Raw genomic sequence first — 254,764 nt, forward strand, 5'->3', positions numbered from 1 at the left:
CTGCCTTTTGCACACCCCCTACTGGGGATGTGCCTGCAACCAAGGTACATGCCCTTGACCGGAATCGAACCCGGGACCCTTCAGTCCGCAGGCCGACGCTTTATCCACTGAGTCAAACCGGTTTTGGCTTGTTTTCTATTTTCATAAAAAGATTCAGCAAAGGCAGGTTTAATCAGAGAGGTGAAGTGATTTGCTCAAGCTCATCCAGATAGTTAATCCAGAGAAGTGGGGCACAGGCCTAGGTCTGCTGTTTCCACAGTTTCCAGTATAATTATATCACTGCAGCTGTTAGTGGGTAATTTACAAGTTAGAGGTTGATATGTCCTAACTATAGAAAAGGCATTGTTTTGGCAGAAGCATATTGTGTATTATCTGTGTAGTAATAAATTACTTTAATGTTAAATAAATGAAAAATAATACTGTTGGCTAATTATAAAGTACCATTTTAATGGAAACACAAAAATTGTTATATAAAAACTGATATTAGAGGTACAATATCTTCAGACTCAAATGGCTTCTCAAACCTTTTTAAGGGAAACATTTCATTAACTCAATAGTCTATTTGAGTAACCTTCAAGTATTTTCTGACAAATAACCTGTTTTTTATTATATAATTTCATTTTAGAGCTACAAGAAAGAATGTGACCTATAAAATAAAGTTTATAATGACTTCATAAAAAGAGATATCAGTAGTCGGGAATTTGTAGAGCAAAAGATTTAGAGACTAGATAACTTCCATTTGGTGATGTCATGTTGTTTTTTCACAAACTTTTTTTTTTTTAAGATTAGCACAAAATATTAAAATCCTAGTATTTAGACATTCACTGTATGAATTAAGAACAACATAAAATATATCAAACATCCTGTGAGCTTGAAAAACAAGAAAACCCAACCCTTCTGATCACCACATTGTGAAATCAGGACAATAAAAATTATTAAAAAAAATTTTTTGTAAATTATGTTGAAATTTAAATCTGTGTTGAGGTAAAAATATTGTTTTAATTCAAAGATAAAAGATCAGATAACAAAATGATCACATCATTAACTGTTCTCTTGGGTCCATTACTTGAGTGTGAAAGGCTAATGACATTGTTTTTTATTTTTGCACACACCTACATTCATTTACTTATGTCACACAGTTCATTTTGAGAGGTACCATTCCCACATTGGTAGGTTTTCTTTATTATACATGAAATTTAAAAATGCGTTTATTGGGATGAAAATGGAGAAAAGACATTGAAATCTTTTTCAACAAATATACACACAGATTTAATGCAAATGAATTTCTGATATGACAAAACTAAGGAGTTATTTGATATTTATTTTAAAATTAGTATTTTATTTTGTGCTGCATTTGCCTCAGTAAAGTTATACATAACAATCCTTTGAACTATCAAAAATCACACTGTAGTTTTCATTTGTATATTCAACAAATATTTGAGTGCCTCCTGTTTAAGGCACTGTGACTTAAACCTATTATCAAACTCTAACTTTCTTGAGATACAAGAAACAATAACAGAAGAATAATGCTTATAGCACTTTTTTTTTTGGTGATAATAGCAGGTACTCAATAAATATTTGTTGAATGAAATCAGAAATAAGGAAAATTTACATATTGAGTTTTATAATACAAACAGTTTAGGGCTGCTAACTATAAAGAAACAATTTTATTCTCTAAATTTTCCTCAGGGAGGGAAATGATATTCCATTCACTCAATTCAAAAATTTAGAACAAGGAGCATTAAGTGTTCTTAATAAATATAAAATATACTTACATTCTCCTATGTTATAGTCAGTAAAAGGAGGGATCTCATAAAGTAGAAAGAAAATGTGGAACATTGAAAAAAGGTCAAGAGAAATTAAGAGATAGAGGGATCATGGAAAGAGAAGGTGATAAAGTCATGTGTGCAAAGACATGGAGTGATACAACAAAAGGATGAGAGAGATCCACAGTAATACCAAAACTATAGAAAGAACAAATCATTAAATTTTTGGTCAAGAAATGTTATTGACTCACCCCAGGTGGCTCCTAGACTTGTAGGAGAGTTGGGATTATAGAACAACACACTATTGCAATTCAAATGTAATACAAAATCCACTGTAAACCTTAGGGGGAAGCAAATAATTGCCTGGAAGATGCAGGGAAGACATAGAAATGATGTTTGGCTGAGTGTTAAAGGTTGAGATATATATAGGACTGGTATCCGAGGGTGAAAACGTGGGTAGAAAATTGATTTACATGACTGGAACATAAGATGAATATATAACAGTGTTGGACAAAGAGAAGCAAGTTATAAGAATCGATGCTTTAACACCATTTTAGACTCCTACTACTATGTGCTGCCATTAATAAGAAAAGTATACCAAAGAAAATATAATCTCTGAGAAAGGAGTCCAGTTAAAGGTGTTTTTGAAAAGCTTACTTGGAGATTCTAAAGTGCTGCTATCCTTGAGAATCACTATAATAAGTGACTGGAAGTCAGTGAATATTTTCAGTGAGGAATTAGCATAATGAGATCCTTTTAAGGAAGATAACTCTGGCCTGGATAGTGCAGAGAGAATGAGTGTGTGGGTGTTTAAATACTTTGAAGAACTGAATACCAGTAGAGTCTATTATAATACACATGCATTCACAGAAAAGACATGGCATAGACATACTAAGGAAGAGACCATTGTTATACTAGTGTTGAGACTATTTGGAATACTTAGGTTAAACTGTTTATCAATGTTATAACCAAGAGTTATCTGATTTGCATATTACCTGTTTTATTTGCCAGATCCATCTAGTGAACTCCAGGCAAAGGCCCTGGTTGGAGCTTGTTTTAACACCCACTTCAAATGCCTTCTGAGAATCCGCTATTTACAGATACTTACAGCTAACTTTCTTTTGTAACCTAAAGAAATTATTAGTAAAAGATACCAATTATGCCGATTTTTAAATTAGATGAAACCGCTTTAACTTGTTTTGGAGGTCACACTAGCATTCATGAATATTATTCTATGCTTGTGTCCCTTGTTAAACTGTAAGTATTTATCAGTTGAATGGAATGAATAATTGAAAACTCATTAAGAAATCAAACTTCAGTGCTTTCTATATTCTTTTAGAAGTTATTTTTATTTTTCTCATTAACAACTATTAATTTGCATAAGGAGGCATTTTTATTTGTCAGGTAATGTCTAACTTTAAAGACATTTCAAAAAAAAAGAATTGGGTGTACTAATTTCTCTGGGTTGTTAAAAATTATATATGTAGCATATACATGATCTATAATAGGCAAATATATATACCTTTGGTATAAATTACTTTATCTAGAAAACAATGATTGATTTCAATTGAACTTTACCAGTGCTATGAATGAACTTAGTATTAGTTCTTTATATATATATATCCTTTGAAAAAAAATAGATCTTCAGTGACTCATCTCAGGAAAGAACTCATCTAAAAGAATATTTTTCATTCATGTGACAATAAAAATTGTGTTTTCTAGTTATTATAATTGGCTGCATTACTTTAAGACAGTATCTAGTATTCCCTGAAGTATCTCTCTTAGAATTAGATCAAAGGCACTCAAAAAGTTTCAACATGTGGTTAGTCTATTATGCTTCACTGAGTAGAGTAAGAAAATAATACTTCTCTCTTTTTATCCCTTCCCTACCTCCTTTCTTCTCTCCCTCCCTCCCTCCCTCCCTCTCTCCCTCCATTTTTGGCTTCTTGGATTAGAGAAGATGTTAATAAGAATCTCTAATCAAAAGGAACATTTTGCAATAAAGATATTATTTCACCAGAGTTAAAGGTGAGGAAACTGAGAACCAGTAAAGTGACTTTCCACATGCTCTCAAGTAAAAAGTGGAATTAGGCCATCAACTCTTCTGACTTCCCATTTCAATTCATAATATCTTACTAGAGGACAATTCCCAAAAGTTAGTAAAAAAAAAAAAAAAAAAAACCAAAAAACTATAAACCCCACAATACTATTGTCATAATACTATGGCTCTACTTAATAACTTCTTTAGAGATTTATGTCCCCAGACTGGGAAATAGTCTTATATATGAGCTACTTTTCCTAGTTTTAGGAACATCAATCTATTTCAAAAATTTAAACTCCTTTTCTCTATGTATTTTCTGCATTTAAAAACTCTTGAAAATCTGTTAAAGGTTATAAATTTCCTTCTAACAAAAATGTATATACACTCATGTAGACAAAATTTTGCATACCATTTGAAATGTCCATTTAAAAAAAATAATAAAGGAGACAAAAGGATCTGCCTAGAAGGAACATATATAATAGCTTTCTTAGTATTACATGTAAGATTTTTTTCTCTCTAAAGCAGATATGGAATAATATGGATAAGATGATGTTTACCTAACCATAAATTTTAGTACTTTTTCATTCTTGTAAACTCTTAAAGAAAATATGTGTACACAAAACACTTAAAATTCTAATTATACCATATAAATGAAAAAAGTTAAAATCTCACAATTTTCTCTGGAATTTATACAGTATGACATGAATGTAAGGCTTTGAGAAGAACATTGTAAGAACTTGAGACCTCATAATCCTGATCCAAACAAAAACAGATATACCACAACACTTAATTTTTAAAAGTGAAAATTAAATTCACTTTTTATGAAAGAGAAGATGTTTCACCATCCCTGCCAAGATTTTGGGTAATTGTGCAGCAATAACTTCAGACATCATTTCTGGAAATTCAACACTCAGTGCCCGGGACTGGATAAATGTATTCAAGCAGTACAGATGAAGTTGTTTAACAAGCTGTTGGTTTAACAAATGGGAAAAAAAATATGTAAGAAAAATAATAAGTTCATATACTATTCAAGCATGGCAATTTATTTTTCTAATAATATAAATACTCGCCACAATGTTTTCTTCTTACCAAAATGAAAATAACTAGCTCCACTCTTTAGAATATATAAAAGGTCACACACTGTGTAATGTGATAATAGTAAAATAAGATTAAAAAAAAATAAGCAGTGGAGGGGGAGATGTGCCCTGTCCTGGAGCAGATAGAAAGAGCAACTTAAATCGACCACAAGACCTCAAATAGCCAGAGAAATCCTGAGAAAGAACAAAGCAGGAGACTTACACTTCCTGATTTCAAGCTATACAACAAAGTTGTAGTGATAAAAACAGACAAACCAATGGGACAAAATCAAGAGCCCAGAAATAAACCAGAGTATGTATAATCAACTAAATTTTAAAAAAATCCTCACTTGAGGATAGGTTTATTTATTTTAGAGAAAATGGAAGAGAGGAAGGGAGGATGGGAGAGAGGGAGAAACATTGATGTGAGAGAGAAACATTGATAGGTTGCTTCTCATATATGCCTTGACCAGGTATGGAACCCACAGCCTAGATATATGTGCCCTGACTGGGGACTGAATTTACCACCTTTTTTTTTTTTGTATGTACAATGCTACAATCTACTGAGCCACCTGGCTGGGGCTCAACTAACATTTGACAAGAGGGCCAAGAATACTTAATGAAGTTTGACTCATCTTAAACCACTCATTGAAATTAATTAAAGATTTAAATGTAGGACTACCCAACTGGCATAGCTCAGTGGTTGAGCATTGACTTATGAACCAGGAGGTAATGGTTTGATTCCCCGTCAGGCACATGACTGGGTTTGGGTCTCAATTCCCAGGAGGGGGAATGCAGGAGGCAGCTGATCAATAATTCTCTCTCATCATTGATGCTTTTCTCTTTCTCCCTCTCCCTTCTTCTCTAAAAACAATAAAAATATATTTAAAAAATAAATAAATGTAGGACCTGAAAACATTAAATTCCTAGTAGAAAATAGAAAAAAAAAAAAAAAAAAAAAAAAAAAAAAGCTCCTTGACATGAGTCTTGGTAATGATTCTTTGGAAATCACACCTAAAACACAAGCAACAACAGCAACAAAAAGGGGGACTACATCAGACTAAAAAGTTTCTGCACATCAAAAGAAACTATCAATGAAGTGAAAACACAACCAAAGGTATGGGAAAAAATATTTGCCAATCATATAACTGGTAAGAGATTATTATCTGAAATATATAAAGAACTCCTATAACTCAGTAGCAAAAAAAAACCCACCAAAACAAAACAAAACACACACCCAAAACAAAAAACAAACACACAAGAAAAACCCAACCCAATTAAAAAATGATGAAATTAAAAAATGGTAAAATTAGAAAATGGTGACATTAAAAATGGTGAAGTTAAAAAAATGGTGAAAACCTGAATAGAATGGCCAACAGGTACATGAAAAGATATCATAGGGAAATGCAAATGAGAACCACAATGAGATATCACCTTATGCCTGTTAGAAGGGCCCTGAGTGAAAAGACAAGAGATAACAAGTGCTGGCCTGGAGGCAGAGAAGAAAGAAACTCCTTGCACACTGTTGGTGGAATTGTAAATTGGTACAGCCTCAATGGAAAGCAGTGTGGAGGTTCCTCAAAAAATCTGAAGTAGAACTACCATGTGATCCAGATATATTCACTTCTGGGAATATATCCAAAGGAAACAAAAACTCTAAAAAAGATATCTGCATCCCCATATTCATAGCAGCATTATTCCCAACACACAGACGTGGAAATAAACTACGTGTTCATCAATGAATTAATCGATAAAGAAGATGGCATGTGTATATAAAATATATTCACAATGAAATATTATTCAGCTATAAAAAGAATTAAGAAACCTACCATTTGCAATAATGTGGATGGACTATAAAGGCACAATGCAAAGTGAAATAAGTCAAACAAAGGCTGTATGGTCTCACTAGCATATGTGGAATCTAATAATAATAATAAAAAGAACCTACCAAACTCATTAAAAAAAAGATCAGATTTCTGGTAACCAGAGTGGGAAAATGATGGCTAGAAGAGGAGCAAGGTGGTAAAAAGGTACAAACTTTCAGTTACAGGATAAATACTAGTGATGTTATATACAACATGACGACTATAGTTAGCAGTGTTGTATGATATACAGAAAAAGTTAAGATAGTAAGTAGAAACTAAGAGTTCTCATTGCAAGGAGAAATGCTTTTTTTTTTCTTTTATTATATATACAAATGCAAGAATTCATCCACCAGGCCTCTAGCATTCAGAGATCATAATAATCTGGCCACTCAGTGTGTGTATGTGTGTGTGTGTGTGTGTGTGTGTGTGTGTGTGTGTGTGTGTGTGTACTAGAGGTCCTGTGCATGAATTCGTGCATGGGTGGGATCCATCCAACCAGCCTGGCCAGGGGGAGGGGACTTGGGTGGTTGGCCAGCCGGCCTGCTGGTCAAACTCTTGGTCAAGGGGACAATTTGAATATTAGCCTTTTATTATATAGGATATACACTGAATGGCCAGATTATTATGTGTTCAGAGATTATAATAATCTAGCTACTCAGTGTATATGATATATTACATATCATCATCAGATACTATATAGTGCATATATTTGGTAGGTGTTAACTAATCCTATAAATCCAATGTGGTAATCATTTCACAATATAAGTAAATCAAACCTAGATGCTGTATACCTTAAACTTATATAGTGATGTATATTAATTATTTATCAGTAAGACAGTAAAAAGCAAAACAAAAACAAAACAAAAAGCAAAATATATAAACAACAAAAAATAGCAACAACAAAACCCAGCAGTTTCCTGAAGTTCTTCTTCCCATTCATATTCCAGCTCTCTAGATGTAATCACTTTCAACATTTTTATTCTATGTTTTCAAAATTTACCTCTGTATTTCTAATACATTTTGTTTTCCAAATCTGATTGAGTTTCTACTATGAAAAAAGAATCTTGAAGGGTAGAGGAATATTTTTTTACTCCTCAATTGTTATTAACTTATCTTTTCTTTCTTTCTTTCTTTTTTAATATATTTTATTGATTTTCCACAGAGAGGAAGGAAGAGGGATAGAGAGCTAGAAACGTCAATGAGAGAGAAACATCAACCAGCTGCCTCCTGCACACCCCATGCCAGGGATGTGCCAATGTACATGCCCTTGACCGAAATCGAACCTGGGACTTTTCAGTCCACAGACCGACGCTCTATCCACTGAGCCAAACTGGTTTTGGCTGTTATGAACTTCTAATTCCACCAAAAATGCTATGATAGTGCTTATTTTCCACATCCATACTTTTGTTTTTCACATAAATTTTGTCCAACCGAAGACAAAAATATTTTAGAACATATTCAGGAAAATCTATCACAATGCCTATCACTATTAGATTACCCTCAACTTACAGAAATAATACTAAGAGGATATTTAGGTGATCTATATAAAAAATGAACAAAGAAAAATATAAATTCTAAGCAGTACTATGCAAACACTGTTTTAAAATAAAAGTACAACTATAAATTTAAAGAAACAATCTGAAGTAAAACTTAGCTTTAATATTTAAAAAGTTATAGAAATTCAGAAAATATTCATTGATATTCTAGAGAATGAGATACTTACATCATGCAAGTTATCAAGAAACTTTGTAAGATGGTAGAAACGTTGTGAACTAGAGACAACTCCTTTTTGCCTCAAACCAATTGCCTTGATGAGCTCTCTAATGTAGCTTGCTCTCATTTCTTCAAACTGGTTTTGACTTCTTAGGCCTTCCAGAGGAACTGTAGAAAGGCAATTACAAGTATCAATTATGTTTAAGACGATGACAAAAGTGGTTTATGAAACAAATTTTGGGATTGTGTGATGATTTTTTTGATGTATAACTCTATATACAACATATTAAATAAGAAATAGTGTTACCAATACTTTTAGGACATATAAACAACCAGTTCTTGGAAGAATATAAGAACAAATAGGTAAAAACACACACACACACACATTTCAGCTTACCTATTTTAGAGCTGCATCAATTGTATTTAAATTAGAATTTGCTTAAAAGAGCACCTGACAGAATTCTATTTTTTTCTGAAATACTTGGTTTGATTACGTTTACAACAGCATGTAGTCTTTTTCTTTCTTTCCTTTTAACAAATACTTGGACTTCTCTGTGAAGTCTTGTGTTCTTTGGATGAAGAAGGAGTGCTGTAATAAATCTAACAGAAGAACCTTACAGTGTGATCTGATCATAAATTCCTAACTGGGCAGGTCAGAGTGAGTGGTCACGTCCAAGTCAAGGACTTCCTTGTTGAATGGTTGTTAAGCCAGGCCTGTCCATTGTTCATGGGCAACAACCTTAGCACACCTTGAAATGCCAGAATTAATCCTCTTTTTCAGACACTTGGAAGGTGTAACCACCCTCAAGACAGCACATAATCATAACTGTCCTGTGATCCAATCGCTGCCTTGCTTTCTCCCACCGTCATGCAATCTTCCTTACATTTCCTCCTTAACTCAAAAGAAACTGCAAACTGTCATTCTCGGGAGCATTGAAGATTTGCTTCCCGGCAATTGTCATTAGTTTGGCTCAAATAAACTCTTGTACAGCTTTCTGTAGATTTGGATGTTTCTTATGTCAGTATCATATAAGTCTCAAGTATTTCTCATTAAGATTATTCCTGGATAGTTTATCTTTTTTGTTGCCATTTTAACATTGCCTCAATAAAGTTTCTAACTCTTTTCCTGGTAATATGGGAGAAAACCATTGCTATTTGAATATTTCCCTCATATCCTGCCACTTGATTATATTGTTTTTATATTTTTAACGTATATTTTAATTCTAATTTTGGGGTTTGATTACCTTTTGTTTCCTTGGTATACAACAATGCTATATTCAAATAATGCCTTCATTTTCCTCTTTCCAGTACAATCATGTACCACATAATGAGGTTTCTGTCAACAACGGAGGGCATATACTATGGTAGACCCATCTATACTAATAAAAGGGTAATATACTAATTAGATCGAGAGACCTTCCGGATATCTTTCTGGGCAAAGTCATGGTGGTGGGGCTGAGGGAGAGGAGGTTAGGGGAGAGCAGGCCAGTGAGGGAGGGGTTGGGGAAGTTGGGGGCGAACAGGCCAGCAGGCACAGTGGTTAGGGGCAATCCGACTAGCAGGCAGACATCCCCTTAGGAGTCCCAGATTGGAGAGGGTGCAGGCCGGGCTGAGGGACACTGCGCCCCATGCACGAATTTCTTGCACTGGGCCACTAGTAAGATTATAATAGAGCTGAGAAATTCCTATCACCTAGTGATGTTGTAATGCAATGCATTATACAAATACTTACCATTGTGCTATAATTACCTATAGTATTTAGGACAGTAACATGCTATATAGGTTTGTAGCCCAGGAGATATAGGGGAAGAATCTGTCACCCCAAATATGTCTATTTGGTATAAGAATTATTTTAGGCTGGTTAATTTTAAGAAACAGTAGACATAGGAGAAACTCTGAAAACCCAGTAGAAGTTACTCTTTGTAAAAGGTATTTACATTTCTAAGGGACAGGACAGTCTCCAAAGGGTGTCTTCTGCTCTGTATCAGGAAGAGCGGGGTGACATTATCTTTAGAAACTCTTATCAATGCAGAAGACAGTGACTTAAACCTTCCTAACAACCTTTCCCTTGTTGACTATACTTTTCCTGTTAACCTCCAATAACTACATCCCTTCCACCACAAGCTTCTTTTGTCTGCAGCTGAAGATGGAATTTAAGGTGTGACTTCAGCTATTTTGGCAAATTAAGTTTTCCTAGGTCTCTTTCATATATTCAGGAGGATACACGTTATTACACTTCTGTTTTTCTCTTGTCATTTATCATAGGGATGTCTCAGCCAAGAACCAAGCTGAGTAGAGAGGAAATTATTTTTACTCCCCTACAGTAGGTTAGATCTCATATAGCCTAGGTGTGCAGTTTGGGGAAGTGCACTCTGTTTTCCCATACATGATGAAATCACCCAATGTCCTTATCAGTAGTGCATGACTGTAGTTGTAGCTCTTATTTTTGCTTCATGATTCAGTGCATTGTTCAGAACTTCCAGAATAGTAAATATAACAGTGATGACAAATGCTCCTATTTGTTGCTGATTTTAATGGAAATGGCTCTTATTATATGTTAGCTAGTAATTTAGATGTGTACCTCTGAAATCTTTAATTCATATATCTAGAGTCTAGGCACAACTTCCTATTCTTATGGCTAAATCTCTTAATTCCATTGTCAATTTACCTACAAATTTTTTTCTTAAATTTCTAGGTGCTGTTGCCACTTGTCTGAGATGCCCTGGCTGATTTCTTCTTTTGTATTTTACTGTTTTCTCTTGCTAGATCTCCAGCAATGTGGGTGTCAGGTCTCCTTCTTGATTCTGATTTCCCAGAAATTTTAGTATTTCGCCCTACTTTTAAGACATTTTTCAACTTTGTCTTCCAATGCCTATACTGACTTTTAAATTCTTCATATACACATAAATAATTTTAGTTTTCAACGGCTCTTTCCTTTTCGTGTTATTCTTTTTTCATAGTATCCAGTTCTTAATTTCATGGGTACAATATGTTCTTATCTTTCTAAGGAGGGCTTAACTTCTATTTTTCTGAAGTTTTTCTCCATGGTTTCTGTTTCCTTCAAGTTCTTTTTTTTCCTGTTTTTTTCTTTGTCTTTGATGTCAAAAGTATCCCTCATTGTTTATTTATATTCAAGAGTAAAAAACTAAAAAGCTGATTGATAATTATATTTGAATGGGTAGTGCTCACTGACTGTGAACTTCATTGCAGTGATATCTGACTGAGGTATTTCAAAGAGAAATCTCTGCTATTATTTAGTTCTTTTTCTTTCTGGCTAAACAATTTCTGCAGAGAAGAAATTTTCATTCTCCATCTCTGGAGATGGATATAAATTTGGAAGGCAAGGTTCTGGGAGACAGGTAGGAGAAGTATGCTGTCTCAATATTTGGCATATAATCATAATCTGTTTCCAACATGAAAACTCTCAAGATCAACAGTACCTGTGGTTTACCAATACAGTTTTTGGTGTTTTTTTTTTTTTTTTTTTTTTTTTTTTTTTTTTTTTTTTTTTTTTTTTTTGTTCTATCCTCTTCAGGGAATAATTTACAATCTATGTTTGAGTTGGTAAGAAACACAATTGGCAGAACTCTGTTTTTAACTCTACCTTCACTCTCCTTTCAAAAATTCATAAATGCCACCAACTGAAGGCGCTTCTTGAATTTTCTTACTTCTGGCTTAGGTATGCTAAATTGGTTGTGCTTGCTAACTTAATAATTTTATTACTATTGATTCGTTTCTCATTCTCTTTTCATTTTTATTTTTAAAGATTCCATTGCCAATATTTTCGTGTAGTTTTAAAGGAACTGATGGAAAAATGTATGTGTTCAACCTGCCATATTTTCTTGAAGATCTGTATTTTAGTCTATAATGGAAAATGGGAGGCTTAAATTCTTATGCATCCCAATTATCAAGCTTTCCTTTTGCCAACTTACTTATTGCATTTTTTAAAATGTTTTTAAAAACTGATTTTTAGAAAGAAAGGAAGGCAAAGAGAGAGAGAGAGAAACAGCGATTGGCTGCCTGTTGCACATGCACACACTCTGCCTAAGGATAGAGCTGGAAATCCAAGCATGTGCCCTGACCAGGAATTGAACAAACAACCTTTCAGTGCAATGCCCAGCCAACTGAGTGGATCACTGCATTTATTTTTAAAAAGATATTCCTTATTTAAGATTTCAAATTAATTTGGGAGATAATATAAGACCATCTATGGCAGAAATGATTCATTCTGTCAAGAAGGGTAGAAGTTAACTGCTGTAATATTAAATTTATGCCATTTGACTTTCTTGGCCAGTCTCTTATCAATGATTTTAGTCCACTTTATGCACTTTATCAAATTAGCCTTGAAAATCTTTGCTCCAATGGGTTTTTAAGGGGGGAAAATAAGGCTATAAATCCTTAGATCCTGAATTAAATAAGTAAATCCAAAGTCCCTGTCTTTGCAATGATTTCATGAAGAAAAGTTCCTTTTTAAGGATTTAGCTTTTCTGCTTTTACATATATATATATATATATATATATATATATATATATATATATATTATTGATTTTTCACAGAGAGGAAGAGAGAGATAGATAGCTAGAAATATCAATGAGAGAGAATTATCGACCAGTTGCCTCCTGCACACCCCCCACCAGTGATGTGCCCGCAACCAAGGTACTTGCCCTTGATTGGAATCAAACCTGGGACCTTTCAGTTTACAGACCGACGCTCTATCCACTGAGCCAAACCGGTTTCAGCTCTGTTTTTACTCTTGATAGGTAACTCCTGTTTGAGATTAGTGCACAAGAAAGAAGTTCCTGCAAAGATACTGTTGAGAAGACCTTTAGATCATCTTCTAACTAAGACCTTAGCTTCCTGTTGTTCTCTTTCAGATTGCTATGAATGAAGGATCAACTTAGACATTCAAGTTGAGCTTACCTGTGCACAGAAAGAGCACAGGCAAGGGTAAAAGGTAAAAGCAGATTTAAAGTTTTTCCCACCCAAACCCTTAAGGATCCACTGAGACAGAAGTACATTGTTCTTGTGTATACACACACACACACACACACACACACACACACACACACACACACAAATAATTAAATAAAGTTCCCTTACTTTCTGGTGACCAAAGCTGTGCTTCCTAATATACCATTTTCTTCTTCTTCCAAGTACATAGCTCAGGTGCATTTCCCAGGCCCTCTCGCAGTTACGTGGGCCATGGGAAGTGGGTAGAAATGACATGTGGTACTTTCAGGTTTCCTCTCCAAACCTTTTCTTTCTCAGAGTTCACTTTCTAGTCAGACCTGATGGCATACTCCATGCTGCTACGAAAGGGGGGAATCCTGTAGGAAAGGAGCCTTGGTTTTCTTGCTAACCTCCTGGACTATGGTTGTGTATGATACACTGCTATTGTATTATGCTACTGTTCTTTGTAGTTATTTATTACAACAGCTTGTCCTATTATAGAGAATAATTCCAAACAAAATTGTGTAGTTTATATAGTAAATCCTTTGTGGGGTAGGGTAGAGAGAAGCATAGTTTGTTTCTATGTGATATTAATTAGTTTATAATAGCCTAAATGTGTGAACATTAAAAAAATCATTTACTGTTTTATAAAAAAAATGGAATTGGTTGTATTGATAGGTTATTTTAGTATTATGTGTTAAGTAAAACCTAAGAAAAAGGATGAAACTTTATCAATGTCTGTGACAGCAGAGTGGGTTTTTCTCTTTTGCAGTTACAATAGAAGATTCATACCTCCCGTGTAAGCATATGATCATACAGTTGTTTGAAACTCTCATAATGAATAAAAAAGTAAGTATTTTATATTATGTTACTTATACTCACTTGTATTAAGAAGTAGCAATACTTTCATACAGAGGAACTCTTCTTGGCTAATTTGAAGCTTCACAAACTCCTGTGGAATCTGCCACATGGTAAGGCATAATGAATAGAATGATAATTCCTTCATCCGCTGTCTTCCATCATACATAACACCCAGAAGAAAAAGCAACAGGGAAAAAAATTCATACAGGTATATTAGCCAGTTTATGTAATTTATTACAGAATATGAGTAATTACCTTATTTATTATTAAAATAATAATATTTTTACAGAATATGAGTAATTACCTTATTTATTATTAAAATAATTTTTCATAAAGAAACTCAATACTATTTGGAATTTTAAACATAAAAATTTTTTCACAATGCTGAATTTTTGAGGTTAAGAAATTTTAAAGTTAGAAAATCATAGTAAATACACATTGAACAAGGTTAATATTTCTTCATCACAGTTTAGAAACCTAAACCTAGAAGTTGTAGGAGTTGAAAATGTGGAACTAAAGAATGCTTAGGAAATAATTTATTTACTTATGGATTCTTTCTGTGAAAAAACAAAACAAAACAAACACAAACAAACATGAATTTTTGTGTGCAATCCAATAGGAGAAAGGATTTATGTCACAGAAAGTATAGAACAGTTTAGTGTGTGCAGTTCAGAGTATTCTGTATGCACTAGTTACACGGTGAGCTATTCTAGGGGAAATGTATGATGATACAGAAAAAAGAACATTAGGGAGAATTAAATAATTGACAAAGACAAATACAAATTCTGAAGGTTGAGGACATTTTTAAAAACTATTTTCTCAACCATGTACTGCTTTGTAATATTCACATTAGTTGCATGGTGCTAACAAGGATAGTGAGAACTAGATTTTGACTCAGAAGAGTGAAGATTAATTGAGACTGACACTCAGATCCTTAGGTATGTTAATGCAATTCTTCTGAGCCTCAGTTTTCTGAGCTGTAAAATAATGGATATCAATTCCTTATCAATTTCAAAGGATAATAGAATATAAAATGGATTACAATATACATAAGTTATCTATAAACTGTCAAGATTTATATAAGTTAATGTTATATAGTTCTGAGTCAACATTAAACATTAAAATAGTGAAATTATTTTCATGAAAAGATTCTTATTTAAAGGTTATATGTAGAATATTAATTACAGAAATTTAAATATAATCAAGCAATTTAGAATATTTATCTTTCAATTAAAACAAAACCTTCAGTGTTATTTTTCCTCTAATGAGAGATGTTTTTACCTTTTGAAGGTAAATCAATACTTTCAAGCAAATTATTTATAATATACTTCATTATCTTCATTAGCATCAAAGCAATTTTAATTTGATAAACATTTAATTTTGTCTTTAAGTATATTTCTTAATGCATTCTTGAAGTTTACAAAAATTGCACTTCAAACAACTGCTATACATTGAAACAAAAGAAAAACTTTCCAAATATCAAATTAACTGATAAAATGATATAATTATATTAATATTTTCAAGCTAAAACTGATATGCAATAATATCAATCAATATGAGGTAATTCTGAGAGATCTTTCAAGAAACTCTTAGCACACTAAATGTATGATTATCTATTGAAATGTAATTTTCAAGATTATCCTACATACATACTTATGTTAATAAGAACTACAAAAAAGTTACTACTTACTCATTTATTATTAGATCAGGTGCAAAATACAACATCTTTCCACTGACATGTTTGTAGGATCTCCAACCTAGTGCAAACACCATTAAGCTCATCCAAGAATACTGGATGAGAGTTATCTGGTCATCAATATGTAAGTTTCTAAAACCTACAAAACAAATTAAAGAACAAAATGATCACAAAATCACTTGTGCTAAAAATGTTAAAATATATAGAAATTTTAAAATAAATGTGAGTAGAATAATAAAATATTTTCAATTTTAATACGTTGTACATTAAAAATCAGCAATTTTGGAAAGCATTAAAAATAGTCACTGTGACTTAGAATTCTGGGAATTAGCTAATTGAATCAATTGTCCACCACTCACTCATTTAAAACTCATTTATTGAGAACTATTTATGTATTGGTCATTAAAATGCTGAGGTTACATGGGTGGGTAATACAAAATCCTTGCCCTTAAAGGAATCTCATAAGTCAACAGGAGAAACAAGCTCATAGTACAATGATAGAAAAGATTAAGAGAGTATACCAGGCAACTGGAAGATCAGGAAAAATGCACTATAAGAAAAAGAGATGATTTCCAGGCAGAATATAATCAGTTTGTTGAGGAGCTCAATTCGTTAAGACATAACCATAAACTGGTAGGAGTAGAGAGGACAGAGTGCATCAAAGAAATATTTAAAAAGTAAAATCAAAGAAATTTTGCAAATGATTATATGTAGGTAAGAGGAGAAAGTTGCAAATAGATTTTCCATTATTTTACATGAATAATAGATGATGGTAACAACATTAATATGATAAAATAAAGAAGGAGAAATAGGCTAGAGGATAAATAGTAAGTTTGGATATATTTGAGGGAACTCTGGAACATTCAGATAGTAGTTGGACATGTAAATTAGAATAATGGAGAAATATTGAGCTAGAAATATAAATTTAGTAATTATTTGTAAATCTAGTAATAATTTGGAGAGTCTTCCTTTTGTTTTAATGTATAGCAGTTGTTTGAATTGCAATTCTTTTAAACTTTAAGAATGCATTGTAATGCAGCTAAAACAATGAGAGTGGAGGAAATATTTTATTATAAGTACTGAGAAAAATTACTGTCTTAGGACATCAATCACTTTCCACCGAGCTATTTAATAACATCATATATTCCCCTGTGAATCCATTAAGTACACCCACAAGTGACCAATTTAAAAAACAAAACCAGCCCTAACCAGTTTGGCTCAGTGGATAGAGCATTGGCCTGTGGACTCAAGGGTCCCAGGTTCGATTCTGGTCAGGGGCATGTACCTTAGTTGCAGGCACATTCCTAGCAGGGAGTGTGCAGGAGGCAGCTGATCCATGTTTCTCTCTCATCGATGTTTCTAACTCTCTATCCTTCTCCCTTCCTCTCTGTAAAAAATCAAACTAAAACAAAAAACCAATACAAGCTTAATTTCTTAAATTTCAAGGGCCAAAGACATTTCCTGATTCTGTTAATCATCTCAAGGTCAGTGGCAGAAAAGGTTATCGTCTCTCCATATATTTCACATAGTCCCATCTTCATGTGAATGGTAGAAATGTATACATTTCATATATATGTTACATATCAACTAATATGTATTTGTCAAGTATATGTGTCCAGAATATATTTCACTTGTTATTAGAGACATATAAGATTATTATTTCACATATACGAAAAATGGCAGACTCATAGTAAATTAGGTTCAATTAATCAGATGTACTAAAGATTAGCATTTATCACTATCTTCCCTAATATATTTTTACTACCTGTACCTTTCTTAATCAATATTATAACTTTTTATAGAAACTATTATACAAAATTAAATATTTGACACACTATGCTTTATATTGTTTATCCTAGGGCTTATGTTAGTTTATGAGCAGTTTTTAAAATGTGATAAAATTACGTAAATTATTTCATTTGTTCTTTAAAAAAACAGATTTGATTTATACTTCCATATTTGTATTTATTTTATCCTTTTTTTTACAATCTGTTTTGCATCCTGGGATTATTAAGGACTAGAAATTATGAAACACATAATATAAAAGACAAGTCTTGCTAAAATAACAACTTACGAAATTACCAGTATTTATAGCAGAAAGTATATTCTTTCCATTTAACAAAATGAAATCCAACTCGGAAAATAGCTTTACTTATTCAATCTTTTAGGGAGCTTATCTGTGATAAATGTACAAGGTTAAATTGACTTGAACATGCCTGGTTCAGAAGTGCAATTTTTCTCCAATTAACTGTAATATTCATTATTTCATACTGAAACAAAGAAGGAACACCGAGATCAAATTCCCATTGATGATAATGATCAGGTGAACTTAGTACATTTTAGATGCTGGTCAAAATGGAAACCTTCACAGAGAGAGTGATGGATGGCCCCTAATTGTGTTTAACAAGTTAAGAAAAATACCCTCTCTTTTTAAGTGACTTGACCTGATAATTTTGACAAAAGCCCTGTTACAAACTGTGCAATCCTTACTGCTTAAAAAATTAAAAAAGAGTACAGTGAAGACAAGGCTTGTATGACTGTCTAGGTTCTCCTATCTTTGAGAGTTCTCATAAAATATATAAGTTTTTTATTTATGTTTCAATGAAACTGCCATGCATTGAAACATTAAATCTACAACAAAGGCAGAGCATTAAATACCTCAGCAGCTTCTGACACAAAGTATGAACTTTGAGGAGTACAACAAAACTTTAGCACAATAAGTACAATCACTAATATATATTTGATGATTTATTAAGATAAGAATAAAGACTTGATGTTTAGTGGTCTAAGGCAGCATAGTTTTTTTCATAACAAAGCCATCATTTAAATTTCTATATTTACCTATTTTGGATGAAGCATTATACTTGAAACTAGGCATAAAGATCGGAAAGATGCTGTCTCTGTCTTTAATACTGGGGAGACAGACAGAAAAGAGGGACATAATTATAACTCAGAGTAACAGTGGTGTGAATGACAAAGGCAAGGGTGAAGCGGGAGAGCAAGGGGCCTTTGATTGAGTCTGGGAAGGCCTAGGGAAATACTAGGGGAAACAACAGGTGACTAGAATCCTGAAGGCAAATGAGGGACCAGCCAGTGGAAGATGTAGAAGAGAAGGGCCTCCAGGTAGGGAGAACAATGTGGACAAAGAAAGCAGGAAATTGAGCAAAGAGCATTGTGGGAACTGAATGTTAGGAGTTAGAAGAGGAAGAGTGGGAGATAACATTGCAAATTCAGAAGCCAGATCACAGAAGGCCTTGGATGACAAGGCAAATAATTTTGGACTTTGTTCTGAAAAGGAAAGGGAATAACATAACTTATTGTAATTGTCTTAGAAAGATGATTTTGAAGGCAGAAGAGAGGGTTGTTTGGAGACAGTGTGAAACTGTCATCATAAGCTGTGTAGGGGGAAGGGAGGATACAGCAGAAACCTAGGAAAAAATTATGAGCACCTCCACTGCTAAGTCAGGGCAGTAGCGGTGGAGCTTGTATAATGAATCATATATTTAATAAGTAGAGATAACAGGACCTGATAACTCATTGGACAGGAGGTGATGAAGAAAAGTGAGCAGAGGACTATACCCAAGAGTCCATCCCAGATGTTATTCCAAGGTATAGAAAATAGTTTGGGTTTTATGGAATAGGTTTATGCTCTCTTGGAAATTCATCCAGGTGGGAATGTGTAACAAGCAGTTGATATGCATGGTCCAATAAGTTCAGCAGAGGGTCTGGGTTGATACTATGTATTTAGGAGTCATCAGAATATCATGGCTGCTGAGGACAGGCTATGAATGAGTTCATTCAGACAGTAGAGAGTGAGAAACTAATGCCATATGCATGGCATGAGCGGAAGAACAAATCTACAAAGGAAACAGAAAATACGTACATTGAGAGAAGCTTATCTACCTGGGAGGGAAGCAGTGAGTGAGAAGGGAAGAGTTTAAGCAAGAAATGGTTTTGTGAGTGGCCCCAGAGGCATGTGAAACATTGTAATGACTGATGGTATTTATTTGATTTGGTAAATAATTTCAGTGGAATAAGATGTTAGAAAAACCATTTTTGAAAGTATTATTAAAGCCTAACTTTACTCCTAAAAGGTTAATCTCATTTCTTTCCCATCACTTTTTTGGGGAAGTAATTTGATTTATTTATAAAGAAAAAAAATCTTTTTTTTTTTTTTTACATAAGCAGCAGCTGTCACTGACTCAAAAGCTATTTTGGCATGCTTCAAAGGCAGAAAGTGATTCAGAGTTCTGCTACTGATGACTGCAAGAAGTCTGGCTGAGACCAAGAAGTATTTATTTAAAAATGCAATGTTTAAAAATGACAAATAATTGACCTAAGTAGATTGTTGTTTTTTCCCCCACCAAATAAAAAGAAGAATCAAGACAATATTTTCCCAAAACCTCTCTGTCACATCACCTTTGCTATAATAGATTGATATAGTGAGGGTAGGGAACTTTTTCTGCCAAGGGCCATTAACATCATTCATGGGCGATATAAAATTATCAACTTAAAAATTAGCCTGCTATGTTTGGTCAAACCTTTAATTAACTCACCCCTAATGCCTTGGCAGGGCCAGACCAAATGATTTGGGGGGCCTTATATGGCCCTTAGGCCAATGTTCCTCACCCTTGATATACAGGAGAAGAATATTGAAAGGTGAAACTGATTTGGGAATGAGGACTTATTAATTTAACTAATGGGTCGGTGCACAAAATTCTTGCACGAGGGTGTGTGTGTGTGTGGGGGGGGGGTGTCTCTCAGCCTGGCCTGCACCCTCTCTCAATTCGGGACCTCTCGGGGGATGTCCGACTTCTAGTTTAGGCCCAATCTCAGAGGCCTAAACTGGCAGTTGGACATTCCTTTCCCAATCCAAGACCTCTGGCTCCTAACCGATTGCCTGCCTGCCTGCCTGCCTGATTTACCCCTAACCCCTCTGCCTGTCTGCCTGATGCCACTAACTCACATGTGTCAAACACAAGGCCCGCGGGCCAAATCCGTCCCGCCAGGCCTTGCAATGTGGCCCGCACCGCGCTGTCATCACTGCACTCCACTGCGTTTCCATCACAATGACAGTTTATGACTGTTCAGTAAACCATTCGGCCCGCGATTTAGGCTGGATTTTAGATTTTGGCCCCTTCTCTGATTGAGTTTGACACCTCTACTAACTGCTCACCTGCCTGCCTGATTGCCTCAGCCACTTTGCCTGCCTGCCTGATCACCCCTAACTGCCTCTGCCTAGGTCCCCACCGCTGTGGCTTCATCCGAAATGATGTCTGGAAATTGGTTTGGCTGTCTGTTCTAATAGCATATTATGCTTTTATTATTATAAATTTCCAAAGCCTACCCTGACTTGTCAGACTCTACTTGATCAGCCCATAACTTATGGCTCTTAATTTTTTTTTTTTTTGCTACTCTCTCCAATATAAATTTATTTTCAGTGGTGTTTTTAATACTTGAGTGATGAAACCCCTCAGAGGCCAATACCTAATGGGGCAGTATTTGACAAGCCATTTGCATAAATATATTTTCTCAATCAGCAGCTATTAAAAATTTATAATATATTTGCCGAAACAGGTTTGGCTCAACGGATAGAGCGTCAGCTTGGGGACTGAAAGGTCCCGGGTTCGATTCCGGTCAAGGGCATATACCTTGGTTACAGGCATATCCCCAGAGGGGGGTGTGCAGGAGGCAGGTGATCGATGACTCTCTCTCATCGATATTTCTAACTCTCTATCTCTCTCCCTTCCTCTCTGTAAAAAATCAATAAAATATATTTTTTAAAAATTTGTAATATATTTTATGCTAGTAATGAATCCTCATACTTGAAAAAAATTGGGAACCATTCTTATGCTGGTCTAATTTATTATTCTCGTTATATCATCAGTCACACTATTCTTTTTATCTGGAATGTTTTCTTATCATGAGTTATCAAAGTCTCAGTTCTAATTGAAGGTGCAATTAACTGGCACCATGTCTCAAGCCTTCTCTTGTCCCTGAAAGCCAAAAATTTTCTTCTGTTCCATTTTCTTTATGTCTGTATCTATGTCACTTTCATTATAGTTGTTTTGGTGTCTTATCTATCCCACTGGATTAAAAGTTCCTAAACAGAAAGAATATGTCTTGTTCATTTTTTAAATTTTGCAAATATTGTGTTGCTTCACTCATTGAAGTTACAGCAAAAAGTCTACATAAAATCATTCACATGTAGATGCAATGTATCCTCACAGGTCATTTGTAAATGTGCTGTCATGAGGGGAAAGCATCTTTCAAGCATCCATTAAATAATGACAAAAAAAGAATTCTGAGATGGGCTACAGTAAATTACAGTGGACCAGAAAGTGAGAGAAAGAAGCAAGAATAATAAACTAATTAGTAGCTGTAGGCCAACTAACATACTACTCATATTCCTGAATATAGGTTGGTGCTTTGAATCAACTTCCAGGTGGCTTTTTAAAAAGAAGTGGCCAGACATTACCTCATCCAGCTTATGCAATGAACTTTCAGGACTGTTGCAACAGCCAATCAAAAGTACAATAGTAAATATCCCTCCTTTACGGACACCTATCCTAGAACTGCCCCTGCTTCAAGTTTTCCCACCCTCCCCCTTATCTGTTTTCAGTGTAAATTCTTCCAAAAACAACTTACACCTTTCTTGCTGAAAACGTAATGTATAAGAGCCATCAATTCTTCTCCATCAGCCCTACTACTTGTGGTTTAGACTTCATGCCCAAGGGCCAGCTGACTCTGGCTAAATAAGCCCCTTTTTTCAGGAATACTTTCAGCTGTGAACAGTTGTTGTTCTTTTGTTTGTTTTGTTTTGTTTTTTTGTTTAATAATAGAAAAAATATATCTCTTAAATAGTATGAAAGAGATGTTAGATAAACTGTAATTATTTTAACAGGCCCGAGAAAATAGAAGAGCTAGACAATAAAACAAAAAAACAAAACCCACAAAAAACAAATGAGTAAGTCTTGACCTGGCGACAAGAATCCTCCCATGCACCTCAGATATGTGCCTTGAGGCCCTCAGGCATGCTGTCACCTTAGTCATGATTATCATTCTAAATCTGATCTTAATCTGACTTCCCAAATACATTTTCTTATTGTGAAAGAATGACCTGAATATGCAATGTGTTTTCCTGGCAGTGTTTTTTTATGTGTGTACTTCAAATAAGTAAACTGGCATTCTCGTGTACTAGGAAACTTCATTTAACATGTGAATGAATAGAGATTCAGAGAAGAAAAAAGAAAAAGGGCAGAGTAGCTAATACTGTTAAGTGCCCAGTCAGTCATCAGTGACTGACACTATACTTTCTGTCCGGAAGACAGAACAGGCTGGGCACTTAATGTGTTAAACTCCGAACTCACCACTTCTCCCAATCATATCAAAGCTACAGCTAAATTATAGAATAACTATCACTAAGAACCTCCCAAAGATTAACTTAACAGAATTCCTATAAGTAAGGATATAAAGAAGAAGAGCCATATCAAGATGGACAGAAGGGGCAGAGACGTGGTCCAGACAGATCCCACACCCATGGTGTGACAATGAATAAATGGGAGGGATATCTTGACTATGTAGGTCCACCTAAGGAGCAAGGAGTCCAAGCCCCATTCTGAGTTTTTCTATGTCAAGAAGAGGAGTTCCATAATATCTGGCTTTGAAAGCCATCAGGGATTATACTCCAGAGAGACAAAAGGCTGCAGTAGATTGAGATGCTGCTATTAAAGGGCTCACACACTTAGTTACTTTCTCCAAGTTCTAGGGCAGGGGCACCAGTTCAAGAAAAAATTAAATAGGCTAACTTTAAGGTGAGGGGCTGGAGGGGCAGAATCAGGAGAACTCTCAGGAGATGGAAGAACTGGCAGGCACCATTGTTCTCTTACTGAACTCTCTTCTCACTGCCAGGCCCTGTGAAGGCCCACACCAAATTTGTTCCTGTCCATTAACATAACACCACTTGCCCAACCCACACCATTGGCCCAGGTCTGGTGTCTCCCTGAGACACTGACGTACTCCACCTATTTGCCCACTCAAAGCCTCTTTTAGTGGCTCCAGACTCTCCACATGGGTGGTGCCTAGACTAGGCTCTTGCTGCAGACACTCGCAAAGGTCTACAAACCCCACACAGTGTCAGCCAGCCTCAGAAAGCACATCAGATGCTCCCAAAGGCTCACAAACCTCCTAGATGCAGTGGCTGACCTCAACTTGCATTCAAGTTACCAACAAGTATCCCTAAGCCTGGCACAAGCAGCAGCCAGGCTCAGCTCACAACATAGTTTCTCTTCAGCCACTCCAAGCCTAACACAAGCAGTGACCAACTGTAGATCATGTTCTAGCTCCTACCAAACAGCCCCAAACTCAGGAAAAGCAGCAGCTGACCTTAGCCCCCACAAGAGCCCAGTAAGAGACTCCAGGCCCTACATAATCAGCAACTGGCTTCAGATTGCAACAGCGCCCCACCCAAGCAGCTCCACAACTGAAACAGCATGGATGGCACTAGAGCCCTGCTAACGTGACTCCCACTCCCTGGAGTCGGCCTCCACACAATAGCTTATCCAATGTAGTCATTGCTAGTCCTCACAGACAGTTGGCCTGAGAATCAACTCCATCCACAGATGTGCCAGCAGCATTGGAGCCCAACTGTAACAGGAGAGCACACACAACCCAGGAAACACACCTTGGGCATCTGGCTCAGGTGACCAGGGGCATTGTACTACTACTGGGACCGAGAGGACACCTTCTATGTTAGACGATTCTTTCAAGCCTGGGAGATGTAGTGCACTTACTACATAGAAATAACTACATGGAACAAGCCAAAACGAGGAGACAAACATGTCCTAAATGAAAGAATAGGTCAAAACTCCAAAAAAAAAAAAAAAAAAATGGAGATGAGCAATATAATAGGTAAAGAATTCAAAAGATTGGTAATAAAGATGTTCAAAGTATTCAAGAAAAGAGATGAACTCAACAAAGAGACAAATAATAGAAAAAATAACTAATCGGAAATGAAAACACACACACACACACACACACACACACACAAACTAAATTTAAAGATACAGTAGAGGGGATCAAAAGCATATTAGATGAAGTGGAAGATCAAATCAGCAATCTAGAAGAAAAGGTAGGGTACCCACCCAACTAAAAATAGTAAAAAAAAAAAAAAAAAAAAAAAAAAAAGAAGAAGAAGAAGAAGAAGAAGAAGAAGAAGGAGAAGAAGAAGAAGAAGAAGAAGAAGAATATTAAAGGAACCTCTAAGAAGAAGAAGAAGAAGAAGAAGAAGAAGAAGAATATTAAAGGAACCTCTAAGGATATTAAAGGATATAAAGTTACCAACACTCACACCATAGAGGTCCCAGAAGGAGAAGAGAAGAAAGGTATTGAACTTATTTGAAGCAACAGAAAGTATTCCCCAACCTGGTGAAGGAAATAGACATACAAATCCAGGAAGTTCAGAGTCTCAAACAATATGAACCAAAGAGGCCCATACCAATACATATTATAACTAAAATGAGGTGTTAAAAACAAAGAAAGAACTGTAAAAGTAACAAGAGAAAAGCAGCTAGTTACATACATGAGAGCTCCCATAAGACTATTGGCAGCTGATTTTCAACAGAAACTTTGAAGTCCAGAGGAGATTGTCATAATATGTCCAAATTCATGAGTGAGAAAAAGCTATTACCAAAAATACTCTATGCATCAATGTTATCATTTAGACTTTAAGGAGAGGTAGTTTCCCAGACACGCAAAAAGATAAAGGAGTACATCACAAGGAAATCAGCATTACAAGAAATGTTAAAGGGACTTCAAATATAAAATAAAAGGTCAAAACTAAAAATTAAAAATAAAAAACAAAAAACAGGAAAACAAAAATCTCACTGAAAAATGCAAACAGTGATAGTAGCGGATCAACCAATTATAAAGGTAATGTGAAGCTTAAAAGATAAAAAAAATAAAATCATGTATGAATACAATAATAAATGAAGGGATACACACATATAAGAGGTAAAAAAAAATGATGACAAATACATACTTGTGGGAGTGAGTAAAATATGTAGGGAGTTTAGAATGCATTAGAACCTAAGCAGTCATGAACTTAAAATATACTGCTATAAACATAACCATCTGATAACCACATATATCAACCATAAACCAAAAAAAAACACTCAAAAAACATTATAATGGATGTACAAAAAATAAAGAGAAAGAAATACAAGCATGAACTACAGAAACTTATCATCAAAATACAAGAGAGCATAAGAATAGAACCAAGAAGAACCACAATAAAAAAATTAAAAAAAAAACCAACCAGAACACTATTAATAAAATGGCAATAACTACATACCTGTCTTATTATTAACTAACTAGAGGCCCAATTAAAATTTGCGCAAGGGACTTGGCCCTCACAGCCTCAGCTTCATCCAGAAGGATGTCTGGTCTAATTAGCATATTATGTTTTTATTATTATATCAATAGATAATTATTTTAAATCTAAATAGATTAAATGACATAGGGTGGCTTATTATATGAAAAAACAGCACCTCATATGCTGCCTATAAGAGACTCACTTCAGATAAAAAAATTCTCATGTAAGTAAAAACTAAACAAAACCTGGGTTAGCAATACTTAGACAAAATAGATTTTAAAACAAAGTCCGTAATAAGAGACAAAAAAAAGGGGGCATTACAAAATGATAAAAAGATCAACCCAACAAATAATATAATTCTTGTAAACATCTATGTACTCAACATAGGACCACCTAAATACATAAAGTAAATATTAACAGACATAAAGAAAGAGATCAACATTAATACAATAGTAGAGTTCTCTAACACTTCATTTATATGCAAATTAACCATCACTCCAACACAGAAGATGGTTGCCCCATGTCAAAGATGGCCACCCCCATTTGGACACAGGATGGATGCCACAGGAGGACAGATGGGGGGAGGGACAGGCCTGCAAGAAAAAACAATTGGGGGAACCAGGCCTGCAGGGGAGGACAGTTGGAGGAGACCCAGGCCTGCAGGGGAGGGCAGCTGGGGGTGACTGGGCCAACAGGGGAAGGCAGTTGTGGGCAACAAGGCTGGCAGGGAAGGGTAGTTAGGGGCAATCAGGCTGGCAGGTGAGCAGTTAGGCATAAATCAGGCTAGTAGGGGAGTGGTTAGGGTGTGATCAGGCTGGCAGGTAGAAGCAGTTAGGGGCAATCAGGAAGGCAGGCAAGGGAGCAGTTAGGGGTGATCAGGCAGGGAGGCAAGCAGTTAGGGGCAATCAGGAAGGCAGACAAGTAGTTAGGAGTGATCAATCAGGCAAGCAGGCAGGTGAACAATTAGAAGCCAGCTGTCCTAGATTGCAAGAGGGTGCAGGCCTGGCTGAGGGACCCCTCCCCCCTCCACACACACACACACACACACACACACACACACACACACACACACAATGCATGAATTTCATGCACCAGGCTTCTAGTACTTTGATAATCTTAATGCTTTCCTTATTGTGCAGTTAATGAAAAACAGTACATGTAATAGTGGGTGATGCCATCCTTCCTACCTACTTTCATATTTTGCAGCATTAAAAATATTGCCACCAAATTCAATGTAAAAATTTCCCTCACTCTTATTGAGGGTGTGCAGAGATTAACAATCTTGGGCAGATAATAGGGTTTCAACTTTAAAAATTCAGCTTATATCCAAGGTGAATAAAATTATCTTTTAAATTATAGCTGGTTACTTTCTTACCTTGCAGATAGCAGAATCTTTTTAAACAATAAAGAACTTACAAAATACAAACAAAAAAATATGAGCTATATTAACAAAAATAAAATCGCATTTTCTAAATAACAAAAAAACTGGTAAAAGTTAAACTTGCATTTAAACACTCATTTTTAAACAGAAAAAGTTAATGCTATTATAATATTTTTATTTACTAAAGGTCTATCAAATTTGGTAACTATTTTACTGTCAGTTTTAAACATTTAGAACATTTCTAATAAAAAAAAATTGCATGTCCAAGGCCTTTCAGCAATATTGAAGCTAATAAAAACCCAGGCATTTTGATTTTTCTGTAAAAATTACTTTATCTCGATTAGAAGTGGATTTTATTAAGTTTTCTCAACATATATATTCAACAACCAGAAATCTGTTTTTCTCTATGTTTCATGAAACCTTGAATTTTCAATAACAATTCATCTATTGCATTTCAACCTTTTCAGGTAGACCAATGACAGAGAATATATTAAGGCAGATTGGGGAGAAAATATATTTTTAAAAGGTTATTGAATTTAGTTGGAGACTAAAATAACATAATATGTTTAATTCTTAATCAGGTATTAGAAAAATAAATTAGTCTAAAGGAGTAGAAGGATATTATTGGTGTAAAGGGAATGTAATTGAAAAAGAGTTTTATTTCTAAGTACAGTATTAACACCTCCACAAAGCAATTGCTACCCACATATTCTCTTGGCTCTGCAGTCTAAGATTTAGCCAAGGGAGCACTGTGTCCTTGTAATTCTTTCAACCTCTCAGCTCCTGTAAAGTGGTGCTATGGGAGCAAAAATAGCTTACATAACTGAAATCCTTTCGTGATGACATGATTTAAATTCAGATCGTCACCTCCTTGGTTTGGTATAAATCAGAAAAAATAGTGACTGGAGATTCATGTCTCTGTGAAAATTATTTATTTATTGTATGTTTAGAAGTTTTGTTTCTCAGTTGCCTATAGATACCCTGCTGTACTCTGAATACTATTTTTGATGTGTTATATAATAGACTCTTCTAGTTCTATTTTCAACCAACTGAGCTTGATCAAAACAGGGTTGAGAATGAACTAGACATAGTAATAAAAGAAGATGGTCAATGTGTCTTTCTTTGAACTACTATCATGTCTATGTTGAACATAAATGTATGCTGCTTTTTAACTGCTTGATATATGTAATTCTTGACTTATAAATAAGAATCAGAGTGTAAGCTACATATCTTGTTTCTCCAATGGCACACAGTAAGGTCCTATAATCTAGGATCCTAACTACAATACTTGGAGCTGCTGAAACACATACTATAAGTTGCTTTTTACATTCTAGGTAATTTACTGCACAGACTTTTATTTAACAATTGACTAGTATAACACACATAGCAACATTTGTGTTACTTTCTACTATTTGCAAATGATTTTTACCTGGCAGTGCTTTAGACCACTTGACCACTGAAAGAAGCTGTCTCTCGCCTAGTTGGTTAAGACTCGTCAGCAAAGCACTGGAGGTATCAGGTTTGGAGCTGTCATGTCCTGCATAGACCATGTCTGGTTCAATGTTCAGTAGCACGTTGATCAGCGAGGGGACCAACTGTAAGTCTTGACTTGGCGAAAAACTGATCCTCTGGCTTAGGGTTTGGCTTTCATTTGGAATGGCCACTGTCTGTGGGAGCGCGACCGCATCTAGTGCCCTCATCACTCTGACTTTATTGAACTTTTTAAACTTTCGACCTACAGAGGAGGGAAAAAAAAGTTAATGTAAATAACATGTCAATTGTATCTTCCAGCAGAGTATTATTTTTCTTAAGTCTTAGAATCGTAACATTATAGGTTTTAGCACCACTCTAACAAAATAAAATGGAATAATCCACCAACAGTCCTTGAGGGCTTTCTCACTTCCTTTGCCAACACCTCGGCAATAAATCAAAAAACAGGTATTAGCAAAATTAAAAATGAAACTGCCATGTTCCCTGCAGTTCCACTTCTGGATATATTTATTGGGGAAAATCCAATACACTAATTTGCAAAGATGCATGTGTCCATATGTTCAATGCAGCATTATTTACAACTAGAGGCCCAGTGCATAAGTTTCATATACAGGGGTGTGTGTGAGTATGTGTGTGTGTGTGGTGTGGTGTCCCTCAGCCCAGCCTGCACCCTCTCCAATCTGGGATCCTCAAGTCATGTCCGACTGCCCGTTTAGGCCTGATCCGGTGGGATCGAGCCTAAACGGGCAGTCAATCATCCCTGTCACAATCCAGGACTGCTGGCCTCCAACTGCTCGCCTGCCTGCCAAATATATTTTTAGAAAGATAAAAGCAAAAATCAGATGAATACAAGTTGGAGGAAGAATGCTTATAGGAAATGGACTTAAGCAATCCTTTTCACTGTGTTTCAAAGATAAAGTGGCATCTAAGTTTCGAGAAAGCAAAGAGAAACACAAAGTCAAATGAAAGTTGAAATAAATTTTAAAATGTAAGAAAAAATGAGAAATGGTAGAGAAAAAAATAAATAGAGCCATTATAGGTTAAAAAACCTTATTTGAAGAGGAAAAAAAGATAACTACAAGTGTAAAAAAAATGAACCAGTTATGTGAAGTTCATATTGACAACAAAAAACAAAAAACCACCCAAGGGAGTATAAAAGAATTAAAATGAAAATGAGTAGAGAAAAGAAGGCAGGTATGGAAGACAGAGAGGTTATTACTGGGGGTGAAAATGGGAAGAAAACATGAAATAAAAAAATCTTTGATGGTAATATTAAGGATTACTCTGGTTCAAGAAAAGTTAGTAGATTAATATACAGCTAAATCTTGAGGAAGTTACTTAATTTTGAGGATTAAGAAACACATATTGAGGCAGAAAAAGCATGTCATAAACAAAGAAAAAAACAAAATCTCAGTTTCTCTCCAGTTAGGTTATATGCCTAAAGACAATGCTGCTGCATATGGATTTGTGGGACAGGGGCTCATGCCACACATTTTCCACATTTTAACAGAGTTCTAATGAATATTTGGGAGACCAAGAGACAGTATACACAGTAAAAATCTTACTCTCTTCACCTTTTCCTCCTCCTCACTTTTCCTACCTCCCATCCTAAGCAACACATATTCTCCTTTTTGCCTTTGGTAGATCAAATTAACAACTTCAGCATGTTCTTGGGGTCATAGCTTCTATCCCAAACAGTTTACCAAAGCACTTCTAGAAATAAAAACAAGTAAGACATTTCCCTCTAAGAGAAACAAAACATCAATTGAGTCATAGTTTCAATTATTTGGAAAATTTTCTACTATGTGAAAATACACACATTTTCTTTCATATTATGTTCCCATGCGAAACATTGTTTGAAAATATAAATATATACAATAACAATATTCAACAACTAAATATATACAATAACAATGTTCAACAATATTCAGTTAGTTGATTTAATTTAACATATAAAATGGTTATTTAAATTAATTGCAATTCTAAAATATATGCATTTACTTTGCATTGGTTCCTACAAATAATGAAAAAAATTTAGAAGATACAAGAATATGTTGTGCATTAAAGTTAAACCTTTATTTTTCCAATGATACTGTTTGCATAAATGATAGCAAGACATAAAAAATATTTTAAGTCACCACTTACTAAACTATAGGACCGCACTGTGCTATATACTTTAGATGTATTATTCCTTTTATCCTTATACTAGTAATAGCTTTCATTATATTGTCTTAATAGAAAATAAAGTAGAGATGTATAAAGGTTAAGATGTGTGTGTGAAGTCCTATGGCTATTAGTGGGAAAATTGAAATCAAATCCCCTTTGTTCTGACTTTGTACCCTTATTACTTGTTTTACAATGCTATACCATCTCCTACAGAGGTGTTTTAATCTTTTTCTAATGTATTTATAAGATTCAATTTAAAAACAAAAACAAAAACACATGTTTTTATTGATTTTAAACAGAGAGGGAGGGAGAGGGAGAGAAACATAATTGTGAGAAAGAACCATTGATCCATTGCTTCCCATATGTACCCCAAACAGAGATTGAACCTGCAACCTGGACTTGTGCTTTGGGAATTAAACCAAGGACCCTTCAGTTCCCTGGACAACAACCAACTGAACTGCACTGGCCAGGGCAACATTTAAATTTTTAAGGTGGAGTTAATGTATTTGATTAAAATTGACAATTTTTTTTATAAACTTCTATTGGCAATGTACAAGATTAGGTAATTTATAAATTTCCTCCTCCAGAACCCCTAAAAATTATGGGTAAAGCATAAGCAGCATCCTTTTAAATACATATCTAAGCTCCTCAAAAGGTCATCAAAATATGCAGGAATCCAAAATGAAGAACAATTCTAACCCCTGACAAAGGGACATGAGTAGGTATCAAGTCTGTTTTATCCTTGGATCAATATGGAAAAAAGTCTTCTCTGATTATTTTTAATTATAGGCCTCCATCACCCATATTGGTATAGTTTGAAATTATTCTACCAGCAAGGTATGGGAAACCTAGACTTAAAGTAAATATGAGAAATGGTCCTTCACTGATGAAATCCCTAAGGTGTCTGGAAAAATAAAATAAAAATTATCTTTGGAGAAACTCCCTCAATTAGTCAGGTTTCAAAAAATTAAACTTTGCCAAACATGAGTTTATAATCCAATATTATAAAGGACGCAATGAGTGAGAAGTAGCAGAAACAATAAACTGTGTGCTGGATTTGATTCATATTGACTTGTAAAAAGTTATTAAGTATTCAGAATTATATATATACACTTTTTTTATTAAGAAAATTTTATTGAATTTTTTTTTTTTTTTTTTTTTTGAGAGGAAGGGAGAGAGATAGAGAGCTAGAAATGTCGATGAGAGAGAAACATCGACCAGCTGCCTCTTGCACACCCCCTATCGGGGATGTGCCCGCAACCAACGTATATGCCCTTGACCGGAATCGAACCTGGGACCTTTCAGTCCACAGACTTATTAAGAAAATTTTAAAACCAGTTGTTACAATCTATTGGTAGCCTGAAATTTATATAAGGGAATATTTATACCACAATCATTGGGAAACCCTATAAACAATGCCCTTTTTAAAAATTTTATTCTATACCTACCACAACACCACAATGGTACACCTAGATCCTCAATTATGGGACTTTGGAATTACTGAATACAAATATTTATAATAAGTATGTTTATAATCATTAATGATGTATGATAAAGAATTAAAAACAAGAAAGGGAATGGCTAGTAAAAAGAAATAAACAAATTTATAAAAGAACCAAGTAGGATGTCTTTTAAAAATACCATCACTAGCCAAAACCGGTTTGGCTCAGTGGATAGATCATCGGCCTGAGGACTGAATGGTCCCAGGTTTGATTCCGGTCAAGGGCATGTACATTGGCACATCCCTGGTGGGGGCTGTGCAGGAGGCAGCTGGTCGATGTTTCTATCATCATCGATGTTTCTGGCTCTCTATCCTTCTCCCTTCCTCTATGTAAAATAATCAATAAAATATTTATTTTAAAAAAAATAGCATCACTAGGGTAAACTGGAAGAAAGAACTGACAAAATTATACTGGATACAGCACAGACAGATAATATGAGTAATATTAAATAGGACAAAGAGTTATGGAAGATAAATGGGCTAACCTAATACTCTCATTAGTCTTCTGGAGGTAGAAAGAGGCAATGAGAGGGAAACAATATTTGAAGACTACCAGGATGGTTTTAATCCTCCTGGTATCTATGAAAAATATAATCTCAGATTCAGGAATCATGATTTCCAAGTAGAAATAAAACTAAATGTATAATCAGTTACATTTAGTAAAATTGGAGAACTAAGTCTAAAAACATTTTATACAAATATAAAATGTTTTATATTTGTATAAAATATAAATTAAAAATTTGTATAAAATATAAATTAAATTAAAAAAACCAAACCAGCTGTTAGAACTACAGGAGAGTTCTATTCTAAAACAAAACAAAACAAAATAAAACAAAACAAAACAAAACAAAAAAAAACCAAAAAAAGAAAAAGAATATAGGCCAGAAGATAGATATGGAGAAAAAAAAGTCTATCTGAAAATTTATGCTCAACAAAATCATGATTGAAAAATTAGGTTGAAATAAAGGTATTTTCAGTGGGAAAAAAGTGAGTTTATCATTAAAAAAATATCCATAAGGGAACTTATAAAACAATTTATTTTTTAAAAAAGGAAATGAAATAAAGGGTTGAGATGAAAAAAATTGAGCAAACAAATAGGTAAACATGTAGATGAAGCTATTAGACAGAATAAAAGAATAATGATTACTAATTCTGGATCGTGTTCTGAAATGTTTGCCATGGTCTTTCTGCTGTTTATTTTTACTTCTGGAAAAATGTGTTTATGTTGGATGACATAAGGTGTTCATGTGACCTGTTGTGCAGAAGCAAAGAGACAATATTATGTTAGATATTAAAATGTAAGTTTTATGGCAGCCAGAAGGCTTTCTGGGAATCAGATGAGGAAACAGCGGGCAGAGATCAGCAGGTAATTAAGGAATGGGGCAAATCTTTTGACATGAGGGTCATAATAAGAATCACTGCAGTTCGGGAAGATAATTACAGGCAATTATCCCAACATTAGCTGTCAGAAACTGTGTCCAGTTACTGTTTTACTTTGATTTAGCAAAAGGAAGATGTTGCTGGGGTCAGTCCATTTGGAACCTTGCTCTGACAGACCCAGAGCAGTAGCTTTAAGCAACAACGAATGACTATTCTAAAGATTATCCCTATTCCAGTTGTGTGGGATGGCAGTTAGGGTGGACAATCAGACAGTGACCAGAAGACAATATTTGTCTGGCTGGAGGCTTCAATGCAGTGAACTGAGGTGGGGGGAGGGGGTGGAGAGTGTGAGGAGTACTGTCTCTGAGGGTGGGGGTGCTGATTCAAAGGAGGGATTGGGTAGAAAAGGAGATGCTCATGAGAGGAGGACTGTGAGAAGTGTAAAGAGGTAGGTGGCAGGCAACACTCACAGCAATTCCCACATTAAAGAGAGAGCAGATAGTTTCTGTTTTTATAATAATTAAAGGCAGAGGCTAAGCTTGTACTCCCCCAAAAAGTACTGTTGAGTGTCCCAAATTCAAGTTTTTGAATCCTTCAGAAAAGAAATTGAAGCTTTATTCGCTTCAAATAAAAGAGAAAGAAATACATAAAACTTTACTATATAACCATACTCTGCAGTCCAAAAAGTTATTCTCTTTGCTAAGAGCATTGGGGCTGAATCTAGATGTAGGAGGAGGAAGGAGGGAAACTGGATTTCTAACATAACCTTTTACAATTGGAGGATAACGCTCTCTATCAAAATAAAATAAACAACCCTATAAAAATAGTCTCTGGCTTTAAAAAAAAATGTCAGCAAACATAACTATGCACTTAATCATTCCTTTATATAGAAAGCTACTTAATTTTGAAAGAGCTAGCTACCTTTATAATAGTTAGGCATTTCTACTACAAATGCAAAACATAGAGCTGCATTCATTAAACAAAATGTGAGTCATTACACAAAAAAATGTTTTTAAAGGAAAGAAGTTAGAAGCGAGGTATCTAAACTAGAAGATATATTGTCATCTTTCAGGGTGTAACTGTCTTTCCTGCTCAAGTATTATACAGCCATAAAGAAAATGCAAAAGTTCACTGTGACCTGGTGAAGGTAAGGGAAGTGATTCATTAAAAACAAGAATCATATGCAACTAAGAGACCAAACAACTCAAACATAATTCTTATAATAAGAACTTAGCTGTTAAAGTCCATGAAGAGCAAACTGCAAAATCTACTTTATGACAAAACAAAAACAAAAAAAAACAATGATATTTTGACCTCTGATATTCTACCATAGTTTTTTTATTATTAAATCTTTAAAATGATTTTTAGTGTTTTCCCTTCTTTCATCTTTTGCTATTCAAATGATTTCTATATCTGAAATGAGAAATCTCAAAAAGGAGTGATAAACAGGAAGGGAGGAGAAGGGAGGGATGGGGGGAGGGAATAGGATGTGGGCTCCATTTTCAGTAGTAAGCAATTATTATTTCAGAGAAACTCTTCTAATTATGGGAGAGCCCAACCATGAGAAACCCTGATGATCATTTCCAGAAAGGCTTTCATTCTCAGTAGACCACAAATATACCCCCACACACCCCACTCCAAAAATTTAGTACAGGACAAGCAACCAGAATCTAATCCTATGAACGGACTACCTTCTTCCTGGTTTACAAGAACGGGGTCCCCCAGACCAGTCTTTTGCCACTGACTCTCCCAGGCAGAACAATAGCAGGACCATGGCATAGCAGAGTGTTTTGATCAGCTTCTTTGTAATAAACCTCTGTGAACATCTACTTATGAAATAAATGCACCATATTTATATTTCTCAGTGTATGATGCTGACCACAAGATGACACTAGAATTGAATCCATTTCTTTTTTATATAAGCCTGAAATAGAGTAAGGGCTTTTATTATTATTTTTTTATCCCAGAACTATCCCTCAAAAGATATTACATTATATACTAGTCCTTATGAGCTATCTATATTTTGAATGCCCTAAATTATTTTCAATGACAATGTGTTGTTTGGAGAAGACAAGTTAACCTGAAATAAGTTCAATCAGTGGTAGTTTGTCAAGTTTGTACAGATTGTCTGATGTGGGGGGAAAAAGAGGCAAAGAAATTTGTTATACATCCAATCCTAGGTAAGAACTTGTGTTTTTATGTGTTAGATGCTATTGTGAATAATCCTTTTAAGCATTACTTTATTTTTTTTTCTTTATTGATTAAGGTATTACATATGTGTCCTTATCCCCTCATTATCCCCCCCTCTCCCCCACACTCCCTTAATCATGCCCTCACCCCCCTGGTGGCTATGCCCATTGGTTAGGCTAATATGTAGTATACAAATCCTTTGCATGTATACAAGTCCTTTGGTTGATCTCTCCCCCTTATCCCTCCCCTCCCCTACCTTTTCTCTGAGGTTTGACTATCTGATTGATGTTTCTCTGTCTCTGGATTTAAGCATTACTTTAAAAGAATAATTCAGAGAGAGAATTTTAAAGAAATATAACTTAGGGAGCATTATTGAACCAGCTTTCAAGATGTATAAATTTATGTTATTTCAGATAGTGTGGTAGTGTTGTAGGGGTATACAACGGAGGAGAAGAAAACCACAACCTCATTACACAACCCATACTCTGTTCTCCAAAATGTTACAGAAAATAGAGAAACTATGAAGGGAAGCAAACAATATGGAAATTTGACATATAGCAGAGGTGGCACTACAAATTCCAGTGTAATTTGTAATTAATATAATGTTAGAGAAATATTATAGTGACTATTTATACTTTTAGTAAAAAAAGTTAAAAGAAATTAAGCATCACAACATGTAATATAATTTGATAGTAGTGACTATGCCTCATTTACTTGTAAACAGAATTATGTTGGAGACAGAGACTGAACATTTTACTTACATAGGAGTGCACTATAAAGATTTTAAGACCATTGTGTCAATAAATGTATTGTGGCAACTAGTTATTCATATGTAAAATAAAATAAAGTTATATTCCTGCCTCAAAAACAACAACACTTGTAGACAGGTTAAGGACATTGATGTGAAAAATTTAAGCCTTTAGATGATTTTTTATAGATTATCTGTATGACATCAGGGTAGAAAAGGATATAAAGGGATACTATTGACATGTGTGATTATATGAAAATTAGAAAAAGACATCATAAGCAAGGTAAAAAGTGAAGACAGAGACTATCTGTAACTGACAAAGAATCAGTATGGAGTATATAGTAAGTTGTATGAATCACAAGAAAAAGGACAATCCAGTTGAAAATAGCTAATGAATAAATAAATAAATAAACAAACAAACAAATAATTAATAGAAGAAGAAATATAAATGGCCAATAAATAAATGAAGCAATGTTTGCCCTCACCACTCACTCATCAAGGACATACAAATTAAACTATAATTAGATACCAAATTTATGACCGTTAAATTAGAAAGAGTTAAAAGTGTGAAAATACCAAGCACAGGTGAGGATGCATGGTAACAAAAAATCCATACAGTGGAGGAAACACACACTTTGGAGAGTGACTTGTTGGTTGGGAAACATTTAGTGAGGTTGAAAATACATAATATCTTAATAGACCAGAAATTCCCTTTTTAGATACACGACCTTGAAAACTTCTCAAGCACATGCTCAAAGATTTGCAGCACATTATTTAATTATGAAAAATTAAAAATAGCCATTAAGAAAGAAAAGCACTGTGGAATATTCATGAAATTTATCACACAGAAGTTAAAAATGAAACACTAGTTATCCTATCTAATAAAAGACTAATATGCAAATTGACCATCACTCCAAGACACAAGATGGCTGCCCCCATGTGGACACAAGATGGCCACCACAAGATGGCCTTCAGGGAAGGGCAGTTGGAGGAGACCAGACCAGCAAGGGAGGGCAGTTGGAGACAATCAGGCAAGCAGGAAGGGCAGGTAGGGGTGACTGAGCTGGCAGAGGAGGGCAGTTGGAGGAAGACCAGGTCAGCAGGGGAGGACAGCTGGGGGAATCAGGACTGCAGGGGAGGGCAGTTGGGGGGAACCAGGAATGCAGGAGAGAGGACAGTCAGGGGCAACCAGACTGGCAGGGAAAGGCAGTTAGGGGTGACCAGACCAGCCATGGAGCAGTTAGGCATGGATCAGACTGGCAGGGGAGTGGTTAAAAGGTGATCAGGCTGGCAGGCAGAAGCGGTTAGGGGCAATCAGGCAGAGGCAGACAAACAATTGGGAGCCAGCAGTCCTGCACCAGGATCGGGCCTAAACGGGCAGTCAGACATCCCTCAAGGGATCCCAGATTGGAAAGGGTGCAGGCTGGGCTAGGGGACACCCCCCCCACCACGCACGAATTTTGTGTACCGAGCTTCTAGTATGTAAACATATGCGAACAAAACCAAAACACAATGTGTGAGAAAAGCAAATTGAAAAGGTATAAAACAATACCATTTATATAACTATCCTATATGATTAAGAACTAATATGCTAATTAGACTGAACAACAGAAAGACCACCCAGAGCAGGTGTCTTCAAACTATGGCCCGCGGGCCACATGCGGCCTGCAGAGGAGTCTGATCCAGCCCGCCAGGTTTTTTGGGCAGTGAGCGCAGCCGAGGTGTTACAGTAGGAATTAGTAGTTCATATAGTCCGGCCCTCCAGCTCTCTGAGGGACCGTGATCTGGCCCCCACTTTAAAAAGTTTGAGGACGCCTGGTCCAGAGGAAGCGGGGACTATGAGGGCCAAGCCCCTTGCACAAAATTCATGCATCGAGCCTCTAGTTAAAAATAACACCATATTACCTAAAGATTCATACATATGAATTACAAGTATGAAGATATCAAAAATAATTTAGTAAAGTGACTTGTGAGGAAAAAATGAATCTAATGGGTTCAGAAAAGAACATATCAGGAGCTTCAAAATATCTGTAATATCTTATTCTTTATAAAATATAATAACAAATTTAAAAAATATAAAACATAATCTGATGTTAAAAATTGAGTGACAGAGACATCAGTGTTTATTTTAAAAAATATTTGTAGTGGGCTTAATATATTTTCTAATTAATAATGCAGAAAATTGTTATATTATGGGGAATCAAAAATAGTACCTATTATAGGGCAAATAATAAAACTTTTACATTATGTGAATGGATATTTTTGGCTTATTGAGATTTATATTAACTCAAAAAGTGCTACATATTGAACATCTTAGACAAAATTATGAGCTCTAAAGAATGATTAGCAGCTCTGCTGAAGCAAGGACCCTGCTGCCAACAGATTGTAAAATTAGTTTGAATGAAATGTGAAAGTAGAAACACAAGACTTCTAAATCAAGAGATCTTTATACTTGTATCTAATGAAAATAACATGTTAATATGTTAAATACTGTATAAATAGACATTTGACCATTTCAGCTACACCCCCAGAAATTTAGGTATTCATTTTGGCCGGAACATATTTGCATCTTTTAATGGTCTGGGTTTGCATCTGTTATACTAATTTTAATTATTGATAGGGTTCCATCTCATCCTCAGCAGTGTCCTGGTTGGGACAAATAATTTTATGGTCTAACCCATAAAAGATGGTTCATTGACTGAAGTGAATTATGCAAAGGGGGAAATAGTCATGAGATTTCAGAACTGGGCTTCAGGATGGCAACACGGGACCTTGGGAAAGTGATGGGAAAACAACAAAACTAAGGACAGTATGACTGGACAGAGATAACCAACTGCTCATACCAGTACTTCTGACTACTTCCCACTCTGATCTCTGAGGACGGGGCTGTTGAGCTCTGAGTTAAACTCAGCCCTACAATGGAAGCCGTTCTGCCCTTATGAGGAAGAAAACTGGAGTCAACGAACACAGCTTTGCACTAACGAAGTCTTGCTGGTGATTCTGCTCTGATGTTACTTTGGTTCCTTTCATCCCAGTTCTAAGTTTTCTCTGAGGCTCTCTTCTTCTTATAACTCTATTTCTTGTGGTTTGTCTTGTTTCTGACTGGAATGGAGTCTCCCTTCTAAATGAACCCCAGTTTATCCGTGGTCATGTGTTTCATCATGTTATTTTGCTCATTTTTAATCACTTTTCCATTATAATAGTAGGATGATTAGAACAAATGGAAGCTACCTCAAGAGTGGGCACCCTTCCTCAAAGTGGAAATCACTATTTCTGACCACGTCCCCTTTCCTTCTCCAAATACTCTCTCTGTGTCCTGGAAATGATAACTGATGGATTTTATATTCAAGAATGCGCAGAAAGCCACAGTGCTGATTTGGCTGAGCTCCATCCTGAATACACTGCCAGCAGGGACCCTGGTGGAGAGGATGGAGCAGGACAAAACAAGATTCAAGGGTGGATGGCACCTGCCCACCTCCTGTAGCTCTCCTGTCTCCCGCTGGCTTTGGAAGCCACAGGGGCCTAGGCAGCCTGAGGAGCTTCAGCTGTTTGATGGTACTGTTCAAACAGCTGAGAGAGAGAGAGAGAGGGGGGGGGGGGGGAGGGGGGGGGAGAGAGAGAGAGAGAGAGAGAGAGAGGGGGGGGGGGGGAGGGGGGGGGAGAGAGAGAGAGAGAATATGAATGGATGGGAATAGGCATGAATTCCCAGTGCCTCATTCTGGGATTGGGTAGCACAGCTGGTTCTCATCACTTCCACTCAGTCAATTTGGTCAATATTCCATTTTAAGAGGCGGGATGCTGAAGTAAGTCCAGTCAGGGCAGTCCAATCCAGGCTGGCTCAAGGGCTTTCAACCTCCCCAAATAAAACCCCTGCCCCTGCAGTGACTGGAGAGATGGGAAGATTCTTTTTCTCCCCTCCCCTGCCCTCCCCTACCAGTGCTTTTTCTTCCCTCTCCTCCCCTCCCCCTCCCCTCTCTCTCTCTCTCTCTCTTTTCTCTCTCTCTCTCTCGCTCTCGCTCTCGCTCTCGCTCTCTCTCTCATACACACACACACACACACACACACACACACACACACACACACCATGCTAAGTAAGAGTTGATAAGGAGTGGAGGGAGAATGGTGCAGGCAAAAGTAACACACATGCAAGGACAGTGAACGTTCAGTGGAGTTCCCAAAGGATTGGTGGGAGAAGGGCTTAGAGCAATGGTTCTCAACCTTCCTAATGCCAGGACCCTTTAACACAGTTCCTCATGTTGTGGTGACTCCCAACCTTAAAATTATTTTTGTTGCTACTTCATAGCTATAATTTTGCTACTGTTAATGAATCGTAATGTAAATATCTGTGTTTTCCGATGGTCTTAGGCTCTACAGCAGCAGTTCTCAACCTGTGGGTCACAAGGTCCATTTGGTTTTGTGCTATACTCCAGAACTTGAAACAGTACTTGGTAAGTATAAGGGCTCAACATACAGTTATATAAAGAGAATGGGCAGGGGTTGATGGAGAGTGAGAGGGATGGAGATTAATGTTCTGGATTCACAGAATCAGCTTTTGGTCTGGAAGGGTCTTTAGTGCTCTCATTTTATAGACAAGGAGGCTGATGCCCAGAACAAGTTGGTGGCTTATTCAAGGTCATGCAGGCAATAAATGCAGTTTCAGGACTCAACACATGTCACTTAATGAAAAGTTGGTGAACATTCATAATATATATATATATATAGTTATTGATTTTTTATTGATTTTTTTCCAGAGAGTGGAAGGGAGAGGGATAGAGACATAGAATCATCCATAATGAGAGGAACATCTTCTATCCGCTGCTTCCCGCATGCCCTCCCACAGGGGATCAAGCCCTCAACCTGGGCACATGCCCTGACCAGGAATCTAACCAGTGGTTCCTGGCTTAATGCCCAACCTCTGGGCCACACCAGCCGGGCCATAACATATCATTATAAGCAATATAGAAAAATGGAGATTTATTACCTCTCATAACAGACCTTATATGCTGGGAGGAATCTATACAGATAATGAGATAGCATTGGTTGCTTCATTCAGACAACAATAATCAAGATAGAAAAAGCAAAGAAAGAACAAAGGTGAATGAGAAAATTTGAATTTTCTGACCCGCAGTTGTACAGGGTAAATATCAGTATACTGCTGATGAAAACATCAACATTACCTCCAAGGACCATGCCGGCCTGACAGCACTTCCTAAGGCGACATGCTGGGCAGTTTTTCCTGCGGATTTTATCAACGATGCAGTCATTCCTTCCAGCACACAAGTAATTATGCTGTCCTAAAATAGAAAAAGGTAAAAGTTATTTTCAATGTCCAAAGAGCAATGGGAACTTTCTGCAATGACAAATGAAAAGGAAGACAAGTACACATCAGCAAGTGCATGGCTGTCTCGGCCAGCCTCTTGCTTAGCATTGCTGAACATGGGTAATGCTCCATGCCTGCTCAGGACTTTACCTGTGCCTTCAGGAGCCTCACGGAGGTGAACACAGCTTAGAAATACATTCCATGGCTCTTTAAAAACCTTTTGTTCAAGATGTGTGTATCTTTTTAATGGTGCCATCAACAGAATGCCCTTAGACCTTTCTGGCATTTCAAGTTGCTGAGAAGCATTAGTTATATAAAACAGTCAAACTCTAGTGAACTCTCCTCCTCCCTTTTATTAATATTTTCTCTAAAATCTAAACATTCAAGGAAACAGATTCAGACAGAAAAATGAAATAAGTCTTTAAACTAACTTTGTATAAACCTATTTTTAATTCTACTAAAAAATCCTGGAGTTAGCTCACTTTTAAAGGGTCTAATGATTATGAATAGTGTGTAAAGAATGTCACTAATTGTAATGACTTGGTCACCTGGTTTATTTTGGCCAAAATTTAGAAAACAAGATGAATAGAAATAATGATAAAGGGAGAACAATTTAAAACAATAAGAAATCCTCAATGAAGGAGAGGACAAAACAAATTACAAAAAAAATATATATAGATAGATAGATAGATAGATAGGTGACCCTGGGATCATTTTATGTCGAGGAAACTATTTTAACCTCCAAAAGGTCCACAATATGAATGTAATATCCAACAAGGATGATTTTATAAATAAAAAACGTGTGTTTTGTTTAATGAGGCATGGAACAATCTAATTTAGATTGAACAAAAATGAAAAAAAAAACAACTTGTTAGCTTAGACATTTAAATATTAACTAAGTGGAAAATTTACTTCTTTGGCACTCCTATTTTCCGACAAATTCCTATAAAACAGACATGAGTATTTCAACATCATCAGCTTATTTAGACTTCTTCAATGTGAAAAATTTAATATGGGCGTTTTTGACAAAGAATAAGTGGTCTTTTCTTAAAAAGATATTCTTCCACAAAATTATGTTCACATACTACATAATACTATTTTATTCTCTTTATTAGGAATCCTGAGCTGTGCTGAGAGAGAGAGACTAAAGAGGCTGACAACTCCAGAATTACAAATTTTTAAGAGAACGGACAGACAGAAGCAGTTTTGGGTAACAGCAAGATGGTACATCTCCTCACTGAAAAGCCCAGGGGGCTTGTTATTAAAGAGCCAAGTGGCATGCGCTAACACAGGTGGTTTGAGCCACGTATTACGTGAGTGCTGAATAACTAAAGCAGTAAAGAACTTAATAGCCTCACTTACCAATGTAAGAATCATCCCTTTAGGTGATACAGGCCCACCCCTTCCAGGGTGAACTGGCAATCGGCTTGCTTTATAAGATGGCTTGTATCATGTTAAGAACAAGAATTCTTTCTCCCCTTCCTTCTTTCCTCCCTCCCTCCCTCTGGCTCTCTCTCCCTTCCTTCCTTCCTTCCTTCCTTCCTTCCTTCCTTCCTTCCTTCCTTCCTTCCTTCCTTCCTTCCTTCTTTCCTCACTCCCTCCCTCCCTCCCCCTCCCTCCCTCCCTCCCTCCCTCCTTCCTTCTTTCTTTCCTTCTTTTATCTATCTATCTATCTATCTATCTATCTATCTATCTATCTATCTATAAATCATTCATCTAAACATGTTTCTCACCAGAGGAAAGAACAGAAAATAGGAAACAAGATTTTCCATAATATATAAAGGATAAACTTAAACAGTGCTCATGGTGTAATTGTTGTTTGAAAGCATGCTGTCCTATTCTCTGCTCCTAGGCCACAAACACCCAGACAAAGAGCGTGAAATCCTGACAGCTGGAATGCTGCAGACCTGTCTCCTTCCTGCTTCTTAAATGATTTATAACAGTACCCCTTCTCCAATGCCTCGGAGAAAGAGTGCCCCTTTACCAGGACTCCCAGTCTCTGTACTTGAAACCATTCCTTCCTGCCTGCTTTCAAATCTTCGCCACCCATTTCCCCCTTTCTCTTCTAAATTATTTAGTCTCCCCTGTCCAGTGATATCCTCAAGTTTTTCATTCCAAAAATTCCATCGTCGAGAGAGAGACAGAGAAACAGTGAGAGACAGAGAAAGGAGTTCTGTCTTGTTCTAAATTCTCCCTGACTCCATCCCTCTTTTTGTCATCTAAGGTGTTGAAAAAGTCCTCTTCATTTGACTTTCTAATTAGCCAACTTCTTTACTCCTCAGCATACTGTTATTTGGTTTATAAAGTGGCCACGCTTCACTGTCCTTATAACGTGGCTTAACATCATCAAAGGTTTCTTCATTTCTAGATACTATGGATTTTTTTCTTGACATTCCATATAAATAACTTGCCACTGGCAGTTTCTCTCTCCACCTGCCCCCTTCCTTTTTGGGGGGCGGGAAGGAGAGGGCAGGACTCTTATGAATCTTCATCTGTCTTTCCAATAGTCCCTTCCTAGTTCCCTTTGCCAATCCCTCTTCCTTTGCCTCTCCTTTACATGGTGTGTTTCACTCTGTACACTATGTGCGTAGTTTCACCATCTTCTCATGGCTCTAAAGTCTCATCCTGAGCTCTGACCATCACTCTGCAGGTAGCTCAAACTCAGTGTATACAAAAAAAAAGAATACAGCAATTATCTACATTTTTTATTTAATAAATTCTATTAGAAACATTTTGCAGCCAATTAAGGAAATTCAAAACAGAAAATTATCTACAATCTCATTAGCATGTCATCATTTTCATTTTCATGTTTCCTTCTAACCTATCTGTACAGGGTACATAATATCTTTTTTTAATATTTGTTAAGTGAATGTATAGTTTCACAAAATCCCATTCATTCAACAAGTATTTATTGTTTGTCAGATATATCCCAACACTATTTTTTTCTTTTAAATAATCCCTTTTATCTTCTTGAAATGCTATTATCATTGCTGATACTGTCTACTGAAAATGCCCAGAAGTAAAGAGTACCATAGCAGCAATCAATGCTGCATCCGGACTGTCATGTCTAATATTTTCATCTAAAAGGAGCAGAGTGTATGGTAACTGGAAACATGAGCCCCTTCCCACACCCAACTCCCCCTTCACCCTGTGGAAACAGAGTGAAGGCCACCTGTAAGCAGACTGGGAGACGGCGGCAGCAACGGGGCCTAAGAAAGGTCAAAGAGGAGCTGCTTCTGGAGGTGAACCTGGGTTGTACATGGCCAGTGTTTTGATAGAACACAGCTTGCTCATGGGCGGTCTGCCTCCCCCCCACCTCCCCACCCCCGCTGGCCCTGTTTTACTGTTTTCTGTATTCTATAAAACCTTGTCTTGGGAAAGTCTGGCTGGCGGCAAAACAATAGCGCTGGCCAGCGGCCCTAATGTCGCCCATCCGCAGGCCAGATGAGACTTAGCCAGACAACCTCATTGAGAGCAGCCAGTGCGGCATTAAACTTCACTGGTCCTGGTCGGCCACCACCAGCTGGCACCTAAGTCCTGATCACGAGGTTTTCAGCACTTTGCATAACACAGGGTTTCTTGGGGACATGGCTGGCACTGGAAATGGACAAGTTGAGCTTGGGTTACTTTGTTGTGATATAATTTGGAGTTATTGAGAGCTAATAAAATTGTCTGAGACACACTGACCGAAGATAAGACCATTTGAACATTAAAAATAATTTAGTTTAAATGATTAAAATGCATTGAGTATATAAAAAGCCATGAGTACATATAATATGTAAGAAAAGAAAAAAAGGAAAGAAAGAAACAAAATGAATTCACTAGAAACTACTGAAGGCTGCTAAGGCACAAACTCATTACTTCAAAAACTGATAAATAAAGGGAGATAATTAAACATCTAATAAGCCTTCCAGCAAAAAATATATTTTAAGATTACTAAATTACTTTTGGAAGGGAGAAAGAACTATTAAAAGAAGATTTATAGCCAATAAAATTAGAAAGAATAACAGCAGAAAATCATCCTTTTGCAATCCTCCACTAATGAAATGACCTCCACTTGTCAAACCTGAAAAGACAATTAAAGCACTCCTCCATTTTCCAAACAGACATCTGTGTGACACATTTTCTTCATATGCTTCAACCAAAACAAAATATTGCAAAAGATGAATGTAGACGAAGGTATGAGAACCAGCTGCATTCTGTTACGGCAGACATTAAATGACCTATAAACATGTAAAACATGTCACCATCTAATAAGTTTGCTTGTCTTAAATGAGTTAATAAAAGATTTCAAAAATTTTGTTTTTATCTCTCATATGATAAATATTGATCTATAGTAATCCAAATAACAACTCATTAGGATCCCAATAATTTTTAAACATATAAAGGGTACATGAAACCAGATGTTTTAGAACTATTAGCCTGTGTAAGATTCTTATCAAAATGTTTAAAGTCAGACATCCAGATTGTGGGTAATTTCTACATAACTGGCCTAGACTCTTCATAAAAATGTCAATATCAAAAGACAAAAAATGGTAAGAGATCTTGTTAGATTAAAGAAAACTAAAGACCAAATGAAATACGTAGTTCTTAATTGGCTCCAGCATGAAAAAATAACTTATACAATATATTTTGGGAACAAGTGGTTAAATTTGAGTTCTGGCTATAATAGATAAAATTATTGTATCAATGTTGAATTTGGGGGTATGATGATATATTGTGATTATATTATGGAATGTTCTTGACTTTAGAAGATACATTTTGAAATCTTGAGAGGTGAAATTTGATGTCTACAATTTTCACAGTTAAATATAGATACTCATCTTACTATTTGTTCAATTTTTGTGTATGTTTTTTAGAAGCCAAAGTATTCTAAAGACAGAATAACATAAAGGTTTGGACCAATATCAGTCAAATTCTAGTTCCATCACTAACTCAACCTTGAGAAAATTATCTAAGTCTTAGTTTATTCACTTATAAAATGGGAATAAAGATAAAAATTATAGTATAATTAAATGAGTCTAAATTAGATAAAATATTCAGCACACTGAATATTGTAAAAACAATAAATCATAGCTTGAAATTGCCATCAATTTGCCCGTTTTCTTTCATTGTATGGTAACTCCTTAAATCTGAACTCTACATAACTGATTTTATGTTCTACTCTTTATGGTTTCCCATATAGATTTTAACTCTGCTACTGCATTTTTTTTAATCTTATTTTAGTATTTTCTCATCTCACCCTTCTACATTTTTATCTCATCTAGCTGTTTCCTATGGTACTCATTCTTGTTTCTCAGACAATGTCATCTTTTGTTTTCATACCTCAAAGTAGATTATCACCTAAAGTTTTCTTTTGTTTCTTTTAGAAAATCAAATTTAAGTATAATTTTCCCTAAAATCACATCTACATATTACAGACAGAGTTGTTAAATCAAACAACTGTACAATATCTAGGGGGGACTATCTCTGTTAAATGAGAGACTGGCAGTGTGGTATGTTTCCAGACATTCACCAAAGCCGGAACTTACAATGAGCTGAGTGGGTGTGGAGTGTCAGAAATGGAATGAGAAAAATGGAATGAGAGAGGAAAGAGCCGATTTTCAAGACCATGAGAGGTGTCCTGGATTGTCTGAGAGATCTAGTAAGGTTAGAGCTGACGAAGCCAGGGAGAATACCAGTGGAAAGGAAGTTCAGAGAGGAACAGAGCTCAGATCCTGAAAGGGGTTTGGAGACCACTGTGAACACTTTGATTTTTCTCTGAAAATAACCCAGTGCCATTGCAGAGTTTTCAGCAGAGAAGTGAGATGATCTGGCGTATACTTTAACACATCCCTTTGTCCTAATAGGACAGAGGTGGAAATGAGACCCGTTAGGAGGCTGTTGCAGTAAATCCAAAGAAGAATAATTGTGTTTTGAATCAGAGTGGTCAGCAGAGGTGGTGATAAGAGGTCGGATTCTGGATATATTCCAAAAGAGGAACCAGGCAGTTTGTAGAATCATACCATGTGACATTCCAATATTTAATTCTTCTTATAAGTCCTCCTCAAAGTTACTATTCAAAATTGTTTCCTCTTCTTTTTTCCTTTCATCTCTGTTGAATTAAACTTCTTTTTGACTGGGGAGCAGTTTCTCGTCTGTCCTTCCTAAAGCCAGTCCAACTGCTGTCTTTATAGACAAAACAATGCTCTGGAGATCTCTTCTGAACTCTCTCCTAATTAGTTACATATCTTTTAAGTTGTAAAACACCAAATTGCATGCAGCATCTAACTAGTTACACCTGTACTTTCAATTATATATTTAGCTAACGAGTAGGCATTTAAGGGAGATAAGGGACTGCATATAAAAATTAAAAAAAACCACATCACTATTTGACCTTAAGAAAATTTCACATTTTATCAAGTAAGGAGGCATGTAAGACATCTGTATGAAACACGGAAACATTACAAAAGTATATCAATAACACTATTTAAATCACTGTGCTACTCTGAAGCAAGGTGATTATGACGTTTTACACATATGTACATGTTCTCCCCTCATATTCACGCAATTTATTTTTTCTTTTTAGTAAAGCAATCTGCCCTTAAGTCGAGAGGAGGGGACTGGACTCAGTGCATGTGGGAGAAGGCTGGCCTTGAAGAGGAGCCCGGATCTCTAGACACAGGAGGAAAAGTCAAGGATGGGTCATCTGCCACATGAGAACATGTGGTGGTAGCAGTGTCATGAAGTTTTCTCAGAAAATTAGGGAGGAAAACGATCAGCTGGAAGTGGGGGTGGGTGAGTACCGGAAGGCTGAGAAGGAGGAGAAGATGGGAGATTGTCACCCAGAAGCCATGGACAATGACTGAGGGGCCTGTCTGTGGCACAGATTACTTAGTCACCGTAATTGTTTTTCAGTTCCACCTTTCCCCTCAAAATTCAGCTATTTCCAACCCTCCCTGATAAAAATCAGCTTTTATTACAAAGAAATAGAACAAAGAGACACTGGATAATAAATAAGGTGCTCTGTAATAAATACGAGAGAACCTTTGTACAAGGATTTTTACTTAGAACCCTCAAAAAAGGCTTCAAAACTCTTCTCCTTAGGTTAAGTGAAATTTGTGAACGACTAAATTGAGGACCACGAGACCTTACACATTGCTGAAAAAAATTTAGAGGTTTGCCTTCAGGTTTTAAGTACCACTTTTTAAAAAGTGTTTACAATAATGGTTTCATATAATTATTAGCCAATATTTTTAGCAAAACATATTCTTAGAGCAAGGCTTATCTTTGAGGATAATGAATATAAATTCATATTTCAAAATGACCCTGATAATTTCTAATTTTTTTCCATTTCCTGATGATCTGATTACCTTGTTTAGAGCGCTACATCTGGCTAATGAGTAACTATTAGTAGAGAAAGGAGATATATCCACTCTTCTATTTTTCTTGTTTACTATGCTTAATTTAATTGATATTATCTTCCACCTGAGGTAATTTTCGGGTCCAGATAATCTGCAGTGCTTGGCCCTATGTAAGGGAGGCCTTTCCAAACAGCAGTGCCTCTGCTATGGAACCTGGCCACTGTCATTCGGAGGCCTTGCACTCCATAAGCAATACATGCTCTGATGCACTGGGAAACTGTTCTAGGACAGATATCATTGACATCAATGATTCCTTCCTTACTTTTGAATAAACATAAATGTAAACATCACCTTCTTCATGTCCCTAAAGCAACAATAACATAAACTGCATGTAAAGAGAAAATTCACTTAAGGCCCTAACCGTTTGGCTCAGTGGATAGAGCATCGGCCTGCTAACTGAAAGGTCCTAGGTTCGATCCTGGTCAAGGGCATGTACCTTGGTTGTGGCACATTCCCAGTAGGAAGTGTGCAAGAGGCAGCTGATCGATGTTTCTCTCTCATCAACGTTTCTAACTCTCTTTCTCTCTCTCTCTTCCTCTGGTTTATGTTATAGTTGTACAGAGAGGTTCAGTTCTGTGAAAAATCAATAAATATATTTTAAAGAAGAAGAAGAAGAAGAAGAAGAAGAAGAAGAAGAAGAAGAAGAGGAGGAGGAGGAGGAGGAGGAGGAGGAGGAGGAGGAGGAGGAGGAGGAGGAGGAGGAGGAAGAAGAACCCTAGCCCAGGGCTTATTAAACAAACAAACAAACAACAACAAAGAAAATTCACTTAAGGTTTGGGAGTAGCTGGAGGTAATGAAAACATAGGCAGTAACGCTGCTGTCAGACGTTACCATTCCTAGAGATTTACCCTTCAGTCCCTGCAATAGGGGATTGCTCACAGGCATGTATTTCCCCTGGAGCCTTTGCCCCTTACTTTGTTGTTAGACTGTCTATGTCCAACTCTGCTTCAGCTGACAACCCTCTGGTTTATGTTATAGTTGTACAGAGAGGTTCAGTTCTGCACACACACACACAACCCTTAGTGAGCTCTGGACTGACTGTGAATAAAGAAACATCCACTGAAATGCTCTGCTTAACAAAAGACCAGCCATTGTGGTCTCCACTGTTAACAACACAAACACTGCCACAGACTGACGTTATAAGGGTTTTAAACATTTAATACTTTTAATCTAATATTTATACAAGATTCATATTCCCCCTCCACCCTCCAGTAAATAAACACTAGAGTTGACTGCTACCTAGTCTATGTGTCCAATATATATTTCATTCCTTATATGAATGTTAATAGACTGTATTTTAATATTGTGCTTACATTTCTTTCTCTTTAAGTTATTCTTTAGACTTATTCACGACTTATTAATTTCTGAGCCCTAATATTTAACACAAATCTGTGGATAAAGAATTCACTGAATATGTTTTTGGTTTTGTTTTATAAATAAACTAGAGCCTGGTGCACAAAATTCGTGCAGTTGGAGGAGGGGGGATTCCTCAGCCCAGCCTGCACCCTCATGCAGTCTGGAAGCATTGGGCCATGTCTGACTGACAGCTTAGGCCCACTCCCCACCACCAGCTCTGGGCTCGCCAGTTGTGCAGTTGGGAGCTTGGCTTCTGGCATAGCAGCGCTCCCCCTGTGGGTGCACACTGACCACCAGGGGGCAGTTCCTGTGTTGAGTTTCTGTCCCCTGGTGGTCAGCGCGCATCATAGCAACGATTGTTCCACTGTTTGGCCAATTTGCATATTAGCCTTTTATTATATAGGCTAAATGAAGAAATAAAGGAGTGGACTAACAGACCAGGACTTCTCCCAGAAGTTTCATTGTGCATGAAAGACTATATTATTTCAATATCCTGGTGAGTACCTTAGGTAGACTATAATATATATAACTTAAAATTAAACTATATCTCATAAGCCATGGGTCAGCTCTAGAGGTGTTCTCTCTGATTCATTTAATTGTTCAAATCCGTGTTGCATGGTGTTCTGAGAATAATCCTCTCTAAATACTTCTTACATCAATCCTGTTGATAAAATAATAGTAAAAGAATGATGTGCTTCCTACTTCTTTAGGTCAAAGAAGTAGAAAATACACTATCTACATTCGCCACTCCCCAACATTTGCTTGTGGTACTTCCACTACCCTACACAACTTGGTTTAATCCACCCACTGAACCCATTTCTCTTGGCTACCACCCGGGCTCAATTCCTTAGTGCTCTGTCCCCATACTGGTCTCATGACCCCCTAGTTTCCCTGCCTTAATCCTCCCTCTACACTACTGATATATTAATTTTCTTAAAGTACATATTAAATATGTCATCAAAGTAAATCTTTAGGGGCTTCTCACTCTTTTTTTTTTAGTTAATTGTTAAATACCACATTGTGTCATTTCACTTTTTTTCTCTCAATATTCTATTAATAATAATTCTCACTATTCCTTTATAGCAAGGGTAACTTTTTATTGGAAGGTGTTAATGATCCCCTTGGAAATCTTATGAGAGTTATCACCCCCCAAAAAAACATACAAAAATTTTATATACAATTACAAGGGATTCTCCGATCCCTGACCACACTCCATGCTTTAGCTAAATTGTACTTCAGCTCATTCTATATTTTTTGTTTATAACAGCCATTATTACAACTCTTGCTATTAAAATCATCGCCTCATTCTCAGCAGTCCGTTTAACTTGTTACTTTCCCACAAAAACATTTTTTGGCCTCCTTGATTAAATATGAACTTCCTTTCCCTCAAAATCCAAACCACATTCAGTTTATATTACCTATGTTATGTTTACTTATGGGGTTGTATTACTTCCCTGATAAAATTTAAAAGTCTATGAGATTAGGTGTTATGGCTTATTTGACTTTTGTAGCCCTCTGCAGAACCCAGAATGCTAGTAAAAGCATAGTAAGAATAAATGACAATAACTGTTTAATAAACATTTATTGTAGTGTTCTGGGCTGCTACATTGCAAAACTCCAGCAGATACCATGTTTACACAGTCTATGAATTTATTTCTTAATACATGTCCAAAATTTCTTAGCTAAAATCTTTTGGACCAGATATGTTTCAGAATTGTTTAGATTTTAGAAAGATGATACAAAACAAAACTTCACAATGCAATCCATTAATACTTATGTAGCCAAGTATGTGATTATTGTCAAAGCCAAAAAAAAAAAGTGAGTTCTGGTCAGTTTCTACTGCCAAATGAATTTAGGTCAGGTATTACTGACAAGTGCCTACAACAAAACTATTGTTTGAAGGGCTTATGGGATATTGAGGTTATGAATAAGAAAAACTGTCAGTTCTGGGGTCCATCTAGTCAGATTGGATACCTTGATTTATGATACAAGACAACCTCAGATTTTTACTTGTATGTTTCTGCCATAACCGTCTTTCTTTGTTGGTCTCTCTTAACTTCTGAGCATACCTGAAGGACAAAAGTGGTGTACAGAATTGGACAGCACTAGGGAGCAGAGGCTAGCTCAGACTATGCAGAACTAGTACAGAGGGGTCTCAGGCACCAAGATGATGAGGAATAATAGCCTCCTTAGGAAATTCTTGCTTAAAGAACAAAGCATATTAATATGTCATATCCCAACAGTTGGTGTATTTTCTTTTTCAGATCATTCCCTACATGTAGTCATTCAAATGGGTAATATTATTATTACCCAAAATTACATCACTGCTAGCTTTTCTATAAAATTGCATATTTTAGCTACCTTTTCACATCTAGAATATAGATAGCTAGCTCACTCTTTTTAATGACACAGATGATTTCATTGCAAGGATTCAATATCAAATTTTATTAATCTCCTATTAAGAGACATATAAGCTGTTTTTGATTTCTCTTTATTTCAAATAATGTAGTAATAAACATCCACCTATAGGTATTTTTACACATTACAAGTTTTTAAAGAACCAGTTTCTAGAAAAACTTGTTGGGTCAAAATAATGAATAGTTCCAATAGATATACCAAATTGCCCTCAGACACTCAATTAGTCATTTATTTTATCAGTCTGATTGCTAGAATGCCCATTGTTATTTTAATTATAATAATTATTAGTAAGTTGAACACTTTTCACATTTCTACAAACCATATTATCTTCATATCTTTTGTTCATTTTCCTTTTTGGCTGTTTGTCTTTTTTGTGGTTAATTAGAATACTTTGCATATCAGTAATAACATTCTTTTGCTTTTATACATATGTTTCAAATAGTTTCCCAATTTGTCTTTTGATTTTTAATTTTTTGACTTATAGAAGAAGTTTGAAATTTATTTTTGTAGCAAAACTGAACAAATTTAATTTTGAATTCTGGATTTCATCTCAATGTTGAAAGGATTCGCCACTCTAAGATTATTCTATGTAATAAAGAGGGAATATGCTAATTGGTCCTAAAGGAGTGCACACAGGAGCTGGGGTGGGGACAGAAGCGGGAACTTGAGCCACCAGGATGTGAGGCTGCCTCTAGGGGCAGCCCTCAGCAGAAGCGTGTGCAGGCCCACAGTGCCACCCAGTTTGGAGGGGGGCATCAGAACAGGGGCAGGCCTCAGTGGAGAGCTCTCAGCACTCCTGCGCTAGGATCTGAAGGTGCAGAGAAGGGAGAGCACATAGGCAGTTAGAGGGTTTAGGCCAGGAGGAGAGTGCAGATAGGCAGTTAAGGGGATCAGACCAGGAGAGGAGAGCAGATAGGCAGTTAGGGGCTCAGACAAGGAGGGGAGAGAAGTTAGGGACATCAGACTGGCAGGGGAACAGTTAGGGGCATTAGGCAGGCAGGCAGATGAATGCTTAGGAGCCAGTGATTCTGGACTGCAAGAGGGATCCCAGATTAGAGAGGGTGCAGGCCAGGTTGAGGGACTCCTCCTCACCTCTCACCGTCGCGCCCCCCCCCCCCTGCCCATGCATGAATTTTGTGCCCCGTCAGGGCAATCGATCACAGGTGTGGGCTCAAACCCTAGTGGGGCCATACAGGAGGCAGCCAATCAGAGAATCTCTCTCATCACTGATGTTTCTACCTCTTGCCCTCTTTCTCCCTTCTTCTCTAAAATCAATAAAAACATTAAAAACTTTTTAAAGAATGTTTAAAAACACACACATAGAGTTTCAAGTCTTTGTTCCATAAAAATAAGATAAAAAATGAAACACAAAGTATAATATGTGATAGTATTTATGTACTAATAGATCCAAAACAACATATTTCACATGTGTACACCCATATACATGCTCATGCATGACAAACTGAGATAGATGTACAAAGGAATGATAGAGAAGTCAACAGATTAGAAGTATTGATCAAAGACTAAGTCTTTGGTAATACTATAATTTTTAAAAGGAGAATGCATTGTGTGTTAATTGAGTAATTAAAGTACAACAGTTCAAAGGCTGGGGTTAGCATTAGCATGTATGCTCTGACACTAATGCTTCCCCCTCAGGTTCTTGCAATGGTAGAAGATGCAGTTCTGAAGGAGCCTAATAATGGGGAAGCCTTACATAACCAAATATTGAGCAGATTACAACAGATGCTATCTTTCTCACCATTTCTTTTTTCAGCAAAGTGAAGGTTTATTTTAATAAGTCATAATGCAAAATTGTGTTTAAAACCAGCTTACTACTTATACTACATATTAAACTGAGAGACCTGAAGCTTGGGAATAAATTATAAAATTTGTTATTTATTAATAACTGGAGGCCCAATGCACAAAGATTCATGAAGGAATGGGCCTTCCTTCCCCTGGCTGCTGGCACCACCTTCGCCCTGGCCAGAGCCACCTTTTTGTTGTGGCCTGGAGCTGCCTTTCTGCCTTCCCATGCTGCCCAGAGGCTGCTGGTACCACCTTCGCCCCTGGCTGCTGGTACCACCTTCGCCCCTGGCTGCTGGTACCACCTTCGCCCTGGCCGGAGCCACCTTTTTGTTGTGGCCTGGAGCTGCCTTTCTGCCTTCCCATGCTGCCCAGAGGCCGAGAGCTGCTGGGTAGTGCGCAATGCTTGTGTCAGTCATTACCATGGTGACGACACAAGCATACAAGCATCCCACCCTGCCCCCGGCTGCTCAGCACCTATGTATGCAAATTAATCCACCATCTTTGTTGGGTTAACTTGCATACTCACTCCTGATTGACTGGTGGGTGTCACAAAGGTACCGTCAATTAGCATGTTACTCTTTTATTACTATAGATGTTTATAACTTTTAAAATAGAGTTTAAAAGTGAAGTCCAGTGAATTACTACATGTTTGTTTTTAAGATAACAGGGAAACTGCTTATAGGATAGACTCCATTGGAGAGAAAATTAAGTAAGATTATTTGCAAAATATCTTCTCAAGGGCCCAAATATTAATCACAGAAATCATGATGGGAGGGATTGTTGGATAATTCTGTAGATTACAAAAGATGGAAAAAGCCTTTTAGAGTTCTAAATACAAAAAAAATAATTCACAAATTTTTCAGTGGAAATCTGCATGTTCAAACAGAGTGTACTTCCAAGCAAGGAAATTTAAAGAGGGATAAACATAATGATAAAGGGGTTGATTCTCCAAGAAGAACTAATAATCCTTAATATGTATGTGTCTAAGGACGGAGCATTGGAATTTTGTGAGGCAAAATCTTATGTGACTTTGAGGAGAAATAGAATATTCTCTATTATAGTAAGAGATCTCAACACCTCTGCATCAGAAATAGACAGGTCTACCAGGCAGAAAATCAATAAGAACTAGTTGAACTCAAAAACACCATCAATCATCTGGATTTCATTAACATCTTTATACTACTTCATCAAACAGCAGCTCAATATACATTCTTCTCAAGCATATATGCAATATTTACCAAAAAAGACCACATTGTAGACCACAGAACATACTAAACGTATTTAAAAAAATAAAAATTATAGTCTTCTCTCAGACTATAATAGAATTAAACTAGAAATCAATAATAGAAAGTCAACTAAAAATCTTTTAAAAATATGTGGAGATTTAACACCTTATTTTTATTTATTTATTTATTTTTAAATATATATTTTATTGATTTTTTACAGAGAGGAAGGGAGAGAGATAGAGAGCTAGAAACATCAGAGGGAGAAACATCGACCAGCTGCCTCTTGCACACCCCCTACTGGGGATGTGCCCACAACTAATGTACAATTGACCAGAATCGAACCTGGGACCTTTCAGTCCATAGACCAATGCTCTACCGCTGAGCCAAACCGGTTTTCGGCTAACACCTTATTTTTAAATAACACATGGGTTAAAGATGCAATATATCAGGAGAAACTAAAGCATATTTTGAATTAAATAAAAATTAAAAGACAAATTATCAAAATTTGTACTATACAACAAAAACAGTACTAAGTGAGAAATTTACTGTACCAAATGCATATATTAGAAAAAATTCTTAATTTAATAAACTTCTGAAATTGGAAAAAAGAAAGAGCAAATTAAGCCAAATAAAATAGAAGAAAATAAATAATAAAAATTGGATCAGAAATCAATGGAATAATAACCAGGATATCAATAAAGAAAACAAAAAAAAAGCAAAAGCTGGTTCTTTGAAAGATTAATAAAATCCATTAGTCTCTAGCCAGGCTAATTATAGGGAGGGTGGGGGGAGGGGAGAGAGGGAAGGCACAAATTACTATCAGAAATGAAAGAGGAGATATCACTATAGATTCTATGAACATAAAAAAGGATAATATGGTCAAAGGAGATTAAAAATGGCAGCAGAGTAAGTGGAAGCTACTGACACTCTCCTAGGACCAAACTGTAAATACAGCTAAATAGCAGAAAAATCACCCTGAAAAAAATCAACTGAAGCCTAGCTTGAGAGTACCCTGATAACTAAGGATGGGAAGCGGAGACCACATAGCTACTTGTGGGAAGGATGGAGGCGCAAAAGGGTTGGCCTGGCTCCCACAGGCAGCAGCTGAAAGTCTGGAAGAATATCTCAGCTATGGGGATTCCCACTGAGACTTCTTGAGTTAAACCCCAAGCTGGGCTCCCTAGCCCAAAGAACCAGAACTGAGAAAAGGGCCCACAGAACATCTGGCTGTTGAAAGAACCTTTTAAAGGACCAACTCACAAAATTTTGTGTGCAGCCAATCACCTAGGCCTTTAGCAGAAAGTGGGCAGAGTGGACTGGAGAGTCCAGGGTTTGGGACTCGGAGGTTAGAGTTTGGAAGTGTCCTCCATTTCCTGGGCTGAGTCATTCCCTCACAATGCTGAGGATATTTTTCTCCACTGACCTTTGCTATCCAGGTGGCTTTTGCCTGGAGGAAAGGCAATTAACTCAACCTGTTGGAATACTTCTCACCCCACCCTCTGGTCTATAGCCTAAGGCAAATTAAGACTCAGAATAACAATCAGACTTGCAAGCAGATCTTTGGAGGCTTTTGTGAATTTGCCTGATCATATGGGTTTAGGGCTAGGAAAAACAGATCATATGCCCAGCTTGGTCCTTCCTAAAGGCACAGGTTGTGCCCCAGCAGAGGGAGGCACAACCTGTGGATTGCTCATAGTTCCAAACAGGGAACTCAAGGCCAATCAGAAACAGCACCTGACATTTTCCTGCACTAGAGATTGGGAAGTGTAGTAGATCTACCTAATATATAGACACAAACCCAAACAGGCAGCCAACATGGGGAGACAAAAAAACAATCTCAAAATGAGAAAACAAGATAATTCTTCAGAAGAATTAAATGAAATGGAGATGAGAAATTTATCAGATATAGAGTTCAGAATAATGATGGCAAAGATGCTCAACCGCATGAGAAAAGATATAGTAACTATGAAAAAAAGACTTGTCAGAAATAAAGAATGACATAGCACTACTAAAGAACACACTGGAAGGAACACACAGCAGATTAGGGGAAGCTGAGGATTGGATCAGTGAATAAGAAGACAGGGTAGAAAATACCATTCAATCAGAGAAACAAAAAGAAAAAAAAAACAATTAAAAAACATAAAGACAGTTTAAGGGATCTGTGGAACAACATGAAACATAACAATATTTGCATAATAGGTGTAAAAAAAGAAGAAAGTGAGCAAGGGATAGAAAATCAAGAAGTACTGGCAGAAAACTTCCCTAACTTGGTGAAGGAAAAAGCCACACAAGTTCAGGAGGCATAGAGCAAGAAGAACCCAAACAGGCCCACATTGAGACACATCAGTGGGTAGCTAAATCTCTGATATTTCTCATAGCAATATGTTTACAGATACATTTCCTAGAGCAAAGGAAACAAAGGAGAAAATAAATTGAACAACAAAGAAACCATCCACAAAATGAAAAAGGAACCCACTGTATGAGAGAATATATTTGGCAATGATACATCTGATAAAGGTATAATATCTAAAATATATAAAGATCTCACACAATTTAACAATTGAAAGACAGACAATCCAGTTGAAAAACAGGCAAAGGACCTGAATAGACTCTTCTCCAAAGTGCTTAGAAAAATGGCCAAGAGACATATGAAAAGTGCTCAAAGTCACTGATCATCAATAACAATGAGGTATCACCTCATACCTGCAGAATGGCTACCATCAACAAATCAATAAATGACAAGTGCTGGCAAGGATTTGTAGAAAAGAGAACTCTCATAGACTGCTGGTGAGAATGCAGACTGGTGCAGCTATTATGGAAAACAGTATGGAGTTTCCTCAAAAAATAAATATGGAAGTGCCATTTGACCCAGTGATTCCACTTCTAGGAATACTAATATAGTATACTAAGAGATCTGAAACACCAATCAGAAAGAATATATGAACCCCTATGTTCATAGCAGCACAGTTTATAATAGCTAAGATCTGGAAATAGCCCAAATGCCCATCAGTAGGTGAGTGGATAAAAATGCTGTGGGACATTTATACCATGGAATACTATGCAGCAGTAGAAAAGAAGGATCTCTTTCCCTTTGAGACAGCATGGAGGGACCTGGAGAATATTATGCTGAGATAAGACACTCGGAGAAAGAAAAGGATTACATGATTTCACTCATATGCAGAATCTAATGAACAAAATAAGCTGATGAACAAAACAGATCCAGAGACATAGAAGTATGGAACAGACTGTGGAATCTCATGTGGAAGGCAGGGGAGGGTGAGTGGAAGGGAAAAGATCAAACTAAAGACCCTGTATTAATATATGCATAACCCATGGACACAGACAATAGAATGGTAAAGGCCTGAGGTAGGAGGCAGAGGCTGGCAAGAATGGGTCAGTGGGGGTAAGAGGGGAATATATGTGATACTTCCAACAATAATAATAATTTTTTTAAAAAAAGGATATATGGTAATAGTATGAACATTTCTATGATCAATATTTGATAACTAGATAAAAGGGACCAATGCCTGGAAAGACATGACTTGCCAGGATATATGGTAATAGTATGAACATTTCTATGATCAATATTTGATAACTAGATAAAAGGGACCAATGCCTGGAAAGACATGACTTGCCAAGACTCATAAATGAGAAATATCGATAGAAAAATCTAAAGATGCCCGTATCTATTAAGTTGAATCAATAACTTTACACAATCTCTTTCAAAAGATAGAATCAGAGGGAATATTTTTGAACTCATCCTATGAGACCAGCATTACCCAATACAAAACCAGATAAAGACTTTACAAAAAAATTCCAAAACAATACCCTATAATAAAGAGGGAATATGCTAATTGATCCTCACACCATGGCAAAGATGGTGGCGCTCACAGCCAATGAGGCGGGAATATATTGACTGCCATGCCCTCAAAGATGGCAGTGCCCACAGCCACAAAATGGCAGCACCCAGTCCCCTCATCAGCCAGGTGGGCCCAGCTGCTCCATGTGCCTGCCTCCCCAGTTTCCCAGTAAGAATGTCCCCTTTCACCACTCATTTCAACATTATACTGGAAGTCCTACTAATATAATTTGTCAAGAAAAGGATGTAAAAGATATCTTCACTGGGGGAAAAAAAATAAAAAACATAAAACTGTCTTTATTTGCAGAGGACATAATTTCTATGTAGAAAATATGAAGGACCTGACAAAAACAAAACAAAACAAAACAACAAAACACCCCACCTTCTGGAATTAATAAGTTAGGTTGCAGAATATAAAGCTATTATGTAAAAGTAAGTCACTTTCTATATACTAGCAACAAGCAAGTGGAATTTGAAATTAACAACACAATATCAATTACTGTACATTAGTACCCACAAATATAATAGGCATAAATGTAACGAAATATGTACAAAATCTATATAAAGAAAAACCAAAATTCTCGTGAATAAAATAAATAAATAAATAAATAAATAAATAAATAAATAAATAAATGGAGAGATAATCCATGTTCATAGATAGGAAGAATCAATACTGTTAAAGTGTCAGTTCTTCCCAATATGATTTACAGACTCAATGCAATCCCCCCAAAATCCCAGAAAATTACCTTATGGGTATTAACAAGCTGATGTAAAGTTTATATAGGGAGGCAAAAGATTCAAAATAGCCAACACAAATACTGAAGAAGGAGAATAAAAGTGGCACTACCTGCCTTCCAGACTTACTGTAAAGCTATAGGAACCAAGACAGTGTGATATTGGTGAAAGAGCAAACAAATATATAATTTCTGTACAGTTTCCTCTATGGTCTATAGATAATGGAGTCTCTAAATTTTGAAAGGCTTTTACCATCGTCCCCAGATTCTGACAGAGGAGTCAATTCTCTGGTTGTCTGGGCAATTGCATGTATATCCTAGCTGAGAGAATGTCACTTTCCTCCACTATATTATAAACTCCACGGAAACTGCAGCTCACCAGGTCTGTGCTGGTTTACTGCTATTTCAATCTGCCTTCAGAATAGTGTCTGGCATATGGCAGGTGCTCCAAAAATGTTTGATTAATGAATACATGAACAAAAAACAACAAAAAGATGAACTGAGAGGACATTATACTAATAAGGCAGAAAGAGAAAGACAAATACTAGATGATATCACATATATGTGAAATAAAGTCAAATTCGCAGAAATAGAGAGTAGAAAAGGGGCTGCCAGGGTCAGGTGAGGGGATTGGGGAGAGGTTGGCAAAACCTTCAGTTACAAGATAAATAAGGTCTTTGAAACTGATGTATAACACGGTGGCTATAGTCAATTATACAGTTCTGTATAATTAAAATTTGCTAAGAGAATAGAGCTTTAATGTTCTTGCCCGAAAGAAGAAGAAAAAGGAAATATGTGAGGTGATAGATGTGTTAATTAATGTGATGGGGCATGGTTTTCAGTATATATATATATGTGTATATATATATATATATATATATATATACACACAGATATATAGATATATAGATATATAGATATATAGATATATATAACTTAAACTATCATGTTTTCACTTTAAATACACTTTTGTTAATACCTAAGTAAAACTAGAAAAAATGAGAATAATAAGATGATATAATTTAAAATCCATCAATACTTACTTAGCTTAGTATCGTCTAAATAATATCTTTCAACTATATTACAATATTTGTCCAACAATATTCCATGAAATGTATTCACTACAAATGCTGTTATAGAGTCCAAGAATTAAGTGCTTGGCATCAGTTATGATGCTTGGTTTATTTGGCAAACAATTATTTATTGAATGTTTAGTGTGTTTCTAGCATGGCACCAGTCACAGTACATAGGCAGGTAATTCAATGAGAAATTATCCTTTCCTTCTTAATGCCAGGTCACACTAGCCTACATTTGTAGGACCAACAGGTCATTGTGACTTATCTCCTTGAAAGGTCTCAAGACAATTCTTAACCACTTACTTCCTGCTCTTATAGTAAAGGAATGCTAAGAGCAATTCAACCTACTGCTTTTTGACTAACCCTTTTTTCTTTTTTAGCTTAGAACAAGTCATCACTCCCTGCCCCATAATCCGACTATTTGAGTGGTTTCCTTTTTACTCTACCTCTTCCCTCTTTTATCGCATACTAAGGAAAGCCACCCTGTTTTCCTGGGTGACTTTTTCATGAGCTTTATCATCTCCCACTCCTAACGTGGAGGACAGGTGGGGAAACAGCCTCTTGGCCCCAGACCATGTCTTCTCGTTGCTGCCTTAAAGGTGAGGTTAATATCACCCACCCATTTATATTACTTACTTCTAATCACCCCTGGTTTCAGATTATTCTTTAGTATTCACTTTTACCTTCCTGGATGGATCGCCTGGCTCACGTATTTTCTTTCAACCATTTATTGTTGTTGTTTTTTTTCTTTGAAATGTAAACTACCTTTGCTAGTATGGGAAAGAAAATACAATGGTTAAGAGCACAGACTCTGGGTCACTCATACCATTTGGGTTTGAATCCTGACTAACACTTTAACTGCGATTAAGGCAATTGAACATCTCTGCGCCTTAGTTTTCTCATTTGTAAAGTGAGTAATAATAACATCTACATTATAAGGATTACATGAGTTAAGACCCATAAAACACTTAAATCATTACTAGCACATTAGAAAGCACTCTAAAATGCCATTATCATGATGACCCTTGATGACATAAATATCTAAATTTTAACTATTGACTTTCAACTTCTGGAGATATTGGCATCCACATATGGTTCTACCTTGCAGCAACTAATTTACTCCAAGCTTTCAAATGTTGCATTTCTCTCTAACTATGAAAAATCCTTCCTTAGCCTTCTCACTTTTGAGAACTCCCAGAACATTTTCTCTTGCCTTAAATCACTAATTCTCTCCAGATTATTCCAAACATTAGCAACCTAACTTGGCAAGCCTTAACTCTAAAAATTTCCTAATATGAGTCCTGATTAAATAGTCTAATCTTAATCTCTCCTCTTTTCTTCAAAGACAGACTCATAAAATCTTTCAATGCCCAGAGACTGATAATCTTACTTGTCCTTTAATAACTAAATTTACATATCCCAGGAAGCCCTTTCCTACCATTTTAGAACATACACATTCCATCCTACGACCACCTTTCCCCCTGCCCAGACCCACAAACTCACAAATCCTATATACTTTACAGAATTGCTTACCTGGGCATTTAGTGAGAATCTCTATTTTATATGATATGTTACCTCATCCACTCTACTATTAGCTACTTGAAGGTAAAAACACCACCAGTTGAAGCTGACAATGTGATAGGCATTCTTTTTAAAACTTCATGTTGATTGACTTGTTGAATCCTTATACCAACCTTAAGAAGAAGCTACCTTTATCCTCATTTTATGTCTAAGGCAGAGGAGGTGAAGGCAAGAAAATACTTTTGGCCCAGATCTAAACATAAGATGTATGTAATTGCTGAGGGAATGAACTTACTCATACAGTTTTATAATCTTGCTCTAGTTTTATGAAGGAGGTATCAACATTTATCTTGAGTTCCTCTTTGTAAAATTGCCAAATAAAAGGTGCTTCATTTCTACTACTCAAGACTACAACAGGACATGGCAAAATTAGGGCTCCAACAAATGCTTTCTAAGAGTAAATTTAGGAAGGCATTTTGTTTTTTTTTTATGGTTTTGGATGCTAGTCTGATAATATGGTGTGAAAGCATTTGTAACTTAGTTAGGGAGCACTTGGTTCTATAAGTACTTTTTGAAATAACTTCCAAAGATTAAGTATCATTTATCATATAGCTATCTGTGCACACCATCTCTGAAAAAGAAGAATGTCTATGTTGACTAACAATCAGCTGTTAACTATTTGTGTGCCCTTTGGAAACTCAGATTTATGTGGAATTTCTTATCTGTAAAAAGAGGAAGCTGAGCTAAAATAAACTGACCTTTAGGGAATTGTAAGCAGTCATTCACTTATAAAATTAGTATTTTCTAGAGTGACTGTAAGAATGAAGGAAAATATATTAATGCAGAAGAAAACCAGAACCAAAGTAGGATGGGAACAGTAACTCCAAATATGCATTGGAGAGCTGACTCTTCCACACAAGGGACTTCCATCTGTAACTAGGATTAAATATGGCAATGGGAAAGTTAAGGCCACTCTAGGTGTCCCATTTTCTCATGTGCTCTTTTTCCCTGTCTCTCAATTAATTTTTTAATGCAATCAAACACCCCTGAATCTGAATGCATAATGTTCAACATCAGTTAAATACATTCATCCTTTGTGGGGGGAAAAATTCCAGTAACATACAAAGCAAATACTTTTATGAAGAACTAATTTCAGTAGGAGGAGTAAAAATCTCTGAATAAATAGTTGAGAATCATTTTCATCAAAAAGGCATAATAGGTGCAAAGGATCACCTGTTAGGCTTCTATAGGGAACTGTGTTGTTGTGGTTAAATGTCACTTAGGTTAGTATTTCTTTGGTGTAAATATATAGCCTCTTTCAGATAAAAATTCCCCACTCCCTCCTTTCCTACTTATAAATACAAGGTTCTTGAAATTCAAAAACTCAATAGAAATCAAACATTTACATCTTTGGTTTCTTGTCTAAGTGTGACCTCAGAACTCCAGAGGTAACCCTAAACTCATTTCAGCTCCTTATAAAATACTTATTGTTAGAATTCAAATGTGAAATGCTCTTTAAATGTAGTTTTATCTTCAAATATAAATGTGAGTGGCTGTTTAGCACTTAGTATAGCTAGAAAGACAAATTAAACAACATTTTCTATGAAAGCACAAATTGGAAATACACTGTGCAAGCCAGTTCAAAATCATTAGATACACATGAATGACATTAAAATATGGAAATATGACTTAAAGCAAAATACTTCTTTAAAAACTATATTATTGTGGTATCCAAATCTTTCATTTTATTTAAACTGTTTACTCCTCTTTTCTCACACACTTACAAAAATATCCTAAACAAAAATGTTTTTAAATTGTTTAGAATTACCATTCTTCAACTATTACATAAATATTCATGTAGGGAAAAGACAAAATCATGTAGAAAATTTGTAACTGCATCATATATATATATATATATATATATATATATATATACAATTTCATTATATAATTTTGATTTTTACCATTTTTCTTTTCACCAAAAATTTAATATACACTACATGTAATATAAATATATAATTAGAACAAAACTGTTTCTCTAAAGCAAAATGGTTAATGAACAAAAACAACATTGTTCCCAAGATTAATATGACTTGTGCTTAATATTGAAAATGCTAGTCAAATAGTATGCAATTATAATATCCAACTACATTCAACTTTGAGTACTGTAAAGAAAAACAATATGGAAAACATATTTTAAATTAATGGAAATGTCTCCATTTCTTAGAAGGAAGTGATACCTGACATCTATAAAATATTAGATGGTCTCCATTTACAGTTGGACAACCATAAAGGGTCAGGGGAAAAAAAAGGAGCCTACCTTCCATGGCCCTTTTAAAGAAGACCTTACAGCTCCCACAGGTGAGGACACCATAATGACATCCCGATGCTTCGTCCCCACAGATTAAGCAGATCTTCTGGGGTAATGACTCGAAGCTGTACTGTGGGCTCTGGCTGGCTTCGGCATCTGGCCTTGAAGCGCAAAACAAAGCACTCCAGTTATTTTTAGGTGCAACTTTATCGAATACCAAAGTTTTCTTAACCCCAGGATGGACAGCATGAAAGGGGATTTTAAGAAACAGAACTATCATGTACACCCTTAAAAGACATGCAAGTTAAATTTGCAAAGTAAACCCCTTATTTGATTCATCAGACTTACAGATGATTAGCCTTTCATCAGAAATACTAAGGCACAAGAACAACAGGTAACATACATTTTTTTGTTGTTGTTGTTGTTCAGGAAAGCTCAATAGTGCTTACCAGTGCTTTTAATTTGAGATTTAGAACTCAACCCTGTGTTGATTGTTTACTCAAACAAGCTTCTGTGTCATTTTAAGGTATTGTTCAACACATTATCACTGTTTTGACTATTCACAGCACTTGAGATTCTCTCTCTCTTTAAAATCCCATTCCCTCATATGTAAGTTACATTTTTTTTTTAACCTGTGTGAAAAAGTTGTAGTGAATCCAAACCAATATCAGAACACACCGCACTGCAGCGATGGATACTAAACTCCCTGATTTAAGCATCTTACACACATTAACTTTAATCTGGAGATTCCTCTGAATACCGAACGGTTCTGGCTGCTAGCCTCCATCAGGTGCCACTGTGCAAGGGGAAAGGTGCCCCGGGGACCGTCCTGAGGACCCTCTCCAACCCAAGAATGGCATTTCCAGGAAAAAGTCCTAAGAGGAGAACCCCATCACACACACACACACACACACACACCCACACACACACACATACACACACACACACCCCAACTCGGGGCACCCTTTCTTCCCCATGCGGCTCCCGCAGAGCCAGTGTGACGCTGCACATCTTACATCAGGGCTGGTGCTATTTGGAATTAAAAAAAAAAAATGTTTTCAGGAGGCACGCTCCCCAAATGGCCCCCCACCCCCACCCCCCCCAAAAAAAGTGAGCCAAGGAGGGAAGAGAAAGGAGGAAGCCCCTTTGCGGCGGCGCCCCGCCCCGGCCCCCCCAGCCTCCCGCGGCCACCGGGGGAGCGGTGCCCGGAGCGCGGGGCCGGGACGCGGGCCGCTCCCCCCCGGACCCGGGACCCGCGGGCGCCCCCCGGCGGGCCCTCACCTCAGGTAGTTGAGATAGGGCGGGTAGACGGGCGCCAGCCCCTCCTTGAGCACGGCGGCGGGGTAGCCGAGCGGCGGGATGCCGTTGATAGCCAGCGGCGGGTAGAGCGCGGGGCCCGCCCCGGCGGCGGCGGCGGCGGCGGCGGCGGCGGCGGGCGGCTTGCAGGGCTGCGGCGCGAACGGGCCGGGCAGCGGCGGCGCGGCCTCCGCCTTGTACAGCATGCACTCCAGCGCCGACCCCGACCCCGACGGGGACGCGGACGCCGAGGACGAGGCGGAGGCTCCGGCGGCTTCCCCGGGCCTGGAGGACGGCGCCCGCGGAGGAGGAGGCAGCGGCGGCGGCGCCAGCGGGAAATCCGGGAAGACGGCGGGGCCGGCGCCGGCCCCCAGGTAAGGGCGCGGGGAGCGCGCGGCGGCCTCGGCGCCCTCCTCCTCCTCCTTGATCTTCAGCGCGGGCGGCTGGAAGTCGCCGTAGAGCTCGGGCTCGGGCGGGTACGCGCAGTCGGGGAAGTCGCCCGCGGCGCCCGGCGGGGACGAGGCCGAGGGGGAGCCCCGCGGCGGGGCGAAGGCGCTGACCCCGCCGCCGTCCGAGCCGTCCGCCCCCTCCAGCAGCTGCCGGGTGCGCGCGGCCAGCAGGGCCGGGTTGATGGGCAGGATGGGCAAGTGGATGAAATCCATCACCATGGTGGTCACCGGGGGGCGCCCGGGCCCCGCCGGCAGCGGCGGCGGCTCTTGCTCCGCCAGAGCGACCCGGGGGGGCGCCGCCGAATAGCGGGGATCCTCCTTGGGGACCAGGGCGCCGCCTCCTTCGGCCGCCCCGGGCGCGCTGGCCCCGGGGGCGGCTCCTCCCTCGGCTCGGGGTTTGCCCTTCAGGAGCGCTGCCACCGCGCCCGGGGACCCGGAGCCCCCCTCCTCCACCTCCACCTCCAGCGCGGCGGGCTTCCCCGGGGCCCCGGGCCAGGGCTGGTGGCCGGAGGAGGAGGCCGGGGGCAGCAGCAGCTGCCGGTTCGGGGACAGCCCCCGGGGCAGCGCTCTGTAGGCGCCGTCGCCGCCCGCCTTGCTCTCCGGGCGGCTCATGAGCGCGGGCAGCGCGCCGGCCGGGGCGGCGGGCACCGCCGGGGGCCCCTCGGGGAGCTCGGGGCCAAACAGGCACCAGGGGCCGCCGGCCTCGTAGGCGGGAGGGCTGGCGTGGCTCTGCCCGGGGCCCGAGGGCGAGGGCGCCAGCAGCGTGTCCAGGACGCTGTCCAGCAGCCCGCTGTCCTTCTCGGGGGCTCTCCCGGCGCCTCCTGTGGCTCCGACTCTGGGGTACGCGCCCTCCGCGTGGGACAGCGCCTTGCCGTCGGGGTCGGGGTCGGGGTCGGGCCCCCGGCAGAGCCGAGGGAAGGGCAGCCCGCCCAGGCAGCCGGGCGCGGCGGCGGCGTCCGGGGTCTGGCCCGCGGCCGGGAAGGGGCCGGCGTCCGGGCGCCCCAGCAGCGCAGAGCCGGCCTGGCCGGGGGAGGGCGCGCCGCCCACCACGTGGGGAGCCCCGGACGCCTTTGCCTTCAGCTCTGTCATGCTGACCTGAGTCCACTTTTCTCCTCCCCTGACTCTAGGGAGGGAGGAGGGAGAGCGGAAGGAGGGGGGAGGGGGGTGCCCGAGGCTATAGGAGCAGCTGGAGGAGGAGAACTAGGTGTTGAGTTGGTTGGTGGGGGTGGGGATGGCCACCTCCTGGGTCAGCAGGGGGCGGCGCTGGTCAGCGACTGCCCTTGGCCTCCATGCAGCCGGCAGGGGAAGGGGACGGTGGTTCGGTTCCTGGGCGGGTGGCAGAGCAGGACAGGTCTGGCAGGGAGCTCCTGCGCCCACCGGGAGACTTCTCCAGGAGAGTTCTCCAAATGCAGTCTGAGGGCGGGAGGCGCAGAGTACTCACAAAGTCGCGGCTGCAGCTTCCAAAGCAATTGGATGCGGCTCTATCTCCCGACTTTTTCTCCAGCTTCAAACCGGTGCTTTGCCGCGTCGCTCCCCAATCCACGTTTCTTCTCGCCGACCCCCCTGAGGCTGCTGGGACCCCTCAGGTGCAGCCCGGGGTCCGGAAGAGCAGCCTTCCTGCGTGCTCCCTGTAGTTGGCGACAGAGCTCGCTTGCAGCTCACTTTCCTGGGCAGCCCCAGCAGCTCCTGAGGTTCGCAGATTCCACCCCAGTGCCCGGCGAAGCGTTGTCATTGAGGAGGCTGCACTCACACACACCGGATCCTCGCTCACCCTAATGGTACATACAAGGCTTACCTAGAGAGAGTTAGTGACAGCTCTGAGCTGGCCCCACAGCTTTCTAGTAACGGCTCCTCCCCTTCTGGAAGCCCCGCCCAAAGCCCCTCCCTCCCGCAGTTATGGATCCAATCTGAAATTCTGGACTTGGTCATTCCCAAACGCTAGTCTGAATTCCACTCTGAATAGCACAGGGGTCCTCAAACTTTTTAAAGTGGGGGCCAGATCACGGTCCCTCAGAGAGCTGGAGGGCCGGACTATATGAACTACTAATTCCTACTGTAACACCTAGGCTGCGCTCACTGCCCAAAAAACCTGGCGGGCCGCCAGTGGCACTTCCTCAGTGGATTAGATTTTGTACTACCAATTAAGAATTATGTCCAGTCTAACGGGGGGTAAACAAATGGATTCCATTCACAGCTGAATTTTCAGGATTTCAGTTTTATGACAATTTAACATAGAGGGAGATATTTGGCTATATTATCTTTTAGAATAAATGTATCAAGGGTAATGCTAAATAATATATGAGATTCTCCCTCTCTCTTATGACTTCCATAAAAGTGAGTACTTCCCAAGTTCTCTTACCACAGTCAACGTGTCCTGCTCCTCTTGGACAATGTGGCAGAGGTCTGGGGGTGGAAGAAGGCTGACAGCACCTCTCTACCTACAAGGAAAGTTTGGGTATTGTTTGTCATTAATTTGTTCTGAGGAATTCATTCCAGTTTTTAATAAGTAGCACTTTAAGGGAAGTTTCCTTTCCAGTGTTTCCCAAAGTGTGGTATGCGTACCCCCAAGGGTACGGGAAGAGTTTGGTGGGGGTACGCATTGCACTGGAGTTTGGTGGGGATATGCACTGCACCGTGCTTAGCTGCGCCTAATTCTACATTCTCATGAGTACGAAGGGTACTCAGCATTACGAAAATTATTTAAGGGGTACACATATGTCAAAAGTTTGGGAAACACTGGGATGGGCAAAAGTGGGTTTACAATTGTGAGCATGGGAAAAACAGTTTATTCTTGTACCATTATTTATTAATTATTGTGTTACTAGTGGCCAAGTGCACGGATTTGTGCACAATGAAAGGAAATTAATTAGAAGAAATATTTTAATATCCCTAGTCAACCTTTCTCTATAATAGAAATGTCAACAAAATCAACCAAATTCACGATTGACAGTGACAGATTAAAACACAAGCCTGTGATTGGCACCAGGGAGAGCTTTATATGTATCATGCATGCATTTATTTTATGTTTTAAAATATATTTTATTGATTTTTACAGAGAGGAAGGGAGAGGGACAGAGAGTTAGAAACATCGATGAGAGAAAAACATCAATCAGCTGCCTCCTGCACATGCCCCACTGGGGATGTGCCCGCAACCAAGGTACATGCCCTTGACCAGAATCTGGGACCCTTCAGTCCGCAGGCTGATGCTCTATCCACTGAGCCAAACCGATTAGGGCAACGTTTACTTTTTAATTGTCAGTGAGCATCATATGTACCTGCCAGTTGGTCAGGCAATTGGATGGACGGATGGTCAGTCAATTAGCCTCTTACATATATAGATTTTCCATACAAACAACTGTAAACCTACTTTTATCCACCCCTGTGTCCTGGTGCTAAATTATAAGTTTCTTAAAAGAGATGCTGAACAGTATTTTCTCTCTTCAACATTGTTATTCTTGAAAAGAATTATCTTTGAGTTTTCATAGCACATTGTAATTTATAAAGATGTAGAGGGGGGGGAGATTACTGCAATATATTTGAGATACAGAGTTAAACTAACAGTCTCTGTACTATACTTAAGACCATTGAGTATCTTGACATCATATGAAATATACCATGTTCAAAACTGAGTACATCATTTGGAAAGTTCCTCAAGGTCCTCTCTCTGCCGATGCCCCACAGGTTCTCTGGGCCAGGTGTACAGAGCACAGAGGAAGACACAGAGACTCCAGGATGGGCAAAGCCCATTGAGGTAAAGAGCCTGGATCCTGGAATCACCTGAGGAGTGTCTATATGAGTGAGAAATATACCGCCTATATGATGTTAGGTGACTGGATTTTGGAATTGATTCCAGCAATTACAATAGCTTACTCTGACTAATTTTAGATATAAAGTGTAGAGGGCCGCCTGAGAAGCACATGGACATTCTTTAAATTGTTAGCTGAGCTTGAGGCACTGGCAGAATACCTCTGTCCAGGTGTCAGCAGGGGCAGGTCTAGATATGTAAATCCAGTAATGCTGGAGCCTAGTTAAGAATGAAAATAGGCTCCTTTGACCCTAAAAATAAACCTGCTGCGTGGCTTGGGGGGTCGCCTTGCTGCCTCTCCATCAGAGAGATGGCGCCCACCTAGCGCCCAGCTGGATGAATTTATTTCTGCCTCTTGTCTCTTTCTTTCTCTCATTTCTTTCTTTTATATATATATATATATTTTATTGATTTTGTACAGAGAGGAAGGGCGAGATATAGAGAGTTAGAAACATCCATGAGAGAGAGTCATCGATCAGCTGCCTCTTGCATACCCCCTACTGGGGATATGCCCGCAATCAAGGTACATGCCCTTGACCAGAATCGAACCCTGGTCCCTTCAGTCCCCAAGCCGACGCTCTATCCATTGAGCCAAACCGGTTTCGGCTCTTTCTCTCATTTCTTAATCCCCAGCTCCTCCATTCAGGAACCTGTCGTTTTCCGTGATGGACACGGAAAACAGAGAAACATCTCCCCGCAATAAAGAATTAGGCACATAGAGGAGGGGTGAAGAGAATTCCAAGAAGCAGATATAATATGTTCACAGGACCTCAAATAGGAAGATATGAACTGCAATGAGGCCATTATTGATAGGGGATGAGGCTAGAGAGGTGAACGAGTTTATTATTATTAACTAGCAGCCCTGTGCACTCATAGCTCACTGCCCCACCCTCCTAATGAGCAGTTGTTACTGTCATGGTGTAGTGACCATTTGCATGTTATCTCTTTATTACCATATATAGGATGCTGTTGTTGCTGTTTTTAGGCTTTCATCTTTCCAATCCATTCAAGATGCTTTAATGAATATAATCCACATACCAAATAGCTCACTCGCTTTAAAATGGAATCAAACCCAGGACCCTTTAATCCGCAGGCCCAAGCTCTATCCACTGAACAAAACCAGCTAGGGCTATTTTATTTTTTTAAATTATTCTTAAAAATAATTTTTTATTGATTTCAGAGAAGAAGGCAGAGGGAGAGAGAGAGAGTAAGAAACAATCAATGATGAGAGAATCATTGATTGGCTGTCTCCTACATGCCCTACAGTAGGGATTGTATCTGCAACTGGGCATGTGCCCTAACCAGGAATCAAACAGTGACCACCTGTTCATTGGTCGATGCTCAACCACTGAGGCCCGCCATCTGGGCTATTTTATTTTTAAAAATACATTTTTATTGATTTCAGAGAGGAAAGAAGAGGGAAAGAGAATTAGAAACATCAATGATGAGAGAGAATCATAGATCAGCTGTCTCCTGCATGCCCCACACTGGGGATCAAGCCCACAACCCAGGCATATATGCTGACCTGGAATCAAACCAGTGACCTCTTGGTGCATGGGATGATGCTCAAGCAACTGAGCCATACTAGCCAGGGCATTTTTTTTTTTTAAATTTTCTTGGATTATAAGATACTCTGAACACATCTTGTGTATTTCCTGCCTTAGTTGAAGAATCACCCATTTATTGGAAAACAGTATATGTGAAGATCTGGGTGCTAAATTTATTTACATTCATTTTTATTTCTTAGAATTTTATATAATACAGCATATGCTTTTTTATCTAGTTTATTTCACTCATCATAATTATTTTAAGATTTATCTATGTTGTAGTATGTGTCATTCATTTGTTCTTTTTATTGCTGAGTAGTAATAGTAATATATTGTATGGATATACCACTCTTTATCCATTTACCTATTGATGAACATTTGGATTGTTTCTAGTTTCTTGATATTATAAATAAAGCTACTATCACATGTGTGCACAAGTTTTGTATCAACATATGTTTTAGTTTCTCCTGGGTAAATACCTACAAATGAAATGCCTGGAAAATTAGTAGAAGTATATTTAATTATTAAGCAATTTTCCAAAGTGGTTGTATCACCTTACATTCTCACCAAGTAGTTTATTTCAGTTCTAATTCTCCCATATTTTGTATAAAATTTGTATGATCAGTATTTTTAATTTTAGCAATTTTAATGTGTATGTAGTGGTATCTCATTGTGGTTTTAATTGCATTTCCCTAGTGACTGACACTGATTATCTTTTCATGTGCGTATTTGCTCTCTCCCTATCTTTGGAATGTTTGATTTTTTTAAATTGAATTTTTATTTCCTTATTATTGAATTTGTAAAGTTCATTATGAATTCTGAAGCAAGACCATTGTCACATATGTGATATTTTTTTCATAGTCCATGCCTTAACTTTACATTCTCAACATTGTCCTTTGAAGAGCAGATGTTTTAATATTGATAGTCTAATCTATCAATTTATACTTTTATGAATTGTGATTTTGGTGTCATAATTAAAAGTCTTTGCCAAATCCAAGGTCACAAAAGTTTTCTACTGTTTTCCTCTGGTTTTATAATTTTAGGTTTTACATTTATATGTGTGTGTGTGTGTGTGTGTGTGTGTGTGTGTGTGTTCTATATAATGGAAGCCTATAATGCAAATTGACCAAACAGTGGAAAGACCGGAGGGCAGGGCTGGTGAGTGGGCAATGCCACACCAGCCAAGGGGTGTGCCAGTAGGAAGAGGGAAGGGACAGTAATGGGGGATGGCAACTGGTAGTGGGGGTAGGGCAATGGGGGGGAGCCAGCTGCTCAATGGCTGGCACCATCCCCCTATCAGCCCACCACTAAGGATGTCTGACTGATGGCTTAGGCCAGCTCCCCTCTAAGCCATCAGATAGACATCCCCTGAGGGATCCTGGACTGCCAGAGGGCACAGGCTGGGCTGAGATACCCTCCCCACCACTGAGTCCACAAATTTTTGTGCACGGAACCTCGTGTGTATGTGTGTGTGTGTGTGTGTGTGTGTGTGTGTGTGTGTGTGTATGAATGATATATACGAATCATGTTAAATTACTTTTGTTGATGTTGTTAATCCTCACCTGAGGATATTTTCCCTTTAACTTTTAGAGAGAGTGGAAGGGAGGGGAAGAGGCAGAGAGAGAGAAACATCAATATGACAGAGACACATTGATTGATTACCTCCCCCATCCAGGGCCCCAGCCTGCAACCGAGGTATGTGACCTTGATCAGAATGGAAGCCAGGACCCTTCAGTTCAAGGGCCCATGCTCTATCCACTAAGCCAGACTGACTAGGGCTAAGTTATTTTTAAATATAGTGTGAGGGTTAAGTCAAAGTTCTCTTATTGCCTATGGATATCAACTTGTTCTGGCACCATTTGCTGAAAAGAATACCCTTCTTCCATTTAATTGCTTTGTATCTTTGTTGAAAATCAGTTATTTATATATGTGGGTGTTTTTCTAGACTTTGCATTTTGTCTTATTGTCTATTTGACTATATTTATGTATAATTGCTATAGCTGTGTAGGTCTTGGATACTTGAACAGTGTTACTGTTCAACCTATTCTTCTTTCTCAAAGTTGCTTTGTTTATTCTAGGTCCTTTGCATTTCCACATGAATTTTAGAATGCTGCAATATGGATTGGGATTGAATTGAAATAGATTGATTTGAAGAGGAATTGATGTCTTATCAACAGTAAGTTTTCCATCTTCCCATGAAGATGATATACTAGTATATCTCCATTTCTTTAGGCTTATTTTTTTTCTTAGCAATAGTTTGAACCTTTCACACTATAGGTCTTTTATATCTTTTGTCAGATATATCTCCAATTATTTCGTATTTTTGATGCTATTATAAATGGTGTCTAGATTAGTTTTCTATTGCTGAGAAATATAATAATATCACAAACGCTTAATGGCTTAAATATCACACAGCGATTACCTCACAGTTTACATGGGTCCAGGCGGGTCTAGAAATGGGTTAGTTGGATCCAATGCTCAGGTCTCACGTGATGGCAGTCACGGGGTCAGCCAAGGCTGCACTCCCCTCTGAGGCTCAGGGTGCTTCTCCAGTTCATTCCGGTGGGCTGCAGATTGCAGGTCTTTGCAGCTTTTGAACTCCTGCTTGCTTCCATCTTCTTTGAGGCCAGTGAGAGAAATGTATTCATGCTTTTTGAAGGTTTCATTTGATTAAGTCAAACCCAACCAGATAGGCTCCATTTTGATGAATTCAAAATAAACTGATTTGGGAGATCTTAATTACTTCTGCAAATTTACTTTTGCCCTAGGTGTGACTTAATCATGGACTGAAATCCATCATTTTGATAATGTCCTTCGCATTCCAGGGGAGGAAATGGTATGTCATGTACACTATTAGGAGGGAATTTTGGAGACTGTTTTATAGTTGGGTTCATGTACATTTCTAGTGCTAAGAAATACAATTGATTTTTTAATTGGAGAGATGAAGGTGGACATGACCGGTAGTTTCCTGATTTAATGGAGAGGGTGGGTGGAGGGAAACCATTCAGTCTTTTATTATTAGGTATGATTTCCATTTTGTCTTATTGTCTATTTGACTGCCGTTACGTATAACTCTTTTCGTAGATTCCTGCAATTTTTTTTTTATAGATTCTCTTATCGGATTGCAGAAATACCATTCAGTTTTTAGTTTGTTGAACAGTTGATTAGGAATAGATGCAGTTTTTTTGTCAAATGATCTTTGTGGAGCTTTTTCTCTTTTAGTTTGTTAATATGGTGAATTATATTAATTGAGTTTGAATGTTAAATTAACCTTGTATTTATTATCCTCTATTCCTGAGATAAACCCTATTAAGTTAAGATGTAAGCATATGTGTGTGTGTGTGTGTGTATTTTTTATTATTATTTTTTTACTTATTAAAAACATGTTTACAATCTTAAAATCTTCCTTCATGAAGACTATTGGATATTGGTCTGTTCTCTTTTCTTATAATGACTGTCAGATTTTTGTATAATAAATTCCAACAAATTAATTGCATACTTTTATATTAATAGAATAAAATAAAAATTAAATTTAAGGTCTCCACAAATACAAGTATTCTGGCATATGCTGTTCTTTGGTTTTATGTGTCCACTATGGCAGTGGGTATAGTTTGCAAAGAAGGCTTCCTCAAACTTGAAAAGATGATTGATTTTTGTCAAGTCTACTCTAGTTTTTGTATCGAATGAAAGGATCATTCACTCATGTTACAAATAACTGCTTACAGTATGTCGTTACACAGTTTGCTCTGTATGTTACTTTATAATATATATACATTTTTACACTGTAACATTCAATGCTAATAAAATTTCATGATATAAGTATTATTATCTCAATTTTGCAAATGAGAAAATTGAAACCTAAAATTTTAGACCTAGTAATTAGTAGAGCCAGAAATCACTACTAGGGCTTCTGATTTCAAATCTAGTGCTGTTTCCACTTTACTCGTTGTGTTTCTGTTTTATACAGTCAAGGTGTTGGGTAGTTGACAAGGTACATGGAATAGTGTAGAAACATTTACTTGATCTGAGGCCACAGAAATATGTGCACATTCAGAAAGGCATGTTGGGTCACACAGACTGGTGATTTGGTTAGGTTTGGAATTTTTATTGTTTATACAACTTTGAGAATGAGAGTTCTTCTGTATTTACAAAGAGATGATTGTAGTTGAAAGTTGGCACTTGATGTGAGTACATTAAGGTTACTTCTCTGACTTACCTACTTGACACACTCCCTGGATTAGTAATCCAGTGCCTCAAACAGCTCTTGGCTTATTCAGGTTCCTTCAAAATGTACTGACCACCCACAAATGTAAATTTTTTATTTCTATGTCAGGTAGGATATATTTTGGCTCTAAGTGACAGGGTACTCAACAAAAAATGATTTATATTGCAGACATTTATATTACAGACATCTCACATGACAAGAAATTTGGAGGAAAGTAGTTCTTGGGTTGGTTAATGAGTTGCTCAATAATATACTCAAGGTCCCAAACCCTCCAACTTTCCAGCCAGCTAGTGTCAGAGGCGTGGTTTTTTTTCTTTCTTTTTTGTTCTCTAGTGCCCAAAGATGGGTATGGAAGCTACAGGCATCAAAGTCTCACAGAAATGCATCCAAAATTAGGCATAAGGAGAGTTTTCCTAGAATGTTTTGTCTTCTCTTTTTTAATAAATCAATGAAGAAAACCTTATCCAGAAGGTGACCCCGCAGATATCCTATCAAGATATTGTCTAGAACTGGGTCATCTGCCTACCACTAAACCGGAGAAGTTGATGTGAGTAATTGTGATTCATCTTCTACTGCTGAGTTTATAGCTCTGCGTACTTTGCTACCAATATGTGAACAAAATTGGGGTTCTGTTTAAAAGGAATGGAAGTAGGGATACAGCTAATGGGAATTACAAGAAGCAATATCTGATTTTATGCCAAAGTCTAATTTCCCACAGAATCCTAAATGACTTCTGATTTAAACGGAGAAAGAAATTTACTCTAATATTTGAATGAATTTAATAGCCCTCATGTAATAAAGCAAGTCATAATCATTTTGTTGATGGAGGGTCTTCCCTTCAATTTGTAAGAAACACAACACCTGGGTGGGGCCCCTGGCACTGAGTTACTGCAAGAATGAGTTGGGAAGCCTCTCCAATGGCATGTGGGCACATTCCATGACAGTTCAGGACTACCAGGACCTGATATACCGATGATGGCAAAGAAGTGGGAGATATGTGTATAAGTCTGTGATGGATCAAACCTATTGTCCTCAGTGCATGATAAGGTGCCGATCTGTACAGTTCCAGCCATCAAAGTCTCACAAGAAGATTTTTAAAAAATGTTGACATTTCTGGCTAAAGGGGAAATTTCCAAAGGAAAATTTGAGGATGAGCCTATGGAGCCCACAATGGAAGATGCTGCCCCCAGTGACATGGCATTAATAAATAAATTGGGTATACAGTGTGACCTCAGAGAGCTCAGTGATAACCTCAAAGAGAGATTAGAGAGGGAAGCAAAGAAGGAAGGAAAAAGTGCAAAGGAAGAGGAATCTAACAAATTTATTCAGTCACAAGACAAAAAAAGAGGAGTTGGACTCTGGGGAACTGTCCTACGCAGTGCACAAGGAAGGGCACACGGTTCCTCAGCCAGGCAAAAGGGTAGATTTGAATAAGCCTCCATGTGGAAAAGCAAAGGAAATCCAGAAGGAAAGGAAGAGGTTAAAGCTCATGCAGCAGAGCCTGGCGGGAGCCAAAGGCCAAATCCAACCAGCCCAAATTGCTGGAATAGTTCATCTTTGAACTTTACCAGAGGACGCATCACATGAGTTAGAGCTGAGGGTGGTGAGATCATCTCCACCAAGTTCTCAGCTCAAAGTCACAATGCTGGAGTCGTTCCAGGTATATACACATTACCAGGTATATAAACATTCACAGCCACTTACCTGAGGAGCCCATGCTCAGCCAGTTCACAGGATTCCTTTTCACCTCACCTTTGGAGCCAGAGAATCCCCCGAAAGGACCAGATTGTGGGCTATGGCTTATTTTACCAGCAGTACTGGCTGGACCAAAAGATCATCGCTGTGGGGGTGATTGACATCCTTCCATACTGTGTGTCCTCTGTATTTGTATGATGATCCTGATTATTCATTTCTGTCCTTGGGTGTCTACCATGTACTATGAGCAATTGCTTTCACTAGACAACTTCATGAAAACACATTTCAACTCAGCTATTATTATATGGGTTTCTACATTCATCTGTGTCCCAGGATGACATATAAGGGTCATCATAGATCTTCTGACTGGCTGTGTCCTGAGACTTACATTTGGGTGCCCATCCAGCAGTGTCTGCCTTCCCTTGAGAACTCCAAGTACTGTGGTTTCAATCAGGACCCCAAAGCAGGGATGAAGGTCACAGCAGGGACCCTGATCGGCTGCAGGTGTTGTACAAGAAAGTCATAATGCCTTATGGTGCTTTTAAGGAGCAGCATTGGGAAGGGGGCGAGGGGGCTGCCAAACTGCAGTGTGCCAACCTCAGGGGCAAGGCATGTTCCCAGCAGATGCTGCTCTTCAGAAATCCCTGCCTGCCTGCAAATCTTTCTTCTTTGGCTATATGGCTTTTCTAAACTATTTTGTGCCAAATGTAAAGATTTAAAAATATGTTATGACTTAGCTCCATAATTGGGGGTTTATCACTTCAGAAGTTTGTTTTTGTTTGTTTGTTTGTTTATGCACTGGGGTGGGGGTGGGGGTCCCTGGGAGCCCTCTGAGGATGTCTGACTGATGGCTTAGGGCCATTCCCCATGGGAAGCTTGCCTAAGCCGTCAGTCAGACATTCTTAGTGCTGCCGTGGAAACAGGAGAGGCTCCCGCCACTGCAGCTGTGCTTGCCAGCTGTGAGCCCAGCTTCTGGCTGAGCAGTGCTCCCCCTGTGGGAGAGCACTGACTATCAGGGGGCAGCTCCTGCATAGAGCATCTGCCCCCTGGAGGTCAATGTGCATCATAGTGACTGGTCGTTCTGCTGTTAGGTTGATTTGCATATTAGCCTTTTATTATATAGGATTACAGATCTCTCCCATTTCCCCACTTTGCCCACCACCCAGCTCCCACTCTATCCAAGTCCTTCACCATGCTATTGACTCCATGGGCTGTGCATATCTATACTATATTTATATATATATATATATATATATATATATATATATATATATATATAGTGCATAGACAAATTCTCCATATGTATATATATGGCTAAAAGTCTAAGTAACAGTCTTACTGGCTGGTAGGTATGACACGCATTGACCTCCAGGAGGCAGACGCTCAATGCAGGAGCTTCCGAGCTTCAGTAACTTGGCAGCATAGGTTCTCGGGTGATGCACTCTGAACCAGAGAGGAGGGAGCCGGATTCCTCATGTGGCCACATGATTCAACCTTCGGCGGCCATGGGTTATGTTGTTGCTGGGGCACTGTTGGCCCCGAATCTGGTCTACTGGACACTTGCGTTTATGTTCCAAACTCTGTATGACAGCCACTTTGCAGAATGCCCTCTCACACTCCGGGACCCCTCAGAGGATGTCTGAGAGCTGGTTTTGGCCCAATCCCCACCTGCTGGAGGGACCTGCTCACTCTACAGATGCCTTTCAAGCCACGGCACCGCCCCAAGTGGAGCCGCCGGGAGGGACTGCTGGAGGTTGGCTCCGGGGCGTGTCTGACCCGTCTCACCCAGTCCTGCGCCATTGGCCACCTTCTAATTGATTTTCTTTCAATGTGCATGGGTTACCAGGTCACTAGTATTGGTATAAGTTCTTTGGTTAATCTCTTCATGTCCCCCTTCCCTCTGAGATTCCTCAGTCTGTTCAATACTTCTGTGTCTCTGGATCTATTTATTTTGTTCATCAGTTTATTTTTTTCATTAGATTCCACGTAAGAGGGAGATCATGTGATATTTGTCATTCTTTGGCAGGCTTATTTCACTTAACATACTGAACATGCTATCTCAAAGGGTAGGAGCTCCTTGTGTTTTTTTTTTTGTTTGTTTGTTTGTTTTTTGGTCTTGTTTGTTTTTTTACAGCTGTATAGTATTCCATTGTGTAAATATACCACATCTTTTTTTATCCATCCATCTATTTGGGCTGTTTCCAGATCCTAGCTATTGTATATATTATCATATATAATAAAAGCATAGAATGTAAATTGTCCCCTCGATTGGGATGTGTCTGGGAATTCATTGGGGGTGGGGGGGTGGCTGAGGGAAGGGAGAGAGGCCCTAGCTGGCAGCCATCAGTTTGCAGCCACTAGGGACCCTACCAGTGCACAAATTTCATGCATTGGGCTTCTGGTTGTAATGTTGCTATGAACATAGGGGTACTAGAATTTAGTTAATGAATTAATTAATTAACTAATTAGCTATTCTTTATTTTTTTAAGGTATTACATATGTCTCCTTTGTCTTCCATCGACCCCTTCCCTAGTCACTCCCACCCCCTAGGACATGCCTCCGCTACCCCATTGTTTGGTCCATTGATTATGCTTATATGCATGCATACAAGTCCTTTGGTTGATCTTTAATTTCCCTCCCCCTTCCCTCTGAGGTTGCACAGTCCGTTTGATGCTTCTCTGTCTCTGGATCTATTTTTGTTCATCAGTTTATGTTGTTCATTATATTCCATAAATGAGTGAGATCATGTGATATTTATTTTTCTCCCACTGGCTTATTTCACTTAGCATAATGCTTTTCTTGTTTATCCATGCAGTTGCAAATAGTAAGAATAACTTCTTTTTTATAGCAGGGTAGTATTTCATTGTATAGTTGTACCACTGTTTTTTAATCCACTCATATGCTGATGGTCACTTAAGCTGTTTCCAAATCTTAGCTATTGTAAATTATGCTGCTATGAACTTAAGGGTGCACATATCCTTTCTGATTCTTTTTCTGTTTTCTTGGGATATATTCCTAGAAATGGGATTACTGGGTCAAATGGGAGTTCTGTTTTTAATTTAAAAAATATATATTTTATTGATTTTTTTACAGAGAGGAAGGGAGAGGGATACAGAGCTAGAAACATTGATGAGAGAGAAACATTGACCAGTTGCCTCCTGCACACCCCCAACTGGGGATGTGCCTGCAACCAATGTACATGCCCTTGACCGAAATCGAACCTGGTGAAGCTCTATCAACTGAGCCAAACCGGTTTTGGCTCCATTTTTAATTTTTTTAAGGAAACTCCATAGTGTTTTCCACAGTGGCTGCACCAGTCTGCATTCCCACTAGCAGTGTATGAGGGTTACTGAGAACCCAGAAATTGACCCAAGCATATGTTAAATTAATATTTGACAAAAGAGGCAACAGTATACAATGTAGTCAAGACAGTCTCTTCAAAAATGGTGATGGGAAAATTGTTCAGATACATAAACCTAGACCACCAACTTACACCACACACACACACACGTCTCAAAATGGATAAAGGACTTAAACAAACATAAACAGGAAACCATAAATATCTTAGAAGAATCCACAGGCAGCAAAATATCAGACATATGTCATAGCACTATCTTTACTGATACAGCTCTTAGCGCAATAGAAACTAAGGAGAAAATAAACAAATGGGACTACATCAAAACAAAAAGCTTCTGCACAGCAAAAGAAACCATCAACAAAACAACAAGAAAGCCTACTGCATGAACGAACATATTTGCCAGTGTTATATAGGATAAGGGTTTAATCTCCAGAATTTACAGAGAACTCCTACAACTTAAAAAAGGAAAATAAACAATCCAATAAAAAAAATGGGCAAAGGACCTAAATAGACACTTTTTGAAAGAGGACATACAGGAAGCCAAGAGACATATGAAAACATGCTCAAAGTCACTAATCATCTGAGAGATGCAAATCAAAACACAATGAGCTACCATCTCACACCTGTCTGAATGGCTATCATCACCAAATCAACCAACGACAAGTGCTGGCAAGGTTGTGGAAGTTTGTTTTATGAACAAGACTTGGTAAACTTGTCTTAATGTTAATATTTTAGAAAGTAAAATCAATACATGAATCATAAATAAAGTTACAGCTATGCTTTTTCTTTCTGTAAGAAATCAAGGCAGACTCTTTCCTTAGATCCATTTAAAACATTTGTTTATGCTAAAAAAAGAACATACAAAAACCCGTAAGTGGGGAGAGTGTGTTTCTTTGCTTCGAAAGCATCTCAGGAGAACTAGTTTCCAGTGTTCAATCACTTCACTGCTAAGGTCACATTATGTGTTAATAAGGCGCTCAAGAAGGCAGGTGGAAGCATTTAACAGACAAGCATTGTCTGGACATTGGGTGTGTACACCCCGCGTGGTCCTGCTCAGATCTGCTGTCTGGCATGATTTCTTCCTGGAAAAATTACTAGTACTCTCTTTTACTTTCATAGCATCCCAGTTTGGACAGTAAAATACATGTTTGCCCTAGTTATATAATTTGCTCTATTTCTGAAAATCTAAGAAAAGGAGTTTCTAAAGAAGAATGTTGGTTCCTGTCTTCACTATCTGTTCGTTCCTTAGAACTGAGGACACTCGTCTTTGGTTTTTGATTAACAATTAGTTCATATCCGACTTTTTTTTTTTTTTTAATCCTCACCCAAGGATATTTTCCCATTGATTTTCAGAGAGCATGGGAGAAGGAAAGACAGAGAGAAACATTGATGCGAGAGAAACATATTGATTGGTTGCTTCCTATACATGCCCCCACCAGGCCAGGCTGTGGAAGAGCCTGCAACCTAGGCTTGTGCCCCTGACCTTAATGGGACCCGGGATCCTTCAGTCCACAGGCTGATGCTCTATATTCGCTGAGCCAAACCAGCCAGGGCATATCCAGCTGCTTTCATAGTAATGTCAACTCAAAGTATTGTATTTCTTATAGACCTTGAAGCATTTTTCAACTTGATGCACTAATTATTGGGGCTGTACCCCTTATTCTTTGGGTCTACAGTTTAGTATCAAGTCCTCCACAGAGCTTATACATAGGGGCATTTTTGTATCCTTGGAGCTATATACACTTAAATAGATGGCCAACATTAAAATTTTGAAATATTTAAATTTTCACTTTATAGTCTAGCTTTCTCTCTTTAATGTAATGATTTTTAGGAAATTTTTCATATATATATATATATATATATATATATATATATATATATGATGTTATAGGATAAGTAATGATTGGCAAATATAAGTACTAAATATTGTTGTGTCACAGTTAATCTATAGTTGATACTGTTTAATATGAATATGCATTCATACTTATTTAAAATGAATATTCATTAATGTTATTCTATTAAGGAGAAAGCTACTATGATATTGGGAAGAAGCATGAAGATCAAGAACCAGAAGGTAATTCTTTTACCACATTCTGAAATCAGATCTTTTGGAGCACGGATAAAAAATACCAGCTATTTATCTTAAAGTTTTATAATGTAAACTTAAAGTTTATCTCTCTTCGAAGGGGTAAAGGAATATGATGCTGTTCTGGCTAATTTTGATAAAATGTGCAACAATAAATGTTACAAATGTATAAAATAGGTATATCTTTTATTGATTAATCACCAGAAATAATACTTTCCTCATGAGGTTTATAAGAAAATCAATAGTAATTTACCGTATTTTTCGGACCATAAGACACACTTTTTTCCCCCCAGAAGTGGGGGGAAAAAGTCCCTGCATCTTATGGTCCAAATATAGCCTACACATATACTTTAAAAAAAAAGTTTTTTTACTTGCCCGGCTCTGGGTGGTCTCTGTGTGTTTGCCCAGCTCTAAAATGGTTCTAAATGCTGCTGTTTACAGGGTTGATTACATGTGTTTATGACTGTGATGTTGGGTTTTAATGCACATAAAATGTTTTAGGACACTATTTGTTTCAGAATCTTTTTTTCTTCATTTCCCTTCTCTAAAAACTGGTGCGTCTTATGGTCCGGTGCATCTTATGGTCCGAAAAATACGGTATATAGTTGAGGTTAAAATAAGCAACTATGATAATTTTAAATTTAAAACTATACTACATAAGACATAAAGGAAGGCTTTCTCTATTAGTTTTGTAGTTATTCTCCATTTAAGTATTATTAATATTTAGAAAGATATTGGAATGGAATCTCCATCCCCCCAAAAGAGTATAAAATATAACCTATATAACTTGCAAAATATCTATAATAATAAAAGCATAATATGTTAATTAGACCAGACAGCAGAACGACCTTCCAGACCTCATTGTGGATATCCTTCTGGACGAAGCCACCACAGCAGGGGCTGAGGCAGAGGTGGTTAGGGGTAATCAGGCAGGCAGGCATAGTGGTTAGGGGTGATCAGGCTGGCAGGCAGAGAGGTTAGAGGCAATCAAGCAGGCAGGCAGGTAAGTGGTTAGGGGCAATCAGGCAGTCAGGAGAGCAGTTAGGGGCATCACACAGGAAGGCAGAATGGTTAGGGGTGATTAGGCAAGCAGAGAGTGGTTAGGGGCAATCAGGCAGGCAGGCAGGTGAGCGGTTAGGAGCCAGCAGTCCGGATTGGGGGAGGAATGTCTGCCAGTTTGTTCCATTATTTTCTTTTCATTATTGTTATTCATTTAAAATACAGTTGTAAAAAAAAAAAAAAATACAGCCGAAACTGGTTTGGCTCAGTGGATAGAGCATCGGCCTGTGGACTGAAAGGTCCCAGGTTCGATTCCAGTCAAGGGCATGTACCTTGGTTGCGGGCACATCCCCGGTGGAGAGTGTGCAAGAGGCAGTTGGTCGATGTTTCTCTCATCAACATTTCTAGCTCTATATCCCTCTCCTCCTCTCTGTAAAAAATCTATAAAATATATATTTTTTAAAATACAGTTGTATACATTGATTTCAGTTTGCTATCAGTTTTAGTTTCAATTTTTTGTTCTCTATTCTTTGATAATTTATTTTTATTTTTAAAATGTATAGAACATTAATATGCTTCTGGAAGTCATACCTACAAAAAAATTATCCTTACGCAGAGAAATGCCATACCCACCTCTGTTCCTTTCATCTTCATCCCACTTCATATAGGAAATCAATTTGTTGTTTTCCAGTTTATCCTTCTTGTATTTTTTGGAAGCATTAACAGATAGGTTTGCTTTCTAAATTTCTCCTTACTTACCATAAAAAAAGGTAGCAATCTTCACTTAATAATATATCCAGGAAATCACTTAATGTATGTTCATAGAGTTCTTTCTTATTAATATTTACAGTTGCATAGTATCCACTATGCAACATACACTATAGTTTATTTAACAATATCCTATTGTTATTCTGGCTTTCTTAAGAGTTTTTAATTGAGAATGAGTCTGAATTTTGTCAAAAGCTTTTTAGCATCTAGTTTTCTTCAAATTTAGTCTTGATTTCTGAAAGTTTTTGGACTTTTTCTTTTATTCCCTGAGTTTTTCAAGTTCTTAATTCATCAATTCATCTTCCATCACATGATCACCTACTGTTTTCTGGCCATTTCTTCCCTGAGTTTTTTTTTTTCTTCTTCTTTTTTTTTTTTCCCCTCTGCTTTGTGATCTTCCTTCTGAATAGTAATTACTTCATTATATCTCCAAGAAATTTTGGCCTAAACAATTTTCATCTGATTGATATCAATATTCTGGCGATTTTTTTTTTCCTATAGGGATGTTTTGCTGTTCTTTCCCCACTTTAGAACAGGTTGTTGCGTGAATGTGGTGTGTATACCTTTTCTGCTTCTCGTGTTTGATAAGTTGCATATGTTATGAGCTGTCTTTTCACAAAACGCTCATGTTGGAGAAAGAGGAAGACTAGGGTAATCTGGGACTTCTACAGCTCAGAGGCTCCCAGTTCGTGTTTTCCTGACACCATCAGGTCTCCGCTGCTTCTTGAACTTGACCTGTTCAGGGAAGTTTCTATTGCTATAGCTAAACTTCTACAGGTTCTACTCTACCCTTGCCACCATGAGTTCTCCTCTGCCCTTGCCATAGGCCTTTTGGGGGATCCTTCCTAAATGTCGAAAACGTATGTTTGATGATTCATCTCTCTGGATAACTTCAGAGCCTTTGCTCCTCAGCCCTGCTCATGGCAGTTCCCATTCTGAGCGGGTCTTCAGCGTTTGTGTATGTGCTGATGACTTTTGAGAGATGCTATTTATTTTTCTACTGCTCTCCTTACTCTTCCCTGACATTTAAACCCCATCACAGTTTGCTGCTCGGTTCTGCTCCCAGTTCTGTGTAGAGAAGCATTCATACACAAAATTTATAGTTTGGAGGTGTTTTTTTGACTTCTGCCTTTGCTGAAGGTTGAATTTGCATTTCTCTCATTGTCCTTGATTACTTATGGCCTTCTGGAGGAGTGGAATGATTCATCACTGAGCTGCCACCAAGGTCTTACTGGAAATTAAAACTCATTTTACAATGTTTCCTGCGTTTTACTTATCATATCACTCTAGTCCAGTTATTTCAATTCTTTGTTGCCTCATTTCCAAAGTGGATTAGACAATATCTAGTAAGTTTCATGTAGGGATACATTGACATACTGAAGTTGGTCTGATATCTGATATGTGATGTGTTCATTATATTGTAATTTTGATGATGATGATGATGATGACGATGATAAGATCCTGGAAGTCTGAATCTATGGTTACTTACTGATAGAGGAGTGGAGCGCCCGGTTTGAATTAATATGGAGTTTTTAGGAGGGATATTATAAACTTCCTGCTTTCCTCTTCTCCACTTCCCTTTCATTAGCTGCATCTAGAAACACTTGGTTTGATTGGGTAAGTGTAATACTCAAATCATCATATATATGACTATATAATATTTGTGGCATTTAATGGCCATGCAGAAATACATAATTGAGCATGTTATTAGGGATGCCCTTAATTTTATTATCTATTTGATTATAGCACTGAGCAAGTTTAATGGCACTTCATTTGGCATAATTTTAATTAAAATATATGCCTTTTTAGAATTAAATAAAAAACAATGAGATATCTGTGCTTACATTTATGATGATTTTTTTAAAATCCACAATTCATGATTACTTGGATATATGAACCAAGAAAATTGCTTTCTTCCCTACTGGGATGTCTCCTTCTACCCCACAAAAATAATTTATTTACCCAAACTTGTTTTCAGTATTTCTCCTGCTAACTACCTCTAAAGAGATTTGGAAGTGAGTTTGTATTGGAAATGAATGTGAATATTGTCTGTATTTGTATGAACTTTAATTTAAATATCAGAAATTCCCCATAATGTCATTTGAATCTCATCTTAAATGAAAGTATTATTCCTTTGTTCGAAGCCTAAATCAAGTATCACTTTCTCTGTGAAGCCTTCCTTGACTCGCCCAATGCAATTAGAGAACATTTTTCTTTATTGCAGCACTTTCCACAGTGTTGTGTTTTGTACACAGCACATGGCTTCTAGTGCAGAATTAAATGAGATACATTTGTATCTTCAGATTTTATATATTTATTAGGAATTAGAAGCCGGTCCATTGGCCTGGCTGGTGATGATAGATGATTGGGGGTAGGGGGGTTTGGTAAGCAGTGGGGAGGGGCCCTGGGAGCTTGGCCAGCTGGCCAGGGGGAGGGATTGCACCAGGTTGGCCAGCTGGGGATAGGAGCCACATGAGGTTGGCCGGCCTCTGGAAGGGACTGAGGAAGGTTGGGCAGATGTGGGAGCACACTGATCACCAAAGAGAAACTCCTGCATTGAGTATCTGCCCCCTGGTGGTCAGTGAACATCATAGTGACCAGTCAATCAGTTGTTTGGCCCTTTAGACTTTTATATATGTAGATGTGGTTTGTGTCTTTCACATCCTCAGAACTTAGCATAGTTCTTGGCATTGAGAGACACTCAATAAATGGAAGATATCCTTAAAAAGTAATTTTTGATTCATTAAAATTTCTTCCTGGTAAATGTCACAATAACATTAAAGACGTGATTCTCAACTCTAAAATGTTATATAAGTGTCATAATACATGACTTAGACAAAGCAGTGCATTCTCTGTGGCCTTCATGTACACATTTATAAAATGAAGGGGTTTGGATAATATGATATTTAAAGGTCTTTATAGCTCCAAAATTCTATAACTGTGACACCTAAGAATTGAATAAATGGGAGAGGGTGATATGAACACATGTTTTCAGCCTTACTTTCTCTATCACCTCTTTCTGGAATAACAACAATTAAAACTAGCCCACATGTGTTGACTGAAAAGATCAATGAATTCTAGGGGGGAAAAGTGTAAGTAGAAAGGGTAAGTCAAGGACCTACTACAGGATAATTTGAATTAATTGTGAAACTGCTGAATTCTGGAATATTATGCACTATTAAAATTTATATAGAGACCATAATGCAATGTCATTTCATACCCATTCCAATGACTAACATTAAAAAGACTGATAATACCAAATTTTGCTGAGAGTGCATAACTGAAATTTCCATTTATTGTTGATAAAAATACAATGTGCAAAAATCTAACTACTTTAGAGAAAGGTGTGGAAATTTTAAGAAACTGAACGTATACCTGCCCTGTGATCCAGCAATTTCTCTCCTAGGTATTTTAAACTAGAGGCCCAATGCACGAAATTCGTACAAGGGGCTTGGCCCTCGCAGCCCTGGCTGTCTTGCAACCCCAACTGCCTCCTAGCCCTCATGGCCCTGTGGCCCCACCCTCTGGTCATTCCTGAAGGTCTTTCAGCCATCTGGTCTAATTAGTATATTAGCTCTTTATTATATAGGATTTTATTTACTTAAATTAGAATACAGTAAAATTGACTTTATTTTTGCTAAAGAGCTTTAACATCTATTAACACATAAATAGACCATGTAATCAATCCATAATCAGGATACAGCTCTGTCACCCCCAAATTCTTCTAGTGCTGCTTCTTTGCAGTCATTCCCTCCTCCTAACTCTACCCTTGGCAACCACTAATCTGTTTTCTATTGTTATCATTGGTGTTTTGGTGTTTGTTTCCCCCCCCCCCCCCCATAAATTGAATCATATAGTATGTAACCCTCTGAGGTAGGCTTTTTTCATTCAACATAATGCCTTCAAGGTGTATCCAAGTTATTGCATGTATCAATAATTCTTCCTTAATTTTTTTTTTTCTCAGTAGTATTTCATTTTATGTACGTGCCATAGTTTGCTTATCCATTAACCCATGAAGTATATTTGGGTTGTTTCCAAGCTTGGGTGATTAGGAATAGAATAGCTGTAAACAGGGTTTTTTTGTGCAACAATGAATTTTTTTTAAATGATCATGCGTTAATTATTTTACTTAAGTCATTATTTTTCTATTTATTTTTTCCCCATCACCATTTATCCTCTCTAAGCCCTCTTCCATCTCTACCCCTGGCTCCTGCTCCTCCACAATCACTGTTGTCCATGTCCACGAGTTCTCTCTCTAGGGACTGAGCAAAAAAGATGAATTCTCTTATAGCTATTTCTCTAGAGTAAATACCTAGGTGTGGGATTACTGGGCAGTATGGTGACTTTATAAGAAATGGCCATTCTCTTTTCCAGAGTGCCTATGCCATTTTGCATAACCACCAACAATGCATGGGAGTTCCAGTTGTCCCACACGCTTGGTGTTGTAAGTACTTTCCTATTTTAGTCATTGTAATACGTCTGGAGTGGTCTCTCACTCTGGATTTAATTTGTGTTTCCCTAATGGCTAATAATATTGAACATTTTAAAAATGTATCTATTTATAATCTATAAAATAATGAAATATCTGTTCAAGCCTTTGTCAGGTTTCTTAACTGGATCCTTCCTTCCTTCCTTCCTTCCTTCCTTCCTTCCTTCCTTCCTTCCTTCCTTCCTTCCTTCCTTCTTTCCTTCCTTCCTTCCTTTTTCTTTTTTTGCTGTGGTTTGAGAGTTATTTATATATTCCCTTCTTTGTTGGATATGTGATTTGTGAAAAGTTTCTCTTAATCTGTCACTTGTATTTTCATTCTCTTAAAAATGTCTTTTGCAGAACAAATGCTTTTATTTTAAAAAAGTGAAACTTATTTAAATTTTATCTTTTTATTGTTTTGATGATATATCTAAGACATCTTTAACACCCAATAAAACACTTTCTTACGCAAGTTTTATAGTTTTAAGTTTACGTATAGAGCTATGGTTAATTTTGAGTTAATTATAACATAATGTGTGAGTTTTCAGTCCAACTTGATTTTGTTGTTTTGGGATGTGCAATTGTCCCAACACCCATTATTAAAAAACTACCCTTTCTCCTTTCTGTTGTCTTTGAATCTTTGTAAAAAATTAATGGCTATATAAGTCAGAGTCTAATTCTGAACTCTATTTTGTTTCATTGTTATATATATATATATGCTATCTATAAGAAACACTTCAAAAATAATGATATGCCTAGAATAATATCAAAAGGACAGGAAAATATGTACTATGCAATCACTACTCAAGAGCCCAAAGTGATTATATTAATATTGGATAGACTAGGTTTCAGAGCAAATATAATTACCAGAATAAGGAGAAAATTACATAATAAAAAAGGGTCATTTCAGCAAGAAGACATAATATTATCTAAATATGTATGAACATAAGAGTGCTTGCAAAAACAAATAACTATAAGAGAAATAACAAACCAACAGTATAGCTGGAGATTTGAACACTCCTTTCTCACTAATGTGTATAGTATAGACAGAAAATTTGTAAGGATGTAGAACTCATCAAACAATTGAAATATTGTAGAGCCTTGCATCAAAAATAGCAGAATATGCATTCTTTTCAATTTTACATGGATTATAGACTATGTCAGAAAACTTAAATTTAAAAGAATTGAAATCATACAAAGTATGATCTCTGACAGTAATGAAATCAATCTAGAAATCATAACACAAAGATAATAGGAAAATATTCAAATACTTGGAATTAAAAGAAACTATTTCTAAAGTATCCACAGGTCAAAGAGAAGTCTCATGGGAAATTAGGAAATATTTTGAACATAATGAAAAAAAGAACATATTAAAATTTATGTTATCCAGCAAACAACAGTGGTTAGAGGAAAATTTATAATATTAAAAGCTAATATGGGAAAAGAAGAAAGGTTACAAACAAATAATCTAAGCTTCTATTTTAAGAAAATAACACAAGAAGATAAAAATAAACCCATTTTAAGGACAAGGAAGGAAATAAAAAAGATAAGAGCAGAAATAAATGAAACTAGAAACTGAAAAGCAAAACAGAAAGTCACTGAAACCAAAGGCTGGTTCTTTAAAATATCCATTAAATTAATAAACCTTCAGCAAGATTGAGGAGGAAAAGAGAACTGAGATGCTAACTACCAGTATCAGGAATGAAATTAAAGATGTTCATATAGAGCCAATAGATATTGAAGGACAAAGGAGTTTTATGAGCAACTACAGAAGTTCAACAGTTTAAATAAATTAAACCAATTTCTCAGAAACCATACACTACCAAAACTCACCCAAAACAAAAATAGATAACCTGAGGCAGGAAAAGTAATTCCTAGAAGAAATGGGTTTAGAAAACAAGTTATAGAGATAAAGGACGGGCCCTTGGAGTTTGGGAGTGAGGAAGTTAATGGTAACTGTTTTTTCTATCTCTGTAATTTGCCCAATAAATGCTCTCTTACAGTTTGAATTCTTTCCTAGCCAGAACCCAAATAACAAGGTTGCTGAACCCAGGTTTGGTCTTACCCACCCATCATACACCTGGTGCAGCTCCCACCACCAACAGTTATATTATACTTTTTAAAATTTTAAATCAATAGTCTGTGATTATAATTATCATTAAAATCTGTAAGTTTGGTTTATGATGATTAAGTTTATTTTCTTGGCAAAAACCCGGTTTGGTTCAGTGGATAGAGTGTCGGCCTGCAGACTGAAAGGTCCCAGGTTCCATTCTGGTCAAGGGCGTGTACCTTGGTTGCAGGCACATCCCCAGCGGGGGTTGTGCAGAAAGCAGCTGATTGATTGCCAAAGCCGGTTTGGCTCAGTGATAAAGCATGGATCTGTGGACTGAAAGGTCCCAGGTTCAATTCCGGTCAAGGGCATGTACATTGGCTCCGGGCACATCCCCGGTAGGGTGTGTGCAAGAGGCAGCTGGTCGATGTTTCTCTTTCATATGGACGTTTCTAGCTCTCTATCTCTCTCCCTTCCTCTCTGTAAAAAAAAATAAAAATAAATAATAAATAAATAAATAAATAAATAAATAAATAGAAAGCAGCTGATTGATGTTTCTAACTTTCTATCCCTCTCTTTTTCTCTCTGTAAAAAAATAAATAAAATTAAAAAATTTGCTCTCTTGAAAAAAACAAAAATGAAAGCAAACAAATAAATTAGATTAGTAGTGTTATCCTCAATTTCATTGGTGTTTTTAGACCACTTATATTTCTATTTGGGTTTATATATACACCATTTTAAAAATTTGATTTCTGATTGTTCTGTCTTCATTTTTGTTCCTATTTCCCTTTCCCTTTATTTATTTGAAAAATTTTAGCATTTTATTCTTACTGATTTGCTATTTTTTGAACAATTTCTCTTTATCTTCTTTTAAATAGATTCTCTAGGGCAAAAATAAAATTATTTAACTTTTGTCAGTATATTTAGTATCCATATTTTACTGCATCAAGTGGAATGTAGAAGTCTTATTAATTTATAGTTTCCTTTACCCTCTGTCTCAATTTATAATTTTCTTATATATTAAATATATATGAATTACAAATCAAAAGAAAATGTTTTAATTTTTGTTTTTATTTTTAATTTTTACTTATTTTTTTAAATATATTTTATTGATTTTTTATAGAGAGGAAGGGAGAGAAATAGAGAGCTAGAAACATCGATGAGAGAGAAACATCAATCAGCCGACTTCTGCACACCCCCTACTGGGGATGTGCCCACAACCAAGGTATATGCCCTTGACTGGAATTGAATATGGGAACCTTCAGTCCGCAGGCTGACGCTCTATCCACTGAGCCAAACCAGTTTCGGCTAATTTTTGTTTTTAAATGTCAAACATTTTAAAGAACTTCAGAGGATGAGAATAATCTATTGTACTTAACCAGATATTTATAATTTCTATTGTCAGTCTGAGCATAAAGCCTGGTCTTCAAATCTCCACCGGTGCCATTTCCCTTCTATCCTGAAAAACTTCCTCTAGCATTTTTTAAAGACCAGATCTGTTTGCAGAAATTCTCTTAGTTGTTCTTTTTCCCCCTAAGAATATTTTTATTTCAATATTAATCAGTTATTGTATTCTTCAGTCCTAATTTTTTATTTAGATCTTATTTATATCTTATATTTATTTGATGATACTTTATACCTTCTATTAATTTATGAAGCATATGGCTCTACAGCTTTGAGCAATTAAAAAAAATTTTAAATATATTTTTTATTAAATATTTATAGTATTATATATTACAGTTATCTCCCATCCCCCATTTTAGTCCCCGTCTCCCAAAACCTCGCCCCTCCCCCCCCAGGTCTTCACTACCCTATTGCCCATGTGCATGGGCTATGCATATAAGTACATAAGTTCTTTGGTTTATCTCTTTTCATCCTTCCCCCCCGCCTCTCTTGAGGTATGACAGTCCTTTCTCTGCCTCCATGCTTCAGGTATTATTTTGTTGGTTAATTCATTTTATTCATTAGAGTCTATTGTTTACAGAAAGTTTTGAATTTCTTGCCTGATCTCATTGATAACACATCATTGTTTAATAACATGCTATTTAACCTGTGTGTAGTGTGTATTTGAGTGCTTTTGAGGTGTTTTTTATTTTTTTTATTGTAGTTGACTTCCTTTACCCTCTGCCTCAATTTATAACTTCATGCCACTGTGATCTGAGATGTTTAGTATTATATCAATCTTCTTGCATTTGTATAGACTTGTTTTGTGCCCTAACATGTGGTCTATCTTTGCTAATGTTCTATGTGGACTTGAGAAGAATGTATATTGTGTGGCTTTGGGGTGAAATGTTCTGTAAATATTGGTTAGATCCATCTGGTCTAGTGTGTCATTAAGTCTTCTCTTTCCTTGTTAATTTTTTTTTGTCTGGAAGATCTATCCCATGAAGTCAATAGGGTGTTAAAGTCCCCTACTATGACTGTAGTGCTGTCAATCTCTCCCTTAAAGTCCATCAAGAGTTTTTTTTAATATACTTGGGTGCTTCTATATTGGGTGCAAATATGTTTACAAGGGTTGTATTATTTTGTTGAATCATTCTTGTTAGTATCGTGGAGTGGCATTATTTGTCTCTTATGAATGGACTTTGTTGTGAAGTCTGTTTTGTCTAATATGAGTATTGCTACCTCATCTATTTTTCCTTTCCATTTGCATGGAATATATTTTTCTATTCCTTCACTCTCAGTGTGTACTTATCTTTTGTTCTGAGGTGGGTCTCTCATAGACAGCATATATACGGGTCATGTTTTCTTATCCATTCAGTCACCCTATGTATTTTACTGGAGCATTTAATCCATTTACATTTAAGGTTATTATTGATAGGTATTTATTTATTGCCATATTTATTTTCTTTATGACTATGATCCTCTCACCTTTTCTTTTTCTTAGAGTAAGCTCTAACATTTCTTGCATTACTGAATTGATGGTAATGTACTCCTTTAACCCTTATTATTTTTGTCTGGAAAACTTTTTATTTCACCTTCAACTTTAAATAATAGCCTTGCTGGATACAGTAGTCTTGGATTTAGGCTCTAACTTTTCATTACTTTGAATACTTCATGCCATTCCCCTCTTGCCTGAAGTGTTTCTGTTGAGAAGTCAGCTGACTTTCTAATGGGAACTGCTTTGTAGGTAATTTTCTGTCTCTCCCTTGCTGCCGTTAAGATTCTTTCTTTGTTTTTAACCTTTGACATTTTAGTTATGATGTGTCTAGGTATATAGGTCTCTTTGGGTTCATCTTGATTAGGATTATCTCTGTCTCCTGAACTTGTGTGACATTTCCCTTCACCAAGTTGGGGAAGTTTTCATTATTTCTTTAATTAGGTTCTGTGTTCTTTGCTTACCCTGTCCACTTTCTGGTATTCCTACAATGCAGATGTTGTTAAATTTCATGTTGTCCTAGAGCTCCCTAAGCTATCTTCCTGCTTTTTATTTTATTTTTTTAATATTTACTGCTCTACTGAGGTATTTATTTCTACCTTGTCTTCTAAATCAGTGATTAAATCCTCTGCTTCATCCAATATACTTTTAATACCTTCCAGTGTTCTTCCTGTCACATATATTTTTTTAAGTTTCTGTCTGGTTATTGTTCCTGACCTCATTTTCCCTTTTCATGCTGTTTTAATTTTCACTAAGTTCCTTAAGCATCTTTATAATCATTGATTTTCAAACTCCATGTCTGATAGGTTGCTTGCCTCCATTTCATATAGTTCTTTTGCTGCAGATTCCTTCTCATCTCTCATTTGGGAGTTGCTTCTTTGTCTCCCCATTTTAGCTGATCTTTTATTTGCTTCTATGTATTAGATAAAACTGTTATGCCTCCATTCTTTGTGGGATAGCCTTAGGTAGAAAGTGTCTTGAGGGGTCCAGTGGTACAGTGCCTTTGTTAACCTGAGCTGTATGCTCTCGGAATGCCCCATCTGGGGTGGTGTCTGTGGTGGGAACCCAAATGCTGTTTCAGGCAAAAACTCCAGACACCTGCATCTGTCTGCAGACTGATTGGATTCAGTCTGAGTATCCTCTATCCTCAGGCAATTGTCCACAGATGAGGTGAGAGGTTTTACAACAGGGTGTGGCAATTGTTTCTGCCTAGAGACTAATTGTTATTCTCAGTTTCTTAATGGGCCTCAGAAACTGCACACTGTGGAGCAAGGGGTTTTCCAGTATGGTGGGTCAACTGCCCCACCCCCCTTGGCAAAAAACATCTGGATAGCAAAGGTCTGCCTGAGAAAGATGACCTCCATGGCATGAGGGAATAACTCAGCTCAGGAATCCAGGGTGTCTACCTTCTGAGCTCTAACCCCAGAAGCCCAACCCAAGCTTATGCTTACACTGCTCAGTCCACTCTGCCCTCTCTCTGCTGGAGCCCAACATGAGTGGTACACACATTTTGTGCATTGGCTCTTTAAGAAGGTGCCTGTATTTTCAGGCATCTCTCCCTGGTAGACAGAAATCCTGTGGCTTTTTACAGCCAGATGTTATGTGGATACCTTTCTCGGTTCTGGTGCTCTCTGCTTGTTGGCCCAGCTTGGGGATTAGACCCTAGGGTTCTCAGTGGCAATCCCCCACAGCTGAAATGTCCCTCAGGAACTTCAGCTGCTATCTGTGAGAGCCTGGCCAACCATTTGTGCCTTGGCCCTTCTTACCACGCTCTGTGTGGTCTCAACTTTCTATCCTTGGTTATCAGGATTCTCTCCAGTTAGTCTTTAGTTGATTATTTGGGGTGTTTTTCTGTATTTCAGTTGTAATTCCAGTTTGGTCCTGGGAGTTTGTCTGTGTAGCATCCACTTACTCCACCACTATTTTTAATCTCCCCCAAATTTAGTATTTGAACTGTAAAAAAAATAAAAATAAAAAAATGTAAATTTACAGTTTAGGATCAACCTCCCATCTTATCTTTGGGAATTTTTATAATGGCTGCTTTCATATTTTTGTCTATTAATCCCAATATCTGTGTTATCTTGGTATTGGCATCTCCTGCTTATATTTGACATTTTCCTAGTTATTCAAATAAGTATGGATAATATTCTGAACATCTTGAATATTATATTATGAGCCTTGGGGATGTACATCCTGTGCAAAATTTTGACTTTTTTGTTTAGTAAGTAATTGAGCCACCTTATTTCAGATTATAAATTATGAATAGCCTATTTTCTATTGTATTTCAATGTTATTTCTATATACAAAGCTTTTTCTTTTTTTCTTTTTTTTTTTAATCTATCCTTGTACTAAAAGCTGATAATACACCATGGTAGCTTCTCTCATGGAGCTTTTCTTTGATTAGGGAAAGTAAGCACAATGAATCAAGTAAAATTAAATGCATTACAAGGGAGGTACAGAGAGCTGTGGGAACACATTTCCCACATATTCTTACCTGCCATTCATTCCTCAACCTACTGCTATTAGAACCTTGTGGCTTACACTTGATAAAATGATGTCACCAAAGCCACAAAACTTTCCTTCAATACTAATAAATTCAAGGATATTTTAAAGCCTCGCTCAGAAGATTTCTCTGACATTATTACATTAAAAGCATCTATAAAAGCTTATTTAAATTAGTTGTATAAGTTCAGAACTAACTTAACATAGTATTTGAAGACTTGCTCTGATATATATCGTCTATCACAGGACCAAGCACATTGGATTTAACATGTGCTCTGGAAAAAAAGAAAGATTAAACAGATCACTCAAGAATTTTTACTGTTCATCTAAGATGGTGGCACTGTAGGTATAAGACACCCTCACCTCCTCCCAGGACCAAACTAGAATTACAACTAAAATACAGCACAATTAACCTGGATAACTGACGACAAGCTGAAAAAAAAAGTTTTATAACCAAGTATTTATAGAAAGAGTCCCATGGAGACCATAAGGAAGGACGAAGCACAAAATGCTGGCCCCAGTCCCACAGGCTGAGATTCCAGAGAGCTATCTCAACTGCAAAGGTTCCTCCTGACGAATGTGGTATCTCAATCTATTTCCCCACCTCAGAGCACGAGAGCTGGGAAGAAGTGCTTACATAACATTTGGCTGTGAAACTCAGCAGGGATTGTGTCTGCCGTGGAGAGATGGGAGTCTGCGAGAGACACAGTGCCCTCTTAAAGGACCAATGCACAAAATCTTGTTCACAGCCACTCACCCTGGTCTCCAACAGATGGCAGGCAGAGCAGAGGAGTCAGGAGAGGAGAGACTGGGGTTTGTAGCTCTGGAGAGAGAGTTGAGGAGACAGAGTCTCTGTGCTGAGTCCCTCTCTCACACTGAAGAGGCCATTTTTTTTTTTGGGTGAAGCACTTCCCTCAATATAACATCAGCTAGAGAAATGCAATAGCCCCACCCTCCACATTCCCTGTCATCCCACCCTGTGTAGCTTGCTGAGCAATCAGCTGCCTGGGTTGAGGAGTCCTGGCAGAATTAGGGATTGCCAGTGACTTAGTTGTGTGGTTTTGGGGCAGAGTCAGTACACCTACATTTCTGTGACCATGACAGGTGTGTCCCCATCATGGGAGACCTGCTAGCCCCACTCTCCTGGCTCCCAGGCTCTGCCCTGATGAGCTCTGGCTTCCCGCAGAGTCTGGAATAGACTAAGTTGTGTGGCTCTAACACAGGGGCCATTTTCTCCCTCATGCATGGGACTGGTGCAGAGCCCTCCCTTTACATGGCCAAATCTTAGTCTGTTTGGGCCTGATAAATTCTAGTAGCTTCATTCTGATGACCCCCTGAGGCCCCACTCACCAGAGAGGTCTGCATATACTCAGAGGCTGCCAGGTAGATTTGGTATGCCCTGGGACTTTTGCTGAATGGCCTCAGACCCAGGACTGTCACTGAGATTGAGCCGGTATCAACCTGGCAAATACTTCTTAACCCTGTGGTGACTCACTGGTAACCTACCCCAAGCAACTTGATTACCATGAGAAACTCTTTCAGTGACTGAGCTTAATAGGCAGCCAGCAGGCAGGGGCAGGTGGAGGCAGATCTTGTGATGCCCTGGGCCATTGCTGACCTGCCCTCAATCTCCGTTTTGGTCTTTCTTATGCAATTCAGGCTCAGCAGAGTCAGCCATGAACTTTGGATCACTTTGTAGTCCCAAACACGTTTCCCAGGGCCATTCACAGGCAGCATCTGACATTCACTTGCACCAGAGTCCCTCCCAAGAAGCCCCAGAATTAACACACACAGTGTTAAGCTTCAGACAACATCAGAGTAGGGTCCAATTAGCTTGACAAGTGACACATCCAAAGGGAGATCTCCCCAGGCTGCGTCAAATTTTGCTTGGGGTAGTCAGCACCAGTACAGCATCTCATATACTATGACCAGGATTGATCCTTTCAATCAGTCTGAGGGTTCACACACACACACACACACACACACACACACACACACCAATGCCAATCAAGATTCAATTACAACAGGAGGGCTCACACATAACCAACACATGGAACGTTCCCAGAGCACAAGCTAAGGTGATCAAGGAGACTGTACCACTGGGTCCCACAGGGCACTCAGAGCATAAGGCAACCCAACTAAGTCTAGGAGACATGGTAGATCTATCTAATACATAGAAACTTAACACAAGAGACAACCCAAATGAACAAACAAACAAACATGCCTTAAATGAAAGAACAGAAGAAATTTTCAGGAAAAGAAGTAAATGAAACAGAGGCAAACAATTTACTGGATTCCGAGTTTAAGAAAAAATGGTTGTAAGGATACTCAAGGAATTTAGTGAGAACTTCAACATGAAAAAGGACATAGAAACTATATATATATATATATATATATATATATATATATATATATATATATATATAACATTCAGAAATGAAAAAAATCAAAATATGAAATTAAGAATACACAAGAAGGAATAAAGAGTAGGGTAGATGAAGCAGAGGATTTAATCAGCATTTGGAAAACAGTGTAGCAGAAAACATCCAATCAAAGCTGCAAAAAGAAAACATGATTTTTAAAAAGGAGGACAGTTTAAGGGACCTTTGGGACAACACGAAATGTAACAACATCCCCATCATAAGGCTTCCATAAGGAAAGAAAGAGGGCAAGAGATCGAGAACCTATTTGAAGAAATTTCTCTAACCTGGTGAAGGAAAAAGACAAACAAATCCAGGAAGTGCAGAGAATTCCAAACCAGATTAACACAAAGAGACCCACACCAAGACACATAATTAAAATGGCAAAGATTAAAGACAAAGAAATAATGCTAAAAAGCAGCAAGAGATACAGTTACTTACCTACAAGGGAGCTCTCATAATACTGTTGCTGATTTCCCAACAGAAACATTTCAGGTCAGAAGGAATTGTCATGAAATTTTTCAAGTGATGAAAAGATATAACCTATAATCAAGACTATTTTACCTAGCAAGGCTATCGTTTCAATTGAAGGGAAATAAAGAGCTTTCTAGACAAGACAGACAAAGTTAAATGAATTCATTACCATAAAGCCAGTATTACAAAAAATGATAAAAGGTCTTTGTTAAGAAGAAGAAGAAAAAACAAACAAGTGAAGGAACACACTTAAAAGAATAAAATGGCTATACATACATATTTATCAATAATCATTTTGAATGTAAATGGCTTCAGTGCTCCTATCAGAAGCCATAGGGTAGTGGAATGGATATGAAAACAAGACCCATATATACAGTATGCTCTCCACAAGAGAGCCACCTCAGAATGAGAGATACATGCAGACTAAAAGTAAAGGGATGGAAAAAGATATTTAATGCAAATGAAATTTGGACAAAAAAAGTTGGGATAACAAAACTTATATTAAAGAAAATAGACTTTAAAACAAAGGCTACATTAAGATACAAAGAAGGACACTACATAATGATGAAGATAGCAGTTCAACAACTGAATATAGTGGAACCTCATTCCTCAACTCTCTCCCATCTCAATCAATTCGCTTCTCAACCTGACAACCCTTTCATGCAGATAACTGTATGATCAGTCACACATTACTCAGGTGACATCAGAGAGAATGTGTGAATATGAGTCAGTTTACCACTGTTAATATCTCAGGATATCGTGCTGTGAATATTTTAGTGATTTTTTTTTTGCTTTTGTTGTTGCTTACAATTAGTGTTAAATTTTCATTTTTTACTGTACATTTCCTTTCCTTTTTGTTAAATTTTCATTTATATTTTATATCCTTTTTGTTTTTAAAGTATTTATTTATAGACTAAACAGTACAATAGACATGTACTGAATACAAGAAAGGGTAAAACAGGGATTCATTTGGCAGTCTGGAATGGATTAATTCAATTACATTATTTCTAATGAAAAAAAAATAGGATTTTTGAACAGCCTTCAGAATGAACTAAGTTTGAGAAATGAGTTTCCACTGTATAACTCTTGTAAGCATTTTTTTTTTCTCCTGATATATGAGCACATAAATATATACAGAAAATCTTGATGGACATAAAGGTAGAGATAGTAATACAGTCATAGTAGGGGATTTTCACACTCTGTTGACATCAATGGATAGGTATTTGAGATGGAAAATCAACAAGGAAACAGCAGCCTTAAATGACACAATATATTAGATAGATTTAGTTAATATCTTCACAGCATTTCACCCCAAAGAAGCAGAATATGCATTCTTTTTAAGTGCACATGGGATATTTTCTAAAATATGTTACATGTTAGGACACAAAACAGTCTCAATAAATTTAAGAAGATTGAATGCATATCTTCTCTAACCATAACACAATAAAACCAGAAATCAATAACAAGAAAAAAGAAAACACACAAAGACATGGACACCAAATAACATGTTACTAAACAATGAATGGGTTAGTGATGAAATCAAAGAAGAAATGAAAAGATAGTTGAAACAAATGAAAATGAGAATATAACAGCCCAAAATCTATGCAACATAGAGAAAACAATCTTAAAGAGGCAAAATCAGCATTACAGGACTACCTCAAAAACAAACAAACAAAAAATAAACAAACAAGAGAATCTCAAATACACATTGTAATTTGACACTTAAAGGAACTAGAAAAACAACAAGCAAAGACCAAAGAGAACAACAAAAAAAAAAAGGAAATAATAAAAATTGAGTAGATGTAAATTAAATAGATTCTAAAAATGCAATACAAAAATCTATGAAATCTAAAGCTGGTTCTTTGACAAAAGTAAACAATAATTAACCAGATTTATCAAGAAAAAAAAAAAGTGAGGACCCAAATAAATAAATCAGAAACAAAAGAGAAACATTGTCTCATACACCAGAAGATTGTTGATTTGATTCCCAGTCAGCACACATACTTAAGTTGTGTATTTGGTCCTTGGCTGGGGTGCTTATGGGAGGCAACTAATCTCTCTCTCCCTTCCTTACTCTTCCCTCCCTCTTCTTCTTCCTCACTCTCTATAAAAATCAATAAACATATACTTGGGTGAGGATTTTAAAAAAAACTTAAAAGACATAGAGATCAATGAAACAGAATAGAGAGTCCAGAAATAAACCTACGACTTTATGGTCAATTTACATTTGACAAAGAAGGCAAGAACAAACAATAGAGTAAAGATAATCTATTCAATAAATGGAGTTTGGAAAATTGGACAGATAATGCAAAATAAAAACAAAACACCCCACAAATGAGCCTAGACCACCATCTTATCCCATACACAAGATTAAACTCAAAAATGTATCAAAGACCTAAATATTAGACACAAAACCATGAAAATCTTAGAGGAAAACTTAGGCAGTAAAGTCTCAGACTTTCCTCTTAGCAATATATTTTTCTGATACATTACCTCAGGCACAAGAAATAAAATAAAAAATAAACAAATGGGACAACATCAGACTAAAAGTTTTTTGCCCAGCAAAGAGTCCATTAACAAAATGGAAAGGAAAACATATTTTCCAATGATACATTAGATAAAGGATTAATATTCAAAATTTATGAAGAACTCACACAATTTAACACCAAAAAAAGAGAAACAGTCCAAAAAGAGCAAAGGATCTGAATAGACACTTCTCCAAAGAGGTCAAATGGCCAATAGACATGTGAAAAGATGGTCATTGTCAATCATCAGAATGCACATTATATCCACAATGTGATGTTACCTCACACCTGACCATAATGCAATGAAAACAGATACTATCATCAGTAAATCAAGTGCTGGTGAGAATGTGGAGAAAAGGAAACCTTTGGTGCACTGTTGGTGGGAATGCTCATTGATGCAACCACTGTGGAAAATAGTATGGAGTGTCCTCAAAAAATTAAAAATTAAACTGCCTTATGACCCAGTGCTTCCACTATATATAGGAAGAAACTTGAAACACTAATTTGGAAGAATATATGCACACTTTTGTCCATAGCAGTGTTATTTACTAGTACAATAATCAAGGTTTGGAAGCAGTCCTAGTGTTCATCAGTGGATGAGTGGATAAAAAAGCTGTGGTACATTATACAATGAAATACTACTTGGCCCTAAAAATGAAGGAAGTCTTACCTTTTGTGACAGCATGTATGGACCTGGAGAGTAGTATTATGCAAAGTGAAATGAGCTAGTCAGAGGAAAACAGATACCATATAATTTCACTTATATGTGGAATATAGTGAGCAAAATAAACAAACCAATAAAATAGCATCAGACTCATAGATACAGGGAACAAACTGACATGTGTCAGAGGGGAAGAGGTTTGGGTACTGGCTGTTTAAAGAGATTGAGGAAAAAAATAAGCTCACAGAAACAGACAACAGTATGGTGATTACCAGAGGGGAAATGAGTTTAGGGGATGTAGAGAGGGTGAAGGGGGGTAAATGATGGAAGGAGGCTTGACTTTGAGTGGTGAACATAATACAATGTACAGATGATGTATTTTAGAATTGTACATCTGAAACCTATGTGATTTGATTAACCAATGTCCTCCCCAGTAAATTCAATAAAAATGAATTTTGATTGAAAGGGGGAGAAAGTGATAAAAGTTATAAGATTAAGGAAATATTTTATTTTTCTTGTAAGAAGAGAGCAACTTGAAAATATATAGAGAGTGAGAAAAAGGATCCTGTGGAAATGGGAGAGATTGAAAATATAGGGGGAAGAGGGAGTAAGTTCCTGGAGGATATTGAAAGGGGGCGGAATGGAAATCACAGGTGAGCAGATGGCTTTGATCACTTTTACTCTGGTGCACATATTCGGTTCCAGCCATTTCTGTTTTCTCCCTGGCCTTTTAAGTCATTAAACAATTGGACAAGAAAATCCATATGGTCTTTCTAGCTTTGGATGTCATGACTCTCAGCCAGCTTCTTTAGGGATAAGATTTGCTATCAGAGAACTCTCTCACCAGGGGTAACTGGACACAAGTGGTAAAATTTAGGAAGGGAAACAAATGAGAGCTTTTTTTCTTTCCTGCTGAACTCAACTAACAGTACCTTTGTAAACATCATCTATTAAATTCTTTTGTTTCCCTGAACAATGAAATCTCTCTCGCTAGACATCTGTTTTTCTCTTCCATCAAATTTTGAAATAAAACTGAATTATTGCCAGAAAAAAGTAAGAAAAATTGTTTCATACTAATCTTATTCAGTCTGAATTATATGTGTTGCTAAACTATATATGGAAAGCTTCCCATTTATAGGTAGATATTTTCAACTATAGGTATTAGAAATTATGTATGAAGCTTATAGAGGATAGTGATATGATTAAAAAGGATTATTTTTTTAGTATCAAGAAAATAGGACTATTTAAAATATATTAGTATTGTGACATTATGTATCAGTGTTTCTAACTCTCTGAATGAATTATGTTGATTTCTGAAATTTAAGCTTTAAGAGAGTGATACAACTATTCATTTACCGTAAGCCCAAGAAAGATGCTTTCCCACTTCAGAAGGACATCCTCGTGATGGTAAAGAGAAAGAGCAACATTCCTGGGCTATCAGATGAGCTAGATCAAGATGATTTGACAGGCAGACTCATACATAGAGAGCAGGCAGACAGCTCTGAGATGGGGGTGGGGGTTTTAAGCAAAAAAGAAAAAAAGAACTCATGGACATGGACAGCAGTGTGCTGATTGCAGTGGGGGTGCAGGTGTTTCACACAATTATAAGACAAGTATGCAAATATTACATATTAGATCTTACTATTATTTACTTAGATAATATGCCAGAGTTTTGGATAATTTACAATGTTTTAAAAATAGTATATTCTATCTTTACAACTATTTCCCAACTATTTCATTGCCCTTGGTAGGAACATAGGTATTTCCATTTTAAATTTGAATTTTACCTGTAATTTCATGAAGAACTAGTTTAATTGCATTCACAGCCATTTCAGGATTATTTAAAGATTTTAATCTCAAACTTATTTTTGCTTCGTTTACTAGTGTCATATTTTTTAAGTAATTGCACTATCTGCTTACCTGCTAATTAACTTTTCCCCTCACTCTTTCATTCTTTCCACTTCTTTATTAAGCTGGTTTTCATCTTCACCAACAATGCTTGACTTTGGAGAGGACCATGTGTGGGTAGAATGCTACCTGATTTAATACTCAGAGTGAAGCGTCAATTGCAGGTACCAGCTGCCTGTGAGAGTAGAGTAGAAAACCTGCCTTAGTGTGGAACCACAAAAATGCAGCCACTGGATTGAGGAGTAAATGGGAAAGGGAAAATAAAAGATCAAGAGGAGGAAGGCTTGTATGGATTCCTCTATAGCTTGGAGCTATTTCTTCTTCTGTGACTTTTATTTCTCTTGTGAGAATTGGTGTATGTGGGGAGCTATTTATAATGAGGATTATATTCTGTTTCCTATTTTTAAATGTTTGTTGCATTGGTCAAATTGAGTTTTTATAATAATTGATATGGTGAGGAGATAATGATTCCATCTCAATTCAGATGTTGTAATTTTAAAGAAATGTCTAGTTTTATGAAGAAACTAGAGGCCCGATGCACGAAATCCGTAAAGGGGCTCAACCCTGGAAGCGCTGGCTGCCTCGGCCGACCCTCGCAGCCCCGGGTTCATGCAGAAGGTTGTCTGGATGGTCACCCGGAAGGATGTCTGGATGTTTGCTCTGCTGTTCAGTCTAAATAGCATATCAGCTCTACATTACATAGGATAAAGTAATAGACCAATGGAAAATATCTTTGTAAATAATGGATTTGGCAATAGAGACAGAAGATTTTGCAATCAAATTTATTTGATGAGCCAAAACCAGTTTGGCTCAGTGGATAGAGCATCAGTCTGCGGACTGAAGGGTCCCAGGTTCGATTCTGGTCAAGGGCATGTACATGGTTGCGGGCACATTCCCGGTAGGGGGTGTGCAGGAGGCAGCTGGTCGATGGTTCTCTCTCATCCATGTTTCTAGCTATCTATCCCTCTCCCTTCCTCTCTGTGAAAAATCAATAAAAATATATTTTAAAAAATTTATTTGATGAATCTGAAATTGTATTTTCTTTATTTTATCATACAATTTGCTGTAAATATGAGTTTATTCTTTGTTTTCCAACAATAAATATGTTCATGTATATATTTATAAATTAATAGAATCAGGCTTTGAGAATCTCATGCATTATAGAAAAGTTCAATGAATGTATTGAACATGAAATACATTTAAAGTTCTCAAACCTCCGAATTAAATGAAATATAAATAGTTACTTATTGGTACAATCTATTTTGGGGTTTATTCAATTGGGTTCTCCATTTTCATTCTTTCTCCTTTTGTTTCAAAAAAAAAAGTTACATTAAAAATAAGTTTTGCCAAATAAGTTTTCAACCCCTATTGGATTTTCTTACTGTATTTCATTAGCAACCTTTAATCAAGTGAAAGCAATTTCAATGGATTCATTTTACTTCAAAGAATTTTCCCTTGCCTATTTCAAGTAAACTGACTTGAATGTGGCTCATTCCTATTTTTGAGATACTGTGTCTTTTTTTTCTTCTAATTCTTCCCTGTTATATTTCTTTACTTATTAGATTCCACTAAAGTAGACGTTTCCAGTGTATGTGACCTTCAAACCATCAGGAAAGTGCTATTAGTAGCTGCAAACAAACCCTAGATATCAGTGACTTTCCACAGATGTCAATTTCTCACTCACAGGAAGTCCAATAAAGGTGGTTCTGATGTGGACAACATTCATCATGGTCTTTCAGGTACAGAGGCACCTTGTAACTTGTGACTCAATGCCATCTTCTAGAATCTCTGAGAGTCATAGATTTAGCCTCCCAAAGATGAAAGAAAATGGAGAATTTACACTGGGTTTGTGTAAGCAGGTTTATAAGAAGTGTTCATCGCTTATGCTCACATGTCCTTGTTCAGAACTTAGTCCCATGGCCACACCTAGCTGCAGGGCAGGCAGGGAAATGTGGTCTAGATAAATGCCCCCCCCCCAACCCCCAAAAAATAGGTTATAGGTTTGGTGAACAACTTTCAGGTTTCTGCCTCATCATGTTTTTCCTTAACTTTCTTTTATTTCTTGAAAATTGATTTCATTTCTTTAATTTAATTTAATAATTTATTTACTCAACAGATACTTACTGAATGCATGCTATGATCTAAGCACGTGCTATTGTTCTAAGCACTTAGGATATCTCAGTGAACTTTACAGACAAAAAGCTCTGATCATGTAGAGCTTACATTCTAATAAATGGGTCTAAATAATTTTTTAAAATTAGCATAATATATAAGTAAAACATTATAGGATTTTAAAAGATGACAAGTTTAACAGAAAGAAGTGGAGTGGGGGATGGAGAGAGCAGGTTCCAATTATAAGCAGAATGGCCAGAATGGGCTTCATAAAAAAAGTGACATGTGACTAAAAAAATAATAATACAAAAGATCAATGAAACCAAAGCTGGTTCTTTGCAAAGAGAAACAAGATTGACAAATCTTTAACCAGATTCATGAAGAAAAAAATTGAAAGTACCCAAATACAATCAGAAATGAAAGAGGTAAAGTAATAACTGCCATCAAAGAAATACAAAGGATTGTAAGAAAATATTATGAGCCAACAAATTGGACAAATTATATGAAATTGACAAATTCCGAGAAACATCCAGTCTTTCAAAACTGAATCAGGAAGAATCAGAAAGTCTGAATAGACAGATTACAAATAATAAAATTGAAGCAGTAATCAAAAACCTCTCAGCAAGCAAAAGTTTTAGACCAGATGGCTTCACAGGTGAATCTTACCAAATTCAAAGAAGAGATGATTCCTATTATTCTCAAACTATTCTAAAAAATTTAAGAGGAGGGAAAACCCACCCATTTTATGAGCTCAGCATTATCTTAATTCCAAAATGAGATAAAGACATTGCCCAAAAAAAAAGAATTATAGGCCAGTATCCTTGATGAATATAAATGCTAAAATCCTCAACAAAATATTATCAAAGGGGATCCATCAATACATTAAAAAAAATCATACATCATGATCAAATGGTATTTATTTCAGGTATGCAAGGTTAATACAATATCCACAAATTAAGAAATGTGATATAGCACATAAACAAAACGATGAATAATGAAAGCCACTTGATCATTTCAATAGATGTGGAAAAATATTTGATAAAGTCCAGCACCCATTTATGATAAAAACTAGAGGCCCAGTGCATGAAATTCATGCATGGGGGTATATGTCCCTCAGCCCAGCCTGCTCCCTCTCTAATCTGGGATCTCTCAAAAGATGTCCAACTGCCCGTTTAGGCCCGATCCCAGTAGGCAGTCGGACATCCCTCTCACAATCAGGACTGCTGGCTCCCAACTGCTCACCTGCCTGCCTTCCTGATTGCCCCTAACTGCTTCTGCATGCCAGCCTGATTACCCCCTAACCACTCCCCTGCCAGCCTGATTGATGCCTAACTGCTCCTCTGCCAGCCTGTTTGCCCCTAACTGCCCTCCTCTGCAGGCCTGGTCACCCCTACCTGCCCTCCCTTGCAATCCTGGTCCCTCCCAACTGCCCTCCCCTGCTGCCCATCTTGTGGCAGCCATCTTGTGTCCTCATGGGGCAGGCATCTTGTGTACTGGAGTGATGGTCAATTTGCATATTCTTCTTTTTAAAATTTTTTTTATATTTTATTGATTTTTCACAGAGAGGAAAGGAGAAGGATAGAGAGCTAGAAACATTGATGAGAGAGATACATCAACCAGCTGCCTCCTGCACACCCCCCACCAGGGATGTGCCCACAACCAATGTTCATGCCCTTGACAGGAATCGAACCTGGGACCTTTCAGTCCACAGACCAGAGCTCTATCCACTGAGCCAAACCAGTTTCAGCGCATATTACTCTTTTATTAGATAGGATTCCTAGCAAAGTGGGGCATCATATGTCAACATAATAAAAGCCATATATATGACAAACCTACAGTCAATATCATACTCAATGGGCAAAAACTAAAACCATTTTCTTTAAGATAAGGAACAAAACAGGGATGTCTACTTTCACCACTCTTATTTGACATTGTACTGGAATTTCTAGCCACAGTGATCAGACAAGAAGAAACAAAAGGCATTGTAATTGGAAAGGAGGAAGTAAAACTCTTATTATTCTCAGATGACATGATTTCACTTATATGTGGAATCTAATGATCAAAATAAACTAACAAAATAGAAACAGACTCATAACGAACAGACTAACAGCTCTCAGGAGTGTATGTGTGAGGGTGGATGAAAAAGTTGTAGGGATTAAGGGGGAAAAAGTGATATTTGAGAAACAATTTGAAAGAAGCTAGAGGATTAGCCAAGCAGACAGTAAGTGAAGAGGGTCTAGGCAGAGTAAACAGCCTGTGTAAAGGCCTGAGGCAGAAGCATGCTTGGTCAGTTTGAGGAACAAGGAGGAGGCCAATGAGACTGGAGTAGAATAAGAAGGAGAAAGTAGTATAAAATGGAGCCAGAGAGGTAATTGCAGAGTAAGTTGCGTAGGGCAGAGGTTCCCAATCTTTCTTTTCTCACAAGGCTCTTATTGTCTATGCAAATTTTCACATATCTTCTAGGTGAAAAGAAGTATCTTATCATTGCATTTATTAAATACATAAGTTTAAACAGCTTAATGAGTGTTTATGCCCTAATAATTTACTACTGAAAAATAATATATAGATATCAAAAGGACAAAATTATAGTTTTATTATTAAATAACCATCATTGCTAAAAGTTTGCATACACCTGTTGGATGTTGAACAGCTTATCAAATCTTGAAGTCACATTAGATACAGTGGTGCCTCACACAACGAACTTAATTCGTTCCAGGAGCAAGTTTGTTATGCGAAAAGTTCGTTATGTGAAACGCGTTTTCCCATAACAATACATGTTAAAAAAAATAATTCGTTCTGTAGCATAAAATATGCTAAGATGACATAAAAAAAGATAATTTTTTTGTTATTATTTTTATTTAGATACATCTAAAAACATATTTTTTTAAAAAAAAAACACACATTTTTTTAATTTTAAGACAGACTAAGTAGAGTCTACCGAATCTTGCACATCTTCATCCATTTTCTGCTTTTTGACCGATGGTTTCATGAAAAACCTGTCCAAAGTTGTTTGTTTTTCTCTTTTCTCCAACATCTGCCGGAAATAACGGACAAGAGTATCGGAGTAAAGATCATTGATCCTGTTTGCTTCAGCTGAATCCGGATAGTGGGCATTGGTAAACTCCTGAACTGCTTTCCATTTGACCAGGATGTTCTTGATGTCAGCAGTTGGGATTGGTTGATTGTTTGATTGTTGCTCCTCGTTATCTGATGACGCTTCCCTTTGAGCATTGTCCTGTTGCTGGACCAGAAGTGCTTGGAGCTCTTCAGTTGTCAGCTCTTCTTCGTGTTCCTCAATAAGCTCCTCTACATCCTCTTCCTCTACCTCTAATTCCAACCTTTGGGCCACTGTGATGATGTCCTTCACCACTTCTGTGTCATCAACTACTGCTTCTTCCTGGGTCCACGAAGGCACAAGCATCTTCCAAGCAGAAATGAGGGTCCTTTGTGACACTTCTTCCCAGGCCTTCTGTGTAAGTCGTATTGCCATAAGGACATCAAATTTCTCCTTCCAAAACTTTCGGACAGTCATATTGTCTCCACCAAACTCGCATTCTTCAAACACCTTATTAAAGAGGGCTCTAGTGTAGAGTTTTTTAAAGTTCGCAATAACTTGCTGATCCATTGGCTGAAGAATGGATGTGGTGTTTGGTGGCAAATACTGCACCTTGATAAAAGGATAATTTTCCTGCAATATTTCCTCTAGGTCTTTTGGGTGAGAAGGGGCATTGTCAAGTATCAGAAGGGCTTTGAGCGGCAGTTCTTTTTCCAGCAAGAATTTCTTCACGGCAGGAGCAAAGGTTTCCAGAATCCATTCGTTGAAGATAATTTGGGTCACCCAGGCTTTTTGATTGGACTTCCAATGGATGGGCAGTTTGGACTTAATAACGTTATTTTTCTTGAAAATTCTTGGATTTTCAGAGTGATAAACCAATAGAGGTTTGATCTTGAGGTCTCCGCTGGCATTAGACGAAAGCATAAGGGTAAGTCTGTCCTTCATGGCTTTGTGTCCTGGCAATTTCTTCTCCTCTTTTGTAATGAAGGTTCTGCTCGTCATTCTTTTCCAGAAAAGACCCGTTTCATTGGCATTGAACACTTGTTGTGGGCAGTATCCTTCATCCTTAATACATTTTTGAAAGTTAATAGAGAACTTTTCTGCTTCTTTCTTGTCAGCACTGCCAGCCTCACCATGCATAGTAACGCTGTGGATTCCACACTTTTTCTTAAATCTAAAAAACCACCCCCTGCTGGCTTTGAATTCTTCTTCATTATCTTGATTGTTGCTACTTCCAGGGACGTTTTTCTTTAGATCCTCATAAATTCTCTTGGCTTTGTGACAGATAATATCTTGGGTTGTTATGTCACCTTTCACCTGCCTGTCCTTAATCCAAATTGCTAATAGCCTCTCCATTTCCTCGTGGATTGAAGACCTATGTTTTTCATGAAATAGTTTTGATACTCCTTTGGCTACTTTGGCTGATTTGATTGCATCCTTATTTGTCAAAATGGTGAAAATGGTGGTCTTGCTGAGGCCAAACTCTTTGACGAGGTCACACTGTTTTACCCCACATTCACTCCTTCTAAATATTTCCTGTTTCATTTCAACAGAAATCACCTTCCTGCTTTTTTTAGAAGCCATGATATAAAAAAAATATTGAGTTTAACTTAAAAGGACGACTGCCGTGATACGTGCGTGATTTAATTCGTAATGAAGAACGATTGCCGCGATACGTGCTTAAGTTAAGCGCAGTGACTAACGACTGCCTGCAGTGCCTGCGCGGAAGGATGCAATACATCGGCAGCGATCGTGGAAGCTCGGGCGAAGCAGTCGTGGAAGCTCGGGCAAAGCGGTTGTGGAAGCTCGGGCGACTTCGTTGTGTGAAACGAAGTTCGTTGTATGAATCATGACATGAAGTTCGTTGTGTGCAGCATTCGCTGTGCGAGGCGTTCTTTATGCGAGGCACCACTGTACTGCATTGTCATTTCCTGTTCTTGTGGATTTTAAAAAATATATATTTTATTGATTTTTCAGAGAGGAAGAGAGAGGGATAGAGAGTTAGAAACATCGATGAGAGAGAATCATCGATCAGCTGCCTCTTGCACACCCCCCACTGGGGATGTGCCCGCAACCAAGGTACATGCCCTTGACCAGAATCGAACCTGGGACCTTTGAGTCTGCAGGCTGATGCTCTATCCACTGAGCCAAACCGGTTTCGGCTCTTGTGGATTTTTATGGCTCTAGCTTTTACTTACAACAACTTCTGAAAACCCAGCTTTACAAAGATGTCTTGGGAAGGAATGTGGAGTAGTCTAACACTGAAACTATGAATTGTCTCAAGTTAGAGGTTTTCATGTTGTCTAACAGGTGCTGCTGTGTATTCCCTGAAGGCTTAAAATACCCTGCAACTTCCCAGGCTACCCTGTGAGTTTGGTGTTACACCTTAGAGCATCTATGTATACAGATTGGGAACCATGGTAACTGGTCCTGAAACCATATCCCTATACCAAGTTAATATCACTAAAACATAATTAAATGATTCCTTATGTAGCACTCAATCATTGTCACGAATACCAGCTGTTATTATGCGTTTTAAATTTAGTGACATATTACCCAGCCTGGGTGGCTCAGTGGAATTTATGTCATAAAGGATGTGTCAGACCATAAACACTAATAATGAACAAGTGCATGATAGAATGTTAGAAGTTAAACAGTACTGTGTCAAAAGGGAAAATTAGAGAAGTCTTATTAGGAAGTTGGGAGTGTGGGTAGGGAGGTGGGTTGCAGATTAAATAGGATGGATGGTCAGGATAGGCCTCTGTGAAAGAAAAAATGAGGTGATGAGATCAAAGAAGTACTGGTGCCAAGTACACAGTTCTATGCTAGGTGTTATCTGAGACCCAAAAATGGGCTAGATGCAACACCATTCTTCAGGAGCTGTTTGGGGGAAATATAACAAGCATACAAATAATTATGACACATGTTTAGATACAACAAGTGTCATGAAGGAATTTTCAGAAGATGCCACAGGAATTAATAACAGAATTCTCAAAAGAGACAACATATAGTAACAGAACATGGACTTCGAAATTAAATAGACCTACATTTGCGTTCCAGCCATCAGCCTACCAGCTGTCCGTAGGGTGAATAATGGTCCTTGATTTAACACTGAAAGTTTTGCATCCTGAGAAACCTCCCATTTTTCAGCTTTAGCACTGAAAGTCCAATTTTACTGCTGAAAAGTCACACTTCATTTTTGGCAAACCAGAATGTTGGTCACCCTATTGGCTGGGAATAAACCCTGTTTTGTGGGGTTGATCTAATGACTATACAAATAATATTTGGCACTTTAGAGAGGGTGAATGTATGGTATATGGGATTTAATAGATAGGATGAAGGAAAGACTTCATGAAAGAAGTGGGATTTAAAGTAGACTTTGAAAGATACCTGAAATTTCAGTATATATAGGGCAAAATAGGCTCAACTGGCAAAGATGGGATAGAGATAGAAAGAGGGCAAAAAGAACAGGATGACCAGAAACACATAAAAGCAGGAAATTATAGGGAATATTCAGGAAAGTGGTTAATGTAGATCACACTGGGCCAAGCATAGGTCTGATAAAGGAAACAGTATAATAAAGGATTGGGACTTAGAAAGGTTGACTTAGACCATCTTCCTGTGGACTATAAAGGACAGGAGAGGAATTAAAATTCAAATTGAAAATATTTTTTCATCTTTTTAAACATGTTTAATGAGTTCTTACTTGCATTGCTATTAAGCCAGATCAATTATGCTTAGAAATCAAATTTCTACTTATCATGGAATGTGGCAGAGCCATATTGTTTGTAGTGTACATGGAGATGGTACTGAGTTGTGCTTATTTTCAGTTCTGAGAAGTGTTGAAACATGAAAGTTTATCACTTCTTAGCCATTTTAGAAGTATTTATATTTATATTATTTATATTATTAAACATTTGGCATTAGAGTTAAGGGATTGATTACATAAAAACTGAGACACTTTTGCCGAGACCAGTTTGGCTCAATGGATAGAGCGTCGGCTTGGGGACTGAAAGGTCCCGGGTTCAATTCCGGTCAAGGGCATGTACCTTGGTTGCAGGCATACCCCCAGTAAAGGGTGTGCAAGAGGCAGCTGATCGATGACTCTCTCTCATCGATGTTTCTAACTCTCTATCTCTCTCCCTTCCTCGCTATACAAAATAAATAAATAATATTAAAAAAATAAAAACAACAACTGAGACACTTTCACTGAAAATTATGGAAATGACCCCAGGAACACAATTTTAAACTTTTGGAGTAGGATAGATGATATTATGATGGTAAAGAAGAAATGAGATGATCCATAAGCTTTTGGTTTTAGGAAGATTAGCATTCAACTTTAGAGTACCATGTTATCTGAGTTGAGTAACATAACTGCTGTACTTTAATTTTCTTGTATGTGCAAATGTTAGAAATGCCCGGCACCTTGTAGAGAGAGTATGGTGATCAGAGAAAGAGTGGAAACCCAAGTCAGACCGCCTAGATTTGAATGCTGGCTCTCTCTTATGGTGGAAAACACCTTGCTGCCCAGGTCTTTTCCACTCAAGGAAAGACTTATTTTAGCTGCTGGAGAGCTGCTGGCAGGTAGCATTAAGTTGTCAGCCCTGTGGATTTTCAAACTTGCAGAGAAGACACCTTGCCCAAGTTTATATTCTTTTCATGTTGCCTAAATCCACTTCCTGCTTAAGGCAGTGGTATAGGCCTGACCATTTTCAACCAATGCAGGACCACTCTGATGGGCATTTTTGTTCCACCATTCTCTGTGGAGTCTGTTGTTGCATTGCATCATAGATGCACTTTTTCTCTGCTCACTCCTAATGCCTTCCCACCTCTCTACCACAGGAACTAATCATAAGGCACTCCCTAATAACCATTCTGCATAAGAAAACTCATTTCAGAGTCTGATTACCAGAGAATATGACCTGTAACTGCTGGTCCTAAAGTGGTCTGAGAAGGCAAGTGATGAGGTTTTGGAGCGGGATCACTTGACACGTCGCTGTCATTGTCAATCCCATTACTGAGAGTAGATGGAGCACAGCAGTGGTGGTCCAACATTTACTGGCAGTGAGTTGGTTGGTAAATTGGTGGAAGGGAAGGTACCTAGTTGGATCTCAATATTAAGCATTCAAAAATTATGGGGAAAATGGTACTTTAAGGACAGTGAAATTAGATGGCTATTGCTAAGGTCACTTGAAACTCTAGAAAAAGGAAACAAAAAACTTAGACCAATTAATAGCCAATTGCAAGTCAGTGTGGAAGCCAGTGGGCTTTCTTTGTAGCATACAGACTGGCCTTGTTTCCTGCAAAGGGAGGTTGGAGAATCAGTCATAGTATTTAATCAGTCATAGTATTTAATTACTATAGGAGCTGAACTTCCTAGAAGGTTAAACTCTCAATCAAGCAAGACTACTATCAAAAGTTAGGAACCTGACGTATGCAATGGGAACATCTGGCTTTGTTGCCCCAGAAATCTCAAATCTCTGTATTTCTCTAAAACCTCTGAGCCTAACTGGCAGCTCTCTCTATTAAGAGCTAGCATCCAGCCGAAACCTATTTGACTCAGTGGATAGAGCATTGGTCTGTGGACTGGAAGGTCCCAGGTTCAATTCTGGTCAAGGACATGTACTTTGGCTGCGGGCACATCCCCAGTAGGGAGTGTGCAGGAGGCAGCTGATCGATGTTTTCCTCTCATCGATGTTTCTAATTCTCTCTCTCTCTTCCTCTCTGTAAAAAATCAATAATATATATATATATATATATATATATATATATATATATATATATATATTTTTTTTTAAAGCTAGCATCCACTCTTCTTTGCTTGATGACATCACAAAAGGCTTCTTCTTGGCAAAACAACATGTAGTCCCTCATGATCTGTCCTCAAAGCTCTCAGCACCACTACAATATAATGCATTAAAATTGCCTGCCAATGTAACCCAGCCTGTAAGTACTGAGCTTAAAAAGAGATGAAGGGGACTGTACTCCAGGGAAGCTGTTGACCTAGCTAGCCTGTGTAGCCAGGAGACAGAGGAGTACACATCACACTGGATTCTGAAGGTAGACACTTGACCAAAGCGATAGTCACATAAGAATGGAAAAAAGGAGAGTTTAGTGATTTGGGGGAGTACTCTCCAAGAGGCATCATTCATATCCTGGCAGGACCTGAGGGGATGATGAGAAATTGCTATTGGAGTGGCTTCAAGAAGCATGGGAAGAGTGATGGCCCATGCTAATAGAGGTTGAAATGTCAGATTTGCTGTGGCAGGTGGTAGAATAAGGGATTTAAAGAAATTCAGGCAAGTGTGCATGTGGGGTGGTTAGGCTGTCTGGCTGGAAAACTCACCAGATGATTAAGTTTTGCTATTTAAACTTATAAATTCTTATCATTATGATTAGGTTTTATCAGTGTTTTTTTTTTTGTTTGTTTGTTTGTTTTTTGTCAATTCTTAGGCTTTTAAAATTCCCATAAGCTCTACTTATTTCTTTTTCAAATATGCAACTAATTTTTTATAGTTCCATGTTTTGTATTTTCAAATTCACAATTTACTTCTTTAAGCATAACAATTTGCCTATGCATCTAATCATTTCCGATATCTAAAGTCTTACTGAGATTTTTTTTCCCCTCTGTAAATCTGCTGGTTCTTACTTATCATGTCTTATTTTTATGGTGCTACAAACTATTGTAAACCATTCATTTTCCTTGGAAAGTCATTTGTAAAAATTCTCTGAAGCCTAGGAGGAGAGGAGGAATGCACTGATGAAGGGACAATGGGATCACTAAGAAATGGAAAGGAGAATCTTCTCTGCTCATGGTAGGAGAGACCTGAGAAACTAGACTCAGAGACAGCAATGGAGATGGAAAGAACAAAAGCAACGGAGGCCAGGTGGTCACCCTTAACTTTAAGAAGCCAGGTGAATGCAGTTACGGTGAAGATCAGCGAGGTCAGAGTGGCAGCCCAGGGGGTGTGATCCACAGAACATTATGAAGATGCTAAATTGAACACAGTTTGCTGGAGGAAAATAAGGTGGGCAATCAACAATTACTTTATCACTTAAGAAGCATTTATAGGAGTTCATCTGAGCTGAGACCTCAAACATACACAGGGATTGGTTAGGTTATCAGATTAAAGGCTTCAGAGAAGGAATCACATTCACCGAGAAGAACCAGAACAATTTTTATAAAGCTGGGAATTGGGAATCAGTGCAATCAGTGGGTCATAAAGAAGTCCAGAGAAGTAAGCTGAGAACCAAGGGCCTGTGCACCTGTGAAGTGAGTGTACCAATGAAAGTACCGCTGGTTTTAACTAAAGCAGTGGGAAGCCATTAGCGGGTTTTTAGTAGAGACATAGGTTATTGGTTGTATTTGCATTTAAAATTTTTCATTCTGGCTGCATTGTAGGTTAGAGAGGAAGCAAAACCAGCAGTAGCAAGGAGACTGTTAAAAACATCCATGTGTTAGGTGGGGGTTAGTAGTTTGGAGTGGGGGAGCATCGAGAATGGACAAGCTCAAGGCATGTTTGGAAAGAATAATAATAGTGCTCAGGGGAATGGTAGGGTGACCCTGAGGCAGAGGATGAGCAGGAATACTGCACTCAGTTCTGCAGGTGTTGCCTTACACAAGAGTGACTGCCCAGGGGCTGAGTGGATGCTAAAAGCTAATGGGAACCCAAATCACCAGATTGTGTGCTCTGGCCTGTGTCTTCCAGGAGGAAGAAGGAGCTTTCCTAAATCATACAAAGGAGCCATATGAGCAATTGGTGGCTCTGGAGGAGTCGCCCACCAATAGTGCCATGGTTTCTAGTTTGGACATTTGGAATTATTGGTAGCACCATCTGCTGAGACTGGGATCAGAGTGATGGTGGGGAGCAAAACAATGTATGTAGTTTACACTTAAATTTTAATAAAAACTCTATGGCCAAAACCGGTTTGGCTTAGTGGATAGAGTGTCAACCTGCGGACTGAAAGGTCCCGGGTTCGATTCCGATCAAGGGCATGTACCTTGGTTGCAGGCACATCCCCAGTAGAGGGTGTGCAGAAGGCAGCTGATCAATGTTTCTCTCTCATCGATGTTTCTAACTCTCTATTACTCTACCTTCCTCTCTGTAAGAGATCAATGAAAAATATATATTTTAAAGTAAATCTTAAAAAAAAACTATGAAATAATATTAAGCTCATTTTATAAAAGCAGAAATTGAGTCTTAAAAACAGTAATTTTTTTCTGAAGCACATATTCAGGATGTTCCCTAAAAATGTGTACACACTTTGAATAATTATAAAGGTAGTATTTATTAAATACATTTTATTTTCAAAATGTAATAGGATCAGATGTTAAAGTGTGTATAGATTTTTGGGGATACTGTAGTTAATAAATGGTAAATCTGAGATTAAGATTTTAATACTGTACTTTTTATTCCTATATTTTAAAAAATAGAAAAAACAAAAATAGCATGCACATATTTGGAGAAATATTCTATTATAAAAATAAATGTGATTTCATTTGAGAAATGTACCTGAATAATTGTTAAATAATTTGAATAGTTAAAATTGTAAATATTTAGAAATATTCATTTTAATAAATGTCTTTGCCCCTAAGCTTTCTTTTCCCTGTTCCTCTATTCACATTTGCTATTCTACTGACTTCCTCTTTTCTCTCTAGAGCCTTTTCTCTTCTCTGTCTTCTAGATATTTAAAATATTAATTTGACTTTCAGAGAGAAGGGAAGAGAGAGAGAGAAAAAGAAAGAGAGGAACATCAATTTATTGTTACACTTATTTATGCATTCACTGATGGACTGTTGTATGTGTCCTGACCAGGAACTTGAACCCACAACTTTGGCATATGGACAATGCTCTAACCAACTGAGCTACCCAGCCAGGGTCGTTTCTGTGTTTCAAGCTTAATGCAGCCTCACTTCTTCCAGGAAATGATTCTGAAACATTTGATATAAATGCTTATCTCATGAGTTCGCTTGGCATCTTATATATGCCTCTCTTATGTGACATACCTCGACTGCCCTAATAGTTGGTTTACTTTTAGTTTATATTCTTTTTTTTAAATCATCATCTATTATAATAATATGTTTTTAATTGAGAGAGAGGAAGGGAGAGGGAGAGAGAGAGAAACATCAATTGGTTATCTCCTATACAGATCCCGACTGGGAATTTAACCCACAACCTGGACATGTACCCTAACTGGGAATTGAGCTGTGACCTTTAAGTAAATGGGATGACATTCCAGCCAACTGAGCCACACCAGCCAGGGCTAGTTTTATAGTCTTGATACCTGGCAAGTGGTTACTATTCAGTCAGTAATGTTTGGTAGACTATTGTGCAAGTGAACCACTATTCACAGCCACCTTTTCTAATAACACTTTATTGATTTACTCAGTCTGTTCTCTATTCCTGTGACTCTCAGACTTGGTTGAAGATAAAAATGAACAGGGATTTTAAAAATTACAGATTTCCATGCCTTAGTTCAGACCTACTGAATCTGGGACAGGGCCACATTATCTGGTCTTTAAAGTGTTTCCCTGATGACCATGTGGTCAGCCCAGCCTTGGCATTTAGGAATCACTGCTTTAGTTCATCAACACAGTCTGATACAACTCTCCTGCCAATGTGTGCTTAGAGTTCTTATTTTGTATTATATTTATATAAAACTAGAGGCCCGGTGCACAAAATTCATGCATGGGGCGGTGTCCCTCAGCCCAGCCTGTACCCTCTTCAATCTAGGACCCCTCGAGGGATGTTCGACAGCCGGTTTAGGCCTGATCACAATCCTGGACTGCTGGCTCCCAACTGCTTACCTGCCTGCCTTCCTGATTGCCCCTAACCACTTCTGTCTGCCAGCCTGATCACCCCCTAACCACTCCCCTGCCAGCTTGATTAATGCCTAAATGTTCCCCTGTCAGCCTAATTGCCCCTAACTGCTCTCCCTTGCAGGCCTGGTCACCCATAACTGCCTTCCCCTGCAAGCATGATCCCCCCAACTACCCTCCCTCGCAGGCCTGGTCCCCCCATTTCTCTCTCCTCCTGGCCTGATTGCCCATAACTGCCCCCCCTTGCAGGCCTGGTCCCCTCCCAACTGCCCTCCCCTGCTGGCCATCTGTGGTGGCCATCTTGTGCCCACAAGGGGGCAGCCATCTTTGACCACATCGGGGAAGCCATCTGTGTGTTGGAGTGATGGTCAATATGCATATTACTCTTTTATTAGATAGGATATTTGGTATATATTTATTTAAACATTTTAAGATAATTATCTGTACATAACTTTTGGATGTAATTCCAGACATCCAGCAGGGTGAATATTATAGGTTTCTCCATAGTCACTAGAGAATATTTTACTATCTCACATCTTGAATTCATTAATTTATTTAGGATCCTTATATTTTAGGAAAGCTATGTGCCACACTTCGGATACTAAATGAAGTCTTTAAATCTATATAAACATACACATGAAACAGGTATTTTTCTACTTGTTGGTACAACATATATTTTATATGATCATATTACTATTTTAGAAAGTACAAAAACATTTTTATCTTGCCATCTGTTATACACTTTATTTGGCCAACACAGAACATATCTGGGCTGAGGCCAACAGATCTGTTTTACTCCTTTACTTTATTTGTGTTATTAACAACACAGATAACATAAACATGGCTTTATTTGCTTTTGTTCTTAAAAAACTGACCTGCATCCATGTAGATACCTTATAAATCATCTATACTGTCTTCTCCACCATTAAGAAAGTTTTGACATTTTTAAAAGGAAGGGGTTTTTCAGACTACAGTAATTCTTATCATTGAGTACCTAAATCACATTCAAGTTGACATATATTTTTTCTAAAATGCCATGTGCCAGATCGCTATTTCCTTTTCAACACCATAGTTGAATTACATGAGCAACTTGGCTTGACATAACCTTATAAACATAAGTGTCTTGACAATTTGCCATTGAAGCCTATTATCATTTATAGGGCATGTTTTGTGATTTTGTTTATATTTCCTCTGTTACTAATTTGGAAAACCTGATATTTCTTGATGCAATAGAAACTGAAAATGTATTAATCATTTTTCTGATGGTTCCTCAACATTTCTGCAGCTAACATGATGTCATTTCAGATGATTTTGCTAAGTACTTTCTGATCTAAGCTGTATCACTTGTTCTACCTCTACAAGTATACTGCCTCAATAAGGCTGAGATATCTGATTTCTTAATATTTCATATCTGAAACTGGTCATATTAATTTCAACATCCCAAGATTTTGTTATGTTTTCTTTGTGAAGGAAGGATCATCTATCATGAGTGACATTTTCAAATAACCTCATAGGAGCCCTATAAAATGTAAGCACACTTCTGGAACAATTTTCATTCCTTTTTGCTAGAGGATATTTCCTGGGTATAATTTGTCACTGAACCTTTCTCTACTACCAAGCTCAGTCACTTCATGATCCTGTCATTTAATTGCCTATAATACATCACAGCATTAGTGTCCCTGCCTCAACTCTTCCTAATCCGATTCCATCCTCTATATAACTACCATGATGATTTTTAAAAGTATAATGTTTAGATTAGTCTCTTTTTTATGTTAAATAAAACCTGACTTTCTTAGTTTGCACTGAAGAGCTCTCTACTAATGGGCCACCTCAAGAAAATTAGACTTTATCATTTGCCATTGCCCATTTCTGAACTTGTTCCCACTTTCCACACCCTCAGTCCTGTTCATGCATCCCATTTTAATCACCTCCTTGTTCTGTGCTTCCTCAATAGTTAGTAGTGGATAACTGAAGGAGAGTTGAATTTTCAAAAATATTTGTGGGGCTCAGAAATTAGCAAGGTAAATAACAGTTTGCATACACTAGAGGGAGCTCAACATTTAAAATAAATTTCCTAGAAATTATTCTATTTAAGAAATTAAAGATTAAAGAGGTTTGTGTGTTTTTTAATATGAAATATTATCTAGTTTTTTCTATTCATTTAGAACTGTGGTTTCTAAGTTTTCATATAAATAAAGAGTATAGAATGATAGAGAGTTAATTTTAGAAGATTAATTTTAAAGAACTGAGATCCTAGTACTCTAGCTTATATTATCGATATACTAGGCCCAATGCACAAAATTTGTGCATGGGCGTAGCCCTTGAATCCCCAGCTGCCTCGGCCAGCCTCCCTGCCCCTCGCAGCCCCAGCTTCATACAGAAGGTCATTCAGACGGTCTTCCGGAAGGATGTCCAGAAGGTCATTCTGCTGATCGGTCTAATTAGCATATTAGCTCTTTATTATATAGGATTGTTACTTATATGTTGCCTTGTAATTCAGTTATTAATATTTCATATCTTGTTTTCTTGTTCCTCCTAAATTTTTTTTCACAGTTAATAGCATTATCATCCACTCAGTGGTCCAGTCCAGGAACTGAGAAGTCATCAAAATCATCCCCTTGCTTAACTCAACACTAGAATCTCTTCCACCAGACTGCAACTTCCTTGAGGATAGGGATGGTGCTTATTGATTGTCCCATCTCTTTTATGTAGTACAGAACTTGGAATATAGGAGATAGTAAATAAATACTTAAGTTATTGAATGAGAATGACCCTTCCTCCCTATATCTAAATACAATAATTACCAAGTCCATTTTATTTTACCCATGAAATAGTTATTTAATATGTTCTTTCCTCTCTACCCCTGTTCTATTGTCTAGAACACCTCTATCATCTCTTATCTAGACTCTTGAAATGGTATCTATATCCAGCCCCCATCTTTCCCATTTCTCCAAATCATTCATCTTGAATTAAAATTAAAATATTGATAAATCCCTTTAAGGGCTTTATATTACCCACAGGGAGATCTTTAAGTCCTTTTGCACTGGGACAAGGCTCTCTGTGGCTGGGCCCCTGCCTAACTCTTCGTGTCAGCTCATATCACCCTCCTACACTGATGCGAGATACCGAACATTTTAATTTCTCATATATACTATGAGTTATATTTATATACTGAATGAGTTCTTAGCCTAGTCTGGAGAAGGGATCAGAGAAGAATTCATGTAAAAGAAGACATAGTGGAGAGGTCAACAGATTATAAGAATTAGTGAGAAAGAATTCAGAGCCCTTTCTGGTCTTAGTTAGAATTTTTCAAATATAACAAATTATTGCCTAAAGTGTAAGCCAAATGTTTAATGAAGATTAGGCTATTCTGTCTGGCTGCATAAGCCTTCATTCATTTACTCATACAATAATTATTAAGCTCGTTTATGTGCCAAGCACTGTGTTATACACTAGAGAGGTGAGCAAATCAGGCGTATACCTTGATCTCATAGAATATAGATAAGGTTATAATTTAGTTATATTTAAAGCCTAATACCTAAGGGCTTAATTGTAGGACCAGAAGAGATGAAACTGAAAATTCCAAAGATGTATCTTTACCCTCTTATCTAGGTGACTGTTGTGTTAATTAAATAAGGAATGAATAATAATTTACTTCCCCACTAGATGTGGTAAGAAATACTGATGCTTTTAACTCTTTGCCAATGATACAATCATATAGATGAATTATAAGGGATCATTTTTTTTTAGGAATTATTGTAATAATAGTGAATAGACAGTTTTAACTCCAAGCTTTGAGTCATTTGAAGAAAAATCTTAAAGTGTTTTAAATTCATGTTTATATCATCTCAGGGGTTTATTAGGAAGGACGGATGCTTGCTATTCCCTTTCAACAATAATGCAGCACCATAAGAGGCTTAACATATCCTTAACAACTTCTCTTGTCATCTTAGAAGCTCTGTTGGATACAAAATGATGCGGTTTCAAGGCTGAAAAGTTCTTTAAGGTAGATTGAGACACAAAACTAGCTCTGAAAATTCCTGGTTTTGATTTATCAAGAAGCTTTCAGATAATTTTAGATGCCATCCAGGGAAACAATACAGATAAAGTTTAAAGCTCTCCTATTTAGCTGAAGTCATTTAATATAGATCTTAATTCGTAAATGTTCAAGTTGATTTATGAATACCAAGAACATCTCTAAACAATGTATCTTCTGCTCTTCTGGAAGTACTTTATGTAATATCTGACAGGATGAATTTACTGTATTGTTTCAATTCATAATTGCAATATCCAAAAAGAATTTTTTACTAAAACCTTTCAGAATATCAATTCCCTATTCAATATTTGCTCAATTACAAATTTACTTTAAGATTTTTATGCTTTTAATTGATTCCTTGGGAAAATATCCTAATTTTTTTTAAATTTAAATTCTTTACTGTTTCAAGTATGTCTCCTTTTCCCCGCATTGAGCTTTCCCAGCTGCTCCCACCCCTTAGGACATGCCCTCACCCACAACTCTCTGTGTTCATCAGTTATGCTCATATGCATTCATAAAAGTCCTTGGTTGATCCCAAACCTCCCCTCTCCACCCCCTATTCCCCTGCCTTTCCTCTTAGGTTCTGTTCCATGCTTCTATGACTCTGGCTTTATTTTTGTTCATCAGTTTAGGTTGTTCTTAATATCCCACAAATTAGTGAGATCATGTGATATTTATCTTTCTCCAACTGGCTTATTTCGATTCACATAATGCTCTCCAATTCCACCCATGCTGTTGCAAATGGTAAGCGTTTCTTCTTTTTTACAGCAGCATAGTATTTCATTGTGTAGATGTACCTCTGTTTTTCAATCCACTCATCTGCTGATGGGCACTTAAGCTGTTTCCAAATCTTAGGTATTTTAAATTGTGCTTCTATGAGCATAAGGGTGCATATATCCTTTATTTATGTGATGTATCAATTTGTGGATATTATACCAACCGTGCATCCCCATAATAAATACCACTTGGTCATAGTGTATGATCTTTCTAATGTAATGCTCAATCTGATTTGCTAGAATTTTGTTGGGGTTTTTAGCATCTATGTTATCAGGGATACTGGCCTGTAGTTCTCTTCCTTTGTAGTGTCTTTATCTGGTTTTGGGATTAGGGTATTGCTAGCTTCATAGAAAGAGCTTGGAAGTGTATCTTTTTCTTGAATTTTTTGGAATACTCTAAGAAGGATAGGTTTTAGTTCTTTGAATCTTTGGTAAAACTTCCCTGAGAAGTCAGGGCTTTTGTTTACTAGAAGTATTTTTATTATTTGTTTCATTTTCCTCCATAGTTATTGGCCTATTCACGTTTTTGGTTTTTTTTTATTTTTTTATTTTTTTTATTCTTCCTGATTGAGATTTGGAAGCTTATATTTTTCTAGGAATATGTTCATTTTATCTATGTTATCCAGTTTGCTGGAGTAGAGTTGTTCATAGTTGTTTTTTTTTTTTTTTTTTTTTTTTGTTTTTTTTTTCTTTGTGTGTGTGTATGTGTTTTATAATCCTTAGTACTTCACCTCTTTCATTTCTGATTTTGTTTATTTGGGTCCTCTCTGTTTCTTGGCGAGCCTGGATAAATCAACAAACAGTATCCCAATTATTGTTTAATAGCATGCTATTTAGCCTCCAACTTTGATTTTTTTCACTGTTTTTATTGTAGTTGATTTCTAATTTTATGCCATTATAATCTGAGAAGATGCTTAACATGAATTCTATCTTCTTGATTTTGAATAGACTTTGCCTGTATCCTAATATGTGGTCTATCTTTGAAAATGTCCTGTGTGCTCCTGAGAAGAATGCATATTGTGTGGCTTGGGGGTGAAATCTTCTGAAGATGTCAATTAGTTCCATCTAATCTAGTCAGTCATTTAGAATTGATGTTTCTTTGCTGATTTTTTGTTTAGAGGATTTATCTAGTGGTGTCAATGAGGTATTAAAGTCCCCATACTATGATTGTATTGCTGTCAATCTCTCCCTTTATATATTTCAGAAGATTTTTTTATGTAATTGGTTGCTTCTGTATTGGGTCTATATATTTTTACTAGAGTTATATCCTGTTGTTGAATTGCTCTCTTTTGTATTATGAAGTGGCCCTCCTTATGTCTTGTTATGGCCTTCACTTTGAGGTCTATTTTATCAGATATAAGTATTTCTGCCCCTGCTTTTTTCTCATTTCCATTTGCCTGAAAAATTTTTTCTATCCCTTCACCATCAGTCTGTGTGTCCTTTGTTCTGAGGTGAGTCTTTTGTAGACAGAAAATATGAGTCATGTTTCTTATCCTTTTAGCTACCCTATGTCTTTTGATTACAGCATTTAATCCATTTACGTTTAAGGTTATTATTGATAGGTACTTTTTTGTTGTTGCCATGTTTGTTCTTTATGCCTGTGTTCCTTCTCCCTTTCTATACTTTTTATGAAATATGCTAAATAAATCTTTTAACAAGTGCCCATTTTCTTCATGGGGAAATTAAACATATATAGCCACATCACTACATAACACATAAGAGTGGATAATACATACTTTGTTAGAAAAAAATCAGCAGTAAGAGGAAGATTCATAATGGAGGAGAACGATGAAATAGTACCTATACATGTTCTCAGAGAGGCATCAGTGCCAAACATCGGCAGAGATAGAATGATTGGTTATTGGACATCAGAGAAAGAAAAGGAGGTCCAGAAACTGGAGAATCAAACCTAGTGCCAGGTGTGTAACCATGGTTACTAAGGTTACTTAATGTTATTTGATAAGAAAAAGCAAGGCATCAGGAATCCAGTCACAATTAGGAGTATATGGTATGAAATATTAGTAAAAAAAAAAAAACGCGCGTGCGCGCACACACACCCCCCCATGTGTGTACATATGTGCACACACACATGATTTAGAAATAGAAATTAGAATAGAATTATGGCTTGCAAAGCAGAGAAAAATGAAACTCCAGGAAAATCAATATTCTAACATTAGCACAACTGGCGCTACCATCGCCCCTTCAGCCCTTTTGAAGATGTACGTTTATTGTAATATAAAGATTGTAATGCCTAAATTTTGATTCAGCTGATTAGTTTACCAGCTTTACACATCAAATGCACTAATCAGGACCAGGAAGCTACCACTATAAGCTTACAAAGCTTTCTCAGTATTTTTTAAAAATTCAGAATCCTTTGCGGCAGTATTTTTCTCATTCTTTTAAAACTAGTAAGGTGAAGTAAAATCTACTTGATCCACAAAAGTTTCATCATACAGTGAGATAGAAGGAAGAGGGGTTGAGTTTGAGTGAGGTTGTAACATTTAGATTGTTAGTAAAGATGATATTTGTAGTTGGATTTAGCTGAGGGTTACCTGGTCCAATGAAACCTAATAATGATTATATTTTATGTGTTACACAGCTTTCACTGATATGAAAAAAGAATTGTGTTTGTAGTCACTTTAAATCTCTTAGAGCATGACTCTACTTCATATATTCATTCAGGGGCGGTAGAAGGAATAACATGAGGAAGTCTAGACAAAAAAGAGCTGGGAGAGTGGTTCCACAGAGAATCTGTTGTGTACTGTGGGCTAAGTGAGCCGAATGTTTTATCGAGCAAATTTTCATAGGTGAAAAGAAGTAAGCCAGTGATATAGGCTGAGAATAGGAAGAGTTTAACTCTAAAAAAGAATAACCATGGCAACTAGGATGAATAGACACACATAAGAGACTCCTACTTTTGTGAGGTCAAGCTAGCACAGAGTCCAAGAGCGTATGGTAGATAAGTGGGGAATATAGAGAAAGCTCTTCAGAGGTTCAGGGGAAGGTCTAAGCAAGATTGGAAAATCAGTCTTATACTTGAGTACAGGAAGATAGAAAGTGAAGAGACAGGAGTCAGGGAGAGTGTACCTAACATAGGAAATCATGCTTTTTCAGTGCAACTAGAGATAAGAAAATGGACTCAAGTGATACAGTCACTTTTGGATAGCTAGCTATTGGAAATGGAGGAATAAAATAACACAAAAATATTGAACTTTGTGATTGGAAGAATGATTATGGAAAGGTTAGTGGAGCCAGAAGATTTATTCGGTTCAGGACCACTTAAGAAAGTGGCTTGCCTGGTTGGTGTGGCTCAATGGTTGAGCATCAATCTATGAACCAGGAGGTCAGTGTTCGATTACCAGCCAGGGCAAATGCCCAGTTTGCAGGCTCAATCCTTAGTCGGGGGCATGCAGGAGGCAGCCAATCAATAATTCTCTCTCATCATTGATGTTTCCTTCCTCTCTGAAATCAATAAACACAAACACACAATAAACAAACAAACAAAAAATAAAAGTGGCTGAAGGGTAGGTTTATGCAAGCCTTAATTCTAAATGAAGTATTGTGTATTTTATTTTGCAGGCCATGAGGAACCAATGAAGATGTTGAGCGTGAAAATAATGTATGCAGGAATGGTTTTGTAAAATTCATGTGCAAGATAGATTGAAGAAGAAAAGTTCCAACAGGTAGAAAGACCAATGGGAGTTTATTGCAATATTCTATATATTATATTACATATATATACCATAATATTATTTATAGTGTATATAAACACTTTTAGAAAGTTAAGTTAGCTCTAATTTGTCTCCTTCCTTATTTCATTTTTTCTCTATCTTCTTCCAGAATGAATTGAAAATGCTTATATCTCATCATCTAATTTCTACATTATTCTTTTCTCCCTAGTTATTTAGCCTGTTTGATATTTTAACACAAACAATCCAGTTAGAAAGATAAACTAATATTGTCTCTGAAAAAAATTAGTTATTTTTTTTATCTTTTTTTTTTTTTTTACTACTTTCACTATGCTAGTACCTTTTTCTTTGATCTATGATTTTCAAGGACCATTTAACAGTTTAAACGTTAAAATTTTTAGGACTTGAGTGAAAATCTGAACAGAAACAGGATCAAATTTTTAAAAGAAAAATTTGCAATATTTTTAATGGAACTTAACATCTATGACTACACATGAATTAGTGAAGACCTTGAATAGGGAAGTGGCCATGAAAATGGAGAGGAAGTGACACATTTGACTATACTTGTGGACTAAGAGGATTTTAGAAAATACAGAAAAGCAATGGATTACTTTTGAAACTGGAAGGTTAGGAGAAAAAATATCAACCATGTAAAAAAGGCATTTCAAAGAAGTTTTATTTTATATGTAAATAAGTAGATTTGGCTTCATATTGGATATCAGAGTGGCAATATCCAAGCAACAGATCTGGAGCTCAGGGAAGAAATTAATAGTGACCTATAGATTTGAGAATCATTTCTATAAAGGCTGGTGAATTTTCTGAGGACATGGAGAGTTAAAAGACAGCATATCTATAAGGAAATGCACCTTACTATTATTTCAAAATCTGTAGCAAAATTATCCCCCTGGTGTTTGAATTGGCACATAGTCATTCTGATAATGGTGGAATTTGTGTAATAGTTTTTCATGTGAAAGCTGACACTAAGATAAGCAGTTGCTTGCATCATGCATCATTGCAGTTCAACTGACACATATCTGTCCAGAAAAACCAGAATTTTGAAACAATAATGAAATAGTTCAATGTGTGTCATATGCTTCCAAATCTGTTTTTTTTTTTTTTTTTTTTTTTTTTTTTTTTTTTACAAATGAGGTCAATGTAAGTGTAATTAGATTAACTCACTCCAATATACTTATCTCACTGTAACACAAAATATAGATTCAAGAAGATCTACTACTCTTATTCATTAAATAACATCAAATCCAATTGTGTAATGTTATAGTTATGCTTCAAAATAATGGGAAAGCAAGCAAAATTATTTCTTAATGTACTCACAAATGCCTGACAACTAAAAAAAAGCCTTGATTTACTATGGCACAATTACCAAATTACCTTGTTTGACATATTTTTATACTTCATTTTAACTTAATGTAAATACTCACATATCTATCTTTTCCAAAATATAAATGTATTGAAATCCATTATTATTCTTTGTTTCTTTTTTAAAACTAAGTTTAGCAGTATTATTTATCACATACTTATTTAAATAATTTGAGCTGTGAGAACTTTAATGTGAGAGTATATTCTTAAATAGAATTATAGCTTGGCTTCTTTCAAGAGGAAAATTGATAAGTTTTACTATGGAGCTTATATTTTATATCTAATTTCAGTGTACTGTAGAGGAACATTTTTCCATCTTAATAAAAAAATCATTACAGAGCTACAGTTAAGTATAACTGAAAAACTATCACATTATCACTATAAATAGTTTAGGAAGTTAGACTCAATAATAGGGATAAAGATCTACTATGTTAATATTTAGGAAACTAGGTAATATATCATTAACAATGATACTAATCAAGGGGGATGGGGCTCTATCTTGTTCTAGAAAGGTCTTCTTGCCTAGCCTTGATATAATTGTACTCTGTGCATAAGCAGTAACCTCATTTGGGTCATGAATGTGAATCAAAAGGGTAGAAAATACCACATTTGACCTTGCCATAATGGCAAAACTTTAGATATTCAATATTGTATTGCTTATTGAATGTGCTAATTTCACTTGGAGATAATATAACTGCATTCATCTTAAAAAAACATAAATGAATAATGAATTATATCAAAAACAAGCACTTGAATCATATTTTAGGTTTTAATGGCCTTAAATTGAGTTAAATAGAGGCAATGTGAGTAAATTACACTGACAAAGAGTAAATTTATGATGAGATTTAACTACATTCTGTTACAAATTGTGCCTGGAGAATTTTATAGTTTTGTTTTCAAGGAGGTAGAATTAATAGGAATTACATCAGGAATACCAAGCATTATGAGGTCAAGGAATCTCAAATTACTGTTATGATTCTTTTCTGCTATCTAGTAATGATCCGATGTTCAAGTAAAGAGACTGTTAAGTATCAATTAAGAATTATAGTTGATAGAACTTAACATGAACTAACAGTAAGGAGTTTCTTAAGATATTAATGCCCCTTTTGATTTTATAAAAGTTTTAAAAAGAAATAGGTTTGAAAAAAAAGAACTAATAATTTTCACGAACTACATGTGGCTCAAACACATCTCTGTTGTTCTGTGTAGACCTGGGAGATAGACTCAGAGCAGGACTGTTGAGCTTGAATAGCTCTGTTGGAAGGCAAACAGGAAAGTAACACATAAAAAATTATTTTAAATATCAGTTCGGAAGGAGAAAAGTGGTGGGACCAAGAGAAAAGCCATCAGGAAGCAGATGTGCTTAACTCACAGTTAATCCTGCCTTGAAAAGAAATACAATCTTTTGAGGTTCATGGAGAGGTTCAAGCAAAGTTGAATAAATTCATTCAAAAACGTTGAATATCATTTTCTGCATCAAGCAGATGTGGACATGGATTATATATAAATCACATGTAATACAAAGATTGTATAATTATTTATATTGCATTTAATACATTTATATAAAAATAATATATACTAATAAAAGAGTAATATGCTAATTAGACCAGGAGACCTTCCAAATGTCTGCCAGAAAAAGCCATGGTAGCAAGGCCAAGGCAGAGGCGGTTAGGGGCAATCAGGCGGGCAGGGGAGAGCAGTTAGGGAGATCAGGCTGGCAGGAGAGGGCAGTTGGGGGTGATCGGCAGGCGAGAAGAGAGGTTAGGGGCAATCAGGCAGGCAGGCAGGTGAGTGGAGAGGGTGCAGGCTGGGCTGAGGGAACCCCCCTTCCTCCTGTGCATGTATTTTGTGCATCGGGCCACTAGTATAATTAAAATCCTATTTCTTATAATTATTATATGTTTATTCATCTCTATATATGGATGTAGATATATATCCACACAAAGACATTATGTATATTAAGTTCTGTTTTAAAATGTAAATTTAACTAAAGGCCCTATTTCATCTTATTCAAATTTTTTTCATTGATTTTTTTTTTTTTTTTAAGAGAGAGAAAGAAGAAGGGAGAGACATAGAGAGAAATATCTATTTGTTGTTCCACTTTATGCATTCATTGGTTGATTCTTGTATGTGCACTAACGGGGGATTGAACCCACAACCTTAGTATATTGAGATGATATTCACCAGAGCTTCATCATATCTAAATAGCTGCACTTCTCTAGCATATCCATTCTATCTTAGAAACTTTATCTGAGCCATTACTGAACCTCCCAACTGGATTATAAAGTACTAGAGGCCCAGTGCACAAAATTTGTGCATGGGGGGTGACCCTCAACTCAGCCTGCACACTCTCCAATCTGGGACCCCTTTAGGGATGTCCAACTGCCTGTTTAGCAGTTGGATATCCCTCTCACAACCTAGGACTGCTGGCTTCTAACTGCTCGCCTGCCTGCCTTCCTGATTGCCCCTAACTGCTTTTGCCTGGTCACTCCTAACTGCCCTCTGCTGCAGGCTTGATCACTCCCAATTGCCCTCCCTTGCAAGCTTGGTCCCTCCCAACTACCATTCCCTGCTGGCCACCTTGTGGCGGTCATCTTGTGTCCACATGGGGGCAGCCATCTTTGACCACATCAGGGCAGTCATTTTGTATGTTGGAGTGATGGTCAATTTGCATATTACTCTTTTATTAGATAGGATAGAGACCTGGTGCACGGGTGGGGGTCAGCTGGTTTGCCCTGAATGGTGTCCCAGATCAGGGTGGGGGTTCCATTGGGGCATGGTGTGGCCTGATCAAGGGGCCTGTGGTGGTTTGCAGGCCAGCCATGCCCCCCAGTGACCCAAGTGAAGGCCCTGCTATCTGGGATTTATTTATCCTCTATAATTGAAACTTTGTAGCCTTGAGCGGAGGAGGCCAACACAGACCAGGGCTGCAGAAGCTTGGCTTCCTCTATTGCCAGGGGCAACTCAAGCCTCCTGCTCTCTCCAGTTCCATGGTCGCCGCCATTTTTGTTGGGATTTATTTATCTTCTATAATTGAAACTTTGTAGCCTTGAGTGGAGGCCTGGGCCTGCCAGGGTATGTAGAAAGCTTGGCTTCCTCCATTGCCGGGAAAACCTAAGCTTCCTGCTGGCTCTGTGGCTGGAGCCACCTTGGTTGAGTTAATTTGTATGCTTGCTTCTGATTGGATGGTGGGCATGGCATGTGGGTGTAGCAGGGTGGTGGTTAATTTGCATATCACTCTTTTATTACATAGGATACTAGATGCCGAGTGCATAAAATTCATTCATGCGTAGGGTCCCTAGGCCTGGCTGTCAATCAGGCTGATTGGGGCCTTCCTTCCCTGACTGCTGGCTGCCAGCTGCTTGCTGGGGCCTTCTTGCATTCCGTGCTTCCCCCTGGTGGTCAGCACACATTATAGTAAGTGATCAAACTCCAGGTTGAACTCCGGAGGGGACACTTTGCATATTATCCTTTTATATATATATAGATATTATTCCATTTTACAGATGAGAACTTCAGAGAAAATACTGAGATCTCAAAGCTACCAACACATGTGGACCTTGAAATCTGTCTGTTTCACTACAAAAGCTGTTTTTCCATTTCATTTCTTGTTTTTCTAATAGCATATACATATGTAAGAGTAATAAAATGATGTGATTTCTTTCCTTTTCAAGTTTTTTTGTATTATGTTGTTGTAAACAGGTTTAAGTACAACATATCTAATTTCATTATACATACATGCATTAACAATTACAAATTCAAAGAACTTTAGAGTTTTGTTGTAACATGGAATTTTAACAAATGGATTAATCTAACACTGCAGCATGCATTGAATGAAGATTCAAGGAATTTCCTCGGTTCAGGAGCCTTGGCTGAGATTTGGTATCACCATACCAAATGATTCTTCCACTTACAGCAATTAAGTTTCCTGATCAGACTCCAGACAGATCTTTTCACTAAATTCATTCTTTTGAGACTAGTAGATATATAATAAACATAAATAAAATGTTTAAAGCTTATTTCAAAATGTGCTTTCAGAAATCTATTCATACAATATCTTATATGTCCGCTTATGGTTTCTTGAACCAAAGTTTAAAATCCATTGCTTATGATTATAGTGTAATTTATAAAAAGAATATGTTGCCTTCAAAACCCACATAAGACCTAAAAGATGTTGGGTTTGTTCACTGTTGTGTTTACCAAGAGGGTCAATAGCTGTTTCTTGATAGTGTCAGTGATAGATCTGCTCTCAGTTTAACAAGTAATTTTCACGAATTTAAGTGAGAGGGCAGCACCTTGTCCTCTGTGAGGGACAGTGGTCTATCTCCTCTTTGTGAGATACTTTGTATTTGTATGTCCTTAATGAGTGTGTTAATTATATCTCTTCAGAAGAGGATATGATATCAGCGGTAATTTCAATCTGTGTTCCCCAGAAAGTTGCATGCCTTTAAGATCTTATCCTGTAAAGTTTGTATGCAATGGCAAAGCTGTTGACCAGGTGAGTAGAGGTGTTGTATTAGTTTGCTAGGGCTTCTATAGCAAAATACCACACACTGGTTGTCTTAAACAACAGGAATGTATTTTCTCACAGTTCTGAATGCTAGAATTCCAAGGTCCAAACTGTTAGCAAGTTTGGTATCTTCTCAGGCCTCTTTCTTTGGTTTTCAGATGGCTGCCTCCTGGCTATGTTCCCTCGTGGTTTTCCCTCCATTGGTGTGCTGTCTGTGTCCTAGCCTCCTCTTCTTGTAAGTACATAAGTCATACTGGGTTAGGGCCTAACATTATGACTTCATTTTTAAAACCTTAATTACCTTTTAAAAGCTTTGTCTCCAAATATAGTCAAAAGCTAAGTACTGAAAGTTAAGACTTCAACCATTGAATTTTGGAGGGACACAATTCAGCCCACAATCAGTGTACCATGTTCCTTTGAAAGTGAAGTCAGACTGTGTTGAAATAGACACTGAACAGAATTTATAAGCCAAGTCTATAATAGCAAAATGTGTACAAATTGCTGATTAGTTGGAATTAGTAATTTCAATTATATTGGATATGAGGCATATCTCTTTATCCTTCATTTTATATTCAGTAATTTTTCTGAGATTACAGGGCATACCTTGTTTAAATTTATTAGAAACCCCATATATAACAGTCTTGATTAAGATGTGCAAAAACCAACCGGTACCTGATTATATATATATATTTAAACTAGAGGCCCAATGCAGAAAATTCGAGCAAGGAGCTCGACTCTCGCAGCTGATGGCTTGCCTCTACCCTTGTGCCCCAGCTTCGTCTGTAAGGTCATGTAAGGTTGTTCAGCTATCTGGTCTAATTAGCATATTATGCTTTTAATATATATATAATTTCAGAGAAGGAGAAAGAAACATCAATGATGAGAGAGAATTATTGATTGCCTTCTGCATGTCCCCTAATGGGGATCAAGCGCACCACCCAATCATGTGCCCTTGACCAGAATGGAATCCAGGATTGGGTTCTACAGGCCAATTCTCTATCCTCTGAGCCAAACCAACTAGGGCAATACCTGATTATATTTTTGTTGTATAAATGCTTTTGGTAAATTTTGGAATTCCAATTGTGTCAAACTGTGGCTGTGTATCAGTTTTCTGTTATTGTTTCCTTCCCCTGTATCCAGTTTTCTTTATTTCTTTTCTTTCTGTCTTCCTTCTGCCCCACTCCTTTCCTCCCTTCTTTATTCTCTTTTTCTTTCTCAGAGGTTGTGGGGTTCTCTTTACTGGCTCATAATTATAAGTTTACTAGAGGCCCGATGCACCAAGACTCATGCAAGAATGGGCAAAAAAAACAAAAACACACCAGCAGTCAGTAGACCCAGTTACCAAGCCAAAGCAAGAGAAGAAAGACGCCTGTGGTAGTAGTCATAGTCTAAACATTCTGCTCACAGTGCCAATTGATGTGGCCACACCATCATAAAAACTCCAAGTCAATCTCCTTTCTTGTCTCTTGGTAGCCATTTTCAGACTTGGAACACATGTAACTCTCCCAAGAAAGCTCCATTATGTAAGTAATGAACATTTTATTCTCTCTTCGTGTGTGTGTGTGTGTGTGTGTGTGTGTGTGTGTGTGTGTGTGTGTAATCATCAGACTTGATATCTGAACCACATTTTTCATGGGGTCCTCACTTTTTCTGCAGAATGACAACAACAGTTGGTCTAGAGAGGGACCTGAGAATGTGCATTTCAAACAAGCTCTCAGGTACAGTCAGTGGTGAAGGTTCATAGACAACATGGTTTGGGTAGCAAGATTGTTGAGATTATTGTTTTAGGACTTAAGACACTGAATAATTTTATATTTTTAATGGTAAAATATATATGATAAAATGGTAAAATGGTAACAATCATATAATTTTTAGGATAACTACAAAAGAAACAGCCAAAATAATTTAATAAAAATAAAATAGAGGATTAAAAATAGCATATAAAAATCAAGATAAGTAAAATGTAACAAATGTATCCAAATATAACAAATCTAAATATATAAGTGTCTACAGTTAACATAAATGGATTAAACTGGACAGGTGAATTATATTATAGTAGTTTATATGTTACTAAAGGCCCAGTGCATGAAATTCATGCACAGAGTGGGGGGATGTCCCTCAACCCAGCCTGCACCCTCTTCAATCTGGGACCCCTGAAGGGATGTTAAACTGCCTGTCGGACATCCCTCTCACAATCCAGGACTGCTGGCTCCCAAATGCCACCTGCCTGCCTTCCTGATTGCCCCTAACCACTTCGTCCTGCCAGCCTGTTCACCCCCTAACCACTCCCATGCCAGCCTGATTGATGTCTAACTGCTCCCCTGCCAGCCTGTTTTCCCCCAATTTCCCTCCTCTGCCAGCCTGGCCACCCCTAACTGCCCTCTGCTACAGGCTTGATCATTCCCAATTGCCCTCCCTTACAGACCTGGTGCCTCCCAACTGTCCTCCCCTGCTGGCCATCTTGTGGTGGCCATCTTGTGTCCACATGGGAGCAGGATCTTTTACCACATGGGGGCAGCCATCTTGTGTGTTGGAGTGATGGTCAATTTGCATATTACTCTTTTATTAGATAGGATAGAGGCCTGGTACACAGGTGGGGGCCAGCTGGTTTGCCCTGAAGGGTGTCCCGGATCAGGGTGGGGGTTCTCTTGTGGTGTGGGGTGCCCTGAGTGAGGGGCTTGTGATGGTTTGCGGTCTGGTCACACTCCCTGGTGACTCAAGAGGAGGCCCTGGTATCTAGAATTTATTTACCATCTTCAATTGAAACTTTGTAGACTGGAGCAGAGCTAAGCCCCCTGCTCACTCCAGCTGCCACCATTTCTGTTTGGTTTTATGTATCTTCTATAATTAAAACGTTTTATCCTTGAGTGGAGGCCTAGGCCAGCCAGGGCAGATGGAAAGCTTTGCTTCCTCCTTTGCTGGGGAAATCCTAGTCTGCTCTCTCCAGCACCATGGCTGCTGCCATTTTTCTTGGGATTTATCCTCTGTAATTGAAACTTTGTATCCTTGAATGGAGACCTAGGCCGGCTAGAGCAGGTGGAAAGCTTGGCTTCCATTGCTGGGGAAACCCAATCCTCTCAACTGCTTTCTGTGGCTTTGTCCATTTCCTTATTCACAATGTACATTAAGATAAAGAGCTTTACAAATAAAAGAAAGCTAAAGGAGTTCATCACCACCAAACCAGAATTATATGAAGGGGGTTCTTTAGGAAGAGGAAGAAGATAAAGATAAAAATATTGAACAGCAAATACATAACTATCAACAAGTGAATCTAAAAACTAAGGGAATTAAAAAATCTGATGAACAATATTAACTGGTAAATATAATAGAATCAGAGGTATGGAAGGGGAGTGGACTAACGATTCTTGGGGGGGAAAAGAGAGTGGGGGATGCGGGAAGAGACTGAACATAAACTGTGCACCTATGGATGAGGACAATGGGGGGGGGGGAAGGGCAGAGGGTGAGGTGGGAACCTGACAGAGGGGAGCAATGGAGGGGGAAAAAAAAGAGGAACATTTGTAATAATATTAACAATAAAGATTTATTAAAAAAAAAAAGAAGAAAAAAAAAGATTTTTATTAACAATGCAAATTAACATTTGTGAGAAACCTATTGGCGAACAAAAAATGAAGACCCACTTGGCTATATTTAGCTGACCCTTGCTCAATTTGACCCTGGCCCTTTCCCCCTCTCCCCATCTCCATAACAACAATTCACAATTCATAGGACTGATTTTCTTTTAGCATTGGAATTGAGAGTCTGGTTTAAGAAATTTAACCTAAAGCCAGTAGAGATGTAGGGCTAGGTGCCAGCCAGAGATCCGAGGGGAGGGGATATGGCGTGACTTCACCTGGGAAAGATTGTAAAAATTTAAACTTTGAAAGTTATTATAAATCAGATTTCGGCATAGTTTTCATGTATTGCTTGACATATCAAAATTCCTCTTTATACCTGTACTTGCCCTTGGGGTAATTTGGATTTACTGCATGCTTCTAAGGGAATCATGTGTGTGCATGGTTGGTATGTGTATGTGCGCACATGTGAGTGTGATGTGTACCATTATTTTTTCTGATAAGTGAACTGACAGCAATATGTGGCCAGCCATATTCTTTGTAAACCTGAATTTTGGGATCTATTTTACTAAGGGGTCTGATGACCTGGAACAAACAGTTCAGCTGGTCAAGGATTTGGAAGAATGTAAGTGAAGAAACCAAAAGAAGAATCATACTTCCTGTGATGTGTGGTAAATGGAACATTTCAAGCTACTAATTTAAACCTCTGTGTTTTGGCCACATAATGATCCGTTAAAAGTCATCCGAGGCTTCTTCTAACCTACTTTGCAATTGTTAGCTTTTTTGTGCTATATATTTGAATGACCTAAGGTTGGAGGAACAACTGCTTCAAACCAAACAAGCTGGTGAGTTTTAAAAAAAACACAGAAATTACCTAAAATATTTCTGTCTTTCAATGCCCTGGGTCATGGTGTTCTATTGAGTGCGATCAGGCATGAGACAGGCAACTTCCAATTTTTTTTTCTTTTCCACCTTTTTCAGCCCTAGATTCTAATAGAAACATTAATATTTTGTCAGTTATATACTAAACTATGTTAAAAGCTTAGTGCTGAAGCATTATTTATCTCACTGTAAGGAAGTTAGGAATTTGGGCCAAATATATATTCTACAATAATAGAACAGAAGGATGTGAATGAATAAACCTAATTAATGTACCTTGATAATTTAATCCACCCCCCCAAATTACTGTAAAGACCTTTACAGATGTGCTGTATAAACATTTTCTAAACTATATTCTCTAACTGTACATTGCTTAGCTGGTGTAAGTATTCTGTAACCGGAAATGTGATTGCAATGGATAAGTAGTGAAGATTTAGTTCATAGAGCAATATATAACTAGAGGCCCAATGCATGAAATTTGTGCAAGAAGTTCAGCCCTCTGAGCCCTGCTTGCCTCAGTTGGCCCTCGCAGCCCTGGCTTTGTCTGGAAGATCATCCGGAAGGTCATTCAGCTGTCTGGTCTAATTAACATATGCTTTTGTTAGAGGGATTTTTACACTTTAAATTATGTGAAAAAGGGGGGGGAAAGAATGATTGCGAAGGACTGTATCAAACAATTGAAAGGCAAATTATATATAACAAATTGTTCCAGTGTTAATTTTAAGTTCCCTTCCATCACCATGAGACAAGCTATGCCAAACTGAAGTGATTGCATCTGTTTACATTAAAAACATAGACCGATCCACTCTGGTTATAGTTTTGGTTTATATTTTAATTCTGTTCTTGTTATTCAGGTTCTGCCAGCCTCATTCTGTGTGTCCTGGGCTGGTCTCGGCCACAAGCCTGTTGGGTCTCTCTCCATGAGTACAGCGGTCTTGTACCAATTGGAGTTTTCAGGTTGAATAATTGTTGACTACAAATGCTGGGATTGTCAGGTTTCGTTAAGAACTTGTTCACCAAAAAAATTCTCATTTTTAGCTTCTGAATTTCCTCTAAGTTTATTTTAGGAAACTTATTTTATCAATAGGAAAAAATATAAGTGCTCTGCATATTCCACCTGTTCATCATTCTGTATTCTGCCTGGAATATGGCTTTTTTGCTGGGAAAATTAACTTCATTATTGACACTGACGTCTGAGCTGAAAATAGATCGCCCTTAACCATGACACTTCCTGGTTAACATCATTGAATATCTCCCACTGGCTATTTATAATCCTTTTGTATCCAGTATGACATAGGCTACCCCTTCAGCTTTATTGTCTAATCTAGTCCTCAGACCACATAAAACGAGGTCCATTTTCAATTTAAGGAAATTGAAACAAAGAAATATTATGTCATTTGCCTGAGTTCCCATAGTTGATAAATGTCAGATCCTGGATTCTACTCCTACAGATCATCTGGCTCCAAGTCTAACTTCCCACCCTAGCATGTTGAACTTGCAGTTGTACTACTGTCCAGCTTGGCTATGTTGTGTTCATTTCCTGGCACTATATTTCTGTTTTACCAAAAACCATCTCAGCAAGGTCAACGTCATTGATCTGGGCATTTAAGCTCTTACGTTTATAACAGCCTCCTCTCTCCTTCTCTCCCTCACCCTCCCCCCCCTTTTTTTTCTCTCTTCCCCTACCCTCCCACCCTTCCTTCCTCTTTCAAAGATTTGCTTTTATTTTGTTAAGAGCAATGCGCCAACACCACATATATTTTAAGAGATAACCACATATTTGAGCTAGATTTGAAGGATGACTGAGATGTTTCCTGGTGAGTTGGCCAGGTGAAGGGAGTAACCTGTAAAGGCACTGGCATGTGAAAGCACCTGGAACATTCAGACATATAAAAAGTATCTAAATCCACAAAGCTTCTTCAAAGCATTTGTCAGATTTTCAGTTATAAAATCTGAGTAATAATTAAATAAATATAGAGGAAATCCCATTGTGAGAAATTGACATGAAGCATAGAAGATTAATTGATTTTAGTTAAAACAGACGTGCATACTACCTTCATTTTGAAACTAAAAGTTATTAATTAAAATAATTCAAATTCTAGGATACTAGATTTTAGTTGCTGAAGTATATTAAGCAAGAGATAAATATAATTGTTTCTTGGAATTTATATTCAGTTGTCTATTGGAGGACATCCTCTTTAAAACTTATCCTCCAGCCGGGATCGGTTTGGGTCAATGGATAGAGCATCGGCTTGGGGACTGAAGGGTCCCGGGTTCGATTCCGGTCAAGGGCATGTACCTTGGTTGCGGGCACATCCCCAGTGGGGGGTGTGCAAGAGGCAGCTGATCGATGACTCTCTCTCATCGATGTTTCTGGCTCTCTATCTCTCTCCCTTCCTCTCTGTACAAAATCAATAAAATATATTTAAAAAAATAAAAATAAAAAAAATAAAACTTATCCTCCAGTAGTTGTCTTAAAGTATCCTCAAGTGATGAGTATCTTGTTTTCTTCTTTTTCTTTTTTTTTTAATCTCCAGAACTTCCCTTTATATATTGTTACAGGTTAATCATTTTATAATAAATATATTCCTCTATATTTCTAATTAAATTCAGCATCCCCTGAGAAGGGTCACACTAGCATCTATACTGCTTTATTGTATACTAGAGACCTGGTGCTCAAAATTCATGAACTGGTAGGGTCCCTAGGCCTGGACAGTTATTAAAGCTGATCAGGGCCTTCTGGCTGCAGGGCAGGGCCTGCCTTCATTCCGCACCATCCCCTGGTGGTCAGTACGTGTCTTAGCGAGTCACCTGTCATTTGCTTTATATGTATTAGAAACTATGCTCCTTTCTCTTAGAGCACACCTATTGTCTTGCAGAATGGTGCCTGAGCTAGGTTTCAGCTCCAACATCTTTAGCTAGACATACCTGTTCAGGAAAAAACATGCACATTCTTACTTGGGGAATTTGTTAAAATACAGATTACTGGCTGTGCATGAGGACTTTTGATTCAGAATATCTGACAGCTAGAACATTTATTTACTTATCCAGGGTTGCTTTGGAATCAGAATCATACTTGTCCAGAAACTGAGATTTGGGAACCATTTATCTTTATAGAAAGAAAAATGACCCTTCCCTTCCCTTCCCTTCCTTTCCCTTCCCTTCCCTTCCCATCCCTTCCCTTCCCTTCCCTTCCCTTCCCTTCCCTTCCCTTCCCTTCCCTTCCCTTCCCTCTTCCCTTCCCTCTTTCCTTCCCTCTTTCCTGCCCTTCCCTTCCCTTCCCTTCCTCCCTCCTTCCTTCCCTTTCTTCCTTCCTTTCTTCCTCCCTCCTTCTTTCCCTTCTTCCCTCCTTCCTTCCCTTCCTTCCTTCCTTCCTTCCTTCCTTCTTTCCTTCCTTCCTTCTTTCCTTTCTTCCTTCATCTCCTTCATTCATCCCTTCCTCTCTTCTTTCTCTCCTTCCTTCCTCCCTTCCTCCCTTCCTTCAAGTAAATATCTACTGAGTAGTTAACTTGTGCTAGGCTCAGTACTAGTCTTTGGGGATGTAAAAATGAGTAAAAGGTAACCTCTGTACTAAAAACCCCCATTGTCCATAGGTGGATGCCTACAAGGTAATCCACCACTGTGGTGTTGTAAAGCTTACTAAAAAGATAGATCAAATGTCATTAAATTAGGTAATGCAATAAAGTTATGGTACTGGTGAAAAGAGTAAAGTAAGAGTCTGGGTCATCCTAATGTAGAACCTGTAAGGTTAATAATAACAACAACAACAACAACAACAATAACAGTTATAATAAAGAGCAGTTACACAGCCCACAGTATATAATTGTTCTAAGATATCTCTTGTGTGCATGAGTGTGTGTGTATGTATATCTATTTAATCCTCAAGAGAACCTGTGGAGTAGCACTGTGCCCATTTTATAGCTAAAAAAACTGAAGCACAGAGATTTTTGCTGAGGTCTCACTGCTAGTAAGTGACAGGACCAAGATTAAATCAAGCTATTAAACACTGACTCTAGAATCAATGCTCTCAAGCGGTGGAGGGTGTGAGGAATAAGGGGGGGCATTAAGACACTCAGGTCTCTAACTTGAGAAACTGGGTAGATGACAATTCTGTTCACTGACAGAGGGACTATGTGGCGAGAGGGAGTGAAGGAGAAAGACAACAAACTTAGTTTGGTAAATATTAATAGTTTTATACTTATGAATATATCCCACAAGATGACAGGAATATGGGTCTGGAGGTCAAGGGAAACATGTAGGTTGAATAAGGAGAAGAGGAGAGCAAGATTGGGTGGGATTTTAGAGGGGATTCAGGACAAGATCCTCCTTCAAACAGAGGGTAGCTGTCCTTTAGAGTAAAAAGACCCAGTTATTCAAACTCATGAAAACCCAACTCCCTGTCATTTTATTATTTCTGAATTGTATCATTACTACTACTTATGGTAATGTATTCTATATCTACAATATTTATAGTGCTTACACACAGTCTCATTGGATCTTCATGTTACTCTTTGGAGAGAGACAAAACAAATAGTAGGAATTGAGATTTAGTTAAATTTTGTGATTTGCTGAGAATCACACATATGTCTGAACTTGAACTCAAACCATTGGCTTCAGTCTTAGTACCTTTGGAATCACTTTTAGTTGTCTTTCATCACAATAAACCTTTCCTATAGTTCAGAGAATCCTTTTTATTTGTTGCTTCTTGTAGGGTGTTAGTCATCTCCGGTACCTAGCATCTTATCATTTCCAAGGGACAAAAATTTAGCTGAAAGAGGACTTTTTACAAATATTTTACAGTTACTAAATTAACATATTTAAAGCTACCACTAAATTATAATGGGCATTTAAAAAGTTATATTTGTAATATCTATCCATCCTCCTATTTAAAGTTTAGGAAATATTGAAGAATAGAAGCACACTATTATTTTAAGGTTCTGAATGAATACTAAAGCATATATCTACCTAACCACAGATGGGAAAATATTTTTTTTTTCACTCTAAGCCTCTCCATTTAGAGTAGATTGCCAAAGTTTTAAAAATGACCCACAATGCCCTATTCCATCTGGTTTCTCACTATTGTTATGACTTTTGTTTCTTATTGTTCTTGTGTGTTTTTTATTATTGCCATTCATTAGCCCACCACATACATTCGTCCCTCAGAGTCTTTACACTTTCTGTTTGCTTTTCTTTGAACTCCATTCCCAAGGATCTTACCTCATTTTTTTTTTTTACACTTTTCCCAACCTTCCACTTCCTAGCATTATCTACTTCCCTTCTTTGCTTTTTAATTTTTTCCTCTATAGAACTTACTACTTTTTAAACTTACTACATATTTATACTTTTATTTTCATTGTATATCTATTTCTCCATACTAAAATGAGGACTGAGATTTTTGTCTGTTTATTGCTGACTCAATATTAAGCATAGCACCAGGTAAATAGCAGGAACTTATTAAGTAGATGCTGAATGAATGGATACACATGTATGAGATTAGGAATCCTGAGGTTAAAGTTTTCCATTCTGTGCTTTGTTTCATTATGCTGAAAAGTTGTGATATTCTCATTAGGGCATCCTCAGCTAATAGGACGTTCCCAAGCTGAGAGTGATGAGTTGGGGGAGCTATGGTGACAAGAGACAGGTCACCCATTTTGAGTGTACTTATCGCTCCATTGTACTTTTGTAGTCTTGGTAAAATGACTTAACATCTAGGATTCTTAATTTCTGAGGGCATAAAATGAAACATCCTTCCAACAGTCTCACAGGGATATTGTTAAGAATAAGTAGGAAGATAAAAGGAAGTATTTTGTAAATAGAAATACATTAGTAAAATGCATCTTAATAGTAGCATTGTGCTAATACTACTTAGCAGCAAAGGCTTAAGTAGTTGGATAATGGGAAATCTGTATTATGATCAGCCCAATCAAGTGTGCCCAAAAACATTCTGAAAAGTTCCATGTAGGAGCCAGGATTAAGTGTGATTGCCACTTGACTTGAAGAATATTCTGATAAAACACCCATGATTTGGATTTGGTTCATCTTACTTACTAATACTTTAATTTAGGGGTGTCGAACTCAATCAGAGAAGGGGCCAAAATCTAAAATCCAGCCTACATCGTGGGCCAAATGGTTTACTGAACAGTCATAAACTGTCATTGTGATGGAAACGCAGCGGAGTGCAGTGATGACAGCGCGGTGCGGGCCACATTGCAAGGCCTGGCGGGACGGATTTGGCCCGCGGGCCTTGTGTTTGACACATGTGCAGTTTAATTCATATATATTTTTATTTTCCCCAAAGTTTTTAAAATTAATTTTACAGATCAGTAAAACAAGAGTTGAACTAAGGGTTCAGAAAATTAGTTCAGTGTGTTCTGAATTTTGATTCATGGTTAAAATTTTTCAAATTGCATTTTTTTATATTCCTTCAGTTAAAAATCTTCTAATATGATCTTTGAATTGTTATGATTTTAAAATTAAAAAGAGTCTTTGGATACCTTGTCAAATTTTTCTTGTCATATTCTAAAATAATTCCCAAGATAGATGACATATTTTTTGAAAAATGTTTCAGTACTTCTTCATCTCTAAGTAAATATTTTTAGTAAGACTCTGACTTATTATTTATACTATGGTAATCACCTAATAAAATCTCTTTTTGGTTTCTTAAAATTCCAGTGCTCTTACTGTAGATAAACATAATTGGATTGGCTAAAAGAAATGACAAATTGTAAAGGGAAGGGAATAAATCAGAAGTAATTCAGAGGTATGGTAAATATGTGCCTAACACTCACATGATAATAAATAAGAGTAATGATGTTTTCATCTCACTGTCTGGGTAATTGATGTTCTTGGTTCACCAGTCTAACAATGAATAGTAACTACTCCTTAATAAGGCTGATTTTCCAATGGCAAAGAAGTTTTAATTTTAGAACATTTATCTTTCAATTCCAGCTAGCTAATCTACTCCTAGGTCACTATGTACAACTGCCAACCAATTTTATAGTTTTATAGTATAGCTGCTCATATGCATTGTTTATCAATTTTTGCATATATTTCTTCACTATCTGTAATATCATCAGTAAAACTAATAAATTCACTGGGTATTGAAGCAGATCATTGAGAACCTTTTGGTGTTTAATATAAAGATCTTGAGTCTAATGAGGCATTTACTTAAACTACAAAAAAAAAGTTAATGTCATTTCAGGCTTTGAAAAGTCAGAAACTGAAAATCTTTAGCTCACCCAGTATTTTAGAACCTGGCTTTAAAAACATTGAAATAATTACTTTTAAAGTCTCAACTACAATAGTGGGAAGATAAGAATCAGTGAAAATGTACATGGTGGACAAAGAATTTTTTCCTGAAGAGGAGTCATGGATCATAAATTACGAATAATACTTTTTGTTTGTGATGCTTTGTGCTCCCATAAATTAGTGATATATATAGCCAAACACTTTTAAAAATCAGAAATACTGAGATAAAAACAAGCATCAGTTCTGGATATCTAGTAGATAGAGCTGGACAGCCTGTAGATAATGCAGTGAACAACCAAAAATAAATTCAAATTTATTTTCAAATAAAATTCACAAAGTTTTATGAATTTCAATATATAAGTCTTTCACATGCATGCCTAAGTGGTTGTTTATTTTAAACTAATCCCATAGATTCATGTTGCTTCTCTTATCAAAGAAAGATGTTCACTGTTGAGGTGCTTTAGAATGAATAATTAATTATAATGAGAAGAGAGATTGGTTTCTATAACATTCATTCTAAGGTATGGCTGAGATATATTTTGGTTGAGAGAAAATAAAGTTTAATGATGGAATTAGAACACATCAAATGTCTTCCTTTTTTTCCATGTAGCTTTATAGAGCTAAACAGTCATTGTAACTATGGTGATGAGTTGAATGACCTATATATTATAACACAGCCACCCTGCTCTAACGATTTAGAGAAGCTAAATTATTAGTTGTTTTCTCTCAGACTCAGGAGGTTGCTGGTTACAACAATAAAATAATAACTAGTATTTGTGGACATCTGTGTTCAGGTTTTTATCTCTGTTAATTCTCATGTAACTCTTCAACTGGCTCCAGGGAGGAGCCTCCAGTTTGTTCAGCTTCAGCCTTGCTTCTCCCCCTCCTCCAAAAGCAAGCTCCTTCATAAAGCACTGAACAAGAGAGATTGTAATAAATATTTCACATTATACATCTTACACCAGAAAGCAGAGCAAGCAATTTAATACAGTTTCCCATTTTATAATTTTTTTTTATTCAGTTACTTATTTAATCACTAAAATGAAGTGTTTCTTTAGCCCTGCCTGTTGTGGCTCAGTTGGTTGAAGTGTCTGTCTCCCATATACTGAAAGATTGTGGCTTTGATTCCCTGTCAGGGCATACACCCAGGTTTTGAGGGACAGATCCTTGGGTCAGGGAAGGTACACCAATGCTTTTCTCCCTCTTCCTCTCCCTTTCCCTCTCCTCCTTTCTCTCTAAAATCAATAAAAATATGTCATCTGTTGAGGATTTTTTAAAAATTAATTTATTTCTCTCCTCTCTGCTTTTCATATCTCTGCTGTTTTGTAAACAATGCTTTGCAAAACAAAAAGCCCTATCATACCCTGCCCAGTTTTGCTCAGTGGATAGAACATCAGCCTGCAGATTGAAGGGTCCCAGGTTCAATTCCTGGTCAAGGGCATAGGCTTGGATTGCATGCTCAATCCCCAGTATGGTCATGCATGAGGCAGCTGATCAATAAGAAATTCTCTCATCATTGATGTTTCTAACTCTCTCCCCTTTCCCTTCATCTCTTAAATCAATAAAAATATATATTTTTAAAAACCTATCTTTATTAAGGTCCTCCCTTTTTATAAAGTGGTTCAACAACTACCTGATCTCCAGGGATTTGACCAGTATCTCATATTCCACTGGGCCATAAACCCTTCAAGCAGTTTATCCAAGTCACTTGTCACTGTACCAAAGAAGCTCAGATATTACCATAGTGAATGTTGAATTAGTCAAGGGTTCTAGCTCCATCACAAGCTGTGTATTTCCTCAAGGCAATTTGGCTGACGCATGAGGTTTTTTTTAATTTAAAATTGAGCCTGAATCTCGACAAAAAATGCTTTGTATACACTTTACTTCTTTACATTTGATCCTTGTAACAACCTTAGCATATAGACAGGAAAAGTATTGTCCTCAGTTTACAAATCAAAAATTAGGAGAGGTATAGGGACTTGCTCCAAGTTACACAGCTGTTACCTAGATTAGCATTGGATGGCAGACATTCAGATTTCTATCTAGTGCCAGTTCCACTCTATTGTGTCGTTTTTCATAGATAAATGAAGGTAAAATGTCTGCTAGTTATATTTTTAAATTAATACGAGAAGTAAATGTCCCCATGCACTCTGAAGGGGGAAATTTGGAATGCTATTATTTTAGACTTAAAATTGAATTAAATGTAACAGTTTGAATAATAATAAAGGGCTGACAACAAGTTCATTGGATTAAATGCCCTTTCCTATCATTAATTTCTATAATTTTATGAAAGAGGAAAGAACTTTTTAAATGTCGAGTTTTCATCATTCATGACCAAGACTTCAGTATTATTTTTATTGTCTCATTACTTGGAATGGCAATCACTCTGCCCATAGGATTAAATCAACCATGTACTATTTCTCCGGAAGAGTTTAGTGCTTATCCAGAAGAGACACCTTCAGTTTCTTTGTCACTATTACTATGCCACTTGTCCTCTGAAATGGAGTCTGGAAGATAGTTTAGCTTTGTAAATAGCAGCCTAACCCATCATACAGACAAAAAGACAAGAAAAAATAAATAAATAAAAATTTAGGGCTCCAGTATATCCATCTCCAGGAACAAGACAAGGATCAATCTGTTTTTACTCCAAGCCTAAAGAGACAGTCTAGGGTGGCTGTGAGCTCATGCCACAGTGGAATCAGCCTTAATGCCAAGATCACCTTTTCTACCACCTACAACAAAGCCTATCACCTCTAGTTGGTAGACCAACCTGATTAGATGAAAAGGGGGAAAAAATGGAAGAGAAAAGAGTCAATAATAATCAATCTCTCCAGGTATTTTTAACCGGGGTCTGTCAAAAGATAACACAGCACTCTGAAATGTGTTTCTGCTTTTCTTTGGGAAGGATTTATGGCTTTCATGAAGTTCTCATAGCAGTTCATAATCCAAGAAAGGAAAAGCGGCTGTCTAGGGACAGCCTGAGAGTGGGTCAGCTGAAAGCTCCATCTCTCAAGTACACATTCCCACCCAGAACTTGGCCTCATTAACCACAGTCCCTTCTTCAGGTTGGCATAGTAATTACCCGTGATAAAGACATCTCACCCAGACTTCACCACAAGCATGGAACTCGTGCCCAAAATATGGCACTTCTCTGCTCAGAGACCTTTTAGTTTAGTTTTTTTAATTTGTTTGTCTGTTTTTGTTTTGTTTCGGCTTCCATGGCTAAAACTATGGAAACTCCTAGAGTTATACTTCCATTGGTAAGCTCTCTTCTAGCTCCAATCTTGCTATATCTACAAATTTCTTACTGGTATCTCCACTTGGATTTCACACAGACATTTCAAAATTAACATATCTAAAACAAAACTCTTCATTAGACATGCCACCATCCCACCTTTGGGCTTCCCTTATCCCTGCTGACACTTAACATTATGCAGAATTGTAATTTTTTTGCCAATCTCATGGGTATAAATTTTGTTTAATTAGCATTTTTCTAATTACTGTTGAGTTTGTGTGTTTTTTGTGTGTGTGTGCATGTTTCTCTTCCAATTAGATGATCAATTCCCTGCAGTTGGGATTATGGGTTCTTATTTTTTTTATTTCCAAAGTTTCTGGAAGAGTATGTGAAACATGTTCAGGATAATGACCTTCTAGTTTATAAAAGTGTAGATGAATGAATTCATAAAAACCTCAGAGATTGCTGAAAAAAGTGACTCTAGTTAAACAGGTTTGTTGTGTATACTCAGTAGAGGTTTAATCAAAGCTAAATATGAAATATTGACACAATTTAGTTTTTTAAATTTTATGTGGGGTTAGTTTTGACACCGCTTGCCTAAGTCTAAATAAATTCAATGTTCTTCTCACCATGGCATGGTGGGAAAGGATGGCTTTTGGAATCAGCATATATATCTGTTTGCACCCTGGCTCTGACCTGTACTAAGTCGGTGAGCGAGGACAAAATTTAAACTCTGTGAGGAAAATAATACATATTTCATAAGCCTAATTTATAATTAAGATTTAAAAGAATACTGTCTTATAATTATCTATCATTTACATCCTATTATCTGGTGAACTAGGTGGTAAATAAACAGTAACTTTTATTATTTTTGTTGTGAGGATTTCATACAACTTCAAAATGCAGTTAAAATTGAATTTCCATTTTTCCCCACATGGGTATCCTAAAGGAGAAGTATACTGTACACTCCCTGTGCTCTGTAAGGTCATTCATTAGTTACTGCCTTCTTCAGAATGCATGACTTACATATACAGAACAGCTGCATTGAGGGTCTAGTTTTTTGAATCACTAGTTTCTGACATTAAAAAAAAAACAACTAATGGTCTTATGTTATTTTTTTTCTGATACCATTTTCATATGAAAAAGGAAAAGAACGTTTAAAAGGAGCACGATGATCATTATTGTGGTTGCACTTGTGATTTATTTAAATCAAGTTTTATACAATGTGTTGCATGTCAGTCAAACGTGCTATGTTTAGCATTGCCCACTCCACACTCTGTGCCACAACAAATGATTTATTCTCACCCTACATTTATGGGTTAATGAGGTTTGGCTAGACCACAATCTTGGCTTGGCTCTATGATACAGATTGTGCTCATATCTACTTCTTGTGTCTCTTGGTCAACTTGAATCAGTGGACCACCTAGGTCCTAGGACATGCTTATCTGACCCAATAACAATGATATAAGAAAGTAAGCCGGACCTTACAAGTTCATTGATATTTGAGAATGTATATGTGACAAGAGTAGCAATACTGTAACGTAATATGACAGCTTAAGGGAGGAAGAGTTAAAATATGCAAAAATTCAGTAGATAGAAGAAAGCAAATTGACTTTTATGAACATTAATTATACTATGTAGATACTTTATTGAAGTTATTGTATTTATTCCAGATAACAACCCTAAGTCTGAATAAATTCATCCTCTGTGAAGGGGGTGTTTTTATCCTTGTTGTAGAAAAGCTGAAACAGGGCTCAGAGATATTAAATGACTTACGGTAGGGCTGAGCTAGCTAGAGGTGGGGCTGAGATTAGAAATCAGGTCTCTAGAACCTGTGTTTATTCCTAGAAATAAGGGGAGAGGGAGTTTCAAAGTATATAACTAAGTTAGCAAAAGCTAGAAAGTGGGGAAATGGGATGTATTGGGGTTTGGCAGCTAATCCTTTTTGGAAAGTTTGCTGGAAAAGCCATCATTGTGGAAGACAAGACTATTCAGATTGGATAGCAGTTAATCTGTATTTAATTTTGTGTAGGCCCTGTGGAAGCATCCAACATAAAAGTGATAGTTCAGAGATATGCTTTGGGAAGGTTAATTCATCAGGTTATATGGGAAATGGGGAAACATTTGGAACTGTATCGACAACTCAGGAGGTCAGCAAATAATTGAGGTAAGTAGTAATGAAGACTGACTGGCCTAATTGGTGATATAAAGGCAGCAAGAGGAGGCAGATGTGGGGGGTACCAACCAAGGAGAAAAGATCATTTTTTGGCAACCAGCTAGATATGGTAATGAAAGACAGGAAGGAGCCCACAATCACTCCAATATGTTGAGAAGGGATAACTGGAAGAATGGCAATGAGAGATATAGAAAAGGCAACATGAAGAGCTGAATATGGGAAGAAATAATGAGTTCTGTTCTAGACATGTTGAGTTTGAGAAGAAACAGTTTGAAATACCTGACACTCAGAAGAAAGGATAGAGTTAGCTGTTGACTGAAATTCATTCTCATCTTATATACTAACAGAATTATAGCTAGCTAGGATTGTAGCAGTATATTTCCAAGCTCCTTAGAATTATCTCACATGACATAATTCTCCCACCTGTGATGTGAACAGAAGTAACACATGCCTGTTTTAGACTTCTATGTGTGTGCCTCCATGTTCTTTAGGCTTGAAATGGTGATACTCAGAGCCACTTCAGAAGTCAGATGTTGAAGACGGTAGAGCTACTATCAATTGGCAATTTACCTGAAACTCCCTCACTAGAATTTTTCATGAGAAACTTCCATTGTCCTTAAGCCACTTAATTGTTTTTATTCTTTTGTCAACAGCTTAGATCAGCCTTACTATTATATTACCTTGAATTGGTACCTGGAAGTCAGATTCTGTGGCATTGGATTAGCATAGGGGTGTCGAACTCAATCAGAGAAGGGGCCAAAATCTAAAATCCAGCCTAAATCGCGGGCCGAATGGTTTACTGAACAGTCATAAACTGTCATTGTGATGGAAACGCAGCGGAGTGCAGTGATGACAGCGCGGCGCGGGCCACATTGCAAGGCCTGGCGGGACGGATTTGGCCCGCGGGCCTTGTGTTTGACACTGCTACTAGCAGTTAAGCTTCAAACCTGGAATCCTTGGATGTTGTGGGAAAAATTTTGGTAAGTCAGTTGCCTATGATAAATTGGAAGGCAGGGTGAGTGCTTAATAGACCTAATGCTTTAAGGGAAGCATGTGAAAAAAGTAAAAATTTCCTGTGTTGGCTGCTCCTTGGTAACTTTTAGCAAGGTAACAAGAGAAAAAAAAAAAAAACCAAAAAAAAAAAACAGAAAAAAAACCAAGAACTTTGTTAAGAATTGATAGGTTTTCTAGCAGAGCTTAAAAAAAAATTGAGACCTTGAAGGTTTGGAAAAGCTTCTATACCTCAAATATTAGGAGAGAAAACTTTGGTTGCTTGAATGTCTTCCATAAAACTATTCAGTCAGCCTAAACTGGTTTGGCTCAGTGGATAGAGCATCTCCTGTAGACTGAAGGGTCCCAGGTTCGATTCCGGTCAAGGGCATGTACCTTGGTTGCGGGCATATCCCCAGTAGGGGGTGTGCAGAAGGCGGCTGATCGATGATCTCTCTCATCGATGTTTCTAACTCTCTATCCCTCTCTCTTCCTCTCGGTTAAAAATCAATAAAATATATATTTTTAAAAACAAACACTATTCAGTCAAACAAAAGGACCCAGCCCTGCTGTGAAAGAGTGGGTTGAAATATGGACTTTTCAGGGAAACCTATAGTTAGATGGCCTCAGTGGAAGCCAACTAAGGTAAAAGAGAGGCCTCGGGCAAGAGAGCAAGGAGACCACGTAAACGTAGATGTTATGTCCAGAAAATAACTTATGGATAATGAAACAAATATTTCTGGGACTTACTATGTATATTTAGGGAATTGTGTTGCCAAAGGAATAATGAGTCTGTTTTGGAAAAGTTCGTGGCAGTGTAAGTAATAAATTCTGGGCTCCCAAACTTGTAGAAAAGCTGACTATCACTCAAGGAAGGCATCATCCCTAGTAGTCATTCCATATGTGAAATGAGAGATCATAGTAAAAAAAAAAAAAAAAAAGACCTTAATGGAGAATCAAGTCAATGTCCATGGGATCTCATGGGTGAGGAAGTTCTTCCCAGAAAGCAGAACAAGGCTTACTTGGAGAACTTCCTCCACAGGCAGGGCAGGGCCCCTCACAGTGCCTGTCCCAGAATGAGTCTATCCTTGCTTTCTCTGCCCACTCCTTCCAGGCTATCTCTGTCTTTTATTTTTGTAAGAATTTTTTCCCAATAAATCTCTTACATGCCTAATTCAATTTTACCGTCTTCCTGGAGAATTATATCAATGACATTAGCCATGGCCCAAGAAAGCAGGTAGTAAAATGGCGCACTCCCACTACCCAGCTGGCAAAAAGGAATTCATCCCGTTGACTATGGGGCAAGGAGACTCCTGGCACAGGGTGACAGGCCATTGGCTAAAACTTTCACCGGTGTTGATCTGGTGAGGAGTCCTGCTGGACAGGATTAACCTTGTTGATGAGATGATTCAGGCATTTGAACAATGTAGCTGGAATGATATCTGGAAGGATAGAGAGTTGCTGGTTATGAATAAGTTGCACTGATGCTTAGCAGAAGGATCATGAAAAAATGAGAGTAGTTAAAAGTTTTAAAGACTCTGTGTGAGAACTACCAGGCCTCCTGGCCCTTATTTCTTGCCGTGGAAGAGTGAGCACCACTGACAGCTGAGGAGCAAGCTCAGACCTTAACAGCTAGAACTGCAGAGCTCCAGAGAAATTTAAATGCTCAGTCTTGAAATACGTTACGCTAAGGTCAGGGCACTGGTTGGGAAAACGTGGTATCACTGAAACTGGGGGCTGCTACCCTAAGAAATTTGGCTTAGAACCCAGAACTTTAAAAATATATATATATTTTATTGATTTTTTACAGAGAGGAAGAGAGAGGGACAGAGCATTAGAAACATCGATGAGAGAGAAACATTGACCAGTTGCCTCTTGCACACCCCCTATGGGGGATGTGCCCACAACCAATGTACATACCTTTGACCGGAATTGAACCCGGGACCCTTCAGTCCGCAGGCTGATGCTCTATCCACTGAGCCAAACCGGTTTCAGCAGAACCCAGAACTTAATGAGGGTCCCTAATAAGAGCTTGAGCCTCCCCAGTATGGAAAGACCATACACACTTATCATCCCTGCAAGTCAACAGGTGACTCCTCAGAGCATTTACCCCCATCTCATTTCCTGTCTGCGGGGCCTGTGCTTAGATTGAATCCCAGCATAGCCTGGTTGGAGACGGAATGAACCTGATAAGAAAGGGAAGATTAGCCCTAGCCAGTTTGGCTCAGTGGATAGAGTGTCGGCCTGCGAACTGAAAGGTCCCATGTTTGAATCTGGTCAAGCGCATATGCCTGGGTTGCAGCCTCAATCCCCAGTGGGGGTTGTACAGGAGGCAGCAGATCTTTGATTTTCTCTCATCATTGATGTCTCTCTCCTTCTCCCTTCCTCTCTGAAATCAATAAAACATGTGTAAAGAAAACCTCTTTCGAGGAAAAAAAAAAAAAGGAAGATTATACCCCAAAAGAGCTGCAAGAACATGCTATAGAAGACAAGGTAAATATGCCTGCGATTGAATTTTGGAAGTACTTGATCAAGGTTAGGTTTTAACACTGGTAGGGCCAGGTGATCTAACTGGACATCTCTTGGTTCTCCCCACCAACTGGAACTTCTCATGCCTATTGTAACTCCCACATCAACTGTAATTTTAGTGCATGCAGCAAGCTTGTCTAAGAAGGGTTCTACTACTAAGGGCCCAGACCGTTCAAGAATGAAGGTTTTGGTCACCTCAGGTCTAGTTAGTGCTTCTTCTTCTGTGTTCCTGTTATACCTTCCACTTTCCTATGTTACTGGTCTTTGCAGTTCCATGTATTTTTTCTAGTTTTTATTTTCAATATGTAAACTTGTATATAAGTTTTACATGAAACTTTTTCATTGGCATCCATAGTTTTGTGGCATGCTAATTTTTACACTTAACGTTAGATGCTGGACAATTTTGTTTAATGTTTTTTGCCTGCAGAATTTGAGTTTATTGAAGATGTGATTATTGCCTTTGGGGCAAAGGGAGTAACTTTGAAAGAAACAAGGATAATTAAAAGGGAGAAGGAATGATATTTTAAGACTGTGAAACAAGTTGGAAAATACGTAAGAGTTAGAGTAGAAGAAGCAAGGATGTCCCTGCACTTAATAATGTTCATGCCTTGGGGAGGCAAGGCATGGAAGGGAATGGCCACATGATGAATCTAGGGATGCTGCATTGTTTTTACCTTGGCAAAGATTCCTATTTTATACATGCAGTCCTGAGTGAGGGCCCCCTGGCCTTTTAGACACCATGGGCTTTGGCAATAAGGATGTCCAAGGGAAGCATAATGGACAAGAGGCTGGATGTCCTTCTTCTACCTTCTAAGCACCATCAACCAGGTACTTCTTAGACTTGTACTGCCTTGGGAAATGCAATTAAGACTGAGATTGTTTCTTATCAAATGAATTATTTAACAAGGTTAGATTTACTTTGATTAAAAAGAAAGGGACCTATCTTACAAACTTGTGTTGTATATATTAGATGGAAGTGGTAGTGGGAAGGAGAGATTAAGCTCATTATTCTTTTCTTGGAATAAATACATCTCCCAGACTGATCTTCCTTTTAGCCAGAGTAAGAGAATCACTGTCCAAAGCAGTGGCTCATTGGAGTTGCAGAAATTGATCAGAGAATGTGGAGTGAACAACAACCTTTCCCCTGGGACAATACTTGGCCAGCACACGCAGTCCTGATTCAGTCTGTGTGTTGAATGAGAACAAAGGTGCTCTGATTCCATCCTGGGGGAGGACAGCTCTGTGTCCTCTGGGAATACTATACACACCATCTCTAAGACATGACCAAACTTTGTCCATTTGTCTAATCAAAGAAGCAGTGGCAGAGAGAGAAAAAGCTAGGGTTGAGGTTAGCTGAGTCTAGGCAGAATACCTACTGTTGAAATCTTGGACTTGCTACTAATACATTCTCAACTTTAGTATCTTCATTTGTAAAATATGAATACTTGGAAAAGTAAATGAGACACAAAGATAATATGCAAAGCACAGTGCATTCTATAGAGATAATATTATTCAAACTAAAGAGTAGTCATCTTTAAGAAAAGAATCGCAGTCATAACATTTTGAAAGTTGACTATGTTAGATATGTGGTGACCACATTACCATTCATTTAAATTCCATGAGATAAATGCTATTATTGCACCAATTTAATAAATTAAGAGTTTGAGGTACAGAGGAGTTAAGTAACTTTCCTGGTATCCCATAGCTAATAAGCTTTCAAACCTAGATATTCTGTCTACAGAGTTTATGCCATTAAATGCTATGCTCAGTGAAATAAGTCAAAGGAAGACAAATACCATATGATTTCACTTACATGGGAATCTAAAGAACAAAATAAACAAACAAAATGAAAACAAACTCGTAGATGCAGAGAACAAACTGATGGTTGCCAGAGAGAAGGAGTTTGCAGGGCTGCGAGAAAAGATGAAGGGATTAAGAAGTACAAATTGAGAGTTACAGAACAGTCACAGTGGTGTAAATTATGGAATAGGAAATAGAGTCAATAATATTGTAATAACTATGTATGGGGCTAGATGAATTCTTAAAATATCAGGGAGAAGATTTTGTCTAGCCATTATGTCTAGTACACCTGAAACTAGTAAAGAATAATATTGAATGTAAACTATATAATTGGAAAATAAAATATACAAACATTATAAATAATAATAATAATAAATACATAAATAAATACATTAATAAATATTATGGCAGATAATAATGATTTCTTTCACAAAAATATGTAGAAAAGGAGTTAGATTATCTAAGGACCTTTAACCCATAGAAATACTTTATTTTTAAACTTCAATTTAACATTCAATGGAAGTTCTTCCTTTGAAGCCCAGAGGGAATAATGAAATGCCCTTTGGGTTTAGAATCGTAAGACCTGTAAACATCTTCCAATTTTGGCAATTCCTATAGGTCACTTAACACACTGGAGTTTCTTCATCTACAAATGGAAATAGTCACTATCTTATTGAAAAGATAAGTAAGGAAATAGATGTGAAAATACTTTATAAATGCCTCACAAATGTTAGTTACCTTTAGTAAATGAGTATAATTATACATTGTTTTAAAAAATCTAAAAATTACAATAATTTTAAAATAGGAATTACAATAACTTCTCTATTCTATTTGAAGAAACAAAGCAAATTATTTTACTGCACTTCAGTATGTAATATACCAGCAATTAAAAAATATTTTTAATATGTACATTTCTAGCCGAAACCGGTTTGGCTCAATGGATAGAGCGTCGGCTTGGGGACTGAAGGGTCCCGAGTTCCATTCCTGTCAAGGGCATGTACCTTGGTTGCGGGCACATCCCCAGTAGGGGATATGCAAAAGGCAGCTGATTGATGACTCTCTCTCATCAATGTTTCTAACTATCTCTCTCCCTTCCTCTCTGTACAAAATCAATAAAATATATATATTTAAAAAAATGTACATTTCTAGAACAATTTTAATAGTACAAAATTCACATAGATGAAAACAAAGAATGCTGCCACATGGTAATTCCTTTTTCTTTATTTTTATAGAATGTTTCATAGGAGAGAATGAGAAACAACAGGTATCCAATATTCTGAAAGATGTGATTATGGGGTTGCCTAGGTGACTCACTAGGATGTATTATCATGTTATACCTCATATTCTTTTGGAGTAAGTAAAAATAGGCAACATATGAAACATGGAGTTTAAGCCTTTTGAAGAGAAATTGCATCATCACTATAATCAAGAGTGTGAAAAGATTTGTTAGTCATCATTCTTTCATTGATTTAGTTAATAATGTTAGACATATCCTGCCCATTGCACTGCACACTAGATGTTGAAGGAAGTGTTTATGGAAACATTCAATCTGGTTGAAATTACAGTATTTATACATATAAAGAAATAACATTGTAGAAGAGTTTGTCAGTGATATTGCTAATAAGTACAAAGAGAGGAATCATCAAAGAGAGCAACTGACATGAGCAAAATAGTCCAGGAAATCTCACAGGAGAGAGAGCCAAATTGATTATCGGAAATATCTTTGTTTTTTTTGAGAACCCAAGAAGAAATCTTCTTGGCAGAAACATGGTGGATTAAGTGTAAGGAACATTCAGAGAAATGATTAAGGAGTATGTTTGACGATGCAGGGCTTTGAATGTAGGCTGAGAAGTTTGAAATGTATTCCAATGGCAGTGGATGTTGAAGTGGCAGTAGTTTGGAGAGACAGAGGACCTCTGTCCATTCAGAAAGTAGCCTTCACATGGTAGCCTTCAGTGTTTGGTGAAGTCCTTTTATAGTTTCTAAAAGGAGTTCATCTCTAAATATCATAAAAACAACTGACAATGACTTTATATACACAGGCACGTGTTTTATGTGTTTTTTTGTTGTTGTTTTATTGTAACAAAAATGCCACAAGCAGACATAGGCAGTTGGGGTTAGTCTGAAGACACAATGATGCCATCAGGTTTTCCTCTTGTCTACCTATTCTATCAGTCTTACCATGAGGCTTTTGTCCATAGACTCACAAGTTAACAGCTATATCTTCAGATAAGCAGGGCAAGAGAAAAGGGCAAATGAAATGGGTAAAAACACATACAACAAGAATAGGTCACTAAAATTATATTTTCATGGTAATCCTATCCATGTAATCCCTGGTCCTATTACTGGATAGTATGAGGTCACAAGGCCTGTCCTAATTTCAGGTTCAGCTGAAAAAGGTCAGTTTTAGCTGAATAAATTGCTATGATAAGCAAAACTGAAATTGGTTGGCAGGAAGAAGAAAAAGATGGATGTATGTATACTTGGAGGGGCACAAATAGGTTTACAGTTGTGAGTACACAGAACCCAGAGTTTATTCTTTTTTTTTAAAAATATATTTTATTGATTTTACACAGAGAGGAATTGAGAGGGACAGAGAGTTAGAAACATCAATGAGAGAGAAACATCTACCAGCTGACTCTTGCACACCCCCAACCGGGGATGTGCCCGCAACCAAGGTACATGCCCTTGACCAGAATCGAACCCAGGAACCTTTCAGTCTGCAGGCCGACACTCTATCCACTGAGCCAAACCGGTCCCGGCCAGAGTTTATTCTTATATTATTATTTACTATAGGCACGGTGCATGAAATTTGTGCACAGGGAGATGGGTGTCCCTCAGCCCAGCCTGCACCCTCTTCAATCTGGGACCCCTTGGGGATGTCCAAGTACCCATTTAGGCTAGGTCCTACTGGCTAAATGGGCAGGGATTGGGCATAAACGGGCAGTCAGACATCCCTCTCACAATCCAGGACTGCTGGCTCCCAAATGCTCACCTGCCTGCCTTCTTGATTGCCCCTAACTGCTTCTGCCTGCCAACCTGATCACCCCCTAACCACTCCCCTGCCAGCCTGATTGATGCCTAACTGCTCCCTGGCCAGCCTGATTGCCCTTAACTGCCCTCCCTGCAGGCTTGGGTTCTCCCCAACTGCCCTTCCCTACAGGCCCAATCGCCCCCAGCTTCCCTCCTCTCCTGGCCTGGTCCCCTACCATCTGCCCTCCCCTGCTGGCATGATCACCCACAACTGCCCTCCCTTGCAGTCCTGGTCCCTCCCGACTGCCCTCCCCTGCTAGCCATCTTGTGGTGGCCCTCTTGTGTCCACATGGGGGCGGCCATCTTGTGTGTTGGAATGACAGTCAACATATTGCTCTTTTATTAGATTTGGATAGAGGCCAGGTACATAGGTGGGGGCTGGCTGGTTTGCCCTGAAGGGTGTCCCAGATCAGGAAGGGGGTTCCCTTGGGACATGGGGTGGCCTGTGGTGGTTTGCAGGCCAGCCACACACCCCAGCAACCCAAGCAGAGGCCCTCATATCTGGGATTTATTTATCTTCTATAATTGAAACTTTGTAGCCTTGAGCAGAGGCCAGGCCAGGCCAGGGCTGCAGAAGCTTGGCTTCCTCCATTGCTGGGGAAACCCAAGTCTCCTGCTTGCTCTGTGGCCACAGCTATGTTGATTGGGTTAATTTGCATACTTACTCCTGAATGGCAGGTGGGCATGACTTGTGGGCATAGCAGAGGTATGGTCAATTTGCATGTTTCTTTTATTAGTGTAGATTAACTATTGTATTATTTTCCATATGAACAAGTAGAAAGCTACTTTTGCCCCACCCTGTATACATACACATGTCTTTCTCATTGGATATTTGGATGAAAAGGAAGTGATGGAATTATGCAATATTTTCATAATATCTTTTTGAAAGGCATGTCTGTTTTATGTAGCAACTCTTGGATATGTAAGCGAAACAAAGCTTTAGGGGGTTTTCCTCTGGTTCCTTGAGCTGAGTAGTTTTTAGATATTCCTTCCAGATTCTTTCTATTATCAATCTAACTTTTCCATTATATCCTGTCTTTTTCTGGATCTTGAAAAGTTTGGAAAATCTGTGCTAAGAGATGCCAGCCAGATGATATTTTAAACCAATATTTCATATTTTATTATGTATTAATTTAATATTTTTATTCTCTTTGATCTAAAGAAAGTCAAATATTTAGACTTCTCTTATGGGTAATTTGTTTTAATGTGAGTCCGTATTTCTAGTTTTATTGCCTCTTGATTAATTTGATTTTAGAGGTTTTTTTCTTCTTGTAGAATTTTCATATAAGTTTTCTCTAGTCTTAAAACTAGTAAGTCTAGTTATTTTATAACTATTAATTCTGATAATTCTACTGTCTCAAATCTTTGTGAGTTGGTCTCTTATTTCTGGTGGTTGATCCTTATATGCCATTTGCTGGGCCATTAGGGTGATATGTATTCAGGTCACAAGTCTGCACGAGCCCTGTTTTACTTTCAATTCACTCTTTCTCTGAAAAACAAAAATCACAGGATCATATCAATAGATGTATTAAAAGCTTTTGACAAAATTCAACACCCATTTTTGATAAAAACTTTGATCAAAGTGGGAATAGAAGGATCATATCTTAACATAATAAAGGCCATATATGACAAACCTACAGCCAACATCATGCTCACTTGGTAAAAACTAAAACCATTTCCCTTAAGAATAGGAACAAGACTGGATTATCCACTTTCACCACTCTTATCCAACGTAATACTGGAAGTCCCAGCCACAGAGATCAGACAAGAAGAAAAATAAGGCTTCCAAATTGGAAAGGAGGAAGTATTCTCAGATGACATAATATTGTACTTAGAAAACCCTAAAGTAGGGGTGTCGAACTCAATCAGAGAAGGGGCCAAAATCTAAAATCCAGCCTAAATCGCGGGCCGAATGGTTTAATGAACAGTCATAAACTGTCATTGTGATGGAAACACAGCGGAGTGCAGTGATGACAGCGCGGTGTGGGCCACATTGCAAGGCCTGGCGGGACGGATTTGGCCCGCGGGCCTTGTGTTTGACACATGTGCCCTAACGACTCCATCAGAAAACTACTACATTTAATAAATGAATTCAGCAATGTAGTAGGATACAAAATTAACATCCAGAAAGTGATGGAATTATTATACACCAGTAATGAATACTCAGAAAGAGAAGCTAAACAAACAATCCCATTTACCATTACAACAAAAAATTAAGATTCTTAGGAATAAACTTAACCAAGAAGGTAAAAGACTTGTACTCAGAAAACTACAGGATACTGAAATAAGAGATAAAAGAAGATATAAAGAAGTGGAAGAATATACAGTGTTCATGGATTGGTAGAATTAACATCATTAAAATGTTCATATTTCCCAAAGCAATCTACAGGTTCAATGTAATCCCTATTAAAATACCATAGCATATTTCACAGATCTAGAACAAACACTGCAAATATTTATGTGGTACCATAAAAGACCCCAAGTAACTCCAGTAATCTTAAGAAGAACAAAGTTGGAGGGAAAACAATATCAGATATAAACTTATACTATAAAGACAATTTAATCAAAAGAGCCTGGTACTGGCACAAGAACAGGCATATAGATCAATGGCATAGAACAGACACTGCAAAATCAATCTAAGTCATTACACTCAATTAATACTTGATAAAGTAGGAAAGAGTATACGATGGAGTCAAGACAGTCACTTCAGTAAATGGTGTTGGGGAAATTGGACAGATACATGCAAAAAAAGAAAATGAAACTAGACCACCAACTTACACCATACACAAGAATAAACTCAAAATGGATAAAAGACTCAAATGTAAGTCATGAAACCATAAAAATCTTAGAAGATACCATAGGCAGCAACATTTCAGACATCATAGCAATATGTTTACAGATATATCTCCTGGAGCAAAGGAAACAAAGGAGAAAAATAAACAAATGGGACTCCATAAAATTAAAAAGTTTCTACACAGCAAAGAAGCTATTAATCTAATGAGAGCCCACTGTATGGAAGAACATATTTGGCAATGATGCATCTAATAAAGAGATAATACCCAAAATATATAAGAAACTCCTGCAACTTAACAAAAGAAAAATAAACAAGCCAATTAAAAAATGTACAAAGGACCTAAATAGACATTTCTCCAAAAAGGACATACAGATGGCCAAAGGACATGGAAAAATGCTCAAAGTCACAGATCATCAGAGAGATGCAAATTAAAATAACAATGAGGTACCATCTCTCACCTGTCAAAATGGCTACCATCAACAAGTCAATAAATGACATGTGCTGAATAGGATATGGAGAAAAAGGGAACAGCTGGTGGGAATACAGATTGGTGCAGTCATTATAGAAAACAAAGTTTCCTTAAAAAATTAAATGTGGAACTGCCATTTGACCCAATAATCTATCCTACTTCTAGGAATATATCTTAAGAGACTCGAAACACCATTTAGAAAGAATGTATGCATCCCTATGTTCATAGCAGAGAAATTTACAATAGCTAAGATCTAGAAATAGCCCATATGTCCAACTATAAATGAGAAGATAAAAAAGCAGTGGTATATTTATACCATGGAATACTATGCAGCAATAAAAAAGGACCTACCCTTTGAGACAGCATGAATTTGGTGAGTTGTGTTTTTTGTTGTTGTTTTTTAATATATTTTATTGATTTTTTTTACAGAGAGGAAGGGATAATGATAGTTAGAAACATCGATGAGAGAGAAACATCCATCAGCTTCCTCCTGCACACTCCCCACTGGGGATGTGCCCGCAACCAAGGTACATGCCCTTGACTGGAATTGAACATGTGACCCTTCAGTCCACAGTCTAATGCTCCATCCACTGAGCCAAACTGGTTAGGGCAGAATCTGGTGAGTATTATGCTAAGTGAAATAAGTCAGTTAGAGAAAGATAAGTATCACATGATCTCACTCATATGTGGAATCTAATGAACAAATAAAAAACTAATGAATAAAATAGATCCAGAGATATAGAAGCATTGAATAGACTGTGGAATCTCAGAGGGAGGGTGGAGGTTGGGTGGGTGGGTAGGTGGGAGTGTGGATGGGAACTTGTATGCATATATGCATAACACAGGGATACAGATAATTGGGTGGTGAAAACCTGGGGCATGGGATGGGGTGGCCTAAAGGGGCTGATGAGGAGAAAAAGGAGACATATGTAATACTTTTGACAATAAAGATTTAATTTTTAAAAATCACAGTGTCTGATTAGTCAACTATCTGTCTTCATCTGAGTAGCTGGGCATCTGGGCACTGCTGGAGACAATCTCGGCAATAGGCCAACCAACCCACTTTATTAAACGCAGCTGTCCAGTCCTCTCTAGGCCATCAAAGCTGCCAATACTGTGCTCAAGTTACCTTAATCTTTCATTTCAAACTATTTCATACTTTTTCATTTCATCAGATCTCCAGTACTCCTCACCAAATACTGTTGATATGCTGGAGGAGAAAAGGTCACCCTGTGGCAGGTCCTACCCTGCAATTGTCCTTTGCTAAGCATCCATGTATTTTCACTCTGGTAACCTTCAGTACCTGGCCCATCATCCTTCCTCTGCTCATGTCTGTCTAATTGCCTACCATGTAATATCTCCCCCTCCCCGAACCCCCCTGCCCAAGAATCTTGGCTCCTAATTCCTTCAGATAAAAGGGCATAGGGTCTCTTCTGTAGCTGCTTTCTTCTGAAGAGGGGTGAAGTTTTCCTTCAAAGTGAAGAGATGCTTGCTCTTTGTAAAGGGAGGATGAGGCCCAAGTATAAAAGGAAGTGGTGATGGTGTCTAGAGTTGGTATTTCCTGAGTGGGAGTAAGACTTGTAACTTGTTGGAGACACACTGTTATAAATTTTAATGTTATTGGGGCAAAAGCTAGAATAATATGACAAATTATCTGATAAAAGGGACAAAGTTTTAGTTCCAAGTAAAAGGGTGGGAGAAAAAAATGAAACATTAGTTTGAAGGATTGTAGTCAAATATTTTTAAGAAAATTAAACAAATTCAAGATTCACTTCAATTCATAGGGGAAAAATAAAACTCTGAGGCTCATTGAATTAGATTATAATATTCACAATGGTGTATTATAGAGTCTATTAAAACACAATTTCCCTGCCTAAAATTACCCTCATTTTTATTAAAGAGACAAATTAAAACCAGCTTATTTATTGTATTAAGTCTAGTTTCAATTTGGCCTGATTATTTGTATAAATAGAATAAGAATACCAATTGATTATATAGGCTTTTTTTTTTTTTAATTTGCTTTGCTGGAATCCCATGATTGAAATTTAATTAGCTCCTGAGGGCAAAGAAGGTGAGCCATCTCACTGCCATCAGGTTTATTTTTACAATACAAGATTTGAGTGAATTCCTCAAGTTCTTAAGGTCCCCCAAATGTTTTGAGGTTTCTTCCCTGCCTTCTCTCAGGAAAGCAGTCTTCATTCCTTATGTGGAAAGACTGCCATGAACCACATGACCAATGTATCTGGCCATTTCTCCAAAGGGCTCTTAACGTCTTCAAAGTCATTCTTCTTTCCTTAAGGCTTCTTGTACCAACCAGAGCCTGGCCTGTCTCTCTCCGACATGAAATTCCAGTCAAAGTCTTAGTTAATAAAATCTAGTTACCAATTGGAAACTGGTCAATTGAATTCATGCAAAGAAACATATTGCCAGGGCTTCCTCATTAAGAATTGCCAAATTATGTAGGGTAAAGGCAGGGAGAAAAACATAGTTTACCATTTTGTATTAACAAAAGATCTCCTTTTATCTAAACAGCAAAAGGAAAAGTCTTGTCCTTTTAACAATGTGGTGGGGGGGACCCTCTCTAACTCTATATTAGTTTAGTTTAAAAAAAAAAAAAAAAATATATATATATATATATATATATATATATATATATATATATATATATATATATACACACACACCCACACACACACACACCGTATATTTCGGACCATAAGAAGCTCCGGACCATAAGACGCACCAGTTTTTAGAGAAGGGAAATGAAGAAAAAAAGATTCTGAAACAAATAGTGTCCTAAAATATTTTATGTGCATTAAAACCCAACATCACAGTCATAAACACATGTAATCAACCCTGTAAAGTAAACAGCAGCATTTAGAACCATTTTAGAGCCGGGCAAGCACACAGAGACCACACAGAGCCGGGCAAGTAAAAAAACTTTTTTTTTAAAGTATATGTGTAGGCTATATTTGGACCATAAGACGCAGGGACTTTTCCCCCTCACTTCTGGGGAAAAAAAAGTGCGTCTTATGGTCCGAAAAATACGGTGTGTGTGTGTGTGTGTGTGTGTGTGTGTGTGTGTGTGTGTGTATATATATATATATGTGTGTGTACATATATATATATATATATATATATATATATATATACATATATATATTTTTTTATTTTTTATTTTTTATTGACTTGAGAGAGGAACAGAGAGGGAGAGAGGAGTAGAAACATCACTGATGAGAATCATTGATCAGCTGGCTCCTGAATGCCTGCTACTGGGGATTCAGCCCAAAACCTGGACATGTGCATTGACCGGGAATTGAACCATGACCTCCTGGTTCATAGGTCAGTGCTCAACCACTGAGTCATGTCGACTGGACAGTTTACTTTTGATTTTTAAATTTATTCACTTAACTAAATTCATTATTTGACTTATTATAATTTCCTTTCAAGATTTTTCTTCACGAACCTTTCTACAATTTTTACAAACCTTCTTATTCATATAGAAATAGCCAGCTTTAGAATAATTCTCTTTATTTTCTTTAAAATATATTTCCTTACATTATACCAAAACCATACAACTTATTTCCAATTAATTAAATTTAAAAAAATTTAACTCTTAAAAACCTTATTTTTTTTGTTTGTTTTACAACTAAAAAGTAGTTAGTTGTAAGCTATTAGTAGCCTTTAGATTGGCAAGTACATTTCATAACTTCTAGAAACAGACATCTCTACTGACAAACACATTCATACTTTTTAGATACATACTTCTAACAAAGTGTAAGACATTTGTTAAAAGTTCCAAATCTATTTTCTACCTTTTTTTGTATTAAAAAGCCAAAAGTAGATGAACTTGAGACTTGTCTAATAATTAATATTTAACAGCTGAAATAAATTAATTGATCTGTTTAAATGACTAAATTATTTTCCTTTCAATAGAGTTATCTCCCAGAACATTGCATTTTAAAAGATAGCTCAGATAAGAGTTTTTTAAAGAAAACCAGGTATATATATCTCAAAGGTACTTGGAAAGAACTGTAAGCTTCTCCTAGATGGATGTTGGTTTCATAAAGTTAGTTATCTATAAGCATTTTGAACCAAACAGAGATTTGGGGGAAGGTAAGAAGATTTAGTGGGCTTTAATATTCTGAGGCCACATGTCTGGCCCTATAAAGACTTTCTTTGTAAAACAACAGCAGTCATTTTTAATACCTCAGGGATTGGAAAATGTTGCCAAAGGACTAACAAATTCATTTATCTGTTTTTGAAATGTTTTTGTTTTTTTTTTTCCATCTGGGTATGTTTTTCCTTCAGGCTCTGTAGCAATTATAGAGATATAGTTTACAGGTAGCATATAGCTGAAGGTCATCTCTAAGAGCCATAATGGATTGTGTATATGGAAAAGACACATTGAGCTAAGGAGGCCTCATCCTCCATCCACTTTCCTTGGGAACAGCAAAACAGGTCTAGCTGTAGGAGAGTATTAGACTTAATGGTGCCATAACAGGCCAAACCTCTCCATTGCCTGCTTTATAGTGGGGTCAGGCTATGTTGCAAAGGGTTAGCCTCTTTTTCTTGAGAGCATCAGGGTCAGATTTCTTCCAGTTGGAAAGTATATATCCCAAAAGGGTATCTCTAGGTATTGTGGACTGGTTCCCCATCTACAGAGAGACAGGCATGTTCCAAGCTCAGAGTTAGAGTTGTCCTTGCTAGTCTGGGTTGTTTTGGGATATCCTGCGGGCACATGGTGCCCCAAATCCTACAGATACCCAGTACCCCAAACCTGCAGGCACCCAGCACACCAATCCTGCAGACACCTGTTGCCCCAATCCTACAGATACATGAGGGCCCTACCTACAGGCACCCTATAGGCCTTTTTCACTTAGTGACCACCAGGCTCAGCCTTACTGGGGATCCTCTCTATCAGGTCTATCCACACAAGGAGTGCCTAGTACCTTTGGCACTTCAAATAGAAAATCATCCTACAACTCTGATCTTCAGAAGTTGGGCTAGTGACCTGTTTCCCTGTTTTTCATGTGATCAAGAACGCTGGCCCTTTATGAGGCCCAGCAGAAAGAGTTTAGGATCTTATTTATTCAACAAAAGGTTTTGTTCATATCCTTATAAAGCAATTCTAAACAAAAAGCTGAAGTTAAAAAGCAGCCATCCAGTTCTTTCTCTCCTATTCTTAACTATCTCAATTCTTATGTTTAGCCTAGGGTCTCTTAACCTTTAGCTTCACCACATGGATTTAAACACACACACACACACACACACACACACACACACACACACACAAAAATAGCTCAAAGAGTTAGCCTCTTACCTTAAAACAAAAAAGTCCAGAATTCCAAGAAAAACTCATCCACATCCACCCAATGCAAAGCAAGGAGATGGTGGAACATAATGGTACCTAACACTGTTTGGGATCTGCAAGATGGCCCTGGATGGGCTTCCCCAGAATTCTGCCACACAATTCAAGTCACAATCCAGGTCGAAGCACCATTATTTGTAGGCTGTAGGAACAGCACCAGGTGTTAAACTGGTGGGGTCAGACCCGACTTAGCTTCAGCAGCCTCAGTACTTGGGTTCTGGCTAAGAAAGAATTCAGAGCCAAGAGTCAAACTATAAGAGAACATTTATTTCTAAAATCACAGAGGTAGAACAAGTAATTCATAGAAGAAATGGGCTTAGGAAACAGTTATCAAGGCAAAGGAGGGCCATTGGAGGTTAGAAGTAAGGAAGGTAAAGGTCATGCATCTGGGGCCAGGAGAGAGGGAAGGAAAAGGTGTGGGTATGCTCTCAGCATGCTGGATCCTTACTGGGTCTTATGTCCTAATGGTTTTAAGGTGGAGGTTTTAAGGGTGGTCCCAGGCTAAGATCTTAATAGAATATTCAGTAGGTTTCCAGGTGTGTCCTTTGAAGAGTCTAGGTCTCCACTGATTGATTGGTCTTCACCAGGGCAGGGGGTCATTGTCCAATGCTATTGGTCCTGAGTTCAGCCCTGGGATCACTGGTCTAGTTTTGCTGCTTTTCTGAGCCTGGAGCTAAAATACAACTGAGGCCTAGATGCTATCTCTAGGGAAGAAAGGTCACCTGGGGGTAGGTCTCACATTTGCTAGCCACCCAAGGCTTTCCCTCCTGGTGACCTTCTATACCTGGCCTATCGTTCTTCCTCTGCTCATGTTTATCTAACTGCCCACCACAATACTACTCATTTTCCATAAAAGACTCTACCTTCTATCTTACAGGTAAAAGAGAAACTTATTCAGAAGTCCCTCCATTATATCAGCAAGCCTATACAGACTTCATCTACACCCTCTTCACACACATTCTTAATAGGAAGAAGGCAATATCAGCATCTCCCATGTAGGATCTATTTTTTTTTATGTTTGCTCTTAATCATGTCTTTTTTTTCTTTTTATTAAGGTATTATATGTATACATAAATACACAGACTTTTAGATCTTATTGTTATAGGTAGGGAGAGCTCCACGTCTTCTGTAGCTAGTGGAATTGGGCTTTTTGCAGATATCCCAGATAAAGAATTTTCTGATACTCGCACAGGAGCATGAGATATTGTGGAAAGCTTTATTTCTAAGGAATCAATCTCCTGAGTTTCCAAGGCCCCATTTTCCTTTGTCTCACCATAAGAGAAGTGTAGCTGTGTCTTCAGCGAAGCTAAAACCAAAGTCAGGGTCCAGAGTTTCTGCTCCAGGTTAGGGCAGTATCCAGTCCAGCATCAGGCTAGCTTACTTTTTTTCCCTACTGCAATCTGTCAGTTCGCTGCATGTGAGGTCCATGTGGCCATGGGCCATAGAGGTGAGTACAAGGAATCATGAGCAAAACCAAAGGAACCAGAGAGTCAAAAGAGAGCTCCTTTGTTTGGGGGATTATGTGTTCCCATATTTTTGTGGCTTTGTAATGACCCTGCCTACTCTAGCCAATCCATGGTTTCTCAGGCTGGATTGACAGAAACTACCTTCTCTGTGTTGCCTCCACTTCATTGCACATGTATCTATCTCCCCTTTGTTTGACCTTTTCCCCCAGTGATTCTGTAGGGAATGGGTCAGTGGTTCCCTGCGGAGTGTGAAATTGCAGCTTCCTGGTGAAGCTGTGCAAACCACATGCCTCCCTTTTGTACCTTTCCTGTTATGAATAACTAGTGAATTACAATGGCATCACCATGAATGTATTGGAGGTTTTCAACCTTTTCCTGTAGTAATCCAGTTCTCAAGGATTCCTTGCCAAGCTCCACATGAATTTACAACCACAGACAGCTTTGGTATTTCCAGCAGTTTGCTATTATTTCAGTAATGCTTGGGGAAAACCCCTGCCCCCACTTTGAGCTGAGTTCTGAGTCAAATAAAATAGCCACCACTCGGAATAGATTTCTCGGAGAGGTGAAACTTTGGACAAAATATTGATTGTACTTTGAGGATGGTAATTTTCATGGACCTCGATAAACAGTCAGATCTTTTCATTATCTGAAATGCTGTCGGCTTTTGGCTACTTTGACACTGAACTGAGGAGGAGGAATGGATAGAAATGACCCCAAGTTAAAATGTCACAGATCCCCAATGACTTACAAAGAGTCAGGAGATTCTCTTGGATAGGCAACTTTCAGTTCATTCTTTGGCTAGAGTTAATTGCCAGAGTTCTGAATGGTTCATTTTAGTTGTTTTGCCTGTATTTCCATTGTTATAAAGTAGTTGAGTAGTTCACTGAGGTCCTCATTCTGCCATTATGGAAGCTGGTTTCCTTGTGTTTGTAATGCTTGTACACCTGATTGGATTCTAGGTTTCCTTCTCCATTTCTCCCTTATTTCCTTCCCCCTGTCATTCACTGCTTGTCTGCCTGTCAGAAATACAATGTTAACCTATGGCAGGTGCTAATTTAGGTGCTGGGAGCTTAATAATGAAGGAAATATAAGGTTTTTTCCCCCTTATAATTAGAGAAATGAGACCTGTCGCTTAAATGCATATTTTCTTTCTTGCTTGTGACATATCCATTTCTGTTACTCATCAATGTGTTTTTCCCTCTTTCTTTACTATTATATAGAGTGATGCTATAATTAATTTTGTAATTAAGTGTATAGATTATAGGATATCCTGAACAAATTGTGATCAAATTAGGAGAGGAATTAGCATCACTCAGGGATTAATGTAGAGACAATGGGACTTCTGGTCGGGGAGCATTTGGGAGAAGCTGTGAAAACATCTTTTTTAATATAAGGGACAAAATCATGATGTTGGAAGTTTAAATATGGGCAGGAGGCTGTGCACAGAGACTGAATAACCAAAAGGATGGACAGTACTGGATATTAAGTGTTGGTTTTCAAGCCCTTTCTCTCTCTGGTCTGTACTGCCAGCTGGGTCCCATGTAGGTTAGAAGAAAAGAAATATATTTTATGTTGTTCTCTGCTTTGGACAGCACTGTATTTAGTAGTATGGATACCTGTATTTTTGCTCAGTATCAGAAAGGTTCCAGAAACAGAGTTTATGTCAGTTCCATCAGTAAGATCAGGAGTGTGGGCTTCTGAGTGCTGGGTAACACCATCTTCTCATGTTCTTCCTTTTCCTCCTTCAGCAGAAAGCTCAACCCTGGCTAAACCCTTCTATGCACCTAATTCCAGATTAAATGCTGCCCATTATATGACTAAAAAAATAAATAACCATGGCTTCCTTTAAATTTATGTTCTCAAATGGGCACTTAATATTGCTTCATAATTTTTTAAACTTTCCTAACATATTTGTTTTCCATGTTTCTAAAATGACTATTTCACAGTTTCTTTTCTCACTTTAGACTTCTCACACCTCTTCTGCCTCATCATTTTCAGCTGATGGATCTTCCATTCCTCAAGGGTGGGCAAAGTAGGTTTGCAGTTGTTTGTAGATTATGATCATTACAATAGCTTTGTTAACTCAAAAGAAAATAACAATGCAACTGTAAACCTACACTTACTCACCCTACATTTTTTTAAAATATATTTTATTGATTTTTCACAGAGAGGAGGAGAGAGGGATAGAGAGCTAGAAACGTCGATGAGAGAAAAACATCGATAAGCTGCCTCTTGCACATCCCCTACCGGGCATGTGCCCACAACCAACGTACATGCCCTTGACCGGAATCGAACCTGGGACCTTTCAGTCCACAGACAGATGCTCTACCACTGAGCCAAACCGGTTTTGGCTCACCCTACATTTTGTTGAGAAATGAAGCAACCCAATTGTACTCCATCCTCCCACTACTGATATCCCTGCGTCTGTATCCATGCTGTAGACATTCCCTCTTCTTACAATAGAGTGTCAGTGCTCCTACCAAAGTCAGTTCTTCACTTGTACTCTGGATTCTGTAAGGTTTGAGGTGCAGGAAAATGGAGTTGGAGACCATTAAGACATATTAAAGGAAGGTTTATTCCCCAGTAACGAGTGGGACTCATTATGGAGGTAGAGAAATCAGGATTAGAGGAGGGAGAAGAGAAGGGACCCTACCGGGTTGTCTCCACAGGAAATGGAGAGCAGCAACACATGGAGTGGTGAAGAGCCTTTTGAGGGGAGTAACAGAAAAGAGTTGGACCCAGGGAAGAACAGGAAAGGGTGAGCCCCAGGGCACTCAGCATGTGCTGCTAATTGGTGGTTCAATGTCTTGGGGATGTCTTACAGGCAGATGCTTGTAACTCCACCCACCAGTTGGGGGGAGGGAGGATCTCACAGATTCCATCTCCTCTAATTGTCCTCAGGCCTTTATTCCAGCCACCATCCCTCCTTTTTCCTCTTTGACTGAGTAGAACACAGAAATGATCTAGTGTCTCCTCCCTTGATCTTTTATCTACCTTCAGCTATTTTTTTCCTCCATTTTATTTTTTTGGCAGTGCTTGTGGTCATTGTTTTACTTCCTCCTTGAGACCTGTACAACCTATTCTGATTGGGGTTTCATCCTCTCTACCCAATTTAAAATGCACTTGTAAAGGCCATGGACTAGTAGTAGAAGGAATCAGCAGATTTCATTTGACAAACCTATTAGTTATCTCTTTCTCATCTAATTCATTCTCTCAACATCCTCAACACTTTTTTTAACTTTTTTCCATTGGTCTCAATGGCAGTCCACAGTTCTGATGCTTATTTTTTGTTTGGTTATTTGCTTTTTGTTACCTCACTGGTTATTCTTGATTCCACTTTGCTTAAGTTGTAGATGTTGTAGTACTCTATGAATATTTATAGGGTCCCTTCTTTATCTATGCTCTTCCTAGGTTTTCTCTTCTTGTATTGTGGCTTTTATTTTAATTTATATTTATGCACATATACCGTATTTTTCGGACCATAAGACGCACTTTTTCCCCCCCAGAAGTGGGGGGGAAAAGTCCCTGCGTCTTATGGTCCAAATATAGCCTACACATATACTTTTTAAAAAAAGTTTTTTTACTTGCCCGGCTCTGTGTGGTCTCTGTGTGCTTGCCTGGCTCTAAAATGGTTCTAAATGCTGCTGTTTACTTTACAGGGTTGATTACATGTGTTTATGACTGTGATTTGGGTTTTAATGCACATAAAATATTTTAGGACACTATTTGTTTCAGAATCTTTTTTTCTTCATTTCCCTTCTCTAAAAACTGATGCGTCTTATGGTCCGGTGCGTCTTATGGTCCGAAAAATACGGTAGTTTTGTCTCTAGCCTAGACCTCCTTCCTGAACTCCAGCCTTATATATCCAGCTGCCTACTTGATTAAATCAAATGCCAATAGTTGCCTCAAACTTATCACAGCCAATATGGAACTCTTGATTATCACCACACTCCAAGTCCAATGTTGTCGAAATCCTTATCATTCTAGTAATAGCACTTCTATCTATCTAAATGCTCAAATCCAAAATCTAGGTTCCTTTTTTTTTTAAATTTAATTAATTAATTTATTTATTTTTACATATTTTATTGATTTTTCCCCCTCCCTCCCACAAATCCCCTCCCTCCCCAGAGCTTTATGTCCATTGGTTGTACTTATATGCATGTATACAAGTCCTTCAGTTGATCTATTATCTCCCCCAGTTCCTCCTCCCCTCCCCGCTGAAATGTGACAATCTGCTTGTTGCTTTACTGTCTCTGTATCTATCTTTTGGTTCATCAGTTTATAATGATCTTTATTATCCACAAATGAGTGAGGTCCCAAAATCTAGGTTCCTTTTGTCATCTGTCATCATTTTTTATTTCTCCCTTCTTCTCATTGCAAAATGACCTAGCCTATTACCAAGTATTATTATATTATCAGGATGAATCTTGAAGCCATTGATTTCTCTCCATCTCTACTCTTCCAAGACACCACCATCTCTGACTTGAATTAATCAATCTCATCACTGATATTTCTGCTTTCAATACTGTCTCCCTACAATCCATTCAACTCATAGGAGCAAGGAAGGATCTTTAAATTAAATTATTAGGCCATTTAAAACCCTCCAATGGATTTTTCATTGCATTAGAATAACATTTACACCTTATGAAACACATTATGATAAAATTCACAATCTACAAAGAACAATACATTCTGGCTCCTGAATGAATCTCTGGTTCATCTTTTCTGAATCTTTTCCTTACTCACTACCTTAAAGTATGTTAGCCTTTCTTTCTTGTTTCTTTAACTACTTTATTGAGGCATTATGTCGTATTCTTATTAATAAAAATAATAATGTGGACAAAAGGAAACTTTTAGAGGTGATGGATATGTTTATGACGTAAAGTTTGGTGACAGTTTCATGGATATATACTTATCTCCAAACTCATCAAGTTGTACACAGTAAATATGATAGCCTTTCTAACCCTCAAACAGGCCAAATGACTATTTACTTACATCCTAGGTACTCATTGTTCTCCCCTCTCAAACTCTTCCCTCAGATCTCTTCAGTGCTATTGCCCTTTGTCATTTAGATCTCATTTAAATTATATCCAAAAGGAGGCCTTCCTTTAATAAACAACCTAAAGCAGTCTAATGCCCAGTTGCTATTTTACTATCCTTTTTATTGTTATCAACTTGATGTTTAGAGTGTTGACATAGCATATTCAATGTCTTCTTTAAAAGTAAGATACCCTTAGGTAGTGAACTTTGGCAACAGTTACTGAAGAAGTAACAAATCAGACAGATTTATTTAGGAAGGCTTTGTTTTTGTGAATATGAAGATGAATACAGCAAGTGGAAATAAGTAGCAAATGGAAGTATTAGAGGAGATCAGTAAATCTCAGGAGAAGAAAAATAAAAAGTTTGACTTGTTTTCTTTTAGTTAACATTTAAAAATTGACTGAAGGAAGAAAGTTGAATTTAGTACTGTTGCTGAAAGATACACAGTTGATGAAATGTGTTTAGAAAATAGATCTTTGCTCCATGAAAAATGAAATTTAAAAAATCAGTAGGGACATGTTCTCAAAATAATGCTTAGCATTTCTATTAAGCTGGACTTCAAGATTTTGGGAAGAGATCACATGCATTATTTAATGTTAAATTGTAGATCCAGTGTTCCAGAGGTTCTAACTTTGGGCAATAGTGTTAAATTTCTGAAAAATAATGAAAACTACCAGGACACCTTAATAGATTCCCATACCTATCTCTGGGTCTTGTCTATCTCAGCAATTTTAAAATCTCAAAATATCTTAATGTACTAGAAAAAAATTAATAGAAAAAACTAACCAAACATAGAAGAAATTAATCAAGTAAGAGTTACAGATAACATGAAATAAGTGATATCACAAGTGAGAAAGGTTTTAGCTCTGTTTTTTGGTTCAGACAAGAAGCTGTGACGTGCTTTAGCTAATGAAACATGGGAAAGAAGAGATATGAACAGTTAGAAGAAATCCCAGGGTGGCGGGTGTTCAGACAAGGACAGATGATTGTTCATTTTCCTGGTTACAGCTTCCACTTTAGGCTGTCTTTTCTAAGCTTTATCAATGCTTTACCTCCATCTGCATCTAGAGAAGACTGTTGAGCATTTTGATGCATTAATTATGTAGTGGTATTTTTTAAAATATATTTTTATTGATTTTTTACAGAGAGGAAGGGAGAGAGATAGAGAGTTAGAAATGTCGATGAGAAACACCGACCAGCTGCCTCTTGCACACCCCCCACTGGGGATGTGCACGCAACCAATGTACATGCCCTTGACCAGAATCAAACCTGTGACCTTTCAGTCCGCAGACCGATGCTCAACCACTGAGCCAAACCGGTTTCGGCTGTAGTGCTATTTCTTAGGCTCCCTGAAGATTCAACAGTGAGTTAAACAGGGTCTTTGCTCTCATGAAATGGCGCTCAACTGAAGGGAAACAGACAATGAACAAAAAACTTGAGATGGGTTCTTATGTCATGTGGTAAAAGTGGTGCTAGAAAGACATCTCATTAGAAATAGTTAATATTTTAGTTCAGTCAAATGTATTACTGTGACTTTACTTCTCTGATTCTTTCCAAAGGGACACTGTCTGAAAGAGTTTAGATGGTGAGAGGAGGGAGAGGGAGGAGAGAATAATGCACTAAGAGTCTTTTCTTTAGCAGAGATACAGCACCAAGTGGAAAGCAGATGCCAGAAGGAGAAGTTAGAGGATCCTTAGTTAAAGCTGTGGTTATTGCAGAGTTTTCACCGTGTTGGCCTTTCTACAGTATTGTTGCATTTACCTGCTACAGGTGGTGACTGGGTCATAATGACATTAATCTGTGAGCAGGCTTTTTCAGAGTTGACTAGCTTGACCTGTTGCTTCAATGTCATACAAGTAGCACTCATAACACCTACTTTAGCTACAAAAATGACACCTGGCCCACTCCAAACCACCTCTCCTTCCCAAAGACTTTCCCAGGAGCCTGTTCATTGAGTAGGTCTGAGATGTCATCCTGCCAGCATTACCCAGGTGAAGTACAATACAATGAGTGCTACAATGTAATGTAATAGAAATTCCTAATAAATGTTTTCTTCTCAAATTTACTCTATCATGTTGGATTTAGAGTGTAATAGATTGTCAAAACCCACTTTTATTGCCCCGCATAAGTCAAGATGATTAAATGGGAATGAATTAAAGAGCCAGTATGACCAGAGAAGTATCTAACCAGTTGCTTCGCACTATAGAGATCAGAAGGTTATTATGCCAAGAGCACATTTACTAGTTTGAGAGGACAGAGTGATGGTTTCATTGTATTCACTCACTTATTTAAAGTACATAAAATATTTTATAACATTAAGATTGTGGCATTTAAGTTCCAGCCTGGGGAAACAAAGGGAATGGGTTGTCCTGCTTTTTTTGTATGGATTTAGGGTTTTGGTCGAATATTTGTCAGGTTATGTTTAATCAGTGAAGTATACTTTTAGGTTATAGCATTATGTAAATAATGCTATATTTTTAATAATTATATTCAAAATTATTAAAAACAATCACTTAACAAATATTATAACATTTCTCTAAAAATTAGGGAATCAGATGACATAAAATGCTCAAAGAAACAGGTATAAATATTTTGTGCATATCTGTATACATTTTTTCTAGTATTATACATATAAAATATTTTAATCTAATGTAGGATTGTATCATGAATATTGTTCTAGATGTTTAGTTATAAAAATGGTAACCTTGGACAAAGGGGATTTCTGTAGCTGAGGCTGATCCTGAAGCCAGTTTCTATTTAAAATTTGATTTTTTTTATTCTTTGGATTTTTAAATATTTCATTAAAATATTATTTATCTTGATTATTCTGTGTGTGTGTGTGTGTGTGTGTGTGTCCCTTTAAATTTTGCACTTGCCTGATTTACTTCAGTAACCCTGGCCCTGTCAGCTGGGAAGCTGTCTGATAACTCAATGCCTGTAGGGAGGCAGGAAGTACTAGACTTTCCCCAAGAAGGTGCTGGACAATCATCTTGATTTCTACCATACAAGTGACATTTCCAGTTGTAGATTCTTTCTCCTCTTGCATCACTAAGTATGATGTGAAATAGAGCCTGTGGGTGAGAAATAAACCTTTATTGTTTTTAGACAGATCTTGGGGACTGTTTATTATCAAAGTCAACTTGACCTATGCAGAAGTTTGTACTCAAAGTTGGATGCCTTACAGCAACCTAAAATGTCGAAAACAAATGGCACCAGCTAAATGATGAGACTGGACAGTGAGAAAAAGCTATCAAAGGCTGGAAAGATGGCAGTTCTTTTTGTGCTGTGGCAAAACATTCAATGAAAGCAATGCCTTTGGTTTCTTGGAATAAGGATCTTTTACTCAACAAAACTCTTGCTATAAAAGAGGGGATCAAAAAAATAGATCTTTGTGTGGTGTGTGTTGGTTGTTATGTCTCTCTTTAGTAAGTTAATAAAAGAAATAGCAGCACAATTTGCAATAACTAAGATCTGAAAACAGCCCAAGTGCTCATCAGTTGATGAGTGAATAAAAAAGCTGTGGTCATTTACACAATGGGATACTGGGCAGCTGTAAAAAAAAAAAAAAAAAAAAAAAAAAAAGCGATCTCTTACCCTTTGAGATAGCATGGAAGGATCTGGAGGAGTATTGTGTTAAGCAAAATAAGCCAGTCAGAGAAACACAAGTATCACATGATCTCACTCACATGTGGAATCTAATGAACAAAATAAACTGATGAAAGAAGTGGATCCAGAGACATTGAAGCATGGAATAGACTGAAGAATCTCAGAGGGATGGCTGGGTGGGTGAGAGATTAACCAAAGAACTTGTATCCATATGCAAGCCCTTGGATACAGAAATAGTATGGTGAAGGTGTAGGCAGGGAGGGGGGTAGAAAAAGGGACATCTGTAATACTTTCAACAATAAAGATAAATTTAAAAAAGAAAGAAGTTCTCAGACCAATTTACAAGCAGGAATAAATAGAGAGAGCCCATAGTTCCAGGATTCAGGAAATTAGAAGAGACAACTGTTACTTAATCTCAAACACTAAAAGACAAAATTGAGCAAAGCTTGAATTAACAAAGTCTGATTAAAACATGGCCTTTCAGCAAGGGTCAAATTATCAACATGGTCCACATACACATCATTAGTGTAATATAAAGCATAACTGTGTGGAATCTCATAAATTACACACTTTAGGCTTAATATTTACTTTATCTGAGCACTTCAAAGAGATGATTCTATTTTTTTCTTCTATTATTGCTATTGAAAAAGAAAGTCTAATTAGCTTTTAGATTTGTACTTTAAATGCTTTTATAATCTTTATGTCTTCATGGCTCTGAAATTTGATATTAGTGTGTCTAGGCATGGTTTTATACTTATGTTTCCTTCTTCATCAGTTTTGTTCCAGTGAATTTATTCTCAGCCGTTTTCTCTACCAACCTTACCTTTTTCTCATTCTTTGTTTTTGTTCCTTCTGGAAATGCAATTGGAATGTGTTAGACCTTATTCTGTCTTTTAGGTTGCTATGGCTCTTTCATATTTTTTTTATCTTTTTATATCTCTGGGCTGTATAGGAGTAACAGTTTTTTAGAAATATTTTCCAGTTAAATAATTTTCCATTGTTTATCCTACAAACAACTGAGGTTTAAATTTCATTAATTATCTTTTTATTTCTGGAAGATATCTTGGTACATTGACAAATATGCCTGGTATTTTTGACAGCACATTATTTCTTGCTAATTTTTTTTTTGGGGGGGGGGGATTCTAGATTTTATTTCTTTAAATTAATTAAATATCTATACTAATAAAAGCCTGTGTGGTCATCCTGCCCTCATGCTATGATACCCTCATACCATCATGCTGTAACAATCCATCACTAAGAGGCTGTGTGTGAGTGCGCAGTGTGGGGGCGGGTCCCAGCAGCTCAGTGCAGAGTCACGGGGGGCAGGATCCCTGGCTGTGGCCTACCTCTTTGGGGCAATCCATCAAGGAGCTCAAATGGGTGGGCAGGGCCTACCTCTTTGGGAGATCGATTGCAGGTCTCCCGCACTGTGAGAGGGCACAGGCCAGGTTGGGGAACCCCCACCTCTGAGTGCACAAATTTCATGCACCGGGCCTCTAGTAGTTTATAGAGGCTTCATCCAAAAATCTCAATAGCTAAAGTCTTGAGAGTTCTAAGTTTCTTGGTTTTTTATTTCTGCTGCCTCTTTGTTGGTAAATTACTTACTTGAGTATGTGGTAAATTTTTATTGCAAGATCATAATTATTTGAACCTGACCTTGGATATTCTTAAGGAACTTGGATAAAGAGTCTTTAATCTAGAGAGGATTTGATTTGGTCCTGCCAGAGGCATGGGGGTGGGGTGTGTGTGTGGGACTATCAAACTGGGACAACATAAGTTTAAATTCTCATAATTAAAATTTCTTGGCTCTTTCTGAAGTTTAATTTTTATGTAATTTATGTTTCAATAATTTCAAGAATACATAAAGGTTGTAACATCTATATCTTTCACTGAGATTTTCTGAATTCTTTTTTTTTTAATTGATTTTTTTACAGAGAGGAAGGGAGAAAGATAGAGAGTTAGAAACATCGATGAGAGAGAGTCATCAATCAGCTGCCTCCTGCACACCCCCCACCGGGGATATGCCCGCAACCAAGATACATGCCCTTGACCAGAATCAAACCTGGGACCTTTCAGTCCACAGACCGACGCTCTATCACTGAGCCAAACCGGTTTCGGCAGATTTTCTGAATTCTTAATGTTTTGCCACAGTTGTTCTCTGTCTTATTAATCTTTTTCAGAACCATTCAAGAACAAACTTCAGACATGCTGTGCCATCACCCACAAATTCTCCAGTGTTTATTTCCTAAGAACAAGAATGCTCTGCAATGTTACCATCATTCAACTGTTCATAAAGGAAATAACCATTGATGCAGCAATACTATCTAATCCTCAGATTCCCCCAGAATTTTCTTCCCTGTATCAAGCATCGTTTTTCTTTCTAGTCCAGGATCTATTTCAATATAAAACATTACATTTACCTTTATTTTATTTCAACCTGGGACAATTCTTCAGCCTTTCTCTTTTATGAGTTTGAAAGATCCCCCCCCCCTAATTTCTACCCATTGTTTACATTTCTGCCTATTCTTTCACATAGAATGATTAAAATCTTCATTTACTCATAGAATAATCTTTCACCTCCTTAAATCCTTTCTCCAGGCTAAATCTTTTTAATTGTTTTAGTTGCATAAAATATAGTTTCTAGTTTTGTTCTCTGTCTTTTAAAATATAATTCAGTTCTTCAAAAATACTCTGGACAAGATTTCTGATTAGGATAAGCAAAGCCAATTTTGTAAGTTAAACATATATTTACACTAAAATTTTGAGAATTTTTGGCATGAGAGACCAAACACATGATTATAAGAGTATTGCTGGCACAATGTTGTGTGTTTGCCATAGTAGTTGGTTTGTCTTTTTTCACTCCCATCTCAGGACACATCAAGAAGCAAAACTTTGGAGACAATAAACAGATCAGTGGTTCCCATCTCTCTTAGGTGAATGTGTCAATGCAGGTTATCGCTGTAACAAATGTACCACTCTGGGAAGGAATGTTGGTAGTGGGGTAAGCTATGCATGTGTGGGGGCAGGGAGTATATGAGAAGTCTCTGTACTTTCTCTTTTGCTTTGAATCTAAAACTGCTCTAAAAATAAAATATATATATTTTTTTAAAAAGAAGATATTGATATTAGTTGGATTAAGGTGCTGGGATATCAAGGACTTCTTCCATTATTCATTTTAGTTTATATCTTACATATTTTAGAGAATTATAATTATACAGGATGGGGGAAAAGTAGGCTTATGGTTGTTCATATGGGAAATATAATAATAAATAATAATGCAAGGATAAATTCTTTTTTGCATATTCACAACAGTAAACCTACTTTTGCCCCACCCTTCAGTGTGTATTCCAAGTTAGTTTGTTCTTTTCCCTAACATCATTTTATAAATTTTTGCTCAGTTGCTATAAGGTGCTCATGAAGACAACTTTCATAACATTCCATAAAACTGAATTGCCATAATTTACCTAATACCTGTATGGTTGTGCATAATTTTATTACTGTATGCCAATGTAGCTAACCAATGGGAGACTTTTATCTCATTAAAAATCATTTTCTTAAAAACATATTTTCAGGAATGGTACTATTGGACCAAAACAAAACCATTTTTACAGTTCATACAGTTTCTTTTCTGAAGACTTGGGACCAATTACAGTGCTATCAGAAATGAATGAGTGTACACAGTCCATAAGAAGTTCACAAAATCAGACTTTATTTGTACGTTTTTATGATATGATCTTCTATATCTTTTTTAAAAATCATGGAATAGCATCACGGGTTTTGGTTGTTATTCTGCTTTCCAAGTAATTTGTGTTAATGCCAGTCAAGTAGAAGACTCTGCTTCTGAGACCCAGATGTATCGATGGTCATATAGAAAATATGTGATAAACTATAATGGCCTCACTTATTTGTCTGGTCAGTTTTCTGTGTAATAATAATTTAAAAGTCTCAATAGCTTTCCAAAAGAAGCATTTCTTTTTTGCTCATGGATGTGTGGACCCGTTTTGTTGCTGTTCAGCCTGCTTATACTACTATGCTACTCTGTTTGAGTGCACATACAGTATTTTTCGGACCATAAGACGCACTTTTTTCCCCCCAGAAGTGGGGGGAAAAAGTCCCTGCGTCTTATGGTCCAAATATAGCCTACACATATACTTTAAAAAAAAAGTTTTTTTACTTGCCCGGCTCTGTGTGGTCTCTGTGTGCTTGCCCGACTCTAAAATGGTTCTAAATGCTGCTGTTTACTTTACAGGGTTGATTACATGTGTTTATGACTGTAATAGTGTCCTAAAATATTATATGTGCATTATGTTGGGTTTTAATGCACATATAATATTTTAGGACACTATTTGTTTCAGAATCTTTTTTTCTTCATTTCCCTTCTCTAAAAACTGGTGCGTCTTATGGTCCAGTGCGTCTTATGGTCCAGTGCGTCTTATGGTCCGAAAAATACAGCATATTCTTATGCTAAGACACAAGAAGAAGGAATTGTCTCTGTCTAGGATGTACAATTTTCAAAGGGAAGAGCTGCAAGAGACAATGTCATAGCAAAGCAGTTCATGTTAAAACTTGGGCTGTGATTAGCACAGATTCACTTGTGCTTATATTCCCCTGGCCAACACAAATCAAAAAACCAAGTCTGATCATGAGATGGAGAAATACTCTCTGCCTACAGATATATCCCTCAAGTGACATTGAGGTGGATGTGGGTGTATGATGACCATAGTTGTGAAAACATAGTTGGGGCTAGTCCCTGAGGCTTCCTCTGCTCACATGATACTCATTCCTTATGTGTTTCCTCTCATAGAATTTAACAAATTTCATTTATATTATTTATTGCTATATTTATTTTCTCATGTAGACTTTAAGTTCCTCCAGAGTAGGAATAATGCTTTGCTTATGATTTGTACATCCCCAGTGCCTAGGACACAGCACAGCTCATAGAGGTTCTCAAATCAGAGATGTTGCATTGACTGGTCTAACCTTTTCATGTAATAATGATCAGCTTTCATGTTCGTTGGTCTTAGAACTTGAAAAAGGTAAGACAAGTTAATATTTCCCCAAATTACTAGGTTCCCTGATGTGCCCTCTTTTAATGTAAGAAAAGATTACTACTCACATGTATTTTAAAATTTATTTCAGGACAGCGGGAGAAAGAGCAGGCTTTTCATTTGTGCTACATAATAGGATGAGGAGCATATTAGCACTGCCATCATTCAAGAGACTGGGTCATATTAAACTTCACGCTCTCAATTCAGTAGAAGCTCTCTGATCAAGCCCGGCTTTGCTTGAGAAGATAAATGTGTAACAGGCCGACTACTCTCAGAGAGATATTAAAAGGTTGCCTGCTGAAAAAAGGACATTTTCTTAGAAAATTATAAAAAGAGATTTGGAATCTGGGTGGAGAAATCAAAGAACACATTTCCACCACTGAAAAAGTGATGAGATGATTGGGAAGTGGAGGAGAAGAGAAATGTCCAAAGTCAAAACAAATTAGAAAGAAAACTCATACAATCAAGGCTCTTATCTGTATGCTACAGAAGGAACAGTGACAATCACACAATGGTCCCTAAAAATGAAAATGATTTTAATACTTTTTAAATGTGAATAAAAATGAAAAGTGTAAGCATAACATAATATATCTGCTAAGAAATGTATGTCCTTATACCATCATGGTCATAAAATATAGTTTTGAATATGTTTTGAGACAGGGGCCAACAAAGGCAAAGATACCCAGGCCCACAAAAGTCATAACACCACCCTGTTTATGGTGAGGAAATCTTTCAATGCAGGAAAGGACACACTGCCATTGAGCTGAGCAGAGCCCTTCACAATCATAGGCTTGGCCTCATCTCAGAGGAGAATGATTTTTATCCTTTCTAACATTGTTGGGTTGTTAATGATGGAACTGATGGGGAAAAACCGTGAAGAAAATTATTTTGGGTGCCTCCAGCTCCTCTCTCACCTCTACTTTTTGTTTCCCCTTCCCTTCTCTCTCCTCCCTTTCTCTTTTTCTCTGTATCTATCTATCTATCTATCTATCTATCTATCTATCTATCTATCTTTCTATCTATCTATCTATATCTATCTATCATCTATCATCTATCATCTATCTTTTTCTATCATCTATCATCATCTATTGATCATCTATTTATATAGCATCTATATAATCTACTATCATGTAATCTATCATCTATATATGTATACTGTTAAAGGTAAACTGAGGCATATTAATAATTTGACTCCAATCAGGCAGCACCAACCTGAAACTGGTTAGGAGTGGTCACCAGGCTGAGTGAGAAGAAATATATGTAATGAAAGTGTGGAAGCAAAGGAAGGAAATTAGTGGACTAGCTATACATTAAAGCCTAGTTGATTGTTTATGATTGGTTACCCTTAAATTTCAATTTCTGAATTTCTTAACTCTGAGGCATTTATAGACTTGTATTTTGCTTTGCTTACCTAGGCTACCAATGCATGAAAGCCACCTTAGTCTAATGGCCTCCTAATTTAATAATATATATATATATATATATATATATATATATATATATATATATAATGTCTGTATATTGCCACTCATGCAGTTCAATAAATATTCATTGAGTATTTATTATTTGTTTGAGCCTAGTCCAGCCACTTGGGATGTATCATTTAATAAACAAAGAAAAAATCTCAACAATCTCTACCCTCTGGATCAGTAGAACTCAAAATATAGTGTGTAGACCAGCTGATGATGGCTTTATTTTAATTAAAAAATAAATGGGGGACAGGAGATCCAAAATAGAGGCAGAGAAGGTACAGAAAAGTATATTCAGAGCATTTCACCATAAAGCAGCAGAATATACATTTTTTTCAAATGTACATGGAATATTTTCTAAGATAAGCCACATGTTAGGACACAAAACAAGTCTTCATAAATTAAAGAAGGCGGAGGGAAAAATGGCAGCCGAGTAAGCAGATGTGCCTTGCTCCTTGTCCCGGAGCAGATAGAAGAAGTAACTAAATCAGAGTTGAACATATAAACTTTTAACAATGTAAATGTAATATCTACTTATAATATTTGCATTTATTAATTGAATTTTGAATTTGTGTTTAAGATTTTATATATAAAATGTATTAATTTAACTTTCCCCATTTTTATATTTATTAATAAAATTTTATTTAAACTATTCACTATTTAACATTTATGTTTTTGTCTTCTGTAGAGTGTTCTTCAGTCATCTAACACAATTTTTAAATATACATATATAAATTATTTGAGATATATCCTTTTGGGAGAAATTTCTATCATGAGATAGAAATTTTAACTTTTCATATAACAGGGACATTTCCCCCAGTCATTATGTAGATATAAATGAGATAAACTATTCCAATGGTATTAAAAGATAATATTTTTAAGAATAAATTTAAAGCTTTTGCCTTAGCCAGTTTGGCCTGTGAACTGAAAGGTCCCAGGTTTGATTCAGGTCAAGGGCACCTGCCTGGGTTGTGGGCTTGATCCCCAGTGGGGGACTTGCAGGAGGCAGCTGATCAATGATTCTCTCTCATTGTTGATGTTTCTGTCTCTCTACCTCTTCCTTTCTCTCTGAAATCAATAAAAACATATTAAAAATTTGTTAACCTCTAATAATTGTAATTGCAAAGTGGTACAAAGAACTCAGTGTTGAAATTCCTTCAACAGGCAGAAGAGGAAGCAGAGAAGAGGTTTGAAGAAAAGGAAAGTGAGAGAGAAAAATGTGCTTCAGGGTTTTGCCATTACCTGGAGCCTGGGAATCATGTGAAGAGAAGTTGGGAGACAGGTATGGCTAGCGTGACTTGTCTTCCAAACCCCAGCTAAGACATGAAGTCAGACAACAGATGTTTTCTGATTGTGATTTTTTTTTTACTAGGGAATTCTGACCCAGCATAGACTTTAAAAGTCACATTTGATTATCCATTTAGTAAGCTGTTTTGAGGAAAGAAATGAAATCTTTATGATATTAAACAATTAGGTGTGTAGGTCATCATTGCCATCTCTGAAGCCTCTGACTAACCAAATACAAAATGTGAAGTCACTTTGAAATTTAAAGACACAATGAGAAATCATTTGGCACCTTTAGGATTTTTAGCATACAGCATGGGAATGTCAGAGAGTTTTCACTTAACATTCTTCTGAGAAATGCCAGTTCATAATCAGCAGGAGAGCATATGCAGAGAGGAAACACAAAATGATTTTAAAATGTTTTTGTATAGTAAGTTAGAATTAGGGTCACTTTTAAAAAGTACAAGGGGAACTATAAATAAGTAAATAAGGAAATAATTATAAACTATTGAGTCAGTGACTCAATCACGATAACGCATATTACTATTCATGGTATATACAACATTATTTATGATTTTTTCTTTTTGAGGATTGAAACTGTGTGTTATGAAATTTCACACCTTCTATTTACTAAAGTATCTGGAAGTAGTAGATAATTAAAAGTTTAAATTAATGAAGGAATAAAATAATTAATTAATTAAACTATGTTATATAGAGATTTGAGTTATGACCAAATAAAGGAAACACTAGAATTTTATCTACTAACACCAGTTCTACAAAAGTAGCCAAAATACCAATAGAATGTGTTTTACTGACATTTTGTCCCTTGAAGAATAAATATGTACATATGTTTGAGTATACAGTCAGTGAGAAAGGGTTGATATAAAGTAATAACAAGTAAACCAAGTATAGAAAATTATAAACAGCCTTTGTAAATTACATTAAACACACTTAAGGATTTTAAAATTATTTAGTAACTTTACAAGTAATAGAGCACATTATAATCCATCACATGTGGTAGATTAATTTAGAATAGTTAGGCTAAATAATCCATGTAATTTATCTACTTAAACCCTACACAATAATCCTACAAAATATAGATTGAAGATGACAAAAATTCTTCAAATAATAGGAAAGATAGCTTAGACTGAAAAAAAAATTAAAAGTAGAAACAATTAAAGTTCAGAATAATAGGGAAATACTAATAATAACACTTTCATTTTTTGTTTTTAGTACAAGCATAATACAATATTATATAACTTTCATAAAACAAAATTTTTCTCTTTGTCACTAGTTTTGAGACATTTGATTATGATATATCTTGGTGTAGTTTTTCTTATATTTCTTGTTTTGGGGTCCATTGAGCTTTTAATAGTTTTCATCAGATACAGAACGATTTTGACCATGATTTCTTTGAAAAAATTTTCTGCCCTTCCCTCCCCTCCAGGAATAGCAATTACATGATATTAGGCTGCCAGAAGTTTCCCTATATCTCACTGATGATATCTCTAGAAACTTGAGTTTTTCATTTTTATATTTTCCTTGTTACTACTAAACATTTTAAGCATATCGAATACATATATCAACCTGCACTTAATGCCCTTTTCTGTAACTTCTAACAACTATGTCAGTTCCAGGTTGTTTTGATTGATTGATGTTTTTGATTCTTAATGATCTGTACTTTTTTTTTTCTACCAGTTTTGATTGGATGCCTAATATTTACATTTTACCTTTTTTTAAATTTATTTTTTAAATTAATTATTTATTTTTTTTTTACAGAGAGGAAGGGAGCGGGATAGAGAGTTAGAAACATCAATGAGAGAGAAACATCTATCAGCTTTCCCCTTCATATCTCCTATTGGGGATGTAACCTCAATCAAGATACATGCCCTTGACTGGAATCGAACCTGGGACCTTTCAGTCCACAGACCGACTCTCTATCTATTGAACCAAACCAGTTAGGGCAACATTTTACCTTTTTGTGTGCTGGGTATTTTTATATTGCTATAAAGATTCTGCAGCTTTACTTTGGGATGCAGTTAAGTCACATGGAAGCAGAATGATCATTCTTGGTTTTGCTCTCAAATGTGTTAGGTAGGATGAGAGCAGCAATTTATCTAGCCATATTATTTCCCACTATTAAGGTACTCTACTCCAGTGTTTTTTCAACCTTTTTTGGGCAAAGGCACACTTGTTTCATGAAAAAAATCACGAGGCACACCACCATTAGAAAATGTTAAAAAATTTAACTCTGTGCCTATATTGACTATATATAAAGTAATTCTCTTGAATAGGAATCAAATAAACACAAAGAAAGTATTTTATAATTACTTTATTATGAAATATTAAGTAAACAAAATAGTGAAAAATTATAAAATTCTTGTCTTGTCTGCACCTACGGCACACCAGGCAACATCGGTTGAAAAACGCTGCTCTACTCAATCCACATGAATTAGGAGGCTTTCTAGTTTTTAGGAAAAGTCATTATTGCTGCCCTTGCGCCCTGGTGTGTGTTTGTGTGTGTGTATGTGTGTTCTCTCTCTCATCAAATATTGCATGTGCTATATTTAGGGAACTTCAAAGACATTAGTCAAGTAATTGTGTTAGTAAGGTTTGGTGGGTACTAGACAGGTTAAGTACAAATCTAACCAGAGCAGAGGGTGTGCTCTGTAACCGAAAAAAATGGACACGATCACACTCAGGTCATTTAGCTGTGTTTCTCTTTACTGGGAGGATCCAGGGAGGAGCAGTTCTCTAGATTACATTGATGGCGCTCTATTTCATTTAGCTCTTACTATTTATAGCAGCATAATTTAACACTGTTTTTCTCTTAATCTGATATTCCTCCAAAGAACTATTTTAAAATGTCTTAAAGTAACCTTTACTTTAAGGTATCATTAGTTTAGAATCACTTTATATTTTAATATAGTTAATGTATATATTTAATATTTGTTAATATTTAAAATGTTAAGTTTCCATTGCTGTAAACTGAGGCCTTATTTAAAAATAAATAAAGTTAGGGTCAAAATCACGTTAACAAAACAACAGCTGTACATATGAAGGCTTGTGGTCTTATGTTTTATTTATCTCAATTAATAGAGCAGCGTTCCCAGAAAACAAAATAAAACAAACCACAAAAATTCACTGCCTTTTTGAAGTCAAATTTTCCATGAAAACCCATGATGGGTCAGGACACCCTAGTGTATTTTTATACCTGCCCATCTTGATAGATGTCTAATATTTTCTCCTGCCTTTAATTCTGTAAACATGCTCTCCTTAGTTAGTGCTTATTTTGATGCAATCAAACCCATGGCACACCTGTCTCTGTGGATGAAAAGAGAGTGAGTCATTTGGGAAGAGGGCGGTCATATTAACTCTTGGAAGACACAAAGGATAATTTATGAAATTGAGTTTCTGAGGACATAACATGATGCCCTCATGACTGAAAAGAGCTCATGGATGTCCTGAAAGAGGTCATCTGCTCATTCTCACGAAGGGGCCGCAGAGCCATCAAATGCCAAACGAAGCCCTGGAGTTAGTGCTGCAGAGCTTTGTAAAATAGTTGTAACAAACAGTTGTTAAGAAATGCCATTTAGGATTTTCATTTTTGGGCTGCTTTTGTGTGGTTGCAAATCAGCCCGGTTGAACATGTTTGTTCCTTGTTCTTCCACTTCACTTTTGGAAATCTTTCATCTCTTAGAGTGGATCCCATCTGTGTCCCAGGGACACAAATCTGAGGAAGAAGCAGCCCAGTACCACTCCATTGAGTTGTGACCTTTGATTTCCAGTGGAAATAGCACTCTTCATTTCGCCACGGAGTCCTTTCCCTCGCTTGTTCGGTGCACTGAAAGGGAAAAAGCATAAAAATGAATGATAAAAGCCAGCTCTCTGATGGGCCAGGGCAGAGAGAACACAGTGTCAGGATGGCATTTCATAATAATAGGGGGGAAAGAGTTTGTTCATCTAGGTGAGTGCTTTATCCTCTGGGGTGTGTAACCTGAAGAAGGTAAATTACTTTTTCCTGGTACCACTTGGTATCCAGGAGGAGGTAATTTACCTCATAATGTCAAGACACCCTGCTTCCACAATGTGGTCATATCCTTAGCCTACTACAAAGAGAGTGCTTGGCTCACAGTCAAGCCGATCCCTTCATAAATCACCCAATCCAAGGCCAAGTCGTTTCAGAGCCTAAGGACAAGTGTATAAATGAATAGGTACTTTTTTTTAGGGGGTTGATGGAAGTATGTTTTAGTCCCTCCAGCGGTTGCAATGTAATGGCACTGTTCCCTTGGAAACAGATATTTCTCATTCTAAAATGGTTAAGAGGAAAGTAAACTTTTCTCACTGGTCTTTAGGACTTCAGTTTCCTGCTTGCTTTATAATCTTTAGTTTATTTCATTTGCTTTCCTATATCTTCTAATAATTTTGACTTTTTCTACATCTTGCCCAAAGCTTTATTTATTTATTTTTATTTTCTCCTCTTGGTCCATTAATAGATATGTGACATTTTTACTAGCATTGTAGAGGAATAAATTTATATAAAAAATAGGTGTGTGTGTGTGTGTGTGTGTGTGTGTGTGTGTGTGTCTATCTACAGGGTGGGAAAAATTAGGTTTACAGTTGTTTGCATGAAAAATAATACCATAATTAATAAATAATAATCTGCCAAAACCAGTTTGGCTCAGTGGATAGAGCGTCAGCCTGCAGACTGAAAGGTCCCAGGTTCGATTCTGATAAAGAGCATGTACATTGGTTGCGGGCACATCCCTGGTAGGGGGTGTGCAGGAAGCAGCTGGTCGATGTTTCTCTCTCATCGATGTTTCTAGCTCTCTATCCCTATCCCTTCCTTTCTGTAAAAAACCAATATATATATATATATATATATATATATATATATATATATATATATATATATATATGTGTGTGTGTGTGTGTGTGTGTGTGTGTGTGTGTGTGTATTAATAACCTATATATGTAAAGCCCAAGTGGCCGGCTGGCCAGTGGCATTGGCATCAGCACCTGGCACCTGTTGCCTCCTCTCCTGACCCCACCCGGGCCTTTGAGCCCCAAGCTGGGACGGGGAACGGGGAGTGCGTGGCAGCAGATATAGCTCCTTTCCCAGGGGACCAAGGGCTAGCTCCCTCTTTGGGGGGGCTGGAGGCCAACCTCTTGCGCCCCTGTCCCTCTCTGGCCGCAGGCCCTAATAGACCTACGGTGCCTCTTCCTGTCTCTCCCCGCCACCGGCAGGCCCCAATTGGCCCTGATCGCCAGCCAGGTCTAGGGACCCTACCCATTCGTGTGGGCCTCTAGTATAAGAATAAACTGTTTCATGTTCTCACAACCGTAAACTTACTTTTGCCCCACCATATATGTTTGCCTCTATGTACTTGTGACCCTAAATCACAAATTTATAAAAAATGGTGATAGACAAATTATCTCTCCTTTCATTTAATGAACTCTCTTCTAATCACTATGGAGGCTGAGGGCAGAGTCTTCGGCTCCTGAATATGTGCTCTCTGCTCTATGAAGTGGGGGAGGACTTAGTAAGGAATTGGTTCTAGTTTTAACTCCATCAGTTTTCCTTAGGAGTTTGAACAAGCGGATCTGCTAAGTTCCTTCTAACTCTAACATTCTACGGTTAATTTTCTGAGAAGAAATGCTGGTTTATGATAAAGGTAAAATAAGAAAATCAACTTTTTAAGGGGGTAACTTCTTTGAAAAATTTTCTCAGAAAAGACAGCGAATATGAGGGTGTGAGATAAAGCAGACTGCAGAGAAAACTTGTCAGATTTTCACAACAAAAGCACATGGAAGTTGAAAGAAATAATTGACATCTTTGCAACATTATGTTTCTTTTTCACATCAAAAAATAATTATTCAGACTGGAATAGGTACAGAAGTGCATTTCTTCACCCAGGGATTCTAGGCAGCTGAATATAAATTGCCTATTAGTAAACCAGTAGGTTCATAAATGATTCCATACATTAAAATCCCAGGACCCATAAAGAAAGATCAAGAAAAAATTTAGTCTGGGACAGGCTAGATAAATACTGGACTTCTGATGTCATATTGCTCAGCTTCAAAATTCAATTTACATGGTTTTATTGATTTCTGTTTGCTATTTCTGTATCATTGGCCCTAGAAACCTTGGTTACTATCTCTAGAATTTAGAATTTTCGAAAGACTATCATGATGAAAAAAGATAAAGGGAAACTATCTGTCGTGACCTGTCAGTGATACGCTGCACATAATCTCGTCTACTGAAAGCTGTGAGCTGTGCTCATGCAAAACATGTGGACAAATATGAGCTTCTAAAAGAAAATGACCTACTGGAAAGATGTCAACAAGTGACAGGAAAAGGTCTCAGAAAACTGGGAAACACCCTCCACATGATGCGACTTCAGCCCAAGGAGAACTTGTACAGCACGAGTCTGGCCTTGGGCAGAAATACCTCAAGAGGCAACTGTCTCAGCACTGTTTTTTGAAACTGAATTAGAGAGGAAGGAGATAATGTTGGCTAGTCCAGGACAAGCTCGAGACCAGGCATGTCAAACTCAAAGGCTAACATGGGCCAAATAAACAAGGTTTAAGTTTATGTGGGCCTCAAAAAAATAAAAGCTTCAATTTTCATAGAAACGTGCTTATTTTAATAGAGACATATATACAAAGGGCTGAAATAAATGAGTAATCGTTAACATAAAATAGAACATTTTAATAAAAATTTATATTTTTTCTTGAACATTAACTTACCAGACATTGAATAACTGCACACATTAATAAGCAAAACGCAAATGAATCTATTTTTCTTGTTTTCTGAAAGCAAAATATTTCCTGTTCGCACACCAAACAAGTCAGTCAGTACAAGATTAATGACTTTGCAATTGTCTGCTAAAAATATCCGCTGCTGGTATTAATGGAGAGAAATGGTGTGCTTGTGCATAAGGCACGTAATGGAAACGGATGCAACATGATTATATGGTAGTAATCAGTCATTCCTGAAAGTTGTAGTTCGTTATTAGTAATTATGTATAACAGGATTAAGTTAAAAATTTGTATTAAAACATTTCTTACAACCGTTATATTGGCTGTGCTACAAAAATATTCATTGTGGGCCACATGCAGCCCTTGGGCCATGAGTTTGACATGCCTGCTCTAGATAGTTTAAAGAACCTCTAATTAATGGGGAAAAAATGTGTAAAGTCCATAAAATTATTAAGAAGTAAAAATCTTCTGTAGTATCATATACTTATATACTCCTAATAATATTCTGGCATATGACTTTCCAGTGATGGAAGAATGAGCCTTAGAGGGGAGGAGGCTAACTGTCCTCCTGAAAGTTAGATGGATTTGGAATGAGAGTTCCAGGTTGGACCAAAGGATCTCTACTAACTCATTAAAATAGGAGGCAAGCTATCTGCAGCCTCACTATTATTTTTTGAGTGACTTTATTTTGATATTACTAAGGGCTAAACCATTTTCATCCTTGATCACCAAAGGATCATTCTAATGACTAGTAGAGAATACATAGATGCTTAATAACTATTGATGGGGAAGTAAACACACAATACAGAGTATAAATGATGTGTTGTGAAATTGTGCACCCGAATCCTGTATAATTGTGTTAACGTTAACCAGTGTCACCTCAATAAATTCAATAATAAATAAAAATAGATAATGAATGAATGAATGAATAAATAAATAAATAAATAAATACAAACAAAAGTATCAAAGAATAGTCAAAAAAGCAAGTAAGTGATGCTAAACAGAAAGAGTGACAGAGATCAGAAAGAACTGGAGCTTAGTAAAAATTTTAATGGAAGTGCAAAAGGCTTGTGAAAGTACTTGGAGTTTAGGGGAAGGGCAAAGAGGGGCCGACCCATGCTTTGATTCACAAATGGCAGATAGAATGACAACCGCTTCTCCCTTTTGCTTCATTAGTCTCCATCAGGACCTTATAATTGGAAAGGGGAAAAAAGTCACATGTAGGAGACCCAGTATGAGAACACTTCATTTATTGAGAGGTCTTGAAAAAAAGACACAGATTTTTGAGGAATCATAGAAAGCAGAAGTGCCAGACATCTGGAAGTGTGAAAACACTAAACACTTACTGGGAACAAATGAGTGCTGGACATTATGGTCTATCAGGCGTCCTCAAACTTTTTAAAGTGGGGGCCAGATCACAGTCCCTCAGAGAGCTGGAGGGCCGGACTATATGAACTACTAATTCCTACTGTAACACTTCGGCTGCGCTCACTGCCCAAAAAACCTGGCAGGCCGGATCAGACTCCTCTGCGGGCCGCATGTGGCCCGCGGGCCGTAGTTTGAAGAAGCCTGGGATTCTAGCTAACAAATGGGATGATTTTCAGCAGAGTTATTAAGCAAAGCCAGACTGTTTTGATTCAATGCTGGCTTTACCATTTTCCAGCAATGGCTTTCAGTAAGTTGTATAACCTCTCTGCGCCTCAGTTTCCTCAATGGAAAAATTGGAATATTCTTAGTACCCATCTTATAAGGATGCTGTAAAGATTAAATTTTTCAAGGCATATCAAAGATGGTCCCATGTAACAAGTGCTCTGCGACATCGAGTATTTATTATTAATAATAGTAGTACTAACACTTTAAAAGAAAGTGATTATCATTAGGGAATATCTCTAATAAGAATAAATTATACTTTACAAATCTATTTTCAATTTTTAAAAAAAAAGTTTTTAGACTGTTTATTCAAGCACATTTCATAGATACGTTTGGATGGCAAAGCCTCTTGACAAAGTCTTTCCTGATTTCCTTATAATATGCTAGTTAGACCAGACAGCAGAACAATCTTCCAAACATCCTTCCAGCTGGCCTTCCAGACAAAGCCTGCTCCAACTGCGAAGGCTGAACCCCTTGCACGAATTTTGTGCATCGGGTCTCTAGTAAGGATAATAATGATATCCATTTTTGAGAGATGTTTAACAAGGAGAATATGATAATATTTGGAGGGCAAATAGGTTAATATACTTTCTATCCATGAAAGCAATCTAGAATACTTAAAGAACTTACAGTCAAGACTTTTGCTCATGATAAACAACTTTATAATAATCAAAATTTCCCTACATTTTGTAATTTTTTGAGCTGAAAGAAAACAAAAAAGATCCTTTAGTCCAAATGTTCACACTATATTTGAAAAATTGAGAGTAAGGTTCAATGAATTGCCCAAAAGCACAAAGTTAGTGTGTAGCCTAGCTGAGATTTGAATAAACATTTTTTGGTGCCATGTGTCTTTTAAGCTACACTCTGAAAAGAGGAAAGTTAAGGTATAAGCCTTATTTGTTTTGCCCTCTAGGGGATTATTTTCTCACTGGTCAGTAATACAAAGTCAAGGCTCTGTTAATGCCCACTGAGTGACCTTGATGGCAGGGGTAGTGGGGTTACTCATTCCTATGCCACGCCTACCTTGCCCATCTTCCTGGCTGAAATGTAACCAGTGGTATTCTCTGAGGTGGTTAGACAATTTTCTTGAAGCTGAAAATAAGTTTAAGGTTTCAGGCATGTTTGTGTACCAAGTGTATTTCCCTTAGTAATGCAAAGCACCCAACTTACCTAGGCTTTGAGTTTCAAACTTGTGGTCAATGTTTTAAAACTTAAATACCTGTAAGGTTATACAAGCCTCCTGTTAGCTGATGGAGACTTCAGCACTCCCTGCCTTCCTGCCTCCTGAAGTCATTTGGGTTGTGATCCCTGACACAGAATTCAAAGGTGTTCCATGGGATCACATCTTCACCTCCACTCTCCTTTACATGCAGCATTTCTTCTTTCACCTCCCAAGTCAGTTTTCCTATTCTCATCTACTTCTCCTAGCAATCGCCATTCCCTTTCACACTATGTGCTACTGCCTTTCTCTATCAGATTCTGAAAATATCATGACTTCAGAAACTACAGAATGTTGATGCTTTTTGAGGAAAAGTGTGGGCTCTGGTCTCAGTACTTTCTATTTTTGAGGAGGATTAGGGAGCCCTATAGCTAGTGGAGAGGGGCATGAAATTATGGAATGGCTTCAATTCAGGGCTACAACTGTATTATTTTTCATTCAATGTCTAAAACCAAACATACTTCACCACAATATGAATTAGTTCCCTTCTAAAATTCCCATTGATTCTATGGAAGAAACTTATATATTTCAAATTAATGTAATGTTGACATCTCTTTTGGGATAAAATACTTCTGGCCTTTTAGTGTTAAAAATACATTAACCACACTGCACTAGGTATACTTGTAAATTTCCTTTTATTAACTGCCAGTGAACCCACTTGTGCCCAAGCTGTCTTCCTCTAATCTGAAATTTAGCTTTGGACTACAGGAAGTGATGAAAGAATTTTTAGCTCACCACCTAATCCACTATCACCATTTATTTTAAAATATAAAAACATGTATTGAATGGCAATTATGCTCTTGGCACTGTGTTATTTCTTTCTGCTTTCCCAGTGTCTAAGATAGAGCTTGTGCCCTAGAGGAACTGACATTACTGTGGTTTTAGTTTATGAAATTCAATGAAGAAGAAGGTCAACAAGAGATAGAGATAGAAGAGTCTGGGAAAGAAAGCTTCATGATCGCTTGAGGGTTCAATGGGCTCCATGAGATTTAAATGCACAAAGGAGGGATTCTAGATAAAAAAAGAACAGCATATATGGACACATAGGAAAGCCTCTGGCAATAAAAAAGGACAGTGAGCTGATTCTAGAGGAAAGTAAGAGCAGTATTAAAAATTAGCAATGAAAAAGGTACATTCAAAATTTATTTTTAATGAATGCATATGGCACTAAACTATGCTCCCGAAAACTAAACTCATTTGCTTATTCAGTATTTCCTGAACATTTTCTATTTGCCAAGCACTGTGATAGAGTTTTGGAATAAGGAGGTGAATAAGACCCAATCCCTTCAGTTAAGTAGCTTATAGTCTAGTGACAAGTAGCTTCTAGTCTAGTAATCATAATTCAAGCTTTTTCCAAATGCAACATGGAGCACCTACCCCACACTCCCACCCCGCCTCATCTGCAACACTCTTTGGAGAACAACTTGGAGGAAGGTACATAAGGGATAGAGTGCAAGTTGGTTGTTCACCTGTTGAGAAGAATTGTCCCAAATCTATAAAAGACTCAAGCCCTTTCTAGATATCACAAAATAAACAATACCACCCAACAAATTTTCCATTTTGTTAGCATTCATACATTTGCTCATTTATTTATTTAAAATTTCATCCCTATTATATCTCAAGAACTAAGTTTGATTCTGAGGATTCAGAAATGACCACGATATAGTCATTCCATGTACTTCTTGAGTTTATAATATATCATGACTAGAAGATGTACAGAGTGTCATGAGAATACATGAGAGAGAGATGTAGCATAACTTCAGAAAAAAAGGGTAGGAAGAGATGTAGTTTCTGGAAGAATCTAAACTAAGGATAAATTAGAGTTTTCTAGACAAAAAAAAAAAAAAAAAAAAATAGGATGAAAATTTTCCTAGACCAAGAGGACAGCATGTAAGAAGCACTTAAAAGATGGTAAGGTACATTATCTTCTGAAGTTCCAAGAAGTTTATCATAATACTAGAGGCACAGTGCATGAAAATTCACGCACTGGAGGGGGGTCCCTCAGCCCTGCCTGCCCCTCTCACAGTCCAGGAACCCTTAGGAGCAGGAGGCGACCCAGCTATCAGGGGAAGGCAAGGCCCCCATCACATCTCTGCTACTGCCACTGCTGGCAGTGCAAGCCTTGGCCAGCTCTGGTTACTTGATCCTCAGGCAGCCCTGGGCAGCTGGGCAGCTGCCATCTGAGGCTTGCCTGTGCCTCAGGCTGGCCCTGGGCAGTTGGGCGACTGAGGGGACTGGGTACTGCCATCTTGTGGCTGTGGGCGCTGCCATCTTTGTGAGGGTGTGATGGTCAAATACTATATTCCATCTTTATTAAATAGGATAAATAATATAGACCTTCTTGCTTTTGTCCAAAAGGCCATCTCCATGCAGTGATATATTCAAAAGAAACAAATATTAAGACCAAACACCTTGGAATTATACCAGTAAGACATACGGCCCATAGCAAAATTCCTACAAGTCCTTTTTAGACATTGTCTCTGTTTGAGTCCCTTAGAGGCAAAGCCTGAGGCAGGGATTGAGTTCATGTGATTCATTCAGGCTGTGTGGTCCAGGCAGAGCCACTAAAGGAAAGCAGAAAAACAAAGGAGATAGAGCCCAGCAAAAATGTGATTTCAGATAAGGTCTCACTTTGGCATGATACATCAGGGTAGGGCTCTGTAACACAAACCACACCAGAGAGATCTCCCTTCCACTCCCAACTCCTTAAGGAAAGAGGCCTATTCTTATATACTCATAACTAGAGACCTGGTGCATGAATTTTTCACCAGTGGGGTCCCTCAGCCTGGCCTGTGGGATTGGGCCAAAGCTGGCTCTACAACATTTCCTGATGAATCCTGGATTGTGAGAGGGTGCAGGCCAGGTCCAAGGGAATAACAAATGTATTTATACTATTGGTTTTGCCAGTAGTATAAATACACCTAGACCAGTGCATGTTCAGGGCTGGGGAGGGATGTGGGAGGTTGGCCAGTTGGGGAAAGACCACTGGAGGGCTCCAGAGTGTGTCTGGCCCATTTCACTCAGTCCCAATTGGCCAGACCCCAGAAGCAAGATAACCTACTGGTCTGCCCCTGGTAGTCAGTGCGTGTCATAGCAACTGGTTAACTGACTGTCTGCCTGCCTCCTGGTGGTCAGTGCACATCACAGTGATTGGTTGAGTGGCCTTAGTATATCATAAGCATTTTACGCTTTGATTGGTTGAATTGGACGACTGGAATTTATCATATTAGGCTTTTATTTATATAGGGTCACCAGTCATGGACAGAAGGTATAATATTTGGAGCAATATTCAAGCTTCTTTCTTTGTAGCCATTATCTTGACCACACAATGATTTCCAGAACTAAGTAATACAAAATCTCAGTAAAATATGTACAGACTACTTCATAGAAAGTTGAGATGAGAAGAAAATAAATGTATTTTACTATTGGTTTTGCCAGTCTTGCTGGGGTGCTTAGTGGAAGGGTGGATGGAGCCTGGGAGAAACTTAGACTGGAGAGGTAAGTAAGAAGCCCAGGGATGAGAAACAGAAAAGCATCCACCTACACATAGAATGCATTTGGTAAAGCACAGATGAAGGTCTGAAAATGTGTACTGCTGTGCCCCAGTGTGGCTCAGAAGACTAGACACTGTGTGTTGGCCTCGGATTCTTCTAAAGTGAATCATGGATTCCTGAATCATAAACTTAGTTTTGCTGTTGTCTGGAGGTTCAAGCAAGTATTTTCCTGTCTTGTGATTGGCGTTGGAATAACATACTCCTACGTTGATTTTTTTAGGGTCATAAAAACAGCAAAATCTGCCTGGAAATGCATCCTCTACATGTCTCCCACACGCCCCAACCTTCTCTGCCCCCACCACCTCAAATTTGATCTTTCCAAAAGAAGTCATGTTTTATGTATTCTGGTATTTCAATTACCATATGTGTTTTATTTTCTAATCACATTAGTTGGTATCAGCTTTATGTTTTAGAATTTTACTCAAGATAAGGAAGTTTATGTACTATTTATGATTATTGTGAATTAATAAGATGTCTTCCTTTATGAGTAACATATAGAGAATCTAACTTTCTGTTTAGGCAATCAATTCTTAAAATAGTTTGCTGATTTCTGGAGCATGTGGTCAGACAGTATATGTTTATGAACCACCATTCTGCTTCCAATGCTCTTGAGCCTTTGCCATGTTATGGTGGGGAAAAAATTTAAAAAGAAGGCTTACTCTGAAGAACTAATAAAGCACTGGGAACAAATAAAGCAAAAGCAAGTTAGAATACCCCATATTAAAGACTAAAGTTTATAAACTTGAGATGTGTTGCCACAAGAGGCACTTACTCTTAGAGGGGTAAACTTTAGTGTTTTATTTCATAAAACCAAATAGCTAAAAACATGTACACTCCATTTTATTAAACATTTGCCATTCAACATTCTTTTCTTTTTTTTAATAAATACATTTTTATTGATTTTGTACAGAGAGGAAGAGAGAGAGAGAGTTAGAAACATCGATGAGAGAGAGTCATCGATCAGCTGCCTCTTGCACACCCCCTACTGGGATGTGCCCGCAACCAAGGTACATGCCCTTGACCGGAATCGAACCCGGGACCTTTCAGTCCCCAAGTCGACGCTCTATCCATTGAGCCAAACAGGTTCGGCTGCCATTCAACATTCTTAAAAATATTATTAAATACCATATAATATTCAAGTGCTCTGGAAATTGTTTTGGAAATAAAACAGATGTTGTGGATGTGTGTAGACATCTGGAAAAATAGTCAGTGTGATCTGAGCTTCATGTTTGCAATTAGGCTTCCTAAGCATGGATCAGCACCAGAATTGCCATTTGGCTTTAAAAATACAGTTTCCAGGACTCGTCCTCATCCCAGGATTCATAGCAGCACAATTAACAATAGTGAAGATTTGGAAACAGCTAAAGTGCCCATCAGCAGATGAGGGGATTAAAAATTTTTGGTACATCTACACAATTGAATACTTTTTTAATGCCTTAAAAAAGAAGGAATTCTTACCATTTGCAATAGCATGGATGGAACTGGAGAGCATTATGTTAAGCGAAATAAGCCAGTCAAAGAAATATAAATATCACATGATCTCACTCATTTGTGGAATATAATGAACAGCATAAACTGATGAACAAAAATAGAACCAGAGTCATCGAAGCATCAAATAGACTGTCCAACCTATGAGTGAAGGCAGGGGTAAAGGGTAAAAGATAAACTAAAGGACTTGTATGCATGCATATGAGCATAACCAATAGACACAGATGTGGGGAGGAGGAGAGGGCATGTGCAGGGAGTCAGGCGTGGCCAGGGAGAAGTCAATGGGGGGGGGGGGGGAGAGACTTACATAATACGGTACTTTAAACAATAAAGAAATTAAATTTTAAAAACTGAATTAGAATTTCTTGATTCAAGGTTTGCATTTTCAGAAAGCCTTGTGGATGATTCTGATGCTCCATCATATTTGAGAACTATGCCCTCAGATTTCTTTCAAAGCTGGTGTATCCAGATCTAGAATCTACCTAGGGAGTTTATAATTAATCCAAGCTTCTGAACTATTTGTCCTCCACAGGTTTGAGGGATTACTTCATTATACACTGAATTCTCTTGTCTTATACTTTCCTGGAGTCTTAGGAAAAAGTAAACGGGAAGGAATTCATGACTTACCCAGTCACTACACCATTTCCAGAGTCACCCAGAGGAAAGCCTGGGATTGTATCCATTTTAAGGTCAGCTCAGAACCCCAGTAAGTCAACCCAAATCTCATTTCTTTATTGAATGAGGAAAATAATAAAATTGTATTTAGTATGTAGCTTTGGGTTCAGGGGCAGACCCATATCTTGGAAGGGATGACAGCAGTTGGTGGTTATCTATGAGCCCTTTAGCTTCCCTAGAGTATGATGGTAAGTCAAAGGGTCCTTTGGGAATATCAAAGGGCTAGGGAAACAATCAGAATAGGTAGTTAATGGTAACTGATATGGAATGTGTACAACCTCTATTTTCACAGGAAAAATGAAAATGAAAGGAAAATCTTTGACAAGACACAAAACTATAAAAACTCTTGTTCACAATAAAAGGAAGACCATACATGGTATTATTGTAAAAAAAAAAAAATGGGAAAAAACTTTTATAACATTCTAGAGGCCCAGCACATGAAATCGTGGGTGGTTAGGGTTCTTAGGCCTAGCCTGCGATCAGGGCCATCTTCCGCTGACTCACCAGTTCCCAGTCCTGTCCTGATGCCACCACCCACCCTGTTCCCCTCACCAGTTCCCAGTCCCACCCCACAGCCACCCACCCCCCGTTTCCCATTCGCCATCCTGCAATTGGAGCCTGTGGGCCAGAGGTTGTGAGGGAGGGACTGAGAGGTGGTAATGCACCTCATAGCAACTGGTCAATTGGTCATTCTGATCATTACACCATTATGGCTGCAGGGCTTTTATTATATAGGAGATGAAAGATGAAGTATAACTAGACATAATTTGAGTTCCTGCTTATTAATAATGGAAATAATATTAACCTGTGGGAACATAGAGAAAATGTGTGAACACGTAACTCTCAGAAGAAATAACAAATGCCCAAGGAATTGAACATGCCAGGCTTGTTTCAGCCGGATTCTTTTTCTCTTGCTATTTCCTCTGTTTGGAACCCCATTGCCAGTAGATAACCACATGGCACATCTTCTCACTTCCTTCAGCTTGGCTTTAATGTTTCCTTGTCAGAAACACTTTCCATACCCACCCTATAGAAGACAGCAGTACCCCAGGTTACACTATATGCTCCGTTCCCTACTTTATTTTGACTCAGAATCATAAACCTAATGCATGTATTTATTAGTGTACTGTCTGTTTTCCTGAATAGAATATAAAATCCATGAGAATGAGCACCCTATTTGTCTTATTTATCACTATATCCTCCTACAATAAGATCACCCAGGAGAAGCCTTGCATTGTAAATATTTCAAAAACAGATTCTGATTTAATGACTAGAAGTTATTTTACTAATCATAAAAAATCAATATTAAAATGACAGTATGAGATATTTTCACAGTCATATTGCCAATCTTTTAAAGTTTTGTTGCTTTTATTTTAATTTTTTTTTTTTTACTTAGGAGTAGAATATTAGTAAAATATAGTAAAGATATATATTTTTACTGGTTTCATAGAGGAAAGGAAAGGGAGAGAGAGATAAAAACATCAATTATGAGAGAGAATCATTGATCAGCTGCCCAGGCATATGTTCTTGACCAGAACCAAACCTGTGACCCTTCAGTCCACAGGTTGATGCTGTATCCACTGAGCCAAACTGGCAAGGGCTTATTGCCAATTTTTAAAAGATTAATAATATCTGGTATTGGTAGAGATAGAGTGAAGTGGGTACTTCCAGATACTACCAAATTGCCCTCTAAAACATGACACCAATTATAAAACATTTAATTAAATGTATCAAATTTAAAATCCACACACCTTTTAATACATCAATAAAACAATCACATTATTTTTTGGTGGCAGTCACAGCAACAGCAAAAACTTAGAGACAACTTAAATGAGTACCAAAGGGAAAGCAGTTAAATGATCACATTCACATGATAATACATCATGAAGCTTTAAAAATAATGAGGTAGTATCCTATTAATAGTAATAGAAAGATTTTGAGAGATACATGTGAAATGACAAATGTATAAAAATGATTCTATTTCTGAATAAATTAAATTTATTAATATGCTTACATTACATAACAAACCCCCTGAAATGATACATGCTAAACTATTTACAGCAGTTTTTCTTAGGGAGGGAAAGATTTGGTTAGGGTTGAGTGTGGAGTGGAAACTGTGCTTGAAATTGTTTATTTTCCATGTTTTTTTATTTGTAATACAATTAGCATGTATGCATTTAATTTTCTGAGACATAAAAGGGAAGTTGGGATCAAACAAGTTAATATAAAATCTTAAGCTAATGAAGAGTGCCTTCTACAATTTTTATTACTACACCTTCTGGATTTGGGACCAAAAAAAAGAAAATGGTACTGCTTATTTCACTGCATCAAAGAAGGGTTGCAAGCCATGGTCACTTACTAGTAACTAAGGGAAATTGCCTCTCCACTCTTTGATGTTTTCTGAAACCTGTGTCCTTCACAGGGACTTTCTGGGTCACTGTGCTCTCCTCTTGCCCCTGAACTGCCCTGATCCTAGGTCACTTGATCATCTCTGTGAGTCAGATTTTAATGACAGAGAAATTTACTTCTTGGTAGAAAAAAAAAAATCCTCTAAAATGATTCTAGTCTATGAAGGTAGTGTTAGTAGATTTTGGGGAATAGTCTGGAAAAACAACCTCTTTGGAAATAGTTCTAGTTAGTCTCTAGGGGAAACAAAGTCTGAGTAAATGTATATTCTTCATTCATTTCACACCCAGCAGAGTCTCATGGTCAATACTTTTAGAAAACATGGTTTTAACAAGTTGACCAGCTTGTGAATTCATATAATAGGGTGATCCACCTTTCCCCTTTGCCTAGGATTGATGGGAGTCCTGGGATGCAGGTCTTTTAGTGCAAAATTACGATAATCCCCAGTAAATTGGGACAAGTTGGTTACCCTTCAGGCTGAGGAAAAAGACTGATTCCACAATTAGTACAACAAATAATGCCTAATACATGCTGTGTAGTGTGCTAGTTGCTAGGGATTACAACAGTGAACAAAGCATACACTTATTTGGTTCCTGTCCTTGTAGAGTTTAAAGTCTTTACTTGAAAGAAGAAAAGAGTACTACAGATTACGCCACACTGATTTTCCTATTATTATATACGGTTTGGTCAAGTGCTATTGTCACTCAGGGAGGGAGATCAATAGTAACTGGGGAAGATTTTGTGGAGGAGAAAGGAATTGAACATATTCTTAAAGAGATGACTGAGTTTTCATTAGCTTAGCTTCTTGCAGATCATGGATTCTCAACAGATGTTTGTTAAATTAAACTGACATGAATTTTTGACCAAACTTTTCATTCATGGATTAGAACCAAAGAGGAGAAGAGAGCCATATGGCTTCTGTTTTGGGCAGACACTCAAATGTTCCTATTGTCACGTCCTCTGAAGTCTTATCCTCTTACTTGTTCATTTACATAGAGATATTGTACTCTGGGAACTGATTCAAAATAATTTATAATTGGGTATGTGGCTATTAGGCAGGTTGAATATTTATGTAGAGTAATCATGGCTGCCACTTTCTTGAATAAAAACAGTTATGTAAAATGGTTAACAACCAAAAAGATGTGGGAGAACAGAAAGATAATGCAGAGCCCTAAGTGGATACTTTTCCTCGGGTTGCGGGGGTCTGAAGACTCGCTCTTTGCTCCGTGTGCCAAAACTGTGCAGTGGACGAAATGTTGATGTCATTGGCCATAGTCAGTATTATGATGTAAAAAGCACAATGTAGTTATTTGTTGGGGGAAAAAAGGGGGAAGAGTCTGCCAAAAATTGACTGTGTGACTTGAGACAAGTCACTTAACTCCTCTGGCTATAGTTTCCTCATTTTTAATACCTTTCTTAAAATATATTTTTATTGATTTCAGAGAGGAAAGAAGAGAGATAGAGAAATCGAAACATCAATGATGGGAGAGAATGATTGATCAGCTGCCTCCTGCACACCCCCTATTGGGGACCAGGCCCGCAACCCGGGAATGTGTCCTTGATTGGAATTGAACCCAGAACCCTTTCTGTCCACAGGCTGATGCTCTATCCACTGAGCCAAACCAGCTGGGGCTAGTTTCCTCATTTCTAAAATGAGAAGGTTGAACTAGGCCATTTGTAAGAACAAATCTAGCAACAATAGATTTTTACTATTTTTTATTCTGTGTGCCTATTCATCATTACTTTGTCATTAAATTTGCTTTCTCAAATTTTATAGACTCTATGACATGCTTCAGCATGATTTATACTAACTATACTTTATGATAGTGACTTCTGAGTGACATGTATAAAAGTACTTAGTCATACAATATCATATCTCCCATTATACTGTAGGCAGTGCAGTAGGGAAAGCAGAAGAACTGAGATGAGAATGATAGATCCTAAAAGACAGCCCTTAAAAAGCTAGGTAAACTGCATCTCAGAATAGTCCAGGGGTGAAGAGAGAGGGCAAAGAATTACCTACAATACGTTCCATTGGTTAAACGTTTATTCTACAGGGCACTGATGCCCCTCTTTTTCTGGGTTATGCATGTGTGAACAGCATGTGGGTTTCCACTGCACCCCACCCCAGGGAGGAGGTAAGAGTACATTGTCCCAACACCAGCGTGAGACGAGGTGCTTTTAGGTTGCTGTAGAGCCCATAAAGAGCTGGTCACTGTGACAGCAGCTGGACCAAGGGACAGAAGAGGACTAGAGGATTGAACTGATACTTCAGAGGTTGCTAGTTCATCTTCTTTTGGAGGTGGTGGGAGGGGCTGTTTATTCATTTTAATCTTTATAGGGAAGTTTTTTCCCCAAATCACAACAGGGAATCAGTCTACCCAGTCTATCCATTAGACTCACAAAATGCCACCACGGAATCAGGGAGATCTGGCCTTGATATAAGGTTCACTAATTACTGTTTATTTGGTCCATGGACCAGTTCCTTAGATCTATAAAAGTGTTGTGAAGAAGTGGAGGATAAATCTTTGGATTTGTGTGCTTAGCTCACTCCTCCTGACAAACTTCTGTGTAGTGACTATAATTTTCTCATTCTGAAAAAATGAAAAAGAATGGAGGTGTGCCAGTATTTAGAATATGTAAGAATTAAATTTAAAATCATGATGATTATTAAGCTGAATTGCATGATGTGTTTCTCTGGCTTTTCTAGTAGGTAAGCCAAAGGGACATGGGCCCAAAATCTATCCTGATGGATATATAACCACAAGGTCATGATAAACTCCAGCAAGTAGTCCCCATGACATCTCTGTGAGTAGAGACTTCCTATCCTTGCACTGAAGCTCCCTAACCTCTTATCTCTTGCCTATATGTCCATTGCCCAGAGGAGCAAGCCAGCCCAGTGTCACTCAGTCTTGGGCTGATGCCTTCCATCAGCAGGAACAGGTAATACCGCCAACCTGGTGCTTACCTCCTCTCCCCAATGCTGTGTGTTTACACTGTGATGAGTTGAATACTGTATTTATGAATTGGTCCAAAGTCACCACCGAAGCATTTCTTGGCTAAAATGAAGCAGGTGTTGAAATGGAAGCAAATAACATTCACTTTTCTTAAAGCTCTTGTTTAACACTTGAAACTAGTATCTAGGTTTCAAGCTAGGGAGCATCAACTGATGAAATAATGCCTGTGAGTCGGAAATCATAGATCAATCCTAAACTTTTGTTCTTGGTGAGGTTTCCAGTGTTTCTGGCAACTGATCGTGTGGCCCAACAGAATTCTGTCTGTATAAGGAGATCCCTGGGAGAGAACTCAGCGGAATGAAGGCAGGAGCAGGCACTAAGTGTCTGATTTAATGTAAAAGCTCCACTGGCAGAGTGGAGTGTGCAGAGCAGAGTGAGCGATTTCTTGCACAAACCTGAGTCTAGATCCTTGCCAGACAAGGAAACCAGGTTAAAAATGCAAAGAGCTGCTTCACTAAAACTCTGTTGGAGGAGAATGAAATAGGTCTGTGTGTGTGTTCCAATGTTTTATAAACTGGAGTAGGAGCTGTTAGATGGCATTGACAATCAGAGGATTCCGGGGATCAGAAGAGTGTGCAGCAGGAAGCAGCAGAAGTATCAGAGGAGTAGCAGGTCATTCACAGACAAGGACTAGATTATTATGAGACACTTCAAGAAATTAGTGAATGAAAGCAACAGCCTTGTCATGTGACTCAGAGTCTAGGAAAAATGGGAAAACTGACTCTATGTTCAAGAACACACAGCAGGTGAAAGTTCCCTAACTCACTGGTCGGCAAACTCATTAGTCACGGAGCCAAATATCAACAGTACAACCATTGAAATTTCTTTTGAGAGCCAAATTTTTTAGACTTAGACTTCTTCTAATGCCACTTCTTCAAAATAGACTCACCCAGGCCGTGGTATTTTGTGGAAGAGCCACACTCAAGGGGCCAAAGAGCCGAATGTGGCTCACCAGCCATAGTTTGCCGACCATGGCCCTAACACATATTAAGTCAGACAAAGTCCTTTCCTTTTTTTTCTTCTTCCTCCTACATCCTATGCCACAATGAAAATGTCCATATGGACATAGAGCTAAGGCTGAGGCCAACTTTACCATTTCAGCTAGCAAATGGTATGATAGTTGTATGTTTAGTGGTTATTTGAAAGGACTGAGTAGTCAAAGGTGTTTTCAAGTCTTTCTCATCTTCCCTGTCACAGAACCTAGAGATCTATCCCATCAGGCCTGATATGTCCATCAGTCTGTTTTTCTAGTCATATGTAAAGCGAGGACTTATAAATCACAATTAAATTCTAAATTTTCCCCTAAAGCCATCTATCTGATCTCACTCAATAACTATCCTATTAACACCCCTTCAAGATAAGTTCAGATGGGATTAAGTTCAACAGCATATTGTCGATCACCCAAAATAATAATTCTTTAAATAAAATAGCAGTTATTTCTCTTTCATGTAGAAAAAGCCCAAAGTACGCAACCCAAGGCTAATAGGGTATCTCTGTAGCCATCAAAGACCCACACTCACCTATTTATATGCTTCATTAGTCCTTTAATTTTCACAACTAGAGGCCTGATGCATAAAATTCGTGCATGGAGGGGGGGTGTCCCTCAGCCTAGCCTGCTCGCTCTCCTATCTAGAACCCCTGAGGGATGTCAGACAACCCTCTCCAGAACTGCTGACTCCCAACAACTCGCCTGCCTGCCTTCTTAATTGCCCCTAACCACTTCTGCCTATCAGCCTGATCAACCCTTAACCACTCCTCTGCCAGCCTGATCAATGCCTAACTGCTCCCCTGTTGGCCCGATTGCTCTTAACTGCCCTCCCCTGCACTCAGAACTCATGTTTAAGAAGGATCAAATGAAAAGTGGCCTGACAGGAGACTTATTCCTCCTTCCTACCTTTTAGATTTAAGCTTTTGCAAAGTCCTAAGAGTAAAAACTCATCTAAACTCCAAAGGAGACATTTCCAAAGGATTTAAAGGTTGAACTTATATATGTTAATGTGACATGGGCAAAGAAGTTTGTTTGTTGTAAACAGTTTCTGCAATAATTCTTATATACATGATGCTTCCAAATAAGTTACCATCTCATGCAGAACTAAATCTTGATAGCCAGCCTAAATCTAGATATTTCAAAAGGCAATTTAATACCACCAAATCCACAAGGATTTCCTTATGCTTACCCAGAACACACCTCCTGTCAGTGTTTACCTGGCTTGCAAACACACCCTCTCCCCCCACCACCACCACCCCCCCTCCCCGCCCCCCAGACTAGCAATCCTCTGTTTCCTGCTCTCTCTCTCTTTGAAATTCTTTATTGTTTAAAGTATTACATTTGTCTCCTTTCCCCCCCATTGATGTCTCCCCGGTCATTCCCACTCCACTCCCCTCCCCACCCCCACCCCCAGCACATGCCCTCACCCCCCTACTGTCTGTGTCCCTGGGTTCTGCCTATCTGCTTCTATTTTTCAGACAAGCTCTTGGTTTCATTGATGTTTTGTATTGGTTTTGGGTGGGGGTGAGGGTTAGATACTATATCTTATCTATTTTCACTGTGTTCTATTTCCTTCCTTCTACTCACTTTGGGATTTGCTGTTGTTCTTTTTCTAGTTCATTTATGTATAAAATTTGATTGTTTATTTGAGATTTTCCTTTTTTTTTGTAGTAGTAGTAGTAGTAGGCCTTTATTGCTATGGATTTTCCTCATAGGACTGCTTCCAACTATGTCCCATATGTTTTGAGTTGTTGTGTTTTTATTTTCACTTGTCTTAAGATATCTTTTGATTTCTTCCCTTAATCTCATTGTTAAGCCATCCATTGTTTAGTAACATATTATTTAACCTCCATGTGTTTGTGTGTTTATCAGATTGCTATTTTTAAAATTGATTTCTAGTTTTATATCATTGTGGTCAGATAAGATGTTTGATATGATTTCAATCTTCTTAAATTTATTGAGACTTATTTTGTGGCCTAACATAGTCTATTCCGAAAAATGTTCCATGAGCACTTTTGAAAAGAGTGTATATACTGCTGCTTCAGGATGAAATGCTCTGAAGAAACCATTGGGTTCTTTAGATCCTAGTCCATTGCTGTTTCAGCCTCCCTTTGTGTCCTTAAAGAACCATGAAAGAAGTGGATCAACAATGACTGAAGGTTGTTACTTAGATTCTTTTCTTCAGTTGCAAGTGTCATTCAAGCTACCAGAAAACATTGTGCCCTGCATTTAAATAACTTCCTCTGGCACTATCCTCATGCTATTGAAGTTTTTTTGTTGATTTTGTTTACTAACTTATATTTTAGAAGATGAAAGAGCTTTTAGTTGAAGATATTCCATCTATTTTCCAATTTCTGACCAAAAACCAAGAAGTGAAATGAAAACTAAACTACCCTCTTGAATGTAAGTCATTGTTAGGATCAGAGACAACCTGGAAAATGTTTATTATTTAAGAACTGATTCAAGATTCATATTAGTCACTGTGCATAATGGGGAGCAATTTTGATGTTGCTTTCAATCATGGAAATTAGAGCAAGGAAAGCTTTTAAAGACTCTAGTGCCACCTCTCTCCACTGATCATTACTCATCAGAACTTCACAAAGGGCTTGCACCTCCATGCTGGGTGGTAAAATCATGGGGCTGCGTGTCAGCCTTGTTTGTTCTGTGCCTTTGAGCAAATAATTTTATCCCCTTTGACCCACCTATGAGAATGAATGAGTAGTTTATAAACATAGCTTTCTTCTGTGACACAGCAAAAAACTCCAAAAGATTTTTAATTCAGAGAATTTACTCAAAATACTTAGAACTTGTTACTTTACTTTTTATTACCCTTATTTATTCTTTAATTGAAGTGTATAATTTTTTATATAGGGTTCTTGGGGTTATTAACAAGTAAATATATAACACTATTTATTTTTATATAAAATGCAATATTTAATATGTTGGTCTACTTCTACCCATTACCAAGGTATCAAGTTGGTGAGGGCCACTAGTAAAAATATTGCAAATCAAACAATGAATAACAATTGAATCCTCTTTCCTAGAATCAAGCAGACTGATCAACACATTGGGATAATGCCTAAGGGCATGTGCATTTGCCTATCTACTCAATTTTTATCTACTTTCTTGATTTGATGTAAAAGGTATAAATAGGGCCTGCTGCCCCTGGAAAGGGGGCCTCCTTGTTACCCAGTGCTTACTGAGAAATTTCCTTATTCAGCATATACCGTAAATTAATAATTAGCATTCTGAATCATTCCTAGAGCAAAGTGGATCATTAATGTTTGTTTTCTTAAGGAGAGAATTCAAGCCAACATAGCTTATTTTACATGTAGGTAGGAGTAGAAGGGATGATTAGGGGAAGGGGACATTTTCAGAGAGTAGTAGACATTAGTGAAAAAGGTGTTGTAATTTGAGGAGTATAAAGATATTGAATTAATACTTCCATCATTAATTATTAAGCACTTCTTGTTTATAAATATATATAACCTCAGAAGATTTTCTTAATATCTTTTTGGTAGAACACAATAGATAAGAGTAATAGAATACTGATGATGATGGATATTAATAAATGGCAAACATCACCTAGAATACAACATACACTTGGAAAATCAGTTACTGTGTTACATGCTTGGGGAAGAATGGTTCTTTTATTTAAGAAGGATCCTGGGGAGATTCTAGAATTAAAAGTTCATCACTGCTTTTTTTTTTTTTTAATATATTTTATTGATTTTTTACAGAGAGGAAGGGAAAGGGATAGAGAGCTAGAAACATTGATGAGAGAGAAACATCGACCAGCTGCCTCTTGCACACCCCCTACCGAGGATGTGCCCGCAACCAAGGTACATGCCCTTGACCGGAATCGAACCCGGGACCTTTCAGTCCGCAGACTGACGCTCTACCACTGAGCCAAACCGGTTTCGGCTCATCACTGCTTTTGAACAACTTTCATTTTTGTAGGAAAATAGTCCTCTGCCACATTTCTCCATTATGAAATAAACTAAATAAATTATCATTATTTAAATGTGACTAATGAACCTGAAACTATTCTCACCTTATTGTATTGTTGGTTCCAGCCTCATCTATATAACGATAGGCTGTCTGACTTTAGGCAAGTCATTTAATTCCTTGCTTTCCAAGGTCTGCAACATAGGCATGAAGGGTTGGCAGAAACATTGTACTAGGTTTGGAGATCCTTTAGAAGATTTTAAGCCTAGAAATGACAAGAGTTAGGTTACTTTTTAAAAACCAGATTCATTGGGCTGACCAACTCTGCTTTAGCTGAAGGCTATTGCAAAAAAAAACAAAAAACAAACAAGTGAAAGATAATAGAAACTCAGACTGGGGTAGTAGCCGGAAACATGGTGAGAAAGGGTCAGATTTTGGATATAGTTTGAAAGTGGGGTCAACTAGGTTTCCTTGTCAGATTGCCTATGGGACATGAGAAAAATAATGAGCCAAAGATACTTCTAAAGTTTATGGATTCAGTAGTTAAATTATGAAATCGTATCAACTGAAATACAAAGGTTGTAGGTGAAGCAGAATTGGTATATGCATGTGTGTGGTGTGTGTGGTAGGGGATGTGGTGAAAGGGTGAGTTACAGCTCAGTTTTGACATATAAATTTGACATTTCCACTCATCAATCTTATGTTCAACCTGCTCCAGCCCTTGTCTCTCAATCACTAGTAAATATATAAGCAGTCTGTTAAGCAGCTCACAGTAGTTGAAGGTGTACCAAGACCTGCCAGTGTTCTGAAGGGGAGGATCTTGGTCACCACCTAGATTCAGGCTGATTGGAAGTAAGACTCTCCACCAGCAGCTTTTAAAGAATGCAAGTTATGCATTTCAGGAGGAAAATGAGAGACTGGCATTTCTGCCTGCTCCCTCTGCACTGAGCCTCAAGGTAATAGCCATTTAAGGACTGCAAATAGTATGAAGTGTTCATGGGTTCAACAATTATCCCTGTTGAACCCATGAACACAAGCCCTACTGACCAGCAGAGCTGGTCTATCAAGGGATGTGTCCTCTGAGCAGCAAACATAAAAGCCAGGGCACCAGACATGTATACAACCCCCTTTCTCAAAGACACTGATGACCTGGGTGGGGCAGAAGGAGAGCACAGCGATGGCACCTGCCAGCCTCCCCAGTCTAGAGAAAAGATTGTAGCTTGCCCCCACATGTGTGTTCAATTAGAAGCCTACAGTATGCCCCTCACGCCATAGCTATGACCTAATAGATCCCTTTCACAGTAAGACTAGAGATACATTTCAGTCTGCTGTCTCTGTGCTGTGCTTTTGGAGGAGCAGCTGTTTAAAAATGCTTTCTCTCTTTACAATAGTTCTACAGGACCTGCAAATGCAAACTCTGCTGGCCACCAGAGTGAGATGATCAAGAGGCGTCCCCTGGCTAGCAACTGCAAAAATTAGGGATCCCGATGAGTACACAGGATCCCCACACCATGCCGAAACCGGTTTGGCTCAGTGGTAGAGCGTTGGTCTGCGAATTGAAAGATCCCCACACCAGGAGATACTGGTGACTTGAAGTGAGGCAGAGGGATAACAAAAAAAAAATGGTTTCCACCAGCCTCCATCCCCAGAGAACATCTTAGTAGATGTGTGCCACCTAGAAACTTGCCCTACACACTGAAGCTTTAAGATTAGCAAATAGTTCTTTTTTACAGAAAAACTGGGGGCGGGTGTGTGTTTCAGTCTGCTGCTTCTGCCCTGTGCCTTGGGGTTTATAGGCTGCCAAGAACTGTCTCTTTATTCATTACTAAAGTCCTGGTGCATGAAATTAGTGCACAGGTAGGGTTCCCAGGCCTGGCCAGTGATTAGGGCGCATCAGGGCTGCCAGCTGGGCCTTCATTTCTCCTGTGCTGCCCCCTGGTGGTCAGAGCACATTATAGTGAGTGACCAAACCCCAAGTCTCCCTGTCAAACTCCTAAGGGGACACTTTGCATATTAGCCTTTTGGTGCCGAGCCTGCATTGCCATGGGTGAACCTGAGAGAGAGCAGTGAAGGATTAAAGAAGACAGACAAGAGAATAAAGCTGGGTCTAGATGGGACACTGCTCTCTGATGGAGAGATAGTGCCACAGCCTGCAAGCTGAGTCTTTATTTTATAGCCAGATTCCAAAAGGCAAAGTAAGGGCATGGCTAAAACATTCTCACGGGGTTTGAAACTACGCAATTACACGCACCTGATCAAGCTTTGTTTACTTGCTTCACCTCCTGCAGCCCACATTACTCAGGCACATGGGACCACAGGTTCAGACCATAATAAGGTCAACCTTGGCTATAATTGTACTAGGACTTGCACGTGTCTTTGCCACAAGAGGATCATGCCCTCTCATTAGTCCCAGCTTGAACCTGTCCAAACGCTGTAGCCACTCTCCACAGCCATATATATACATATAATTTAGAGTAGAGGCCCAGTGCAGGAAAATTCATGCACCCGGGATGGGGGGAATACCTCAGCCTGGCCTGCACCCTCTCACAATCCAGGGCCCCTTGGGTAGGGTTCCCAGTCCTGGCCTGAGATCAGGCCTATTGGGGCTTTCCTTCCCCGGGCTGCAGGCAGCTGTCCCCACCTCCACTGCTGCCGCTGCTTGCCATCTGTGCAGCACCGCCCCCTCTCCCCTGCCACGGATAGCCTCCCTCTGCAGGTGACAGGCTGGGGTGCAATAGCTTGGCTGGCCTGGGCCTCCCTCTTTCTTTGCTGGGGGGTGGGGCCAGCCCTATGAGGGGCCTCTGCCTACCTGATCACCCCTAACTGCTCACTTACCTACCTGATCATCCCTAACCGCTGGTCTGCCTACCGGATCACTCCTAACTGCTGGTCTGCCTACCTGATCCTCCCTAACTACTTGCCTACTTACTTGGTCACCCCTATCCACTCTGTCTGCCTACCTGATTGCCTCTAACCACTTGTGTGGGGGTGGGGACAGCCCAGGAAAGGGTTGTCTGCCTACCCGATCACCCCTTACCACTGGCCTGCCTACCTGATACCCCTAACCGCTGGTCTGCCTACCTAATCATGCCTAACTGCTGGTCTGCCTACCTGATCCTCCCTAATCACTTGCCTGCCTACTTGATCACTCCTGTCCACTCTGTCTGCCTGCCTGATTGCCTCTAACCACTTGCTTAGGGGCAGGGCCAACACTGACTTCCAGTTGGTCAGCCTCCAGTCATTATAACCCAGGGTTTTTATATATTAGGATAGTTCCATGTGACCTCCCAAAAGCAAGCCCAGCTGGCCATCAGAGCCAGACAAAGCAGAGGTGTTCCCTGGGTGGCAGCCACAAAACTGGGTAATAAAATATTTTCTAATTTTCATCATGATTTCCTCTAGACATATGAATTACTTGTTTGTATATTTATTAACTTCCAAACATACAGAATTTATTTAGCTATCTTTTCATCCTTATTTCAAGACATAAAAACCAGGTAATGGGACACATGCCTAACCTTCCCCTTGGGGGATTCTGACTCTCCGGAGGGCAGCAGAGCAGAGCAAGAAGGTAGTGCCTGCCTCTAACATCTCTAGAGACATTAGACGTGTGTGTAATTAGAAGCCTGCACCTCAGACTGTAGCTATGGAAATAAGCCAATACACCTCTTTCTCCAGAAGACCAGATACTGCACTGTTTTGCTTTTCTGTTGTGCCCTGGGAGAGGTACCTGGTTAAGAACTCTTTCTCTTTTCAGTAGTCCTTGTGGGGATTGTGAATTCCCTTCCAGTTATGGGGTTGTGGGTATAGCAAGAATGTGAGAATGGGTCTCAGCCTCTTCTAACTGCTTCTACAATACATGGTGGGTATTGTTGTTCTTTATTCCCTTGATGTTCATCTAATTTTGTTTTTGTTTCTTTTTTTTCCAGAGGAAATTGCTCCATATGTAGCTGTAAATTCTGTGTTTGGAAGGTGAATTCACCATCCTCCTATTGTAGCCAGCTTGAACTGGTACTAGGTTTGCTTTTAATCCCTGAATATTTGAGAGTGGATTGTAAGAAGTGATGTTTCTGTGTCTTTAACTTTGCCTTCTATATTCTTTTAAAATATATATATGTGTATATAATTTTTTTTTTTTTTTTTTTTTTTTTTTTTTTTTTTTTTTTTTTACTGATTTCAGAGAGGAAGGAAGAGAGATGGAGAGATAGAATCTCAAAGATGAGAGAGAAACATTGATAGGCTGCCTCCTGCACGCCCCCCACTGGGGATCAAGCTCACAATTCAGGCATGTGCCCTTGGCTGGAATCGAACCTGGGACCCTTCAGTCTGCAGGCCGATACTCTATCCACTGAGCCAAACCAGCTAGGGCACCTTCTATATTCTTACAATGCACTTGCTTTTCTATAAATGTCTTTTAAAATGATCTTCCTCCTGAGCTCTTTGTATTTATAGTTTTACTCTTAATAACCATCTGGTTTCACCAGGAAGAGGCAGCCATGTGTGGATACATATTCTTCAGGATATACTGGCTAATGTTGCTGTCCAAAATTAACATGGCAGAATAATGCATTTCTATTTACTTATTTCTCCATTATGTATGATTAGACAGGCATGAAAAGATTCGTGTGAAAAAACAAGTATTCATATAAACTTATTAATCATAGGAAATTCTCTTGAACAATTTATGTTTTCCTCTTCTGATAAGGTTTATTTTCCAAGATTATTTGGTTAAAAGGATAGAGACTACTCTCTGTTCAGCCTTGTGTTACCCCAGATAAAACACTAATCTGTAGGTCAAAAGACTGTCTGCTGGCTTTGATTGGGAAGGATTTTTTGAGGACATTGTCTTCACATTTGAATCATGTATTACGGTTTACTTGACGTTGTAATGAATTCTACATTGCAAGTGATTCATAAGTTAATAAGCAGAACACATTGAAATCAGGGTTTGTAACTTATGAGATTGGCATTTCCCAAGTTCCTGTTTTCAGCTGCATCATATTCATTGTTGGGCAAGAAAACACACCAACATAATAATAGAAAATAACTGAACTCTGAGGGGAAAAAAAGTCAGATTCAATTCAGTAACACTGTGGTGAATTTCAAATATATCTTCATCCTCTATTTGCCTTTTGGGGATAGGAGAATATTGATATTATATACATTTTGCCCAGTTTTTGTAGGTTTTTTTTTTATATAACTCACACTTAACAAGTTTGAAATGAAATCTAGGAAAAATATAGATTTAAAATGCAAAAGCCAATTGAAATTTCCATTTATTTATACATAAGCCAGTTTTGGGTGACTTAATGCAAATGAAAATATTAACAGATAAAGTTCAATTGTTTGCCATGAGAACTTTAATAAGACCCAATATATAGAATGGAACAATGTTGGATATGTTTTCATTCAACTTCCATGTCCTATGCTTGAGCAAGTTGTTCATCAATTTCCAGTGGAAAGAAGTTAAATTAATTCCAGGATTGAGAAATAATACTTACAGCCCCTCTTCTTCTTCGACCCGGCTTGCCACCCCCAGGTCCCACCTGCCGCCACCCGGGTTCACTGTGGTTCTCCATTTGCCATGCTAAGATGGGATCCAGCAGGCTGGAAGGGAGAGGAGACTGAGAGATGTCAACGTACCACATAGCAACTGGTCAAGCAGTCATTCTGGTCATCATGCTTATGGTCGCTGGGCTTTTATTATATAGGATTATTATTAACACTCAATATTTGTTTAAATTTATATATTTAACAGTATATTTGTTCACTTTTTCTTTTTGCATCTCAGACATTCGTTTGGCATCTCTTGCTAAGTGAAAAGTATCCTTTAGAACTTATTTGTGTCAGGGTTTGCGATAACAAACTCATACTATGTTATATCTATTTAAAAATGCATTTATTTTGTCCTCGTTTAAAACAGTATTTTTACTGTTTATAAAATTTTAAATAATTTTTGTTGAAATATGCAGATGATTAATAATTCATGAATATTCAGTTTGGTGAATTACCACAAACTGGGCACTCCTAAATAACCATTAGGCAGATTAAGGCAGAAAATACTTTGGAGTCCTCTACTGATGTTTCCTTTTTCCTTCTTCCCAGAGATAACTTCTATCCTGGTATCTAACACCAGGGATTAGTGTCACCTGCTTCCAGGTTTTTTATAAGTGATTTTATGTATTCTTTGGTTTCTTTCTTGTTTTGATCATTATTCACCATGTGTGTAGCAGTAGTTTGGTCATTTTCATTGTTCACAGATCCCATTGTAAGAGTATACTAGAAATTATCCTTGATTGTTCTAGTTTGGGGCTATCCCACACAGTATTGTGTGACATGCTCGCACATGCCCTTTTGTGTACATTTACTGCTCTGTTGGTTATATTGAGGAGTGGGATTGCTTGGGCATAGAGTAGGTGCGTGTTCTTATTGATTCTGAAAGACAGCTTTCCAGTGTTTGCACCAGTTTATTCTCACAGGAACCAAATATGACAGTTTCACATTATTGCCTGAACTTGGAATTGTCAGTTCTTTAATTTTTGGTATTCTGATAAGTATGTACTGTTATTGCATTGTGGTCTTATTATCTCTGATGACTAATTTTGTTTTTAATTTCCCCTAGAACTTATTTATCTTACAACCAAAAATTTGTAACCTTTAACCAACATGTCTTAATTTCCCCCACCCTCCAGCCCCTGACAATCACTGCTGTGCTTTTGGTTCTATGAGTTACAGTTTTTAGATTTCCCTTATGCCTGACATCACACAGAGTTTGTCTTTTTGCGTCTGGTTTATTTCACTTAGCATAACATCCTCAAGGTTCATCTATGTTGTCACAAATGAAAGGATTTCCTTCTTCTTAACGTCTGAATAATAATCCATTGTATACCTAAGGGTTTGGCAAAAGTAGGCTTAGAGCTGCGAATATGTATAACACAGGATTTATTCTTATATTATTATTTATTAATTATTGTATAATTTTTAATACAAATAACTTTAAACCTACTTTTGCCCCACATTGGATATGCCACATTTTCTTTATCCATTCATCTGCCAATACACATTGTTTCCATGCCTTGTTTATTGTGAATAGTGCGATTAGTATGTGAGTGAAAATATTTTGTGGGGATACTGAGATAATTTTCTTCAGATATATACCAAGAGCTGGGGTTGGTGGATCATATGGTAGTTTTATTTTTAAGATTTTTAGGTAACTCCACACTAATTTCCATACTAGCTACTGCAATTTGCATTTTCACCAACAGTACATAAGGGTTCCGTTTTGTCCACTCTGCCAACACATTTTATCTCTTGTCTTTTTAATGCTAGCCATTTTAACAGTGGTCAGGTTTAGCTTGTCAGGTTTTGATTTGCATTTTCCTAGTGATTAGTGATGTTACACAATGTTTTATGTAACTGTCATCATCTGCATGTCTTACTATTTGGAAAAATATCTATCATGTATTTAGCCCAATTTTATTTTGGATTATTTGATGTGGTTGTTTTTCTTCTGTTGTTTTTGTTTGTTTGTTTGTTTGCTGTTTAATTACATGAGTTCCTTGTAATATTGCCAATATTAACCTCTTATTAGATAAATAATTTAAAAATATTTTCTCCTACTCTGTAGGTTGCCTTTTCATGTTGTTGATGGTTTCTTTTGCTGGGCAAAAGTTTTTTCTTTTGATGTTTCTTTTTCTTTTCTTTCTTCTTACTTGTTTACTTTTGCTTTTGTTGTCTTTGCTTTTAGTGTCTTGACCAAATAATTGCTGCCAAGTCCAATAAAGAAAACTTCAGTCTTCCTTTATAAAAAGTTGAACTATGTTCACAGGAATTCATGTCCTGTCATTAATCCTTTTACCATTCTGGATGGTTTTCCTTTCCTCAGGATTCACAGTTTTACAAACCCTCTCACTGTGGGATTGCAGATGGACTTTTCTCTCTGATTGGTAGAATCTTCTCATCAAAGCTAGCTGGAAGACTCTAAAAACTCTACCTAGCTCCCCGTGTACACTTCACATTTAAATGTCCCTGTGGCAACATTCACTTGCCTTTTCAGAGAATTCACAAATCAGGCTGCCACTTTCAATGACATATTACCCCCCCCCCCCCAAAAAAAAAAAAAAAAAAAAACCCACAACAAAACTGTAGACAGTACTCAGGCAACCCTGTTTTTTTTGTTTTTGTTTTTTTTCTTGTACTTCAGATTTTCCAGCCTGCCCCAAAATTGAAAAGTGATAGACAAGAACACAGTGGACTTTTATCAAATTGCATGGTTTTTCTTCTAAAGGAAAGAGTGATTTCTTTTTCATTTGCTATAGTGGAGCTATGAGAGAGTAAGTCAGCATATCATTCTTTTGCTAAAATTGAATGATAAGTGGCAAAAAAAAAAAAACAACACCCACATTTGAACTATTTGCAGGTGGAAAACAAAATAAAAATATGCTGTTCTCTGTGGGGTTTTTTTGTGTATTTTTTTTTAAAGAAGAATGCCTAGAATAAAGGATGCCTCCTAAAAAATGCAGTAATAATAAAAGGAAATATTTTCCTGAAATCAAGGCAAAACTTTTAAAAAAATAATTCAATAAACATTTTATTAAGTGGTTCCTTAGTGCTAGGCACCATGCTAAGTGGTGAAAATACCAAGATAATAAAATCCAATCTCTGTCCTCAAGAAGCTCTTGGCTCATTAGAGATTGTATGACACTCGGTTTTATTTCAGTTAGTATGTGATTTTGGTATTGCACTTGGATATGTAAATGAAAAATGAGGAGATTAAAAGAGTGATCATATCTATCGTGGTGAGAACCTGAAATAGTTTCTGGAAGATGTTATATCTGAACTAGAATAAAGAGGCTGACGTTCATGAGTTGAAGTTCATGAAGTTGCTACAGTGGAGGACAGGTAGTGGTTGAATGAGGATTTCAGGTCTATGCAAAGGCTTGGAATCAAGAGTTAACCTGCTGCACTGAGGAGACCAGAGGCAGGAGGGCACTGCTAGATTTTATCGCGGTATTCTCACTACTTAGCACGATGCCTAGGACTAAGAAACCACTTAATAAATGTTTGTTGAATTAATTTCTTTTACTTTTCCTCCATTTCAGAAAAATATTTCCTATTATTATTATTGTATTTTTTAGGAGGCATCCTTTCTTCTAGGCATAGACCCTCCAGAGGACCAGGATGGAGAGATGAGAGACTCATTGGTAGCACAAGAAGAAGGGGTCAGGTCATGTTGAGTCTTATGTTTCAAGGTAGATGCTTGAGTTTTATTTTTAGGACTGTGATTCCAATATAAAAAGTTGAATAATTAATATCAGTCGCCTAGGGGAACCTTTTAAAAATTCAATATCTCTTTTTCAAAGATTTTCATTTAGTTTGTATGAGACAGGGCATGGGCACCAGTATTTTTATGTAAGTTCTCAGTATTTTTATTTTATTTTATTTATTTTTTGTTTGTTTGTTTTAATGATCAGCTGAAGTTGAGAACCACTAGTTTAGAATTTGGTTAGTTAATAAAGGGAAGAAAAACAATACATTCACAAATTTACCTTAGACAGTTCATTGTAGAGTTGAAGAGAAAATTTGGATTCAGAGATCACCTCTGAAAATATTCCACTGAGCCCCCCCCACACACACACACATACACACACACTTTTTGTTAATGGAAAGAACCTGCCCTTCAGGCTTTATTCACTGTGTCAGCAATTTCACTGGTGACAGACACCCTCTCTGGGCTTCAGTTCCTGCATCTGTAGAACTAGGGATCCAGTAACATCCATGTAACAGCATTGCTATGGAATTATATATGTGAGAGCTATGGTTAAGTGTCATTGTTTCCTAGGTAGACACAGTCTACAAGTTGAAATAATGTTTTTGATTGTTCAAGACCCATCACACCCCAACCAGTCATGAGATTTCCATCCCCCATCTAGTATAAGTTTTATTGCTCCTAAGAGAGGTCAATATGGAGAGATTGTTTATCTTCTGCCACCAGACCTTGTTATTTCTGGAGGTGACTCCTGACATTTTGTGGCTGAGAGGGACAGGCACAGAGCCTGTGTCCTGGCTGAGAGTGCTGGATGAAACAACCAACCCAGGAGGCCGCACTTCTTCTGAGCTTATTGTCATGTGACATAACACGTTTGCTCTCTGTGCCAGTCTGAATGGGACATCTTGCAGCAAAAATATGTACAAACTATGGATCAAAAATGAGTATTTATGAATAAAACACTCAACTTATTAAAAGCAGACTTAATTTTATCTTGAACTTGGACAGTTTAGACTGAATGAAAAACAGACCTGAGGAATCTGCCTTGAATCCAATTTGGGCTTACTAAGAATGGAAAGTTAATTCCAGTTAGATGGAGAAGCTCCGGGACTATAATGGGGCATTAAGCACACATAAGGAAACTGTGACATTTATTTAATTCTCAGTCCCTGGAGCCAATATGGCTTTACTTTTCCGTGTCCCTAAGTATTTTTGCAATACCATCTTCTAGAGATCTCATATGACATAATTCAAAGTGCAAGTTTCTTGGGAGAGATGGGGCATTTTAACAGTGACCTCTCAGAGGTTACTTAAACTCTTTGAGCCTCATTTTCCTTAACTGTAGCATTAAAACACACACACACACACACACACACACACACACACACACTTCATCAGAAAGTTAAATATGGAACTGCCATTTTATCCAGTGATCCCACTTCTAGGAATATATCCTAAGAAACCCGCAACACCGACCAGAAAGAATATATGCACCCCTATGTTCATAGCAGCACAATTTACAATAGCTAAGATCTGGAAACAGTCCATGTCCATCAGGAGATGAGTGGATAAAAACGCAGTGCTACATTTAAACTATGAAACTATAAAAAAGAAGGATGTCTTACCCTTGGAGACAGCATGGAGAGACCTGGAGAATATTATACTAAGTGAAAGCCAGAGAAAGACAAATATCCCATTCTTTAACATATGTAGAATCTAAAGAACAAAATAAACAAATGAACAAAATAGATCCAGAGACATAGAAGTATGAAATAGACTGTGGAATCTCAGAGAGAAGGCAGGAGATGGATGGGTCAGTGGGTGAGAAGAGATTATCCAAAGAATTTAAGTGCATATATACATAACCCATGGACACAGACAATAGTGTGGTGAAGACCTGGGATGGGGGCATGGGTGAGGTTCAGGATAAAAAGTGTCAGTGAGGGGGAAAGGGGACATCTGTAATGCAACAATAAAGATAATTTTAAAAAAAAAAGCAAAAAAATATATATATACTACTTACATCAAAGAATCTGCTGTGAATATTAAATAAGGTATAATAAAGTACATGATACGACATATAATAATACTCACAACAGCACTAGTGGGAATATCCATGTGTTAACTATTTAAATATGGAGAAAGGAGACATGTTTGGGTTATTCCAGACTAAATCGAGTGCCCAAAGCGATGTCTAAACAGTCTTAATCCCCGAAGAGGTGTTAGGGCACAGGAGCTATCTGCTTCTTTCTTTAAAACTTGTAAGTAGCTTAAATATAGAAGCATCTTTTTATTTAGTGTAGAATTTCTACAGGGACCTTGGAATTTCCACTATTTATACAAAAACAATAACAACAACAAATTTCAGTAAGCAGAAGGATAGCTTCTTGCAGGAAAAATTTGGTACATAGTTAAAATCCATGAATGATACCTTACAGCTTGATTTTTGGCCTTTTCCCTGAGACTAACAGCCTGAATTTCAGGAATTAAGGCGTTACCTCATAGTGTTTAATGTCCTACCTGCTGAAAGATGTTCAGATTTTCATAATTCAGAGATAGAGAGATGAGAGTCCCCCTGGGAACATCCTATTTTTTTTTTTCTTTAGGATAAAACAGCAAACGTGTAAAATTTGGAAGGATGTTAGGGCAGATAATAAAAAGGATATATAAAATAAAAATACTGTTTGGAGTAAGAAAAGGTATTTAAAGCCAAGTTTTTATTACTGAGGAATTAGGCTAGATGATAAATCTTTCAAGAAGGGATGCAATTGAGCTCCAACTAAGAATAAAGCAAAGTTTTCTGAACCGAGAAGTCTGAAATGAGGGGAGGGATGGACTGTTAAAGGAAAAAGATGAAAGTACAAATATAAGGAATGAGCTTCTTCCTTTCAAAAATGTTCCCAGGCTTCTTTTCCATTATTATCAGAAATCTAATCTGGTCAAAATCTTGACTCAATTTAACTCCTGGGTCATGCTACTCTGCCAACTCCATAAAAATTTTCAAATTATGTTAGAATTGTCTACCACTACCTGGCTACCTTTACCTAAAAAGAATGTTTTATCAGATTTGAATCAGGTGATGATGAGGTGTGAAAATAGGATCAAAACTTAGGTGAGTTCATGAAGTCTAGTCAGTAGTTTTTAATCTTTGATTGAACCCAACTAAGTTTAATATACAAAAGTTAAACCTACCTCTTTTAGAGTTTTACCATTAGAGAATTATTATTTTGGGGAGTGTTGGATAATTCTCCAAAAATGGAAATGTTTTGGCGAGGTATGAAGTGCAATCTCAGTTATTTACTTCTTTGTGTGATATGTTGTAAGGAGCCCTCCCATCCCTAACTTCAACTGTCAGCTAATTGTTTTTTCTTTTGAGAAAAAAATATTTGATCAAAATGGGGTCAGTAGATATCATTATTGTAGACTTTTATCGTCCTAAACTGAAAATTTCCCAGTGGTGGCAGATTTGAGCTAGTAACAGAGAGCAGTCAATCACAGAATAGACGAGGAAATTGGGGACACTTGGACATAAGGCAAGAACTTTAGGAAGAGGAGAAGGACAGAACTTGTCTCCTAGATAAGTTGGCAAAAATGATCCTTCATACTCCCACTCTAATAAACTACAGTCCAGTATTCCTTCTAAGCCATCCTGGTGAATAGCTGCCCCTGCCAACACATTCCAGTGTCATTGCTCACTTTCCTTGACTCAGTGTCATCTGTGGTGAAGCTCTGTCAGGCTAAGCAGAAGCAGAATCAAGGAGTCAGAGAGAACAGCTCCTTCAAGGAACTGAGCAGGGGGTCAAGGCAGCCTGTCCCATCCTCCCTGCCCTTTGGCACCTTCCAGAGAAACTGATGTGGCAGATGGCACTGGAGACCTTCACCTTCCGAAACCCAGCCTCAAAACAAGAACCAGATTTCCTGCCCTGAGCATTATGGGAAGAAATCCTCCTCTACTCTGTTCAGTGAAGAAAGGGAAATTAGTTGCTTCCATTCCCAGTCCACTGCCTCTCAGCCTCCTTCCCCAACTGCTGTTCTCCCAGATTACCCATAATCCCTTTAGGTTTCCTCTAAATTCACCAAGCTTTTCTTCCTCAGCATCTTTCACTGGTGGCTCCTCCACCTGGGTTGCTCTTTCTGTAGCCCTTTGTATGACTTGTTCTTTTTTAGGCTAAAATCCCCTTTTTTTCCTGATTGCCCGATTTAGAAAATGTCTCCCGCTTACTTTCTTTCTCAGCCTCCTTTTAATTATTTAAATGCCTTAAGGTAATAATTCTAGATTCTAATATTGTCTTGTTAATTCTCTGACCTCCTCTCCCTAGAAGATCGACTACCTGTATGACAGGCTGCATCTGGTTTATTTTTGTTTCTGTCATACCTATCACATGATGGAATTTCTGTAAGCACAGAAAATATGCTGGCTTCACAGACTTGGGTGGAGTAGTCCTAAGCTCCAGAAAAGGCCAGGCTACCACTAGGGTGTGGAAGGCTGAGAGCATGGTTGGTAGACTTCCCTGACAGAGAGTAGGGCATCCCACCACGGCCTGAGGTGAAGGGAAGCTGGAAGCGGGAGGAGCCACCAGCATTGACCTTGGGAAGAAGCTTCACCTCTTCACCACCAGAAGCACATTTGTTGGGGCTCCAGAATTGTGCACTGTGTAAAGTGAGAAACTGAAGTCTGAAAAATAGAAGAAAATGCGGTTTGTAGGACCAAACCAGAGAGGGTCGGACGTGCATTACCACCATTTGTCCACCATCCAGAACTGAAATATCATTGCTGACATATACACATAAGGAACTGTTTGACATTGAAATTGGGTCTCAAAAAAGCTGTTGGCCCAGAAAGAAACTCACTACAGACTGATTTATTTGCCTTTCAGTATAACCATTATTGCTTGTATATTTCCAGTAGGACATGATCTCACTTATCTAGGGGAAATGATGAACAACATAGACTGATGAACAAGAAAAGACCCAGAGACAAGGAGGCATGAATCCAACTGTTGGACTGCAGGGTGAGGGGTGGGGATAAAAGGGAGAGGCCAACCAAATGACTTATGTGCACATATATGAGCCTAACCAGTGGTCAAGAACAACAGGGGGGTGGGGGCATGAGTGAGGAGGGGTATGGGATGGGAATGGGGGGATGAGGACAAATATGTGATACCTTAATCAATAAAAAAAATTTAAAAAACCCCACATCCCATGCTATCTACTGAATATTATGTCCAGGAGGAAAAAAAAACAAAAAACAACCAAGAAAGTTTGTCCAGCCTGTATTGAACCTGAAATTTTAAGAATTTCTATCTAAAGACTGTAATCTCCTTGAAGGAAGACACTCTACCTCATTCATCTCTGTAACATAAAGCCATGGATTGGGTGGTGGTGGTTGAAGAGGGGGGAGGGGGGGAGCGCTGATCCATTGTTTAAAAAATACTAACTGCTCCTACATACTGAGTGCTATTACTAAATGAACTAAGTATTAAAAGTAACTAAACACTAATTTTTCCCTCCAGCATGAGAAGGCTGCCAAAAATACGTTGGAGTATTCCAGCTAACCCAAGAAAGAAGATGCTAAGATGCTGGTTAAAATGGGGGTATAACTGACACGACTATCCCTAAGGTGATAGCCATTTCTAGCTCCCTGTTTTCCTTTCTTCTTCAGGCTCTCTGACACGGAAATGGAATAATTTGGGCAAACTAAAATGGAGTAAGGGGACCCGGGAACAATTGACCAAATGCTCCCTACATAGGAAGTCCAGAACTATGGGCGTTCCCTGGAGTATGTTGTCAGAATTACATGAAATCATCTCTGATGCAGTTATTGTTTTACTGTCACATAGAGGAACACAGTGAGATGCAGTGCCTATAGTCACAAACCTAGAAAGGCAGAAATTTGAAAGGAAGCCAGCTATTTTGACTTAGAAACAAGCTCTATTTCCATTACAAGACACTTTTAATAAAACAATCTGAGAAACAGAAAAAAAAATCACTATAAAGCTGGTAGAACCCTGGAACTCCCCTCTATAAAGACTTCTCTTTTAAAAGGGAAAGTCAGTAAGGAAGTTATTGATATATTTAGACCAAAGAAGTGCTCTCAGGAGGATCTCCGGCATTATAATAACTGCACTGATCAGTTTTGGAGGGGCCACTATTTCTGTGCCTATGAAATGGCACTCAATGCGATCTTAACATTGGCCTTCACCATTGCTTTTCAAGCATTCTTGTTTTAATTCTTATTTCCCTTGCAGATTGGCCATCTGATATTTCCAGCGCATAGTGGTTTCGAAGAATCACAGGAGCATTCAAAGCACATTAGTATCCACTTTCTTGAAATAATATTAAATAGCATTAGTGTAAGTTCTCTCTGCAAATACAAACCTTGACGGGAGCTTCCGCTTTGCTTTTGCTGGAAAACAGTCCGTGATAAACACGCCAGGTGTTGCTCCCACCTTTGTTGTTTCCTCTGCAGGGACCAGAGTGACAAACTGACAGTTAATCCGGGCTGCCACAGCCTGCGTCAACGTGTTTTGTCTAAAGCTCAACTCTACCACAAAGTAATACGTGACCGAAATCGAAGCACAGAGCTAGAAGACACACTGAAGTTCTGTTATGAAAAGCGCCTCTTGGAACCCACTCCACGGCACCGCCTTAAACTCGACGCTGCAGCTCAAGCACATCCTGTCCTCACAGTGGTAACGTATCTGCAAATCTGAGTATTTTCCCTTCCGCGTCCATTACCTCTCTGGTTTCTACAAAAGTCTTCTTTGGGAAAGCGTTGCCACATAGCGTTTAAATGAGTGAAGAAACTGAGGCAAGAGAAAGTGAAGTAACAGCTAAATTCTAGAACGTGGACTGGTATGAACCTTGGTAGCCTGGAGCTGGAGAACTCAGGGGGGCAGAACACAGATACTGAAATCAGTCAGAGCTCCGTTTTCTTTTCATATATACATATGAAAATCAATAATATATGTATTATTGATTTTTTTTACAGAGAGGAAGAGAGAGAGATAGAGAGTTAGAAACATCGATGAGAAACATAGATCAGCTGCCTTCTGCACACCTCCTACTGGGGCTGTGCCTACAACCAAGGTACATGCCTTTGACCAGAATTGAACCTGGGACCTTTCAGTCCACAGGCCAACACTCTATCCACAGAGTCAAACTGGTTTCAGCCAGAGCTCCATTTTCATCATGCCTCCATCACTTAGTAGTTCTCATCCACTGGGCAAGTCTCATAACTGCTTTATGCTTTGGTTAAAATAGGGATAATAGTTACACTTATTTTAAAAGATTATGTGAAAATTAAAAAAGACATTATCAAAGGAGTTGTTGATTATTATTGATAGTCTGTCTCTGGGTTTTCATTCTTTCCAGGTCATTGCAGCCATGAGCGAACAGTCCTGCAGCAATAAGTAGCTTCAATAATCTTGCTGCTGGCAAGATCACATCTGGCCATCCCCAGGATGCCCCGTGAAGACAACAGAAAGCATGACAGAAACAGCACAGTTTGTCACCAAAATGACATCTTAAATGAGACTGGTACTTGGTTCTTTCTTTGAGTTTAGATCAGTGTGAATACAGCTTCTATCATAGTACTGATGGCTATAAAAGCAAGATACTGGATTCTTATTGGCTGTGAAAGAAGATATACATCTTAAGCATGTAAAGCCTCCATACATATCACAGCTTTTACAAATACCCATTTTAAAGGGGCACATTTTCAAGCACAGACAACTGTGGTCCCTGTTCATATGGAAAAAAATGAACCAGGCTTCTGTATAGGGGCTTCTAGGAGAAGTAAGAAGCCACACTCCTGCCGAAACCGGTTTGGCTCAGTGGATAGAGCATCGGCCTGCGGACTGAAAGGTTCTGGGTTTGATTCCAGTCAAGGGCATGTACCTTGGTTGTAGGCACATCCCCAGTAGGGGGTGTGCAGGAGGCAACTGATTGTTGATTCTCTCTCATTGATGTTTCTAACTCGCTATCCCTCTCCCTTCCTCTCTGTAAAAAAAAATCAATAAAATATATTTTAAAAAGAAGAAGAAGAAGAAGAAGAAGAAGAAGAAGAAGAAGAAGAAGAAGAAGAAGAAGAAGAAAAAGAAGAAGGAGAAAAAGAAGAAGAAGCAGCAGCAGCCGCCACACTCCAGGGGCGGGCAGATAGCAGGGACCAGGTGGAGTGGTGTCTGGCAGTGGTGGGACTTGGAAGAGGGCGAGCTGGCAGAAGGTCCCTGAGGCAGCCATGGGGAAGGAAATAGGAGACATTTGTGTAAGGCATCTGCTTCCAGGCCAGGAGTGAGGGGATTGGGGGGGAGGGCTGGCCAAAGGTGGGTGGGGAGTCAAAACCTGAACTTGTGCAGGAGTGAGGAGCTGCCTTTTAGCCTGTGTAGAGCTCCTATCTCAAATATGATCTTAAATGCTTCTCAGACTCAGAAAAGTCCCAGGGCGGTAATGTTTCCAGGATTCTGTGTGGGCTGCTTCTACATCCAGGAAAAAAATGCAGCCGGCTTGCCAAGAGATGAGCTGCCCTGTCTGAACGCGAGGGAGAAGAGTTCCTTTTTCTCTCTTGCTCCCACAGCAGGCGCAAGTACACCCAAGGCCGTGGAGACCTGCTCGGCAGGACAGCGTGACCTCTCCTGTCCACGCCTGGGCCAGGACATGGGCAGAATCTGCCACTCCAGCTATATATCCAGTTTGAAAAATTATTTCACATTCAGGTTTCTAGAAAAATGGCACGTTGCACACTTGTATATTTTAAAATCTCTCCTTGTTTTAGATTTGATCAATGCAAACATTTGGAGGTGAGACAGATTTTTGAAAGATGAAGTTTAAAGGACAGTATTTCTTTATTTAACAATTCACTACCTTCTTCAGTGACTTGTCCACAAGCATAGGTTGAACTACTCTCCCTAATTCCCTTTCCATATCAAAGTCAAAACTAAAGATGGCTAAGGCATTCTAGAAAATATAATGCTTTTAGGTTCACGTACGCTTTGTCAAATGTTGACTTGGGTGATAATGAAGGTCCACTTACGTCAAAATAAATTTTCATAAGGCAGTGCCTAAATTAAGACTTGGCCAAAGAGAACAATTCCAGTAAAAATAGTTAAGGCTGTCATCCTATTTGTTTGAAATGGTATCACAAGATAAAGAAGTGAGAGAATCCACGCACTAAAAAACAGGCCATTTTATGTTTTTCTTCTGCGTTGCCAGAAAACTTCTGTTGATATAGATAATAGAACCCTTCCTTTGGAAATTGTTCTAAAGACTCAGTCACTTAGGGTCTTATTTCCAAGGAAACTTAGGAAGTCTTTGTCACGTGGTAACGCAGCCATCTGATGGCAGACATGAGTTGTAATGAAATGCTGGCATTACTAACAGGCATCTCTTCCCCACTGTACCCAGGGTCCTCTCAGGCACACTGATGGGCACGCTGTGATTTCTGCACAGGCCGAGTATAGCGACTGGGATACTGGAGAAAAGATTCAGAGGATGGAAACTAGGAATATTGGAATATGAACACCACCACTAAAGAAGCTGAACATAGTAAAAGCATTGCTTATGCTGCCAGTTCGTTTTTTGCAAATGTACACATCTTTCCAAAGACAACCTGCATCAGCATGCAGATTCCACAAATGTTTCAAGAGCCATGTGGGACCAGAACTATATCAGACATTCTTACTTAGTTCACCACATGTAATTTCCACCACAAACGTTTAGAGTTAGATTTATTCCCATTGTCACCCACCCAAGGGTTGGGTTCTGGTTGTCTCTCACTCTCACTTCTGAGTCTTGTGCATGCCTGTTGACCTGTCTTAGGGTAAGGATTTTTTTATTAAAAAAAATTACATATATAATTGATTTTTTTACAGAGAGGAAGGGAGAGGGATAGAGAGCTAGAAACATCAATGAGAGAGAGTCATCAATCAGCTGCCTCCTGAACACCCCCCACTGGGGATGTGCCCGCAACCAAGGTACATGCCCTTGACCGAAATTAAACCTGGGACCCTTCAGTCTGCAGGCCGAAGCTCTATCCACTGGGCCAAACCGGTTTCAGCAGGGTAAGGGTTTTAAAAAAAAAAATTATCCAGCCCAAAATGTTTATGGTGCTGAGACTGAGAAACTCTAGACAACAATGAAGAAATTAGGTGGCTAAATCATAAAAGAGTAAGCTTTAAATTGGCAGTAGCTCATGATAAAAACAACAGAAGCATTTTTAAACTGTATATCTCTCAGGTCTTGGTTTTGTTTTCTTTATTTTGTTTTCCTTATTACTTTGTAACATAAAACCCCAGACATACATAAGCAATGGTTCTCAACCTGGGATGATTTTACCTCACAGGGGACATTGGCAATGAATGTCTGGAGACATTTTTTTAAGTATATATATTTTTTAATTTTTATTTTTTGTTTCAGAGAGAGAAAGGGAGAGGGAGAGAGAAAAAAAATCATTGATCAGCTGCCTCCTGCACACCACCTACTGGGGATGGGGCCCACAACCTGGGCATATGTACTGACTGGGAATCCAACTATGATCTCCTGGTTTATAGCTTGACACTCAAACACGAGCCACACCAGCCAGGATGACGACGTTTTTGATTGTCACAACCAGAGGGTGCTGTTGATGTTTAGTGGGTGGGGCCAACAATGCTACTAAACAACCTATAGACTAGCCAGGTGGCTCAGTTGATTGGAACATCCTCCCACAGTACACCATAAGGTTGCTGGTTCAATTCCCAGTCAGAGCACATACCTAGATTGTAGTTTTCATTTTCGGTTGGGGTGCTATAGGAGGAAACTGATGTTTCTCTCACATCGATCTCTCTCTTTCTCTCCCCCTTCCTCTCTCTCTACAATCAATAAAAAACATATCCTAGCCCTAACTGGTTTGTCTCAGTGGGTAGAGCATTGGCTTGGGAACTGAAGGGTCCTAGGTTCAATTCCAGTCAAGGGCACAAGCCTGAGTTGATGGCTTGATCCCCAGTAGGGGGCATGGCATGCAGGAGGCAGCCAATCAATTATTTTCTCTCACCATTGATGTTTCTATCTTTCTCTCTCCCTCTCCCTTCCTCTCTGAAGTCAATAAAAATATATATATTTTAAAAAAACACCAAAAAACATATTCTAGGGTAAGAATTAAAAAAAAAAATTATCCACCCCAAAATGTTTATGGTGCTGAGATTGAAAAACCCTGGACAACAATGAAGAAATTTAGGTAGCTAACTCATAAAAGAGTAAGCTTTAAATTGGCAGTAGCTCATGATAAAAACAACAGAGGCATTTAAAAAAAAACACAACTGTATATCTCTCTCAATTCACCCCATTCTTCTGACAACCCAAAGATATTGGTGGGGGGAGGGGGAAGCAGTGAACACTGAGTTCCATTTATACAAAATTTTATTAAACATTGCTTGTGTGCCAAATACTATCCATGAGGACATAAAAATTAATAACGCATGGTTGCTGTCCTTAGGAAGTTCAACTTCGAATGAAGGGAAGCTGACTAAAAATCCAGTCATTTTTCTGCATTGTGTAAGTGCCCTGACAGTGGAGTGCTCGCAGGGAAGGTCAAGGAATCCTGGCAGGGCAGCAGACAAGGCTTTCGGTTACGGACCTTAGAAAACAGCAACAACGTTTATGAGTTTTGAGCACAACTTGAGGTTTTATTGTATCCTGGTAGAATCTCAGTCCATTGGCTTTTTAATGTGCTTCCATTATGCACTTTCTAATACGCTTTTAAAACCCCAGAAATCGCTTCAAATTCATTCATATGGGCTTATGCTTTTACCCAGCATGGGCACAGGCACAGATGTTTTCTAGTGCCCTTGTGAATAGGATCAGCTAATAACCTTTTTCTGTGGAAGATAGCCATCCCCGTGTCACCCTCCCCATGCAAGTTCTTAGAATTCAGATAATGCACTCACCTCAGTACTTCTCAATGGAAACTCGAGAGTTGTGGTCTGTTTATTCAAGCCTCTTTATTTCCTTGGCCATTTTTACATTTAGATAATTTTTATAACCTTTACTGTCTAAGTAGTAACGCCCGGAAAATAAATCAGCATCTCTACATTGTTATTTGAGAATCAACACAGGGTGAGGGGAAAGTAGGTTTACAATTGTGAGTGTGGGAAACATGTACTTTATTCTTGTATTATTATTTATCAGTTATTATATTATTTTTCATATGAACAACTGTAAACTTCCCTTTGCCCCACCCTGTATGTGTTGCATGAAATAATAAACAGTTCACGGAATATCTATCATACAAGAAATGTTATGCCAGGTAGTGGGGCTGTGGAGAAAATTAAATGCAAGAGATAAGTGAAGAAATGAATATACGAAGTTTGCTGTGGCCCTGGCCAGGTAGTGCAACTGGTTAGAGCATCATCCCGCTATGCCAAGGTTATAGGTTAGATTCCTGGTCAAGGTACACAAGAAACAATCAATGAATGCATAAATAAATGAAACAACAAATCTCTCTCTCTCTCTCTCTCTCTCTCTCTCTCTCTCTCTCTCTTTCTCTCTCTCTCTCTCTCTCTTTTCCTCTCTTTCTCTCTTCCCTCTGTCACTCAATCAATAATTAAAAAAAAATTGCTGTGTGCAATCCTATTCCTTCACTGCATCCACTCAATCACCAGTCATGTTTATTTTGCTTAATGCCTTTTAAATCTGTGCACATCTCTTTAACTTCACTGCCACTACCCAAGTCAAAGTGACCAACATCCTTCTTTGGTGTCTTGCAATAACTTTAACTGTCTGCCAACATGAGTGGTCATCTCACTCCTCTGCTTAAAACCCTTTAATGGCTATGTAGGCCTTTTATGAGAAACTCACTCTTTAAAAACTTAAACAAATCAATGACTTCAAGAAATAAAAAACTTATTAAAATAACCTAACATGAAATAGATAATTTCTATTTCCTTATAAGTTTATCTATTTTATTTGCCTATTCAAATCTGTTTGCATGTGTTTCAAAGTAATCTTAGTAATTTCTGATAGAATCCATGTTTTTCCTTTAGTGCTCAATATTTTTGTCTTTGCCTTTCTTTTTTTCTCATTTAGGTTAGCTAAGTGTTATACCTATTTTATTGTGTGTACCTTTAAATCTTTACTTCCTTTCTTCTTATTTCTTGTATTCATTTTGTTGCTCTTTTCTCATTTATTTAGTTGTACACTTATATCATTAAAAATTATGTAAACAGTAAATATTGAAAGCTATGGATTTTCTTATGATCTCAGATTTAGTTATATTTAGTAGATTTTTATATGCAATATGTGAATTATCAGTGTCAGGTGTTTTGATATTTTGTTTTATATTTTTTGAAAAATATATTTAGGAGAGTTTTTTAATTGAATTGATAGGAATTTTTTTTAATATACTTTTGAATTATCTTTAAATTTTATTGCATTTAGGTCAGATAATTCAGGTCAGTAAATTTATTGCGGTTTGTTTATTTGTTTTTTGATTATTTAATTTTGGTCAATTTTCCTGGAATGTTTCATGGGTCTTAACCATCAGTCTGATGAAAAGGTTTATACTGTTAAGAGATTTTAAATCATCTTGGTGAAGAGGAGCTATACTAGTTGTAAGGTTATGGGGAAATTGCAAAAATCTTTGCTGCATCTGAGGATTATTCAAGGTTTAAAATTTGTGGGTAAAACAATCTCAGTTGGGACCAAATTCTACCACATAACCATGGGAGTGGTTAGTGATGGACAAGATGATGAGAAGGTACTATGGTTAGATGTGTGAGCCTCCAACAGTAATGGAACTATAGCATGAAATGATCATTGGAGAATTAATTAGGACGATGCTGCTACACCTCTGACCTCCTCTTGTATACAGTGTAAAAGAATAAGCAGTGCTTATAAAAGACGCCTTCAGAGAAAGTTGCCATGATTTAGTTAGATCAAAGAGGTTTAGGGAAATTTCTTTAAAAACAGCGAGTATATAATTTGGATTGACCCTATATTTCTGTTTAGCCAGGACAAATCCAGTCCAAAGTGTCCTAGCTTGGAAGAAAAATATGGTCACCCTAGAAAAAAATAGATATTGTTTTTAAAAATCTACATGGAATCCTAAAGGATTCAATATAAATATTGGGGAAGGGCGAAAAATGGAAGTAATTATCAAGGGGTAGGAGCCACAGAATGAGTTGGTTATAAAAACGTTCCCTTGTCTCCAACTTTAAAGAGAAAATTAAAGCCAGCAGCTGCTAATCCCTTAAATACTCTCCCATCAGCATCACACAGTCATGTAATCCACACTTGTATTCTTCCTTTTCCTTGCGCATTACATAAAGAGACATCACCTTCTGACTAAGGATAGCTCTCCATCTGTATTCCTGTTTGTCCTCTTATTTCCACAGGTCAATTACTTTCTACTTTACTCATCTCTCACATCTCTTCAACTTGTATATCATTAGCATTTAGACATATTTAAATTTCTCCTATCTTAAAAATTGTAACCTCTCTTCAAAATAATAATCTCCCAGCTCTATCTTGTGGTTTTCTACACTTATGATCACTACTTCTTCACGTTCCATTCACTCGTCACCCCTTTGTGATCTGGTCCTAGCTTCTTTAGCTCTATTGAAACTATAATCTTAAAGATCATCAATGCTTTCTTCTTTGACTAAATGTAAAGTCGCTTGTACATTCAAATGTTATGTGACCATATACTGACAGGCCATATGCCATTCCTTTCCCGTCTTGAAACCATCTCTGCTTTTAGGAACAGCACATTCTCTGTGTCCTTCCTAATTATCTCAAACTCCTCATTAGAGTTTCATTTGCAGCTTCTTTTTCATTGTCCACCTTCTCAATATTGGCATTCATCTGGGTTCTGTCCAGGTACCTTTAGCTTTCTCACTCCTCTTGGTTATTCTTATTCATGCTCAATGGTTTAACTGAAGTCTCTATCCCACTCAATCCTGCTCTTCCCTCCTGAAGTCTGTTAGTATAGATAGCTGGTAACTTAACATCACCTTTCTAGCGACTTTTCCACAAATACTTCAAGTCAGCATGTTTACAACTAAAAGTGTTATCTTTTCTTCAAATGTGCTGTTCCTATGTTCCTCATCTAGGTAAATGGCACTGCCATCTCACAGGTGCTCAAACTGGAAACACTTAAGTTATTGCACTTCCCCTCCCCCCAATCACATTAATTTAATTCACATTTCAAAATGCATATACTTATTTCTATTGAAACTACTTCACTTACAACCCATTTTCCATAGTGTACCAAATGAACAGACTCCTTAAATGTGAATATGATCAAACTACCCTCTTCTTTAAAAGAGTTCAATGTCGCCTTGACTTGTGTGTGTCAGTTGGGTGAAGTGTTGTTGTCTGGTACACCAAAAGGTGGCAGGTTTGATTCCTGGTCAGAACATACCTAGAATGCAGGTTCAATTGCTGTCAGTTAGGCATGTGGCTGTTACAGTCCTCTCTCTGCTGGCTGTTGCTACTTCTCTGGCTCACCCTGAATAAGCCATTTCTCATATGCTGGCTTCCATGCTGCCTTTGGATGTTCACTTTGACAGAGCAGAGGCGCTGCTCCATCTTTCTGTTTTGAATTCCTGCTTCTTTTTCCACTTTAATCCTACATTCCCTGTGTGCCTCTTGGTTCCCTCCCATCAGTTATTTAGAGAGTTATTGGCAGGAGTCAGTGATAGGGGTAATTTGTTGTTTATAGAATAGGCCTCTTCAAGGTGAACACAGACTTCTCCAGAAAGCCACTTCAGTGTCAGGCAGGTCTTCAGGGCAGCTACGCAGGACCAGAGAGGATGTGATGCCATGAAAATGTGCCTCTCAGATCTGCTGCTATGGGGGACATAACTGACTAGTGGCAACAGCTGCTGCATGCTAGGATCACGCTTCCCTTGGGTTCCTCCCAGCTAGCAAATGAGCATGGTCAGAGGACTGGACAGGATTATTCCTGTAAAATGTATCTCCTTTAATAGGTAGCTTTGCTTGAGAACTTCTAGTTGGCTGAAATTCTCTTAGAACTGTTTGCAGTACGAGACTCTTACAATTTGAGAAGGGGGGGGGGCACATACACATACACACACAAATAAGAAAGGGAATACTTCTCTCTAATTTGTGTGTGTGTGTGTGTGTGTGTGTGTGTGTGTGTGTATGTGCTTTCTCTCTTTTTCTTGATTAGTCTGGTTAAAGGCTCATCAATCTTGTTTATCTTTTCAAAGAACCAGCTTTGTTTTCATTGATCTTTTGCATGCTTTTAGTCTATATTTCATTTATTTCCATTATAATCTTTATTAATTCCTTCCTTCTACTTAGTGTGGGCTTTGTTTATTGTTATTTTTCTAGTTCTTTTATGTGTAAGGTTAGATTGTTTATTTGGGATTTTTTTGATTCTTGAGGTAGGCCTGTATTTTTTGTTCTTGTTGTTTTCATTTAATTTGCCAGTCTGACCTCCACAGAAAGAAGATGGATCTTGGAAATAGACTGCAGAGTGCCAGAAGCTCAGCTGAGTGGCGGATCTCATTACACTACTCCATCACAACAATGACATCAGGCTGCTTGGCAGGACAAGAAAAGGCAGCTAGCACATGAAGACACATACAATTTAGAGGGTGGGAGACAAACCTTGTAAAGATCCAGGGACCTGCCACTTCAGTGACATTTCTAAGAGACCAGAGGTATACTGAAATATCCCTCCCAAAGTACAAGACAAATTGCATCTCGCTGCTCCTACCACAAAGAAGGCAGCACAGCTCAATAAGCCTTTTGGGATCTAGAGGCATGCATTCCACCCATAGGAGTGCTGATTCTGCCCAAGTGCCAGCTGGCATGCCAGACTACCAGCCTAGAGAGAGGCTTAGAGCCATACACCCAGGCTACCATGCAAACAGCCATGCCCATTAGGCAGCACAGTCTATCCGACTCTGTGGATCATCCAATCCAGCCAGTGGTAGGAACATGGTACATTTTGAAGCTTGTGGTAAACCCAGTGGGAGAATCGCAATTCAGAGCCTTGGTATTCTGGAGCAATGGCTATGGCTTCTACGACAGAGAATTCATTCCACAGCTTTTGAGAATCAACTCCCGAAAGAAACACTTGACCATGGGACACCAAATGACCACACAGCCCAAATCTCCCGCTATGACTTGGGTCTACTGGAGCCACTAATAGCAAAGTTGGACAGGCCACGCTCATGTAAGGCTGTGACACTCAAGATCAGCGAGTCTCACCTGCAGACCCATTCTTGTGAGAAACGGGACTCCTTCAACAGGAAACTTTGGCTGGAATGCTGCCCATTGGCCTGGCTGGAACCTTGCTCAGGGCTGTACTGCAGTCTCCTGCGGGCGGAATCTCTTCCCCCTCAGGGTCCTTCTTCCCCCTCCCCCCTTCCATTTACCCTTACAGGCATTTCCTCCAATGGATCTCTTAAGCAACTAAGCCCATCTGTAGTCTGTTTTTAAGAGGGTCCAAACTAACACAGAGGAGCCTTTTGGTGTTAGTTTGCCAGGGAAAAGCCAGAAAAAGTCAAAAACTCCATCAGGACTTGTTTTTCTGGAGGATTTCTCCCCCTGGATATTTTCACCGAATCTCGGTATACACTTCAAGTAATGAGTTGTTTGTCCCCAAGCTACCCCTATTCTCTCAGACTCAGAACTCTGCTTCCCAAGGTTATCTCCCCCCCCCCCCCAGCAGTTTTATAAATTATAACTCTGACTAAGGCAGGGAATTGAAGAATGTAAGCTCCAATTCAGGCCTCCCAGGACAGAGGGCTCTCATTTTATCCTCAGGCCTCCCATTCCAAATCAGCTTTAATTGGTGATCATTAAAACAAAAGCTGATCTTAGCCTTGTGTGGTCTCTCCCTCCCTTCCTTACTTTTATTCTTACTAGTGTAGGTGGCCCATTAGGGAGCCACAAGGCCTGCGCCCACAGATGGCCACACTAGGCGAATGATTGTGTGGTTCTGAGAAGGTTTCAGGATCTGTCCTGCCCTGGGCTTTTGTGGTCTGACAGGAAGAGCCTACTTAGGGTTTGATGGACACATCTGGAGGTGAGAGCACCGCTGTGCCAATCATCTTCCATTTGAGCCAAAATTAGCAATGACTTCCACCTAGTACACCCTCCCTTGCCGGCCATCTTGTGGTGGCCATCTTTGATCACATGGGGGCAGTCATCTTGTGCGAGGGCTTGAGGATCAATTTGCATATTACCTCTTTATGATATAGGATTCTATAGCTCCCTTCTCACCCAGGAGTAGTTGTATATGTTTATTTGCTGTGCTTTTTCTAAAATATGTATTGTTGAACACTAATGCCTTGAGATAGTAACAATTGTTTTGCAAAAAATGGTTCCAGGGGTTTCGGTTAAATTAAACAAGGAGGCCATTAGACTGAAGTGGTTCTAATGCCATAGGGGACTAAATAAACAAACCAAAATCCAAGCCTGTAAATGCCTCAAGATTAAGAAATAGAAACCTAAGGACAGCCAATCACAAACAGCCAGCTAGGATTTAAGCTGGCTTGTAGCCAATCAGATAATTCCTCTTTTATGCTTCTCACTTGTCTAGTGAAGTCTTTCCCCTGGCTCCTTTCAGAGTGCTCCTAACCACTTTAGTTTTTCAGTGCCCGATTCAAATTGATTTTTGCTCAAATAAAGTCAACATTTTTAGTATGCCTCAGTTTATCTTTTAACAACGGTTAAATTTTTTTAAATACTGGAATAAAGAAATTATGTAATGGAATACAAAAAGAACGCACATTTTGACTTTAGGACTTCTCATAGTCTTTAGGATGACGAAAAGCATTGTGTAATGTCAGGAGGAAGACAGAATATGTAACATTTGCCACAAAACTCATTGAATCTGCCCTGATTTCTGCAGGGTAACTTCCCACAGGTAATGCTTCAGGGACTGGCATTTGGGAATGTAAGCTGAGTGGTGAGGAGAATGGAAGGTGCCGTCTCCTGTCTAAGGAGTCTCAGCTGGAATAAGGCTGGTCCTTGCTGGCCCTGTCCGTGGAGCTTCCTGCAGCAGAGCCAGCAAGACTGGGAACAGTCTGCTTGCAAAGCCTTGGATGCTTCTCTGGCAACAGAAGTGTTTAACTGAACCCCTGTCTTCGGCCTTACACATTGCCAGCTCCAGACTGGGAGGGTGTGCAGTTCATTATTTTAGTTCCAATTTTCCCAGATACAATTGGGTCCCATTAAAAACAAATCTCAGGGTGGTTGAAGAAAACAGGTCACAGTTTGAATTTATTTGGCAATGGTAGGTAACAGATCATGGCCCTGACTATTCCCTTTGGTAACATTAAAACTTCCAAGCTTTTGCTAAATAAGATGCATGATACCCTGTAACAGCCAAGAGTCCAGACTGCCCTTCTGCCCGAGGGCCTCCTACTCGGTGGCTTGTATACAAGCCCACTGCACATCATAAGGGCTGTGTGTCCAACCTCAGCCAGGATGCATGTACATTCAGAAGCTTCCTGGGGTTGCTGCTGTCTAAACGTAGCCTGGGTTGCTTGTGAGTGAGCATCTTTGCCAGCTCCCCTCTGGAGCTGGGAGCTCATTTTCACATAGATCAGTGGTTCTCAACCTTTCTAATGCTGTGACCCTTTAATACAGTTAGTTCCTCATGTTGTGGTGACCCCCAACCATAAAATTATTTTCGTTGCTACTTCATAACTGTAATTTTTCTGCTGTTATGAATCTAATGTAAATATCCGTGTTTTCCAATGGTCTTAGGTGACCCTGCTAGTGGTTCTCAACCAATCGGTCTCGACCCACAGGTTGAGAATCACTGCTGTAGAGCCTAAGACCTTTGGAAAGCACAGATATTTACATTATGATTCATTAACAGTAGCAAAATTACAGTTATGAAGTAGCAACGAAAATAATTTTATGGTTGGGGTCACCACAACATGAGGAACTGTATTAAAGGGCCGTGGCATTAGAAAAGTTGAGAACTACTGACATAGATGATCATGAAGGTCCAAGGAGGGAAGGCAGCCTGAATCAAACAGAAAGACTTACATGCTTGGCTGATACTCAGAGCGAATTCCAGGGACGTAGGCTTTGGAAGGTGTACCCTTGCAGGAACAGGTGTTGTTGGGTTTCTCACAGGGTTGAAGCCCAGTTTGACAGTTGGATATAATTCCATTTTTAAATATCTCATGTCCAGCCTGGGGATACTGGCTTCTGGGGACTGTCCAGGATTGGATAGGGAACTGCTGCCACACCATGGAGTAGTCACTGGTTACATGCCAGTTCTTTGACTTGAATATTTTCTGTGTTTACGAATTTGTCACTTGCTTCTTTTCACTAGCATCTGAGAGTATGGGTTTATCCCACACATATGAGAGTTTTCCAGACACACAAATCTGTTGTCCACCTTCTGTTGCTTAGTGTGCATCGGTGCCCCAAAGGGAACTACCCTGCCTCTCCGATAGCAGTAGGACATTGCAACTTTCCTCTTTGCCATTTTCCTTTCTGTCGTGGTCCTGATAAAGTTTAGGACCCATGCAATGGAGAGGCCGCCCGCATGGTCCGGCCCATGTTGCAAATCGATACCTAAGTCTGCAGGGATTTTCAAGAAATGCCTCAGCAGGCGTCAAGGAAACATAACAAACACCAGTCGCAATCCCACATCTCAACGGTAGTTAGCTCACCTTGCCCTGGAAAACAGGACCTGCTGGCCTTATAAGGAAACCGCGGCCTCCTGGCCAGCCCTGCCCTGTTTCTGTGTTTGCTTCTAAGGCTTCCAGAACTTGCTCTTGCCTCAGTGCCTCCGGAGGAATGCTCCACTGCGTCTCCGCACCGCACTCCCCCAACCGCTGGATTCTTTCCCCGTGAATAATGGCCATCAAGCTCATTACCAAATTGTTGTAGTTTTGTCATTTGACAGCTTATGGGAGGAGGCGGGCGGGCAGGGACAGGGCCCATAAACCGGCGCTGGTGGAAAGTGCAGTTAAGAGAGGGTCAGGGGAAACGAGGACAGAATTAATGAGCGTGTAAACAACTGGGAGATGTCAGGAAGCCTTGTGCGTTGGAGCATCTGAAGGGCCCCATGTAATCACCTCCCTTATCCGTAGAGCATCTCGTAGCTTTCGTGCGCCTGCTTGGTGGGTTAACTACGTGGACCTTCGACAATGGCCTTTTCCTAAGGGAAATGCTGGCACTTCTGGCACAAGATAAGAATGCTGCACGTTTTCCAGCATCCTTTATTTTATTTTTTTTAATGTCCGAAGGAAATAAAATGAAAATCACAAACAATTTTGTGGGAGGAAAAAAAGAATGAAGTAACATGAAGTTGGGTGCACAGACCTTGCTGGTACCCTCAGGGGGGCTGGGGGGGAGCAGCTGCAAGGGGGGCTGTCAGGGACGGGAGGTTATACCTTGTCGAGGGGAGGGGCGTGCCATACTGGAAGGAGCCTATACAGAGTAGATGAGATGGTCCTTTCACCTGTCAGCTATGTTCTAATCAATTTACAGGAGGGGGAAATCTGAATGATGTGCTGGAATGCCATTTGCATTTCTTAGAGATTGCTGTTCACACTTCCACACACCAAGAGGTTTCCTGCAATTCTCTGCATTCTACAGTAAAATAAGAAATTGTTTCCTTATCTGCATTTTGTAGCTTAGTGCATAGCTCTACTATCACAGTTGCCACCCTATCTGATGACTCGTCGGCCTGGCGTATTAAAAAATCCAGCACGCACACTTATCTCACTTCCTCGGTGCCCAGCACACCGCCAGGCACTTAAAAGGCTCAGTGATACTTGTTAGACTCCATTGAACTGAAGGTGGCCACCGTGGGAATGGAGAGGGGAAAAACAGAGATGTGAAACCTACTTTCTTTTTATACTCAGAGGAAATGAATGACACAGTTCCTACGATCTTGGTTTTCCCACCCTCAGCCACGAACCCTCTCACTCCAGCTATGCTCCTGCAGACGTGCAAACATTAACCACGCATCCCACCTATTTCTAGCCCAGCCTGGAAACCGAGGCTCTGTCTCCATGGTTCCTGAGCAAGCCAATCTGAGCAAGCTCCCAGCTGCTCCCAGTCCTCGTCAGGCAGAAAAATAGATACATGACCTATAGCTGTCACAAATTACGGTGCTCAAGCTAACCGCATAGTACAAACTGTTCTTTCTTCTCTCAACAGTCAATCAACCTCGATGTGGAAAACGCATTAGGGCTTCTCTGCTGCGTTCCCTTTGCCTCTCTCTTCCGCTCATCGCATCCCCGCGAGAAGGCCTCCCGGCCCCACTACTTCTTTTTCTGAGTTAATTGATGTTGGGGATAGCCACTGCTACTGATGGGAGGTGATTACTCACACAAGCTGATTTTGTTATTAATCCCTCCCCATTAAACGGCTTTCTGCTCAATTTCCCATGGCTTGGTTTCACCCATTACTCCTAATTAGAGCCAGTTCCTACGACTCAGTTCATCAGGCGTCTATAAAGCATCTCAGTGCAGGGCTGTGTCTGTAACCGCACGCAACAGAAGGACAAACCCAAATGTCATCTGTGCTTGATCTTCAACTTGATCACTACGGATGCACACAAAAGGGACAGCTCAAGTCCGTGGTAGGAGGGGTAGCTTCGGAAGGTGGTGATGACTTACTAACTCTTGAGGGTATTTAAGCCTGGATTTCACTCACTCATCCACTCACTCATTCATTCATCCTACCGGTAGTTGTTAAGTGTTCACTGTAGACAGAAATCCCTATCTTGTCCACTGCCTGACCCCCATGTCTAGTAAGGTGGCTGGGTGAGAATTATGAACTGGTGGTGGTGGCAGTGGTTGGCAGGTTGGATTAGAGGTCATTCTAAATTAAAGTTTAAACTCTCTGACAAAACTAGGAAAGAGCTGATTATTCATACATTAATCCTCTCTGTCTAAAAAAGAAAATTAAACCTATTCCAAAATAGCCATCATGAGTTATTGTTTTCCCTCCTAGAACTTATTTCTTCATTTTTATATATTTTCTAGTGAGAAAAAAAAAAATCCTTCCAAGACAGTTTTAAAGGTATTGAGCTACCTGTATCCATCGATCCCTATTTGCTTAGATGTAAATTTCCTTACAGACCCCCTGAATTTAATGGGAAGCTGATTCAGGGGCTTTATGTCCTCAGAAGCTTGAGAATCTCTCTCCTGGACCTTTCCCTTCCTTTGGGCAAGCCGAGCTTTACCAAACTACAGAGGGGGGAAATGGCACCCCCTTGTGGCTGATTTTGTCAAGATGCTTTTTGCTGCTGTCCTTGCCTGGTACTGTACATGGAAAGACTATTTGTTCTTTACCCAACTTCACAGAGGATCCACAGGAGCAACTTGACCGGAGGATGATTACTTCAGCACTCTTCTTCTTGGAGAGAGTGTCTTCTTTCACTATTATGTACTTGCACACATAAAGGACTGGCCTTGGCATTGACAAAAAAAAAAAAAAAAATTAGAATCCTGTTCTCAAGAATAATGGTTGCTACTTCTTTTCTTTAAACCTCAGTATGGGGACTGCTGTCAGGATTTCAATAAGTAAATGTGTTAAGAAAGCTCAGGAAGCACACAGGAAAATTGCACATTAAACAAGTGTTCTCCCAGGACTGCTCACCTACGTACGTTTTTCTTCCTCTGGGTGACAGAAACTCAACTTTAATAGTCAAATGGGATCCAAATAAGAACACTAGAGGCCTGGTGCATGAAATTCAGGCATTGGGGGGAGGGGGAGCCCCCTCTGTGGGATCGGGCCTAAATCTGTAGTCGGATATCCCTCTTGCAATCAGGACTGCTGGCTCCTAACCTCTCGCCTACCTGCCTGATCGCCCCTAACCACCTCTGCCTTGGCCCCTGCACCCAGGACCCAGGATTCCTTTCCTCTGGCCGGCTGCAGCGCCCTCCCCGCCCCCAACACACACACGCACACACACACACACACACACACATCACAGGCCGCTTCCCCTGGGACCAGTCCCCAGCTTTGTCAGGAAAGAGATCTGGAAGAAGTCCGGTCTATCTGGTCTAATTAGCATATGACCCTTTTATTAGTGTAGGTAATCAGAAGACACAGTGATCCTTAACAAACATTTTAGTCATTTTTATGAAGTATCAAGTAATCAAACATAATTTGCTCTGCACACTTATTAGAACCTTCTGTATACGTATATCTTGGATCAGCGGTAGAGCTCGGGTTCCAAATTCTTTTTACTAAGGAGCCGGGGCTTGTTTTAACCACTGTGATAAGAAAATGGAAGAGAATTCAAATTGGATCATCAGGAAAGGTCAAGAGTCTAGTCTGTTTGTTAGTTTCCTGTCCGGGCTCGCTCTGTGTCCTGGGCTTCTGCAGCCTCTGCCCTCACAGCCTCTCTGAGGAGCCCGCACTCTCCGTGGGCAGCGACGGAGTGCAGGTGACAGCTGATGTGGGAGTTCGAATTCTTTTCGCAGAGCGCTGTGACATCCTGCGCAACACCATTAGGCAGGTGCGAACCACCCCCATCCCCACCGGAGGCCACAGCTGTGCGGATTAAAGGCATTTTTACTCCAACCCCTGCACTCTTCCCGCTTCACCATAGCTTTCAGACAGACCTATGCTTCATCCCTGACTCTACCGCATAGTAGCTGTATGGCTCTGGGCAAATCATTTGATCTCATAGAGACCTAGAAGCATTTAGGCATTGAAGAGATGATCACTCTTGGTCATTAATATCACTGTCTTGTACAAGAACTAAAGATTTTTAATTCATAATAAATTTAAATAATAAAGTTTAAAAGTTATCATTAAAAAGTCTTTTTAATCTTAGATGTATTTTATGTTATATATGAACACCGTTACTCGCAAAATCCAACATCACAGCCCAGCCTCATTCATTGTTGGAGAAGATCATGTGATGGAAAAACCTGTGCTTGGCCTTAATGGCTTTCACTCATCAAATGCCATGATTATGAGCCGAGTGAGCAGTGTCTACCAGTGACCGCATAAAAGCCATCAGGTCGGCCAGTGTCAGAGTGCTCCGGCCCCGGGTCTCTGGGAAGGCTGCTCTGAAGCTGGAACACATGCTGCTCCTGGGACCCAGCCAGCCAGCACAAGAGCTGCATGCAGAGCCCCTTCTCCGCCACAGGGCGGCACTAGACAGTGACTGGGGAATAGGAGCTCATAATGGGCCAGGCTTGCCTCAGAGTTACGCAGTGCTCTTCCTGTGCCCTGAAATGCTGGCTCCAGTCAGAATTGGAAGAAGAAAAAAAGAAGACATTTTTTGTTTCTTTTTTTATTTATTTATCAACTCTCTGTTTGGTTTATAATTACTAAGGCAAGCACTATGCTGCTTTTATTGTCATTTCTTGTTAGAAATGGGCAGAGAGGAGGGCACGGGATCATTCCATTAATCACCAGGCACTTTGGTATCTGTCACTAGCTTGAGGCTGTGCCAGTTTCAGGACAGGTTAGGGGCAAAATAGTCCATTTCTAGAGAATTGTGGGGAAAGGATGGAGGAAAGAGGAGAAAGAAAGATTCATCTATAAGCTCACAGGAATGAGGCAGAGTGGAAGGAGTGTAGCTATGACCAGAGACATAACAAATGGGTGTGATTGATCCAGTTCTGTTCCTGCAGATAGGTCAAGAGCAAAGGTTTGCAGAGAACATGACCTTGCAGGCCTTTGACAAGATGTTCTGATGCTCCCAACAACTGCTCAGCAAACTGCCATTCAGGGGATGATGGTAAGGCTGAGATCAGAAAGAAAGGGCTCAGCTGGGGAAATGAGAAGAAGAAGCAAGCCACTGGAGAACAGTCTTGCTTCCACTAACTTCAAGATCCTGCTATGAGGCCCAGCCAGTGTGGCTCAGTGGTTGAGTGTTGACTAATGAACCAGGAGGTCGAAGTTCAATTCCTGGTCAGGGCACAGCCCCGGGTTGCAGGCTCCATCCCCAGGAAGGGTCCTGCAGGAGGCAGCCGTCAATGCTTCTTCTCTCTCATCACTGATATTCTCCCTCTCTCTCTCTCTCTCTCTCTCTCTCTCTCTCTCTCTCTCTCTCTCTCTCTCTCTCTCTCTCTCCCTCCGTCCCTCCCTCCCTCTCCCTTTCACTCTGAAATCAATAAAAACATTTAAGAAAAAAGCCTGCTATGACTTCCCGTTTTATTCCGAGTAAAAGCCACAGCCGGCGCCTTCCAGGCCCTCCACCACCACAGGTCCAGGGCTGGCTTCCTGTCTGATCTCCTCTCCTCTTGCTCTCCCCCAACCTCCCCCTGCCCCATGCCCACTCTCCTCCTCTTCTCCTCCAGCACACCAAACATGCTCCCTCCTCAATGTCTTTGTACTCAGGCTGGTCTAGCCTAGAGCATTCTCCCCACACATCTGCTTAGCCCCCTCCCTTACCTCCACTGCTCCTTCTCCTTCTCCTTCTCCTTCTCCTTCTCCTTCTCCTTCTCCTTCTCCTTCTCCTTCTCCTTCTCCTTCTCCTTCTCCTTCTCCTTCTCCTTCTCCTTCTCCTTCTCCTTCTCCTTCTTCTTCTCCTTCTCCTTCTCCTTCTCCTTCTCCTTCTCCTTCTCCTTCTCCTTCTCCTTCTCCTTCTCCTGTAAGCCTTTTCTGACCACTCTAAAATTGCACCTCCCTCACCTCTTTATTTTCATGGGTAGCACATTCTGCCTTCTGACACACCATGTGCTCCACTTGCTTATTTTGCTTAGTCTGCCGTCCCTTCCAGGTGCAAAACCCAGGGGGAGGCCGGCATCCCTGTGCTCATCCCCCACACAGAGCCCAGCACACGCAGGGCCCTCGGTGCCGATTTGTTGTACAGCAATGTGCTGGGCTTGTGTTCTCAGCACCGTAACTGAGGGCACAGAAGCTCCAGGAGCTGATCCGTCCGGAACACAAAGGGGCTCACACCTCAAGGCTGAGGTTCTAGTCTGGCCGGCTTTCCGAGTGCCAATGTGTTTAAAACTTAGCAATAGTCTTTCCTACCTGAGGGGTGGTCACCCAACTGACTTGGAGGAATGAGCATAAGATTGGGAGCACAGTGACTAGGCCCCTCCCATCAGGACCTTAGGGTGTGAGAAAACAAAGGCCAGCCTGAGGCTCTGGCCCCATGAGAGAGCAGCCAAATGTTGAAGGCAACATATATGTGGAGTTTGAAGGCAAACCTTAGGATGCTGATTTCCCAAGGACTAGGGACAAGATTGGGGTGTAAGTACCTCGGCCTGGTCTTTATTGGCCCAGATGCACATCCGGGGGCTTGTTCTGAGGTTATTTGCAGGCATAAATGGCCTCTCAAAATTGTGTTGGGTGTCTGGGCAGACAAGAGGTAAAAGATGTCTGAGGAACTCAATTAGTGAGAGAGATGCTCAACTGTAAGACCGCCAAAGGTCAAGTGCTCTTGTACATGTTCTCATGGATCCTCAGTTGACCTCATGAGAGAGCGATTTTGAACAGCCGAGGAGGAAAATGGGCTACAGAAAGGGTCAACGTTGCTCCCAGCTCAAACAGCAAGTGGCAGCGTGGGGGTCTCCTCCAGGTCTGTCTTCGAGGCCTTCTATGGGCATTTGTCTGAGCCATGTGGCCACGTGATGTCAGCACCAGCAGACTGGGCCCTCCTGCCTGGCTCCTGGCAGGCCCTGTCATCAGCCTGCCTGGACTGGGTCAGTGCGACCTCCCCGGTCCAGTTAGAACACCGTGTGGTTTGACCAGCAGCCAGGCATAATGGGAACAGAAAGAGCCCATTTTAATGTATAGCATGATGATTATAGTTAACAATGCTGCATTGTATATCTGAAAATTGCTAAGGGAAGACTTTAAAAGTTCTTATAAGAAAAAAAAAACTATTACTATATATGGTGACAGAGGTTAATTAGACTTACGGTGTGATCATTTCACAATATCACCATTTTTAAAAGAGAATGAAGGAGGAATAATGAGTGGAAAAAGCTAAAATGGGCAGAGGACCCTCAGAATATCTCTTTCTAGGAGACCAGTCAAAGGCTGGGTAGATATTTGCTCTCTTCCCATTAGTTGTAAATGAGGTTTTGGTAGAGGGTAGACTTAATGATTCCTAGCTCAGGACAACCCTAAGGGGTAGAACTCCACTCCTGGGTTTGGGTGCCCTGCTCTGGGGATGGAACCTGAAACCCAGGCACGTGCTCTGACTGGGAATCAAACCGTGACTTCCTGGTTCATAGGTTGACCCTCAAGCACTGAGCCACACCAACTGGGCATGAGGAACTTCATTTAAGACAGTGCCATGAAGCCCTACCCAGTCTGGCTTAGTGGATAGAGCATAGGCCTGCAGACTGAAGGGTCATGGGTTTAATTGGGGTTAAGGGCATGCACTTCTGTTGCAGGCTCAATCCCCAGCCCAGGTCAGGGTATGTGGGGGAAGCAACCAATCAGTGTGTCTTTTCGCATTGATATTTCTTTCTCTCTGTCTCTTCCCTCCTTTCCCACTGTCTCTGAAAATCAATGGAAATGATATCCTCAGGTGAGAATGAACAGAAACAAACAAAACAAACAAGAAGACAGTGAAGACAAGCTGCAGGCCACATTGTTGTCGGGGTGGGGGTTGGGGGGTAACAATCCTTCAGCAGGTTTCTCCAAATGCATGTTACTTCCAACCGGAAGCCTCTCTGGCTTGAAATACATCTGCCCCCCACCCTCCAAACTACCCACACCATCCATCCCTCTGTTGCTCCTTCTGGGGCTTCTACAGCACTGATAGGCTACATGACTAACTCCTGTGTCTGGCTGAAAGCTCTTTGAGGATAGGAACTGTGTTCTGATTGTACTTGCATCTTAAGAAAAGGATTGAATCAATCATGTACTGCTGGGCAGCCATAAAGTCCCAGGAGCTCCCTTGGGCGTGGAGATGCATAAAAGCCATTGGGATGGAAGCCACAAGGACTACTGCTCTTGTAAAGCACAGGCCAGAACCCACTGAGCACTGCATTAACTTTCTGATCATGCACTGGGTGTGACCATTTTTGGCATTTTGATGACATATTGTAAAATGCCAGCAGGCTGCAGGCCTGGCCCCTACGTGGTGGAGGAATGAGATGATGTTGATTGTCTCCTTGGCTGCAGCCAGTCAAAGTCTGGAGTCTTTCTCTAACACTGGGTGTGAGTGAATGGCTGGAAGAAGTCTTTTCTTGCCCACAATGACACAACCTCAGCACTCTGGAGCTTAGGGAGAAAGTTTACAAAAAATATTTTCTGATTCTGTGACACAGTAAGTGCTTTTATCAACCACAAACAACATTTGGCCATCAAGTGCCTTAACTGCTCCTCTCACAAAAACCTCTCTGAGCTCTGAAGTCAGAAGTCATTGGTTTAAGAGAGAAAAGCTTATTCACATCTCAGGGCCAGACCCCACTGAGTTGGGGATTTATGAGGAAAAGGAATTAGGTCTCAGACTGGACAACATCAGAAAGAACCAATATAGTGGACAGTGTCTGTATCTTCCTCAATAATGAGGATAAATGAACTCCTGCCACCAGCCAAGGGGTTAACTCTCCTATTAGCCAATCATGAATGATGGCTGATCATGTCTGTGAGGAAAATTGACAGGCTAGACCCAATATTGAATTAATAAAGAAAAACTGGCAAGCGGTTAATTCATTACTTACTTTAACTTCTTGAGTCAAAGGATACATTTCTTATTAAACAAAAGTATGGCCAGCCAGTGTGGCTCCATGGTTGAGCATCAACCTATGAACCAGGAGGTCACAGTTCGGTTCCTGGTCAGGGCACAAGCTCGGGTTGTGGGCTCAATCCCTGGGAGGGGATGTATAGAAGTTAGCTATCAATGATTCTCTCTCATCTTTCTCTCTCCCCCTTCCTCTCTAAAAAATTATATATATATTCTAAAAAAGTATGAAATGAATGAGTTAAGTTGCTTACCCTTATCATGTAGAAACTACTCAATGACTAGGCAGTACCCAAACTTTCTTACACGGGTTTGGTACATCCTCTAAAAAATAAGATGACACCACAAACTGTAGCAGGCAAACTAAACCTAACAAGGTAGTCCAGGCTTCACTTTCCCCCTTGAGGATGTTGAAGAATCTCTTCTCAAGCATTGTATAGCTAGCTATCTGGGGTGACTAAATGAAAATAGGCCTTATGGTCCCAGCTTGTATGAATTAGGTCTGTGGCTTATAAATCAACGACTTGTATTCTGTTTCTAGTACTGCTACTGGCATTACCCAGCACATTGAAATAACTACAATAGGTATTAAATAAAAATTTTATGAGTGGGGTCTAATATAGTACCTGCCCCAAATCATCTTATGATACAATTATAAAATGATATAAGGATATTACAATCAAAAGTAATAAATGTCTTGAAATTTTCCCAAATAGCATTCAAAGATGGTTCATTTTCTTCAAGAATGAGGGCAAGTATACCGCCTAAGAAGCAACTTTCCATGTCTGTGGCAAGCATTGTTAATTGTCTCAATTTCATTCTGCCCCACTGACCCTGTCAGGACCCTGGAATCCTTTTTAAAAACAGTGTTTCAAACACTATGTATCAATTAATCAGAGAAACATGAGTTGAGACCCAAATCGCACTAGATTTTATGAGGTTTAAGACAGAGCGGAAAAGGGAATTTGAGAGTCACATTCTTTCTCTACAATTGCTAACATTAGGTGTTTGCTGGCATATACTGAGCCCTATTTTCTGACCCTAAGGTGTATTAACTCATTTCATCTTACCAAAACTCTACATGGGAGATGACGCTGGTCTTTTACCTGTAGAATAATGAGGCACAGAAAGGTTAAGAAACTTAGTGAAGATTGTCCAGCTGATAACTGCTAGAGCTTGGATTCAAGCCCACATGTTCTGGCTCCAGATTCTAGACTGCTAGGCTTTAAAGAACTTAACAGAAGAGGTAGATATTATATAGAGACTAGAAAGAAGTTGAAATCATTGAAATTAAAAAGGAAAGGGCAGGTGAAAAAATAAACAAAAAATATATATTTGCAGCATAATGTTTTTCCCTGGGATTATAGCAATGCTTTGAAGAATTCTTTGCTTTTATATATATAAAACATGCATATAATATATATTCTACATTCTGACAAACTATGTATGCATTTATTTGTGTATATGTTCTTTTAAATGTCAACAGATAGTAGCAGCAATATGACATTAACATTTTTTTGAAATATAAGGCAATGCTAAAATTTGACCTTTTCCAATGATTTTCAGGGCACTCCATTTTCTGAGAGAGAGTGGAGGGTAAATGTCAGATGGCTGACTCACAGCATACTGGAAAGGTTAACACGAAAGCACAGCACTACCCATCGCTTCTCAGGCTGAGACACAATGACACCTGAACTGACTTTGGTCTGAGATTGTTCTTATAGTGACATAAAAGTCTATTTTCATGGACAATGATCGGGACAAAATGCAGAGCAGCAAAGCCCAAAAGTCACTTCCTGAATGTCATCACCAAGGTTTTCTCGAATGATTTAGGAAAGCAAAATTCACTTTGTCCTGAGCCTGTGCTAGAGGACATGACTGTCTGTCCACTAATCATACACTGTTCCAACAGGTCATCAGTGAGAGAAGCCTATGCTTATAGCACGGACACAGGAAACTGAAGAAAGGAGAAATTCTTAGAGTCTATACATACCAAATTTTCTCTGATTTTTACTGCAATGCCCTAAATAACATTATACTTGGGGAATACTATGATTATTATGAGTATACTAGAGGCCTGATGCCCAAAAATTTGTGCAAGAATAGGCCTTCCTTCCCCTGCTGCTAGCACCACCTTTGCTCTGGCTGAAGCCACCTTTCCGCTTCTTGCCTTGTTGCGGAAATATGCAATTTGCATATTCTCTCCTTATTGGCTATGGGTGCTACCATATTTGTTGTGGAGTTACAGTCAATTTGCATATTCCATCTTTATTAGATAGGACTAGAGGTCTGGTATATGAAAATTCATGCCCTGAAAAGGGGTGTCCCTCAGCCCGGAATGTCCCCTCTCACAGCCCGAGAACCCTCAGGGGTAGGAGGCAACCCAGCGATCAGGGGAAGATGATGCCCCATTATATCTCTGCTCCTGCCACTGTTGGCAGCACAAGCCTTGGTTACCTGA

The 254,764-nt window shown here is 38.3% G+C and overlaps 1 protein-coding gene, 2 long non-coding RNA genes and 1 pseudogene across 4 annotated transcripts; 3 read left to right on the top strand and 1 right to left on the bottom strand.

The window, feature by feature from the left end:
- Positions 1-1,301: 1,301 nt before the first annotated feature.
- PGR (progesterone receptor) lies at positions 1,302-69,062 on the bottom strand. Of its 2 annotated transcripts, none has more exons than XM_036427094.2 (8): positions 67,510-69,062; positions 66,238-66,389; positions 42,376-42,492; positions 29,152-29,457; positions 15,964-16,108; positions 14,295-14,425; positions 8,472-8,629; positions 1,302-4,775 (listed from the first exon to the last, which is right to left on the bottom strand). In XM_036427094.2, the coding sequence occupies exons 1-8, from the start codon at positions 69,060-69,062 to the stop codon at positions 4,620-4,622; spliced, it is 2,718 nt and encodes a 905-aa protein (XP_036282987.1). In that variant the 3' UTR covers positions 1,302-4,619. The 2 variants fall into 2 exon arrangements, with proteins under 2 accessions (XP_036282987.1, XP_036282986.1); XM_036427093.1 differs by having other exon boundaries at positions 1,302-4,240; positions 8,446-8,629.
- LOC123651869 lies at positions 67,453-137,224 on the top strand. The gene is made up of 7 exons (XR_006740836.1): positions 67,453-67,514; positions 71,655-71,724; positions 75,404-75,501; positions 84,627-84,677; positions 107,905-108,081; positions 129,721-129,824; positions 137,191-137,224. It is a non-coding gene; the product is annotated as an uncharacterized LOC123651869 (long non-coding RNA).
- On the top strand, positions 78,418-80,041 carry LOC118713774 (annotated as a pseudogene).
- Positions 137,225-152,682: 15,458 nt separating the features above from the next.
- LOC118712867 lies at positions 152,683-182,350 on the top strand. The gene is made up of 4 exons (XR_004986146.2): positions 152,683-152,818; positions 153,486-153,558; positions 153,762-153,807; positions 182,106-182,350. It is a non-coding gene; the product is annotated as an uncharacterized LOC118712867 (long non-coding RNA).
- Positions 182,351-254,764: the final 72,414 nt, after the last annotated feature.

The sequence above is a fragment of the Pipistrellus kuhlii genome, unplaced genomic scaffold, assembly GCF_014108245.1.
Source record: "Pipistrellus kuhlii isolate mPipKuh1 unplaced genomic scaffold, mPipKuh1.p scaffold_m20_p_9, whole genome shotgun sequence".
Classification (NCBI taxonomy): Eukaryota; Metazoa; Chordata; class Mammalia; order Chiroptera; family Vespertilionidae; genus Pipistrellus; species Pipistrellus kuhlii.

What these genes read in the sequence shown, in the direction of transcription:
- PGR (XM_036427093.1), bottom strand. Translation starts at nt 69,062, where the DNA reads ATGACAGAGCTGAAGGCAAAGGCGTCCGGGGCTCCCCACGTGGTGGGC. An exon ending in CTTTAAAAGGGCCATGGAAG is followed by an intron (nt 42,493 to 66,237) that starts GTAGGCTCCTTT and finishes TTTCTATTTTAG; the next exon opens with GACAGCATAATTACTTGTGT. An exon ending in GGCCGGCATGGTCCTTGGAG is followed by an intron (nt 29,458 to 42,375) that starts GTAATGTTGATG and finishes CCTCCTCTGTAG; the next exon opens with GTCGAAAGTTTAAAAAGTTC.